At 39.6% G+C, this 288358-nt stretch overlaps 2 protein-coding genes and 1 non-coding gene across 4 annotated transcripts in view; 1 reads left to right on the forward strand and 2 right to left on the reverse strand.

The window, feature by feature from the left end:
* The first annotated feature begins 51642 nt into the window (after positions 1 to 51642).
* On the forward strand, positions 51643 to 208949 carry Lin7a (lin-7 homolog A, crumbs cell polarity complex component). Of its 2 annotated transcripts, none has more exons than XM_032912126.1 (6): positions 51643 to 52164; positions 116917 to 117035; positions 167289 to 167360; positions 169780 to 169989; positions 198834 to 199052; positions 205985 to 208949. In XM_032912126.1, the coding sequence occupies exons 1-5, from the start codon at positions 52083 to 52085 to the stop codon at positions 199050 to 199052; spliced, it is 702 nt and encodes a 233-aa protein (XP_032768017.1). In that variant the 5' UTR covers positions 51643 to 52082; the 3' UTR covers positions 205985 to 208949. The 2 variants fall into 2 exon arrangements, with proteins under 2 accessions (XP_032768017.1, XP_032768026.1); XM_032912135.1 differs by lacking the exon at positions 51643 to 52164 and adding an exon at positions 167436 to 167512 and having other exon boundaries at positions 117017 to 117035.
* Positions 126981 to 127096, reverse strand: LOC116890318. The gene has a single exon (XR_004386542.1). It is a non-coding gene; the product is annotated as a U5 spliceosomal RNA (small nuclear RNA).
* Positions 208950 to 287049: 78100 nt separating the features above from the next.
* Myf5 (myogenic factor 5) overlaps positions 287050 to 288358 on the reverse strand; it is a 3186-nt gene continuing 1877 nt past the window's right edge. The window contains exon 3 of the mRNA XM_032890792.1: positions 287050 to 288307. Within this exon, the coding sequence (XP_032746683.1) occupies positions 288117 to 288307 (191 nt within the window). The 3' untranslated portion in view covers positions 287050 to 288116. The remainder of the gene's footprint in view (positions 288308 to 288358) is intronic.

The following is a 288358-nucleotide window of genomic DNA, read 5'->3' on the forward strand; positions in this document are numbered from 1 at the left end:
AACATGCTCTCTCTTCATCTCTCCTACATGTTAAAGCAAACAGAGGCTCCTAGGCTGATGTGTGCAGTTCAAAGGAGGAGAGGGAAAGTAGCCAGGGCTCTTTAGAACCTTAGATGTACTCCTCAGACACGATGCTGGATAGTTCCCATTCCTGTACCATTCAGTATCACAAAGACATAATTATTGGAGCATTGGTCTCTGTCCTTCTACACGGCCTCAGGTCGTGTTCTTAGTCACTCTGCAGTGTTTGTGGGGGCACAGACCTGGAGGCTCCATAACAAATCTGGGTAGTTAATCAGGATAGGGAAGCGGTCCGCAGACTCCAACAAGAGAGTAACTGCCTCTTGTGGTGCATATTTAACTAGTCACAACCCACGCACTGTATGGAGCGGGACAGTCAATGTTTTAACTCTGTGTGAATTAGACATATAGGTGCTCTTCTTGAAGAGTCTAAGGAGCAAATAAACAAAGGACTTAAACAAAAAACCACACCAACACCACCAACAAAAAACCCCCACGCAAACCAATATGTCAATAAAGAAACTGGAGTATTACTGCCCTGAAAGGATGGAAGTAAGGGTAAAAATGCCCGGGCCTGAGTTAAAAGCCTCCTAGGGACCCCCTTAGGCAAGGGCATAAATTAAACTATTCCCCAAGGCCAGCATTCAGAGATCAGTCATTGTATTAACAAAGGATTTTTGAAGTTCTTTATTTATTGTCGAGGGTTATTTTTGTTGTTGTTGTTGCTGTTGTTGTTCCCAAAATATATTGGACTCTTCCCCTCTCCCACCTTTTGATTTGAACCAAGGTTATAAAAGTAATTTGAATTGTATATGAGCCGTTTTACATCCTCATGAAAGCTCTCAATATGACATATTTGAAAGTGACTGATGGCTGAGGGATGTTCAGAATAGTAAAGCCTTCCCAGGAAATGTGAATTGCCTTGCGTTGCTGACATTTACCAATGAATGAATTACTCACATGCTCATGCATATGCAGAAATGATTGAAATTTCTCCATTATTTAATTATTGATTAACATTTTATTAGAATTTAGGTACGTATCATTCAGGTATCATTTACTTAGGCGACTGTATAGTGTAAAAGAAAAATAGTCTTTAGAGTAACTGAAAAAAAAAAGCCACTACATTTTACAATTATCAGATAAGGCATAGGGCAATAAATACTACCTTTACAACATCTGGGAAGCCATTATTTCTAAAACAAATTATAAACTAAGCATGATTTCATTTTGCAGGGTTTTAAAATTATGGATCAATTTATAGTTGCCTCTGTTCCTATAAGCTATTGTCTTTCTCATCCCATGTTTCTAAGGAAGTAAATTCATAAAATCTCTTGTGCCTTCTAAGCCTGCCCTGAAGGCAGTGTGATAATATACATGACTGTACGTTGAAGTATTTGGAAGTGTGTGTGTGTGTGTGTGTGTGTTTATATATTGATATAAGTTGGGCTGACATTGTGGTTTTGAGGAACTACATAATGAACATTTAATGAGGTGTCTGTTTCCCTCTTATTTAAATAGAATGCCATAAATGTTTTCAATAAAGAAATAATGAATTATTATACCTTATGATCCAGGTTATTCAGGAGTACTACTGAGGGTTTCTTTCCCCTCCCAATTTCATTATTTTTTTAAGGTACTTTATTCCATCATCAAGAATCATGATTCACTGGCATTTTACGTGCATGAAAGTGTTGGACCTCAGCTCAGAAACACATTGTCTTATTCTGCTTAAGTCAACAGCTGCCCAGAGCTAACAAACTACGCTCTTAGCATTAATTTCTAAAAGCCATTCTGTTTTTTTAATATTATGGCGTTGTTCAGTTCCCTCCTTCATTCCTAAACAAAGAGAAGTGATGCTGCAAGTTCTCAGAAGCCACTGGTGTCCTACTGGTCCCTTCTTCACAATAAGCAGTTGAGCGCTATAGACAGTTGTGAGGCTTACAGACACACGGCTGAAACTGAGTTCAGTTTTTCTTCCCTTGTGGTTTTAGTACATTATTGAAGGGGAGTTACAGCTGAGATCAACTCCCAAGTTGAATTGTGTCTATTCGTGGCTCCAAGGTCATCAGTAGTCAGAAAGCGAATGCAGATTAATATAGGCAATTGAATTTAATTCTCGTTACCCTGGAGGAATCGCTCTGAATGGATGCTGTGCCCATTTGTCTAATGGTCCCTTCTGTGCTCCTCATGCACCTTATCTACAGTAATATTTTCACCGAGGCAAGTAAATAATCCAGAAAACGACATATCCTGGTAAAACACCAAAAGCATAGATTATGTGCTTTTATCACCAGCGACTAGAATAATAGCTGGAATGGAACAGATGTGGTTTAAAATTTGCTTCTACAAATGAATTGCCTAAGACAAAAAAGAAAATCTTACCTTAACCCTTTCAAATGATCAGTTTTGAAAAAAAAAATGTGCTCATATTCTGAAGTCAGATAGAATTAGAGGGTGGAGCTTGGAAAGGCACCAAGATAAAATGGTGTAATGAAGATCCCAGGTCACAGCCTGTTTGCTGGACAATGAGGAGATTTTACAGGTATTTGGTTACACCCAAATAAAGCAAGGATGCTGCCCGCTCTTCTCTCTTGAGGGGAATCCTGTGTGCCTTTTAATTAAGAACTTCATTCTGCATACTTCCTTTTGGTTCCAATCCATCTCCCCTTCCCAGCAGCACATGCAGCACTTTTCCAAGGTGGAGTGAGTGTTTGATCAGTTGCTCGTGGAATAAAAGACTTGGCCTCAGTTACAGATACTGTTTCCGGGAGCATCCTCTGAGCTGTACTTAGGAATCCACTTGTGTGCCCTCTGCATTTTGTAAACACTGATCAAAGCCCAAGAAGGTCTCCTTTCAGCCTTGTCCTTCATTTGAAGGGGATTTTCATTAAGCTTCTGCAGAAGGTTGAGTGATGCCCTGCTTTAGAAGGTAGAGGGTTGCCTTATCCAGCCTTGATGTCAGAGTATGTGCCTGGTCCTATTGTGGCATTATTATGTTGTGTTTGGTTGATGTTCTTGGAGGAGGGGTATCTGGGGGAAAGGGAAAAAGAAGTGGGGAGAGATTACAGGGAGTCAAGCAAGGGAAAACTGAGGCTGGGATATACTATAGGAGAAAAGAAAAAAAACAGAAAAAAAAATTAAAAAATAAAAGATACAGACTGTGGTTAAAGGTGAGATCCATGATAAACAAACCTGCCAGATCCCTTCCCTCAGGCATGCAATAAAGTTTGGATGATACATCTTTTTGCTAATAACAAGAGCACTGCTTTTCGATTATTTCAAAGACACTTTTAAAGTGTTGTGCAAGTGGAAGTTGGAAACATAAAGTATTAAATTTACTCCTCAGTATAGATACTATACAACATGATACTTATCACCAAAGGTGCAAGACATGCAAAATTAACAGAATTATGTATACTTGTTATGAAAATATAGCATAGATCAATGTTTTCTCCTGATTATTTCTTCATAAGACATCCAAGGTATGTTGGATAAGATAAAGTACATTAAGGTTTACTCTAACTTTTATGTTGCTGCTTTAAATTGTGAAAAAAAATAAAAGCTTTCCAAGAGCAGCATATGTCACAGATTTCTGCTAGCTGGTCCTTTCTATGCTTCACACAGGATGACAGCAAATGCTCACAGAGGAACCTTGCTGGCCAGCAAAGAGCAGATGTGTGATTTAATCCAAAGATAAAATAAAGAACCTTCACAAGAGTCCCAATGACATAAAATACCTCGGTGTGACTTTAACCAAGCATGGGAAAGGTCTGTATGACAAGAACTTCAAATCTCTGAAGAAAGAAATTGAGGAAGATCTCAGAAGATGGAAAGATCTTCCATGCTCATGGATTGGCAAGATTAATATAGTAAAGATGGACATTTTACCAAAAGCGATCTACACATTCAATGCAATCCCCATCAAAATTCCTACTCAATTCTTATAGAGATAGAAAGAGCAATTTGCAAATTCATTTGGAATAGCAAAATACCCAGGATACTGAAAACTATACTCAACAATAAAAGAACTGGGGGAATCACTATCCCTGACCTCAAGCAGTATTACAGAGCAATAGTGATAAAAAAAAAGGTATGGTATTGGTACAGAGACAGGCAGGTAGATCAGTGGAACAGAATTGAAGACCCAGAAATTAACTCACACACCTATGGTCACTTGATCTTTCACAAAGGAGCTAAAATCATCCAATAGTAGAAAGATAACATTTTCAACAAATGGTCCTGGTTCAATTGGAGGTCAGCATGTAGAAGAATGCAGATCAATCCATTCTTATCACCCTGTATAAAGCTTAAGTCCAAGTGGATCAAGGACATCCACATCAAACCAGATACACTCAAACTAATAGGAGAAAAAGTGGGGAAGAGTCTCAAACACATGGACACTGGGGAAAATTTCCTAAACAAAACACCAATGGCTTATGCTCTAAGATCAACAATTGACAAATGGGACCTCATAAAACTGCAAAGCTTTTGTAAAGTAAAAGACACTGTCATTAGGACAAAATGGCAACCAACAGATTGGGAAAAGATCTTTACCAATCCTACATCTGATAGAGGGCTAATATCCAAAATATACAAAGAACTCAAGAAGTTAGACTCCAGAGAGCCAAATCACCCTATTAAAAATGGGGTTCAGGGCTAAACAAAACATTCTCAGCTGAGGATTATCGAATGGCCAAAAAGCACCTAAAGAAATGTTCAACGTCCTTAGTCATCAGGGAAATGCAAATCAAAACAACCCTGAGATTCTACCTCACACCAGTCAGAATGACTAAGATCAAAAACTCAGGTGACAGCATATGCTGACAAGGATGTGGAGAAAGAGGAATACTCCTCCTTTGCTGGTGGGATTGCAAACTGGTACAACCACTCTGGAAATCAGTCTGGAGGTTCCTCAGAAAATTGTACATTCCACTACCTGAGGACTCAGCTATACCTTTCTTGGGCATATACGAAAAAGATGCTCCAATGTACCACAAAGACACATGCTCCACTATGTTCATAGCAGCCTCATTTGTAATAGCCAGAAGCTGAAAAGAACCCAGATGCCCTTCAACAGAGGAATGGATACAGAAAATGTGGTACATCTACACAATGGAGTACTACTCAGCTATCAAAAACAATGACTTTATGAAATTCATAGGCAAATGGAATGAACTAGAAAATATCATCCTGACTGAGGTTACTCAATCACAGAAAAACACACTTGATATGCATTCATTGATAAGTGGATATTAGCCAAAAAGCTCAAATTACCCAAGATGCAATCCACAGACCACAGGAAGCTCAAGAAGAAAGATGACCAAAATGCAGATGCTCCCACTCCTTCTTAAAAGGGGGAAAATATTCATAGGAGGTGAGATGGAAGCAAAGTTTAGAGCAGCAACTCAAGGAATGGCCATTCAGAGCATGACACACATGTGGCCCATATATATGCAGCCACCAAAACTAGATAAGATTGATGAAGTTAAAAAATGCATGCTGAAAGGGACTGGATATAGATCTCTCCTGAGAGATACATCCAGAGCATGTCCAATACAGAGGTGAATGCTAACAGTAAACCACGGAATTGAGAATAGGACCCCCTTGGGGGGAATTAGAGGAAGTATTGAAAGAGTTGAAGGGGCTTGTAACCCCATAAAAACAACAATGCCAACCAACCAGAGCTTCCAGGGACTAAACCACTACCGAAAGACTATACATGGACTGATCCAGGGCTCCAACTACCTATGTAGCAGAGAATAGCCTTGTTGGGGCACCAGTGGAAGTTATCTATTGCCAAGGCTGGACCCCCAGTTCAAGGGAATATGGAGGAGGGCAATAAGGGGGATGTATAGGGGGAATACCTGTATGGGGCAGGGGAGGGGAGGGAATGGGGGCTTATGGACAGGAAACCGGGAAGGGAAATAACCTTTGAAATGTAAGCAATCTATAATAAAAATTAAAAAAATAAAAAAATAAAGACCCTCCAGTGCAAGGTTAGCAAGGTTATAAAATATCAATCCATGTGTGACTAGCATACAAATAATACATACATACGTGTATATATACATATATACATATATCTATATGTATATATGTATCTAGAACTACTACAAAAAGTAACATTTGTCATGCTATGTATAGGTTCTTTTTGAACTGTTACAAAAAAAAATAAAAACAAAAACATATAGCTTCACTGTGCCAACAGTGAGAAGAGTTTGCTTGTGTGTGTGTGTGTGTGTGTGTGTGTGTGTGTGTGTGTATCTGTCTGTCTGCCAGTCTATCTATCTATCTGTATACTATATACATGTCTGTGTATACGTGTACACGGGTGTACATCCTGAAGTGTGGTGGCCAGCAGTTGACGATCAGTGCCTTGTTATAATGTTCTCCATGTTCTTATATTTTGAGACACGTTATCTCACTGAGCCTAAGACGGCTTAGCCGTTCAGTTACACCAGCTGGCAGATCTCTGTTCGTCATCCTAACTCACACTCAGCGCTGGAGAACTACCTGAGGGCTGATTTTATGTGATTATCCAGATTTTAATGTGAGCTCTAGGGAGCCAGACTCAGGTGGCCATAGGGAGGGCTTTCTTCATAGAGATATCTTCCCAGGCCTGAAAATGGTTTTTGAAATATCAAAATATTCTTCTAGCCATTCTCAGGCAAATTATAGATGTGTCAATAGCGTGCTTCAGAAATTAAATATGCAGAAAGGGTTAAGGAAAATGACAGAAGTTTCTCAAGGATGAAGGTCAAAGCCACACCCTAAATTCAAAAGATGCTGAGGAAAGTGATACTCAGACCGTTCACTGTCTTATTAAGGATTTGTGCAGTCTCTGGTTTCTTGGTTAAAAATTGAACCAAACTGTTGTCTCAAAAAACATTTTCCATATGTTTTCTTGAAGAAATCCTAAACCACTGAGACTCCGGCATGAGGACACAACACTCCTTTGACCAGTTCTTTGACAGATGTGAGAATCTTATGGGTTGTGTTCAAGTATAGAATTGCACCTTTTAAAAATTAGATAAAAATGGTTTTATTGCTGCATTGGGACTTTGAAAGTTCAATATTTATCAATCTTGAATATGTTTTGAGCCTGCAGTAAACACATGGTGCTTAAAACAGGTTTTTCAAGGTAACTATATTAACAGTCAAGAAGGGGTATGTCGTGAATTTTATTTAGCTGAAATCTCAGTTTGTAACATGTATGAAGTTATACCATATGTAGACTCCATTGGTAGGACTCCAGCCTGCATAGACATTAGATATAACCTTGATGTGGAGTTATGTTTAGAAGGGAAAGGACATAAAAGTTTTTCACTGATCATTTGCAGAAGCTAGATAGGCAAAATACACTTTCCTAAAAGGAAGGACTGTAACTCATCCAAACGAAGAAATGCCCTGAGCGTGTTAACACTTTAATAAGAGATTACACCAAAGGTCAAACTGATTCAACGCATTATAAGGAGGACAAAAACATATATACTCAAAGGAAGATAAAAGTGCTGAGAGCATTGCTAAATTAAACACCAAACCCTTCAGTGTTCTCTAGTACCAAGACCATAAAGAGTGACCTTTGGGGTTACTTTTTTTTCCCTCTCCCTCAGACAGAATCATTAGCATCTCAACTGAACAAAAATCCTTTGCAGTCTAACAGTTTTCTAAAGGTTAAAGTTAATTATACAGTCTCCAATGTTATCAGTGTTAATATAAACCGAACCAAACAGAGGCTTCTTAGAGAATTTGATACCCTTAGAGGAGGGTGGCTGCATGGTCACCATCTTCTTACGCCACCAACGTTTGGAAACTTTTTCATTGTAGAAGAAATAAAATAAGATCTGGGAAATCCCATCTCAGCTTTGAATGAAAAACTGTTCTTCCTGACGAGAACATGCATTGCCAGCAAGGATGGTCATAAATACACACTCAGAATCATCCCATGTAGGTAGCCATCACCTGGCCTCAGCTATTTAGAGGAAGGCCAGAAACTAAGTCTTACTGAGCTCTCAAGAATGGACTTGTGTTTTTCCTAAGTCTGACTAAATTATGGTCAGGTATTTATAACCTCGTCTTTACTGGTGTTTTATGAAATTAAAGCAAGGATATGCTCTAAAAGGTATTTGTATTTGTTGTGAGCATAAGAAGAGTGGAATTATGATTATTTTGGAATGAAGCTCCCTATAATGGAAACAAGGAAAGGTGCCTAGAGGAATGAAACAAATATGGAATTATTTATCTTCGTTGTTGAGTACCCAAAGCAGAAAAACCATCTGGATTCAGCTTGGCCAGTAAGAGGCAAATGAAGGTCATAAATCCTGTGAGTTTGCCAGGCAGATGTATATCAAAAAATAATGAGTGAAGACACTGAATAAAATTGGATATTTTTACTTCAGTCAAGCAATTAGAGCACAGAATATAAGTCCATGCTGAATTGTAGAATATTCTTTGAAAGAATGTTGTCCTGTGTTCAAGTCCTAGCTCTACATCTTAGTTGCTCTGAGAATTTAGTCAAATAACAAAACCATTTAAGCTTCGATTTCCCAATGATTGAAATATGGACAAAAGCATTTCTGCCACAAGGCTTGTGGTGAAAACTGAATGAATATCCTCTCTCTTCCTGGCAGGCTGTCAGTTTATATCTGCCAAGTGTCTTCAAATACTTAAAAGACAAATACTTCAAATACCTGAGCCCATTTTGTCAGTTTTTCTCTAGTGATAAGTTCTGCATCTTTCTTTTTATGATCACCTTTAAGTTACAGACATGATGGGTTGCAGACTGCATCATGCAGAGCATTTATGATTTGCTCTGAGATTGGAAAGAAGAAGGGAAAACGGTACCATTCCCCACCAATGCCCAGTCATTTGGCGAATGTAGTGTCAGGATAGATGTACTGGTTCCCACGTGGTTCTGTGATGCTACTATCGCATGGATAGAGTCTTCAAGGAAAGTAGTGGCAAAACAGGATTAAGCCTTGATGATACCTGCACTGGACCAATAGTTGATTCCATTCTATTTTGCAACTAATTCCTTACAGCAAAACAGCCTACAATTGCTATACCTAGTTTCTTTTCTTCAGCTTGTACACAGCAGCCTCCACTGTTGTTGATATCAGTTGCAGCAGCATTGTTATGTCCCACAGAAGTACTTTCTAGGGGTGAAAACATCTCTCAGCATAACTTTCCCATGCGGCTTTTGCCATCTATTTCTCCTATCCTCTTCCACAGAAACTGTCCTTAACCTAGAAATGTGTACAGTGGGAATATGAGTAGATATATGAACTCATGCGTCATTTGACTCTCCCTTAGGTTCATTTTCAACTCTCAGCAGTGGTCTAATGGGAGAAAAGATTTAGTTTATTTAAAATAAGTCTACGATCACTGGCATTTTGGAGTACAGATTTTTGGACAATTAGAAAAATGTATAATCGATAGAAGAAGAGTTCTTCTGTGCTGCAAGGCAAGCTTGTCTAGAAATATTGCGTGATTTACCTTTAACACGTTATCTTTTCAGCTCTTTATTGATCAGGCATGACTTATAACTGTTTGAAAGGAGGAAATATATACTCCACAGATAACACTGTCTCACAGCAAAGCAAAGGTAATTTGTTCCTAGCAGCTGGTCTGCCTGGGGAAAAGGCACATGGGTCAATGCATTAAATATCCAAAACTATACATTCATGCAAGAATTTGTCATTGCGGGGACTTACAACAAAAGAGTAGTCCAGAGAATGCTCCAGAAAAAAATCAGAATTGAGTAGAGGTAGTATGTTTGTAATAGTGAAGAATTTAGTTAACGTTTGTCATTATGGTGACCAATCTATTTGCTAAATTTTCTTGGATTCCCATTCTCCTCTCTCTTGAAGGGTTTCATTGTGTCTTTAGATTGTCACATCAGTCAGTCTTCCTTGTCTTTCCATGTTAGGCTGTGTAGAGCACATCTGCTGAACTTGTCACCTTCAATGCTGGCTTGTGCTTCCAGACAACAGGCTCCTTGTTAGGCAAGTAGACCTAGGAATAGCTGGGCATTGAACTTGTTAGCCAGAAGATGTCTGTATTGAGCAATTTTCTTTAGAAACATTTTTAGAAAATATACTTTTGGCTAGGTTTATCATTTTGTTAGTGAACTGGAGCATATAACTGCACAATGCATTGATACAAATAAGGAAGATTTGATAGTCGAGTACAGCATGTAGGATCACAGTCACTGTCACAGTTTCACCTCTTGGAATATGCGATTAGTATATACTTGAGATAGTCTATTACTTAAAAAAATTACATTTAGTTCTTGGAATGTAGTTTGAAGAGTCATTGACATGAAGAGAGAAAAATAACAGTGCTAGTTCTAAAATCAGAGCATTTGAATTCAGCCAATAACTCTTAATTCCCCTCATCTCCTTTCCTTCCTGCACTGTCCTCTTCTTCTCCCCTCATGCCCCCCACCCATTCTCATTCTCATCTTTATCTTTGTTCTAATAGACCCCCTCATGCACACAGAAAGAAGCCTCAGAAAAATATCAAGGAAGCAAATAGTGGAATGTGAATCAAATGTACCCTGCTATTGATTTCATAATGAAAATGTTATTGGAATGTACTCACGTCCATTTGCTTGCACACTGAACTCTGGCTGTTTCTGCTGCTTCTAACATTTAGTCATGGAGACATAAACTATATGGCTACATATTCTATGCTAATTATCATATGGCTCTTTACGGGAAGTATTGGCTGACCTCTGATATAAATTATGCTAGAAACTGTACATGTATTTTTTGTTTATTTGTTTGAAACACACAATGGAGTACCTAATACTAAATTTTGCTAGTAGCATAAACAAGAAAGGAGCTAGAGATTCCTGGAAAAAATGCCTGATTTCAGGAGCAGGATAAAAAACTATACAAAATCCACTGTTGGGATACACTGTGTGAAGTTGTTTCTCTGTCCTTCCTTACCAAAGGCATTTTCAGATTGCCTTCAATAAACATCTGATGTCCAGTTAGCTGGGCAGGAAATGGAAGGTGGAACTTCCTGGGGAAGAGAAAGGAATTGTGGGAAAAAGAGGAAAGCCCCTTACACTAGAAGACATGGGAATTGTTAAACATGACTCAGAGGTATAGCTAGCCATATGACTGGATGGGCTAGGTGGTCAAGTTAAATGAGCTAGTTAAGAATCTGCCCAACTCAGACTCAAGCTTTGAAATTGTGCTTATTTGAAGAAGTAGTTGATTAAGCAATAACTACTACCATATTAATTTCCAGCATTAATTAATATGTACAGAATATTAATCATCATTTTCCAACCTACCTGTAGACTCCTGTCAAAACAAGAGAAAAATATATAGCGAATATAAAAATAGGCATATCAAGAAGACAACAGAGGTCAGTTATGATTTTCAAAGTAGTCAAAGCTGGACCAAGCTCCTGCTGTGAGGTTTCCATCCCCTTCAGGTCCTATCCCTCAACTCTTTCATAAGATTTCCCAACCTGTGTCCAATATTTGGGTGTAGTTATCTATATCAGTTTCAGTCAGCTTCTGGGTAGAGCCTCTCAGAGGACAGTTATGTTAGGTTCCTGTCAGCAAGCTTAATAGAGTATCATTGCTAATGTAGGAGATTGGTGTTTGCCTATGGGATGGAGTTCAAGTTGGGCAAGTTATTGAATATAAAGAAATGACTGAATAAAGAAATAATGGAGATACCAGACATAGTTCAGTGCAGAAATCTGATATCATTTATATAGTTTATCTAACTTCTGGAAGGGGAATCATCATGGTCTACTTATGTCTGAACTATGCATGATTATCTACTTAGATTTAGTAAAGCAGGGTGGAAAAAGCAGAAACTTTGCAGTTCAAGAATCCAAGAGACACTACCACAGCCAGGTGCTTAATGCTAACATTAGAATGACAATAGAGTGCAAATTTGACATAAGGCAAAACCTTGGCTGACAGTGCCTACCCTTCAAAGAGTAATTGAGATAGCTACTTCACTTTGTTACCTTTCTCCACAAAATACATAATCCAGGTTTGTTTTGTTTTGTTTTTTTAATTTAATTATTTACATCAAATATTGTCACTTGTTCCTGGTCCCCCCCACACACACACAAAGACCCTACTCCTACCCACTCCTATTCTCCTCTGAAAATGTGCCCTACCTCTGGGTAACCTCCCATTCCCCACCATGGCACATTAAGTCTCTGCCAGGGTAGGCGCATCCTTTCTCACTGAGGCCAAATGTGGCAACCCCATTGGGGAATGGCTTTAGGTAGAGCTTCTGTTCCAGCTGTTGGAATGGAGACTGAGTTGCACATCTGCTACACATATGCCCTGGTTCTCATTCAAGCCCATGTTTGTTCTTTGGTTTATGGCTCGGATTCTGAGAGCTCCCAAAAGTCCAGTTTAGTTAACTCCGCTGATCCTCCTGTGAGCTTCCCATCCCCTTCAGGGCGCCAACTCTTCCGGAAGAGGCCCCAACTTCTGTCCAATATTTGGCTGTGGGTATCTGCATCTGCTTCAGTCAACTGCTGGGTAAAGCCACTCAGAGTACAGTTATGCTATGCTCCTGTCTGCAAACACAGCAGAGTATCAATAATGTCAGAGATTGGTGTTTGCCCATGGGATGGGTTTCAAATTGGGCTGGTTATTAGTTGGCCATTCCCTCAGTCTCTGCTCCACCTTTGTCCCTGCATTTCTTTTAGACAGGGCAGATTTTTGGGTCGAAACTTTTGTGGGTGGGATGGTATCTTTATCCCTCCAGTGGAGATACAGCTCAATGGCAAAATATTTGCCTAGGATGCAAGAGGGCCCATGTTCAAAAAGTAGTAAGGCTCTAAAAAAAAAAAAAAGAAAAGAAAAGAAAAGAAAACCATTTACACCATAATCCAATTTTATTCAACACAAAACTATTAGATAAATGCTAATTGAAAAATTTTGTATGATACCAACATTACTATTGTAGTTTGAATCTGCCACGTCTCCCAGTGACTCATCTACAGGCCGGTCTTCTGGCAGGTGATGCTATTAGGAGGCGGGCCTCAAGGAAGGATACAGGTCAGTGGGGACATTCATCCAAAAGGTATTTTCTCTCTGGGTAATTTCCCCCCATTCTCTTGCTTATTCTTCTTGGTTGTCACCAAGTGAGTGAGTCACAAACCTATTCTCTTCCCTGACATTTCTGACTCACTAATGCTCATGAGCCATAGAACAATGACCAAAATCTCTGAAATGATGAAGCACAGGAAAACAAATATTTCTTTGATTTTTTTCCCCTCCTCTTGGTATTCTTTTTTTAAAGGAAAACTCACAGTACAAGTACTCCTTGAATGTGTCAAGCTCATTCAAAGCTAGTAAAGGTATCTCAAACCTGGCATTATGGAATACATGGATGGAGCGGTTTATTATGGTGAGTGTGAAAACTGGATATTTTTGGGACCTGGGTTCTCTGATGTCATAGGCACACACACACACACACACACACACACACACACACACACACACACATATGTATATATATATACATATATCTATATCTATATATTTAAATTATATATTTACTTCTAATACATATCATTTAAGGTCAAATACTTAATGCTGCAGCTTAATGTGACTTTCAGCGCTCTTCTCTTATTCTAGAGAAGGTATAGATCTCAGCTTATTTATATTCTATAGCTATATTTACTTAAAACCAAAGTGCCAGATGGGGATTCAATACAATTCTAAACCAAAATAAGGCATCCTGGTCATCTTCTGGAATTAGAAACTGATACTCCATGATTGTTGTGTCAGGTTCTATTGCCATCAAAGACAAGCTAAGAGATCACTAACCCAGCATGATTTCTTGTATGGAAATCATCGAGGTGTCACTATCTAAAAAATAATAGAGAAAGCTTGATAAGCAAATTTTAGATAATGAAATGACACTATTTTATCTTGTTAATTGTAACAAATGCACTATAATAATAGAAAATTCTGATAAGGAAAAGTGCTGTGAGCTAGACTAAACTATTATTTTTTTTATAATCTAAATTTTATAGTCTAAATCTGTCAGTAAATCTAAAACTTTTAGATTTTAAATTAAGTAAATTAATAATTAAATTAGTAAAATCATTACATTACATTAAAAATTTTAATTTTAGGTCTATTTTAAAGTTCAGCAGAGGACACATGAAATGTGTTCTCCCCAGACAGCTGTGTCTTTCATATTTTGAAGTAATAAATGACGTTACTTTAATTAAGCAAGATGAGGTGGCTGAAAAATTAGAAAACATTTCAGTAGAAAACTTTTGCCATCTTCCCATTTATCACTCATGGGCTCCTATCCTAAAAGTGCAAGAAAAACGAGGCAGTCTATTTCAAGAAGGGACAAAGAGAGTAGGGGGTCGTACTCATGTTCTGGCTGAGCTAGGGTCCTTCAGAAGCTCTGTAGAGTAACAGTATAAAAGAGAGGAGAGGCTGTGGGTGAGGGGCATAGACTTCTGGGGACACAGCTAATTCAAGGACTATGTTTTAGAAATAACTGGAAAACATGAAAAGTATTAGTACAACCGATGGGACATTACATTAAGCAATACAGAGATTCCATAGTTCATTTGTATTGGGGGGGGATCAACATAAAAAAGAGAAAATTCCTGCATTTAAAGGGAAGAAAAAATATTTTAAAGCACAGTATATTTCCTGAGGAATAGTTACTGCCTGGTAGAAAATGGGTGGCTTATAAAACAAGGACATTTCTATGCCAAGAATAGATCTAAAATTGACACGAAGTTCAACTTAAGCCCTGCTGAAGTTTGAAAGCTTTCAAAAGTTAAGTAAGTAAAGATGTACAGAGCTGCTGTCCATCAGAACACGCAAAAAGTGCCAATTCTAAGCTGATTAAATATGCTGGTAATCTTTCAGAAACGGAAACCGATATGTTTGAGGGGTGGGTCAAGTTCCATCAGGACAGGGTATCGTGGGCATCCTGGCCCTTTACTGTCAGATACAAAGAGATGGATGATAGTTCAATCCTCAGGAAATCCCATTTTCAATCTATAGAAACATAAATAAGCAATCCAAGTAGCACATTGTTATGAATATAGTTAACCAAAGATCAATACTTTCCAACCTTCTCCAGCATAATAAAACTTCATCCAAAGTCACCCTAACTTCGATGTAAAAATGTAGTAAAAATGTATTTCAAGAATTCTGCTAGTCTTCACAGAGTTCATAATTTAAAAAGCTCATGATTTCACCTATGTATTTTATAATACTGAACCTGAGATATATGTTGAATAGAAAAAAATTAATTAGTCGTTCTGGTGTCATACATTAGCAATTAAACAGAAAATCAATATGATATGTAACTGCCCTGTAATTGACAAAATAGTTCTCAAAATGAGATTGTATTGATTAATTCAAATTGGGCACACAACTTCAGCATGTGTGCCTCTGCTTGACGCCATTGTTTGAAGTGAACAATGAAAAGAACCACTCTGATATTCCAGTCAATAGGGAGAATAATGCCAACCGAAAACTAAGCAAACAGATGCTCTCCATTGATTTATTATGCCTGTCTCAGGATAGCCTGGGCACAGTTCAATTAACAATGTCCTATTTTGCAAATAGTCAATGACCTCTGCATTTGCACCAGGCTCTGTTCAAATACTTTGAGGCCGGAACTCTCATGAAAATCAGTCTGCATCCTCACACAACTAATAGTCTGGTATACTGTATCGGTGTTAATTAAATAATCATCCAAATGAAGATGAAATTGCTTAAGTAATAATCTAGAAGAAGCACGTGGATGCTTATCTTTCTTTTAAGGAAATAGGAAGGCATTCAAAACTTAAAACACAAAGGACCATTGTGTGTTTTATGAAAGTTCCAAGGTCTACGGTGTGTCTAAATGGTAGAATAGGCTGGTGTAGGTGTGAGTAGCTTACAAGGTTAATAACGGATTGGGGAGTCAAATAATGAGAACTTCAGAGAGGCTGTTTACTCTGAAGATACAGAAAAATGAGTAAATGTAAGGATCATATAGAGAATAATTTGTATGTGGTGGTTGATTGAGCAAAAGGGAAGAGAAATGAGGACAAACAATGTAAAAGTTGCCTCAGGAATTCTGGCTACTGAAGCAGAACTATTGCCACTGTCCTTTGAAGTAGACTGGAAAAATCAATATGATGAAGATTCCGACAATATAAAATAGAATGCATCTGTTTTAGACGGTTAAGATAGCACTGAAACAAGAGTGAAAGCACTTCGGGATGTCAGAAAAAACAAAAACAAAAACAAAACAACAACAAAAACCCAAAAAGCCAAAACTCTGAAATCATGCACTGAAGAAATAATGAGAATACAAGCAAATAACTAAATTAGCTACTTTAAAACTTGGAAAATCAACCCAATCTTAAAACTGCATGGGGAAAAAAGATGGCTGAAAGTCAGCCAAGACGATGAGCAATGTGGCATTTTGCCTCGCACTCCACTCCCTCCATCATTGTCTTCCTAATTCCATAACTGCTCTGACAGTACACAAATTCGCAATTATGTCTCTGGAGCAGCTAGTTTAACAGCAGACAATAAAGATAGCAAGTGCGTTTGCAGGATTCTAAATGCCCCATCCAGGAAAAAAAATTCAATTTTATCTTCCACCCAGCTCCCAATTAAAGGTTAGTCTCAGGCCTTGCCTTTATTTGATATAAACACAGTATTCTCCCTCTATGACTCTTACCTTAGGTTATTGGGAGAAAACAGTCAGTGGAAATGCTACTCTATTGCAGGTAGCTGAAACAATAAAGGCATTAATAACTAAGGGGAAATTTACTAAAAGTATTACAAGGGAAAATGGGAGTGAGTGGGCCTCTGGGGAATTAGAAAGATATGATGTATGACTGAAAGTTACATTACATTTTAGGGAAGAGTTATACAGGTGCCCAGGAATGACTTTAGAAGACCCCAGTCTCTCACCTTTGATCTATACACCTGCTCTTCTCAAACAAAGAATAAAGACTTCCAAAGTTTTGAATGCACTTGAACCATGAAAGTATATGTTCCATGTAAATATAGCAAAATAAAAAATGGCTTATGGGTTTGAGGCTGGTAAGGAAATACCCATTTAATTATTACTTAATTTCTAAGCTCACTGAGAATAAATTATACAGCTGAACAGAAAAAAGAAGACAAACTTACAAAACTGAGGTAAGAAAGGCAATAAATAGGCTAAGAGCAATTGTAGCAATGATTTTTTTAAAGTCAATGAATAGCAAAAATAAGAGCCAAGTTACGAAGTATTCTTTCAAATCTAAAGTGTTGCTATATTATATTATTTTACATGTCTAGCTTTATCAGAAAAATGGAACCTAAAAAAAAATGAACAGGAATAAAAAAGAATGTCCACATAAAGTACAGTCAATAGAAACTTCCATATCAGTGCTGGTCCATAAATGTCCCTCAAGTGCACCTCTATTCAGGACTGACTGACTAATGATAGTAGCTCGAGTAAAGGAAACAAAGTCATTCTGGATAGTATGTCCCCGAAATGTCTGGTTGGACCTGAGCTATTTCCTCTCTCATGTTTTGTTGCAGGTTACTAGGATGTGAACAACCTACTCTACCACATCCTTCCCCTGGGATGATTCTTCTGCCATGCCATTGACTATAAAGCACTAGGATTATGCCTTGAATTAGACTACTTACAATGTAAGCTAAAGTACATCTTTTTAAATGTATAATTATTTTCTTAGTGTTGGGTTATACCTATGTGTGGGTAGGCATGCATGCATATGCATGTGCAACAACATGAATGTGGAAATAAGACGACCACTTTGAGAAGTTGTTTCTTGCCCTCCTACCTTGTTGAGGTAAGGTCTCTGTTGTTGTCGCACTAGTGGAAAGCTTGAAAGCGTTCAGGCAATGGTTCTATGTCTGCTTCCTATCCAGGGGTGACAGAAGTGGGACAACAACCACATCTAAATTTTTATGTGGATTCCACAAATCAAACTTAGGTCACAAGGACTATTTGGCTAGTACTTTCCTCACTAATCTATTCTTCTGCCCTCCTCCAATGTTCTTTAAATTTATTTAGTTGGAGTATTTTGTCACCACAACAGAGAGGTAATTAACACATAAAATTAATACTGATAATAATGATGACACCATGCCATGTGATCCAAAGTTTTTCCAACTCCTTTGCAGGAGGAGTTGGGAAAGCCTGGATAGGAATTCTAGAAAAAGCTTAGAGGTTTATGATAAAGAATATGACAGTTTAATGGGTCGTTATGGTCTGTGTTCAAACCATAGACTGATGAAGACTGTGGACAATAAAGACTCTGCTTATGAACTTCCAGACTGAAATGAGTCCATGCACTGGACGCCTTGAACAGAGGCCGTCTGTGCCACAGTCTGGAGTAGAATGAGCTAAGTCTGTTCATGCCTTCAGTCTTTAGAGAGTTAAGTTAAGGTGACAGCTAGTTAACATGATGGAAGGTAGGTCAGGGCTGCACAGTACTCAAGAGGTGCCATGGGAATGGCTGGCTCCTTTCAGTAGAGTTAGGGTGAGTCAAGAGTAAAAAAAGAAAACTGAGTGGAAAAATTTGAGAATCTTTTTCTTCAGTCAGAAGAGGATTTCTTTTAAAGTTGGAGCCAAGGAAGATGTGGTTTCTAAAGATCAGTGTCACTAGAAAGAAGCCAGTTCTGTAACTTGAGCCTTTAAGTGGCTGATGTAAGATGATTACTTTCTTTGGCTACACAGCAAGAAAGCTGGAACAGCATAATGGGGTCTTGCTTCAAAATAGAAAGGAAAAAGAAGGCTGGGTAGATAGGTCAAGGGCAGAACACTTGGCTAAAATGCTTAGTGGGCTCTCATTTTAGAAAAACCCAAGCATTTTTCGCCTTGAGAACAGCTTTTTAATCAGAAAGGCCCCACTTATAGGTTTAGTGCTATAAAAATGTAGACCTTTTAGTTGCATTCTGAGACAAAGACTTCCGGATGCCCTCCTACAATGGCGCCATTCAGGGAGGTGGTTCCTCAAGATTTGCTTCTCTATATTCAGCCATGAGTAACTCTGAGAATGCTGAGACCTGGACACTGTGGCTCTCCTGTGAGGAATGAAGAGATTCTAAAGAGACACTTGCGCCCACACACCTAATTTTCAGAGTTTTGAAACAATGGATAAGAAGTTGAAAATTCCTCAAGAATCTTACCATAGAAAAAGGAAAAGGCTGAAGCCTGGTGCCAGGCAGAGGAGAAACTTCTCTCCCAGGAGAAGCCATTACACAGTTCTGATGACTTGTCAGATGACTTTGTAGGACAAATTGAGCAGGAGACAATGGTGGGTCAAGGAAGATTGGGACTGTACCTTCAACTAGACTGCTTAGCTATTAAAAGCTATTGAAACCTAAACCTTATTTTATAACACCAAAAATATTAGAGGGAGCATCTCTTGTTATGGCTACAGTGAATATATCTCCTTTTTCTGCTTTTTAACAGCACTTTCCTTTGAAACTGCCATACTGAGGTTGGAGGGCTGAGTCTAGCTGAATTGGAAAGCCAAAACCCAGCTACAACCTCAACATATGCTGACTCCATTAACAGCATTGCTCATGTGATACTGCTTTTGCAAGCATGAAGCACGGGAGAATTACAGTGTCACACGTGCTTCTGCTAATACTTCAAACACAGACAAGGAAAAAGCAGCAGCTTGGGCTGGGTCAGAGTCCTTGACGCGTGCATTGAGTGGGCAGTGTGCGAAGCTGTAAGAGTGAAGTTGGCGTTAGAGTGGAGACTGCAGGAAACTAGACAGGCCGGTAACATTGAATTCTTACCATAGCTAGCAATGAGTGTATAGCAGTCAGGGCATAAAGACAGGAATATCTATATATTCTATATACTATATCTATATCTATAATATTGTATATACTGAGTGGCACTTTAAACATATTAATACTGAACTCCGTCACCAAGAATGCACTAGGTTCACATTAAGGAAAGAAATCAAAGTACTTCCCATTCATGTTGTTTAACAAAGATGGAACCCGGATTTAAACTCTCTACTTGGTACTACCTATTTTCCACTCTCCATGTCTGCCTTTTGTATGAGTCTAAATCTATGCCTGCCTGAAGACTGTTGTGCAAATCTGTCCCTGTTCTCTGTGCATATGCCTCTTACTAGCTGTCTGAACATACTTGTCTTTCACAAAGTTCTCTCTCTTATTAAACAGCACATAAGACAGCAAATGGGAAAGAAAGAGGGGATATTTTGTAGAATTTTTACAAGGATTAAGCCACTGACTCCAACTGAAACATATAAGAAACAGTACTACAAATATCAGTGTTTATCAAGCAACATCCATATGTTTACTTACTATTTATGGTGGCTATTTATTTTATAAGATTGCATTAAATATATTTGATATTTGCTGTTTTCAGTAATGATTGTCACACACATTATATTTAAATCAGGGACACAAAGTTACATCTGTGTATCAGTATAGGTTGTAAATGTTGGGTATACGGGAAATTCCTAGACAAATATGATTAGTTGTTACATTGTTCTCTTAAAGGCAGGCTAACCCAACAGGCTGAATACAGGATAGTGTTGCAATCTTAACTGACATCAGCCTGTGTCATTTACTCTAGCTCCAGCTCCATCAAAAGTTCAAGCTTCTTGGAGTATGAGAGATAGCTTTATCATGCTGCACGGACACGGCTTCAGAATGTCATGATACTGTGACGACTGTATAATTAATCCTGATGTCAGAGAGAGACTTGAAAACTTAATACTTATAATTTTGTTTCTTGCTTTGATCAAATTTCTTCGTGCTGTTTCACTCCTTTTTTTTTTTTTTTTTGAAACGGGGGTCTTTACTTTGCAAACATATCATGGAATGGTCCTCTGTCTTCGTTTTCGTGCAATCTCACAGATAAGCTTGCCTTGTGTCTCAGAGGAGAGGTTGACTAGAATTTTTGGCACAAGGCTAGAAATATCATCACAATAGATCTCGAAGCTGGACTGGGTGCAGTTTCGGATTATGAGACAGACATGACCCTCTGGGGGCCAATGATGAAGGGTGACGATTTAGATTTAAATGTTTACAAAAGCTCATATGCTGAAGGGTTGGAACACAGGAAATGCAACTCTTGAGAGGCAGTTGGATGCTTTAGCAGTGAGGACTCGCTATGAGGAGCTAAGTCACTTGGCATGACATCAAAGGCTGTGTGAGAGGCTGGTCTCTCTTCCTTTCCCTCCAACTGCAATGGGTAAGGTGAACAGTCTCCTTTACCAGCTGTTCTCACCACGAGCAGCTGTGCCGAGTATGAGTGGAGACCTCCGAAACTGGAAGGCAAAATAAGCATTTTCTTCTTCCTTTTACTTATTTTTAAAGATCATAATATATATATATATATATATATATATACATACATACATACACACACACACACATACACACACACACACACACACACACACACACACACACACTGTTCAGTCTGTACAATGTAGGACAGACAAAAAATAATGAGACCAGAAAGCAAGCAGGCATTGCTAACCTGATATGTGATTAAAAAGATTTCAAACAAAAACTAATCAGAAGAGATAAAGAGAGGCAGTTTATTCTAATCAAGGAAATAGGAAACATACAACCAAAAACTACATTAGTATCCTAAACATATATGTGCCAAACACTAGGGTGGGCAATTTCATTTAAAAAAAAAAAACATCTACTACTAGGTTTAAAGACATCACTTAATGTCTATTCATTATGAGTAGGTGATTTCGATACCTCATTTTCTCTAATAAGAGGCCATCTGGAAATAAAATAGATGTCAGAATACACTGACATCATATATCAATTAACATCGTACAACAAATGGATTTAACAAACATTCACAGAAAATGGGTATTTCCTTTTAAAAATTGATTTTTCTCAGGTACATTGTTACAGTGACAGAGAACACATTAACACAGTCCCTAGGCAAGTGTGCCTAAATAAATTACTATAATATTATCCCAAGAGCCAAAAGAAACTATGTTTGAATAACTAAACAAAAATATTAGGACACTCTACTGATGAAATATCAATCAACAAGAAGCAGAAATTATTTAAAACAACGAAATTCTAGAGTTGGGTAATACAGCACTTTCAATATCCAACTTTCAACAATGGATACAGTAGTCAGGCATGGATAAGGCAAGGAACAAGATTAAACACTAAATGGAACACTTTTAGAAAGAAGATAGAAATTTAAACCTTATACCAAGAGAGGACTCGAAAATGCCAAGAAGTGCTTGCTGACAGGAAGCTGATATGGTCGTCTCCTGAGAGGCTCTGCCAGAACCCTACTTATACAGATGAGGATGCTTGCATCAACCATCGGACTGAGCATGGAGACCCCAGTGGAGGAATTGGAGAGAGGATTTAAGGAAGCAGTTTGCAACACCATAGGAAGAACAACAATATCAACCAACCACCTCCCCCAAGAGCTACCAGGGACTAAAACACCAACCAATGAGTACACATGGAGGGACCCATGGCTCCAGCCACATAGCAGAGGATGGCATTGTCTGGCATCAATAGGAGGAGAAGCCCTTCGTCCTATGAAGGATCATTTCCCCAGTGTAAGGGAATGCCAGGGCGATGAGGTAGGCGTGGATGGGTAAGAGTGGGAGCTTCCTCATAGAAGCAAGGGGAGGGAGAAGGGAGATGGGAGAGGGGGGACCTAGAAAGGGGATAATTTCCCTAGAAAGGGAAATGTAAATACATAAAATATCCAATAGATAAAGAAAATGATGACAAAATATTGTACTTAATGGACACATACAGACCACTTCACCAAGTAATAGCACGATACACATTTCAAGTAAAAAGCAAGCTTCTATCAGTATAGATTATATGTTAGGTTTCAAATAATTCCCTGTATATGTATGGATTGAAATCATACAGTTTTTGCATATCCACTTAAACATAACTGAAAAGCAAGAGAAAATACAAACAAATTAGGAGATGCACAAGTAGAAAAATGTTAAATAGGACACTCCTCAGCAAATACTGACACAAAGGAAATTGTGTTGTGATACCAGAGAGCTAAAAAAAAAAACACAACACAAGGAGATATATGAGATTCAGACATGGTGGTTAGTGCTACAACTGCATTTGTAAAATCTATGTTTGCAAAGAACAAAGGTCTCAAGGGAAGAGCCTATCTTTTCACTTTTAGGAAGAATATAGAAGTTAAAACCAAAATAATTGGGGGGAAAATAGCATACGTAAAAGAAATTAAGAGTAGAAACTCGGGAGTAAATAGAAAAGCGGTACTCCAAAGCAATGAGTGAAATGGTTCTTTGAAACTATCAACAAAATATGACTTTAGCCAGATTAACTAGAATCCTGAAGAAGAGTCAAATGACTGAAATCAGAATTAGCAGGGATTATCCTACCACTTCCCTCTCAAAAATAAAAATAAATAACAAAGACTTTCAGTATTTAGATATTAAATTAAGCAACATACATGCAATCGACCAATTACTAAAATAGAAATAATATAAGATAAAAATAAAAATAAAATTAGAAATATGAATGGACATGTAACAAGCTGGGGGGGGAGAGACAGAGAGAGAGAGAGAGAGAGAGAGAGAGAGAGAGAGAGAGAGAGAATTAACCATAAGATTCATTTGCACTAGTAAAGATCTACCATGTGTAACCAACATTACGACGTCTCAATTTTTTTTTTGCTATTGCTGTGATAAAAAACCCTGAGGAGATAAAACTTTAAGACAGAGTTTAATAATCTTACACCTTTAGGTAACAGTCCGTCACTAAAGGTGAGTCAAGAAGGAACTGTCAGCAGACAGTCACTTCCATGCGGAAAAGCACAGAGAGAATGAGAGTGTGTGCCTGTCAGTCAGTTTACTCTCTCTAGTCTTATAGGATGCTAAACACAGTCCCAGGGAAAGCTGCTGCTCACATTTAGGCTGAGGCTTTCCATATCAATTAACATCTTAACGATAATCCCTCACAGACATTCCCATAGCCCAATTGGATCCTTGTTCGACAATCCCTCATCAAGACTCACGTCACAGATGATTCCAGACCATGTCAAGTTGACAATTACAATCAACATCATACAACATGATTTCGTCATCTGCCTCTGTGCTAGGTTATGCTTGGTAACTATCCTTGGAAACCTGTGGCCTGCCATAGGCTGCAGTTTGGACATAGCTGGTAAAGCCAGGCGATCTTACTTATGAGTCATGAGTGGGAAGACCCACAAGGATGTACAGCAATGAGTCACGAAGCTCTTCACTGTTCAGTAACAATCGCCTCCTAGGTTGCCCCACACATTCCTTTAAAGTTCTCTCATGATCACAGACACCTCATCTGAAGGATTTAACAAAGGACCCTAACATTCCACTGAACTACAGAGGGGACAGAAACATGAAAACAATCTTGGAAAAGAATGAAGTTGAATATATTGCACTATCTGACTTCAAATTTTACTGCAAAACTGGGGTAATCAAATGCTGGGATGCTTTCTATAAAACAGAGATACAGGTGAGTGGAGTAGAAATTCCAGCAGAATAAAGAAATCTTTGGACCCATGTTCAATTTATTTTCAACAAGAGTGCTAGGACAATTCAATGGAAAGAATTTTTTTTCTGAACAAACAGTGCTTGAAAACTGTGTCCAATCTTTTCTGTCTAACACGGTGACAGCTACAAAGGTATATTAATAAGTGAAGGTATTGGAATCTTGTATGTTGCAAGGGAGAAATTAAAGTCCCTTTGAAATAGCTCTTCAGTGCTTCGAAATATTCAGTATAGAGCTCACACAGAAAAAAATGATGCGGAAAAAACTCCTCCAAACGCCTCGGTATCATATATAAGTGTTCTTAAGCCATAGTCCTCTATGTGACAATGGAACTTATAAATCTCTTGAAGGAATGTTCAGGAGTAAATCTTTGTGACCCTTAGTTATTCGATAGTCTCTTAGACATAATATCAAATGCACGAACAGGAAAAGAAAGGAATTCGTATGGGCTCAGAATATCCCAAAACAAGTTCTCAGCACAAAGGAGATACTGTCTGCCTCAGAGGGATATAGGACAGGGAATAAAAGAGAAAGACGTGAGATACAGGAGAAGAGAGAAGGGAAAAGGAACAGAGAGAGGGAGGGGTCAGGGATATTTGTCCTTGAGGGACAAAGGACTGCCTCTGGATAGAGGAGACAGATGTAGCCTGAAGGAAAATGGTGGTTTATAACAGTAAAAGGGGAAACCCCATGTTAGGATGAGGTGTTTAATTTTAGTTAGACATGTTAATTAGGAGAGCCAAAGGGGTCTTTGGATTGCTGGACTTCAATACTTTGAGAGCTGAACCTTGGTAGTCTGTCTCAGGAGGAGGGAATGGGAATAAGGGAATAGACCTTGGCAGCTAGCTCTAGGAATGTAATCTAAAGGCTTTTAGCAAGGCAGAGGGAACAGGGGAGAAAGGCAAAACCTGCCAGGACCATTTTTCCCATGCTCAGGCTGACAAGAGTCCCTTCAGGAAAAAGAAGAGTAAATTGAACTGCATCGAAATAAAAATATATATATATGTGTTTCAAAAGCAGTCAGGAAGAAAATAAAAAGAGAATTAGCCTGAGTAGAAATAAAGGTGTTAGAAAATTCTAAAGAAAATTGTATTCGGATATGTAAAGAAACTCTTATAAACAACAGAAGATGAGACCCAAATTTGTAGAAGGTAAGGTGAGTGGATGTATATCCACAGAAGACACACAGGTGATCTACACACACACACACACACATACACACACACACACACACACACACACACACACACACACACAAAGATGCACAACATCACTCGTTACTAAAAAGTGCGAGTGGGAAGGGCAAGGTGGTACCGCCTACCACAACCCAGTGCATATAATAAGCAGACGACAGTGTTCGCCAGTGCTGGCTAGTACGTGAAAAACTAGGATTTTCATATGTTGTTGATGAACTATGAAACAGTAACTCCTCAAATTGTGTTATCACATAGTGATGTCACTATGTTTTATGGTCAAGGGAAGTAATAACATATCCACAGAAGAATTCATACATGAATAGTCATAAAAGCATTCTTGTGATGACAAAGACATCAAAAACAATCCAAATGACCATAGTAGATTGAAATAATGACATATCCATACAAAGGAGTATTTCTTGTCCCCCTCACACACACACACACACACACACACACACACACACAAGAAGTCATTATAAATATTATGAAATGGTAAAATCTTTAAAACACTATGACAATAAGTGAAAACAGGCTTTAAAATATATAATATATAATATAAATATATATTTAAAGTGTACACAAATATATTAAACCTGCATTCACGTTAATTATTCAGAATAGTGCATCTAGGTAGAGATGTTGCTTAGGGATCAGGGTCAATTGACATAAGAAGGGAATGCTAATTGGAATGAGCTCTACATTGGGAATAGTGAAATGAAATGTCTAAAGTTAGAAACAGTGAAGATCCTACAACTTTATTGGTGCTCTTAAAAATGGACATTGTGCACTTCAAATAAGTGAATTTGAGTTCATAATAATTATCAATAAGCACCATGAAAATAAGAAAGAAATTATAACTTCAATGTAATGTGCTTATAGAACAGATGATAATTCCAGGTAGAAATTAGAAAACTGCCTGTTGATTTCCAAATGTTATTAAGTAGAAATGTTTAGAATAAAGTTATAAAGTACAAGTTTTCAAAGGTTAATGAAATAGCAAAGGCGAAGACACAGAGTCCATAACAGGAAATGGCTACAAACCAACTTCTTTGAGATACTATGCTCATGCCTATGGGTTTGCATTGGCTCACAGCTATCATTTTAGAGAACAAAAATGCACCAAAAAGTTTCTTTGAAACCAGACAAGAGATATTACTAAGATAAAAGGAGCCAGCCAAGATGAAAGCGTGTGGTCCTTCGCTATTTCTGAACTTCCCAAACTTTTCAAAGACATTTGGAAACCAGAACAAAGCTTCAAGACAGAGCAAAAGCTAAAGGGAGCCATTATCTATAATAGAAATTGCCAAATATAAAGTGGAAGTGATATGTGAGCCCTCGGGTCTATCCTCTGAGAACTCTTGGAGATTTTTCACAGGAACCTAGATAGAGGCAGGATTTAATGAAAAAGAAACATCACTGTCTTCATGTGTGTGGAATGCTCAAACCTCCACTTGGTTCTTAGAGTAATTACTTATACATGTGAGAACAGTTAAAGAAAATATTTTCACAAGAAATATAGTGGAACATCAAATGAATCTAACTATGGTGTCACAAATCTAATTATGGTCTCGCTGTTTTAGCTATATTGCTTTGTTGACATTAGAATTTTAATCAAAGTAGTGTTTGTATCAATTCACAAACTCTTGGCAAGGCTGGCTTTTAAGCAGCTGACAAGCTTGAGCAAACTAGCCAAAAAGATTCTGTAATGGAGTTAAATGGCTTTTGAACATGGTATTCAAAGCTGCATTATCCGTAGTTGTTATTTCACTGGACCTGAATTTGATTGTGGAATGCACCTCTGGTTGGGTTGGTGAGTACATTTCCAAAAATGATTAACTGAGATGAGGAAGAGTCCCCCATAGTGGGCAGCTTTTTCGATCAATAGATCATCTGTGAAGAGGACCAAAGAAAGGGAGCGATCTTTGCTCGTGATATTAACTTTTCTATGGTGACCCACTGGCTTTAGGGTTTTTTGTTTGTTGTTTTTGTTTTGGTTTGTTTTTCAGTTGCTGTGATAAGTCAGCAAAAGTGACTTCCAAGTTAGAGTCCAGCAACAAGGGAAGCCAGAGCAGGAGTGGAAACAGGAACCTGGAGGCAGAAACTGAAAGAGAAGCATGGAGGAATACAGTATGTATAGTCCACGTACAAGCCAACAGCACCTACTCGGGAGGGGCACTGCCCACAGGGGTCTAGATCCCACTCCATGAATTAACAATGAAAAATGCCCCCATAGATATGCTCATAGGTCAGTCTCACGGAAAGGAGTCCTCAGTTAAAGGTTCCCTCATTCCAGATGCTCTAGTTTGTATCAAGTTGACAAAAAGATTAACCTAGCTCAGCATCTACTGCTGCTGCTCGCTCCGCCATCGCCATCATCCCTGACATAAGAACTCTGCTTCCTCAAACCTAAGACAATTTAAAGTCCCACAGCTCTCCAGGAATCTACAGGTCAGTAGTGCTAAGAAAGCTTCATCAGTTGAGCAAGTTCTTAGCCTCACCACCGGGAAAATGCTCACCCTTAAGACTATCCAGCCTGCTTCCTGGATTTGAATCTAAAGTTCCCCCCTTTTCTCAGTACGTACTGACTTTGTTAGGCTCTTTTCCCTTAGAGCGCCCAGACTAACACAGTGCACCAGTAGCTTTTCAAATGTAATTTTCTAAAAGATGCGATGCTGAAGGATAAGGTAAACGAGATGAACTCTGGGATGTAACGCGGCAGAGAAAGTGCTTCTGTTCTCTGCTCCCCCGCATGCTGCCTTTCTTATCTTTAAATATGGAACGTTATCGTCCTCGCAGATACGCAAGAATGGTTAAATAGAACAATCCTCTGAAGCATTCCTTGTGTAGCTGGAACACACAGTAAGTCCTCAGTCACTGGAGTTCTCTTCGTTTCTGTCAAGAATGAATCTGATTTTATAAGACAACAATGTAATCCAGGATAAAGGACCGCTGCTATTATATTTAAAGCATCTGAATATTTATTAAGGATTTTTAACACTCTTTAGCCAGTATGGGGTCTTGCCTTACTCATTGGCATAAGTAAAATTATGAGGAAAATAACAATCTGTAATTAAATATGTCACGAGGGTCAGCGTCTGAGAAACGAGGTTTGCCTCGTTGTCCTGTGTAAAGTATGGGGGAAAGTCTGACCCTAGAGTGACCACAAAACAAACTGGCAGGATGTGCAAAAGAAAGGGAACACACCAGGCTCTTACTGAGCTCCTCCTGCAGAGACAGAAGGGGGAAAGGAAACAGTGGTTACTTTTCAAATCGCTGTGCTTGTCATGCAAATGAGAGCACTATACATACTTGAGTGCACAAAAATAGTTTATACTTAATTAGGATGTGCTCTTTTCTTAAAAGCCTACAGAGTAGGTAAGCTTCAGAGTCATACCAATGGCTTATAGGACAACAAGCTCTCCTTAATATAATTTTACAATTTCCCTTCCAGGTGGTCAACATTGTGAGTCTCGTTCACCTAGTACGTTAAGGCTACTACAAGGTCTCTGGGGTTGTGGTGCTGAAAGGCATTGGATAAATGACCTACTCAGACTGATTATGCCAGGAATATAATCCGTGTGCCCTTACTCTTTCAGCAGCAAAAGAGAAGCCTCACCCTTACAAAAGACTGAGAATCTACTAATGTCTGGTGGCTCTACCTCAGACAAGCTCACTACAAAGGGATAGAAGTGTCAGCAATGAGTGAGACAGGAAGAGTATATCTGTTTGTCAGTCTGCCTGCCTATCTGTCTATGTCTTTCTACATAGCTATATAAATATATAAAGATATATATTCATCTACATATAGATGTGTGTATCTATACACATATACACTGATACATATATATACATAAATATATAGAAAGATCAATTGATGCAGATATATTAGAGAAGCATATATCACACACATATATGTATGTATGTACACATACATACACAAACACACATGTATGCACACACATTCATACATACTCACATAGGCCTTGGGAGCTCCAGAGCAAAACAGGTAGAAGAATCATTCTTTTGGAAATTTTAAATCCATAATATATGATGAGGTCGAATGTAGAAGCTAAAAAGATTTGCAGTAGGACACCCTACCGGTATACTTTAATTTTGAACTGGATTGAGGCTCTAACCTGAATTCAGCTGCATTTCATACTTAAAACCATGGGACAGGTTCCTGTTCTGTAGGGCCTCAAAAATAGTACTGAGAGGCTGGAAAGATCAGGTGCAAGCTGCCTAGGGCATCTCTACATTGTTTCTTGGAATAGTGCTCACCTCGATCCACTCAAGCAAAATTTAAATTAAAAAAAAAAACCCAGTAAGCATCACGTCCTATGTGCTGGGCAATGTTTATCTCCTTCCCTCTTAGCAAGAAACATATTTGTGTACATCAAGTTTACAGTGTCAGGTTTCCTAAAATAGAAGGGAGTCAATTCTTCGGGCATTAGAAATGTTTTGAGATTCTCATCTCTCACTTGTCCACTGTCATCATAAAGTTGGGAGGAGCAGCGAACACGTTTACTGTGTGGTGAGTACTGTTTGGAATCTTTTACATAGATTATCTCATTTGATTCCAAGGCCAACTTACTCTACAGGTGCAGTTCCATTGCAGTTTCACCGGTGTGGTAATGAAGCAAGAGATATCAAATGATTTGCCACTAAGCTATGGGCCAGGGGCTCACAATAAGCATGCTGGTTTCAAACTGAGGACTCCATTAAAGCTTCACTTCCACTGAGTGATGGCTAAATTACTGGCCCGGTTTTCACTTCGCTTTTACTTAAACTTATTGTAGTGTTTCTCAAATTTTAATGCATTCACAGATCCTTACATAAAGGCATACGTGTTCAACTCAAGTTTGATTGGCGGTATTAGGGATTGTGACTGCAATTTTGCCTTACTAACGAGAAATTAAACCTCCTATGAAACAATCTTACTCTAATACGCAAAATTGCATGCGGGTTGTAATACCAGTGCTCCTTAGCACGCGCTGGTATATGTTAATCATAGAAAAATTACCAACTCATCAGTGGCCAGACATTTTAGTGAAATTAATCTGCATAAGGCCTATCTGCTTCACTGATCTATTCATTTGTTTTCTCTTTCCTGTTCCCTTTCTTCCACCCTATCTATTCATTACTCATTCATAACCATGGGCTAAGTTTGTGAACCAAGCAAAACACCACCTGTGCACAGCTCTATTAATGAGCACCGTACTCCCTTTTGCTGAGCCTTTCATACCACTCCGTATTGGGTTAACTTAAATCAGGTTGAATGCTAAACAACAGAATTTTCTTTATAAAATGTTCTGTGTATGACGTGGTTGTGTGTATGTGAGGTATGCACGTCGCCCACATGTAAGGTCAGAAAACAAACTTGAGGGTCAGTCCTTACCTTCTTTCCTATTTGACAAAGGGTTCCTTCAGTTGCTTGCTGGTAAGCTCAGGAGATTGCTGCTGTCTTCTTGTCTCTCCCAGCCACCCGTCTCACCCTTACAGCACCGGGATTATACACATTTAGGATCCACTTTATGTGAGTTCTAGCAGTTCAAACCTTGGTCTTCACTCTTCCATAGTAAGCACTTTTTCCCCACAAAGTCATCTTCCTATGCCAGAATTAATTCTTTTGTAGCCAGCTGCTAGTTATGTGCAGTGTAATCCCAGCACTAAGGAACCAGAGACAGATCTCAGGAAATTTACAAGTTCATAAGAGATTTGGTATTTAAAATATGTGTGTGTGTGTGTGTGTGTGTGTGTGTGTGTGTGGTTTGTGTGGTGTGTGTGGTTGTGTGGTGTGTGTGTGGTTTGTGTGTGTCTGTTTTTTTGTTTGTTTGTCTGTTGTGTGTGTGTGGGTGGTGTGTGTGTGTGTGGTGTGTGTGTGTTGGAAGAGAGTGTCAGAGGGTAGAGGTGGTTACTCCACTGGTAAACCATGAAATGCTTAAATTTGGATCCACATAAAAGCTGTTTGTGCTCGGCAGCCTGCCTCTACCCCGAACCCAGGTGGGGCAGAAAAAGAAAATACACCTGACACAAACTGGCTAGTGAGACTAGTCAGTTGGAGAGCTCTGGGTCCATGAGAGATGCTGCCTAAATGTTTAAGGAGGACAATTATCAAGGAAGACACTAGACATCGTCTTCAGTCCTTGATGTACAACATGTGCACTCACTCGTACTCACTCACATATGAACACACAGACACATATTCAAACATACTACCCAGACAAACATGTGCAATTAAATAGAAAGTTGGAGGCTGGAAAGATCGCTCAGTGGTTAAGAGCACTTACTTCTCTTTTAGAGGACCAAGGTTCCATTCCCAGCACCCACATGATAGCTCATAACCATCTATAACTGCAGGTCCAGGAGACTGTCTGCCCTCTTCTCTCCTCTGCAGGCACTGGACATGAATGTAGTACAAAGACACAGATGTAGACATACCACTCACACAAAATCAATCAGTCCATCAATCAATCGATAAATAAGGTTGAGTGTACCTTAGGAATGACATGTAAGAATGACCTGTGATCTTCACATATACACACGCACACCACACACACACACACACACACACACACACACACACACACACACACAAATAATTTAAAACAATTCTTGCTTAAATCTACAGATAAATTTAAGATACATTAAATTATATCTTATAATTCAGACTTTAAAACTTCAGTGGACAAATTCTAGTGTTTTCTGAGAATTATTAAAATGTAATTTGAATATATGTCGTGTTATTTTCGATTTATGAGTGATGTGTGTTTGGCTCTAACACATTTTTATCTGTCATCAACCTTGGGAACCACTTGTGGCTGTCTTTATCCTGTTTTAATATTTTCACACTTTATCTTTCAAGTAAAAAATTCTTGGGTCTCAACTTCCCAATATACCAATGGCACAAGTAGAATCAGACAGTGGCTAGTTGCCCAGTTTGTACTTTATCCACGTGAAAATATCTGAGTCACGAGTGATGCTGCGGCATTATTAATTGTTCAGGGAGCAAGAAGTTCATGCTGAGGAGACGAAGTAGTTTAACCAGAGTGTCTACTGCAGAAGAACAAAAGCATTTGCATTCTCATTGCGATAGTGTACATCGGAGAAGATGTCTGCCTCTTATTATGATGTTGCTGAGGTTCAGAAAGACGTCTTAACATATTTTAATTGGCTTTAATCATTTCGTATGCAGAAAAATGACCAAATAACCACACTTTCTATACAGACAAAAGAGAGTCTTTAAAATTACCCATGAGCTTAGTGAACTAATATAATATTATATGCTTTTCAGCACTAGAGAACACTCCGGCTTTTGTTCAATGACAATTTTTCTCCAAAATAGGATTGACTATTTTTCCCAAAAGCATAATCACGAAGAAAAGTAACTTCAGTCTGAATATTTGTGATCTGAGAACCTTGTCGATTTATTTTGAAATTTATTGCCATAAAATAACGCCTAAATTTTAATTTTCAATAGAAAGTTACTTTTCAGTGCACTTTTTGAAAGGTTGAAGCAGAGATAAATGTATTACATGTGTTTCAGATTATGTAAAAGCCATGTGTTTGATTTAGTTATTACAGAACATATGTACACATCTATGCCATCGCACACTAGGCCCCACATACGTGTACAATTATGGTGTATTTAATCAAAGGTTAAAAACTAATGCCTGAAGTTGAACTCACAGCCTATGATATTCAACATTAGCTTTCTACTTGAGAGGATATAGAGAGGGGACAAACCTCTGGGTATGTCTATGACAGCTTTTCTAGATTAGATCATCTGAGATAGAATTACACAAAATAGTACATCCCATGGATTGGGGTCCTAAACTGAATAAAAAGGTTAAACCAAGCTGAACACTAGTATTTTGTCAACGTAACAAGAAAAGTAATGTAGGTTCCTACGTTTTGTAAGAAAGTGTCCCCCAATGCTCTTTTGTGTTTAAGGAGTACAGCAATTTACAGCAAAATAAAGTCTTTTTAAAAGACTTAATATGGCATTTTTGCTGCCCACAATTCCCTCGTCATGAGTGTGAACTATTTCCAAATGCCAGAATAGAATGTCCAGTGAGCTTTCTGCTGCTATACCAAGATGTCTAAGTGAACAAGCCTGCAGGAAGAACAATGTTCAGAGATTTCCACTTTTAGGGCAGTAACGAAGCAAAAACACCATGGTAGCAGGACCTGATGGAGGAAAGGTATCATCACTTAATGACAGCTGGGAAACAGTCACGAAGACAGAGATGAAGCTGGGCATAAAGTAGACCCCTCAAAGCCATGCCTTGCATAAACTCCTCCCTCAAAGTAGGCACCACCTTCTAGTTCCTACCTTCCCTGAATAAAAGCACGGAAGGTATCAATCAATCATTAATCCATAATTCATAGTCGATGGATTAACCCATTGGTGAGTTTAAAGCACTGGTAACTCCATCATAGCTCAAAAGTCAATCAGAACAACAGCACCACGCCTTTAGCATGTGTCCCTCGAGGGAGTGTCAGATAAAAACAATGAGCTTCTCAAATATCAAGAGTTTGGAAAGTCGACATTAATGCTGATTACAAACATGCAAGTAAAATCAAACACGGTTACGAAACATTTTGAGAAAGGAGGCGTAAAAGGAAGTGCATAGGCAATAAGTAAGGGGCAGAATGCTTTAATTTTGTGAGCTCTCTGAATGAAGAAGCTTTTACAGTAATTTGAAGCCTTGAACACATGAAGACTTTCTGCAGCCTGGGATTGGTGTCACGTTAGGGTATAGTATCTTTGACACATGACTCTGTCATGACTCATCCCTAAATCACACCATAAAGGTGAATGTTCCTGAAGAATGGGAAGCCCCGTACCTGAAGTCAGAGCTCTTTCATTCCAGGGAAGAAACGTCCATAATCAAACAGGGGAGTGGGTCCCAAAGGGCTGGAAAACTACCAAGAAAGAAAAATGACCTGTCAGGTAATAATTAACATTGCCCTCAGGCTTGGCACTGTCGCTGTCCTATAACCAGAGCAGCAATGGAGACATCTCTCAGCACATGTCTCCCTTCGGAAGATCTATTTTTCAAGCAGACAACATGACAATATTTCCCACAGACCTATCTTTCCAACTCTATATGGAAAATTAATAGATGTTATCTTCTTTATTTTTAAGTCATCTGGAAAGGATTTTTTTTTTTTTTACAAACTAAATCTTTTCAAAAGAAATCCGGGGGGGGGGAGGAAAGGGAGGGAAATAATATCAAACACGAGACACAAATAATAGGAGCAGTAAAATAAAAGCAATAAAGAGATGAATAAAATTGAAAGGCAGGAATATAAACGCTGCAATTTTATCTCTTGTTGTTTTCTTCTGAATGAGACGGAATGCAACAATTAACCTGGCACTCACCTCCACCCACACCCGCTTCGACTCAGCGTGAGTTCCTCACGTCGCTAGCTCTGAGCTGCACTTACAGAAGACTGTTCACTTGTTCATTTGCCATGTCTTCTTTCCTCTAAATATTTTATCACAACAGCCAGTGTGAGAGTCCCGCTGATGCCGATGTAGATGGACTGTCTCAAGGGTGCTAACATTTATATACCATCTACATAAAAATGAAACCTGGATCATAAATATATATATACATATATACATATATACACTATATATATATATAATATGCTCTACACATATATATGTCTATGATTTATATGTTCAATAGTCTGAATCAAAATGTCAAGCACTATATACCAAAACATTATGAGGGGGGATATTCTTGGTGAATGTGTGAAAAGACTGAGGTGTGGAAGTTAAAGGATTCCCACTTGATGATATAATTTCTGCAGGTTCAGTGAGGTGCGGGTTCTGTTTTCCCCTGGCTTCCCCTGCAATTATAAAATTGGTGTTAATGGTAATTGCTACAGAACTGAATCTTCATAGTCACACTCTTTTACTCCAGCTCATTTCCCTGCAAACATCTTAACGGAATGACCATATCATTATTTTGAAGTCCATCTTCAGTCTACAGTGAAAGCGAAAAAATTTCATTCCTCTGAAATGAAGCAGTCTCTTCACTGTTTCCCTCAATACCTCTCTCTATTCCTCATGAAATATTGGCATTTTGTGTCTGTCCTGTTCTATCTCTACCAGAAATGTTCTATTTCAGGGTAGGGATGTAACTCAGAGGTAGACTAATTATTTAGTATATGTGAAGTTCTAGGTTCAGTCCTCAGCAAAACATGCATGCACATACACACACACACACACACACACACACACACAGAGAGAGAGAGGCATGCAAGCACACACCACCACCACCACCACCACCACCATCACCACCACCACCACCAACAAGCTGTCTTTCAATTTCATTTTTATTTTTCAATTTACAGATCTGTTAAACTTAAGCCACTTGAGAATTCACTGGTGCCATGTTTTAATACTATTTGGAGATAAGAGAAACTACAAAATTCAGAATGATTTCAAAGAAGCATAGAATTATTTCTGGTTGTATATGGGGATGCTTTAGGAAAGTTGAAGGGTGATAAGAGATCCTGAGTGCTTAGACCCAAGCCTCTCCACGCACCTGTGTGCTACTACTTTGATCTACAGATATCAAATGTTTATTGGGGATGGCTCTAGGCTCTATATCTATGTAACTAACGAACAACAGACAGAAAATATGTTTTAAGAATCGAACTTGTATTGAACATATTATATTCCCAAACACATGACATAGCAGTTATTTATACTGTGGTTGGTATAACCTGGGGATGAAAGGTTATGGAATGGCATTTGTCAATTTTATTAAATTGCTGTGCTAGTTTATGTAAGAGACTTAGGCACCTGAAGGTGTTTAAGACTATCCCTTAAAGGTGGGAGAAACAGCTGAGGGTATTTTCATATCTACCATGATGAACATTGAAGGAAATGGTATTGGGTATCCTCTAACCAATGAACCAAGTAGTACTTACATGCAAAGTCTTATCGATGTACTCTGTGAATGGAGCTATCCTTATCCCGTATAAATGATTACAATAGCATCAAGTTATGGGAATAATTCAGAATCTCTATTAATTATATTGTTAAAAGAGCTTTATGATAAGTGCTCACAGACTATATCAAGAATTTAATATCATTTTGAGGCCTTTTAGGAACGAATTCTCAATTCCATGGTGAAGATATATTTAAAATGGACATAGTTTGCTTGTTAGTGATGAGCGTTGCATTTTTTTCTCTTAACCTAGCTAGCTCTCAAATAATTGAGACTGGGATATTATATTTATTTAACAGTTTTTAGCTCAACAATGGAGCAGTCTTGCTCTATTTTAAACCTCTAAGCTAAGCTTCCTGAAGGGGCCAGCCTAACATTACAAACTCCATTTTTCATTCAGACTCTATCTTATGTTAAACTTTCCCTTAATATGAGCTTAGTTACTCAAACACACACACACACACACACACACACACACACACACACACACACACACACACACACACAACTTGTTCCAGGAACCAAGACACCTCTAGCAATAGCCATAACTCCTTTAGCAAACAAACACCCCTAATAACAGCCAGTCAGCTTTTAGGCGGAAAGTACCTAAGTTCTAGATGTTTTAAAATAGATTGCTTAAGCAAGCCACTATTGTTCATACCAAGCTGAAATCATTACTAGCCAATTGAAATGTGCTGAGCTGAAAATGTCAAAAGTCAACCAATCATGTAACTGCCAAGCTGGAAAGCCCCTTACCCTGATGAAACTGTAATAAGCAGGCAAGGCTTTACTGGCGTGGGGCCTTCTGCACCCATCCACTGTATTGGAGAGGTTGGAGAGATCCAAGCTTAAGCTTGAAGGAAAATTCTTTGGTTTTGCATACAAATTGGACTCCTGGTGGTCTCTGGTGGTCTTCCGGGCCTCTGAAATGGGAGCATAAAACCTCCCAGCCCAAATCTCCATGATGTTTGCCTTTTAGTACTGCTCTGGCTTTCTCTGCTCCAGGTAATTTTTTGTTGGGAGCGACGCCATTATTGATGTTAATAGAATAGTTAGAGTTAAGTCTGACTGGGTTTGTGGAAAATCGCCAGCCAGCTGCAGAAGACTAATACAAACCTGGTGGTCAGGATGAATAATGATATGACAAACTTGTGACCTTGCTGAGAAATACATCTGAGGTCAGAATGCCCAACGATATGACCTGTAGCCTTTCTGAGCAACCAACATCCTGCTGACTAATGATTTGACAAACCTGTAACCTTTCTGAAAAACCAACATCCTGTTGACATCAGCTGACCACAAGAGAGCTGTGTCCTTGGCCTGTGTAAATGTTTCCTACTTCCCCCCTCTCTCTGCTACTCCTGTTATGGTATAAATTCAGACTTGGGAAAAAATAAAATTGTCTCCTTGATTAGACTCTTGTCTTGGCGTCCTCCTTCACATCTCTTGTCCCCCATTCTCTTCAAGGTACCCTCCGCACCCTCGTTGACTGTCACGCAGGACAGGACTACTGGCCGGGACATTTTTTCATGATGTCGTCTAGACTTTCTCCTGTGGCTAATCCTACTTCCCCTCTTTCCCTCCTCCTCTTGTGCTGGAAGGAAATCCAGCCCTATTTTCTCCGCTGTTCAGCCATTGGCTGATCAGCTTACTTACTAACCAATCAGAGAATAATTGGGGAGTAATATTTACACAACATTGAGACAGAAGATTTTCAGAATAAGTTGCAACCAGATATGGGGATACAGAAATTCTCATTTGAATAATATAAGGATACTCTTTACATAGTGCACATTAACATTATGCTAATTGGGATTGGTTTGAAAAATATATTCCTTCATGTCTCAAAATATTTATTAAATAACAGTTCTATGCCAAGTAGTGACTATATGGTAGAAAACCAAGCATTGTCTATCTATAATACATAATTTAAAATCTAGTGTAGTAATAGTATAATAGAATAACACTGCCCTGGTCTCATCCCTATTCTAAATAACACATGGTCTCATCCCTATTCTAAATTAGTCAGAAATAGTCTGGGAGCTAAAGTGGTTTCTGTGACTTTCATTTTCCATTGTTGGCCAAATTTTGATATTTCTTATATTATATGGCTTAAAATATTATTAAACATCATAGTATATTAATAATATTTTAAATTAAAATTCAGCAGTTTTCCTTTATGTACTTTCTTGACTCAAATAATTCTATTATTTTTACATTTATAGCTTTAGTTCAGAACTCTCTAAGCTATAAATAAATATATCACAAACATCATATCTATTTCCATACCTCAAAGCTATATCAAACTCCATGCATTCAAAGACAAAACCATTTTCTTTTTGCCATAGGAAGTCCTAATTTTATGTTACCTAGATCACTTATCCATACATACATGCAAAAACCAGGGGAAGATGTAGAGGAATTTTAATCCAGCAACATGGCTGCTCTGGCAAGGGATCACATCCAAAGACCTTCTAGATCTACATGATCTGGCTGAAATGCAGATATGTCCTGGATTACAGTATAATCTGGGTGGAATACAAATATGCCCTTAGTACCTTTAGTACCTAACAATGAAAGTAAGGTTAATTTGTAGAAGGAAGCAGCCATGTTTGCAAGTGACATCTAATTGACAGTCAAACAAAGTGAAAAATCATAGAAAGATTTGACGGAATGAATCAGAGATAAGATACGCCCAACTCTCATGAGAATAGCACAGAAAAGAGAAACTACTACAGAGCAGAGAAGAAGAGGAGGAATAAGAAGAAAAGGAAGAAGAAGAGGAGGAGGAGGAGGAGAAGGAGGAGGAGAGAAGAAAGGAGGGTGTGCCTGTATGACAGTTTTACTGGGACAGTTTTACAGAGAGAGGTGGCAGAAAGAACAAACGAGACCCAGGTGAAGACAGAATAAGCCAGAGAGTGAGAAGGAGTCAGAAGATTAGAATATGTTGCCAAAGTTAGTATGAGGCCAGGCAGAGCAATTCAGTCAGAAGCTGAGAAAAACTGAATTGAATCAGTCAGCTTGGAAGAATTGTGTGGAGGGAGGCTACAAGCTTCGAAGCCTAGACCTAGGGCTAGAACAGAGAAGGAAATGCTCTGGGCTCAGTGCCAGCAGTGTATTTGCATAGCTTGGGTATAGTTCTCATCTCAACCCTTCATCTGAGGTAATAAAGTTGACATTTACAAGAAGTTTTTTTTTTTTTTCATATCTTGTCTTCTTTGCTTCTTTCTTGTTTCCAAGCTGTTACCAAGATGTGTCAACAATGACCGCCAAAATGTCTGGTATGCATTCACTTTACCAAATTTCATTTGCATTTTTTTGGTTCAAGGCACCAAAACTCTCCCACCTGAATTCTTGGGTAACTTTTTAAATGATTCTCTTCAAATTTATACTTATCCCCTGTTCCCCAATCACTCTACACATTGCGTTCAAATGATTCCTTTAAAATATGCTTATTCTATTTACTCCCCTAGATAGCTTCATTATTGTCTCCTGCTTCTCTTGGGATAAAATCATAAATCATAATGTGTATTTCTGAATGGTCTGAATCTTCAAATCAATTTACACACTAATTCAGCAAATTCCTCTAGTGTAAATTACACAATATAAGTTTCCTGAACAGCATTTGCAACTGTTTTAACTGAGTAGTAATTCCACAAATACAGTGTATCTCACTGGGACACTGACTGACTGAGTATTGTTGAATGAAGTTCTGTCTTCATTGCTTGATGAAGCATGAAATTATACAGTGAGTAAAAATTTTTCCTCCCCCACCCCCCGATTTTTGTAACTACTAGTGTTAAAATGTTTTCCTATGCATTCAAATACCACCAATGAAGTCGTTGAAGGGAAATGATACAGGAAGGGAACAGAAACAGGGGCCCATTGTGGTGAGCACAAGGTAAATTGTCAAATATGCGTAGCCACCCATCCTGCTCCTTGGAGTCCTTCACTTGTTTCCAGAAAGAGCAAGCGAATACTTTAGCCACTGTCACCATTTATGAGCTGAACTGAAACACCTTGTGCCTTAATCTTAGTGTCTTTGTCCATCATTTTGTACTTTCTCTTTAGTACATAATTAGTTGTAAGTCTGTTTGTTAACTGCATACTTATAGACTCTTCAACTGACTGTACTATAAAATACAAAGTTATTATGCACATCTATACGTATAGAGATAGGCATGTTGTATAAATCAATGGATCTTAAAATTCTGTGAGCCCTGTGATATAAACAGAATTTATCACCTCACGCACTACAGATGTGACACTGCTTATAGTTGCAATAACGACAAGGCCAGTAGAGAGCAGTGTGTGCACTAACTTCTAAAATGGTCTTTGAATTACAATTAACAAAATCATATTCCCTTTTGTTTTAAATTTTGTATCCTAGCTATTTAATGATAGGCTTCTTTTTGCTTGACTATTAAGGCTGTTCCATATCTCTCTGAGGTTTTCCATGTGCTTTGTGTGCTCCTGTTATTTCTTTTCCTGTATATAAAATAATCAAGAAAACCAGTATCTAGATAGATGCTGGAGAGATGGCCTCGTGCTGTACAATCATGAGGACCTGGGTTCAGATGCCAGTGTCCACATAAAAATTTAGATAAGGTCATCTGCGTTTCCACAGTAGGGCTTTGTGGGAAAAGACATGACTGCTGAGTGTGGTATCATTCTAGCTCCAGGGCTAATAGGAGACATTTTATCTTGACGGAATAAAGTAGAAAGCAATACAGTAGGACATCTGATGCCCTACTATGGTATTCTTGAACCTGCATAGATGTGCACCTATGTATGTACAAATGTCAACACATCATTCAAAAAACACATAATACACACAAGTGTCTATCTTATCATTATTGTACAACATGAAAATTAAAGTTGATAAGAAATAACATTTTTCAAACAGCTATGATCTTAGATATAAAATGTTCAAGTGTGAAAATACTATGTGTGATAATGCATATGTTCATTAGGTATAATACACACACACACACACTACATACTACACATACTATGCACTACACACACAATATTCATATGCTTTAAAGTATGTGCATATGATAAATGTACGTATTTTTTCCTGTAAAGCTGAAAATTTTAAGTGAAATTTTTTATTGGTTATTTTATTTACATTTCAAATGTCATTCCCCTTTCCCAGTTTCCCCTCCACAAGCCCCCAACCCCTCCTCTCTCCCCGTTGCCTCTATAAGGGTGCTCCCCCACCTGCCCACCCACTCCTGCCTCAGCGGCCTAGCATCCCCCTATCCTGGGTCATTGAGTCTCCACAGGATCAACACGCTTCCCTTTCAGTGATGCCAGATAAGACCATCCTCTGCTACACATCTGCTGGAGACATGGGTACCGCCTGTCTGGTTGGTTTTAAGCTTTTAGATTTAATCTTTCTTAATCATTCACACTATTGGCTCCTCAGTTGAAAACTAACAATCGCTTTGACTTAATATATTGTGGGAAAGTGTACGGAGTACATTTAAATAAAAAAATGGTGATCATTCTGTGGCAACCATGTATCACTTCATCATTTTAGGTTTTGAAAATCAAAGTCACTGTGATATTTATATAGACATGAGGAATCAACTGGCATACAATAACAGGTATATGGTTAGGCAGGCATTGTTGTTGTTGTTGTTGTTGTTGTAATCCTGAATTGTACAATTAGTAAGAGGCACAGTCACATGGAGGAATTAAAATGTAGAAGACCACAGATAAGTAGAACTCATATTCATAAAGCTACAAGCAGAAGGATGCTCTTCGTGTGGGGGAGGAAAGAGGCAAGCACCTGTGACTTCCAGAGTCCAGAGGTTGATGGTACCTTATTCTACCATTTCATGCCTCATTCCACTGAAGCGAGGTCTCTCCCAGAGCCTTAGGCTAGCTGTTTTTTGATTGGACTGATAGCTACCAAACCCCAGGGGCCCAAAGACACTGTCTTACATGCCCTCCCTCCTTAGTGCTGGGTTATAGGTGTTTGCCCACACTCCACTACTCTCATGGGCTGTGGGGATCCAAAACACAAAGCCTTACGTTTGGGAGCAAGCAATTTTAACCACCAAGCTACCTCCCCGGTGCAATTAAAAAAAAAGTCATGTGTGTGTGTGTGTGGGGGGGAGATACTATTTGAAAGTAAAATTCTAGTAATAATCTGAAAGCATATTCCACATTTTGATGAAATATTTTGAAAGTAGTCAAGAAGAGTTATATAGCCTAAGCATATAATATTCTGTTCTCATAAGCATAGCAATATTGTTGCAATTAAACCCAATATATGCATTGGAGTCTTATTTGAGCTTTTCACTGTGTGGTTGAGCCTCTTGTCCTATGTCTGTGTTCCACACACATTCAAAGGCAGTGTGCAGTTATACTGAAAAGACTTTTAGTTGTTTGTTCTTGGTAAGTGGGATTTTGGACTAATCCTTGGATTGCTTACCATATGCACTGATGCATTCTTAAATACTCAAAGCAAAACCCTTATCCAAAATAACATTGACTATACAGGGAGGTGGTTCCACATGCCTTTAATCTCAGCACTCTAGAGGCAGGGGCAGGCAGATCCCTGAGTTCCTTGTCTACAGAGGGAGATTCAGGACAGCTTGGAAGAGAAAGAAGAGGAAAGAAAAAGAGAGAAAAGAAAAGAAAGGAAAGGAAGAGAAGAAAATAAAAGAGAAGGAAAGAAAAGAAAAGAGAAAAGGAAAGGAAAAGAAAAAGAAATTGAGAGGATAAATAAAAGCTTACCGAAAACCTAGATAAAAATATTTATTATACTTGATGAGGCATAGTTGATCCATGCTACCTTCTAGAAAATGGGCACCATGGGACACTAATGCAGAGTTAAAACTTCCATCTGTCTGCTTCCTTTCATTCACAGTAGAATCTCCAAGAAGCTATCATAAAGCCTTAAGTGCACCTAATACGTGAGTGAATGATTTGCACAAGAAATAAAAATTCTTAAAAATCTTCAGAGGAGGAAACTTGATGGAGACACTGTGGTACAGGAAGCAGGTCTGCCAGAGATCCTTACAGACACAGAAAGGTCTGAGAGGCTGAGAGTCAAGATCCAGAAGGGTCTACCTGAATGGCAAGCTTTCAACCACTACCTGAAGAGTCAGAAACATGAGAAGCTGGGGGGAAGAAGGGGGAAGAGGGTCGTGTACCCCATGCCTTAATGCCAGCACTTGAGAGGCAGAGACAGGCAGTGAGTTTGCCCTCACTGATAAATTTAAGAAATTCCTGTTTTGGGCCAGAATGATCACATTTGAATTTTATCATATTTTTACCCGTCTAAATTATAGAATTAGAAGATGAAAAACAACGATGGAATTCCGAATGTGCTGACCACGTCGATGGCAAGTTTAGCCCTTAAACTTGCTAATTACTGACATCTATGTTTGTCGGCGTGCCTAGTGTAAATTCTGGTACCGGCCCCAATTACTGTACTGTGAAAGAATGTGAGAAGAATTTAAAAAATGGCCTTTATGTCTATTTCTTCCTAATATCCTTAATTAATCCTACAGTCCCAAGTTTAGAGGGAAATTAAATTGCTGGCTGAAATAAGGTAAACTAGATTTAAAGACATTAAAGCTACACATTTTCAAGAGAAAGCTATTTGAATCCTGTTTTACACTAAAATCTGGGCCCAGGAGATAGTTCGTCAGGTAATGTGTTTGTGAATAAACCTGATGGTCTGAGTTCAATCCCTGGCACCTATACAGTAAAAGGAGAGAACTACTCTGGGCTCCAGGCCTGCGTCCTAGCCCTTTTGAATGTCCCGCCCCTACACATAAGCACCCCACAAATAAATGCAATGACAATTGCATGAAGATGACATCCAAAGCAAGACCTCGGGTGTTCAGGATCCTTGTCAATGATCAAGGTGATGAATGAGTGCATTCACCATTGGTAAATTCTCAGCAAATTCACTGGTGTCATCCCTGCCTACCTTACTTCTCCATGAAGTCCTTTAGAAGATCTTGCCGGCTTACTCAGATGTCCCTAATCAAAGTCTGAAAGTGTGTCTCTTCATGGCTAGAGAGGTGAAATGTTACCTTATCGTCTACATGCAAGAAAGAAAATATCCCTAGTTTCCCCTGAAAGAAAGAGAACTTCCACAACAGTTCATGGTACAGATTAAAACATAAATCTATAGTATCATTTCTTCTTGGGAATACATCACTTACTAATTCCATGCTTCTGAACCCATTCTGATTATTTCATAAACCCCTCAACAAATAGCATGGAGAGTTCTTATTTCTAACTTTACCCCAAGTCCATTGTCCTGGACAGTAAGGAATACAACAAAGGTCATGTTTAAAAAGTGTTTTTTTGTTTTATAAATCAGTTCTATCCAGTGCAATGTGATCCTTCTATGGGCTGCCGTAGTTACTCTTCTATTGCTGTGAGGAAACACCATGACCAAGGCAACTCTTACAAAAGGTAGCACGTAAAGACTCCTTTGTTTACAGTTTCAGAGGAATAGTTCCTTATCCTCCTGGGACATCTTGGTGGCAGGTGGGTGTGGTGCCAGAGCAGTAGCAGAGAGCTTTACATATGCAATTGCAATCAGGCTGGCGGAAAGAGCAGCACAAGTCCTGGCTTGGCTTTTGAAACCTCGAAGCCCACCACCCCCAGTGACACACTTGCTTCAACAAGGACAGATCTCTTCCAACTAAGACAAGCCTACTCCAACAAGGACACACCACCTAATCTTTCCAAACAGTTCACTAACTGGGGGCTATGCATGCAAATATACAAGCCCATGGGAGCCGTTCTCATTCAAACCCCAACACGGATCCGTCATAAGGGCATAATAATTTTCTTTCCAGATTAAAAAGAAAAAAAAGAGGAATTTTCCCATATAGTGTTTTCTGTCAACATGTCTTGAGTAAGATTATCGGTGAGGCATACCTGGAAATATTTCTCAGATAAAATATGCAAAACGAGGTCTTACAGAAACTGGTGTTTGTGAAAACTTCTATCTAAATGTATCTTCCTTATTGGTGGTTTCTATTTATATTTTAGTTTTCTCTCTTCGTCCAAACTAAGTCAAAGCTATAGATTAGTGCTTGGGACACAGCAGGTGGTTAAGGTACATTGGCTAAATGGAAAATCTATGATCGAGGGCTGCCTGGGGCTGTGGCTTAGAAAGTCAGTGGTAGAGGGAGTGAGTTCGTAGCTCTCACCCATGTATCCCTGTTAGCAATCTTCAGTGTCTGGAACAACAAACAAATGGAATCTTTTACTCAGAGCTAACTAAAACATGTAAGCTCACAGTGATAAAAAAAAAAAAGTGTTAAATGCTCCGAGAACCCGAGAAATGAGAAATATGGAGAAATAATGAGGAAAGATGAACTTTATTCAGTTTTTTTCTTGTATCTGGGCTTTATTGTGCCTCTTTTATCCTCGGGCTGTCTGAAGAGATATAAATGTCAATTCAGGAAAAGCCGAGGTTTGGGTGCATAATAACAAAAGGCAGTTAAAAGTTTTGAGTTTAATTTCTTTATATAAAGATCACCTCTGACTTCAACCGTGAATTCAAAGTGACGTCCTGCTCGAAATGAACCTTTCACTTTCACGCCAATCGCAACTAAAGAAAACAATCAAAAATAATTTCAAATCATTTCATGTTATGTGAGCCAAATAGACATAAACAAGGCATCCTCAAATCAGGAAGGCTTTATAGCTATGAATCATGTCATTCCCACACAAAAAGCACAGTAAAAATATTATATTTACAATTTGCAGGAAAATGATGTGAGAAAGTACAGATGAGATCCCGCAACTGAAGAACAATTATTCAGATTTCAGATTCCCTTCCTTTAAAGCTCTTTTATTAGTTTGAGATAAATTAAAAATAATGAGAATTGACTTTTAATATTTTCACTTCATCTTTAATTTTCTGATATCCAACTCCGAATTAGTAACTCCTCATTCCGCTGTTTGCAGGTTTTACTGTGGATGCTCCCAATTTCCCCCTTAACATTCTTTATTATTTGCAGTTTGTTTCATAATTGGCACGAAGTGAAAGGTTCATTTTTTGAACAGGATGTCATTTTGAATTCTGTTAATTATGTTGCTTTTTCACTACTTGACCCTCCATGGCTTGTTATTTTCTGATAGTCTAGCGACAAACTCTTGATTTTAGTCAAATATATTTGTCTGCTCCCCTGGCTTGGCTCGCTTTTTCTCTAAGATGCTGTATCTTTTACCTCTGTCCCTAGTCAACCTAAAATTATTCTAGAACTAATTTAATTGCCAGCTTCTTCACTCTCCACACAGTACTTAGTTTCTACTGTTTTGCTTCTTATACTTCATTATCTTGAGCGCCTAGCACAGTGTTTTGGCATACATAAGAATACAGAGTATCTTCTAAGGCAACAAACAACCTGTTACCAAAACAAGGTAAGAAAAAAAAATAGTCTCCCAATGATGAGTTTAAAACATTTACGTACTGAAGTATAGGTGGATTCTTCCTCTTAATTTAATGCCATTCTGACAATGCCACGTGAGTTAGGAAAGCTATTGTGATACCTTTAATCAAAAATAATTTCTTATTTTAAATCATTGTCAATGTATCCTTTTTTTATTGGATACTTTTTATTTACATTTCAAATGTTATCCCCTTTCCCATTTCCCCTTCTTTTATGAGGGTGTTCCCTGACCCATCCATCCACCCTTTCCTGCCTCCCTACCCTGACATTCTCCTACATTGAGGGATCCAGTCTTAGCAGGACCAAGGGCTTCTCCTACCATTAATGCCCTACAAGCCCATCTATCCTCTGCTACATATGCCGCTGGAGCCATGGGTCTGTCCACGTGTACTCTTTGGATGTTGGTTTAGTCCCTGGGAGTTCTGGTTGGTTGGTATTGTTGTTCTTGTGGTGTTGCAAACCTCTTCATCTCCTTCAGTTCTTTCTCTAACTCCTCCAATGGGGACCCTGCCCTCAGTTCAATGGTTGGCTGTGAGCATTCGCCTTTGTATTTGTCATGCTTTGGCAGAACCTCTCAGGAGACACCTATATCAGGCTCCTGTCAGCATGCACGTCTTGGCATCAGCAATAGTGTCTGGGTTTAGTGGCTGTATTTGGGCTGGATCCACAGGTGGGGCAGGCTCTGGATGGCCTTTCCTTCTTCAGTCAGGCTTCTGGAGTTTGAGTTAGAAGGTGCTGTTTTCCTCATAGGAAACCGTGCTTGTTATACTCCATTTAAAACTTGGCTAAACATATTTTCTTGGTATGCTAATGCCTTTTGCAAACCTTTTCTTGATTCTGCCATGTAATTTAAAAAGATTCAATTAAGGGAAGAAGATTTAACTAGCTTTGAATGAAATTTCTAGCAAGAACAGATTTTATATTTCAAAGCAGACAGTTGTTTTATTATTAGCTGTATTGGTTTACATTGGAAACAGAATGTTTGCCTCCATAAGTTCTTGCCTCTGACTCTATCTCCAGGAAAGTGAGAGTGGTTAGTGGTGGGGGATTGCAGGGAGACACTGTATGAGAATAACACCTGTGAAATAAATGTCTGAAACACTAAGTATTCAATAAGGTGAAGCGCTAGCTTTTCTTTCCTGAAAGCATGGACACTCCTAGGGATGGGTGTTAATGTTACCAAGCAAGTGGTTCAGTATCTCTGAGCCTTTGTTTACTTATCTCCAAAATGGAATAAAAATGTCTATTTTCCTGGGCTGGAGAGACTGGGAGAATATCAAACATACTCCCGATCCTTGAACATACAAGGTGATTAATAAGGCATTTATTAATTAAACTAATTTTATTGAAAATGTGGTTACCAGTAAATTAAACCACTAATATACCTTTTAAGGAAATAATATAGTGACTGGGTAACTGTCTTAGTCAGGGTTCCTATTCCTGCGTAAACATCATGACCAAGAAGCAAGTTGGGGAGGAAAGGGTTTATTCAGCTTACACTTATGCATTGTTGTTCATCACCAAAGGAAGCCAGGACTGGAACTCATGCAGGTCAGGAAGCAGGAGCTGCTGCAGAGGCCATGGAGGGATGTTACTTACTGGCTTGCTTCCCCTGGCTTGCTCAACTTGCTCTCTTATAGAACCCAAGACCACCAGCCCAGGGACTGCACCACCCACAAAGGGCTGGGTCCTTCCCCTTTGATCACTAATTGAGAAAATGTCTTACAGCTGGGTCTCATGAAAGCATTTCCACAACTGAGGCTTCTTTTCCTGTGTTGACTCCAGCTTGTGTCAAGTTGACACACAAAACCAGCCAGTGCAGTAACCAAACAGCTCAGACTAAAACGTAATTGCATATATTTCAACAACTCTAATAGAAATAGAAAAGAAACAGTTCGTGAATAAGTCAAGCACACCAACTGAAGTTCGGAACTTCAGTGACCATACAATCGTGCATGAGACCCACGCATGGGCACATAGATCCAAGCACAAGAAGAAATTCAGGGCACTTCCCTATGTCTCCCATGTCTCAGAAAGACAAAGATAAATGCTAGTTCACAAATGTTTTTAATGAAAACCAGTGGTTATGCATGCTGACTCATTAATAATTTTCTACAAGTGTTTAAACAGATGCTAACGGTACTGAATTTATCAATTCTAGGAATAAGTGACGGGCACCTCCAGAATGGTGCTTCCTTTTCTAGTTCTTGAAAGAAAAAGGAAGGAGACAACATAAAAGAAGCATGGCAGAGTAAATTTTCAATCAAGGCCCTCAAAATGTAAGAGACACGTTACCAAATGTTGCTGCCGGAGAGCCGTTGGGAAACAGATAAACCAAAAGTTCGTCCCTCATGAATTGCACAACAAGTTTGAGTGGAAATGGACACAATTAAGGTTTCTAGACAGATGAATCAGGTTCCCAGTGCACATATTCCTTAGCAAAAAATTTGTTTAAGGAATTACATTAATGGCCAAGGGACTGGTATTTTCTTCATCCTCAGTTACTGGATCAGCTTTGGTATTTTGTGCAAAACCTCGAAACGCATTCTACCATCAAAACAGACAGACAGTTGGATTTCTTCTTCCTCTTACACCCGTTAGGGCATGTGTATTTTCATGATCACTTAAGACTTACAGATTCCTTCTCCCACAATGCTTTGGCACTCAGGGAACTTCCTGCACAGAATTCTTTGTTCACCGTTTGTCACATAACAAAAATTAAGTAGAAAGAAAGACGTTAAATCTTGTCAACCTTTGCCTGACTAGACCCCAGCTTAGTCCTCAAACTAATAAGTGGGTAATAGATAGCCAATAATACAATAATAAATACATTATTGGTAGCTTATGCTAATAAATTTATAGTCTACTACACTAAAAAAATCATTTTTTAATATTGTATTTTTCCGGGTTGGGGATTTAGCTCAGTGGTAGAGCGCTTGCCTAGGAAGTGCAAGGCCCTGGGTTTGCTCCGAAAAAAGAACCCAAAAAAAAAAAAAAAGATTGAATTTTACCATTAATCATGTGTCTGTGTGCGTTTGTTCATAGAGTGCCAGTGGCTGAGGAGGTCAGAGGTCAGAGACCCTTGGAGCTGGAGTTAGGACAGAGCTGTGAACCATCAATGGACACACTGGGGACTGGACTTGAGTCCTCCATAAGAGCAATATGTGATTTTAGCCTTTGTGCCATCTTTGCAGCATGAAAGAGATGCTTTCATTTTATTCTCCTTAATTTTTAAAGTATAATTACACAATTTCCCTGTTTCCTACCTCTAATCTCCATGTATCAATGCTCCCTTTATCTCATTATGGTCTCTATTTCTCTAATTGTTTTGCATATATATGCATTCATATATAAAATATATTATATATATTTCTAAATATATAAATGTATGCCACCCAGTCCATATGTTACTTGTATGTTTATGATCTTGGAGTATATTCTTTTCCATCAAAAGCTTAGAAATAGCCCAGACCTTGCAAATTGGGGTCAGTTTCCTCCTATTTCATGATCACGTTCCAACTGAGTGAAGCTGTCCCTCGATTGACAGATGTAAAAACTGGGGATCTACAAGGGACTGCGAGTTTGTCAGATGATATGAGTGACGGAAAGTTGACTTTCATGATCAAAGTTCTTAAACCTAAAACTGTTAAAGATAAGTATAAGAAATACTACGTTCAGTGTGTCTCTAAGGATCTGTTGGATAGCTAGATGGCCAATCATCTTTGACTTTTCAATTACTGCTGAATATCTGCTGCCTTCCCTTCCCCTCTGGGTATCATTAACAGAACATAGCATTGGTCATAGTCACAGGGAAGGGCAGCATCCTTATCCTAGCCCTGTGCTCCCTCATCTCTGTTATGCCTAGAGGAGGCTTCTCCATGCTTCTTCATGATTTGATAAGGAAATGAGGCTTGGGGAAAATTTCGTGAAAGTTGGGATAAAGGGCTCACAGTATCTGATGTCTTCGGGAACTGAAACATGATCGACTGGTTCTGAAACCAGGCCTTTAACGTTATCTACCTGTAATTCGGAGGGTGCAGAAAAAAAACAATGAATCCCCAGGTTAAGATGTAGTAAATGGTACCAAACATCCGTGACTCAACTCCTCCCATCCCTGCTAATTAATCAATAAATAACAGCTCTGAATGCATGTTTCTTCTAGATTAGCACGAGAGGGTCCCAGTTAAATATCATTCACTGACAGAAACTGTTGTTTTTATTTTTTATTTTAAAACCTTTTAAGGAAGTTTGCTTGTAGAGGCAAGTTATTTTCCTAGGCAATAAACCCAGCTTCTAAATGAACACTGACTTACAGAACCCTGGCCCTCCGGTACTGTTGGGAGGGGACCTTCTAAACAAAAAGCTTCAACAGAAATTAACAGCAACTACCGTGATATATAGCCACATCTCCCATAACTAGTGGCGTTTCCCCTGGAAAGGGATGTGGAAAGGAAGGTTGAAAATGTTCTTAATCTGAAAAGAATTCTGTCCCCACCTCTCTCTACTGTCTCTCCCGCTTCCGTGTCCTCTTCCTCTGTGTTCGAGTGCATTCTGACCACTAAGCTTGGGTGGAAAGTTGAAAGACAGCAAACCTGCTACACCCAGCCAGGGCTCCCGATAGGTGGGCGAGCAAAGTTCTAGGGCTGAGCGTTCCTTTCTCAGCTCCTGGCCATGAAGGCGCTCCCGGATACCTGCCCTGCTTGGCGCGGCACTGAAGATTCGCCGCGGCGGAACAGTTGAATCTCCATCTGGCTACCAACCCACCCAAGCTTTCTTCTCCTCCATCACCACCTTCCTGCCTCCCCCTCCTCCCCCTCCTTTCCGTCTTCCCTCTCCACCCCCGCCCCCAATCTCCTCCTCTTTTTCTCACTACAAGCGGTTGCTGATGCTGAAGCCGAGCGTCACTTCGGCTCCCACGGCAGACATGGCGACATTGACAGTGGTCCAGCCGCTTACTCTGGACAGAGGTAAGGGAGCGGCTGGTCCGTCAGGCCACACAGTCCGCACGGTTTCGCCTTCCATTCTGCCCAGTCCCACAGGGAAGGCAGGATGCGCTCGGGCAGGGGCAGCTGGGGGAGGAGGATCAGCCCAGGAGGGTTTCGCGCCCAGAACAGGACACTTTCTTCCCCTCTCTCCTCGCCTGGTCCCTGCCGCCCCTTCTTGCTGCGCTCGCCGGGGCGTGGGTGCTTGCCAGAGCTCGATGCTTCAGCTGCCAGTCTCAGTCCCTCTCCGGGTCGCCTCCGGGCCCCGGCTTTGTTGGAGAGGATGAGCAGGGACCGCTGAGCGCTAGTGACTGGAGGTTGGAGATGGGCACAGAAAGCCCTTCCAGCTAACGCTGCTAAGGGACCAGTGGGGAAGCCAACTGCCAACTGCCGGCGCGGGGACCCGGAGGGAGGAAGTTTGTCCCTGCGCTGGAAACGAGGGGTCTGTGCAGCTGCGGTGACAGGGAGATCGCCCCAAGGCGGCAGGGCGCTTGGATGGGTAGCTGGGTGCAAAGCCTCCGGGCTGCCGAGCCAGGGCCCTGCCCTCGGGCGAAAGAGCAGAGCAGAGCCGGGGCAACCTTCGCCGGCTCGGGGACATCGCATCCCAGAGCCCAGCCGGCTTGGCTCCGGCTTGCGGTCCGGAGCTGCGGCTCGGGTCGCGGTACTCCCTCACCCTGCAGTTTCAGGGCGATAGCAACTCCTGTTTCCTGCTCCAGCAAACCTTGTTCTTCACCAGCCAAGTGCACCTCAGTGCCTGGGCTGCGGAAGGCGCGGAGACAAAGCGCAGGCTGGGTAACTGTTTAACTTCTAGCCTGTGACCTGTGCGTCCTACTCTTTGGCTGAATGGGAAACAGCGTTTGCTCAAACCTTCCCAAACCTGGTTACCGGTTTCTCCTCTAGGATCCGGCCCTGCCTAGCGCACCGGAGTAGTACCTGGCTGTAAATGGGAGTTTCCTTTCTGCCTCACCGGGTCCAGTTACTAGGGCGCCAGAGTCCCAGCTCTGCAGAGAGAGGGCACCTCTAGCTCTGGGTCCGCAGCGGCGGGGCTTAGGACCCGGTGCAGCCATTTGAAAATGCTGTGCTCAGAAAAAAATGATTTAGTCCTTGTCCCTCTAAAATTTCTCTTTCTGGAGGATTAAACTAGAGGGCCCAGCAAGGCAAAAAGAGCATCCTACTGCGAGCACAGTGGCAAAGCTGGTAAACTGTGTTTCAGGTTCTTAATTTGGAGAGATCTCTGGTGACTTTAACTCAATCTGTTGGTGCCAGAACGGATATTATGCGGTGCCCATAGCAACCTTACTTAGGGTAAGAGTTGAACAATAATTGATTTTTATGTTGGGAAATGTTCGTTTACAAGCTTGTAAATTAATAACAGCAAAGAGCTCAGAAGTCCGCCGTATAATCTATGATTTTAGTCCCAATATCATCTGCACTAAGCAGGATAAATCCATTGCTGGTAAGAGCCAAGCAGATGGCAGGCTATTAAAAACGATGGGTTTCCCAAGTATTTCTGTTTTAATGTGATGAGCTCTTCTATTGTCCCATTACTGAATTACAGTCATTAAACATCCCAAGTTTAACTATATTAAACTTCCCAAGTTCTATGTTAGAAGCAAACACTCCAAGAAGACCACGTACCCAAGAAAATTTACATTCCAGCACTACTATTAGTAGTATAACTAGTCCACTTTGGGGAAGTTTATCTTAGCCCTTGGGCACCCCAGTAGTTGTCCAGAGAAGACCAAGATTTAAAGTGTGTTCACTTTTATACTCAGATGGTACCTGTCCTTCTGTGATTAGATCTGTAGAGTAAGTAACTCAGGAAGCAAAGCTTGGTTACTTATGTGAACATCTGAATTATTGAATCACTGGCTTTAACTGCTTGGGGTGTAAGAAGACCGTGAAGTTATCTTCCCTTTACTTGACTGTGATAGTAACTTAATATGATTAGCTAAGTAATTTTATTAGGTTGATGAAATACGGGATTCTAAACTTTGTCCTGGTGTGTTGGGCATTGGGGATTTGGGTAAGCTAATTGTGAAGCTGTGCAGTGTTAGTCTGTAATTCAGTTACCCCAACTTAGGTCTCACCATTTGGCCACCTACTGGAGATTTTGGGTCACTCCAAGTTCCCAGAGTGCCATTTGATACATTGGCTGGGGTGGTGGCGGCCCGCGTTATATATACAAAGGCTTTTGGCTCCATCAAGGCCCTTATAACCCTTGTTTAGTTTGTCTCCCCAAAATGGTAAAGCTCCTTGAAGTCATTTCTTAATCCATCTTTGAATTCCTCATCGTCCATGACTTGTGATGGAATAGAAAGTTAATGTAGATTAGTGATAGTGAAATAAAGCCTGGAGTAAGTCAAGAACTGTTAATTAGACAGGTTGCATATGAGAGTGGAGTACAATCCATGGAGTTCTGGCACTGCAGAGCCATCAAGGATACTAGAAAAGAGCACATGAGGCAGTGGTAACGACCCATTCCCAGATTCACTTGGTGGATTTCTACCAGCCACAGCTGCTTCCCAATGCTGGGCCTTTTGTTTCTCAAGACTGGGTTTCTCTATGTAGTCCTGGCGGTCCTGGAACTTGCCTTGTAGACCAGGCTGGCCTCGAACTCAGAGATCTGCCTGCTTTTGCCTCCTAAATGCTGGCATTAAAGGCATGTGCCACCAGGCAATAAGTAGGATTGTAACTACTGGGCAAGAGGGAAGAAGGAAATGGGACTATGTCAGGCACTATCAGTGCATCTTACCAAATCAGAAGAGCTATGGTTAAGATGCATGGTTCTTTTCTAGTAATTTCATTTACAGAGGAGAAACATTCATAGGTATTTTCAAAGCTAAGCTACCTCTAAGTGGGAGATTTGATTCTCGGTGGGTGTCCTTTGGAATCAAGGAAGTAGAGTCCATTGGGACAGTATTACACCTGAAGTGGGGTCAATATGACCAGCACAGTAATAATAGGAGTAGGAAAAAATTCCATATATGTGCCATAGAGTAAATCAAATGGAACTCCAGAAGCTTGGAGTGACCCAAGGTCTCTAGTAGGCAGGCAAACGATGAGACCTACGTTGGAATACCTGAGTGTCAGACTGCTAAAACTGCACAGCTCACAGTGATCAGACCCAAATCCCTAACGCCCAAGTCTTTTAAGGAAATAAGTCAAAGCTACAGGGTTGAAATTAAGACTCATTTGCCTCCAATTCAAATGAGATTGATCACTGAAAATAAGACTCTTAGAAGAAGCTACACCCATCTCGGTTTTCTGTTCTGGAAACAAGACTTTAAGATTCAGGATGGCCCAAAGGAATAAAGAGGGTAACCTGGGGCTTTCACTTCTCTGTGCATAGCCCCAAACCGTTTTCTAACTGCCATTGTGACGTTGGACCTGCCAGCATTGCAGACCTCAGGGTAGCTATGGACAGAGTAGACTCCCGTTTACTGTTTCTTGATTTTCATTTACTTACTGAGACCCCAATATAAGTCACACTTTATTTTGGGACCAGTGCATATTGAGAAGCTAAACAAATGACAATTCTAATTTCCGTCACAAGAAAGAGCCACTAGGAAAAGTTTGTTGTCGTCATTGTTGTTTATTTGTTTGTTTCGGCATACAAGCAAGTCATCCATCCATTCATTCAATACACATTTATAACCTGTTGCCTACTAAATGCTATGCCGCCAATTTTCAACCTGTGGGTTGTGACCCAAACAACCCTTTCACAGGGGTTGCATATCAGATTACTTGCATTATGAGTCATAACAGCAGCGAAATGACAGTGGTGGTTATGAAGTAACAATAAAAATAGTTGTATGATTGGAGGGGGTCACCAAAGCATGAGGAATTGTACTGAAGGGCCACAGCATTAGGAAAATTGAGAACCGCTGGGCTACAGAAACACAAGGAGAAAGGCTTCCTATTTCTATGAATCTGAAGCATCTAATAGGGAAGACAAATGGTAACCGACTGATTGACGAAGAACTATTAAGTGTCAGACTCATTCCAAACACTGCTCTAAGCACTGCGTTAGAGCCAGTGAGCAAATAGAGCGGCATGGGTAAAATCTAGTGGCGTTCACCTGCTTATGGGAGAGATACAGTGCACGAGAATGAGGCCGCTGGAACGAAACTCAAAGATCGACTGTCGTAGATATATTAGCCAATGAAAGACCCCTTGTGGTTGTGACATTTGAGAGGAGCACCAAATAAAGGGAGGAAACAAATTATTGATATTTTGGGGGTAAATAGGCTCAGGATGAAGAATTGCCAGCCTCCCAGCATATCACAGTAGCCACTGTTGAAAAGCAAGCGAAAGGGGAGCCTTGGAAGAGGGATATCTGAAGATGGTGGCCAGGGGCCAGATAATGTGACTCATAACAATGATGTTAGACTATAGGACACTGTACAAGGCTCGGAAGCAAATGATCAGAGAAGAGACTAGGCGGGCAAGAGCTGCTTGGTTAATGGAGCTCAAGGAAGGCTCACTGAGAAAGGAAAATCGACAGTTGGTCTTCATCTATTAATACAATCCTGAGGAAACGCAATCATAGGGCAGCAAGTGTGTATAACTGCAGCTCCACGCTTAGCTTACTTGGCTATCATCTGCTTAACACACTGATAGGCAAACAGTGAAAAAGTTTAAGACAACCAAAGAACTGATTATACCTTAAGGATATAGCTTAGATTAAAAATCTGCTTGTATGGACCAAGGAAATGTACAGATCTGCCTTAGAGCAGGTTTATTGCCAGGCTAATATATCATCTATGATCCTTTTCAAAGGCACACTACGCACTGTAATTTTCATAGAGCTGCACATTTGTCTCCATCTTGAACCCAGGTGGTCTGACTGTGGGATGGATAGTTATCAGGATGGACAGCAGTGGCTAGAATGTACCCTTGAGCCAAACAAAGGAAGATTCGGATGAGAGGAGAGTGAAATTTATCTTCCCCAAGCTTTAAAATGTTCTCACACCCTCTTCCAATTTCCTGAAACTGGTTTGCCCAGATTCTAATCTCCAAAACTAGGGGTGACCTTCAGCTAAGCTCGGGGTAACAGAGTGCAGCTTCTCATACTTAATCCCGTCATCCTTAGAGGAAACAGAAATGCTTCGTTGTATTAAACACTGAGTCCTTCTGGGGACTTCCTGAGGGTACCGTCGATTCAACTCCTCTTCAAGTACAGTTTCAAGGTCAGACAGGAAAATATGAAAAAAAAAAACTTTAGATTTCTTTAGATTTTCACCCTTGCTTATTAACTTTCCCCCATTAAATTGAAACCAAATTGCTTTAAAAAACAAAACAAAACAAAAAACTATGACCTATGATGTTAGAATACAAAAACCTATTGTGGAAAAGAATGAATAACTTTTGTCTATGGAGCCAGAGAGATAGCTCTGCAGTTACAGTAAGTACTGAAGCCAGGAACCAAATTTGGTCCCCTGTACCCATTTTTGTTGCCTCATTATACCTGTTGAACAGCTCCGAACGACCCAGCGCCTCTGGCTTTAGCCAGCACTTGCTCGTGTGAACATAACCCCACACACACACAAAAAAAACAAAACAAAACAAAACATACATATGGGCATAATTAAAAATAAAACAAATATTTTAAATACATTTCTAGGATCTGATTGAAATTACACAATTTAAAATTCTTTGGTGTTTGGTGACACGATCAACAGCTGACCGTCTATCTCAGTACATACACAGGGTAAAGTCTTGTAGCCGCCATTGTCTACCTTTTCTGTGACTCAACTTCAATTTGGATACGTTGCAAAGACACAAATGGAAATCGTTATTTCTTGGCTTCTCTCAGTCATAATTTAAATTATTGATTAAACTAGTCTTAAGTGTGTTTCCTCATTTTAACGGATCAAACTTTTGTCCTTTAAAGTTTCCACTGGGGAACCAAGAACTCTTTTATATTATGGATCTCAATATTATGGTGGGGAGGGGTCGGGAGGACAAACTTGGATGTCAGTGAGAATCCTCCAGTCTTCATAGCAGTTGTGATACATGAACACATTCTCTTTCCTTATCCTTTTCCAAGGCACACTTAGCCTGTTACTTTATATATCTTCCAATTCAAGCTCTGGGCAGCCTATAGCTTTTCTAATCAAACTGCATTCACTAGTGTATATGAAATCTGTATTTATCTGAAAACTGTTTTGCTCACAGTCCAAAGAGGTCCACTCCTTCTCCCGAACCTCAGTTTTCAGTTTTTGGTTCTATTCGGAAGGATCTTCATGGCAAAGAAATCAGGACTATAATTTTAACTACTGTTTCAAAGGTACATGCTTGATTCTCTCAACAGAAAGACAAAAAGACCAGGGGGTGGAAATGTTACATCTTATCCTAAGGCTTCACCAACAACTGCAGCCTGATACACTTTAGCTCATAAATATTAGGTGTTTGCTCACTTTAAGGAATTATTTTCTGGAGTCACCAACAAACATTTTACAAACTATTTTTGTTGAATGTCTACTTTGGCGAGGTCCCACCATTCATGATATTGATGTTTTTGTTTTGATGGTACATTTTTAAGGTTCACTGTAAGATCCTAGCTATGTAGTTGGGCCTAAAAAATATTTATTGGGTAATACAAACAGAAAATAATTCACAGGCAATGGCTACCTTAACTTGTTACTTTGTTAATGTGTGTGTCTGTCTCTCTCTATCTGTGTCTACGTGTATCCCACCACGTGACCAGAAATAATGAGAGTCACTGCTGTTGAGAGTCATAGTTCTCTTCCTGCATGGATCCTACTGTTTCAATTGGTGACTTAACCAAATATTTAGTCCTATAATCAGACCATGAAGTTTTAATAATTTTTATTTTTTAAAGACTAATTTGTGTGTGTGAGTGTGCACCTGCACGTGTGTGTGTGTGTGTGTGTGTGTGTGTGTGGAGTGGAGTGGAGTGGGACATCCTTTAGTGTTGTACCTTGCAAGAGTGCCAGATCCTCTGGAACTTGAGTTAGAGAGTTGTAACCAGGGTGCTAGGAATTGAACTCAGGATCTCTGGAGGAGCAGCCTTAACCACTGAGCATCTCTCCAGCTTCATGAAGACTTTCATAGTGTCCTGAGGGGCTGCAGAATCACATGCCCTGGCCCAGTACACATAAATAAGCTACTTAGCGTTTTCGTTTTTCATAATCACCAATTAATGGACGATAGAACATGATAAACAGGTCAGGGTAGATGCATTCTGAAAGCACTCTCTTCAAAAGTCATAATGATCCCGCCAATTTGTTACCCCAAATCAATGGTAGCAAGAAGTTTTTGAGATTGAGTTTTGCTAAGTAATGTGCTCTCTGTACTTGAAGACTTGCCTAGTGGAAGCAAATATACCCAAAACCACTTAAAAGCAACTTGGGACTGAATTTTCTTTTGAAGTTGTGCTCAGACATCTGTCTGCGTTGCACAGAAAGCACAGAGCTCCTGGTTTAAACTAATCAGCACGTCTAGAAACACTGGCGCTATTTCAGGTCCACCTGGTTTTGCTCTTTTTGTTTACTTGCTCAGTGTTGTCATAGTAACATTAATCCTCCATAAGGTCTTCTAGCAAAGAATTGCCATTACCAAAAAAGGGTAGATTAATGGAAGTCACAGAATGTTCATTAGATTTTAAACCTCCAGGTTAAAAGCGGGGAGAAGTGAGCATCACTCGATAGCTGAGTCTGTCGAATGGCAATGTAATACTGGACGGTGTGGCCGTGGGACTACTGAAAGTGACGCTCGAGGAGAATTAGACAACAGTAGATTGAACAGGGAGCCTGGTTTTGAGAAAATGTATATGTTTTAAGGAATGACAGACTGAACTATTTGATGCTGTCTCCTAGCAGAACATAAATGATCTCATGAAAATAATAAAACATTGATCATTAGAAAAGAAAGTGGGAGTTCTGTAGCAGGTACATGGGTCGGGGAGAATGGGTAGGTTGAATTTCATAAGCACAGCACAGCTGTGTTCCACACTCAGGATGCTATTAGCTGTGGAAGAGGTCTTGTTGAAAACAGGGAGCAATGTGAAGTGGGCTTCTACTTGTTGAATGCTGTTCTGTGAACGAAGGCTTCTCAGTCCTCTGCATCGTTACTCAGATTCGGTCTGAGTGCCATGAATTATAGTTTAACAAAATTTATTGGTGACATACAGCTTGGGAAAATAAGAAATAGTCGTGCCAACAATATCAGGATTCTAAGATTGTACCTAACTAAAACGGCAGGTTACAATGAAACAGATAAAATTCAATGGAGAAGAACATGTAGCTCTCGTTCATTACCTGGAATCAAGTTAGCATGTGATTAGATTCATATTGATGGCACTGGTATATGACTGGGACAATCTTATTTAAGGGTGGTTGATTTGGAAAACATTGATCTTTTTATTTAATAAAGCCAAAACAAGCTGTGATTAAATCATCAAAATATTAAAAATCAATTTCTTTAAAATTAAAGGTAAAACACATACCAACACTGTAATAAAACACTTAGACTCCATCATCTACAGGGAATTGTTTTACAAATACTAAAAATTTTCAAAATTATGTATCATTCTATGTTGGTGATTCCTGAGATAAGTGATGTTTTAAAGCACAATGAAAACTATCCCAGCTCAGCAACAGGCCTAAAACTTTGCATGTAGACAATATAGTATCTAGAATTCTCAAGGCCTGATTAAAAGCCACCCCCACCCCATCATTGTGTTAACTAGAGGAAACATGAGGTAAATATCTAGATCCTCACGTGGGAGGAAGTTATCACCCAGCTTTGAACCACAGACTTCCTAGAAAGTAGAGTGCTTCAATGTTAGAAACTATTTTACTCCAGTGCTTTACATGTGTGATAAAAATCTAAGCTTAATGTGTGATGTCAACACACACAGCTTTTAGTGACCTTAGACGAGTTTTTCTTCTGTAATCAGGATACAGATTAGCTATCAGATGCAATGTTGAATCCTGTATGTAAATGCTCAGGATGAAACAGTATATTTGAGCTCTAGAACAATATGAGGGGGGAACCAATGTTATAAGATAAAAAAATATAAGCATACACACACACACACACACACACACACACACACACACACACACACATATATATATATATATATATATATATATATATATATATATGAACACTGTGTTGTTGGCCTGTTTTCAGTGTTTGATTGTCAATGGAAAGCTATTAGAAGGCATAATTGAATTTTCCAGAGATAATCATTAATGCCACAAATCAGTGCTCATATATGCAAATCGTACTTAAAATAATAATCTCACATTTAAACAAGTTTTAAAAAGTCAATGAAAGATAAAATACAATTACAACACACAATAAAAAAGGCAGGAATAAAAGATGATACATTTTGACTGCCCACTGTGTGACGTATTTGAGAATAGGGATTTGAGAAGATAAAAAGACAGGCAAGGTCTCTGTCAATGATGTGCACGCTCTGCAGTTAGGGTAGAAAGACAAAAGACTTAAATAGGTGAGAAAACAGTGGGACTTCCTAGACCAATGCATACAGAGAACAGGACATAGGGAAACGGGAGCGAAAGCCACTTACACGTGAGTTCGGGAAGGCTATATGAGGACGTGACATCTGAGCAGAAGCAAGCACTGTTCAAAGAGGAATAAGGGAGTGCAAAGATTATCATTTTGATGAGAAAACCCAAGGAGAAGTCGGGCACAGTAAAAAGGAGAATAGATCAGAAAGGATGTAGAACGGTCGGTAGCAATACCTGCTTTAAGGATGCAAGGAGTGACAGATAGCCAATGCCCTGGAGACTGTAAATGGGCAGTGCAATACTATTTTCCTCCCATGCCTGTTGTTTTCTCCATCCTTTCAAGAGTACTACTGGCTTAGGAAGCAACACGATGCTTAAAACCATGCTAGTCAGAGATGTCCTGCCTAAGTTTAATGGAGAGCTTTTCTGCTTTCTACAACATCCATAGAAGTGTCTTAACTGTTTTGAGTTTCAGTTTTCTAATCCGTAAAGTGCAAATTGTAAAGCTAATATAAGACCAGCGATGTAGATTTGTTGATTTTCATATCCTAATACATATAAAATACTCAGACTAGGTCTGACACTTAGTAACCACTCAACAGCCGTCATCATTTCTTCCCTGAGCCCCTGCATGTAATATGGTCCCAATGCACAGAGTTAGGATAGAGGATGCTTCCTTTATCATGTTACACGAAGAGGCTGGAACCACACTTAGGTTAGGGATTCGAAAGTTGCAGGAAGTTGTTGGAAATGCTTAGGAATCCAAAGTGTTTTCTGAATACTTGCTCCCTAAGTTGTTCATTTCTTGACAGGTCCTCAGTGATTTTGATAAGTCTATAAAGCTATTTATAAACGGTGGTTGAAATTACTGCTTTACATAGCTATCACTCTGAACATACATGATTTTAATTTTTTGTGTGTATGGGGAATGTGTGTGCACATGTAGTTGAGTACACATATGCCATGGTGCAGGTATGGAGAACAGAAGACAAGCTTGGGTGTCAATCTTTGCCTTCTTCCTCCTGCCTAGCTGGAGACAGTCTCCTATTCTGGCTGCTGTTTTCACTCATCCACATTCTAGGCTACTTGGCCCACACATTTCTGAGGAGTCTTTTCTCTGCCTTCCATTTCAGCATAGGAGTACTATACACAAAAGTTTCTAATATTTCCCATCATAGTAATTCAAATATAAGTTCCCTAATATTTGCTGAATGAATTATTGCTTTGGCCTGCATAGTTTCGAGGTTGTACAAACAAGAAAATGAGGAGATGCGGTAGATTCTTATTAAAGAGAAATATTCTCATCTTTGTGTCCTTCAAACTTAGAATTGGTCTCTTCTAAGATTATTGAGCATTGTGTTTGTGCACATTGTACAGGGAAAAGATGATAAACAAACCTACTTTATTTTTCAAGACAGACTTAATTATTCAATAATTGCCTTGAGTGTGTGCTCAGTGGTGTTTTTCTACATAGAAGTTAACCATACACGGATATAAAAAAAATAACAAAGAAATGTACTAGGTAGTTGAGAAGTAAAGCAAAAGAGTGATTCTCGCTTCCCTTATTTTAGAACTGTTTCGCTTAAAAGCATAGTATGCTACTCAGAAGCAAAAGTGGTAGGTCAATGAAGGAGGGATAGATTCAGATGACTGGATCCCTCTGTGTCTCCCTTTCCAGTAGTAGCCACATTCCTTCACCTCACTATGTTTACCGTCTATGGATGTTGTTTAGGTTTTGTTAACGTGGCACAAGCCAGAGTTGCCTGGAAACAGGATATCTTAGTTGAGGAATTGTCTTCTAGATTGGACTGTGGACTGTCTTGGGGGCATTTTCTTAATGGACAATTGGTGTGGGAAGGTCCAGACCACTTACAGACAGTGATCCTAGGTACATGATCAGAATTGTATCATTAGAAATAAAAGTGAGCAATCCATGAAGAGCAAGTCAGTAGCAGTGTTCCCCCATGGTCTCTGCTTCAGTTCCTGCCTCCAGGTTCCTTCCTTTAATGAATGAACTGTAAGCTGTATGTTGAGGTTTGGTCACTTGCTATGAAGTGTAATGTCAAGTGAGAGCCCCCAAGGCCTGGTTACCCCAGAGAACCCGAGAGAGTCCAAGTTGGCAGGTAGACCTAAGTGACAGACACTATGAGACCTTGGCCCCAAGTTATTTCTGATTGGTGAATAAAAATGCCTACATCCTATAGCTGGCCAGAATTGAGGAAAGCAGGGCTTGGTATTCCCGGGAGACCATGAGGAGGGAAAGAATGGGGAGAGAGGATAAAGATGCCATGAGTTAGGAGTCAAGAAAGCATTGCCCTAAGGGCTGGCCAATTAGAGCAGCCCAGATGAAACCTAGATTACTGATAGGAAATGGGTTTTAACAGCATAGAGGGTAGATCTCTGCCTTCCAGACCATGCTTTCTTAACTCCTAACCCATGGTGTCTTTTTCCTCTCTTCCCCTTCTTCTCTTCCTCCTCTTGGTATTCTCTGTCTCAAGAACTCACCCAGGTCGGCCTACCTCAATTCTTCCCAACTATAGAGTGTAGGCATTTTTATTCACCAATCAGATATAACCTAGGGGCAGGGTCACATAGCTTCTCTTGGGGCTACCTGCAGACTGGCTGGTCTCTGGAACAATCTGGCCTTGCCCACAAACCCTCCACACTTAGCATTACAATACATAGCAACACACCAAACCTCAACAGCTATAACATGAAATAAACCCTTACCTCCCCAAGTTGCTTTTGAGTCCTGGAAAGAACACTGGAGCACTCTGTATCCTTGGTCTGTTTTTGTTGAGATCCCCCCCTTTTTTCCCCTCTGTAAAACTGACAAAAATGAATTTCCATCTCATTAAGTTGCAGGAAAGGTCAGCCGAGAAGACATACACAACAGGTGTACACATAGATGAGCTCAAACCTCCTCCTGACAGGAAGTGCTCATTATCGAGGGCTAATCCCCACCTCTGCCTTTTAGGGTCATGCTTACCTTCCCAGTGCAATAAAAGAAAAGCAGAGTCTTCAGACTTAGATAGGTATGCATTTGGCCTACAGCTGTCGCATGCTGTGCACTGGGGCTTGGAACGGTGCTTAAGTTCTGCATCTTTTATGTTCTTTTATCTAAAGCAATGACACCTACTTCACATGGTCTTACATTTCTTTGGTTCTTTTCTCCTTCACTTAGTCATTCAGGACAAAGCAGAAGGAAGCCTCCAATCTGCCAGTTTCCAAGGCAAAAGAGTTCAGTCTAGCAGTCCAGGGAGAAGAGGCACTTGGCAGATAACATTTAAGGACAGGCTTTGAGTCATAATAGCCATAGCTGGTGCACACAATCACTGATGGCATGCCAGGTATTGTTCTTAGCTCTTTACACAGTTACTGAAATATTTCAGTGCAATTGTTATCTTGAAGAGTTGGAAATTGCAGCCCAAAAAGAATTTTAGCACCGGTGGATTGATTCTTAACCCCTGGGTTTAACGGCTGTGCTACATTGTCAAGAGCAAGTTCAGAGGTCCGTAACGTGCACTGAGGAACATGAACTTGTAAGGAAAAATAGAAGCAGCAGTGCTTGCAAAAGCTTCAAAGGGAAGACAGGTCAGAGAATCACAGGCGAGCATAGAGCAACCAAGAGAAAAAGAGAACAGAGATTTTTATCTGTGCTTATGAAAATATATTTATTACACCACTAGAGGAGATTGATTTAAATTGTGTATTTTAAAATTGTAACGCACCGACTTGAAAATGGCCGGCGGTGGTTGATACATGGCTGCGCTCAGTGTTTACTGTTTGTTCTTCGGGTGAAAAAGGATCTTCCAAGAGAATGATAGGGATATAGCAGCAATGTCATGTGTCTGTTTTCCAGGCTGTGGCAGTGAAACAAGAGATAGTGACTGTGGCCTTTTACACGACCTCTCAGTCATCTTTATTGCACAGACAGAACTTCATGCTTTGAAATTTTGACAGGTTCTCAAAAGGGTAATAGGGCCTGAGGTTCCCTTTTGTCTGCAGACGTTGCCTCCCAACGGGTAAAGCAAAGAGGATTGAGGGACATAGCATGGCCTGAATTGTATGCTTAAGAAGAAAGTTAGAGCATCTATTTTTCCCATCTTCAAGAGGAGTTCTGGATGTCCTCAGGTACATTAATGCGCTCAGCTTACCCGTCCATACCTAAATACAAGCTCTGAGTGAGGTCCAGTACAAACTTCATTGGCCTAAGTACTACATTAGTACAAGCATAAGATATGGAAGAGGTGTTCTAAGTAAAGTTTAAAGGAAGCTGAAACGCCATTTCTTTTGTTTCATTTCTTTTGGTTACTTGCTCTTTCTTGGGGCATCTAAGAAGAGGGACAGAGAGCTAGGAGGAGTCTTTCATCTTGTTACAGACGTAATGGGGGCCCCGCCCTCCTGACATAAACCAAAGAAGCCCCACCCACCACAAGTGCTTTTCCTGGGAGAGTAGAACATTTTTCTATAGTCCCAACTTCCCCTGACCCTCACTGCGTACTCTAGGCTGGTTTCAAACTAGTAACAGTTGGTTCCCCAGTACCAAGATCACCTGTTGTATGAGCCGTCCCGCCCAGGTTTTCTTTAAGTTAAACGTTTTTATTAACCATTTTATACACCACTTGTCCATTGGCATGGTTTTCTTCTGCACTACGGCCTATCATTTTCTGGCAAATGGAATCCGACTAAGTGAATAGTGGAGCGACAAGGCTGAATATACAACACTGAAGGAATGGTGCGTCAACTCAGGAGTTCAGAGGGACGCTGTGATTTTCTCCAGCTTCCATGGATTTTAGTGAGTTGACCTTAACAGACATGCTATGGATAAATGTTGCAGTCTGTGACCACTCAGACATCAATTTCTTCTATTGCCAGACACCCCGCTCTTGCCACATAGGCATATTAAAGATCGCCACCACTGACCGGGGCAGGTGTGCATGAATGCGTGCATGCGTGCGTGCGTGTTTGCGTGAGACGATGACAGACTCTTAGGCACTGTATGGTTTTTGTTCCTTAAAACTCACCTGCTAATGTTCTACTCTCCCAGGTGAAAGCACTTACGGTGGGTGGGGCTTGAAAAAGATTGTTTGGTTTACATTATGCCAAGAGTGTGGGGCTCCTGCTACTAGAAAACTGTAACAAGATGAAAAACTCCTCCACCCCATCTTCTTCCTTCCTTCCTTCCTTTTCTCTTTTTTCTTCTTCACCTTCTCTTTATCTCTCCCTCTCCTTATGCTCCCCCACCCTCATCTCCTCCATATGGACTCAACCAAGTGAAAACAGACACAGATCGCTGCTGTGTAAATTGAGAGAGAGCCCTCCATGGGTCAAACCTGTCAAAGAAAGAACCAAGGCTCTACGGAGAACATTTCTCTGCTCTTTAAAGGACTGGCCGTGCTGGTGGATTTATGAGAGTCCGCTTTGATTCATTCTAGTGGCTACCACACAATGCCATAAACTAGTTTAGTTTATAAACTTTATATACAACCAGCACTCACTTCTCATGGGAAATCTGGAGGCTTTCTGAAGTTCAAGGTCCCAGTAGAGTATTCAGCTCCTACAGATGGCGTTTTCTTTTTATGTCCTTACTCAGTGGAGCGCTAAAGCTCTCCGGAGCCTCTATTTTTATAACACTCGTTCTATATATGAGGGCTCTGGTTCTCATGACTTTGCATCCCAAGTCTTACATCTCCTAATACCGTTACACTCACGACTCGTTACAAAGTATGACGTTTGGAGGTATAGAAGCAGTTCGAATCCTGGCATGACTGGAGCTAAGATAATGGTCTCCTGTTTCTGTGACAATCACCTCAATAATAGTCTTTCCTATGTAGCCAATTTAGGTATGACTAGACAATTTTACATGTGTACACATCAAAATATAAACCTCGCTTTCTGGGTTTAGAAATACCCACCGTGCACACTCCAATGGATTGGGAAAGTTGCTTCTCTGGAGCCACTTTCTGCAATTTTCAGAGCCTTAAAAGAGAATACGCTGAAAAAGTCTTCTTAGAGATTTTTCTGGGGACTGGGGATACAGCTCAGTTAACGGAGCATTTGCCTGGTGGGTGCTGGGCCCTGCATTCAAGCCTCCCAGTTCTGTCGAGATAGGAGAAGAGGAAAGAAAGGTTTTACATCAATGTGTTTTGAGATGAATTCTTTTATTTTTTTATTTTGTAAGTGGTCAAATTCTTCAGATGTAAAGGAGTTCTGCCAGAGGGGTTTTCTTATACGAATTGGCATTTTATTGATCTAATACAGTCTCCTTGGGGTTTACTTTTTACCCTTTGTATTGCTATCTCTGGGGTCCTAGAGTTTATAGTGTAAATTTATCTAAATTTTTCATAAGACGATATTATTTGTATATATTGTACTTTCAATCACTTCTTCCCACAAACAACAGCTCTATAAACAACACTATAAATGCTGTCTACATTTTTAATGATCACAAAACTCAAGAGACTATCTCATGACAAAGGAACATGGATTAAGTTTCCATTTCATTGTCTACGCATAAAGCCTTATTGGAACGCCCTGCTGTGCTTCCCCATTCACATTTGTCTATGGCTGATTTCACCCCAGAGCTGCCCTGTTGACGAGTTGATACAGAGATGATGAGACTCTGTAAACCGAAACTGTTCCCTGTGTGGTGGGCATCCTGTTCACACTAGCCCTGTCTTTTTTTTTTTTTTTTTTTTTTTTTTTTTTTTTTTTTTTTTTTTTTTTTTTTTTTTTTTTTTTTTTTTTTTTTTTTTTTTTTTTTTTTTTTTTTTTTTTTTTTTTTTTTTTTTTTTTTGGAGCTGGGGACCCGAACCCAGGGCCTTGTGCTTGCTAGGCAAGCGCTCTACAACTGAGCTAAATTCCCAACCCCTAGCCCTGTCTTTTAAGGCTATAAGAGAACAGAGAAAACATACTTTATATTTACTTTCAATTTAGACATTTGTGGAGCTTTATCCAAAACCTTAGTAATTCCACAGGCACCTGTCACAGAAGGTCCCTGTCTTCCAGCCCTCTACCTATGAGCAGGAGCAGACTGCTGTTCTTGTTGCTTTACCCTTACTAGCCTTGGTCTAGGCAAGGCTCTGTATGCTGATTCTCACCCTTGGAACTTCCATAACTCTGCTTCTGCGGCTGCTCAGATAGAATTCACCTTTGAAGTTCAGAGGGTCTCGTGTTGGGTAGTTTTCTGCCCCTCCCTCCTGGTAGGAGACCTCTCAGCATTGGCATCCAGGAAGTAGGGCAGTGTTCTGTTTCCTTCCTCCCATCTCACCCCCGGGGGACCAACAGTATATCTCTCTCCTCCTGGTTGCCAGCATGCTCATCGCTCAACAGTAGATAGCCTTCCATGGGTGCACCTCTCTCTCTCTGGGGGAAGTTCATGGTAAAGAGTCTTTGAGGCCTTGCACTTTCACAAGTGAGATGCTCACCCATGAATCTCTTTCAGGTTTTATTTTGAAGATGCTGAGTTTTTCTTGACTAATTTGTATGGCCCAGGGGTCTCATTCTCCCATATTGTGCCATGGTCTCACACTCGGTTCCCATGTCTGCAAAAAGGGGAAAGGCGGTGTTGTTGTAGTCTATAGTATTCCCATTTTGGAAATTTAACCCATCCTCTATAAGCCATGACTTGTCCACAAGTTATAGCCTTAAAACATGTGCTCCTAGTCGAGAAGACAGACAGATAGCATTTTTGATCTCTGGTGTTTGTTTCTACATCTGAGCCACTATTTGGATATGCAGACTATGTCATTTCTGATATTTTATCATTCCTTAGCTAGGCGAGAAAAGAGAGGTTACTCTTAAGGTCCACCAGGCTACCCTGGTTTCTGACACATATCTCCTGCAACTGGCCTTCATCAAAAATATCCTCACAGCTAAAATAGCTCTACACACGAGGTGGAAAGAGAACACTAACGGGAATCAGTGCATGGGAAAACAACATACGGACAAGCCTGTGGCACAGACAGAAGCAACAGAAGTTCAATCGAAGACTGCTGAAAAATGCAAAGTCAGAGACATAAATATACGTTTGACTAAAAATACATACTGTCAAAAATAGAAGGTGTAAAGCAAGTACATAAATTTGAAGTTATTAATAACAGACAAGATTGAAAAAGGGCATGAGTACACATGTATGTCGACATGTGCTCTCATTATGCCAACACGCATATATTCCACACACACAGAGCAAAAGAATGCTAAGGGACATTTTAGATATGAAATTAAATTTTCTGTTGAACTTTGAGAAACTTAAACAGTCTATGCATGACCCTGCTACTCAGCTCCCTCCCCTAGCTAGCAAAGCCTTCTTTACCAGAGCCAAGCACTCTTAAGTAAGGCTGTACTTTAGCCTAATTTTTGAAATGACTTGACGTTAAACAGAAGCTACTGAGACTTGAGTTTCGAAACAGAGTGAGTTGTGGTCAGCTTCCATTTTTTTTTTTTTTTTGAGACTGAGATCTGTTCATGACATCAGAACCTTCCGTGTCCTCCCAGAATCTACCATTCTGTTTATTTATTGGATATTTTATGTATTAGCATTTCCCCCTCTCCCATCCCCTCTGCTTCCTCCCCTTGCTTCTTTGAAGATGCTCCCACCCCCCCACCCACTCACATGACATTCTTAGGCAAATGGGTGGAACTAGAAAACATCATCCTGAGTGAGGTAACCCAGTCACAAAAGAACACACATGGTATGCACTCACTGAGAAGTGGATATTATCCCAAAAGCTCAGAATACCCAAGAATCTACCATTCTTAATGTAGCCATCCTGTGGCCTTTTCCTACAGCCAGATTGGTAACTCTTTCCAGGGCATCCTGTGTCATCCATTGTTAACACCAGCATTTTTAGTTCTTTTCACTTACAAACATATTCTTCTCTTTATGAATTTGCTGTTGTCCTGTTTAGAACACTTTTTCTTCAGGAAATGCCTCATTCTGATGTTCATTCTGTCTATCCTGAAATGTCATCTCTCCATCTCTCACATTTAAAGCTATCTCTTCCCCATCATCCTTACTGCCATAACCGATTTGATTTGTTTCTTAAAATATGTATTAATTGATTGCATTATTTCCTCTCCTCATTTTGTGAACAGTACAGCTATCAAAAGCAGCTCAAGAAAATAAAAAATTTATTTCGGCTCCATCTTTGTGGTGAATTTATATTAATTAGTAGGAGTGTGAGACACCTGGTGACGGTGTGTCTGCAACAAGCAGGTAAAGAGCAATAAATGCTTCATGTCAGCTCATTTTATCCTTTTCACTCTGTCCAGGGCCCTAGCCCAGCGAATGATACTAGATACTACCTACAATTAGAATGTCTCTTCCCATGTCATGTAACATATTCAAGATAAAACCACAGCAATGCCCAGGGCTCACCTAATCTAGACGAACCTTTACAGGTATTCCCACAGCTTGTTTTCTAGTTGACTCTAGATCTTGTTAAGTTGACTTTCATTAATGCCTTCAGTTTATTCCTATGGAGTCTTTGTTCTCTATTACTTTTATCACAAATGACTAGACAACCATCTGGCACACTGAGGATGTTACTAAATATTTATTGAATTAATAAACAAGATCAGGGTATTGTAGTTCTTGTTTAACGGAAGGGTCCCTTTCCATCCCCCCTTCCTTTTTATTTGTAGAAAATTCCCACCTTTCTCCTTAGCATTTAGGTCTCAGACTTATCAAAGAATCAGAGCTTTCTGTCCCATGGTTCCACTGCCCCTGTATGTACCCTCTAATACACTCTGCAAATCCATTCAATCACCATTCAAGAAATAATGAGATTCCACCATACTGAACTGCTTGTTCTGGAATATAGCGTTGTAGTAGTAAACACATTAAGGGCAGTCTTGACTTTTGACCCTGCCTCCTAGTGGGGTGTAGTGAGAGATTGACAGCAATGAGTAACATATGGTCATACCATACTGAACTTCTCTTTATGACTGGCCTGAGAGAGTGATAAGAGATGAAGTAAATGAGAGAGTGTTAAGGAGTTGCCATCAAGGCCAAGGCTTACTATTTGAAACATTTTACATTCTTCTCTCAGATACTGAACCATGAAAGGGTTTTTGTGGAAGAATTATACAATGCAACTGATGTTTGTATAAGCTCACTCTTTTGTGTGGGACATTAAGGTCAAGCATAGGCAGAGACAAAAGTTGTGAGAACTGTGCAGTGTTAAAGATGGTGGTAATGGGACCAAGGCAGTAGTAGGAAAAACCACTGCCATTGGTTAGATTCAGATTTGATTCAGAAGTCCAAGCTAGCACGCTTTAAAGGAAGAGAGGATGTAGAATGTACAAAACGAAATAGTCCCTGGTGCCTTGGGTGTCTGGCCTGGGAATCTAAAAGAACAAGACCAAAATTTACATACTGGAAATAACATAGGTGGGGAGTGGCTATAGCATTGAGCAGCGTACGTTTTGGAAATGCTGAGACATCTATAAAATATCCAATGAAGAGTTTATCTTAGCAGATCTACACGGCATCCTGGAACCCAGAGAGACTGTCCAGAGTGAAGACGTAAATGTCGAGTTATCAACATGTAGATGACATTTAAAACCATCTGCAGAATGAGAAGATATAAAATCTGAGAGTTTATTTCTGAGCAGTTCGAAGATGTTTAAGTTGAGATGGCTGGCCGGTGGGAAAACTGAAAGAAATGAAACACATGTGTGTTTTAAAGAGGTTGGGAAAATCATGTGTGAACAGTGCTAATGGGTGGGGAATGACGTTCAACCATGAACTGACCATTGTTCTAGCAGTGTAGAGGTCATTGAGGGGTCTGACATTTCATTATGCAGTTGAAACAGTCTATAGGGACTTCACTGGTGTGAGGTAACAAGACATACACACACACACACACACACACACACACACATTCACACATATGAAAAGAATAAATAAATTATTAGAATATGACCTTTACAAACATCAGAAAACAAAGACAGCAGCTAGATGAAAAATAATGCCCAACCAGCTTGATATTCCTATGAATAGTACTGATAAGAACTATATTGTGTGGCAACAGCTATGTCTGCCTTCTTGACTATTTTGTAATTAGCATGACACATGCCCCAAAGTGGAGACTCAATTACATAAACATGGAGAAACAAATACCACTTCAGTTAAAATTATTATGACATAGAATGACTAGCTCTGAGATAGTTTCCTTCATATTTTCATATATGTATATAAATATGAATATATAATATAATATATATTCATATATATTCATATATATTCATTAACTGACCATAATTAGTCAGCAGTTTTCCATCTGATCCAGTTACATAAGTTCTACATGCTGCCATTATTTTAGGAAAACATGCAATATTTCAAGAAAAGTAGCTTGGCATCAGCTATAAAATTTTAAAAAATCACATATGAGGAAAAGGACTATGTTTCTCTCCAGCAGAGTAGTATTTGATTCAAATCTTCATAGCATCTGGACCTGTCCATTAAAACGGCTTGCCCAGAGTTCATAGCTCTGTGTAAAACATTTCTCCACTACTGAGTGATGATGTACGTTTACCTGATGAAGCACATCTGTACAGTAGGAGCCTGGGACGTTGTAGTATAATGCTAAGCATCACAACTGGGGAGAAATAGACATGACTGAAATAAGGACAGACATGGTGAAACATGGATAGATGGTAGACGTCTGTGATTAACTTTCTCTGAGGGAGATTAGGTGCTGCCATGTATTGAGCAGGGAGCGAAATAATCAGAGATACATATTTACTAGCTAATTTGACCATTACTTATAGAGTAAATTGTATGTAGAGAATCGATATTTTACAAAATAACTCTGGGAGATTTTGTTGAAGTAAGATCATTGAACAAAATATCTGTAATAAAATTAATTACAAAACAATTGTTTTTCCTAAGTCAATAGACATGTCTTTACCTGATGATATACTTTTTAGATTTCCAGATTGCATTAAATATGCAGACAGTGCAACACTTTGTATAATGAGCTGGATTATATATTTTTTTGAATTATCAGTGATTTAGTCCATATTCCTCTGGTATCTGGATGACCTGGCTGGACTTTGAGAATCAGTCAGAAAGATAAGCTGTTAATGGGATGTGAGACTGACTTGTTAATGGTGAAAATCGGGACAGTAACATGTCAAAAGAAACCAAGTTAGTCCGTGAAGTTGAGGGGATTAGCTTGATACTTAATGAGCTTCTTAACGCTGGGCATCAATTGTCGGGCTTTTTGCAGAGCAAAATCATTCAAGGCTGAAATAAAAGGTTAGAAGCATACATAGCATATAGTATGTGGTGATGGAGAAAAATACCAATATAAAGCTTACCTTAGGGATCTTGGGAATTAATAGCTCTTCATTCTTTAAATACTTAAATGTAAGTACTTTGGGTCTCCTGGTTTCATTTTCAGTATTCAGATCAATATATAAAAATATATATTATATATGTGTAAAATGCCAAGTAGAGAATGTTTTTCTGTTTATGAAATCATTATGCCATGGAATACCTCTCCCTAAACTTGTGGCATACATGGGTACGTGCATAGTCAGTGTATAGGACCAAGCAGAACTTCGCCCTGTTTTAGCTTTCTCTTCCATCCTGTGCTAATTACATGGCAATCCTCTGTGTAAACACCTGAATTACAATTCTAACTCCTCATCTCTCCTCTCCTCTATATTCTCAGGGTTCACTCGGCCCCAACTCAAAGCAGCATGCGTTTCTCAAAGCAGTACTTGTCAGCAACTGCAGGTGCGCACAAGTGAAGGGTTTATAGAGTGGCCGAAAGGCTGGTGTGCAATCGTCAGAAATTAAATACTTTTAAAATCGGGGGTGGGGTGGGGATACTGAGATTAAATAAAAAACATCGCACAATGTCCTTTGCTGTCTTTAAATCCACTGCATAATTATGCCTACCTGCGTCTACCTTCACAAAACACATGTAGCAAAACATGCAGACGCATTTTCAAGGTCAGAGAATGGAGTTTGGAAGAGAAATACGGAGCCAGACGGTAAGCTCATAGGAAAATGAAGTCAGCCAGCTTTCCCCAGATGGTCACCTTTATACTGTGTTTTGTAGCTTGTGAATTAGGCACCTGTGTTTTCTTCAATGCACTCCCTGCCAGGTGAATCCTTGCATTTCTCATTATAATTGCAAATAAAAACAATAAATCCTGGTGCTTCTTTTTCTCCAAGATATTCTTTTTTTTTTTTCTTTCCCTCCGAAACACTCATGTGTTCTGTTGTTTTTGCTTGGGATGAGATTAATATTTTAGAGGTCCTTAAATGGCTGTTTCCATTTTGCAGTTTATTAGCTGATTATATCAAAGCAGACTTGGTGACTGAATCTACATCAATTGTGTCCTCTTGCCCCCTTTAAGGACTGGCTTGAGTAACCTCAGACTTCTGCAATTTTAAGCATGGTATTTATTTTACTTAAAACAGACATTTTTTTTAAGGTTCTATTTATAATGATAAGAATAGGTTTGTGGGCTTCAAATCTAACAGGTTCAAACAGTCTCTCTTAATGCAGTCATCCAAACATTGCATTGGATATTTCTCCCCTCCCCCACCTCCATATATAAGAACAAACCGCCTTTTATATAAACAATGTGGTAGGCAGTGTGCATTTCTTAGTCTGTGCTCTCAAGCTCTTCTGGCATTTGAGTTGGCATTCCACTATTGAAATGTCAGATAAAGACAGGAAGCCACCCCTCCCATCAGGGTTTAATAAACCAGCAAAATGACTTCCTCTTTCTTTTGCATTCTGTGAATTAATAAGTACTGACACATGACGCATGTAGGAAAGAAGAGATTCCTAAGGGAAACACATGCTGCTCTTCCTTCTCTGGTAGAGTTACCCTTAATAAACGTAGCAGGGTGATCAATGCTCTCATGAGTGCAATGTGTACCCAAGTGTGGATATTCAGTTTGTGTTCTACTAAAGATAAGATAAAAATAGTAAATTAGGACAGGAGTTGCTTATGTTAATGCCACTCAAAAACAAATGCCTTCCAAATGAAATTTGTTTATATAGGAGTAGTTTGTCCTGTATTTTTGAAATGAATTAAGTACTGGGATCTTAGTTATCTTGTTCAAAAGATAAAATGAAGCTAAGCCAATTTTAATCTTCTCCCAGATGGAATAAAAGCAAGCTATTTATTATAAGTTCAAAACTTCACTGACTGAGTCATGAAGTCCATTGCACTTGGCTCTTTCTTTGGGATGAATTAGAACCAAATGGATCTTAAATTTGAAAAGATGCAAATGTAATTTTAACAGCATCTAGTGGTTCATAAGTTGAGCTTTTCTTCATCAGCTCACAAAACATTAGTTTACAGGAGAATAGGAGGCGCCTCTTCTTTCATAAAATGTAAAATTAACTCTTCAATATTACTGTCTTCCTCACTTCCAATCATGAATCTCCTGACACTCTCTTAAAATTGTATTTATACATTCTTCAGATACACTTTCATGTATACCAAGATTGAATTATTATTACAGAGTCACAGAAAAAAAATATCAAACGCACACAGTGATTAGTACCAGATGAGAAAAACACTCAAAATATTGCTTCCATTCTCTGAACAGGTCTTTTCTTTTTTTTTTAAATCATTTTTTATAATGTCTTGAAGCTAAGTCATAAAGAAAATTAAAGTATACTCTCAGTTATTGTTCTCCTGGAGTTTAATATCTAGAAGATAGTTATTCATCAAATAGTAATGACTGCAAATGTTAAATTACTGCAATGATAGTATATGAAAGCAAAGATACGTTGTATTAGAAGAGAGTTATGCACTCAGTGCATTGACTGCATTAAGCATTCACTGGTAGATAGCTAATATTAACTGTATTAACTGGCTGGATTTATAAAAGTAAAACTGAATGATTGAGATAATATGGGGAATTAGCCCAATGAAAGACCTGGGAAAAGTAATATTTTTCTTACGATCTGGAGGATAAGCAAATATTCTGTGGTTAAAAAAACATAGGAAAGAATGTTTAAGACAATTTAAAAAAGAATTCTGAGCAGATAGTGAAGGCAAAGAGCAAGTTGCAAGATGGTAAAGAAGCTCTTGGTGCCAGAGGAATTTGGAGTGGCAGACAAGGTCTAGAAAAGACTTACTTTGTACATTAAAAAAGAAAAAGGTTGGCCTCATTCCAAAAGCAACGGAAATAATAATGGGGGAAAAGAATGTTCATAAGATGAATAGTTTGCATAGAAAAAAGGATTCTAATGTGAGCAAAATGAATACACAAAAATTAGAAAACTCAATAATGCAGGCACATGAGAAGGAGTAAGAAAGAAAGAATGAGCAAGATAAAGAGGAATTGGGGGGTTGACAAACTCCCCAGACAATGGTAAAATTTATAATAACGTGTTCCCGTCAGGGGCAGTCCATGAAGACATACATTGTATTTCTGGTTTCCATGTCTAGCTCCTGAGGAAGGTTATTCTTCAAGAGGCAAATCTGAAAGTCAAAACAAAGAAACGAAAAAACAAAAGCAAAACAACAACAACAACAAAAACCTAGAGGAACAGTGTGTTCAAGCTTTAAAAATTAAATTTTATTGTACATTAAAAAATACATATCAACTGAGTTTGGACATGCTATGGTTAACAGTTTGAACAGTTTGTGAATTTCTGTAATGGTCTCCATCTTCAGCAAAAAGAAGTATCATTGATGAGAGTTGAAAGTTACACTTACCTGTGGGAATAAAAATAATAATGCCGTTGAGAATTATACTGGTTTAGGGAAGTAGGAAAGTGTGGTCCCTGACCTTACCAGCCAACGTAGATGGTTAGAGCTGTATCAGGCATGAGTCAAGCCTGAGGTCAATTAGATGGATGCTGGTTGCTCCAAGATACGACTGCCACTATCACTCGTTTGGGGATATATTGTCTTGTTGGCTGTTGCTGTGGTTCATGGGCCATAAATCCTAAATATAAGGCTCAGGGGAGATTATGGATGAGGAAGATGAAAGATTAAAAGCCAGAGGACCAAGATATCTGTGGCACCATAGCATCATGTGTACACTGCACGAAGCTGCATGCTTGATACGTCACTTGGATGGTTGTCTAAGCAAGAGCAGCACAATAACGCCACCAGTTGGTAGGGAATGCCAATGCTGGTAGGGAAAATCTCACAAGGCTCCACTCTTAAATGATGAGCTACAGGTAACTAGCAGCAGCTAAGAGGTAGAATGAACCCCTTGATAGATGCTCCACTCCCAAGGGGTCAGCCCAGGTACATAGGAGCAAGACTAAAGAGGCTCAGCCAGCAGGTAGTATTTGATACACACAGACATGTGCATGTACACACACACACACACACACACACACACACACACACACTAATAAAGAGTATCAAGAGGAGAAAACAGGAGGCCATAAATTGGGGATGGGAGGAATTGAGGAGGGATAGAGAGGGTTGAAGTAATAAAAATTCAATATGTATAAAATTCTCCAAAAGTTAATGGTTGGAGAACTCTTCCATGGTTTGCTCTGGGTGTCATTTGAATTTAAGGTGTTCATAATCCTGTAGTTACAATATACATAACATAAAAATATTGTCTATAAAAAACTTCTATAAACTTTAGCAGATGACAGGTTATGGATTTTGTACAATAGGCAGAGAGTGCATCCAAGAGAACAGCTTTTGAGGCAATAGACAAAACTCAGGCAGAGTAGTAACAATGAGATGTCATGTTAAATGATCAGGATAATGAGAGAGGCACGTATGAAAAGGTAGAAAGATCTATCCTCACAGGAGATTTTGAACATGGGTTTAGATTGATTACCTTATACTTTCACCTGTTCAGTTCTTAAGTTAGTCAGCTCTCTGTTCTTGTAGAGAATAATTAAGGCGATAAATCTATACTCAATGTCTAGAAGGGTTCAGTCGTGGCCTGTATTCCCCAATATTTTGAGGTTGTGTCAGGGGAACATCAGAACGGAGGAGCAGCAGCAGAGGAGGTCCATCCACTGAGAGAAAAGGAGCAGAGGAAGAGATTCAATTCCGACATCTGCCTTGAAGGCATACTTCCCTCAGTGATCTGTCACCTGTTACTAAGATCCGTGCCTTAAAGAGTCTACTTCCTTGTAACACTATGAATTAGGCACAGAGCACTTAACAGATGGCCTTTGAGGGGTATTTACTAATGTCAATGTTTCTAGAAACAAATATTCACTTAAAATAGCTATATTCACTGTTATACTCCACAGCAAAAATTTAAGAGATGGGAAAATTCAAATAACTGAGAGGAATGAACAAGGAAGCATAAAAATATAATAGGCGACATTTTGAACAAACTTTGAGAATAACTGGTTATTTATAGTAAATAAAAGCTGGTTTGATAGACAAAGAAATGAGGTAATTTGAAGGATAGATTATGTTTTACTTTCAAAAACTGATTGACCTTTATTTTAAAATATTAACCTTTATACACACAAATGTGTTACTGCTTGTGATGGTTTGTATATGCTCAACCCAGAGAATGGCATGATTAGAAGGTGTGGTGCTCACCCACTCCTCTCCAAATTTTTAACCCAGGATTGCTCCTGTCTAATGGAAATACCGAGACAAAGTGTAGAGCAGAGACCTAAGGAACGACCATTCAGAAACTGCCCCACTTGGGGATCCATCCCACATACAGACAACAAATCTACACACTATTGCTGATGCCAAGAAGTGCTTGCTGACAAGAGCCTGGTATACCTGTCTCCTGAGAGGCTCTGACAGAGCCTGATGAATACAGAGGCAGATGCTCGTAGCCAACCATTGGATTGAGCATGGCGACCCCAATGGAGAAGTTAGAGAAAGGACTGAAGGACCCCCAACTCTACCCCCCAAGCTCCCAGGGACTAAGCCACCAACCAAAGAGTACACATGGAATGACCCATGACTACAGCCCCTTTTTAAGCAGAGGATGGCCTTGTCAGGTATAAATGGGAAGAGAAGCCCTTGGTTCTGTGAAGGCTCCATGCCCCAGTGTAGGGGGATGCCAAGGTGGGGAGGCAGGAGGGAGTGGATGGCTGGGTGGTGGAGCACCCTCATAGCAGCAATGGGGGTGTGTGGTTGGGATAGAGGGTTTGCTGAGGGGAAACCAGGAAAGGGGATGGCATTTGAAATATAAATAAAATATCCATCCAATTAAAAATAAAAATAAACACAGACTTTAAAGAAAGGTGAGGCCCTCTTTAAGTAGGTGTGTCACTGTGGTGTGGGCTATAAGACTCTAACTTAGCTGCCTGGGGGCCAGTATTCTGCTAGCAGCCTTCAGATGTAGAACTCGCAGCTCCTCCTGTACCATGCCTGCCTGTATGTTGCCATGTTCCTGCCTTGATGATTCAGGACTGAAGGTCTGAACCTATAAGCCAGCCCCAATCAAATGTTGTCTTTATAAGACTTACCTTGGCCATGGTGCCTGTTCACAGCAGTAAAAACCTAAGATAGAAGTTGGTACTAGGGACTGGGGTATTGCTAGGCCTGACCATGCTGTTGTATGAAAGAATGTGGATTTGGGGACTTTGGATTTGGAAAGTCAGAGAATGCTTTAAGTGGGGCTTGATGGGCCATCATAAGAAGGAATATGGAAGACTTTGCTGCTGAGGGTGGTTTGAACTGTGGAAGACTGGTCCTAGGGGTCCTGATCTTCAAAGGGGAAGAATTTTAAATGTGGCCAAGAGACTGTTTTTGTGATGTTTTGGTGAAGAATGTTGCTGCTTTTTGCCCTTGTCTGAAGAGTCTACCTCAGGCTAAGGTAAAGAGATTTATATTAATTGCATTGACAAAGATGTCTCAGAAAAGCCCAGCAGAGACTTTCTTCTCGTTTAAGTCTCATGAAAAGTGTTTTGAACAAGCATAGTGTCCCCGCCAGCGGGGACCCAGTTATTCAGGGTCCCGAAGAGGCTTTCTACCTGTGGGCCAAAATGGGGGTGAAGAGAAGAAGGAGACCAAGCAAGAGTTCTGTTGTCAAGGTCTCGTTTATTGGGATGAACGTTACAGCTTTTAAGGCTTTCAGGTAGGGGGAGTGACCTTTGTGAAATATGAAGGAGGGGGGAGATGAGGGTATAGGCAGTGATAGCTGGAGGCAAAGAGGTCAGGCGATGAGGTCAGGTGGTGGAGACACTGGGTGTAGACTGAGGAGATAACTGGTATCTGCTCGAGCTGAGGCATCCCTTGAATGTTATACTCCTGTGCCGTAAATTCATGGGAGAGGCTTTATCCAACAATCTTAAGACTTATGGCAGTCATCTTACGGGTGAGTCTCTGTGGCCAAACAGCCCAGAGTCACTTTGAACCATGCAGTCAAAAAGCGGCTAGGCCCAAATCCAATATGGCTCCGTGCATCTCCCCCATTTTTCTTTTATAAAAAAAACCCATCAGGTGGAAGTAGTGGTCTGAGAGAGATCAGACATGCCTCACAGAGTGCCCAGCTCGGCCATGGCGAGCCACTCTTGCAGTTAGGACTGCACCCCAATGGCTAGGAATGAACTTATGCTGTAACACACCGTTCTGGGCTATAATCGTGCTATTTTAGGGAGAAACTGGGCAGAGGAGCATTTGACCGGCCCGCACGTTTAAACGGGGTGTAGCCACCTCTGTCTTAGGATCGACCTCTCAAACCCCAGCCTTATCTGTCATAGGATCACCTTGTCGCCCCCAAGGTTCCTGCCTTAGATTGGTCAAGGGTCAGAGGAAGTTGCCCGTCCCTGAGGATAGCTACATTGGATCATCTTCTCATTCCTCTTACTTGAGCCCAGGGGCAAAAAAGTAGGAGCCAGATGGCATTAATGTAAGAGATTGTGGAAATTGAGCCTCTCCCGATAAGTAGTGGGCACCTCATCTGGTTCTCCTCAGCTGCTATGGCCATACCACCAAGAGCCTAGTCAAGCCTCTCCTGTAATAAAATTTAGAATTCCCAATTGTTAGCAACTACTCCAGAAAGTTCACCCACTGTGCCTGCCTAACAATAGATTGGGGGAGGGTAGCTCCAGGAACTGCAGACACAATGGCTGCAGTAGTAATGGCTGCTACAATAGCAGCGAAATGTCAAGGTCTTTCCCAGGACAGTTCAGGATCAGTCATTCTTCTCTGGAACAAGCAGTAGTACACAGAGGGTTAGAGCGCAGGCCGCGGTGGGATGGGACACAATGACTGCAGCAACGCCAGAATTTCTGTGATGACAAAAGATGAGTGGGAATCCTCCATATTCCTCCAAGGACACAGGAATGACTCCAGGGACCCAAACCAGGAGAGCTGAATCTTCATGCTCCCAGGATCAGCAAGTCTCAGCAACCACCTCTGGCAGCTGGCATACTCTTGTAGCATCCTGTAGAAAAAACACAAAGATTCCCTCTTCCCCATATAAAATATCTGAACAGGATCATGCCAATATGTGGATCTTTCTATTTCACCTAGGCAGAAGTATGCCTAGTTGTAGTGTGCCATAAACTCAGAGTGTTCCTTGGCATCCAAATTTTAAAATTGAAATAAAAGGAGCATATTTTAGCATACAGGGATAACTCCCCCTTTTTATTTATTAAGATATAGTTAAGATATTATTTATTAAGATAAGTCCTCGAGGATTAAATTGAGGACACTGAGCACTTGTATTTATAAATTGACTTATATACCAAATTATTGTCTCCAGCATTATTGTTTTGAATATATAAAGAATGAGATTTTTTGACTAACTGTTTCTATATAAGGCCTATAATCTGCCTGATATCATTGTCCTCCCTTGCTAAGGGGTCCAGGCAATCCAGTTTGAGTTCTTAAATGGCCTATAAAGGAACAGTACTTAGTGCTCTTAACCACTAAGCCATCACTCCAGCCCCTCACCAGCTTTATTTACCTAAACATAAGCATTAATTAGAAATGTCAAATCCTGTAAACATTGTCCAGATTTAGCCTTATCTAGAAATCCCTGAGTTGGCAGGGTGAGGCTGGGCGTTGAATGTAAGCAACTGGAGCCTTCCTCTTTTTGTGAGGGTTTGTTATCAACTCCATTACCATTTTCAAAGAGCTGGGTCTATGGTTTTGTTTAGTTGTCTGAGCCAGAGCACTGAAAGGACAGTGAGTTGTCAGACATTCACACTGAAATCACTCACTGATTTCAAGTAGAAAACCTGCCTCTAATATAGTATTAAGTAATTGTATAATTTGAGGGCTAGTAGTATCTAAAAAGGGAAACTTTTTAATCAACTGTAAACCATAAGCCATACATTGGCTATCAGTATATGAATTGAAAGCTTGATTTTTTATTTTTATTTTTTTTTAAACAGTGGCTACAGCACGTAATTTAATAATCTGTGCTGAGGCAGGAGAAACTCAAGAGAATAAACAAGTGATCCAATCATACATGTAGCCTTTTCATTAGATGAACCACCTATAAATACAGTAAGCTCATTTCCTATGGGTTGCATGCACAAATTTATAGGAAATACAAAAGCAAAGAGTAAAATTACCAACTTTGCCTGAAAAATTTGTATATGTGATAGGCCAAATATCAGTATTTTGTAATAACCAATTTAATTGCTGTTTGGAATAAGATATGTTTTACCAGGTTTCTTTTTTCTTTTTTTTTTTTTTAAATACTTTCAAGACTCTAGCCTACAATTCTGTATTAACACAACTGAAGCTTTATCTCCATAAGCCTTGTGTTGCATAGGGATGTAGAAAACCAGTTTTGGTACCAAGACTCTTGTTGCTCTCTCTCTCTCCTTCGTTTTTCTAGGCTATCTCTCACCTTTTTTAGACTGTCTTCTACAAGTCCAGTCTTATCTACATAAACACAGTATTCCTCTTTTAAGACTGCGCAAAGCCCTCCTTGTTGTAGGAAGATTAAGTCTAGGCCTCTTCTATTTTGTAAGACTACTTCAGACAACGAGGCAACTGAGTCTTTTAAGTTAGCTAATCCATCTCTTAATTCAGCAATATCCTTATCTATGGCTTCACTAAGCTGGTAATAGTATTGATGGGAAGTAACGAGGGAAGCGATGCCAGTGCCTGCACCCGCGGCCCCTAGACCTAGGAGAACCTCGAGAGTGATGGTAGTTACTGGTTCTCTTTTTACCTTGTGAGGCATCTCCGAGCCCTTTTCCCAGGATTTAAGAAAAGTCTCTGGCTCATGTATGCTGAGTCTGGGAAATAATTGAACCAGCACACAGTAATCTTTAGTCTTTAAAAATTGAGATGTTATAACATATGTGGTTAGACCAGTGGAACATGCTAGATAAGTATACTTGGGGGCTTGTAAATATGTATTTTGATTGTCAACGATTATGGTATGATTACATATTTCTAATAATTGTTTAGGGAGGAGCATGTTCTTCCCGAGGAGGCAGCGTCCTATCCCTGAGACTTCTGTGATAGTGAGTTCTATGGTGTTCCAAGAGAGACCACCAGTGTTATTAGTATATGTGATGTTGCCAAAAGTGGCTATACCCTCATAGAAAGGAGGGTTAGCTGAAAAACACATCCAGAATTCCTCATAAATAGAGGTATTTGTTTCCTGTTCATGATATACCAAGGCAAGAGCTGAGGCGTTAAGAACAGATAAAATCAGGCTTGTGGGGGACATTGGCCCAACAGGTATGGTGGGCTGAAAAAGGGTAGTTGGAGGACTAGAGGTGTTAAAGGGGGGCTGAGTCACCACCCTGGGTGGCAAGGAACCCTGGCTATGCAATTGAGGGTTAGGCCCAATGGAGGCCTTATGTAAGTTGGGGGTGGTTTTAAATAATCTAATTTTGAAGGTTACTCCGGGGTCTCTATTGGCAACATACATCCGGAGACCCCACTCAAACCCCCTATGCCAGTTTTCTGGGGTGATCTTTTTCCCAGCATCAGTAAAAGTTATTGTAAGAGGGTTGCACCAGCCCTTGGAAGGCTCAGTGTTCCGGCATTCCTGGGCTAGAGTACTGTTTCTGTTAGAATTATGCCACCCCTTTTTTACTGTGATATAATCCCAAGAGGAGGTGGGTTTCCAGTATGCGTCTCCTGTGGTTTTACACCCCCAGGAGGCACAATAGAATTGATCCCTGTATCCACACTTATAGTTTAGGGAGCGATCTCTGTGGGATCCGGGACAGACGTAAAAGTCAGTTTCCCTAATGTTGGTGCGTCGATGGACAGTGTCACAACCGACATATCTTTCATTAAAACTAGACCGACCCATGAGGGGCTTCAATTAGGGGTAAGTATTTGTCTCCGAGGCCCCAGTAAGAATTTCCTACTGCAGCTAGTTTACATAAATCTGGACTCCGCCTTAAGATAGCCCTAAGTAATTCTCAACTCTCTTTTGTGTCTTACTAAGTCTTTAGCATCAGGATTCCAATCTGGACACTATCTGAACCTACACACAAAGGTCATGACTGCCTTTTAGAACTTCTAAACTTATACAGGTTGTGATCCCAGATGCACAGTCCCAAGAAGTATTAGGAGTACTAGCATATGCAATGTTACATCATTTGCAATAGAAATCAAGCCTATCCTCACACCTATCCCAAAGGAACCCAGGGCAAACCTGAAATTCTTATTTCTCAAGCACACTCAAGTGAGCATTATAGATTTCCTATAACAGCCACTAACAAGCATCCCAAGTGGGATGGTGAGAAAACAAGAAGAGAGTCCAGAAAATAGAGGTCTGCTGAAGAGGGCAAAAGCATTTAGTCACATAGAAAGACAATCAAAAGATTAACAGACAAAAAAACAAAAGTGCGCACAAAACAAAAAACAAGCGGCCGCCACAAGATTGCCACAAAACTGAGCTGATTCAGATGGGAGCTTCCATGAGCTCAGCAAAGACAGATGAACGGGAGCAGATTCCACATCACTCCTCCTTCCCAACCAGAATCTTCCCATTGTCAAAGTCACAAGTAACACAAAACAAAGACCTAAGACACACAGACAAAGACCACTCTGGAAATACAGACAGCCGGAAAGGCGGGTCTTTTCTCCAATCCATGAGAATCGCCGAATCCTCACCAGCACCCAGACGGGAATCTCCCAGGCGTCCCTGGGGTCCCTTCTTACCTCCTGGGACGTCTCCCAGGGCAGCGCAATCGGTGAGTCCCTGGCACAACTACCGCTCACATTTGCCTCTCTCCTGAGACACGATCCTCCCTCTCAGCCTGAGATGGGAGCAGCTGCAAAACCAGAACTCCAGAACTCCAGAACTCGCGAGCAACTACAGACCCAGAGTTTAGCCGGCACAAAACACAAAGACACAAAGACACAGACACTACCTCCTGAATCGGAACCGCCTAGGATCCTTTTTCTTACAATAAGACATTTAAACACTTTCCAACCTTATTCCAACTATAGGAATTAATTTCTGCTCCTTCAATAATAAACCAAGGACAAGTTTCTCACACAAAGACAAAAAAAATTCATTTAAAATTAACCATGGACACTTTTCATCAATAAAACAAAAGAACTTGATTAAATCCTTTTTCTTAACTCTTAATCCTCTCTCCCTGAGTGAGCGCTTGATCTCTCCTATGAAACAAGCCTCCTAAATCCATACCTTCCCCATGGCAATTAGGCGACAATTATTCGACCGTCCTTACCTCCCTCTCCAGCGACGCCTTAGCTATCTTGCCTGAAGAGTCCTCGATTCCCGCTGCAGCTCTCTTATCTACGTCGTCCTGTAGTCGACCTTGCTTCAGGGTCCCTGTTCGGGCGCCACTTGCCCCCGCCAGCGGGCACCCAGTTATTCAGGGTCCCGAAGAGGCTTTCTACCTGTAGGCCAAATGGGGGTGAAGAGAAGAAGGAGACCAAGCAAGAGTTCTGTTGTCAAGGTCTCGTTTATTGGGATGAACGTTACAGCTTTTAAGGCTTTCAGGTAGGGGGAGTGACCTTTGTGAAATATGAAGGAGGGGGGAGATGAGGGTATAGGCAGTGATAGCTGGAGGCAAAGAGGTCAGGCGATGAGGTCAGGTGGTGGAGACACTGGGTGTAGACTGAGGAGATAACTGGTATCTGCTCGAGCTGAGGCATCCCTTGAATGTTATACTCCTGTGCCGTAAATTCATGGGAGAGGCTTTATCCAACAATCTTAAGACTTATGGCAGTCATCTTACGGGTGAGTCTCTGTGGCCAAACAGCCCAGAGTCACTTTGAACCATGCAGTCAAAAAGCGGCTAGGCCCAAATCCAATATGGCTCCGTGCAGCATAGCAAACTTAGAAAGGGAAAAATATAAAATATATGGTTCAAGTATTAAAGAGGCACCAGGAAGTGAAATGGAGCTGAACCCTGAGTTCTAGGATATTAAATTGAATTAAGGGAACAGTGACCTTGGGGCAAGATTCCACCCAGCTAGGTTTAGGCAAGATAGTACAAGCCTTTAATCCCAGGAGACAAAGCCAAGCGGATTTCTGAGTTCAAGGCCAGCCTAGAACAAAGCCAGTTCTAGGTGAAGAAAAACTTAAATCCAGGCTTGGTGGACCACACCTTTAATCCCAGTGCTTAGGAGATAGACATGCAGATCTCTGAATTCCAAGTCAGTCCATGACAGCCAGATGAGGCAGTGAAGGAGTTGGAAAACGGAAAACTGGTGATAATGTAATAGAAAAAAAGGGGACCATGTTCCAGCCCCAGCAACAGCAGGACTCAGCAGCTTTGGCCAAGTGGCTCTGACTTTATAGCCAAGAGAAGAAGACTTTTGGAATAATGGATGCTGGTTATCTGGAGCTAAGAAATTAGTGGTGATTAAGAGACCAAGATCATTGAGGTGAAATCTTCTGGGAAATGTTATCTGAGAGCACAAAGAAGCTGTGTTCCAGAGATAGTCAAGGTTGCACCTGGTGCTGCAGCTGTACTTGGTAATGTGTAAGAGTCACCCAGGTGGTACTGGTTTTGAAGACATGAAAGGATCATCAAGAGCAGCTGAGGCTTGGTATTGTGAGAAGTCATGGAAGGCCATTGGTGAAGGTTCAGCCTCAATTGTAGTCGACAGCTCAGGAAGGGGTCATTCAAAGGATTTGAGACTTGGCACCATGAAGAGAGCCCATGAGAGGCTATTTGTGAAGTCTAGTTGCAGTGGAAGACCCAGAGTATTGGAGATGCCAGTACCATGGGATGATCACCAAGAAAAGCAGTGGCGATGGATTGGATCAACCTGAGCTTAGAGTGCTAAAGAGGGCAGAGCTTGAGAAGTGATGACAGTCCTTAGGAGGAGCCCAGAAGATCATGTGTGGATCCCAGACACTGAAACAAGAATCTGTAACATGGCAATTCAGCCATCTGTAATTCAAGTTTCAGGGGATATAACACCATCCTCTGGCCTCCCTGAAGGTTGTGCATGTGTGTGATACACAGACATTCATGTAGGTAAAACATGCATACACATAAATGAATAAAATATTTTTAAAAAGTTAATAGAAAGCATTTGCTTAAATTCCTCAACTATTCATGGTATAGACACTTAGAAAATTAAGAATAAGTCTTCTTCAAATTAATAAGAGTTTTATATAAAACTATACCAGATGTTTAACTTAATAGGAAAGGGCTGAATTTCTCCCTCTTGTGCGCAAGTAAACCATATGTGCTCTCATTACATTGATTCAACATTTCCCAAAAAGCCCTCATCAATGCCACAAGATACAAACAATGAAATACTGCTATAGTCATATATCAGTGTCCAGCCCAATTTTCATCAGAGAAACTTCCAGCAACTGATAGAAACAGATTCATAGACACATAGCATACATTAGGCAGAACCCAGGGCATCCTGTGGAAGGCAGGAACCAGAGGGATCAAGTACTTCATAAGGCAAACCACAGAATCAATTAACCTGGGCTCATAGGGACTCAAAGAGACTGAACTGACTACCAGAGATGGCTTGGGTAGGACGTAGGGTCTCTGCATGTAGTTGTATAGCTTGGTGTTTTTTTTTTTTTTGTTTTGTTTTGTTTTTTTGTGAGACTCCTAACAGTGGCAATGAGACTGTTTCTGACTTTTACCTGCTTTTGTGACCCATTTCCTCCACTGCATTACCTCATCCAGGTAATAGGATGAGCCTAGGGATATACCTAATCTTTCTGCCACTTGGTATGCCGTGTTTGGTGATTATCCTTGGGAGCCCTGCCCTTTTCTGAAGAGAAAGAAAGAAGGATTGGATAGGCGGGGCAGAGGAGAGTTAGAGGAAGAACTAGGAGGGGAGAAATGGTACTCAGGATTAATTTATGAGAGAATGAATTTAAAATATTAAAAAAGCTGTAAAACATTGATCTGCAGCTATGAATGGAAGTAAACTTTATACTGGGACAGTGTATCTCTACATAGAAAAATCCTGTAAAATTTACCAATAAAATGACAAAAACCTCAACCCTCCTCAAGGAAAAATCTCCTTGCAACAGACCAAGCCCATTACAGAAAAACCACAGTCAAACAAATTGTGGAGCGAAGTACCAACTGATTCATCACAACACAACTGCCCAGAGAGCTTGGGGAACCTGATAGAAGAGCAGAGAAGTTGTTAGAGCAATAAGATCCAGGAGTTTGCTTTAAGCAGTCTCTCCTAGGAAGCTGCATCCACGATGTCACACCAACATGACTGTCTGAACATGAACTGAACAAGGGCACACCAACAGACATGCTAATGAGGACTAGGGAACAGTCCTAAGTATTCTTTTCAACACAAAGAACTAAATGCTGAAGAATGGAGAAATAGTCTTTCCCAGAGAAGAGCACACCAACTGGTTATTTAATAACAAATGGTCAGTCCTGAAAAAAATAAACATACAACAAAAAAATAAACATATGGAGAGTAGGCCAATTTATGTATTTAGGAGTATCTTCCTACATATCTCTCTCTCTCTTTCTCTCTCTCTCTCTCTCTCTCTCTCTCTCTCTCCCTCTCTTTCTCTCTCTCTCTCTCTCACACACACACACACAGAGAGACATACACACATATACACACACATACACATACACACACAGAGAGAAAGACCAACAGACACACAAACACACAGACACACATATACACACACAAACACACACACATATACACAAACACCCACATACACAGAGACACACAGACACACACAGACAAACACATACACACACCAAAAATTAATGAAAAAGGAACCCATGAGTTTGAAAAAGAGCAAGAATGGATATATGGAAATTTGGAATAGAGGAAAAAGAAGAGGTGTCGCGCCCACCTCTACCGGCAAGGAAGACGCAACACCGTTGGATCCTTCTCAATCAGCCTTTATTGCAGGACACCTCATTGATAGTACGGGGACCCCGAGGAACAAAGGCAGTTGCCTTATATACAAAACAGACTGTGGCTGTTAATTTGTCCACTGGGGATTGGTGGAGTATGAAATAACCTATTTAGCATGAATATCACCCTGGCCTTGTAGATGCTGGGGGTCTGCCAACACATGCGCTGTAGGTGTTTACCACAAACGACCACCGGATGTCGGCGCCATCTATTTTCTATATGTGCCGCTCCCTACAACTCCTCCTTTTTTGTTTTATGAAAAATGAACCCATTAGGTGGAGGTAGTGGTCTGAGAGAGGTCAGACATGCCTCACAGAGTGCCCAGCTCGGCCATGGCGAGCCACTCTTGCAGTTAGGACTGCACCCCAATGGCTAGAGATGACTATGTACAACACACCGTTCTGGGCTATACGTGTGTGCTTAAATATTAGGGGAGAAACAGAGCAGAGGGACATAGGACCAGCCCGAATGTACAAACAGGGCAGGGCCACCTCTGTCCATGACTGGTCTAGATCTGGGTGTCACGTCAATACACGTCATTGTTCCTGTCTTAGGTCGTTCCTCTCAAAAACTCGGCCTTACCCGTCACTGGAAATTAACCCTATCACCACCGGGCTCCTGTCTTAGGTTGGTCCGAGCCTGAGGAAAGTTGCCCGTCTCTGGATACAATGACTTCACATGACAGTGACAAAACATGATCTAGGGCGAACTCTCAATCTCTCAGAGAGGCCAGCCACACACTGGGAGAAGCACCGCTCTCAATGGCCGCCATAGCCTGGTAAACAACCGCTTTGTGTCTAGCATGCTCTCGTTGTAAACGGCAAAAAAGCCATAGGCATACTCCACATCCCAAGAGGACAATGGCCCCCCAGGCAAACATGCCAGCCCATTCTTTGAAAAATGAGAAAGCATTGGTGATCCACGAGGTGAAATCCCCAATCGAGATGGGTTCCATTTTGGTGTTGTTAAGGACAGCAATCTGCATCAGCAATTGTCTTGATAATTGTTCCGCTTCCATGGACCAGTTTCCTTTCAAATAATTCGAGATTTCTTTGCTCTGTTGAGAATACTGAGAAAGGTTAGCTTGCAATGGAGTAACACATAAGCCTCTAAAAGAGGAAACCCAGGACAGCTGTGTCATATGATATAATGCCTCAATTTGTTCTTGAAGCAAATCTATTCGTTGGTTAGCTAATAGAAAGCCAGATGCCAAGTGGGTATTGACTTCTTCTTGTATCTCCAATGCTACTGTGGTTCTTTCTACAATCTGATTGATAGTCTCAGCTGTCTGTACCTGATTAATCATAGGTTTAGTAGCGGCATGGCGATCCGCAGCAGAGCGGCCATGCGTATCCAAAATTAAGAAATTTAGAGTAAAAAGAGCTAAAGACAACTGTTCTCTTGGTGTTTTGCTATAGGCAATTCCCCCTTTTTGTTTTTGTAAGAGCTCTTTTAAAGTATGATGTGCTCTTTCCACAATTCCTTGACCTTGGGGATTGTATGGCAATCCTATAGTATGTTTGACCTGTATTGTTTGGCAAAATGTCTGAAAAGTGTAGGCAGGTCCGTTGTCTGTCTTGAGGCTGTCAGGCTTTCCCCAGGCTGTCCACGCCTCTAAGCAATGACTAATGGCATTATGAGCCTTTTTACCAGTCATTAGAGTGGCATATATAATGCCAGAGCAGGTGTCAACAGAAACATGTGTATATTTTAAATTTCTAAATTGAGATATGTGTGTAACATCCATCTGTCAGAGTTTCAGTGGAATCAGACCACGAGGGTTAATTCCCACCTGAGGAGGGTGGTGAAACTGAACACAATTCTGGCAACATCACGAGCTGTAGCTCTAGAGATTTTAAATTTTTGTTGAAGAGTGAAAGCAGGAACATGGAACTTTTGATGAAATTCTCTGGCGAGATCAACTGGGGCTGTATGAAAAATAAATTCTCTACGAGTACTAGCATCCACCAGAGCGTTATTACTGGCCATGGGACCAGGTAAATTAGTATGAGCTCGAATATGTTGTATGAAAAACTTATTTTTCCTGGCCCAAATTAATTTTTGCAATTCTAAAAGAATTTGACATATAGTACTAGTCGACCTAATTGGCCCTGTAATTTCAAGTGAGCGCACAGCATTAACCACATAAGCAGAATCAGAAATTAAATTGAAAGAATCATGAAATCTTTTAAAAACTTCTAACACAATTTTACATTTTGTAATTTGGGGGTGCCTGGCTCCTAGGATAAGAGTTCTATAAAAATATTATCTCAATTTAGACCTGTTTCTCTAGGTTGGCTTATGTCACATATTGTCTAGAATGATTCCATCAAAATTATCAGTTTTATGTCAACTTCTTGTTATAGATGTTATAATTTTTTAACCATCTCTAATAACTTAAAGGCCAATAATCTATGACCAAGGCATGTAGAGCATATTTATACATTTAAAACCAGTCAGAAACAAAATTGAAGTGGTTAACACATGTCTTTAATATTTAGACCAAGCACCATTTTTGTTTTTCTAGCTGTGATTTAAAAAGAAGCACCTTGTCACCTGTTAAGTCTAATAACAAGTCAGGGATTTTTCTAAGAGAAACAGCCATCAGCTCCCATACCAAGAAGCTGAGGAGCTGTTGGCACCTTTAAGATCAGCTCCTGTAGATGCTCTGCTCCCGGGCAGCTTCTCTAGCTGACCTAGGCTCCTTGCTGTAGGTACAGGGTTCCAAAAGCCGATTGAAACTGCTTTTTATTCATTTGTTCCCTTTTTAGAAACGAGTTAAGACCAAATCAAGGTGTGAATGACCTGTAGATAAAGTTTTTACCATTTTTTCTTTTGAACATGAAACATAAAACATTTAAACAACGAGAAACAAAAACCACAGACATAAAATGACAGACATGGACAGCTTGGTGCACCGAGGACAGACAATAGACATAAAGGGAAAAAACTAGATGGTGTCCCACTGAAAGGACCCAGATATCTATGGAATTCAGAACCAGAAATAAGCATTTCTCCAATAGGAGCCAGCAGAGAGGCAGGACGTCTCCCGCCTTCCCTCTGTTCCCAGGAGAGCTCTGAAAGTTTTTCTCTTTCTCCAAAGCATCTGTGGAGAGTCTGGGAAGACTGTTTTTCCCAAACCCATTCTCTCTCATGTCTAGGGTGTAAACTATCTCTAATCAGGGTCCAAAGATTAAAACATAACTCTAAAAGAATGTATACACAAAAACACTTTACCATTACCTTGTCTCTTTTTTATTACAAGTTTTACTCACGCTAGCCCAAATCATCGAGGCCTTTTCTAGCCCATCTTACCCCAATATGTCCCTGTTTTATGGCTCCAGGAGATAAGGGATGCCAAAAGGTTTTATGGCCCCTGGTTCTTGGAACAGAGCTACTAAATCAGGAGAAGGATCGGATCTTCAGGTCCTCTTTATTTTTATCTCGTCCTGTCGGAGTAAAAGTTTGTCAGAGTTGATGAAGCATCTGCATTTGAAACACATCTGGTTAGGCTTGGGCCAACCGGTTTCCTGGAATGCTCTCTGTTATAACTTTTGCCTTTGGCTGTTGGCAGTTTTTCGGTCCGTGGGGCTTCTCTGTCCCCCAACCTGGGGCATTTTGACCATAGGGGCAGGAATTGGCTGCTGTGGGGATAGGATCAAAGGCACTCTCCATGTTAATGATGACTAACGAGAAAAATAACTTAATGTTGGAGACTGACTCCTCTCTTGGAATAAAGCCAACAGATAAGGTAGGCTCCCTTAAAGAACTTCTCTTAATGAGCACTCTCTTTCTGTGAGCAAAAGTTGAAGGTCAGGCCTTCAACTGGCAGAAATTTTTTTTCTTGTTCTTGTTTTCTTTAGAGTCCTCCCCCACCTCACTCTCAGCCTTTTTAGATCATTTCTCCTGTAGCATTTCTAACGAAGTCTGTCCCTTTAAGGTTCCTTGTTCCCAAGCAAAATGTAAATCTCTCCCAGCTTATCTCAGCTGTCTACCTGAGATTCCCAGAGACTGTGAACCAAGGTGCAATAGCATCGCATTCACTAAGAAATCTCTCTACAGTGCTTCTTTTTATCTTAAGCCTTTTTCTTTCAAACAGCTCCTGAAGAGCCAGAAAAATTGGGTGAGACTGAGCAGTCTCCATGTTTGCTGTAGCAGCTCTGTAGCTAGTTTCGCTCCCCCCTACTGTGTGGGCTGGGAGCACAAGCACAGATAAAACACTATGCTTCAAAAATTAACGTTGGCTATCAACCAACACACCGCCACTAGAGTGGGGTCCATAAAATTAAGTTTCCTACTCACTACACTTGCTCCATAGCCAGAGAGAGGCAGGCTCTGGTTAAACTCCCCCAGTCTCCAGGGGTGAGACAATATCTGCCAAGAGCCTCAATTTGAGCGATAACAAAAGCTGAGTTGACTCCATAGGTTTTGACTGACTCTGTTAATTGTTTTATTGTCTTAAAGTCAACAGGTTCATGATGTTGCTGCCCATTTGCATCCAGAAAAACTGGAAAACTCAATCCTAACTCTTTCCACACTTCTGGGCAAAAAGAAGTACCTCTTGCAGACTTCACTATTGTTTTCCTTTGAAAGTTATACGATGGTGCAGGAGGTGCTGTTGGGATAATTGTCTTCTTATTTAAGTCCTTGGTTTGTTTCTGCACAGCATAAGTGTTTGGCCAGTCAGAATGATAAACCTCTTTCTCATAATGAGATACCTCCTCCTCAAGGTCAGCTAAGTCACTATCACTAAACTCTGAATCACTAGACATCTCCAAGGTCAATGCCTTTAATGAGGGATAAATTTTCTTTGTTCCTTGATCCTGATTACTATTCCCGCCTTTGTCTCTCCTCTCCTTGATCTTTTCTGTCTTTTCTTTTACCTCTTTTCCTCCTTTTCCTTTTCTTTCCTTCCTTCAGAACTTTCTCTCCTTCTGACATACTCTCCTGTTGCTCTGTGAGGATTCTCTGACCTGTCCTAACAGCTTCCTCACACCGTTTATCTTCTAAGCAGGCACGGACCATACGCCAAAGCGGCTTTGTCCCTGGTTTAAGCTTGCCCACTGTAGTCTCCTTATCCAGATCTTTTCCTAGCTTCTCCCACGCTCTCAAAGTGAGCGACCCTGACACTATAAACCACGGGGCACAACGGTTACACTCATCAAGAAAATTCAGCAGGATTTTCTTTTCAATTTTAAGCTTACGCTGACTAAGAAGCTCCTGAAGAGCTGACAGGAGCGGGGTGGAGTGTGAGCTTCCCATGCTTTTACGACCTTATTTACGATCGATTTACGAGCAAGGCGAGCTGGCGAGCTGGCGTGTTTATTTACACACGATCTTGTGGCTCATCAGTGGACTCTTCCCAACAAATGCATTCGTGCCCTGGACGATGGCAATTCAGACAGAAGCAACACCACAACACAAAAAGAGTATAAGGCAAAAGTGCTAGTCCAACCCACAAAGGATCAAATGGAAAAGACAACATTACCTTGCTCCACAAACCCCTTTTCGCCTCTAAACCAAGGCTATCATTGCCTCTGCTTTTCCAGAGAACTTTATTGTCCTACCAGGGAAGTTTTACAATCCCTTATCCCGGAGCTTTATCGTCCCAATTTCAGGAACTTTACCGTTCCACTTCTAGGAACTCTATTGTCCCAATTCCGGCAATTAACTGCCACCCCTTGGGAACTTACCGACGCCGACCGTCCTGTGGCTGAAAAAGTTCTGGATCCAGACGAGAAAAGATTTTCTCGGGTCCCCGTACGGGCCACCAGTTGTCGCGCCCACCTCGACCAGCAAGGAAGACGCAACACCGTTGGATCCTTCTCAATCAGCCTTTATTGCAGGACACCTCATTGATGATACGGGGACCCCGAGGAACAAAGGCAGTTGCCTTATATACAAAACAGACTGTGGCTGTTAATTTGTCCACTGGGGATTGGTGGAGTATGAAATAACCTATTTAGCATGAATATCACCCTGGCCTTGTAGATGCTGGGGGTCTGCCAACACATGCGCTGTAGGTGTTTACCACAAACGACCACCGGATGTCGGCGCCATCTTTAGCCGCTCCCTACAAAGAGGGGGAATGATATAGTCATGATTCAATCTCAATAAATTGAAAAAGCATAAACCCACTAAAAAATACCTAAAGCCAGGAGATGAGTCAGTGGGTAAAGGTTTGTCATGAATCCCGGCTAGTTTTATGTCAATTTGCCATAAATTCTAGTCATCAAAGAAGAGGGAACCTCAATTGAGAAAATTTTTCTGTAAGTTTAGGCAGAAGGCAAACCTGTAGATTATTTTCTTAATCAGTGCTTGACAGAAGAGGGCCCAGCCTATTGTGAGTGGGCTGATGGTCCAGGATTCTATAATAAAGCAGGTTGAGCAAGACAAAAGGAACAAGCCAGTAAGCAGCACTTCTCCATGACCAGCAGACTTTCCCTGCTTGAGTTCCAGTCTTGACTTCATCTACAGATGAACAGCAACATGGGATCATAACCCAGATAAACCCATTCCACCCCAATTTGCGGTTTTTCACAGCAATCATATCCAAAGAGGCATGCATGTGTTAGAACCCAAGTTTACATGTCCCAGAATCTATGTAAGGGTGAGCATGTTAGTGCAGTCTGTTGTTTCCATAGTCCTTGGTCAAGTAAGGAGAAGCCCTGCAAGTTTATAGAATAGCTATCCTGGTGTACCAGAGGCAATCACTGTGAGATGCTGTTGCAAAGTGAATACCAACATTCTCGGATTGTTCTCTGTCTCCTACACTCATGTGATGGCATGCACATGTCCAAAATCAAGCACATGCACATGCATGAACACACACACACACACACACACACACACACACACACACACACACACACACACACACACACACACACACACACACACACACCGGAGAGTGGAAGGAAAGGACGGGGAAAAATATTTTCAAAACACATCTGATAAGAAACTTCTATTAGGAACATATAAATAACTTTTAAAGTCAATAATAAACTAATCCAGTCTTGAAGCTCACCCAAGATTTGAGTAGGCACTCTGCTGAAAAAAAAATTGCACGTGGACTAAGAATATGAGATGTTCAATCATTACTGTTCCCAAAGAAAGCAAATTAAAATGGCACCTAGATATTCCTATTCAAATTTTAAAGGCCTCATTTATATGGAGCTTGAAGGAGGTAAACTTTACATTATTACTCTCATGAGTGTAGTTTAAAAATGACTCATCTCTCATGATCGAGCATTATTTCTAATCTCGATGCCTGAAGCCTTCTCCCTTGAGTAATTGTTTTTCATTCGTAATCAATCTTGATGTTCCCCTCTATATCTCTGTGTTCAGAACCTCAGGTAAATTACATTCTATCCTTTGACATTAGATTTTCAAATGTAAAATGTAAGGCTGGGAAGGTAAGAAGGAAAACAATTTTCTGATACTAGCTTATTCGTTGAAAAATTAATGTTTTTTTAATAAAAGTAACATCTTTCATTTACATTTGATCTATGAATTAATACAACCATATAGATGTGTAGATATCTCATAGGATGCATTGCTTATTAGATTCTGTACTCTAAAAATAGGATTTTGTGGGACTAGAAAGATGGCTCACTCAGTGTTTCAGTGGTGGGTGAACCATTGCACTTAGAATAGACCCTGTTCTCACACCCAGAACTACTGGGAGAGAAGACGTAGTTAAGACTCAAATGGATGGCCCTTAAGAGACAAGAATTAAATGGACAAAGAGGATATAAACAAAATATCACATTTCTCCAGTTAAGTTAATATCACGTTTCTCAGGTAAGTGAATACTGAATCCAGACGATGTATCATCTAGACTAGTACAATTGAACCCAGATGATGTACCATCTAGAATGGCTGTTGTGAGAATTATGAATGATAGTGGGGATTGGGAGGATATGGAGATTAAGGAAATACTTGTAGGCTGTTAAGGGGAAATGCCAATCAATATATCTATTATAGGAAATAATATGCAAAGTTCCCAGAAGGTTAAAAACAGAGCTAAAATGTAATCCAGCAATCCCATCACTGTGCACATATCCACTGGAAATAACACTGGTGTGTTGAAGACAGACCTGCACTCTTGTGCTCACTCTAGCACTACTCACCATTACTAAAATGTGGACTCAACCTAACTGCCTATAACATAAATGAATAAAGGAAGTAGGCTCTCTGTACAGTGTAACACTGCTGAAGCCTTTAAGGAAAAGGGAACTCCTCTCATCCCTCTAACACGGATAAGCGTTATATTATACAAAGTGAAACAGGCACAGAAACACAGTATATATTATTTCCCTGACTTGTCAAGACTAGAAGGAAGTGAGCATACAGAAACAGAGGATAGAATGGTTATTTCCAGGGGCGCTGCAGATGGGTATGCACTGCACACATAGTGGCCAGAGGATGCACAATACCAGAAAGACGCGTAATAAACTCAAGAGACCGATCGTACAAAATTATTGAGATTTCATTTAAGTGTTCCCACCACAAAATTAGAGTGTGATGTGAGGCATTGTGACATTGTGAGGCACTGACAGGCTTTGGGAACAGGCCCATCATAAGCAGAGGTGTCAAATCTTCTGTCGATTATGAAAAATGCGAGCCAATATTTTGTATATAAAAACTGAATAGGGGTTGGGGAAATGGCTTGTGTTTGAATCTCCAGCATCCACACACAAAAACGCTGGGCCTGACCACATGCGCCCATAAGAGAGCATCTGGGGAAGAGACGAGCAGGTTTTAGAAGGTCTCTGGCATCTACCCTACCTAAAGGGATGAGCTCTCAGTTCAGTGAGCAACATTATCCCAAAGTAGCAAGGCACAAAGCAACAGAGGAGGATACCTCATTTCTTCTACCCTCTCCATGCATACACATGAATGTGTGAGTGCACATAGACATACACCATGTGCATGTAATACCTACACACACACACACACATATATGAGGAATAAGAATAAAGGGGTTGGAGAGATGGCTCAGTGACCAAGACCAGTTGCTGCTTTATAGAGAACCTGGGTTCAGTGGATGGCAACCACTTAGGTCACAATCGTCTATTCCTCCAATTCAAGATCTTATGACCTCTGGCCTACACACACACACACACACACACACACACACACACACACACACACACACACACATACACACATACACACATGTTCATATATTGATATATATTTATATATATGTGTGTGGTCAAAACACTCATACATACGCAATAAAAACAGTCTTTAAAATGTCAGTAAGAAGAAATGGACTAGAGTATAACTCGGAGAAATAGTACCTGCCTACGTATGAAAGGTTCTTTAAGATGAAGCCAAAATTATTCAATTAAATTATTTTTAACTATGCCAGAAGCTTTCACTTTGTTAAAAAGGGGTGGGGCGATGGCTGATAGTGATGGCAACATAGACAAAAGAAACTGAAAGATGCTTTTAAGTTTAGAGAATTATCTCAAGCATAAAATTGGGCTTCATGTTTACTCTATAAAGCTCCCAGATGTTAGTCTCTGGTATAATTAGAAAATAAAGTATTTAAAATACTCCAGTGAATTTTATACTGTTTACAACTTATCTAATATTTCATATAACTAAGCTTATAGTTAAATAGCACTTCATTAGCTATTTGTTATCCAAATGTGGAGATTCCAAAGCAATTGCTTTTCTTCCTTCTCTATTGCTAATGTTTGATTTACAAGAGATACACCAACAGAAAGTCTGAGGAAGCAGCTCCAGGGCATCAAGAATAATGAAAAAATATCTCATTATTTTGTGATATTTTAAAATCTTTCTTATGTTGCCTGATAATGCCCAAGTACTCAACAAAATGCCTACACCCTTTGTGATAACTACGGCAACCACCCAGCTTGCCTTTGCCCTGGAATCATCTTTTAAAGACATAAAGAGTTGAAAGAGCTGAAGGGGTTTGCAACCCCAGAAGAACAACAATACCAACCAACCAGCGCTCCCAAGGACTATCCACCATCCAAAGAGTACACACAGACAGAGCCATGGCTACAGCTGCATGTGTAGCAGAGGATAGCCCTGTTGGGCATCAAAGGGAGGAAAAGCCAAGCCTTGCCAAGGCTGGACCCCCACAATGTAGGAGAATGATGGGGCAGAGAGGAGGGAAGAGGTGAGTGGATGGAGGGGAACACCCTCATAGAAGGGGGGTGGGATAGGGGGTTTATAGATGGGAAACTGGAAAAGGGGGTAACATTTGAAATGTAAATAAAAGAATGTCTAATAAAAAAAAAAGATGTAGAGTGCACCACACTAACCTTACTACACAGCTCCCAAAGCAGCTAAGAAGTTGGAAAACATTATGATAGAGTAGTGATAAGGTAAAAGAGGAAGAATATTATTAAGTAGCTTGATAGCAGAATAATATATCAAACTGTCAGTTTGGATAAAAATATTCATCCGTTTTCTAGTATCGGATGTACTTGAGGACAAGAAGAGTTGCCTTTTTTTTTTTTTTTTTGGCTTTTTATAACAACCTTTCAGAAAACAGCCAATTTGATTGCTCATCTCTCCAGCAACTTCATGATTGTATTTCTCTTCCAATTTCTGCAGCTTGACGGAAGGGGAATTGGACTTTACTGATAATCACACACATAATGCATACATGCAGTATGCCATGCATGTGTATGTGTGCTCTCTCTCTCTCTCTCTCTCTCTCTCTCTCTCACACACACACACACACACACACACACACACACACACACACATACATACACACACACACACCATGCACATGCCCAGGTGATCTAGTGGAGTATTTACTAAACTTTGGAAATAGCACACCTGATTCACCCTAGTGCCTAGCATCTTAAGATGCCCGCTAATAAGCTAAGTGTTACCAAGAGATCCTTGGATACATAAGTCACAGAAGAGAAGGTAAAAGATTCAGAAATCTCTTATGCCTAAGGTTAAAGGTAAGATGCAGAGAACTCACTTAAGCTCCATGGAGAGTGTTCTGTTCTTGCACAGAGCTGCATTAAATCAGCTGCCGTCATGATGTCGGAACTGACAATAAGAAAGACAATGAACAGGAAACCAAGGAAGCTGGCCATGCATTGCTGAGATCTCATATTATCAATGTACATGTGTCAGTTTGATATTTTCTCATGTACAGTACAGGTGATTTAATTAGGGGATAGATTCACACTGTGTTCATTTATTTATTTTTTAATTTAATTTTATTTATTTTACTTATTCACTTTACATCCCACTCACTGACCCACGAACAACACAGTTCAGTTAGTTAGTGGATAAATTCACACTCTATTCATTTATTGTTTTAATTTATTTTATTTTACTTACTTAACATCCCATTCACTGCCCTCCTTAGTCACTCCCTTCCACAATCCTTCCCCCATGCTCCCTCCCCTTCTTTTCTTAGTGGGTGCCCCTCCCCCTCCCCTCTACCCTGGCACTCAATGGGAGGCTAGGTGCTTCCTGTCTCACTGAGGTCAGACAAGGCAGCCTAGCTAGAACATATCCCAGATACAGGCAACAGCTTTTGGAATAGCCCCCATTCCAGTTGTTCAGGACCCACGTGAAGGTAAAACTTCATATCTGCTACATATGAGTGGGAGAGGGGGCAGGGGGGCAGCTAGGTCGAGACTGTGTGTGTTCTTTTGTTGGTGGGTCAGACTCTGAGAGCCCAAGGAGTGCAGGTTAGTTGACTCTGTTGGTCTTCTGTGATACTCGTATCTCCTTCAGGGCCCATAATCACTTCTCCTACTCTTCCATAAGAGTTCCCAAGCTCCATCTACTGTTTGGATATGGGTGTCTACATCTGTCTGAGTAAGCTACTGGGTGGAGCCTCTCAGTGGACATAGTCCAGTCTATAAGCATAACAGAGTATCATTAATAGTGTTATGGATTGGTGCTTGCCCATGCGATGGGTCTCAAGTTGAGTTGGTTATTAGTTGGCCATTCCCTCAGTCTCTGTTCCATCCCTGTGCCTACCTTTCTTACAGACAGGATACATTTTGTGTCTGAAAGTTTAATGGGTAGTTGATATCTCTGTTACTCCACTGTGTTTCCTGTCTAGCTACAGGAGGTGGCCTCTCCAGGTTCTACGTATCCAATGTAATGAGTCACATTTAAGGCTACCATATTGATTCTTGGGTACCTCCCTTATCCCAGATTTCTGTCTTGTCCTGGAGATGGCCTCCCACCTCCTCACTCCCTTCAGTTGCAAATTTCCATGGCCATCTATCTATTTCTCTTCTTCCCACAACTTGATCCTGAAAGCCTCCATCGTCCTATCTAATTCCCCCTTCCTCTTAGTTCCCTCCCTACCTCCATCTGCCTCTTATGACTTATTTTATTTCTCCTTCTAAGTGAGCTTCAAGACTCCACACTTGGACTTTCCTTCTTGTTTGGGTGCTTTGGGTCTGTGGATTGTATCATGGATATCCTATATTTTATGACTGATATACACTTATCAGTGAGTACATATAGTGCATGTCCTCTTGGAACTGAGTTACCTCACTCAGGATGATATTTTCTAGTTCCATCCATTTGCTTGCACAATTCAGGATGTCTTAGATTTTAATAGCTTAATAGTAACCCATCGTGCAGATGAACCACATTTTCTTTATCCATTCTTCAGTTGAGGGACATCTGGATTGTTACCAGTTTCTGGCTATTACAAATAAAGCTGCTATGAACAGAGTCAGCCAAGGGTCTTTGTGAGATGGTAGAGCATCTTTTGAGTATATGCACAGGGGTGGTGTAGCTGGGTCTTGAGGTAGAACTATTCCCAGTTTTCTGAGAAAATGCCAAATCGATTTCCAGAGTTTGTATGAGTTTACACTCCCACCAGTAATGAAGAAGTGTCCCCCTTGTTCCACCTCCTCACCAGCATATGCCATCTCTTGAGTTTCTGATCTTAGCCACTCTGACGGGTGTAAGGTGGAATCTCAGAGTTGTTTTGATTTGTATCTCCCTGATGACTATGAACTTGGCACATTTCTTTAAGTGCTTCTTGGCCGTTTGAGATCTCTCTGTTGAGAAGTCTGTTTACTTCTGTAACCCATTCTTTGGGTTGTTGCTGTCTGACTTCTTGAGTTTGTAAATTTTGGAGATTAGTCCTCTGTCAGACGTAGTTTGTTATTATGTTTTTGAGATTATAATAAAATTTTTCAAACAAAATATCTACTTACAAAGTGGTTTGTTTTAGACCAGGCAGTTCCCATTCACTATTCAACAGAGCTTAGAAAACTGAATTCCTTAAATATTTCCATGAGTGCTAAAATGAACTGTGATCTAACTTCTAGTCAACTCATTGATGCTCTAATTTGTAGATTAAATTGGATCATTAATGGTAGGTGGATTCCAGTTCCTTCAATCTTATTTTATTTAGAATTTATATTCTGTAATCTAAATCTTGCCAAATATAACTTGACACGATGTCCTTACGAATAAGTGAGTAAAAGTTTGTATATGATATAAAGAAATTATATTTAATATATTTTCTATTTAATGATGTTTAATATCTTCAACTGCCATGATACAATATTATGTTCAAATGAATATACAAAAGTTAAGTTAAAAAAATTAGATGTTCTCGTGTTTTCAGGGATAGGGAAATGACTCAACAGTTAAGTGCTTTCTGTGCAAGCACTAGGACCCAAATTTGAATTCTCAGAACCCAGTAAGTGCCAAGTGACTATAGCAGCCTTCCTATGATTCCAGCTTTGTAAGATAAGTCAGAAGACTGGTTCCCCAGAACAACCTGACTAGAAGAATCTAGCCAAATTTGGTAGCTCTAAGTTTGATTAGTGACCTTTCAATAAAATGCAAAAGCTATGAAGGATGATAGTCAACACCAACCTTGAGAGTCTATGTGTGCTCATATGCATATACACCCCACACACCTACAAATATACATAGGCATGAATACCATGCCCACACACACATGAAAACAGAAAAGGAAAAAAGAAAGAAAAAAAAAACAGGTATTCTAATGCTCAGCATTAAAGGAGAATAGTGATTTGTACGACTTTTTTTTTGACATATTAAGACAAATTACCTTTTGGCCAAATCAGTCCTCAGAGCCCTGAAAATACAACCAAGCTAGGTATGTATTTGTGTGGATGCTATCAAGGTCAAGAAGCAGAAGTCTGAGATGAACTGATTTCACTCTGATTAAGGATAAGACTGCACAGTGAAGGGCTGTAATCACACGAAGCCATGGGTGCAAGATAACTAGATAAGTGAGGGGGAAAATAGAGAAGAAAAGGAAAGCTATGGAATAAAAGGAGAAAGGAAAAGGGGTGCAGAAGAAAGGGGAAGACTTTCAGCATCTTGGGACCCCAGGGGATGCTAAGCAGACCAAGCTACAACTTCATCTCATTGAAAAAGAAAACTGGGTAATTTTTTTATATGTAAAGAAAAAAAAAAAAAAGGACAAATGCTGTATATAGCAAGCCGGAGAAAATGGGAACACATTACTCATTCCGACTACATAACAGTAATTGTTTACCGAAGAGCTCTTTATCTTAAGCTTTGTGTACCTAAAGATTTGTTTATTGGGAAAGTCATCACTTTCAAATGAAATAGATACTTTCCATCGCAGAGAATCTCTTAGCAACTGTGGCTTTTCATTTTGTAGCATAAATTGTTCTCTTGGATGCAGTGGGCTTGGCAAACAGTTTTGAACAGCTCTAGCCAAGATTGTCATCCTATAAATTCATGATTTAAATGTTCGTTGTTGTCAAACTTCTCTGTGTGTGATGCAACTCAATGTTGATTCCAATCCCATGTAGAAGAGATCACCCGGTTTTCGACAGTAACTACCAAATGGAATAGTTTCAAGAGCGCAATGAGGAAATATTTTTGTTTAATTTGAGCCAGTTCTTCCAGAGGTGAACCAATTAGTCTGCATTTAAGAAACATAGCAAGTTGTTGGCAAACCAAAGCAGTGACAGTGTCAAATGAGGGGGACACACTAATTGTCATTTCTCATTAGTAACTTGCGAGTTGGCAGGATTTCCTTTTATATCACAGTAGAGGTACAAAGCACTGTGGGCCACCGATTTTGTCGTGTTGGTACACATGCTCTGCTACATCACTTTAGACAGAGCTTTCTCATATATTAAAAACGCTATCAGCTGGAGTTTCATATATGCATTCATTGGGACATATTCTTAACAGGAAATGCTACAATAGACACTGGCTTAGGGCTAGATATAGTATGGTGGTTGCAGGCAAACTTCTGTTGGTCAAGCGTAGGAATGTGTCTTTTAAAAGAAGATATCTCGTCACTTCAATGGAAGGACTTCCATGAACTTTGCTCTCTGATTTTCCATTTCTGCATCTGTTGCCAGTAACAAAACAGAAAGTGAAGACCCACAGCAATCAAAGATAATGAGAAACTAAGAATCATTTTTCAAAAGTAGGTGATATTCCAGATACTTACATTAAAACTTAAATATACTTAATTCTCATTTTGACCTCACAATAACCATATAAAGTGAATAATACTAGGTTATAACTTTGGGGCTTCTTGAATTTTATGTTTTAAATAGTACCCATTATCTGATTGATGCAATGATGAGGTATTGGAGGTAATCCCTTACTGCTTTGCCTTGAAGCATCTTCTCTGACTACAAAGAGGATAACAAGAACTTGGATCTCGGTATCGTTTACTTAAAAAAAAATTAGGTTTTGTGCTTCTTCCGTCTTTCCCTTCTTGATACTTATGAAATCTGTGGATGCCTTTTGCCTCCTCAGAATAATTAAGATATATCCAGATATTAAAAAATCAAGAATAACTCAGGTAGCACATTGATAATGTATATTACTGGCACCAATATACCCATTTCTGCCTGACAGGCGTTCTGTGGAGACTTTGTCAGACAGGAGTGACAAATGGCAGGACATTGATTCTTTTTATACCTTCCTGCGTTTTACCTCCATGCCTTGCTGTCCTTACTGCCACCTGCTCAGCTAAGCTTCTTTGGGCCTAACAGGGCTGCTGGACCACCAGTCTTCCTAACTAGCATCCTGCATACACCCTTGTTCCATTAAAACTAATACTGTAGATAGCACCCGTAGGAACGTTTATGGAGTGTGAACCAGATTGCCTTATTGTTTGGCCAAGTGATCTCTAATAACTTTATCTGGTAATTATACAACAACAACAACAACAACAACAACAACAACAACAAAAGCAAAAACAAAAACAAAACTCTACTTATGAAATCTTTGAACCAAACCCGACTGCTTGTTTATTTCTCAGACACTGACCCTCATCCAGTAGGGTGCCAGATCTATTGCTCCCTGGCTTGTGAGAAACTCTTATTAAATATTTATGAATTTTGCAAGACAGCTATACCATATCAGGAGTGTCACGTAGGCTATGATAGGAGAATTTACACAACAGAAATCAAAGAGTGCTAGAAGTCAAGGCTGTTTGGGATTTGTGTGTTTGTTCTGGAGAGTTGCTTGTTAATCATCAACCATCACACAACTGTTGCTACTGCTCTTTGGCAGTTTGGCTCAACTGTCGATTTCTACTGAAGCCGGATTTGCCTGGTTGTGCTGGTCAGCTTTCATCAGCCTGACACAAGATACATCTGGGAAGAAGGACTCTCAGTTACAGAGTTGCCTCCATAAGATTGTTCTGTGCGCATGTCTTCATTCTTGATAAATGTGGAAGGGCCCAGTTCACTGTGGTGGGTGACATCCCTGATCGGGTGTCCAGGGTAGTATAAGAAAGCAGGCTGAACAAACCATCGGGAGCTAGCCAGTAAGTAGGATTCCTCGATGGTCTCTTCTTCAGTTCCTGCTTTGGCTTCTGTCTTACTCAAGGTTTATAATCCTGCACAAAACATCATGACCAACAAACAAGTTGGGGAGGAAAGGGTTTATTCAACTCACCTTTCCACATTGCTGGTCATCACCAAAGGAAATGGGGACAGAAACTCACACAGGGCAGGAACCTGGAAGCAGGAACTGATGCAGAGGCCATGGAGGGATGTGACTTACTGGCTTGCTTCCCTTGGCTTGCTCAGCTTGCTCTCTTATAGAACCCAGGATTACCAGCCCAGGGATGGCACCACCCACAAAGAGCCCTCCCACACTTGATCACTAATTGAGAAAATGCCTTACAGCTGGATCTCATGGAACCATTTCCTCAAGGGAGGGTGCTTTCTCTGTGATAACTCCAGCTTGTGTCAAGTTGACACACAAAACCAGCCAGTACAACCTCCCTCAATATGAAGTGGAACGTACAATGGAGTGTAACTGTAATAAACCCTTTGCTCCCATATGTTGGCTTAGGTCAGTATTCTATCAGAGCCACCAAAAGAAAGTAGGACAATAGCCTTCTAGCCTGTATTCTTGATCCTGCCACCAAAGGCTCTACTTACGTTGTCCTTTTGGGGATTCTGCTCTTTTGTCATCCCTGGCTCCTTCTCACCCTGAACAAGATTTTCCTAAAGAAACATTCCAAGTCTACTGTAATCAAAGGGACCACTATGTAACACGAGACTATTTTCTGTATAATCTCAACTCTGCAAGTTAGAACCGTGCCACCAAGCTCACGTTCCTCTTCACTATGCATCTTACATTTGATGTTAAACCACAGGGAAACAAATAGTAAAGTGTATACCTGTCTAATTATCAAGAATCATGAGGTCAGACAGTCAGAGGCACAAGACTTGGGCAAAGACATCAACAGCTAGAGCCCTTACCTTTCCTGTTTCTGAATCCTTAGGACCCTGAAAGTCATCTTTAGAATGACCACATGGTTGTTTCAACTCTCGGCACATTGACACATTTAGCTGTTGAGAGAAATGGGAAAGAAGAAAGGAGCACAGATCCAACTTTTGAAAGCCTACATGTGCAGTTTGTCCATCTTGAAGGCCTTTTTGGACATTACACTTATAATAACTTGCTCAAAATTAAGATAGTTTCTGGAGCGAAAAATCTGTTCATTTTCTGCATTCTGTAGAGGATGGTAGCAAGGATAAGAGACTTTGAAATAGATGTTACCTATTTGGATCATATTATCTGTTATTGTAGTTAACACATTTTTGCTGCCCTAGTACAAAATACCTTTAAATAAGCAAATTCCAACTTCAGATGATTTATGGACCAAATTCTACATGTCAATCATGTTAGTCAAAAATCACCCTTAAAGACTGAAAAGATGACTCCATGATTACTCCAGATCACTGGAAGCTTGTTCCACTCCATTTCCACCATTCCTTAAACTCACTATTTTTTTTTTATGATACTGCTATTTTGTTTACAGCATTCCTTTATTTTTAATGGAGTACTATCAAAATTTTTCCTATTACTATTTTCAGTAATTTCTAGATAGAGTCTTGACCATTTCTTTACAATGCAGTGTTATCATTATGAACAAATATATCCTGAGACAATCTTTTGAATGTTTGCTCCAGCTCATGATACTGTGTATAGTCATATTTAAATGATAATTTGTGTGGAATTTGTCTGATTTTTCTTCAATCTATTTTAAGTATCAGATGAGAGTAATAAATAAGTAAGTACATAGGTGGTTGTGGTGGTACATAGGCAACAGAACTAAATACTGCTGGTTTTTGTTTTTAAGCCTGCCTTTCCCATTTATTGGTTATGTAGCTTTGGGACAGATAGTTCATATATCTAAACCTTATTTTGTTTTGCAATGCCTGCATGATAAACATAATAGTAATCTCTCTGTATGCATGTGAAGGTTTTTTTTAAGCACAGTTAATTCTCAATGAATGATAGCCACTAGCTCATACTGATTCAGAAAAATATGCCCACCCATGATAGCTAACAATGCTGTAAATGCTCAAATCTTTTACAGGAAAGAAGCATAAGAGGATCTTCATGTGTACTTTCAATCATCTAAAAATCATTCAGTATACCTAAATTATTGCATAAATAAAACATGTAAATCATTGTTATATTCTACTATATTATGGAATGATGACAAAAAAGATCTGCACAGATTTGGAACAGATTCATTCATTGATCCTAACTCTATTTTGGACCTATGCTTAGTTAACAGCTGTGGAGTAGAACCTCAAGATACAAACATCTGGCTACATATGCTTTATTAAACCACACTCCAAATGTTGCCTAGATTCTAGAATCCTATTGCTTCATTCAAATTTCAATTCTCTCATTGTCAGCTCTTTCCCTGGAGAACAAGCTTTTTTCTCTGGATCTGAGTTTCCTCTTTTATATAATGGATATAATTGTAATTAAAATGGCAAGGATACATTGAGATTCCATGCCTATGAGTCTCAATATGACTTTATATTATTATTGCTGAGAAACTTTGATGCCCAGGATGTCCAGGTCAAACACAAGCTCAGTGAAATCAGAAATAGATGTGAGTAAGATCCTGGCATCCTTGATTTTTTTTTCTTCATCACTCCCAGGTAATTCCAGTGGGCTGCCTAGACTAATAACCATTCTATTCTGTCACTTGAAAGCTCCCGTGTGATCCTCTTGATCAATAACTCTCGCCCGAGAGAGGTATACTGGTAAATGCATAAGGGTTAATCTTTATTGAAAGAGGAAAAATTAAGAGCTCAAGAAAGCCTGCAGAGTTCAGACCTGTGGTGAAGCACTGAGTGTCAAAGAAGAAAAGCTACTAAAAGTAAAGTCCTGGTGCAAACGGGAATAAAAGACACCGGGATCAACATCACTCAAACCCAGGTTCCAAAAAATTCCCCATTTGTGATTAAGTTTGTAACACGGAGATATCTACCCCATGTACAAGCATGTGTGAAGATAAAGTGAGTTAGAAGTTATGATGATATTAACATACAATGGCCTCAAATTGTACTTTTTGTGTCTCCTCACCATATTGGTACTGAGAGAGTTGTAATCAGCTAAATGTTAATCAGTAAAAGCCTTGGCAGGTGATTAGGTAAGCCTGGACCTATACTCAGTATGGATTCAAGCCATTAATGAGCGAGTAGACTAGGTATTCTTTAAGCATGAGTTCTGACTGGTGGGTGGTTTCTTGCCCCTCTCCGGTGTCATTGTGCACAAAATGTTCCTTGTTGTCTTCCCCATGCCCATGGACTTACCATCCTTTTGATCTCAGAGAAATAGATGTATTTTCTTTATAAGTGACCTAGTCTGTGAGTTTGTGTTATAGACGCAGAGTATAGATCAACACAGACCGGTATCCAGATGAGGAGTTGTATAGCAAGAACCAGAAAGGCTCAGGGACAACCAGAAAGCAGAGAGGCTCAGAGAGTTCGGAAGAGGTTAGCAACAGAGAGGTTAGCAACTCTGTCCCTGTGAACAGAGTACTAAGGATGATCCTAATGAGAGGTAAGAAGTTGAAAAAAAAAAAAGGGAAAGTTTATAGTGTCTCAGAATTACTGCGTCCATAGTAAGAATGTTGACAGTTAAACAGTCAGTGAAGAACATGAAGTTTCTAATCAAAATGCACAACAAAAAAGATGCTGGAGACTCAAGGAAAGGGCCCTCTTCTTATAGTAGTGAAGAAGTTGGTGGAATTATGCCTGTGTCTTAAGGTTTTATGGGATATAGAACATCAGTGTGATGGACTAAAATATTAAACCCTGAAAAAATATCTAAGCACTCGGGCAGCTGCATGGTGATGTTTAACCGTATACATTGTGAGACAGCAGATAAGTTACTTAAAGATGGAAGATGAAATTAAAAGAAAATTGGATATGAGATAAAGATTTTAACTATTTGGAATTTATATAGGCAAAAGAAAGAATTTCATTTGGAAAAGAATAAGAATGGAATGAGCATGCACCTTTTTGATGAAAAGATTAATATACAGAGGAAAGGGCCAAGGTATTGGTAGAGAGGACAGGAGAGCTTAAACTGCAGACACCAGATTATTACTTGTGTGTGTATGTGTGTATGTCTATCTTACAAAATACTAAATTGAATTAATTCTCCAGTTTTAAGACTTACTGTGTTTTTCCGTATCACAGTGTAGCCTTATTTGTACTTTGTCCTAATTATAAAATTTGTTTCCAGTTTATCTCTTTTGCCTATTTCTATTTATTTTTTGGAGTGCTAGTAGTCTGTTTCATGTCAGACTTATCTCTGTTTGGAGAGTAGATTGAATTTTGATTTCATAGTCTCCGGATAAGGGAACTTGTTTCAGCTTGAGTCGTGAATTGCATGTCACTTGTATCTGATTTAGATGAAAGTTTGAACTTTAAACGTCAGGGTTGTTGCCGGAATAAATTTAGGCTTTTGAAACCCTGGAGATAGAAGGAATGCATTGTGTATATCAGAAGAATCTAAGTGGGTGGGAGGCACAGAAGCACACTAGGGTTTGAATAGCTCTGTCAAATCAATGTTGAGATTTAATTGCCATTGTAACAATATCAACCGGGACATTTTGAGAGGGATGAGTCACTTGAGCTCTACCTTTGCGGATGGGTTAATTATCAGTGTATTCTGTTATTGTAGATGTGGTTTGGTTCTCTTAAGAGTAGCTCTGTTGTAGGAGCGAGCTTTGTTTTGTCTACTTCCCACGTGAGAACTGCTATTGTATTGTGACTCAGTAAGAAATCCCCCACCAGGTTGCAACCCTTCAATCTGTACCTTCTTAGCCTCAAGACCCACTGTGAGAAGTAAACTGTTCCTTATAAACCAGCCACTCTGTAGCATTCTCCTAGAGCATCTGAAAACGGACTAAGATTCCCAAGTCTCAGATGACCCATGAAATGTTGCCACTGGTTTTAAGAGAGGGAGGTAAACAGAACTGAAGTTATAAAGGTGGATGGGTATACAGGTCTAGTTCCCAAGTGGCCTCTTTTAATGGTGGGGTGGCAGTGTAAATAGTCAGTAACTATGGTGAACTTTTCAGAAAGAAAAACCATTTTGGGATCTTCTTTCCTTGTGGCTGCTTTGCGGCCTTCCATCCTTATCTGGTGTCCATCCTAATCGAAGACACATGTCGAGTCAAGCCTTTGTGCTAGCAACCAATTTAGCTTTCTTTAATAAATGCAGGGACGTTCTTAACAAGAACCACGAGAACACTCTCATAAATAAGCCAACACTTCATTGTAGTAGTTTTAACGATTGAGCTGACTCAAAAGTTTGTCTACCTTCCAGGATCCTGGTTTTGGGGATTCTGTATTTTTGGTTTTGGTTTTTTTGTGTCTTGTACAAAAGTAGAATTCTGTGTACATGGCTGGGTCGCACATCCAGTTCTCAGACCCTCTCTTTTGTTTCCAGCACTGACCAGGCTTGTGTTGGAGGACCCATGGTTTTCCTCCTGTTAGCTTTCAGGACCCACTTATCTTTCATCACCTTCTGGGTTTCCCTGGCTTCATGTTGCTGGACTCAAATGGACCAATATCAGCAGGATAAGGCTCAGGGCCCAAGTGCCATTTCTTCCTAAACCCTCTTGACCTACTCAGATAGACAGAGAAGGCCGGCAGTCGACAACCCCCACTGCCTAAGCAGGCCAGGAAGGCATGTTAGTCCTCTCAGAGCTCCCACTCTCTTAACATTGTTCCCCTGAGACCTTCCTCCCTTAGCTAATGGAGTGAGAGCAAATGTTATGTGATTCTGTCGAAAATTACTAAAAAATAAATTTCCTTGGAAATATTCTATCTTTACCCAGGTACCCCATATAAGGAGTGTGAGTGATGTGATGTTGCAGTATATTTGAATCACTTTCACTCCCAGTAAGTCAGACTTACACTATCTGGATTTTGGATTGTTTCTCTTGGACAGTATTTTTCTCATCCCTGCATGGCCGTAGAAATTGCCTGGAAACATAAAACCCCAAAAGAGTGGCTACTACTCAGAGATTTGGGGTTCATCAGTCAGGGTTCAAATGTCATTTTTTTAAAAAAAGAAAATATTAAAATGAAGTGGTACTCGGCCGTCATTTTTATCAGTAAATCTTAGATGCCTTGAAGAATCCAATTTAGCATCCTTTTTATATACTATCTCAAGACATAATAGTTTTCACATTTATTATTTATAAATCAGTCCCACTGTTTACCCACTCACTTTGAGCAAATCTTTTAAATGAGATATTCAGGCCTTATTTTCCCACCTTCTTAATCAACATCTCTCAAATGGGAATGAGAGATGGGGGCCTGTCTATCAGTTATCCCTCTTTAGTTCCTCGAAAACAATTGTATTTGGAGCTATGAATCTGCAACTGATTTTTAAAGGCCCTAGATACATAATATCGTCCCACGGGAACTTCAAAACTTTCACACCCTCTAGAACATTGGTATCAGCCGTGGATGCCTTCAAGCCTCATGTCCAGATACCGTGCTGTGCCAGTCACATTGGAATCCCTCGCATGTCCCTGACTGTGCATCTGTGTCTTTAAAGCTCCCTGGGTGATTATAATATTCAGCTGTGATGGCTAATCTTCACTACCAACCTGACAATCTAGAATCATCATAGAAATATGCTTGAGTGTGTTTGAGGGTACTATTTCTAGACGGTTGCAAAGGAAGAAAGAAAATGCCTTCTGCATGTGATTGGAACCGTTGGTGGTGGAGTCCTGGATTGAATCAAAAGAAGAAAACAAGCTAAACACCTGCAGTCACCTCGCTGCTTCTTGACTGCTGATCAGTGTGGCCAGCCATCTTGTCCTCCCAAGTGCCAGCGCACATATGAACACACACATATCCCACGAAGCATGGGAACACATATGTAAGAAATGCATAAACTGCCATGGGTAAAGAAAGAAGACAGGTATGCAAACTGAGACCACGTGAGAGTAATAGACTGATGAGGGAGCAAAGAGCCATGGGAACACAGATGTCAGGGAAGACATCCTTGAAGAAAGATTATTTGGTACAGGGACTAAAGCATCCACAATGATATGCCTTCTCTCTGCCTCACCCTCTTATCTATTCTCTTGTTTCAACTTTAACCCTACTGAACTCCTCTCAGTCTTTTAAAAATTACTGATTATTTTATTTATATTTCAAATGTTATTCTCCTTCCCGGTTTCCCCTCTGCAAACCCCCTATCCCATGCCCTCTCCCCCTGCTTCTATGAGGGTGGTACCCCACCCACCCACTCCCACCTCACTGTGCCCATAGCATTCTCCTATGCTGGGACATCTAGCCTCCTGGGAACCAAGGACCTCCCTGCCTCCTGATGCCAGATAAGGCAACTGTCTGCTACATTTGCGGCTGGAACCATGGGTCCCTCCATGTGTACTCTTTAGTTGGTGGCTTAGTCCTTGGGAGTTCTGGGTGGGTGGGGTCTGCTTAGTTGATACCATAGTTCTTCCAATGGAGTTGCAAATCCCTTCAGCTCCTTCAGTCCTTTCCCTAATTCCTTCACTGAAGTCCCATGTGTGCTCAATCTGATGGTTGGCTGTGAGCATCTGCATTTGCATTGGTCAGGCTCTAGCAGAACCTCTCAGGGGACTTTAAATGACCCATACTTCCTTAATCAAGCCTTCCATCTTCTCTGATTGTGTCTTCCTGAAACATTCACCTTTTTCCTGATCTCACAGCCTACCTAGGAGCTTGCTTAGTGTCTGTCCTCTCTGGGATCCCACAGGGTGAAATATGTCTTTGCTCAGTATTCCTAGACCTCCTGTAGTGCACTGTTTAAAGCATATGCATCTCAGTGGCATCTCTGTGAACCAAGACAGTGGGTCCCATAAAATCGAGAAAAGGGATTCTCTCCTCTGTCGCCATGTCTCCATTCACAAACCAAGGTAGTATTACTAAAAGAATGCATGGACTGCATGCCAATGGGCAGGAAATGTGCTATAATGGTGTGGCACTCTGGCTGCTTTAGAAAGGGGAAAGAAGAAACAACAAACAACATCAAAACAAACAAAAAACAGGTTTCCCAAACTACAGCATGACGGGAAGGAGGAGGTGTTTGGTAATGCAGGAAGTGAATTTGATTACTAAAGCCTTTAATAAATCCTCAAGTGACCTGAACTTCTACCTACTAGGTAGTGGGATGTCAGTGAAGTTTTATGTACACGGGTGTAAGAACTAGATTCTCATTCTGGATAGTTACTATAGAAGCAATGCTGTGGGTGGTGTGAAAGAGGAAAAGACTCATTTAAAAAAGAGATTAAGCGGGTTGGGTTCCAGGAGCACAGGTGAGAGACAAGGAAGGCATCCCTGAAATAATGAAGTGGAGAATTCCATTCAGAAGGCACTGTTTGGAAGGAATCTATAGAGCTTGTTGACTAAGGGCACCTGGCAGCGGGCCTGAAAGATGATGCCACAGCCAAGCTTGGAAGTCAGGCTGCTTAGGGTCCTATTAATGGAAATGCAGAATGCAGGAAGAGACGTTTTCAAGGGAAAAAAAATAATGAGCTCAGTTTTAGACATACTGAGTTCCTGTGCCCATGGGGTATCTGGGTAGAGTATTTTATGTGCTGGAAAGGTATAACATCTCAGCTGGTACATCAGTAATTGTAGATGTGCCTGGTGTTGTCGAATTGACTGTGCCGTCTCCCAGTTTATGTACTAGAATTCAGACTTCAGAAACTGACAGGGTAGCATTGATTTCATGATTTGTTTTACTTTGGGCTACAATTGGCAATAAAAAATAACTACCCCAATGGGGCTGGGGGAAGATTCTAAAGTCTCATCCTAGTAATGTGCTTCAGTTAGATACATATGTCCATGTTAAGTTTCCAAAATTCAGAAGTGTAACAATTTTTTCCCATAGGCAACTGTACTGTTATATTTTTTTCTCATTAGATTGTGAATTCCATGATTTCAGGGAAATATATAGTTTTCTTGATAAGCTTTGTCCTACATATAACAGAACCTTAAATTGATAGATGCATGGATGGATGGACGGATGGATGGATGGATGGATGGATGGATGGATGGATGGATAAATAGATGGATGAATGGATTTCTCGTACTGCAGTGATATGTAATATTTCCTTAGCTTGTTGCCTAGGAATTGAAAGCTTAATATCCCACTGTTTAATGCCTAAGTGGTTTTTTGGTGGGGAGCTGACTACAGTAACTGTGTGGGAAGGAATCACTATAAATATTTTTAAATAGGCTTTCATTACATTATTTTCTTTTGGCAATGTGAATTAATCCAAGGACTTCAGCTTTCTTTGTTGGCTACAAAAGATAGCATAATTCCTGCTACATTAACCTTTGACTTCAATATTTGAAAACTCTCTCAATATTATTCTAAAGGCTGGTAGATGGGGAAAAGACCAGATCTCTGTTTTGAAAATGTAACATTGTAGAGTACACAAAGAAGTTGGAGAATAACTGATTTCCATTGGGCAGAAGAGGAGGAAGAGGGCCTGGAACACTGGTGGTGAGATGAGAGAGTCAGTCCAATCATTTTCTCCATAAAAATACTTATTCTTAATATCATATCAGACTACGGGAGCATAGGCAAGCAAACTAGTAAAGTTTCTTCCTGGAAGAGTTTATAACAAAAAAGGGAGCTGCACAACAATCAAATCATAGTACTAATCATTGTAACATTGTATCCATGAGAGATAGATGCCATATAACAAAGAAAAGGCAAACTTAAAAAGAGAAAGAAAGAAAGAAAGAAAGGGAAGGAGGAAGGAAAGAAAGAAAGAAAGAAAGAAAGAAAGAAGGAAAGAAAGATAGAAAGAAAGAAAGAAAGAAAGGAAGAAAGGAAGAAAGGCGAAAGAAAAAACCCACAATCCTGGCAGTTGTGGTAGGCATACTTCAGTGTTTTAAGAGGCTGAGGTAGAAAGATCTTGAGTCTGGAATACTTCGTACATTTAAGGCTAAGAAACCCCATCAAAGATAGAAGTAAAAACTGACTTTTGATAAGTAAAACAGCCTTTGACCAGAAAATGAAACCAATAAACTCCGAGTTATAAATTCTGATTTTACAATGGATCCCACATGAGGGTCAAGTGGAATGATGTCACCGCTCACTTGAAATGATGGCATTTTGTTGGTGAAAGGGAGGTTTCTACTGTGTCTTCACGATCTTGTTTTTCCCTACTCAGATGTTGCGAGAGCAATTGAACTACTAGAAAAGCTACAAGAATCCGGAGAAGTACCAGTGCACAAGCTGCAGTCTCTCAAAAAGGTGCTTCAGAGTGAGTTTTGTACAGCAATCCGAGAGGTAGGACACTGAGAATTTAACAACTGCCTTCGGCCATATGTCTTCTGAGTAAAACCATGCTTTGCCATATAAACAGTTGAGGTTGTTAAGCTTGGAAGTACATCATTGCTTTCTGCTTTTAGCTCCTTGGACAGATGATAAAGTATAATTTAGTCTGCTAAACTCTTAAATTAGACCCAGGCAGAAATTATACATTTATATAAAACCGAACGTTGATTTCATGATCCCAGCGAAGGACCTGCTTCAGCAAGTGAGTGTGGTGTGCATTCTAATCCACTGGGCAGTCACATGAAGCCATGGGAAAATTCAAATAGAAATAATCATAATTAATGAGGTGATTCCTTAGGAGTACACTTGAGTAAATTTTTCATAGTTAAGTCTTAAAGAGTAATTTCCTACCAATTGAAGTTATGCATACTCAAATATTAATGCCTAGTGCGATTATGGAAATAATACTAAATAGACTGCCATGCCTTTGTGGCAAATCTGCATAATGCTTCTTGGCTAATCATTGTTTTTGCTCAGTGAGGTAAAACATGCATGTTCATATGACAATTTAAATTTCATAAATTGGATCTTGGTGGAATTAGCTTATTCAACTGACTAATTTAATTGGTCACAAGAAAATCTCCGTGAGATATATAAGCTACCTTATTTATTTATTAATCTGTCATCCCACATCCGTCACTCACTAAGAATCCATTAATTGGAAACCATAGCCTATAAATCTAGAGTAACTGTTGCTTTAGGGGTCACAACTGATGGATCTTAGCTGGTCTCCTCCTAAAGGCCACATGAACCCACTCAATACCAGAAAGAGTTTGTTTTAGCACAGAACGCATGCCTCTGAAGGACAGAGGCACCAGGCTTCTATGGTCCTTTATAACTGAATAAATGCTGCTCCTTTAGGACCATGAAAAGGTCCAAAAAGCCTACCGCACTGCAACAGAGATGCACGCACTCTGCAGATTTAAACTCAACCTCTGCAGTGCATGTAGCATTCCAATTTGGTGGGGTTTGGCCCTATCCCATGTTTGTGTTCAGTTTTTCTCCCGTGAAATTGATCACTATTTGCTGTTTTTTGGTACTGAGCATAGTCTAAATAAACAACTATGATTACATTAATGAATTTTCAGCCTGTCAGTTAATCAAAGGCTGGAAGGAAATTTGTCAAGACATGCTATTTCTACAGCAAGTCTTCACCTTAGTACCAAATGTACAAGGTGCCAAGAAACTGGTAGATTCCTCTCAGATAAGCTCCTGTGAACACTGTAGAAGAAGCACCTGAGTTCTCCAGACTCCTCTTCTCAGACTTTGAATTTGTCATCTCTTGAGGCTTTGTAGCCAAAGACTTTTCCTTTTTCAAAGATTCTACCATCTTTTCTGTGTCATAACATTCTGGTTTCTGTGACTGAAGGACAGGGCCCGTAAAATACCTCTGCTCACTGACTCTATGGCTCATGATGAATTCAAAGCTTCTGTGCTCACAAAACTTGCACTCTTCTTGAAATGCAATGGTGTCAAAGAACACTACAATAGAAAACAAGAGACCACTGATACCATAGGCAGGAGAAAATCAGGATTAGAGGTGATGGAGTTCAATTTTACCAATTTAAGATCAGGAAAAAAGCTAATTGAAATACTGAAAAAAGTCACATACATCCCAAGGAGGATAGTATCTCAGGCACGGCAAATCACACATGCAAAACCTCAAAGCCAAGAATGGTCTCAATGCATGAACAGTCTATTCCAAAAGGCAGCGTAACTTCATGAAATGAGCAAAGTGCATTTCCCAGAAGCAGCCTGAGAGCAGGTTACATGAAGCTTTCATGGGCCACACAAAGACAATGGACTTTATTCCCTGTGAGGCATTCTGGGAGAACTTTGACCTGATTTGACTTGTTCTGGGAAAAGTCTCTTTGGCTAATGACAAAACACAAATACTGGTACAAAAGTAAAAAACAGAGACCAGAAACAAAGTACTGAGGGCATCAACCAAGAGATGGGATGGTGGCAGCCATATGACAGCAGAAAACTATCAAATGCTTAGTATATTTCTGAGATGAAAATGAACTGAGAGTGATGGGGGAATTGAATATCTAACATCTAAGAGAGAGAATTATTAGCTGGTTCTTAGTTTGTGGCTTGAAAAATGGATGGATGTGCAGAAAAATGTTACAATAAAGCACATTATTTAATATAATCAACACATGCTAACAACTAAGAATATAAAAAAAATGTTCACTTAAAGAAAAGAGGGTGTTGATTGTTGGCGGGAGGGCAGTAATGGGGGGGAGGATGGGGAGAGGAACACCCATAGAGAAAGGGAGGGGGAGGGGTTAGGAGGATGTTGCCCCAGAAACCGGGAAGGGGAATAACAATTGAAATGTAAATAAGAAATACTCAAGTTAATAAAGATTAAAAAAAAAAAAAAGAAAAATAATAAAAGAAAAGAGGGTGTAAACAAAACAACTACCTAAGGCTGTACAAACGTGAGCTGGTACCAGTGATTTTATGTTCACACTAGTGTAGGTAGTCATGATGCTGTTCTTAGAGTCAATACTCAGATCATCTTGTCTGGCCTTTGTACTAGTGGTATAGAATTGGCTGTATGTCTAGAGTCTTCAGTTACCTTCATTATTACGTCCGTATTGCTTTACATTTGCTATGAGAAGCAATGGCAACATTGTAGCACATCCACTTTAAACGGTATTATTAATGGAAACGCCTTCAAATGACGATACATCATTTGAATATGAGTGTATATTGCCAGAGAGGTGAGTTAAAAGCCAATAAAGAAAGCGACTCGAGGAAGTCCGGCAACAAAATTCCTAAATGTTAAATAAGAGCCAAGAAAATTTTTATTCCCCGTCTCTGTATGGCAGGCATGGAATCTCTGAAATTTTTGATTTTCACTTAAATAATCTTTAGAATTTTTCTGTTAAATTACCTGTTTTTTTTTAAAGAAATATCTGCTACCTAAAATTTAATCTGTATTATTGGTTACAATTAACAGAGCAAAACCAGATACAGGTCATACCTCTGCCAGTAACATATGTTCAAAACAAGAAGGTAGGGTTAGCCTTTGTAAAGACTGCCTAATACAAATGCAACCATTGTCATCATCGTCATTGTCGTCATCGTTCTCATCATCATCATCATCATCATCATCATCATCAACAACATCATCATCATCTGTAGTAGTATTCTTGTTCGTATCACAGCAAAACAAGATACAGATCACACAACTGCCAATAACACGCTCAAAATCAGAAAGCAAGGTTAGCTTTTGTAAAGAATGCTTTATATAAATGCAACAATGATTATCCGTGTATTATGAGGTAATTTCATACTTTGCTATACAAGTAGGGTGAGCCTTCTGAATCAACTCTTGGCATGTGTACAATGCTTTTAAGAGACGAGTTCAATGAGGTTTTAGGTTTTATGCTAAAAATCAATGCTCAGAAAATATTAAAAGTTTTCTCAACTATTTTTCTGTAATGTGTAATGCTAAAGTCTGAAAAAATGCACATTGAGATCAGTATTGAGAGAAGGGCCATCAGTTACACACCTGACAAAGGCATTGCTCCATTAGTAGATAGGTATAACACATTAATATGCCAAGTGACACACAGCATTAAACTTGGCACACAGACAGGGGTTGACAGATTTTTTTTTAGTTGTGCTTGATTGTTGACAGATCTTGAAAGAACTTGATCAATGATTAAACTGTACCCATTCTGTGAATAACCTCAGAATACATGACCAAGAAATGGGGTAGTATATGATACTATAATTCTATAATGAGATATATCTATTCAAGCAGATAAGAGACTAGTCACACAAGAATTCAATAACAGAGGGAATAAGGATTGTACGGCACTGATGGGGTTTTTTGTAATTTTTTTAAAAAAGTAATTTCAACACATTTTAGCTCTACACTGAATAATACATATCTATATTCCTAAATTTTAAAGTTGAGGTCCAAATTTAATGATTTCAAAATGGCGATGTTTGATTTCATAGGAGCAATTTAATAGCAGGATGATCACCAAGACGGGATTTTTCCCCCTAATAGTTCATATTCCATGTGCCACATAAAGAAAGAAGTGTATAAATGACCATATTTTAGAGACCATCCATTCATAGTTCTGGAAGGTGCTATGCGTGCTACTGGAGAAGACAAGTAATGAATCTCACACAGCTGCAACCCTGCAAGCTGCAATAATGATTTATGTGAATGATCTGCAGGCTGGAACAATGGAGGTATGGATGTTAGGAGAGCAGTGGACCACTTTTCTATAGGATTTAATGCACACCAAGAGCTGGAACTCATACCTTATACTGTTAATGAGGTCACAATCTGAAACAAGACAGGCCACAGGACCTAAAGGGAAGCACGCCACTATTATTCTGCCAAATGAACACAGCAATAAAACAACCCTTAACGAACATAGTGGAGCAAGCATCCTTGTGGGATGGTAGAGTATCTTCTGGGTATATGCCCAGGAGTGGTATAGTCATTGACATAGAGCTATTCACAATTTTCTAAGAAATCACCAAATTGACTTCCAAAATGATTGTACAAGTTTGCACTCCTACCAGCAATGGGGGAGTGATCCCCTTGCTCCAAGTCCTCGCCAGCATGTGCTGTCACTCTGGGGTTTAGCATTAGGCATTCTGATGGGTTAAGATGGAACCCTCAGTGTTGTTTTGATTTGCATCTCCCTGATGACGAAGGATGTCGAACCTTCCTTTATATATGGCAGATGTGTCACCTGGTCTATATAGGGTCCCTAACAAATAAAGCAGGGGTTGACTCTGACTCTGTTGCCTACATCTGTAGCCCTTCCCCAAGCTGGGCTGTCTTGCCTGGTCTCAGTGGGAGAGGATGTGCCTGGTCCTGCTGTGACTTGATCTGCAAGGGGGACAAGGTGAATGGGTACCCACGTGGAGGCCTTTCCTTCTCAGAGGAGAAGAGCGAGAATGGGGGAGGGATTTAAAGGTGGGACTGGGAGGAGAAGAGGGAGGCTGTAAAATAATGATGTAAAACAAACAAACAAACAAATAAATAAATAGGGAAGGGGACAAAAAGCAACTCCTAATGACATTTGCTGTTCTCATAGCTCAGTGCATCCCACAACCCTGAGCAGATAAGCTTGTTCTTGCAGTAGATGGAAATTAACAGAGACCCACAATGCTTTAAGACTGAGAGACTGTAGAGTGCTCAGCCCTAAATGAAATGTGTATATCATACCCTTCCCCTCACGGTTCAGGGATACATGCAGAAAAAAAGGCAGAAAATTTTGTAAGAGGCAAGGAGAGTAGACAATTTTAAGGAAGCAGCAGTTTTGAGACACAACTGGGTTGATGCACATAGTAACTCACAGAAACCGTGAGGGCATGCAGAAGACTGGTACAACCAAACCAGACAGAATCCCAGTATGGAGAAGGGGAGGCAGGCACAAAGTGCTGCTCCTAGTCAAGAAGCTATTCACAAATAGTAACTGCTGGCTTCTGGGAGTTGAAAGGGATCAGTTTTCTTCAGTAGTGTAACACTGGGTATATCAATCACCCTTGGGTTGGGCCCCATGCTCCTCAGTAGATGGCTGACACAAATCAAATTCCATGACTATTAGGGGATTTTCTTTTGTTTTTGATTTTATCTTAAGAGAAAGCACATGAAGTTGGGTGAAAGTAATCATGGAGGTACTGAGGGACAGGAAAGAAGATGATAAAATATACTGTGTTACATTCTCAAATAAAAAATAAAAGTAAAAACTAAACCATTATGAGAGAGAGACAGACAGACAGACAGAGACAGACAGAGAGAGACAGACAGAGAGACACAGACACAGAGAGAGAGAGAGACAGAGACAGAGAGACAGAGACAGAGACAGAGAGAGACAGAGACACAGAGAGAGAGGGAACATTCAATTTCAGCAGATAAATATAAATTATTTTCATAGCCAAAGTAACCAAAACTGTACTTAGGAATTTGGTTACTGTCCCCATCTTCCAGATTATAAAGCAATTGAGCTTCTGACTCTTCAGAATCAATCGCTCCAGATTTAAGTGGGACAAACTCTCAAGAGTGGCTCCTGGAGAGGATGACCTCCAGCATTTATTATTGCAATATGCATGTTTGAACCAAAAGTATAGAACAAAATTATATAGTCACACAAAGTATTTTCCTTAGCCAATCACCATAGATTACATGTTAACATTTTCTAAAGTAGTGAAATTTAAGAAAATACACCACCTCCACATGCTGTCATACTCTGTAAGGTTTAGGAAAATAAATTTTGATTGTAGGATTTGGTTAGTCAGGATACCCTTGATTATGCTCAGTATACCAAAATATACTAATTCTCATCCACTACTTATCACACTCTGGAGTTGGATTTCTTCATTCTCATTAAAGGTAGATGTGCTTATACCAACTGCTTCGTCCAGTGGTCTGTGAATAGAAGCCTTGCTATGCTCTGAATTCCTCTGAAAGCCATTGAGTTAGTGCATGACTTGTATTTCCTTTCCTGGGTAATTTATAGTATGGTGTTATATGTCAGTCCGCTAGGGTTTCAGAGTAAGAAATAGATGTTCTAGTTAACCTTAATGAACACATTGCCAAAGCAAGAAATTAATGCTTATTACTCCTGGTCCTCAACACATTAAGATTATTACTCCTAGCATAATCAAGGGTATCTGACTAACCAAATCCTACAATCAAAATTTATTTTGGTATAAGGCTGAAATCAGTATCTTTAATTAATATGATATACATACTCCCTGCCCCCCTTTTAATTTAAAAGGGGGCCTGGGATGGTTGCTGAATTGTATTTTTCCTAACATTCACAAGGCCTTTGTTGGATCCCAGTATCAAACACAATAAACTAAATTAAAATAAATGTAAAGTAAAATAAATAAATGAATAAATGTGTGTAAAAATTAGTAGTCAATATAAGTCTCGATGGCAAATATATACCTTATAACTCTTTGAGGAGTGCAAGTCATATTATTTCTCTGTTCCTTTCTTCTGTTCCAGGAGATAGAATTAATTAGCCCTCTATTGCCAATCCATTCCCCATCTAACTCTTATACTATTTCTCCATATGAAGTTTCCATACCACAGACTTAAAGGTATAAAAGAAAATACTATGAAGTCATCAAACTAATGTTTAGTATGACATGTTTTTCTCCAGGGCATAGTGTTTCCCAACATGTGTTGGGGTGAGCACATTTAACAAAAGTCATAGAATGCCTAAACTGATGGTATTCTATACTGCTCAGTCTGCCATGTACACCAAAATGTAGATAATAGCTTCATGAGAAAGCTATGATTCTTTAGCAGATTGAGTATGGAAGCTGAATTTTCTAGAGAAACATGTAGTTGGATCCGTGATAACAAGGGATTAAACAACGATAACAGAGGAGAAAGCAACTGGAAAGAAGAGAGAGGGAAGAGAGTTAGGAAGAGTAAGAGTGAGGGCCGCATGTGTGGGGAGAGAAGGAAAGGACACAAGCAAGTAACCAGTATTGCGGATTGAGGTAGTAAATAGAAAAATGCATGTAGATTGTAGACAATGCATTCGGGCAAACCTAGGTCCACTCCCTTGCTAGTTACTTAATTATATCATCTCTGTATTTCTTAAATTCTGCAATCCTGATTGTATCTTCTATTTGAAAAATAAGATGAGGCAATAACAAGTTTTGGGAAAGTCTAAATAAAATGAAATAAAATATTAAATATTTGACAAATAGAATGCCGAGCTAAGAGTAAATGCTCAGTAAGTGGCAAAAGTTTGTAGGAAAGATTTCCTGAGTCTTGTGATAATTGTTAAAGTATTTGATATGTTTTAATAGAAACATTAGTTGGGACAAAAAAGATATCCTTGCAATTTTTTTAAATCATGGGAGGGTGGGTGATGAAGCTCTTAATAAGAGGCCTCACATATTAAGAGAGATGTTGACACACAGTATTGCTTTGTGAATATCTCACCCAACATAGTAAGAGACCTGGATACCCTGCCAGAGGATGACCAGGCAAGCGTAGTGATGATGTCATAGGCGAGAAATCATGTGTAACATAAAGCTTGTTAGCCAATTTGATTGGATAAAGGGAATGACAAGAAGTCGCGCCACAACACCACATAACAAAATTAAGAACAGAGATAAAGAATACCCCTTGATGGTTGTGCTAGAAATGTGTGTCCTGATAGCACTAAGAAAGAAAAGAGCACATAGTTCTCAGGAACATTTTCATTTGTATTTGCAGGGTATGATTTGATGTCTGATACATATATTATTTGTCTATCAGCCAAATCAGTGTAGTAAGCATCACCGACTGCATTCACAAAGCTCCTTTCTAGCCAATGTGAAATGTAAAATACCTTACAGTTAACTGTGATCTCCCTTCTGTACAGCAGAACACCAGAACTTATTTCTGCTGATGATTGTGATAACCCTCTCCTCCACTCCCTTTCGTCTTCCAGATGTTGTTTTTCTTCGTTCCCTCTAATGAGCTGCTTCTACAGTTCACATCTGAGGGAGATTATCCAGTGCTTGTTGTACCACTTGGCTTTCTACGTTCTCTAACAAAATACCTGAAAGAAGCAACTTAAGAGAAGAAAGAAATTTGGGCTCATAGTTTAACAAGGCGTGTAGACCAAACACTGAGGAGGGAGCTGATCACTTTGCATTCTCTCCCAGGACACACATGAACTCTAGAGCCACTCTAGTTGTCTTGTTTTGGTGTGTGTGTGTGTGTGTGTGTGTGTGTGTGTGTGTGTGTGTGTGTGTGTTTAAATTTTTATTCAATCTGGCACCTAATTTAACAGTACAGTACCTCCCACCTTCAGGATAGGCATCCTTTTCTAAGTTAACCAAGGATGGAAGGAACCTCGCTCACACATTCCCTGAGGTAGGTCTGCTAGTTAACTTCAAATTCAATCAAAGTGATCACTTTAATTAACCATTGCATTTGATCTTCTGTTTATGGCTTATTTCTCACAATGCCCTAAAAGTTCATCCATTTCTGTCTCAAATACTAGGACTTCATCCCTTTTTAATGTTTGGATACTATACCTCTAATGTTTGGAGACATTTTCTCTATGTATTCATCCTTGGTTAGAGACTTAGGTTTGTTTTAATACTTTAAAAACAGCTACATGTATTTATTTATTTATTTGCAAGGAGTACTAGTGTGGAAGGCAGAAGACAAATACCAGGAGTTGGTTCCCTCCTTTTAACACGTAGCTTCCAGGAATTGATTCAGATAATACGGCTTGGTGGCAAGCATCTTTACCCACGGATCTTTCTTGCAGGCTTTGTTTTAACTCTTAGTTCTTATGACTAGTTCTTCAATAAACATAGAAACACAGATCTCTCTTTCAGATTCCAATTTAATTTCCTTTGGGTATATTCCCAGACTGGGAATGCTGAATCATACATTGGTTCTATTTTTAATTTTCTGAAGAACTTCTCGTGACATTTTTCAAAGTAGTTTTAGAAATGAGCATTTGTAGCAACAGTGTTCAGTGTCCCCTTCTCTCCCCATCCTGAACAATTCTGGCTATCTTTTCTCTGCTTGATAAAAACCAGCCAACTTGAATGAGGTGGTATCTAATTGTGGTTTTATTTCTATCTCCCCAGTGATAGTGGACTTTTGTGTGCTTGAAGAAATTCGTACTAAACTCTTTCATCCATTTTTTTTACATTAAAATATCCCCCCAAATTTACTCTTAAGTCCCTTCAAGACTCTAGACATTAGCTCCTCATTAGAGGAAGAGATTGCTAATGCATTGTTATGCCATACATAGGCTTCTGTAACAGGAAATCCTACGCTGAAGACTATGCATAAACATGGTCAAGGAAGAGTTAACACGTAGAAGTGTATGTATGTATAGACACTTTTTTGAAGTATTTTATTGCCATAACAATATGTGGAACCTTGTCAAGACAAGGCCTCAAAACTTTGGTTTAAGACTCAGAGTTGCTCCTCTCCATGGAAATCTTGAGTAAAAGGAGAAAGATTTATACAATCTGAAGAGAAACCAGAGTATATATGACACTTTTTATTTAAGTTTTGTTATGTTAAGTTCCTTCCCTTATCCTGCCAAAGCCACAGGTATTTGTGTGTGGGGGTTGGTTTTTGCTTTGCTTTGCTTTTACTGTTTTAATAAGTTTTTTAATGTTTTTCTTTATGTATGAGTAGAGTTACATGGGTGCTTCATGCAGAATTATCATCCTTGTATGAACATATCCAGGGTACCACCACCTTCAATAGTAATAAGAAAAATGTATCTGATTTAAGGTTATGCATATTCCTTTCTTTTCACATTAAACTAAACTGGAAAATGTCAAACAAAAGGAAGTTGATGGCTGCCACGATTTCCTTTGATTTTATTTGCATTGTCAAATAGAGTGGACACAAAATCCAGATCGTTCTGGGCTAAGTTTCCTACCAATGAGCACACACAATCAGGAAAGCTAATTTCTGAATCTCTCGAAACTGCTTGATTTTTCCATTGACATTTTCATTATAGAAAACCCACAAACTTTAAAAGGATGCACATCACAAAACTTACATTTGCCCCAGCATGAAAGTCTTGACACTTTTCCATGAAAAAAAAAAGAAAGAAAAGAGCTGTAAGTAACTAGAGAGCTTCATCAATGTAAGTGGTCTAGAAATGCTTGAACTTGTGGGTAGATCAAAAAAGAAGAAAGCTCAAATAGAGCCTCTGTTCACTTGATATAACCTCCTCCTGAACTCTGACATTTTGCTAATATTTTGAAGCCAATTGTGGTGAAAATAACAGCTGTGTCGTTCCCATTTTGTGTGCAACGGGGCGAAAACTGTCATTGTTTCTGGACTTTATGTAGCATGTGAAGGCTAATGACCCATAGTACATATGAGTGATGCTTCCTGATTACCTTTAAAGGCCAAGTTCTTCCAACAGTGAACTGTTTTTTTTTTTTTTTTTTTTTAATGAGGCAAACGTCCTAATGGAAGAAAAGTCTTGGCAGATCCTGTATGTGTGGAGTACATGCGCAATGTCTCCATCCCAAATCTAGTTCTCTCAGTGTGGTGAAGCCAGGGGCTCTTACTGCTTTTGCTATCAGAATGCATTAGTGTCAAAAGCCTTGCTTCTCCCTAAACAGATGCCTTTCCTCCTCGGCCCTTGAAAGTGTCCTAGTAATTTCTTAGCCATCTCTTTGGACGTGTATTCTCGAAAGGTTTTATTTAGAATGTGAGCTAAGTACATTGTTTTAGCCACCTGAAGTTTCATGGCTTTTTTCCAGAGGAAACTGGTATATGTAACTGCACTAGGGTCAGAAGTTTCAGTGTGTGTGTGTGTGTGTGTGTGTGTGTGTGTGTGTGTGTATGTGTGTGTGTGTGTGTATACATACAGGGAGGACGAATCATAGAACAATTTGACAAGAGAATTGTATTTCAGTGACAAGACTCTGTTGTAAATGCGAGGCTTCAAGTTGAGGTCTAGCAGTTCCATATTCTTGTAATTATAGTTTTCCTGTTGGTGGGAGACTCTGAATGCCTCATGCTTTAGAGCAAAAAGTTAGAGGTGAAAAGACAAGAGCCTTCCCTGCTACAAGAGAGAGGTGAAGGAGGTTAAAAGTAAGATTCATGATTCCAGGTTTCCTAAAGAAGCTGTACAAACACCGGGGAAGAGAGCAGGACTCTTGCAAAGGTCACTGCTGTTTAGAACATTCAAATTTGAAACAAGGGTTTAAAATGCCTTTCATTGCTAACAAAGGCTGTTGATGACAACTTTTCAAGATGATTTTATTTCCCTTGAGGACAGAGGACTGTGGAAAGCTTGACTTCTACTGAAGCATCTTAGAGAAAACTCAAGTGTCCCAAGGAGAGCCATTTTGCCTGTGATGGGTATTTGATCCTCTTTTATTAAAAGTCATATAAGCTGCAACTTGGAGTGCTCTCTGCTATTGAAATGGACACAAAGGTAATTGAACACTCAGAATAACATAAAAGAAATCTCTAAATTTTAACATCTGCCTAAGCCAATGGGTACTACTCATTGCAATTTATGATAAACAAAAAGAATTCATTTCAATTAAGCAATTTGGAGTCATTGATCTCCAGAAAGTCGTCATTTATTTTTAATTAAAAAAAGTTAATCCTTTTATATGACATAAACAAAGGATAAATGCAGGGGTGGGGATGAAGGACCAGTTAGATATACTTTAGTCCACTTTTTTGTTGCTACAAAAAAAGAAAGCAAGGAAGGAAGGAAGGAAGAAAAAGAGAAATAAAATCCAAGACTGCACATAGTTTATAAAGACCAGATACTAGAAAGTCTGAGATCAAGGTGGAAACATCTACACCTATTGTGTTTTCTTGATTGATTGACACCCATACGGCAGAAGGTAGAAGGACAAGGTAGGAATCTAGCTCAGCTGATGAATGAAGCTTCCTTTAGAAGAACTTCCTCTCACAAATGAATGGACAGCTTTTATGGTTCATGTATATGAAGGCCCTACTCCCTGACATGATCACAATGACGTCACTTGATTTCAGGCAAGGACACATTCAAACCATCACAACATACAACAGTGGATTTTATTTACAATAGCCCCACAATTTCACCAGATTCTCAAATACATCCATTACATACTTTTTCCATTATTCATCCTTAAATAAAGACTATTCCCCAGTAAGACACTAGGAGACCAACATGAAATGTGGTTCTACTGTTCTCTAACGTCTTACCAATTCTGCCTCTCTGTAGTTATTTTCTTTGTGTGGGCTGTGTATCATTTGCATGGAAACATGGCATCATATAAGGATGATATGGATGATAGAAATATGTGAAGATTATGCGTGTGAGGGTGGAATAGGAGGAGGTGCAATGGGATATTTAAATGTATGTGAGACATTTAAATAATGCGCACCAAATGAAAGTGAAGACGTCTGAACATCCACCAGTGAAGTGGTATCTCATTGCTGTCAGACTTTGTATTTATTTGATCATTAAATTGTTCAACATTCTTTCTTACAATTACTAGCTGTGTGTGTTTCCCTTTCCACTTGTGCATAAATGTTGTGTATATTAAAATAATAATTATAATAACAACAAAGAATAGATGTATTCGCTGCAGTTGCTTGTGAGGATATGGTTCATCATTTCATCTGGGAAACTGATGCAGTAGAATGATTACTTCATTCATTAGAAAAAGATCTTTTAAGATGCAATTGTAGTTTCTGTTTCTGCAGCTTTATCTGTGTAGACACATTTTTTTTAATGAAAAAAGTGTTGTCAACGTGTCACTTCCTGGTAGCAAGAAGAGGGTCTGTGTGGCAGGGAACCTTCTTACGCTGTAATTGCTCTAATGGGTCATTGATTTTAAAGTAATCTAAACAGACCCTCACAGTAGTGTGCAATGCCACAGGAGGCTGTTAACGTCACTGTTGGGTAAATACTCAGCCCAGCTTTTATTTGCCATTACAAATGATAAAATAAACGGTACATATTTCAAGAAGCTTGTAATTACATATACTTACACAGTAGCTCAAAATAATAGACTCCTTGGAGAAGCTGTGTTTTATATCAGTCAAACAAAGTGAGCATGCTGTCTTTGATTGTGATCACGGGAGTGGAAATCAGAACTTCTATTCTGGGCACCATACATGACAACTGTCTTCCCCCCTGCTGAAGAAGTCACTTAACCTTTTCTTGCTTTAGTATTGCCAGCGTAGATAAAGGCAAGTCTATTTATAGAACCCCTTGTTAGCTTACAGATTGGTATTTCTTCATCCACCTGTCTGTTATTTCAAACAGTGATTCATATAATATCAAAAGAAATAAAACTGCTATCAGATATAATCCCAATATATGCAAGACACCTACTTCCCCCTATGTTTTTCTTTCCTCTACCCTACCTTCCTGTCCTTTTCATTCAAAAGGACATATTCCAGATTTAAAGATTTAAAGACATATATATTAAACATACTAATATATTAAATATACTTCATTCAAGTTTATTTATTGAAAATGTAATGAAAAGCTATGGTAATGAAATCATCCATTTTTCTTAACAGTTATTACCAAGATTTAGGCACTTTTTTTTGTGTTATGATTCACTTGTTTCCACTGCCGCATGAAATTCTATTGTGAGTTATAATATATGTCATTAATTTACTCTCTTTTTGATGGTCATTTAACTTATTTCCATGTGTTCACTATGAGGAAGGATACACATGTGTCTCATGTTAGAGGACCACAAACTCTCATGGAGACGTGTGCAGAAATAAGGTAAAAGGTATAAGAGTAATCAATATTGAAGATAATGAGGACCATAGAGACATCACAGTCAGCATAATGCTTGGCGTGTAAGCATGAGGATCTGAGTTGGAATTCCTAGAGCCCACAACAAGCCAGTGCTCTTACCAAAAGACCATACTGGACACAGAATTCCTGGACACTCACTGCCCTGCTAGCCTGAACTATTAAAAGACAAAACAAGAGATTCGATCTTAAACAAGGTTAAAGATGGTCTGTCTCCATTTACATATAAGATATTCACACACATCACACACACACACACACACACACACACACACACACACACTAAGATGATGGCAGGTGTTTTTGTTGTTAATTTAGTTTTTGTGTGCCTTTCATGAATAAAATCCTTAGTTTTACATATTCACTTATTAAAATAAAAAAATCTATACTCATTGGAAACCTTATATCATATCTTCATTATGTAAACCAGGCTGGCCTCAAACTCACAGACCTCTTGCTATCTCTGCCTCCGGTCTTGACACTGCCATTAAAATGGTGTACAACAGTGCCCAACTCACCCGTTTTCTGTACACAATATCACCAGGTCTCTCTAACCTGATAGGTCAGCAGATTATGATGACAAAGGGACAACAGTACTACATGCATCTTTTAGAGAATTCTCAAGCTAACTTCTGAGGAATGTCAATCGAGGAAGAGGCGAAGTGATCAAATTTTCCATTGATCATTGATTCCTTATTTGAGAAAATATTTATTTTTCTATCGAAGTTTCACTAATAGTATTATTCAGTTTCCTTATTTATGAAAAAGGACTTACTCCTGGTCCAAGATAGTGTCTAACCAAAAACTGTAGCTCATTGAGAGAACTGGCATGCTGGAGATTAGAGAGCAAACTTACTTAAAAAGCTAAAAAATCTTTCCTACCTACAATTATAATAAAGATTTGTAAATTATTTACCAGGTCAAGTGAAAATTTGCCAAGAAAAAGCAAGACTGGAAGAAATCCAAAAGATGTAGAAAATTATGGACAGCTGAACTTGTTGATAATAAATATTTAAAATATTTTCAGGTAGTCCGAGGAGAAGACCATAATTTATTAATTATTGTGGTTGAAAAATTGTAATTATGTGTGATTCACATTATTATGCTGACATTTTATGCAAAATACCTTGTCAAGCAAAGGCAATTATTAAGACAGTAGTTAAGAGGAAGAGATCTATTTACAGTGTTCATTTACCTTAATTAATTTGGGTACATTACGACAGCCAAGAGAGTCATTTTTCAAGCTCTTCATGATATTAGGATTTCAAGTAATACAATCACCGAATCATACTTGGTATTTAAGTTTTAGGTAAATAAAGATAAACTTTGATAATAAAGAATCTCCTTAATATATTAACTTAATCACAATGGCATAATAATAAAAACAAGTAATTTATTCAAGTTATGGCTATATAGTTCTCCAAGTGCTTGCAAAATTCAGTGGCAATTGAAGTGATTACAATTTGATCCTGTAACTATGCAAGTGAATTGTCCCTAACTTAAATTTCCATAGAGCAAATGCTGGCCTCTCTTTAAATATAGCTTTAAAGGCAATTTCAGAGCATTTATCCTACCTTTAGGCTCATTAGTTAAATAACTACAGAGATCAAACAGTGAAAACATATTTTCACTATCAATTATGATGCTTATGTTTTAGAAAACATTACCATTTTTATAAACAAATTAGAACTCATTCTTCCCTGTACTCTGGATCCAATGGTGAAAAGTATACTTATATTATAAAATGCTAAAAGCAGCTGATCACCCAATATTAGCAGTTTTAAAAGTAATTTTACAAGGAGTACTTGATTAAACATGAGTCTATAAGCAAAATGTGAGTAATTCAACCATCTACATATCAGGATATTTTAATTATTCAATGAAAAATGTCTAGACGCATAGAACTATTAGTTTCCTTTCTATACTAATTAGAAAATCATTTATTGAATTCTATGTCAATGTACTTGGTATCAATGTTCCAACTGGCAACTACAAAAGGAGAAAACTGAAGTTCCTGATTGCAATGTCTAATTTAAATATACAAAACTATTTTATTGCATTTGAAAGCAGCTGCATAATAACCAATCTTATTTTGCTTTGAAATTAGAGGAATAATCTTTTCAAGATACTATTTCAGTCACTGACTCTCAATAAATATTATTTTTAGTTGAATGCCACAGGTCATTTATGAAATAGAGTCATCAAGGGGTTTACACTAATTCCAGGGGACGATGTTTCCCTCTTTTCTCTATTGATTCCCCCTTTGCCCTGGCCTCTAAAAACAAAGAAGTTAAGCAAAGACCTGGTTACCACCTTAACTTTGTCTTCTGCTTCGTACTCTAGCCTTTTGCTGCTAACTCTAATATTGTGTAGATTGGGTATCATATCCGTACCCTATCTTCCTTTACATGTCAAGTGCAAGGCAGTTGGAGATGTAACAATGTCTGGCTTCTGGCGCTGAATACTAGTCTCTGTGCTAGGTGTTCCCCATAGAGGGAACTGAGTCTAAGCGTATCTCACAGGAGCTTCTCTGTGAAAGCTGCACCAAGGAAAACCCTGCCCTCTAATGACCATATATGCAAAGATTATGTATTTCCAATGTGTTAATTAATGCTGGGCAATGATCCCGACACACACAGCTGGGCAGGTGGCATCTCTGATCTCTCAGGTCAGAGACTGTTAGATAGACAACACGAGTCACTCCCAGATTAGTGTATTAATTAATTCAGGAGAACGGCTACTTAGACTATATCAGAAGGCAAGTATCACACATTCACCAGGAATGTGGAAACCCCGGTAGTTTCTTTCATCTTTTATCAGCAGGAAAGAAATCTCTTCTCATCCTTGCATATGCAAATACTGACATGTTGAAAGACCTTTGTAAATGATTACCTTGGTACTAGGTAGGTGGCCTCTGATAATTACTGTCACATTCTGGTGGGTGGTGACTGAAGCATAATCAAAGAAAAGGAATGATGCCAAAGTCAAGTCAAGCTGTTATCTATTCTTACAACGCAAGAAGATGAAAACAGCTGTTCCTAGTCTTCGATTTGTTTAGCTATAAGTATACACTTAAGGGAGAGAGAGATTATATGTATAGTAAACCTAAAATACTTCTCAGGGAAATTTGAAGTGCTATGCTGTTAAACTGGCAGTGTGAAACACATGTTGTGGAATTTTTTCTTATATGCTTGTAGGTATGAAGGAGAAAACTAGCAAATATAACCAAGTGTGACGGGAAAGGAGTGGATATTTTGTGACACTGAGTTCTGTGACACAACATAAGGAAGGGAGAAAAGGAATGAAGTCTAAAGCCTCGACACCCAGGAAACTGGTTTTTGATAAATAGTAGTAGTTTTCTATTGGTATTGCTTCGAGCCGAGGTATCGCCATGATTTTTCCTTAATACAGAGCACAAGTCTATATAAAAAGAGGAGGAGTAGAGAAATCAGCAGAATTCTTGCGTGAGGAGGGGTAGTCTGTCCAAGTACATATGAGGCTGTGTAACTGAATGTGGAACACATACCAGCTTCTCAGGGATTCCAGCCCTGACTCTTCTTCTCCAAGGCTGATTGGAATGTGATTGCAGTCAGGTGCCTGCACTCACCTCTTAATCAGTATGTCCCAGCCAGCGAGGAGGGTCACTCTTACCAACGGAATCTAAGGCTCCAATCTCGGTCTCATTCTCCTTGTTAAGCATTGGGCTGCAAGGAGACGGTGCAGTCCTGACTCAAACAATGTACTGTGTACGGAAGTTCAAGGGTGAGCGTCTGCCGTCTTGATGTGGGATTTTTGAGACTGGCAATTTTAGGACAATGGTGAAAACACGTCTCTGAGCAAAGCCAGCCTTCTCGAGCCACTTTTTGGAGTAAACACCTGGGACCTTGCTGGAAAGATGAAAATCCTTAAATGATAGCACACATTCACTTTATCCTGAACTTTCTTGTTATTGTTGGCATTCCCTAGTGTTTGATCTACAGGTTCTTGCATGCTCACAAAAAGAATCATCTGGAAAGCACTCAGACACCCTTGACCTAGCTCTTTCCTCAGTTCAGTTTGCCAGTATTTGGTGGTGGGAGCCAGATGGAGATGTTTTAAGGGTCTCCAGGTGATTTGATTATGCAGCGACATTAGGGAAAACATCTGCCTTGAACCATTCCACATTAAAATGTTCGTTTCTGTCTGAGTTCTTCTGAACCCAAACATGGAAATTTAAACTAAATCAAAACACATGAAAAAAAAGACTTATTTGTATGAGTAGCTAAAATGGATAAAATAAAGAAGCTGTGTTAAGAAAGGCCATATTGAAGAAGGAAAAAGGCACTTAGAGTTTCTCAAAAGGGGATCTTAGCTACTCAGCAGCCACACTGAATAATATTCAAATGTAATCAAGGACTTGTTATCTTGACAGACTAGTCTCTCTGATTGTTTCCTTTTATAAAACCTTGTGTGTATCAAATAACCTCTAATTTATGTAAAATAATTAAAAGTGAGAGACTTCCTCTTTATTAATGTTGGTCTTTGAAGAATATGTTCCTTGAATGGAGACAAATACTTGTTGCTATTATTTCCAGTTTCAAAAGGGAAGAGGTGTTAGACTTCTCATTTGTAACAAACTCCCCCAAGACAGATCGTGCATACACACACTCACACACTTACACACATACACACAAACACATACATACACATATAAATACACACTCATATATGCACACTCACACACATATATAGAAACACACTCACACATGTAAACACATACTCATACAAACTCTTACATACATATAAGTATACATACTCACACATACCTACATACACTCACATACACACACACACACACACACACACACACACACACACATTCTTTAGTCACTGATACACTTTATGTTGAGTCCCTCAAAGATTTTTCTCGTTGCCTAGTCCACAAATTTCCATTTAAGAAATCATCTCTACCATGGCCCATAGTGGCTTACATGCCAACTGGAACAATATGGGCAAAACTATTCCCACACGCCAGTATGACTCCTGCCAGCATTTCTGGGACCCAGCCAACTTGAAGAAGAAACTCTTTGAACTCCCTGGAAGGATGTGCTTCCTCTGATCTTGAGGAAAGAGATTTCTCATCATTCTCCCCAGTAAATATCACATGCTTTTAATTTTTAACTCTTCTTTATTCCATATCCAGTTGCCTGTTCATCCTCACATTCATAAGACAGCAGAGCCAAGACAAGAGTTTCTGTGTTAGCATGCACAAGGAGTAGAGATTTGTGGTACTCTCGTGACCCTATTGCATGACTTTCAGTGAGGAGACATGAACAAATACCTGTTCAGACCAGACAGGGAACTGATCAAGGGGATGATGGTACTAATCTCGTTGAGTGAACTTGTTGGGATTACTTAGAGGATCATGGTTGAAGAGGAACTTGCATTACTTAAAGGAATTTGCATCCATAATAGGTCTATTTGAGGATGGATGATAGCTGCAGGACTAAAGCTCCCTGCCCAACTTGTAGGCATCTCTGACAGATACATTCCATTTCCCCCCAAATTCACTGCTTACAAATTAGCAGAGAGAGGCTTATCACTCTCATAGCTTTCTAAGATTTCTAAACCTTGTAACTGTCTTAAGCTTCCCGGATTTTCTTCTACAAGAGAATGTTTGAATTTGTAGGGGGCAGTTATACAACTCACGGTATGGTATGTTCATGGTTGTGTTCACATAATCCAGTTAGCCACCCTACGCAAATTTGACAGCTGCCACAGAAAAAATCTCTAATTTTATGGCTTTTCAAAATTTTTTTCTTGTGTTATTGATGTCATTACTTTTCTCCATTGTTCAATTATGGGACCCAGGCCTTCCCTTTCTTTGTCTACAAATCAAAATACAGGTTATAAAACCTACAGGTTATAAATGAGCATGCATTTTCGGTTTTATCACACAGCAAGACAGACTACTCAGTTTGAAAATACAGACCTTAGATTTCACATCTTTCAGCTACATCAACACAGAATTTCTTTCATTTTATACTAGGTGATTTGCCTCATGAATAATAAAACGGATTAAATGATCCTATACATCTGAATACCAAGTTTTAAAATGTATATTCAGATGGGCAAGGAGAACATGAAAAGGGAACCGTAGAGTTTGCAATAGCTGTATAATCCAAGGATTGTTTTCTCTTAACACCGAGTTATGTTAACAATTATCTCAGATAAAAATAAATGGGCAACGTGACAGGAACCACCAGTGCCTGAAAGACACCGTGTGTCCGTCTGGAATTGGTAACACTCATGGGAAAAGGTGACTAACGGAACACTTCCACCCCATGAAAACTTCCTGAGCTTATCTGCCCTCCACCTTCTCCAAACTAACTCTAGTTTTCAGATATGATTTAATCCAAGAGATATGAAAATACAGAGGCAGATCCTTGTCATCCCCGAAGGCAGGTTAATAATGCATTCAGCTTCAAATCATCATTCACATTGATAAAACTGACCTACTTTTCATCTCCCACCAAGTGTCCTATGAAAGGTTTTTTTTTTCTTCATATAGAAATGTTGCCTTTTTGTGCCTTCCTTCTTTCATACTATAATTAAAGCTGGCATATCACTTCAAAATGTTAAATGAAATTTGGTTCGTTTTCAGGCCTGGGCTTTTTTTTTTTTTAATGTCTCTGCGGACTGAGACAAGCACGTTCACTGCTTAGCATGCCAGGGAATCTTTCTGACAGTTGTGATCATGATGCAGATGTTTTGCTTCATGGGGATTTTCCAACAATGTCCTTAATGAAAATGCATGCCTACTTCCTGGCAAATAAAAAAAAATTTCTTTCCAAACAAAAATTTCCAATGCCTTCACCCTATCACAGCAAATGTAAACAATTGCTGTGCCCACGTCATTTTTGCTGAGTTCTGTTGCATCAATAAAGTGGTCTACTGTTTTCCTTTTACTTTCCCCCTCCTTTAATTTTGATACAAAAATTCCTTTTAAACAAACATAGGTTTTATTGAAGGTTTCTTTTCCTCTTCTTTTCTTTTTTATTGCTTATTCTTTTACATACCACCCTGCCCCCTCCCTGGCACCCCCCCCATAATCCTTCCCCCCCCTCCCCTGGGTATTCTCCCCCCCCCGCCCTGATATATCAAGTCTCTGCGAGAGAGTCCAGTGGACACCATGAGAAAACACCTGGAGCCCAGAGAACCAGATCAGTACTAAAATGCAAACACCACAGGGATTTTGAAAGGGAGATAGCCAGATTATTTTAGAGGATTAAAATAGAGTAGCATTACTCAGTTGTTATACTCTTAAAGATTGTTAAATAAATAAATAAATAAATAGCTCAGTTTCAATTAGTTTGGAGCTAGCTGAGTTAAGAAAAAAAATAAAAAAATCTCCAACACGCTTTTAAAATAACACTAACAACTTAGGTACAGTTCTATTATAGATATATCCATTGGAACTGGACTTCATAACTGTATTTTGACTGGCTATGGTGTGTACTACTATACAGATGTTACACAAAGGAGGGTGAAGCCTAAAATTATCTGAATATAATGACGAATAATTATAATGTAGCTAGGGATTATGCTGATTCAGTAAACTAACAGTTGTAGGCTTGCCTCCAAGATCCATGACTTTACCAGCCCTGGGTAGTTGGCCAGGTTTCCAGTACAATGCATGATTTCCTTCTTTAGTTGAGCTCCTGAGCTCATCTAAAGTCCAATTAGAGAGCTGTTGGTTACTGCTGAGGTGTGTGTGCCACTACTGCACCCCACAGTCATCAAAGCCGGATGGCACTTTGGGTTGCTTCCCTTCTTTAGAGGCTTGCATGGAGACTTCTGGTACCATGAACCAGTTGTCAGAGAGGAAGTTTCCAAATCAATTCCAGATCACAGACCTCTGGGCACTCTATGTGAAGTACATGGAGTCTTCAGCAGTAAGGACTTAACCTACCATTTCAAGGGTAACGGCAATAACCTGTATGCTTGGGGAGCCTCAAAAGGGGGCTTCTCATGCCTGATGGTGAGATTGTGTTCAATGACCTTTGACTTGTGGAGGGACAAATGTGAGCCAAGATTGGAAATTTTCATTTTAAGTGTATATGCACATTTGGGTATATTATAGGGCTTTTTAGATAAATGCTTAAGGGTACAATTACTTACGTCCTTTTTAGACATCCTTTCTGCTATTTTACCCTCTCTCCTTTCTTCTTCTTCTTTTTCTTCTTCTTCTTCTTCTTCTTCTTCTTCTTCTTCTTCTTCTTCTTCTTCTTCTTCTTCTTCTTCTTCTTCTTCTTCTTCTTCTTCTTCTTCCTCTTCTTTTTTCTTCCTCCCCCTCCTCCTCCTCCTCTTCCTCCTCCTCCTCCTCCAGCTCTTCCTTCTTCCCATTCCTCTTCCTCTCCACATCTTCCTCCCCCTCTTCTTCTTCTTTTATGTCTATCTCCCTCACACTCCTTAGTTAGAACTGCCCCCACACCATATTTCCCATCAGATCACTTCTACCCTACTATTCTTCTCTCTGTTGCTTCCCTATCTTCCACCCCAGCAATGGATGCATTTTATTTTTCTGGTTTCTGCCATTACTCCTCAATACATAATCAAATCACATCTGAAGAACTGGAATTAGAAGCCTCAAATGAGAGATAACATGCATGAAACTGCTAGAAGAAAATATAGACAATAATGTACATAAGTGTAGGAAAGGACTTTCTGAGTAGGACACCATTGTCCAAGAAATAAGGCCAACTATTGACAAATGGGAACTTCATAAAACTAAATTTTCTGCACAGCTAAAGAAACAATGAACTGTTTGAAGAGGAAGCCCACAGAATGAGAAAGAATATTTTGCAAGTTATATATTTGATATATATGTATATATGAGTATCTATGTATGTATGTGTGTATATACATATCTACATATATGTTAGATACAAGAAATGATGGGCTGACAGGAAATGAAACCTTCCTTTACTCTTGGTGGTTTTACAAACTTATCTAGCCACTCTGGAAATCAGCATAAAGTAGCAGTTCTTGATTTGTGGGTCACAACCCCTTTGGGAGTCGCAAACCAGCTATCTTGTATGCCAAATATTTACATTACAATTCATAACCATTGCAAAACTATAGTTATGAAGAAAAAAAAGAAAATAATTTTATGCTTGCGGTCACCATAACATGAAAAACTGTATTAAAGAAACTTAAGCATTTAGGAAGGTTGATAATTATTGATATAGAGATTTTCAAAAAGCTAAAAATAAATCTACCATAGGATCAGGCTATACCACTGCTTAGCATATGCCCTAAGGACTTGACATCATACTGGATAGGAAGTTCTCAGCCATCTTCACTGCCGTTCTATTCAGGATAGTAAGGAAAGAGAAACAACCTTTATCTGGTGAATGAATAATGGTATAATAATGAAAATGTGGTATATATATGCACTATGGAATTCTACTCAGCTGGAAAGAAAAAATGGAATCCTGAATGTTGCAGGTAAATAATGGAACTAGAAAAGATCATATCAAATGAAGTGCAATTGTTGTTTGCTTTGTTTGTTTATGTTTAATCGATAGAGGTTTTAGCATGAGTACCCTACACCTCTTAGGTGACTGAACCATTATCATTAGGGTGTATGACTGCCCAACTCAACAGAACAGAAGGCGCATGGGCAGTTCTGTATAGGTCAAGCCAAATAAAATCTATGTCAACAGCATTTGGGGAGGTTCCTGTGTAGTTTTTGGAAGCTGATTACTAAGCCTTCACTGAGAGAAAGCAGTGGCCACCTTGCTATAAAATAAACCTTGAACTTACAGATTTTGCCTTCATTTTAAAAACAAAAATGTTGGATTGCACTCATTTTCTTGATCTACTTCAATTTTCTACTTTAATCTGCAACAAAATGGAAAACAGAATCATTTTTAGGGAGCGTATATTTTGCCGATAAATGAATGAGCTGGAAGTAGAGAGCCTTAGTGATACTGGCTGCAAATTCTTGTCCATTTTAAAATCAGCCAATTTCCTTTCTTTATTTTTTGTCAAAGCTGTATACTTTGAGCAAGAGCTCCTCTTTAGTAACAGCTTAGGACCTGGTGATCGTCTTATAAGACTAGCATTCATCTTACAGGATTAATTACAGATAACACGCAAGTGCTTAGAATGTGTGCAACAGAACACGGGAGGACAGTTAGAATTTTTCTGACAGAAAGCTTCTTTCTGTAAAGAGTATAGTCTGGTGTTGCGGTAGTGATGAATCAGGGTAGCGTGAACAAAGAATCCAGAGTTCTTCATTCTGTCACCTCTTTTTCTTTATAAAAATCTGAATAACCCGCTGCTCAGACTGCAGTTCCCAGCCGAGGGTGAAGAAGGAAATGCTCAACCTACTTTCATCTCTCATGTCCGTAAGAAGCATGATTCTTACCCTCCTTGTCACATCCTTGCTCTCTGAGGGCGATTTTGCTGTTTAAAGTGATCCAAGCTGGAGGTCTATCAGTGTGCTGGAGCACTGGAAGTCTTCTATGTGCCAGGCAGAGACAAGGCTTATTTCAAATACATTTGGCCCAGGCATGCTGTAAGTGTTACTGGCCTTGAACTCACTGATGATTCAATACTATGTTTCTTAAAAAGCTTAAATATTAACTGAAAATAACATGACGTGAAAAATGTGATGGGAAACTCACAGGAACCGATTGCTGTATTTTCTCTGGAAGCAGAACTTCAATATTGGCTAATTCGTGTTTGCAGAGGTTCCCTGGACTGCCATTGTTTATAACAGAAATCAATGGTAGTTAGTCCTTATGTTCAAACGATCAATTTAAGAAGTGAGATCAGGCCTAGGAGATGCATTCACATCATATAAAGAAACACAGTTCATAAACATGCAGCCCAAACTATGAGGTTTACAGATTAATAAATTGTGTTTCACCCACGTTAGCATTCACAGAAGTTGACTTGGTCACAGTTAGCACAGTTATAACCTCAACGGTTGGATGATTGATTTCATTGGAAAAGAACCAAATGGCTCAGTCAGTAAAGTGTTTGCCTCCAAAATTTGAATCTGATCCCTGTACGCCGCAGAATAAAACTATGTGTGTTGGAACACAACTGTAATCCCAGAATTGGGGAAGTAGAGACAGATGGAGACTGGTGGATTGCAGGCCAAGGAGACTCCATGTCTCAAAAAAAACCAAGATGAGTGGTTTCTAAGGAATAGCACCAAATGCTGTCCTCTGGCCTCTGTATGCACAGGCATGTACACACACACACACACACACACACACACACACACACACACACACACACACACCTTGCTATAAAACAAACCTTGAACTTATAGGTTTTGCCTTCTTTAAAAATTTGTTAGAACAAGTGTACTTGTCCAAACAGAAAAACACACAAACTAGCATGCATGTACACACAAAGAAAAGAGAAAAAAATGTATAAAGGAAAGAAGGAAGGAGCAAGGAGGGAGAAAGGAAGGAAGTAAAAAAGGAAGAAGGAAGTAACGAAGGAAGGAAGGAAGTAACGAAGGAAGGAAGACAGGAAGGAAGGAAGGAAGGAAGTAACAAAAGAAGGAAGGAAGGAAGGAAGGAAGGAAGTAACAAAGGAAGGAAGGAAAGGCAAAAGAAAGAACCAAACCCTTCATTTCCTCAAGTTGAGAACTATTTTGAGAGTTACTGTTATCACCCATTCAGTCTTTAGCGAACCTAAAGTGATTCCAACATATGAATTTCCTAAAGGAGCACAGACCTTCAGACCATGGCAATTAGCAAATTAAACACTGGCTCTTCATCTTTCGATTATCTTTTCAAATGTATGGGATGGTACCTTTATAACATGAAATATGGCACCACCTTGAAAATAATGTGGACAACATGAAATTTCTGGGAAACATTTTCCAAAATATTTAAAATACGAAATAAAAATAAGACTATATACATCATCTAGACAAATTCATAGACAACTCTTTCATGCATATGTCATAGACATATCACACAACTATCTACTCCGGGCACATTTGGGTTGTGTATGCTTTCTGACCAAGAGAACTGCTTTCCTGGATTGCTATCCTTGTTCCTCAGAAGTCACTTGCTGCCTAACTAATGGACAAATCATTCAGGGTTGTAAGTGGAGCTCCTCTGGGGACCATCCTTTGAAACTGAGGCTCAAGGGCCACAAGAAATTCAGCTGTCTAATTAAAAAAAGACAATAGCACAGCAGTGGAGTGAGATCCAAGGATATGTCTACTTCTCTTCTGGAACTTCTCTTCTCCAACTAACTCTTCTGGAAGGAAACTTACCTTAGACCAGACCTTCCTTTACAGCCCAGTGGCTTGCTGGTGGTTCTGGTAGGAGTCCAGGCAAAAGCTATCTATCCCATCTGCTTAGGTTTCCTGAACTCATCATCATCAGCTATGAGGACAGTTTCTGACACTCCCTTGATAGACATAAATGCCTAGAACAGTTTCTCTTCCTTGTTTGGTATCATAAATGCCAGCAAGAGCACTTCAAGAAAAGCATCAAGCTGAACAGGATGACAGGATGGTCCAAGTTCCCCACATCATCAAGAGCAAGAATAAGAAGCAGTATAACTAATGGGATTATGCAAGAGTCCAATTAGATCTTCCTTTCTTCTGTGAAGTGGACCACAGCTATTGCAAATCATTCTCTGGACCATACAGAACACAGTGCAAGGAACGCAAACCTTAGAAGTCAGAAATAATGTGGAGAATCAGACACAGAAATTATCCTTGGACTTTGAGTCCTGGAATTTGTTTTCAAACACAAGAAGACTCGGTTTCTTACAAGGTTAGCTGATAAAGACTAGGAAATTCAAGAGCAAATCAGTAGTTATAGCAGCCTTTTCTATCTGTACTGTCATCCTCAAATAGCTACCAAGGAAGATGGCAGAGGAGTTTACAATCTTTTGTCTGGATTGCAACCTCGGATGGACATTAAGACCCAGGATAGGTATCAGCTTTGTGTCCATTCCAGTTAAGGAAGGGTGTTAGCTTCCTCCACAATACCCACTCCGTAACAATCACTCCCAGATTTCAGGATGCGTCTCTGGACCTCCAAACAGCACATCCTAATCTACCTCTTTTAAAGGATAAAATATGCATGTTATTTGTGAAGAATAAGCCAATTAGTTCATCCAAATTCAAAGATATTTATAGCTTATTCAGCTGTTCTGGTTTCTGAAGGAATCAATCCATGCCAACATTTCTGGGAATGGACCATTCACAAACTTAAATGTACCCCGAGGATTTGTAAAAACTCTTTCAGGACTGGAAAGCAAAATCCCATCAGGACAAAACAGCCACCAGACAATTCAACTGCGGAATGGTGATTGTGTTGTTTAAGATGTTGTTCCAGCAATTATTTTGCTAAAGAAAGAGCCCAGAGATTAGTATGAACCTGGAGTATGAATTGGACAGATTTTGTTTTTACAATTTGAAGAACATTGCTCGCATTCATGCTTTGAATGATAAGTTTTCTGAAAGAGCTTTATTTTTTTTTTTTTTTATTAACTTGAGTATTTCTTATGTACATTTGGCAAACATCCCTTCCTCCCCCTTCCTTATGGGTGTTCCCCTCCCCACCTCCCCATTGCCGCCCTCCCCCGACAGTCTAGTTCACTGGGGTTCAGTCTTAGGGACCCAGGGCTTCTCCTTCCACTGGTGCTCTTACTAGGATATTCATTGCTACCTATGAGGTCAGAGTCCAGGGTCAGTCCATGTATAGTCTTTAGGTAGTGGCTTAGTCCCTGGAAGCTCTGGTTGCTTGGCATTGTTGTACATATGGAGTCTCAAGCCCCTTCAAGCTCTTCCAGTTCATTCTCTGATTCCTTCAACGGGGGTCCCGTTCTCAGTTCAGTGGTTTGCTGCTGGCATTCGCCTCTGTATTTGCTGTATTCTGGCTGTGTCTCTCAGGTTCGATCTACATCCGGCTCCTGTCGGTCTGCACTTCTTTGCTTCATCCATCTTGTCTAATTGGGTGGCTCTATATGTATGGGCCACATGTGGGGCAGGCTCTGAATGGGTGTTCCTTCAGTCTCTGTTTTAATCTTTGCCTCTCTCTTCCCTGCCAAGGGTATTCTTGTTCCCCTTTTAAAGAAGGAGTAAAGCCTTCACATTTTGATCATCCGTCTTGAGTTTCATTTGTTCTAGGCCACTAGGGTAATTCAAGCATTTGGGCTAATAGCCACTTATCAGTGAGTGCATACCATGTATGTCTTTCTGTGATTGGGTTAGCTCACTCAGAATGATATTTTCCAGTTCCAACCATTTGCCTACGAATTTCATAAAGTCGTTGTTTTTGATAGCTGAGTAATATTCCATTGTGTAGATGTACCACATTTTCTGTATCCATTCCTCTGTTGAAGGGCATCTGGGTTCTTTCCAGCTTCTGGCTATTATAAATAAGGCTACGATGAACATAGTGGACACGTGTCTTTTTTTATATGTTGGGGCATCTTTTGGGTATATGCCCAAGAGAGGTATAGCTGGATCCTCAGGCAGTTCAATGTCAATTTTCTGAGAAACCTCCAGACTGATTTCCAGAATGGTTGTACCAGTCTGCAACCCCACCAACAATGGAGGAGTGTTCCTCTTTCTCCACATCCTCGCCAGCATTTGCTGTCACCTGAGTTTTTGATCTTAGCCATTCTCACTGGTGTGAGGTGAAATCTCAGGGTTGTTTTGATTTGCATTTCCCTGATGACTAAAGATGTTGAACATTTCTTTAGGTGTTTCTCAGCCATTCGGCATTCCTCAGCTGTGAATTCTTTGTTTAGCTCTGAACCCCATTTTTTAATAGGGTTGTTTGTCTCCCTGCGGTCTAACTTCTTGAGTTCTTTGTATATTTTGGATATAAGCCCTCTATCTGTTGTAGGATTGGTAAAGATCTTTTCCCAGTCTGTTGGTTGCCGTTTTGTCCTGACCACAGTGTCCTTTGCCTTACAGAAGCTTTGTAGTTTTATGAGATCCCATTTGTCGATTCTTGATCTTAGAGCATAAGCCATTGGTGTTTTGTTCAGGAAATTTTTCCAGTGCCCATGTGTTCCAGATGCTTCCTAGTTTTTCTTCTATTAGTTTGAGTGTGTCTGGTTTGATGTGGAGGTCCTTGATCCACTTGGACTTAAGCTTTGTACAGGGTGATAAGCATGGATCGATCTGCATTCTTCTACATGTTGACCTCCAGTTGAACCAGCACCATTTGCTGAAAAATGCTATCTTTTTCCATTGGATGGATTTGGCTCCTTTGTCAAAAATCAAGTGACCATAGGTGTGGGGTTCATTTCTGGGTCTTCAATTCTATTCCATTGGTCTATCTGTCTGTCTCTGTACCAATACCATGCAGTTTTTATCACAATTGCTCTGTAATACTGCTTGAGTTCAGGGATAGCGATTCCCCAAGTCCTTTTATTGTTGAGCATAGTTTTAGCTATCCTGGGTTTTTGTTATTCAGATGAATTTGCAAATTGTTCTGTCTAACTCTTTGAAGAATTGGATTGGTATTTTGATGGGGATTGCATTGAATCTGTAGATGCGCTTTTGGCAGAATGGCCATTTTTTACTATATTAATCCTGCCAATCCATGAGCATGGGAGATCTTTCCATCTTCTGAGGTCTTCTTCAATTTCTTTCTTCAGAGTCTTGAAGTTCTTGTTGTACAAATCTTTTACTTGCTTGGTTAAAGTCACACCGAGGTACTTTATATTATTTGGGTCTATTATGAAGGGTGTCGTTTCCCTAATTTCTTTCTCGGCTTGTTTCTCTTTTGTGTAGAGGAAGGCTACTGATTTATTTGAGTTAATTTTATACCCAGCCACTTTGCTGAAGTTGTTTATCAGCTTTAGTAGTTCTCTGGTGGAACTTTTGGGATCACTTAAATATACTATCATATCATCTGCAAATAGTGATATTTTGACTTCTTCTTTTCCGATCTGTATCCCCTTGACCTCCTTTTGTTGTCTGATTGCTCTGGCTAGAACTTCAAGAACTATATTGAATAAGTAGGGAGAGAGTGGGCAGCCTTGTCTAGTCCCTGATTTTAGTGGGATTGCTTCAAGTTTCTCTCCATTTAGTTTAATGTTAGCCACTGGTTTGCTGTATATGGCTTTTACTATGTTTAGGTATGGGCCTTGGATTCCTATTCTTTCCAGGACTTTTATCATGAAGGGGTGTTGAATTTTGTCAAATGCTTTCTCAGCATCTAATGAAATGATCATGTGGTTTTGTTCTTTCAGTTTGTTTATATAATGGATCACGTTGATGGTTTTCCGTATATTAAACCATCCCTGCATGCCTGGGATGAAGCCTACTTGATCATGGTGGATGATTGTTTTGATGTGCTCTTGGATTCGGTTTGCCAGAATTTTGTTGAGTATTTTTTAACGTCGATGTTCATAAGGGAAATTGGTCTGAAGTTCCTTTTCTTTGTTTAGGTCTTTATTGTGGTTTAGGTATAAAATAATTGTGGCTTCATAGAAGGAGTTGGTAGTGCTCCATCTGTTTCAATTTTGTGGAATAGTTTGGATAATATTGGTATGAGGTCTTCTATGAAGGTCTGATAGAATTCTGCACTAAACCCGTCTGGACCTGGGCTCTTTTGGTTGGGAGACCTTTAATGACTGCTTCTATTTCCTTAGGAGTTATGGGGTTGTTTAACTGGTTTATCTGTTCCTGATTTAACTTGGTACCTGGTATCTGTCTGGAAATTGTCCATTTCCTGCAGATTTTCAAGTGTTGTTGAGTATAGGCTTTTATAGTAAGATCTGATGATATTTTGAATTTCCTCTGAATCTGTAGTTATGTCTCCCTTTTCATTTCTGATTTTGTTAATTTGGACACACTCTCTGTGTCCTCTCGTTAGTCTGGCTAAGGGTTTATCTATCTTGTTGATTTTCTCAAAGAACCAACTTTTGGTTCTGTTGATTCTTTCTATGGTCCTTTTTGTTTCTACTTGGTTGATTTAGGCTCTGAGTTTGATTATTTCCTGCCTTCTACTCCTCCTGGGTGTATTTGCTTCTTTTTGTTCTAGAGCTTTTAGGTGTGCTGTCAAGCTGCTGACATATGCTCTTTCCTGTTTCTTTCTGCAGGCACTCAAGCGCTATGAGTTTCCTCTTGCTTTAGCTTTCATCGTGTCCCATAAGTTTGGGTATGTTGTACCTTCATTTTCATTAAATTCTAAAAAGTTTTTTAATTTCTTTCTTTATTTCTTCCTTGACCAGGTTATCATTGGTAGAGCATTGTTCAATTTCCACGTATATGTGGGCATTCTTCCCTTATTGTTATTGAAGACCAGCTTTAGGCCGTGGTGGTCCGATATGCATGGGATTATTTCTATCTTTCTGTACCTGTTGAGGCCCGTTTTTTGACCAATTATATGGTCAATTTTGGAGAAAGTACCATGAGGAGCTGAGAAGAAGGTATATCCTTTTGCATTAGGGTAGGACGTTCTATAAATATCCGTTAAGTCCATTTGGCTCATGACTTCTCTTAGTCTGTCTATGTCTCTGTTTAATTTCTGTTTCCATGATCTGTCCATTGATGAGGTAGGGTGTTGAAGTCTCCTACTATTATTGTGTGAGGTGCAATGTGTGTTTTGAGCTTTAGTAAGGTTTCTTTTACATTATGTAGGTGCCCTTGTATTTGGGGCATAGATATTTAGGATTGAGAGTTCATCTTGGTGGATTTTTCCTTTGATAAATATAAAGTGTCCTTCCTTATCTTTTTTGATGACTTTTAGTTGAAAATTGACTTTATTTGATATTAGAATGGCTACTCCAGCTTGCTTCTTCCGACCATTTGCCTGGAAAGTTGTTTTCCAGCCTTTCACTCTGAGGTAGTGTCTGTCTTTGTCTCTGAGGTGTGTTTCCTGTAGGCAGCAGAATGCAGGGTCCTCGTTGCGTATCCAGTTTGTTAATCTATGTCTTTTTATTGGGGAGTTGAGGCCATTGATGTTGAGAGATATTAAGGAATAGTGATTATTGCTTCCTGTTATATTCATACGTGGATGTGTTATGTTTGTGTGCTTTTCTTCTCTTTGTTTTGTTGCCAAAACGATTAGTTTCTTGCCTCTTCTTGGGTATAGCTTGCCTCCTTATGTTGGGCTTTACCATTTATTATCCTTTGTAGTGCTGGATTTGTAGAAAGATATTGTGTAAATTTGGTTTTGTCATGGAATATCTTGGTTTCTCCATCTATGTTAATTGAGAGTTTTGCAGGATACAGTAGCCTGGGCTGGCATTTGTGTTCTCTTAGGGTCTGTATGACATCAGTCCAGGATCTTCTGGCCTTCATAGTTTCCGGCGAAAAGTCTGGTGTGATTCTGATAGGTCTGCCTTTATATGTTACTTGACCTTTTTCCCTTACTGCTTTTAATATTCTTTCCTTATTTTGTGCGTTTGGTGTTTTGACTATTATGTGACGGGAGGTGTTTCTTTTCTGGTCGAATCTATTTGGAGTTCTGTAGGCTTCTTGTATGCCTATGGGTATCTCTTTTTTTAGGTTAGGGAAGTTTTCTTCTATGATTTTGTTGAAGATATGTACTGGTCCTTTGGGCTGGGAGTCTTCACTCTCTTCTATACCTATTATCCTTAGGTTTGATCTTCTCATTGAGTCCTGGATTTCCTGTATGTTTTGGACCAGTAGCTTTTCCGCTTTACATTATCTTTGACAGTTGAGTCAATGATTTCTATGGAATCTTCTGCTCCTGAGATTCTCTCTTCATCTCTTGTATTCTGTTGGTAAAGCTTGTATCTACAGCTCCTTGTCTCTTCTTTTGGTTTTCTATATCCAGGGTTGTTTCCATGTGTTCTTTCTTGATTGCTTCTATTTCCATTTTTAATTCCTTCCACTGTTTGATTGTGTTTTCCTTTAATTCTTTCAGGGATTTTTGTGTCTCCTCTGTATGGGCTTCTACTTGTTTATTTATGTTTTCCTGAATTCTTTCATGCATTTTTACGATTCCTCTCTGTAGGCTTCTACTTGTTCTCTAAGGGAGTTCATCATGTCTTTCTTGAAGTTCTCCAGCATCATGATCAAATATGATTTTGAATCTAGATCTTGCTTTTTCTGGTGTGTTTGGATATTCCATGTTTTGTTTTGATGGGAGAATTGGGCTCGATGGTGCCATGTAGTCTTGGTTTCTGCTGCTTGGGTTCCTGCGCTTGACTCTCGCCATCAAATTATCTCTAGTGTTACTTTGTTCTGCTATTTCTGACAGTGGCTAAACTGTCCTATAGGCCTGTGTGTCAGGAGTGCTGTAGACCTGTTTTCCTCTCTTTCAGTCAGTTATGGGGACAGAGTGTTCTGCTTTCGGGCGTGTAGTTTTTCCTTTCTACAGGTCTTCAGCTGTTCCTGTGGACCTGTGCCTTGAGTTCACCAGGCAAGTCACTTGCAGCAGATAAGTTAGTCTTACCTGTGGCCCCGAGGCTCCAGTTCGCTCGCGGGGTTCTGCCCACGGGCTCTCTGCGGTGGCAGCGACCGGGAAGATCTGTGCCGCCTCTTCCGGGAGCCTCCGTGCACCAGGGTTCCAGATGGCCTCCGGTGTTTTCCTCTGGAATCAGCAATGTGTGTAGAGAGCAGTCTCTTCTGGTTTCGCAGGCGTGTCTGCCTCTCTGAAGGTTTAGCTCTCCCTCCCACGGGATTTGGGTGCAGAGAACTGTTTACCCGGTCTGTTTCCTTCAGGATCCGGCGGTGTCTCAGGCAGGGCTCCTGCTGCTCCTGGGCCCTCCCCCACAGGAACCCAGAGGCCTTGTACAGTTTCCTCTTGGGTCAGGGATGTGGGCAGGGGTGGGCAGTGTTGGTGGTCTCTTCCACTCTGCAGCCTCAGGAGTGCCCGCCTGACCAGGCGGGTAAAGTATATCTCCCACGGGTTCTGGGAGCAGAGAGCTGCTGGGCCGGGATCCGCGGGTGTGGGACTTCCGTAAACACAGGACGTGCCTGGTCCTAGAGGGATTCTGCCTCTGTTGTCCCGATTCCACCAGGCAAGTCACTTGCAGAGATAAGTTAGTCTTACCTGTGGCCCCGAGGCTCGAGTTCGCTCGCTGGGTTCTGCCCACAGGCTTTCCGCGTGGCAGCGACCGGAAGATCTGCGCCTCTTCCGGGAGCCTCCGTGCACCAGGGTTCCAGATGGCCTCCGTGTTTTCCTCCGGTCTGTTCCTTCAGGATCCGGGTGTCTCAGGCAGGGCTCCTGCTGCTCCTGTGGCCCCGAGGCTCGAGTTCGCTCGCGGGGTTCTGCCCACGGGCTCTCCGCGGTGGCCAAGAGCTTTATTTTTACATTGGATATTATTCTAAACCTCTTACAATCTGAAAAGTAATAAAATTTTAATGGTGAACTGTGACATTGTCTAATTTTCCTCATATAAAGTAAGGACAGTCAGTGAATCTAGCACTAAATTCTGATAAATGATTTATTTTTCTTACAAATTAAGTATAAATAAATTATATAATGTTGTTAGTTCTTTCTCCAATTTCTTTCACTCAGAATAAAGACCACAAATACTGTTGCATGAATAACAGATTCGTCCTTTTATTATGCTGAGCAGTAATTCATTTTAGAGTTAAACATAACATTGGTTCACCCACTGATGGACATCTGGATCATTCTGTCAGGAGTAGGCTGCTTTGAGGGCCATCTGTAGATGGACTAGACTAGATTTTCTTTTATAATTCTGGTTACAGTTTGCAAAACTTTACAGAAGAGGCAATATATCAATGTTTATCAGTGTTGGGAATGCATATAACTTTGACATAGAAATCCACCCAAAGGACTTTTCATACATAGTTTGAGATTTGTAAAACCCAAGCTTATTTGTGTTGTGATAAAGATGGGGACACAAAATGTTCTTCATTAAAGGATTGATTTAATGGATGGTGTCACATCTGTATTAGAGTGACATGTAGCCTTAAGGAGAAAGAGCATTAATATGTACCCAGATGTCATATTTTCTATGATCATGCTAAAAGATAAAACAAAGGGTCTATAAAAGAAAATAACAGGTGATATTTGTAATTGCTAAATGAAATAGATATGGAGTAAATTAAAAAACCGTTGGCAGTTGTTATTTCAGGGGAAATTGCAGACTATTTTAATTTCTTACTCATATAGTTTTATATTTTACTGTTTCGGTAGTGTTAGTAAACCACTTTTACTTTCAAAGTCACTTGTATCTTTGTACCTTCTCCTGGGATGTAATTGAGGTGGAAATGAGTATATAAAAGCTATTCTAATTAAAAAACAATAATTTGCTTGTTTTGTTAGTACCAACACAGGACGAAGGCTAGGATTAGAAATTAAAAAAAAAAAAGATGTTGCATTTGACCCAATTTCTTGCAGTACATTTCTCTGATAGGATCACATAGACACAGAGGGTTGTAAGACATTAAATATAAGGCTGGCAACAACCAATACTTTTTCCTCTGGCTACCACACCTACATATTTAACTGTCTGCTAAAACATCTCTTAAACATCAGACATCAGATGGCAGTTATCCAAGATAATCTCATTCTCCCACATCCTCCATTCTCACCCCACTGGGTCTCCTTTCATCTTCCCTTCTCTTTTTTAAGCTGGGGACCGAACCCAGGGCCTTACGCTCGCTAGGCAAGCGCTCTACCGCTGAGCTAAATCCCACCCCTCATCTTCCCTTCTCTAGAGTCAGACATAACCAAACTCTACCATTGTCTCCTTAAAAGCATGATTATAACCAGCCTGATAGACTATAGTCTCCTTTTTTCAAATTTAATGTATTTGTCATAGAGTATTAGCTATGATGTGTGTGTGTGTGTGTGTGTGTGTGTGTGTGTAAGACATAACATAAACTAGAATTTTTATCATTTATCCAACATTCCAATTTAATTGGGTATCCAGAATTTTTATTACAGCCTTATTGGCTGTAATTTTAATCTAATAAACTGAATCATTGGGTTGGTTCATAGCAACTGAGTTGGATTCCTCTGTCCTCATTTGGTGAGCTGCTATGACGCCCAAAACAATGACATTACACACCTAACGGTTCCAAAATACTTGATTGGTTCTCATGACAAAGTTGTATGTAAAATAGAACTGGTTTTACAAATCTTACAAACGTTTCCTGGCAAAACATAAAACTGTTGAGCCAAGATCTCAGTACCTTCAGGTCTTTTCAATGAAAACAAACAAGGTTCTATTAAGCTAAAGCATTTTCAAGTCTCACTCAGTATAAGCAAGTGGAGATGATCTGCTGGCTTTGCATACCGTTACACTAATTAGAAATGACATGTTCCTAAAATTTTGCTCAGGCATTTCCTGTCACAGGAGAGTCTGGCTGTGTGACAGGGACAGGACAGGAATATCTGCCTCAAGGGAATATTCTGTTTGAACTACAAGGAAAGATATTTCTCCCTGGTGGCTTGGCCACCTGCCATATGTACCCTGAAGAAATTCCCTGTTATTTGTGCTCTTTCCCAATGTTATTAACTTACCCATACAAATTAATGCATGCTACCTTATGAAAGTCATATGTTTTAAGTATCCATTGGAATTATAAACCAATTATAAAAAAAAGAAGCACTGGAATAAAGGTTAGTGTTACAGTTTCTTAAAATTAGAGTCGTTCTTCAGTTTTATAGTTGCACAACTAATTATTTTGCTTTTATATAACAGAATAATTAGTTGTGAAGCCATAAAACTGAACAAAGTATTTTGTGTTCCTTTGGGAAAATTAAGTGTATTGCCTAGTCATTTTAATTCACTTAAAACAAGTGCTATAAATAACTCCCAGCAATTTCCAAATTGGTAGAGATTTTAAGGGATGTGTTATGTAACATACCTGCAGGAGCTCTCATGCATACTCCTGAATTTTCATACTAAAAGCCAGGGGGAAACCATTTGCTGTCTGGATAGATGGAACATTTAATCCTTTTCTTTCTTTTTTTTTTCTTTTACAAATACCATCCCAAGGAAGCCTCATATGTGTTCCATATTATTTAGGTGGTAGAACACAAGAGAAGTTTCTTAATGTGTTCTCAATAAGCTTTATCTGTAAACGATAATTCAGAAAAGAGCCTTCATTCCTTTGTTAACTTGAGGAGGCATATGGTCATATATTTCAAAGTATCATTTTGCCCCACATTTTCCTAATCTACATCTAAACCCTGGCATTGGAGATCACCCGCAAAGTAATACTACATTTTCCTTCAGTCTGGTAACATCATTTTCACGTAAATTCACTTCAAAACTTAAATGGGTCACAAATTACGGACTATTTCCATTCAGCTCTGGTCAATGTCCTGGAAAGTGAACTGTAAGTGGGATGGATCTCTTTGCAGCCGAGTGCCTTAGTCGCATAGCTGAGCTTAGAAATACGCATGCGCTCAGTGAGAACCTTGCCTGAGGTTTCAGTGTTTTTCAGTGGCGAGTGTGGCCCAGAGTCAAGGAGAGATTGCATCCTCCTCTGTGTTCCAGTCTTCTTCCTGACACTGCCAGCCCAGTAAGGCAAGGGGAGGGCGCCACGGGAAATGAAAGCTAGGGTACCATTTTGTCAGATCTTCTCTAATACACCTCTTTCTGGGAAAATGCAGATTAGAGAATGTCACTGGGACCTAGACACCTGAGTCAAGCTGCTCTCTGAATCGGCTTGACCTGGTGTAGAATATAAAATAAAAGGACTCCTTACACCAGCCCCCCAAGCGGGAAGCTTTTCTCTGATTCTTGTGCCTGTTACCTCTTAGGGATAATATCGCCAACACCAGTTAAATCATTGACTAATACACTTCCTGACTGCAGAACACTCACGTGAGAGACAGTCCTTCCATAGCAGGTGGGGCAGCAATTAAAGAGTGTGCTAAAGCTAAAATGTGTAAGTTGGATCTGAAGGTTTCTGTCTCAGTGCGTCCTGCTTTTCTTCAGTCTTTAAATACAGTGTATCTGATTTTGTCTTTAATTGTAAGTGATACAGTGTTTACAATACTACTGATACTGTGTCTGTCTCAAGAGGTGACATGTGTCTAACAACTTTAATGAGCTTATAGAAATACTTAAAAGTATGCTCTGGAATTTTATCGCTGCAGACAATGAATTTTATTACCATTATCAATGCCTGACAATCCTAATTAAAAAGCAGCGCATCGACCAAGTGCTAATGCTCACTGCGGTGTATGCTGGACTTTGGAACACGTCACTGCTCACGCCCCCTTCACTTCTCCCCATTCGTTCCTATTATCCCGAGTGCACATTGCTTCCCACGCCTGCTCAGGACTTCCCCGAGTCTACCATCATTTTCAGGCTTCACAAAGTGGCTGAAAGCTATGCCGATGGTTTCCAGTCTAAGTCAATTACAAACAAAGATGCTATTTGGCACCCACATCTCATTTCTACATGAACACAACTTTTATTTGTCTTGAGCAAATAGGTAGGAGTAGATAAATGGATTTCTCGAGTACATGTGGGTTTAGCTTTGTTGAAAGCTGTTATCTTGTTTCCTCAAGTGGCTGCACCATTCCCACTGGCAACGCTCAAGTTTCCAATGTTCTATGTTCTTGCCTACATTTTATATTGTTTGTGTTTTTTTTTAATTTCACATTCTAGTAAGTTTGCAGGTTAATCTAATTATTATCATAATTTGATTTCCTTCATGATGTTGTTTCATATTTCCCGCACATGCATATGTATGGACATACCTGCCCAAGTATTTTAGTGATTTTTAATATTTCTTTTCTGTGTTAACCACCTCAGGAGATCTGTACACATTCTGGATAGGAAGGTTTTTGTCTGATAAGTGAGTTTCTTGCAAGCAATTTCTCCCAGTCGATTTGTCTTTTTATTTCCTTTCACGGAATTTTTAATGAGTTCCTCTCTCCTTCTTTAACACTATGTTTTAGTTTGTCCTCCATTTCTTGTCCCTTATATTAGCAAATTCTAATTTTAATTAAAAAATCATAACTTCCAGTATTGGAAGAAATATAAGAAAAGCAACTAAAGATAGGATGATTCTATTAAAAAAAATTTACTTGGAGAATATAACAACTGGGAACTCTTTTGGCTAAAAGTATCAGAAAAAAAATCTCACTTTGCTGGCTTGACTTAAAAATACTATAAATACTATGTTTTAATTTTGATTTTATATATGGGTGTTTTGCCTACATGTGTATCTATGCACCAACTACGTGCCTGGTGCTATGGAGGACAGGAGAGGATGTCAGCTCCCCTGGAACTAGGATCTTATGTAGCTGTGAGCTGACATGTAGATGCTGGGTAGCCCATGCCCTCCACCACTAAGCTATTTCTCCGGTCCCCTTAAAGTACCATTTTTCATTATTGCAACGAGCAGAGTAATGAACAGCTGTATATCCCACAGACTTGGGGCCCTCATTGATCATATCTGATATGTATACATGTCTATGCCCTTTCTCTGGAAGTTGAAGGCTGCAACCACAGCTGGATATACAGACACTGGTAAAGAACACGAGGAAGGAAAAGGGCTCTCCTAGACACGTCTCACTTAATTCTAATTAAGTTGTCTGTGAACACAACTGAGTCAAGTTCCCAGATAAAACTGCGATGGGGAGATGAAATGCTGATTAATTATATCAGGATAGCATAGAAATATCTAAATAACATGAAAATTAAAAAGACAATGAAACTGTTGTATTATAATAGAAGAGAGAGAAAAAAATCAAAGTCTGGCATTGAAGGCAAAGAGTAAAAATACACTTGCAGCCATCTAAACATCTACATGTTAAAGACATCAATTCTAAAGTTCTTAGTTATGCAGGGAATGGTAATAATAGAAACAAAAGCTGTTTTAACTACTATAACTAGAGCATAATAAGAATAATGGGTTATGCCAACAAAATCATGTGCTTTATTTTTCTTTGCCCGCCTGCTTGACACATAGTGGAAAAGAGGTTCACAAGTAGCAAACTGCTAAAGTCTCCTAGGAAAGAGATTTGGGATGACAAATTTAGACCCAAAGCTTGATGTTTCTTCCCTACCTCTATATGCTGTTGAGGATTTTCAAGATTGAAAAGTGTACATTGAAAGCTTCTACGGTGGTGCTTAGCTTCTGTACCAATGAAAGCTCAAAGCAAAAAAGTCTTCTCTCGAGCTTTAGCTGTTTAGTTTTGCTCTAAATGACAATGCTATTGAAACCTGAGTTGATAAACTGAAGCCAAAGTGAAGATTCCATTTCATGTGTACTAGCTAGTCTCCTATTGGTAAAATTCTATACAGAAAAGTCAACTCATGTTTCAGTTTAAAGAAAAAGAAAATTATTTATCAAAATCTTAAAATAACTGACAGTTCCACCAGCCTCTGAGGACTGTACTATCCCTTCTATCTCAGGACACAAAAGTGACACCCCACTACCCCAATCTCCCACCTGCTGGGACCCCAGCAAACCAAGTAGCCATGGGCTCTGTCCCACCCTATCAGAGCTCAATCTTCCTTCTGATCCATCACTTCACCTGCAGTCTTGGATCAGCATATCAATCCCCACCCCACAGTTCTGCCTACCTCCCCTGAGGCCTGGTCTAATCTGGGACACGCAGCCCCACCTGCTCCCTGAATAGCTGTTCCAACCCAAGACACCCAGGCCAGAGACAACCCAAGACCAGAGACAACCAGATGGCAGAAGGCAAATGCATGAATATAATCACCAGAAGCCAATGCAATGTAGCATCATCAGAACCCAGCTCTGCTACTACAGCAAGCCCTAGATATCCTAACACACCTAAGGAGCAGGACAGCGACATTAAATCTCATCTCATGAAGTGATAGAGGCCTTTAAAGAGGGTATAAATAATTCCCTTAAAGAAATACAGGAAAATGCAACCAACAGGTAGAAGCACTTGAAGAAGAAACAAATAAATCCCTTAAAGAACTACAGGAAAATACAATCAAACAGGTGAAGAAAATTAACAAAAAGGTTCAAGACCTAAAAATGGAAATAGAAGCAATAAAGAAAATGCAAATAGAAGCATCCGTACAAATGGAAAACCTAGGAAAGAGAACAAGAACTACAGACAAAGCATCCCCAAGTGTATACAAAGGATGGAAAGAGAATCTTCTTAGGCATAGAAGATACCATGCATTGAAGAAATTGTTATTTCAGTAAAAAAAAAAATGCCAAATGTAAAAAGTACCTAACTCAAAACATCCAGGAATTTGGAACACTATGAAAAGACCAAACCTAAGAATAATAGTAACTAGAAAAAGACCAGAAAAAGAAAATCCTCCTGCCACATAATAATCAAAACACTAATATTAGAAGCTGGAAGGGGAAAAGGACAAGTAATGTGTAAAAACAGACCTATCACGATTACATCCACCTTCTAAACAGAGATTGTAAAATCCAGAAGATCCCACTCAAATGTCTTACAAACCCTAAGAGACCACAGATGCCAGCCCAGACTACTATACCCAACCAAACTCTCATTCACCATTGATGGAGAAACCCAAGTTATCCTATGACAAAACCAAGTTTAAACAATATCTTTCCACAAATCCTGTCTTACAGAGGACACTGTAAGGAAGATTCCAACACAAACAGTTTAACTGTACCCAAGAAAACACAAGAAATTAATCATCTCACAGCAATATCAAAAAAAAAGAAACACACACACACATACACACACAGACACAGACACATACACACACACACACACACACTACTACTACTACCTCCAGCAACAAAACAACAGGAACTAACAACCATTGATCATTAATATCTTTCAACATCAATGGACTCATTTACCAATAAAATGACACAGGCTAACTGACTGGATACATAAACAGGATCCATCTCTCCTACATACATGAAGCACACCTCAGAAACAAAGGTAAATGCTACCTAAGAGTAAAGGGCTGGAAAGTTTTTCCAAACAAACAAATTCAAGAAACATGTTGCCATTCTAAAATCTAATAAAATAGATTTTCAAACAAAAGTTATCAAAAAAGATTTGGAAGGACATTACATACTCATCAAAGGAAAAATCTACCAACATGGCATCTCAATACAGAACATTTATGCCCCAAGTGAAAGGGCACTCACATTCATAAAAGAAACTTTACTAAACCTCAAATCATGCACTGTACAGAATAATAGTGGGGAACTTCAAGACCCCACTCTTACCAATGGACAGGACATCAAAACAGAAACAATGAAACAGATGTTGTAAACCAAATAGATTTAACAGAACCTTTCATCCATAAACAAAACAATATACCTTCTTCTCACCACCTTATGGAACCTTGTCCAAAGTCAACCATATAGTAGGTCATCAAGCAAGCCAGAGATAAGAAGATTGAAATAACCCCTTGCATTTTTATCAGCTTATCACTGATAAAGGCTGGACTTTAACAACAGAAACAAGAGAAAGTTCACATGCTCCTGGAAACTGAATAGCTATCTATGCAATGTTCACTTGGTTAGTGAGGAAATCAAGAAATTAAAGACTTTAGAGAAGTCAATGAAAATTAGTATACAGCATACCCAAACGTATGGTACAAAATGAAAACAGTGTTAAGGGGAAAACTCGTAGCACTGAGTGCCTTCATAAAGAACTTGAAGAGATCTTACACTACCAACTTTACAGAACACTTGAAAGCTCTACAACGAAAAGAAGCAAACACTCCCAAGATGATAGTATGTGGTAGGAAATAATCAAAATCAGGGCTGAATCAATCAGTTACAAACTAAATAATACAAAAAACAAACAAACAAAAAAAACCAACAACACCACCAAGAGCGGGCTCTTCAAGAAAATCAACAAGATAGACAAACCCTTAGCCAAACTAACTAAAAGGCAAAGTGACAATATACAAATAACAAAAGGGAGACATAACAACAGTAACTGAGGAACTATAGCTCAAATGCCTATACTCCACAAAACTGGAAAACCTAAACAAAATGGATGATTTTCTACACAGATACCACTTACCAAAGTTAAATCAGATCATGTAAACTATCTAAACTGTCCTATAACTCCTAATGAAATAGTAGCAGTCATTAAAAGCCTCTCAATACAAAAAAAGCCCAGGGCCAGTTTTAGTTTAGTTGTCTCAAACTTTCAAACAAAAACTAATACCAATACTCCTCAAACTATCAGACAAAATAGAAACATAAGGAACACTACCTAGTTCAGACTATAAATCCTCAGTTACCCTCATGCTTAAATCACACAAAGATTCAACAAAGAAAGAGAGCTTCATAGAAATTTTACTTATGAACATCCACACAAAATTACTGAATAAAACTCTCACAAACCAAATCCAAGAACACATAAAAACATTATTTACCACAACCAAGAAGACTTAATCCCAGCGATTCAGGGATGGTTCAATGTATGGAATCCATTAATGTAATTCACTATATAAACAAACTCAAAGAATGATCATCTCATTAGATGCTGAAAAAGCCTTTGACAAAATCCCACACCTCTTCATGCTAAAAGTCTTGGAGAGATCAAAATCCAAGGCACATACCTAAACATAGTAAAAGCAATATACATCAAACCAATAGCCAGCATTGAATTAAAGGGAGAGAGAATTGAAGCAATCCCACTAAAGTCAAGGACAAGACAAGGCTGCCTAGTCTCTCCCTCTCTATTCAATATAGTACTTGAAGTTGTAGCTACAGCAATAAGACAACAAAAGGAGGACCAAGCTGATGCAAATTGGAAAGGAAGAAGGTAAGGGATCACTATTCACAGATGATAGGATAGTATAGATAAACAACCCCCAAAATTCTACCAGAGAACTCCTACAACTGATAAACAATTTGAGCCAAGTGGCTGAATACAAAATCAACAGAAAGAAATCAGTAACCTTCCTTTATAAAAATGCCAAAATACTAAAATGAAAACAACACACTTCACAATTGCTACAAATAATATAAAATATCTTGGTATAACTCTAACCAAGCAAGTGAAAGACATGTCTGACAAGAACTTCAAGTCCCAGAAGAAAGAAATTGTAGAAGATATCAAAGGGTGGAAAGATTCCCGATGCTCATAGATTACGAGGATTAACATAGTGAAAATGGCCATCTTACCAAAAGCAATCTGAAGATTCAACACAATTTGCATCAAAATTCTAACACAATTTTTACAGACCTTGAAAGAACAATTCTCAATTTCGTATGGAAAACAAAAACAAAAATAAAAACAAAAAAACAAACAAAAGAAGAGGATAGCCTAAAATATCCTGAACAATAAAAGGATTTCAGGAGACATCAACATCCATGACCTCAAGTTGGACTGCACAGCAATAGTGATAAAAGGAAAAAAAATTACCGTGCATTGCTACAGAGACAGGTTGATCAATGGAATAGGATCGCAGACTGAGAAATAAACCCACAAATCTATCGACGCTTGATTTTTGACAAAGCCAAAACCATACAGTTGAAAAAAAGAAAGCATCTTCAAGAAATGGTCTAACTGGGTGTCAGCATGTTGAAGAATGCAAATAGATCCATATTTATCACCCTGCACAAAACTTAAGTTGAATTGGATTAAGGACCTCAACATAAAACCGGATACAATGAATCTGGTAAAAGAGAAAGTAGGAATTAACCTTGAACACATTAGTGGAGGAGAAAATTTCCTGCACAGAACAGGTTTTAAGACCAATTTTAGAACAATTGATTTGTGGGACCTCATGAAACTGAAACGTTTCTGTAACGCAGAGGACACTGTCAGTAGGACAAAACAGCAGCCTACAGATTTGGAAAAGTTCTTCATTAACTAGACATCTGACAGAGGGTTAATATCCAAAATATATAAAGAACTCAAGAAGTTAGACTCTAACGAACCAAATAACCCAATTAAAACTGGGTTACAAAGCTAAACAGAGACTTCTCAACAGAGTTATTTCACATGGCTGAGAAGCACTTAAATGGTCAACATCCTTAGTCATCAGGGAAAAGCAAGTCAAAACAAGAGATTCCTGAGATTCCACCTCACACTGAGCAGAGTGGGTAAGATCAAAAACTCAAGCAACAGCACATGCTCATGAGGATGTGGAGCAGAGGGAACACTTCTTCATTGCTGGTGGCATTTCCAACTTGTACAACCACTCAGGAAATCAATCTGGCGGTTCCTCAAAAAATTAGAAATAGTTCTACCTGAAGACCCAGCTCTACTGCTCCTGAGCAAAGATCCAAAGGATGCTCAACCACACCACCAGGACATGTGCTCCACTATGCTCATAGCGAGCCAATCCCCGATACTATTAATGATACTCTGTTATGTTTCTAGACAGGAGTCTATCATGGCTGTCTTCTGAGAGGCTCTACCCAGCAACTGACTAAGAGGGATGCAGATACCACAGCCAAATAGTGAATGGAGTTTGGGGACTCTTGTTGAAGAATAGGGGGAAGGATTGCAGCCCCAAAGGGGAAAGGAACACTACAGGAAGATCAACACAGTCAACTAACCTGAACCCTTGGGGCTCTCAGAGACTGAACTACCAGCCAAAGAGCATACACGAACTGGATGTAGGCCTGCCCCCAACACACACACACACACACACACACACACACACACACACACACACACACACACACACACACACAGAGTTAGCAGATGTAGATCCCAAATAACTGGAGTGGGACCTATCCCCGAAGCCGTTGCATATCTGTGGAATACATTCTTCTAGCTGGGAAGCCTTGTTTGGCCTCCGAGTGAGGAAGCACCTAGTCCCACAGAAACTTGGTATGCCTGGGTGAGAGGATATCAGGGCTGGGGCTCACCCTCTCAGAGGAGAAGGGGAGGGGGACAGAGGGAGGGACTATGGAAAGGGGCAGCGATCTGGATGTAAAGTGAATAAATAAATAAAAAGAAAAGATTAAATAGCAATTCTGTGATGAAATCATGTTCTTTCAGTTTTGGAAAGGGATTGTTTCCTTTAGTGATTTAGCACAACAATATCAACCAACAAGAACCCCCAGAGCTCCCAGGGATTAACCACTAACCAAAGGGTACACATGGAGTGACCTATGACTCCAGCCACATATGTAGTAAGGATGGCCTTGTTGGACATCAGTGGGAGGAGAGGCCCTTGGCTATGGGAAGACTCAATGCCCCAGTGTCGGGGAATGCCAGGGTGGAGAGGCAGGAGTGGGTGGGTAGGTGGGAGAACACCCTTATAGGGAAGATGGGATAGGGGTTTTCCTGAAAAGAAACTGGGAAAGGGGATTGCATTTGAAACATAAATAAGTAAAATATCCAATAAAAAATGATTTAGCACAGCTGGCACACAGAATAACTCAGAAAAGAGTATTAGATAAACACATTTCAATGAACTATTTGAACCAACATACCACCATTGTTTTGTTTTTATCTAGTCGACTTACCTCTCTAAATTTTTAGCAACTTAGCAAAAGATCTAAATGCTCAAAATGTCACGGGATCTCTTGGAGTATTTCAAAGTTAGGAAATCGCTAATATTGAAATAGAAGGCAAAAAGGCACTAGACCTTCTAACAATGATCTAATATGCCTAGAAGTGCATGCTGCTCAATGGAATTTGCCTACAAATGTCACAGCTCAAAGTTATCTCACATCTGCGACAGGGGATTCAGAGGATAAGAAACCCCACTTTCCTTCGTCAAAGCACACACAACCATCTTCTCTTTTGCCTTTAGGAACCCTTTCTGGTGTCCAGCAAAATGAGTGTTTTTCCCTGATGATTTTCTTCAAAATAGGGAAGGGTATTTTTAGTTGTCCTTGACAAGAAAGGCACGCAAGGATGAATCACTTTCCCTTAGGAAATGAGAGGCACAGGAGGTTTATTAGGTTATCCACCCCATGCAGACTGAATATCTCAAAGATTTGACCTGACTGGATCACTAAACTCTGTTCCTCATTTCCCTTTTGAAGACCAAGCATTCCAAATCTACTGTGCTTTGTAGAAATAAAAAGACAGACAACAATATTGGATTGGTTTCGCTCAGTATGCTAGCATTATAAAAAGTTTATCATGCTATCTCCCTCACTTTTGCTCGGAGTCATGGATTTGGGGGTCGGGGAGGATTGCGGATACAGAATTGGTGCAGCTACCACTTGCTGAAAGGCAGCAGACATTGCCAAGTATCTCCAGAGAACAAATTGGTCCCCAGTTGAGAGCCCTAGCTGTTCATATATTGTTTATCCTGGGAGATTTTTCCCCAAAGACCCCAGGGTCAAATAAGATGAGCAATGTCATGACAGTAGTGCTATTAGCAAACTTTCAGTTATCTAACTACATATGGCAAACTGTTATGTTCTTATCCAGTCGTCATAAAAGACTCACCGCTTTAAGGCACATTTTCCAATTGAGAACATTGAGCCCCAGGGAAATCAAGCACTTAACTGACCAACATCATACAATTGGAAAACTGAACAGCCAGCCTGGGGTTGTTTTCAGGCCGTCTCCAGAGCCTGTGCAATCATCTAGACAGTTCTGCCCTTTTGGAATCCTGGTTTTTAATTGAAAATTCAAATCTGAATATTGAGGATAATTATTTTTAGTCTGCAATAGTTATTAAGTATTTACATTTTCTCCCTAACAAAAAAACGACCTTTTGCCCTAATCAGTTGATGACAATCTTTTAATTATTTGCTAAGTGATGGTCTCTATAAACATCTGCGAATGCAAACAAAGAAATCACTAATCAACATGACCCCCAGCAAGTTCAGAAAGCCAGGCACTCTAGGAGAGATGTGGGAAACATTTATTCAGGGAGAAAAATCTTGAATTAGACCTTTGAATATCCTCATAAACTTTGGTAAACAAATGCCCACCAGGTAGAGAAATATTTCTGTCAGCATTATAGGGATGTTCAAAGACCTCAAAGACCTGGACCAGTGGAAGGGTTCATTATGGACCTTGCAAGAGCCAGGAACACAGGAGAGGTTAAAAATGAAGAAGAGACTTGGTTCTTCACAGTGAGTGATTTCTGGACTGTTTTGTCACTTGAGGGCAGAGGATAGCCAAAATCACACTAGACACACGGTCAGGTCGGTACTTGGCCAGACAGCTGAGGTGAAGGTGTTTTATAACTGTGAGACTATGTGCATGAGCGAGGAACATTGAGCAAGAGATAATGAGTTAGGAGTGGAAAACGTGTCTGATGAGAGAGCTTATTAACAAGAGAAGCAAGGCAGGGGAGGAGGGATTCCTCCTCTTAGTCAGCTATGAAAATAAATAAGTAGAATATATTTGTGCAAGAGCTATCAAGGAAGCAAAACAATGTACTTCCAGGGACTGTGGCTTGGCAGCCATTTTAGGAACCTGCAGAATATGGAGTAACACACTTCTGAATTGTCCTACTATATATAGATTTCCCTTGGAAACTGAACATCGGAATGATTTAGTCAAGGCTCAAAGCTACAAGATAGGTTCTAACTTACATATCTTCCTCTCTGAGCTAGACCATTGCAACAGTTTACCTCTGAGAACATCAGCTGGGTAATCTGAGTCAGGAGAGCTAGAGGCCCAACCCAATGTACTTGAGAAAAGGTGAGCCAGCTAAACATGTTGGGAGACACTGGTCCCAAATCTTAGTAAAACGGTTGATGAATGGTGAATTAATGAATTTTTGTGTCTTTTTAAAGAAGCTTTGGCTCATGTAATTAAAATAAGAGTAATTAAAAGAAAGAAATACTCTTTTTTAGACATTTAGTGGCAGTTTTTCTACTTGATTCTGTCAGAAAATAATAATTCATCCCTCTCTCCAAAATAAAACAAATGGACTTCTTAATCTCTATGTAATATTGATAGATTTTTTATAACTTCATTAATTTCAAAATAAACATAGAGTCTAACATTTTGAACTTCTTTTTCTCTTTTGGTCAAGTATCTTCCTCAAAGTAAACCACTAAAACTCACTCCCCACATTTCAGTTTTTGTAAGATGAAGCATTTTTTGGTTTTGTTTTTAATCATCAATATAAAGATTTCAAGATCTTCTCAGACGTTTAGGAGGAAACAGTTTTGCTGACTGTGTTTTAACAATGTCTTCTATCGTGTGTCTAAAACACTAATGAGTTGTATTATTTGCTGTTTAATGAGTGCCGTTAAGAGACCAGACCCTTGAAACTTTTATTTCAAAAAAGAAAGAAAGAAGGAAGGCAGGGAGGAGGGGAAGAAAGAAAGAAAACCTATTTAGTAAACATTTCTTACCCATTTTTCAGACTGACAGAAAGATGGAAAGTATTATGAATCAGCCTCATGGTTCCGCAAGGAACCAGCTTAAGTCCATTAGACAGAAAATGCTACTTAAAGGTCCTCCAAGTTCACAGCCTCCTTTCTGTTTCATCCTAACTTTATCAGTGCATCATGGAAACTGCTACATAAATTTATAAACTCTCACGTTACTCGTTTCTCTAGAATACCATTTTTACCTACATGCATAAAAGGCTATTTATTTGAGTATCTTGTTTACTTATGAAAATGTTTGGCTCTGAAAATTCAAAATTATAAATGTGTATCATTAATAGGAGCACCCCTCCTTGAAATTCAAGCCAAATTAAAAATACTGTTATCTTAGCTTGGTGGAATATCGATTTCAAAAATTACATGTAAAGTTTTGCCACATTCAAGCCATACTGTTCATGCAACTTAAGAGCATAATTTTATAGATAGAACTACATACATACACATATATATACAAAAATATTAAAATTATTGATAGACTCCTGTAGAATCAGAAATAAAAGGGCTATTGTAGTTAATCAATATGTACAGATTAAAAAATTCTAAATAACCGCAATTGCCTCCCCGCCCCCATATATACACACACAAAGTAGGAGGTATATTTGGTCCAAACCACCAAGATGACTGATTCAACCTGTTGTGACAGAAAGTATCCATTCTAAAATGAAAATCTGTCCTCCTATCTGTAATGAAAGAATTGATGTTCTTATGATATTCTTACATGCTCTTTTTTTTTTCACATGACTATTTTAGGTGTATCAATACATGCATGAAACGATTACTGTTAATGGCTGCCCTGAATTCCGTGCGAGGGCCACAGCAAAGGTAAGGTTTGAGTAACTTTAAATGAACACTTGACCCCAGTGATGTAGTAATTGATTGTGCGCGTGTGTGTTTCAGGTATTCTCGTGTGTACACTGTAAGAGAATTTAGACCTCAGTGGCAGCCCAGAGTCTAGAACCAGTACTACTCACCAGGTAAAAATCCTAATGGAAAAACTGACCTTTTCTGCTGCTTCTGTAGCTTAAGGAAGGAGAATGATTTCATTAAAATCACAAAATGTCCATTTGGCACAAGCAAATCTGCTGCTCCACTGTATTGAGTTCTACATGGTTTCTGGTACATCCTGCGGATGCAAAAGATCCCATAGCCTATGTAGAGCATGAAAACTCATTTGCTCAGGCCAAAAGCCCTGATGTAAGTCAGACATGGAAAGGCTTCACCTGACTCCCCTGAGCCAACACCCTTCTTTGTCCTCAGCTGGGCAATGGGCCACTTGCTAAGAGTGGCAATGACCTAACGGAAGGCCTGGCACCTTTGTGGCAGTCCCCACTTTTGTTCTGTAAAGGATCAAACCCGGAGACTACAGAGGTCCCATTGGAGAGGATACAGAAAAAGGATTTTGACATTTTCTAGAAGATGGATCACTAGGAAACAGTAGTGGTTATCCGAAGTCACACGTGCAGCTCTTGTTTTTACAAATACAGAAATGTTTAAACAGAACACAACTTTGCTCGTAAAGGGCATGTAACTTTGTAATCATGCCAAGAAGTGAGAACCCCTGAGAATAACCAGAAATTTTCATTCAACTCCTTTATCACCTCTTGTTTGATTTCTCCTGATATTTTCAGTTTTCACTCTGTAACTAAACACTGTTGACGTGTAAGGTTCTTCCCGTTCCTCTTCCTCTTCTTCTTCCTCTTCCTCCTCTTCTTCTTTTCTTTCTCTTCCTCCTCCTCCTTTCCCTTCTTCATCTTCCTCTTCCTTCTCCTCTTCTTCCTCCTCTTCTTTTCCTTCCTCCTCCTTCCCCTTCCCCTTCCCCTTCCTCTCCTTCTCCTCCTCTTCCTCTTCCTCTTTTTCTTAGTTTCTTTCTAACCCCAGCAAATAAAGAGTATGATTACCATTACCTCATGCTTTGCTTGTTCTGAAGTGGAACACACAGAGAAAAATTATCCCTACATGGTTTAATTAAGGGGAAAGTGAATTATGTAGTGTTTTTACCATTCTCATTTCTTATTCATGTAGAACAGCAGGATAGCAGCATAATGTTGCAATAGCACAATATTTTTTTTTCTGGTTGTTTCTGGGCTGTCTGCATTGCATCCATGTCAGCCATTAAAACCCCTGCATGACAACAGGGCTTGCATGAGCAAATGCATGTAGCTAAAACCAAGCCATTATTTCCATGCCATTCCCTCTCTCTCATTAAACGCAGGCAGTAGCATAATGCTAAACTGATGTGATAATGCGGTGTGTGGATAAAGAACGTACAGTAGTTGGAAATCAATATTTTCACAGTGTTGAGAGTAAATCGCTTTATACTAGACATCTAATCAACTGTGGTTGAGGCAAGCTAATGGGAGTGGAATACAAGAAGCAGGCAGAGAGTCTTTGCTTGATTGAAACTACTATTGTATTCCTGTTGGGTGGGAACTGATGGTAAGTTGACTTCTTGAATTCAAAGAAACTACTACGTTAATCTTAAAATAAAGCTACTACCATATTAAATAAAATTTTGTATGTCTAGGTATAATTCCCCAAGCCAGTCATTTTTCTCATATCATTGTACTAGGTGGCATGTCAGTGTAGCATTAAGAGAGATATAATCAATGACCTAATAAGACATCATGCATAGTAACATAGACTACAGGTATGAGACAGCAATCCTATCTTTTAATCTAGCACTTCCTTTTTATTTTATTTTCATTTAGGCATCCTGGATTTAAAACATAAAAATCTTTATATTTACTGGACCAGCGGTTCAGTAATAGCAAGATGTTTTCATGAACGTATACATACAAACTTGCTTACCGGTCTGTTGAATAAGAATTGATGGATATGTATTGAAGTAACAACTTAGACTGTGCACCATAGCAAGAGCATGGGAAAGTGCGCCCCTGCTTCAATGATCAACATGTATTCAATAATTACACTAGGTTGTATGTGTACAAATATTTGGAGTCGCTGATCAGGATTTACATGTAGCTGATGGACCTCTGAAAGAATTTACATTGATTTTGGTTTTGGTTTCATTTTTGTTGGAGATAAGCCTTGAAAAGGTAAAAATAACTAGGTGAGGGTTTACCGAAGAAGAGAGTCATATACCACATCTAGAAGAAGCTATCCTGTGCTCTTCCTTCGACAGGAGAATGCTAGAGAGATGTCTAGGACAGTGTTCCCCGAAGATCACACGCTCAGCCTTACTTCCCATGTTCTATTACCAAAAGAACATCTTCTCTTTCAGGCAACAGTTGCAGCTTTTGCAGCCAGTGAAGGCCACTCCCACCCTCGGGTAGTCGAACTGCCAAAGACTGATGAAGGCCTGGGTTTTAACGTGATGGGAGGGAAGGAACAGAATTCTCCAATTTACATCTCCCGCATCATCCCTGGAGGGGTGGCTGAGAGACACGGAGGCCTCAAAAGAGGAGACCAGCTGCTATCAGTGAACGGAGTGGTATGTTGATGAAATACCCAGAGATTTTTCTTCTCCCTAAGTACATTCCCCACTCCCTCACCCCCACCCCATTACTGAAGCCAATGTTGAGATTATAGTACGGACAGCAATTTTATATCCATCTCTAACTGGCTTCCAGGACTTGGATGGGTATAAACCTATAAAGGCAGTAATTTCATATCTTTAGATCTCATTTCATCTTGCACAAGTATGATAAATATCAACAGTGAGGACATCAGAAAATCATGCCAAGAAATTATCACATAGGCTTTCCTTCTCGGAATACTGCTATTAAGTGGATGTTTGGAAGAATATGATTTCAATGCCATTTTCGTCTCAAATTCTTACAAACAGTTGAGTTTGAGGTTCTGTTCCGTTTCAGTTAGTTAGCTATTTAATTAGTTAGTTCATTTGCTCATTTGTTTTGCTAAGCACCGAACCCAGAGCTGTGTGTATGCTCGGCAAGTACAGCATCACCAAGACAGATGCCTCCCCAAGAAATGGCTTACTAGGAAGCAAATTAAGTGTTTCCATTAGCTTTTATATGTATCCAACATAACCAATCTGAGGTCACAAATTTCAGAAATATAAACAGGAATTTATCAAAATATGCTTACCCTCTGATCTAAAAACAATTATAAGAACAAGATTTAACATGTAAGCTAGATTTCACTTCTTTGTAGCAACATTGATTTATGTTCAAGACACAATATCTAACATGTATTTGAAAAACCATATCTGACTGATAACCGTGGTGTAAATTTTCTTTTTATATCTTTAATCTTATTTGCATTTGCTCATATTTAAAAAGCAGTGGTTTTAAATTCAGAAAAGCTATTCACTGCACTGTGCTATTCTCTAATGAACATCAAAACTGGCAGTCCATGAATATTTTATATCATCATTCCAATCCCCAAATCACCATTATCTCTACTTTTTCCAGGAGATAATGCTTTGAGATAAGCATTTTATTGACCTTTCAATAACTATCCCTTTTCAAGGCTTGTATCAAATGAAAATTGTAGAGCCAGGCTTTCTGTAGAGGATCCAAGCAGGGTCAAACATTATGATTCACAGTAAGCTATGCCTTGGGTTATTAATTTATGATTTCTCCAAGTACACTTTGCAAGTCTAAAGAATTATATGTTGAAAAAATCGGAAAAAAAGTAGCAAAAAAAAATCACTCAGATGTGTGCATAGTCGTTACAGTTGCACAAAGCAAACATAACCATGTATGACATCATGAATCTAATAGGTAAATTGGCTTGCAAGTCTCTATCAAGGGAGCAAACAGCCTCTGCTTAACCCACACATTTGCAAGCAGCAGAGCTCCAAGCCTTTCCCAGGCAGGCATCCATTCCTGCAGTGACCTTGTGATGAACCTGGGAAGCAGCAGGGAGCATTGCAACAATGAAATCAAACAGTCCTGGATTTACTGCTCGGTGTCTATATCATTACAGACTGTAAGTGTGCCTAGCGCCCAGCTTCATGTTCTAAAAGGAAGGCAGGGTGGCAGAAAAGTTACTAACTATAAGGGCATTGGTGAAAATTACTCAGGCAACCTCTCTACCAAGATCCACCCCTCACTTGGTCAGATGCACCTTTGATCCATAATTGTGATCACTAAAGAAGATTGAAGTGAGTGAGATTTTAAAATTGCCAGAAATATTGCTTTTATTAAATCTTAAAGAAAATTCCTGCTGTACATACACATAGCTATATGCAAATTAGCAAACGTTCGTTAATAAGGAAATAGCAATCACCTCCTTCTATGAAGCTGGTAGCTTCCACTTCTCTGCCCATCTGCTGTCCCAAGAAGCTTAGAATACCCACTTGAGCCGGGTGAGAATATCCCTGGGTCAAACTTACGAAGCATCCATTTGTCCTATGGCCACATACTTACCAACCCCTTGTACAGGATTTTTATGTCCTCTTTCTGTTTCCAAAGACTCTCGAGTTCACATTTACCTAAAAGCTACCATTTACTAGTAGTTTCCACTTAAAAACCATATCATGTTAATTAACAAAGCACTAATTTCCACCAAGTCAACTTCCGACATACTTAGGTAAAGACAAAAACATCATTTGTTCATTACAGTCTAACAAATGCCCACCCCTAGCTACAGTGTTACTTCAGACATAGTGCTTGATCACTGCCCTCACCCTAGTCTAGTTTATTAAACTCCGAGAGTAACAACTACCCATTTTAAAGAGTTTAAGAGTAAATCATATGTACATACACATAATTCTGGAATAACAATTAGAGGAAAGGGAGAGGGGTGTGCATTTGAAAGAGAGGTAGAGGGGAGTTGGGGGAAGAGAAAACGGGAGGAGGAAAAGATTAATCTAAAAAAAATTTTAAAAGTAAATAAAAAAGAAAGTTGTCTCCATTTTATCTCATGCTCATCTCAAAGCATTTTCATAATGAGAAACTACAGGGCTCACTACCCTGCCCCTCATCACAGAAATCATAGTTAATACAATTTGAGAAGCCGGAGCTTCTAATACTGGGTACAGAGGTCCTTGCAATAGAAATAATCTCACACAAGCTATGGTACTTACTGCAAATAAAATATTTTATAAAAAATGGGACAGGAGGCCCTGTAATTGAAAGACCAAAACCAAAGCAAAGGTTAGCAAATGATCAAGTGATTGCTATGTCAGCTTTGAAACAAGGGGCCATTTGCAAAGACTCATATGAAAGACGTCCAGAATATACTGTTTTAAACTGAGAATCTTAGAAGTGATCCAAAGGGTTGTGGCTAACCTTACTTTACCAAGCAGTCTGAGAACCATGCCTTACTGACTTAGATAAAGGTTAAATTATCTTATGAACCCAAAAATCTTAAATAATGATGTCTCTAATAGCAATATATATCTTGGTTACATTCAGAAAAGAAATGTCATATCTGCCAAAATTTATCATTTTATTAACACATAACTGGTAACTTGAAACAAGATAATAGAAAGAGAGAGGAGGGGGAATCAATAAATAGAAATAAAGAAAAGATACAGCAATTGAGGAATTGATTTTTTTCTTCATGTTGTTCTTATAAGTCAAAACAGAAGGAAACTCATAACAGCTTAACTCTGATGGAAAGATTTTATTTTTTTATCATTTCTGGCTAGAAAAGAAATTTCCCATGGGGTTCTTTCAAATGAGACATTGAATCACCTAATAGAGCCTCATTGAAAGTTCAGAGTCCTTTGGTGTGTGGCTACTTCTTATGTCAAGCCTTGGCAAAAAATCTAATAGCTGAATTAAAATTTAACATTAATAGGAGGTCCAAGTGTTACAGTATGAATCTATAGCTATCTAATGGTCTCCTTTTCACCCTTTTATGCGCAAGCATGCTCTCAAGGATGATTTCTAAGGATTGCAGCCAGTGTGAATCCAACAGGGACAGGAAATATACTTAGTGACAAAGTCAAGATATTTAAAAAAAAAACAATAGTTGTCACAATAGGCTTCGCTTAATGAAGTTCCTCATGAGGTCATGCTTAGATGCCAGAGACTCTGTCTATACACAATCAGAGGGACATGGCTAAGCATCAAAGCTTGGGTAATATCTCTAGGGACCATTAATTGATTTTTAAAAGCAATATAAAGTGAACCAAAATAAAAATTAAAGCAGAAAAAAATCAAAAACGTGTTAATATCTTTGCAGGAAAGTTGATTCAAATACCTTTGACAGACACCCAGTTCATGTCCCAGCTGTTGAGTGTGGTACGTGTTGGTCGGTCCGGACATTGCCGTAGTCTGATTGAGTGAACGTAGCCATAGCTGAGCATGTTTCCCTGAGGTGCACTCTATTAAAGGACTTAAGTCATTTGATGAAGAGAAGAAAATGCTTAGGAGAATAATGATATCTCCAGGAGACCTCCAATTGTGCCAGGTCCCAAATAACAGAACCAAGGCCAATGCATGAAGGTTTCAGGGAAGGCACAGTGCAGTTTTCATAGTAAAGACCTTATATTCATGTAAAGCTGTCTGAATAGAAGGAGAACAACCCATAAGGGGTATATATCCACTGTCCGAGCTTTAATCAGAGATTAGAAGACAACCTGCCATTCATTATTTCAAAATTCAGGTACTTGTGCATAACTCTGTAATAGGCTCCAAGGTCCCTGCCACCTCTGTGACCCTGATCCTACCACTTAGGATGACATTTTGGCTGAGTCCCATAGTATACACCAGCTGTCCGACCACCCTGTATTCTGGGGCTGAAAGTTAGTACAACCTATTGTCTACGGGTCCTAGTCTTGAGGCATTGTCCTTAAATGAGACAATTAAATGTCGGTGGCACTGTACTTTATGTATTTAGTACCTTTAGTTTTTAAGCATATGTACATATTATTTTCCCATTGGTTGCTCAAAACAGTCTCACAAAATGATGAGGACACTTTTGCTGTACACACACACACACACACACACACACACACACACACAGACATCAGTGATTGCACTCAGGTAAGCTTTGAGACGCACAATAAACACACGAAGTGAGCTTCAATCTTTACTGTGATGTTATTTGATTATCAAGTGTGAAATGTGATGGTTTGAAAAATCAATCCCACTTGAATCTGAATGAGCTCGGTGGCTACATCAACATCCATTTCCTGTGGTTTATGCTATTTTATAGTCTTATAAGATGAGGGTATGGGGCACTCACAAAAAGGCACCTATCATGACTGCCCTCCAAAGACCCAACAAGCAGCTGAAAGGGTCAGATGCAGATATGTGCACCCAACCAATGAACAGAAGCTGTCGACCCCTCTGGTTGAATTAGGGAAAAACTGGAGGAAACTGAGGAGGAGAGCAACCCTGTAGGAGGACCAGCAGTCTCAATTAACCTGGACCCCTGAGATCTCTTAGACACAGGATCACAAACCAGGCAGCCTACACCAGCTGAGATGAGGCCCCCAACACATATATGACAGAGAACTGCCAGGTCTGGGTTCAGTCAGAGAAGATGCACCTAACCCTCGAGAGACTGGAGGCCCCTGAAAGTTTAGAGGTCTGGTGGTGTGGATGGGGTGGGGACATCCTCGTGGAGATTGGGGGTTGAGTGGGGGTGGGAGGAGGTGTGGGATGTGGAACAGTGGTAGGGTGGACTGGGAGGGAAATAAGTCTGAAGTGTAAAAATAAATAAAGAAAGAAAGGAAGGAAGGAAGGAAGGAAGAAAGAAAGAAAGAAATTTTAAAAAAGATTTAGCACATTGAAAAGCTGGGTAAAAGGCACAGGAGAGCTCCCTGTATATTTCCTCATCCTTTTTTATAAAGATAAAATTCTTCCATAATGTTTTTTTAAAAGGAGCAACTCCCAAACAGCCACACCCCAAAATAATAGCCTGCCAGTGCTGTTGGACAGGACCAGGGTAGGAGCGAGGTAGCAAAGAACAGAAAGGAAGCCCGCACAGAAGCGTGAGAGCGTCAGCCGCATGCCCTGTTGAGAGCAGAGATGTGACTAGTTTCTGAAATCCAATCATGGCTTCAGAGCCCCCCGGCAGGACAACTGTAATTACATTTGCCTCACTCAGTAGTTAAATCTGAATCAAGTTGTTGGTACAGTGTATGCACATCTCTAATTACTTTTTGAGCATAACAGATGAATGAATAAAGATGTGGGAAAGAAAGAGAATAAATAGTTTTCTTGGTACCTGGCCTCTTTCCCATTTTATAAATGCCGATGCCAAGTTAAGGGTGATATTCACAGCTCAAATTAGCTATGCAGAGCGCACACCGTCAGGTGTACAGTGAGGATTAATGAAGAATTAGAGCTGTGGTTGGGGTTGCAGCTCGGTGCTAAAATGCTTGTCCCGATGCTAAAATGTTCAAGTCCCCGAGTTTGGCACCAAGCACAAAAAAATTAGAAACAAACAAACAAACAAACCAAGAATTAGAATTAGAACAATAGATTTGAGCCCATGTGACATTATAACTTCCCAGCACAGACACTTGAACTCAAATAACCAAAGGAGATTTTAATTCTTATGAAATATATATTTGTGCAAGTTTAAGTCCTACGATAAAATCCTTTCACAGCAATAATTTTTCTCCATTGCCTCCTGCCCAGTCCAAGAGCAGGCCTGCCGCATAGTTTAATGGCGTTCCATAAATATTCGTTGGATGCCAGGCACCACTGTAAGGACGTTACATAATGAGTGCATTATTTTCCTCATAATGATATTTTGTGGCAAGTGCTATTAATATCATTTCCATTTTACAAATGAGGAAACAGGGAAATCCAGTACCTTATCCCAGCTCCTAACAAGTGCTGCATGGCGGAGCTGAAGGTCCTGACTCTGGCCACCTTAATCATTTAAAAGCAAATAAATATTATAGCCATAAATAACCCATGCATGTGACAGAGAAGATGGAGACTTCTTAACCTTTATGAGCTTATACTTTCGGTGAGGAGAAGGTGAAGTGTTCTCATAGCTACTCCTGACCTTTCAAAAGTTTAGAACCACAAGAAAGGTCGTAATATTTTGAAAAAGAAGTGCCCTTTAATTTAAATGTCTCAGAGTACTGAGGAGTGGGGAATAAACATTCAGCCCGATTGTGTCTAAAATTGTTTCCTACTTTCTAAACCCATCGCTGCACTTTTTCCCCCTGGGTACCTCAGTGAAGGTTGAGCGGCCTTCATTCCTGAGCCAAGGGAGCAACCACTGCAAACTCATTTGGGTCTTTGAAGGGTTGGCCACTGGCATGGGAAACCTCGACCCTCACTTGCCCTCCAGGCTCAGTGCGAGCATCCCCAACTTCGTTTACAGATTTCAGGTCCAGAATAAAGCTGTTCTCACATCCTCTCTCTGCGTATGAGCCATTTGCAGGTTTCTAACCACTCTTGACAGCCAAGCGTGGGAGATTGCTTGGGCTAGAATTAAACAGGAGAGCAAACTGGAATTTCAGTTATGTACGGAACATTTCTGGTCCCGGGATGACATCACGGGATGGCTCCCATTTGCAAAGGAGCCAAGAGCTGTCCAATTCTGCTCTATCGCAGTCACCTTCTGAATGACACCGGCACATCTGCGCTTGCGACCTTGAGCAGGCCTCACACTGCCCCCATCAGTCCAAGCCGCCTCATGACAGAGATCTTTTGTGTGGTTCTTAATTCGTTTGCCGACAGAGATCTCTAGTTTAGGAAAGACAGAAGGAAATACATACGGCACTATCACAATAGAGCAAAAGGCTAGACATGGATTTGACTATTCGATTTAGTGACTGGTGTTGTCCTGCCCAGAGTTATTTTTACCATTTAGTGTTTGGGGTTGTCCTCACTAATTATTAATTATTGTCCTCACTATTATTATTTTAAGCAGCGCTTTTCATCCATTCAGTTATTTGCAGCTCAATTCTTACGTACCAGCTGCCAAACTAAGCAAGCCCTGGGTACAATCAGTGAACAGGCCAAACATCTTGTAGCCCTCAGGGAACTTTATCTAACAGACTGTAAGAAGGTCGCAGTGACGGCAGCAAATATGTACATGCAAATGTTGATGTAAGTAACGCTGGTGAGCTACCCAGTACTTTCACAACCTAAGGAAAGTTCCCCCAAAGACTGTCCAGTCCGGCCTTGGTTGGAATAATCTGATTATTTTCCTTTATGTGTGTATTACAATGTAATTATAAGTTTACTTCCTAGAGCATCTGTAACAAGTGGCCACATACTTGGTGGTTTAAACAACAGGAATTGATTCTACTGTCACAGTTCTGAGAGCCAGAAGTCCCAAATAAGTTCGTAGCTTCCCCATTCTGCTCTTCTTTGTGGTAACAGTGCCTTCTTTCCCATACCAAATCTCCCTCCACTTCCACAGTAATAGGACACTTAGTAACTGCAGTTGGGATCCACTGAGATACTATGGGACACTCTCAAGATTACTTTTCTCAAGATCTTGAACAATTATAGTTTTCTAAGATGGTATGGTTTCTATTCTTATCCACTCTTCTCTGCTGCATGAAAACTTCATAAACTCAGAAATGCTTTCCCCAGCTAAGGATTGAGACCAGTTTTCTACCATCCATGGCAATGTTGGTTTTCCCGTTCTCAGGTAGCATGTACACAGTCTTGGTTTCCAGTCTATCCTGGGCAAGTTCTTTCAACCCTTCCAAGTCCGAGGCCTCTGTGACTTACTTCCTGCAATGGGCACCATCCATCAATACCCATAAGGCTCCTCTTCTTCCACTCTATCGCCCCAATGTGATATTAAATATGTATATGAAAAGATGAAGCCATTATTTCACCATGTAGTCCAATGCTTTTAGGTATGTGGGGCCCATTGTCCTTCCTAGGTACAGGATGAAGGAAGAGGATAGCATGTGAAGAACAAAAGTTGGCCCTTGAGGGTGTAGCACGGCATCATAATTAAACACTGACTGATGTAGAGGAAAGGAAAACCAAACAACACAACCAAAGCACATGAGATATAGCAATGAGAGTGGCATTCAGCAGTGTTAGGAATGACCTGCTTAAAGAATAATGTGAAGGCTATGATAAAGGATTTAAGGAACACGTAATTCATTACTGGAGTATGGGGAGAGATCGAATGACATTACCAAAGTAAGAAAGCCCATGCTCCCAAGATGTTTTTTTTTCCCATGTAACTAAAAGAAGATCAGGATGACGTAGACACAGTCTGTGAGATAAAATAAGGCAGAAACACTGATCGAAATCCAACCACCAGAACTTTACCAGCTGTACACAAAAGCTTTCGTTTTGTTTTAGGCATAATAAGAATCTCAACTCAGTACTGACTCTGAAGTTCCATGACGTGCTAACAGTTTCTGGTAGTTCCTGCAGCTGTTCACCACAAAATGAATTCCCTTAGTTTTTATCTCTACTCAATTTTCTCCTTAATAAAAATTCTTCTTACGCATCATTAAATTACTTGACTAGAAGCTAGTATCTGATAACTGCAGTGCAAGTCTAATTTCTTATTGTTACAAATAATGGAAATTACAAGTTTTTTTATGCTTAACTAGTATCTTCAATGTTTTTGAAGGGACTGATAAATTTTCAGAGTCTTAAAGTTTCTTGGAAATTTAAGAATATTCCAGCCACAGTAAAATGATTTATCGTGTGACCGATTTATCGCCCATAAAGCAAAAGTAGCAATACCTATCCACCAAAAGTAATCTGCAGGTTAAGTGGGACACAGTATATTAGTCAGTCAGTATGCTGGATACCTTTGATATACCCAATGACTGCTCCTGTCTTAGAATTTTATCCTTATAAGAAGTTAACTTCTCAGCCCAGTTTAAATCCTTCATTATTCATTCTGTCTGACAGGAGACAGTAAAAATACCTCATCAAAAGCAGTTGGGTACTAGTTATTGGTAGGGTTATCAGAAAGTCACTAGAGTCTCCAGTGCCCTTAAAGCTGTGGAACCAATGTAATAACAGTGACCTGTTTCTCTGCTGATGACAATTAGGACGAGGCATTGAAAGTATCTTCCTTAATGCCTCCCCAAATATAACATCCCTGCTGTTATTAAATTATTCAGGAGCCTTCTCATCCAACTCTGAGATAAGTTTGTCTGTGTTTCCTACCATGACAAAGTCTTGATTTGTAGATTGTAAATACAATAATGATCTTTCTGTTCTGGACAAGAAACATATGGTTCACCTCGTAGGAATATAGTCTTTGTCTTCAAATTCTGCCTGGACAAGTTTGTCATCATCCATTCATCAACTCCCACTTCTTTAATCATTCATAAGCTTTAAGATTTAAGCACTCACGGACTAGCAGAGTGATAAGGTTAATGGAGTGTCTTACCTCAGAAAGAGCACATAGCCTAACCATAGCATGACGTCTCTAGCTCAAGTAGGATTGGAAGGATTTACAATAATGCCCTGTAAATCCTGTGTGGAAGCTTGCATTTATCAATTAAAGTGGAAAAATTGACCCAAAATGATTTTATTTACACTTAGATTATAATGGCAAGAATGTTCTAGAAGAAAACATAAAGTTAGTAAGGGCAACTAGGAAACTCTTAGGATTTTAAAGAGATTGAAATCTTAAGTTGTGGGAGAATACAGATGAAAATCTGTAGTAAGAGAATAATGACTGGGATGAAAAGATTTGAAAATCATTTTGGAGATCATGATACCAAGAATAAGACCTGCAGTTGATCAGATATGGTAAATGAACGACAGGAACTGGCAAACAAAGTGTTTCCCCAGACCTGTATCTTGCCTTGCTGCTGCTGCTGCTGCTGCTGGTTTTGTTGCAAGAAAAGGTGCTGGAGAAAGGGAAAAGACAAGGAACTGGCTACCCAGTCATGTGTAGTATCTGCAAGCTAATCTATGTATCTATGTGAAACCGTATGGGGATAGAGTGATAATTTAGCTTTTGTAAGAGCAAAATGAAACATTGATTGAATTCCACTAAACTAACAGCAATTCAATGTAAAACTCCTTACCACTACTATTATTATATATTATTATTATGTTATTATGTTTTTACAATTTTGACTATGAAAGCCTTCTAAATTGCATGTGTTATAATAAGAATTTCTTACCCTTTAAATACTTTATATTTTGAAATGGATAATTATTTATTGGAAATGCTATTCTTCATATTGAAGGATTCTCACCCTCGTGACATAACAGCCCAATGCTCTAGACGTGCCCATTAGAAAGTGGCTTCAGAGGCTGAAGAGTTAGCTCAGTATGTAAAGTAATGCTGCACAACCAGGATCTGGGTTCAAACCCCCATATAAAAGCTTGGTGCAATCCTGGGAATTTACATGTCTAACACTGGGAAGATGGAAATAGGATCCTGTGTCCCATTAGCCAGCCAGTCTAGCCAGTTGATAAGTTCTATGTGTTATGAGACACCCTGTCTCAAAAGTATGGTGGAAAATGATGAAAGGAGGCACCCAACATCCACTGCATAACCTCACACATATCACACACACACACACACACACACCACACACACACACACACACACACACACACACACACACACACACACACACACACACACACACACACACACACACCACTGACTTCCTACCCTATTTGCACACACAAACGAGAGGCAAAATGTATGCCTGGTTGATCTTCAATTGAATCAGCAAATTTTAAGAAAAACAGATACAAACCAATGGGCAAACTGGCTTATTAAGATCTAATTGCACAGATTATATATCATATGGTATATGAGAGTAGAATTGGTAAAGGCAGTAGTTCACAGCTCATGGTGATTAGACTGGCCATCAGCTTTTCTAGAGGGAAACAATATTGTGAAAAATCACTTTAAATGTACATGTGTGTGTGTGTGTGTGTGTTTAATATATATGTATTAAAGATTTTTTTATTTTATGTGAGTACACTGTTGCTGGCCTCAGACACACTAGAAGAGGGCATCAGACCACATTAAAGATGGCTGTGAGCCACCATGTGGTTGCTGGGAATTGAACCCAGGACCTCTAGAAGAGCAGTCAGTGCTCTTAACCACTGAGCCATCTCTCCAGCCCCACTTTAAAGTTCTTAATAAGACTTCCAAAAAGAATTATCAGCTTTGCCCCATATGCGTGACACTGGGGAAAGGAACAGGTCAAAGAAAACACAGTCTCATGCCCCAAAAGAGCTTGTTGTACCGAGAGTGCTAGAAGCATCTAGTTTCTTTGTTTTGGTTTGGTTTGGGCTTTTGGTCTGGTCTCGTTTTGTTTTGTCTCGTAGAACTGGCTGCACTATTCATAACTGGCTTTACCTTCAGATTTGGATGATTTGTAGAAGTATTGTGCCAACACATCACAAAGAGAAATACAACAAACATGTTCCACTTTGCTCTTCTGCTCAAGTCTAGAAAATCCAATAAAAGTCTATAACTACACTCCACGGGGAACCTCTCGGCTCTCCAGGTGTATGACGGTCTAAAAGGAGATCAGCATTTAGGCTGCAGGGCAGGCACCTGCTGATCCTGAATTCCCCTTAGTTTTCTGTCAAGGTTCTTTATAGATTTTGTTTTTTGGAGGAAGGGGAGGGTATCTCATATTTGTTCTAAATCCTCTCACATCTTAAATAGTCTTCAAATCTTACTTCCTAACACAACGTCATTAGGTTAGGCAAACACATGTGCTTTGAGTAGCTCTATTAAAATTGTACTTTCAAAAGGAACACCAGAGCCATTGAGGTATAGTACTCTGAAAAGAAGACAGGTAGGTCCTTATAACCCAGGCTTCTTGTGGGAGAAACTGTAGGGCCAGAGTGCGAAGATCCCAGTTCCAGACTACACTACCCCATGCAAACTGACCTAGACCTCAATCCTCAACCTTCAGTCTGCTTGGTCCTTCCATTCTGACTGGCTGAGTTCTGGTTCAGTGAGAAGTATTTGTGGGGCAAATTGTAAATGTTTCTGGATTTATTCTTGCTTATCCAGAATGGAAACAGATTTGAGAGAAAAGGAGAGGTACTTAGTTCATTCAGGTTCTGTTAACTATTATCCCTGTAAAAAACAGGTTCTTTTTAGGTGTTCAAAGTCCAAGTTGAATGATAATTGCTCTGCTAGTTGCTCTCAAGCAATGTGATGATGCCTTCCAAAAGTGCTGTCCATGCTGTGGCAAGCGAGTTGTAGCTAGTTACATGAGACATGTTATTACACGGCCTGTTTTTACATGGCTTTGATTTCATTAGGTGACAGGGATAGGTGGGACGATACATTCTATACAATGTTGGCTATCAACCACATATCATTTTATGGCACCAATCCTGAAAATATATTTTCTTTCGGATGTTTTGGATATATGTTTGCACATATTGGGTGCGTTCCACAAAGAAGTCAAATTAATTCCATTCTGATTGGCTTCTTCTATTTTTTAATATGTATGTGTTGCATGGGTGTGTTATGTCTGGGTATCTATACATATGTGCCCGTGTGTGTGATTCCACATATGGAGGCCAGAGAGCAAGTGCATAGCTTCCTCTATCTTCCTTCCCTAGTCTCTGAAAGGGTCGCTCACTGAACCTGGAGTTCAATGTTTTGGTGGCATGCTTTCTGGCCAACAAGCTCCATAATGTGTCTGTTTATGTCCCTACCCCTAGCACTGTGGTTCCTGGGGTGTACAAGTGAGCCAGCTTTTACCATGGGGGCTTGAGATCTGAGCTAAGGTATTCCTGCTTGTACAGCAAGAACTCTTACCCACTGAGCCATTTATACAACTATTTAATTCTCCTCTTTAACATAATAAAACAAGAATTTGGTTATGTGAAAATTTTATTATGTGTGTTCAATTATTCTACGACTAGAATAATTCAGATGGAGTCATACAATTTCTTTCTTGTGCTTTTTCAGTTATTTATAGGAATGTCACACCTTCAGCAAAATATTTATCATTATCTGTGACTTGCTACTCTCCCCAGAAGCAAACACATTCATCTGTCTAACAGATTATCTTGCTCAGTTATTCCACCGTATCCTTAGTTTGGGAAATGTTAGGTGGGAATGACAGTCAACACAATGCATAAGTACTGACTCTTTCCCAGAGTTCCTATCTCTGCTGATGTGTCCCACCTTCTATTATGGCTTTGGTCATAGGCTATAGGATTTTTATTTCAATAAGTCAGAGATGCCTTAGGCAGACAAGGAAGGACAGAGACACATTGTCACACAGTGCATATAAACATTATCCATATAGTTGGGGTCACCACAACATGAGGAACTTTATTAAAGGATTGCAGCATTAGGAAGGTTGAGAACCATTGGTGTAGAGATTCAAGGATTAGCAGCCCAGTGTACAAAATACACCTACAGGCATACCACAAAAGGTGAGTTGCCCTAGGTTGAAGATTTTGGTTTTAGCAATACTAGAACACAGAGTGATTTAAAGCAAGAATAACATATAATCAAATTTGAATTTTTGAGTCATTCCTGAGATTACAGGGTTTACACAGTGGCCTTGAAGTGGACAGAATTGGAGGCAAGGCAATGTGGTTCAGAAATAATTTGATGTGAAGAGAGGAAATATATCTCAGTATGACTCTGTCATGGAGAAAAGAAATAATAGTGTTTCTTTGTTACAACGGAATGCTTTCTAGGGGTGGGGGAGAAGAAAGGCTCAATATTAGTTATACCAAAAAAGAAACACAAAGCTAACTCATTTCACTTTCAAAAAAAATTCCTAGGTCGATTGATTTGTAACTCCCTCTGCAGTCTCTCATCTGTCAAGATTGAAAAGGCTCTACAGTATTTCATCTCAGGAGCCATTAAGTGAAAAGCAAAAATTAAACATGAAGTATTTTGCAATCCTTCCTCACCATTTCCCAGTCAAACATTATTCCCTAAAAATGTAGATTGATAGCCAAAAGACACAACTATGAATTATTTGCCAGGCTTGTAACTGACACAGAGGCAACAAAAAATAAGTAAACCATAGAGAGGAAGTAGGGGAAAGAAAGCACTCATATTCCAGTTCGGGAGAAACACAAAGAGGAAACAGGCCTGGCTAATCAATGGGCCCATGCCTCAGAGGGTCAGGCCATTGAAACATCCCACAGACCACACTTCTATACTCATGATCACTGATGGAATTCAGCTAAAAATCTTTTCCTTTCACCTAAATTGCCTCAGCAATTACAGCTGCAACTTCTTTTTCTTTGTGCTCAAATTAGATCAAAACAATGCCTCAAAGCACTGCTTAAGCAACATTATCATTTCTTCTAGCTTCTTTGGTTTATAATAGGATGTTATAGAATGTCCTACCAGGTAATGTTCATTAACACATACACACACAAACACACACACTTTTATTTTTACTTTTTAGCTTCCCTTTTTAAAAACTAGACTGTAAGAAGTGACAGAAAGGTCAGGCTCTAGAAGACATGTGATCTTTAAAGGTGTGACCATAGAAAACTGTGGAACCCTTACACAATCCCTGTTTCTTTATTTATAAAGTCCAGTTGCTAAGACTCTTTGAAAGTGCCTGATCATAAAATTCTAACAAATGTTGAATAATAGTATTAATAAGGTTTTTAATGAATAGTTTCATACACATATGTACTATTTTTTTTATTGGATTTCTTGATCAGAAGTATCTTAGAGAGCTTGACAACATGTAGACCTTTTTTCTTAATCTCACGTATATTATATGTGATACATGGGTTCCATGATGGATACATCCTTCCTCTATTGTTGAATGTTTACTTTATTACTCAATCACTTTTGGTTTGCTTGGTTGTTTCCATTAAAAACAGTGCTTTGAGTTGGACAGGAAAATTACATTGTGGAGAACAAGAGCTACTGGAAATGGGATTTGAACAATGGATGGGAAAAATAATAGAATGGGCTTAATGAGTAAAACTGAAACATGATAGACTCTTAGAAATAAGCATAGTGCTATGTCTGTAAGGAAGATTAGTATTAGGAAGTAGAATTGGACCTGACCCCTTATGGAAGGTGCTGTATGCTTAAGACATGTTAATGCTCATTTCCAGAAATGAGCGCTAGTCTTAGAATAGGGGCTCCATATTTAGTGCTATATTCATTAGGCTTAAGCTTCAAAACTAGCACACTCTATATAAGGCAGGCAAATGTTAGGTCAGCACTGTATGCTATACTTGGTAAGGAGGGAGCTTAGTAGTGTGGCTAAACCCCTGGAATTGGAGACAGTGTCTACCAAAGCCATGTCGTTACTACTTACCAATAGATTTTAACCAGAAGCATAACTCAGCATTAACCACAAGGTGACTCAGTTCTAAATCTGGAGGACATAAGAAATAAAGAGCAGACTCGGTTCTTCCTCTCTTAGCATTCCTTGGTTAGTTGTAGCTCTTTGTGTAGGGTTGTGACCTCCTAGGTCTCTCCCCATTCTCACCCATTAGCATGTCTGTCTGTTACTATTGTCCTTGTTCAGTTAAAGTTTAGGCAGCTCAGGTGTTGCTACAACTTTATGGGTGTGTTTCTGACATCCCTAGGGGCAAATCTCTGTATTCCCTGGCTCTTACAACCTTTCAGCTCCCTCTTCCAAAATGATCCTGGAGCCTTAGGTGCAGGAGGTGTGATATATATGTATCCTGGTCAACCCTGAAAACATACATACAAATAACATTATATAGACTAAGCAGATTCAGTCTGTATATCTAGAAATTTAAGTGTGTGTGTGTGTGTGTGTGTGTGTGTGTGTGTGTGTGTGTGTGTGTGTGTGTAACAACAAGTAATGAGGAAACAGACCATGACCATGAATTTGAAACAGTGGAAGGAGAGATATATGGGAAGAAGGAAAGGGAAGGGGAAATAATAAACTATAATCTCAAAAGATGAAAGAAATAATTAAATCAGGATGGGGAGTCAAAAGACTGATGCCTACTGGTACATACTGTTAGATAATTGGAGATGGGTTGAGGAAGGAGTTAAGCATGCCTCCATAGTCTATAGTCCTGGCCGACCAGGTGATCAGCTAAGTAGGAGGCATTCTGAAGCAAGCTAGAAAGTTAGAAAGTTTGAGCAAGTTAGATCATTTAAAACAACTGAAAATTCTTCATATAAATCAGTGATAATAAATGCAAAGGATCGTCTGCAGCTGTGCATCTAAGAGATATTGGACAGTACTCTTGATGATATATCCTCTAAATTTTTACTTCTGCAAGAAAGCAGCTGCAACATCGAAGCCCTGCAATTAGATTAGATGTTATAACATTCTATTATTCATGCAACACAGCAGCAACAATGCCCATCCATTATACACACTTGACCAGAAATACATTTGACAACCCCAGGCTCAGAGAGCAGGTACCGAGACACACTTCTCCTTTATGTTCCATGCTGATTAGCCATTTTGGATTCCAAATCAGTTAGATATTAAAACAGATGGTTTGAAGAGGTTGGTTGGAATAGTGCAGTCATCTATTGTTTCTATGATACCCTTTAGAAAACTATGAGCTCAGTGAGATTGCTAACATAGGATTCTAAGAGAAAAAAACCATCCTACTTGAATGAATACTAGATGGGTGCTGTCATCTGGGAGAGGAGACAATATGACCTGTGTTCTATTGGGAGAGCAGGATTTCCTCAAAATGTCCTAATGGCTTAATCTTCTTTTCTAACTTGTAGAATCTCCTACAAAGCATTACAGTGTTAGACCTGCACCCATTATAATGGCAAACCACTACCGGTTAAAACAATTGGTAAAGTCTAAAACCTAGGACGTTTAACTTGTCCTTGAGGTTGTCAGACAGTATATAGTATGCAGAACTGCTTAAGCTTTCCAAAGCCCTCACATGCCTGAACCAAGGTGCAGAAAAAGGAGGCAATGACTCTCAATACTATATCTGCCTTTGTTGTCTTGGCAGAATTCCAGAGACAGCAAAAAGGGCTTAGGCGTGCTCAAAGCTTTCCAATCTTCCCCTTACTTCTATTCTTCTCTATTTTTCATACAGCCCTTTTGTGTCCAATAGTGATTCTGACCTAAACAATTGCTTGCCTTCTTCTATAAAAAGTCCAGCTCCTTGAGGGTTGGTAATTATGTTTTTCAAATTATTGAATTAATGCTAGGTGCATGTCGATTGTTCCAACTCTGGAACATCTTCCCAAGTCTTAATGAGTGATCAATTATTTCGGTTTCTCTAGAATTAAAGCTTTCCTTGGATCCTTCAGGCTAAAAGCAGGGCAGCAGGAACCTGGAAATCAAGATAGAGAAAAGGTCAGGTTCTAAAGGCCACAGTTAATCGGCCATATATTCACAACTCGCAGCCTACCCTGGTGGCAATTTCTAATATTTCTGTCCCTTCACAAGGCTCTGCCTGGTGTTTGTAATCTCATTAAGTAATGACACTAAATTTTGTCTCTAAATGTATTTGGCCTTTTTATGTAGAACTATAGTAGTGTTAAGTATGGGAAAACAGTTTTGGGGTGAATGTGGAGACAGGTCCCCCATTGCTGCAATTATTCCCTCTTAGACATCATGGAAGAGAAGGGTTTTCTTATAGATAAGTGAGAGAACCTAGCAAGAGGCAGACACATCTAGGAGACTCCATAGTGGTCATGACCCTGAGCTATATGAAGAGATAAGAACAGGGGAAGGGGAAAGGAGACGGGGGAGAAGGGGATCAGGTGCAGTAGCCAAACCAGTAAAGGTCCAAAAATAGTCAGATTATATAGAGAAGAGCAGCTCAAGCCCCTGGGCTGGAAAGTGCAGGGTAGAGTTCTGGGTGAGGATACGCAAGCCAGGAGGGCCCTGAAGCATGTAGGGTTGAAGGGAGAACCTCAATTGCAGCAATATGTGTAATAGGCATCTCAGCCATACTGACCCAGTCTGGGGACAATGAACACTCCCCAGTGCTCCTTCAGACTTAGAATTGAAAGTGAAGAATCAGGACACCATAGGTTCTTTGGAGGATTCGGTAGGGAGCGGGGTTGTTGGTTGCTTTTGTTTTATTTGTCTTCATCTTTTTAGGAAAGACAGAGGCAGAGAAAGCTGGGTGGGTAAGGAGATGGTGCTTGAGAGGTGTGAACCTAGACAGCATAGGTGAGCATAAAGTCTATCTCAGAAGCGCAAATTCACTGTGCAGCCCATTGCAAGTTTGTCCCTGAAATCTCAAGATTAATCATGAGGCAGAAGCCACTTGGAGTACGGAGGGGTTCTCTAATTCAAGAAACCTGGTTAATCTAGAAAAGGTGGTGGTGGGGGGTGTTGATCAAAAAGTTTCCTATTCTGGAATGAGGTTAGCCATTACTGGGAAAAATCAGGGATCAGCTGGCTAGGAGAAGAACCTCAGGTGACTGAATATGCATCTCTCAGGGCCAACCTTTCCTGAGTGTTGATGGAACATAGAGGCCAAAACTAAAACTATAGACAAAGGAGAGATGTAGTTCTAGAACCAAATTACTGTAGTTTCAAGAATTGTCACAGTCCATCCAAAATGAAGGAGCGTTAGAACATGGCGTGATGCTGACTACTAACCCCTACCACTCAGTATCAGCAGTATCAGGATCTCTCTCTCTCTCTCTCTCTCTCTCTCTCTCTCTCTCTCTCTCTCTCTCTCTCTCTCTCTTTCTCTCTCTCTCTCTCTCTCTCTGTGTGTGTGTGTGTGTGTGTGTGTGTGTGTGTGTGTGTGTGTGTGTGTGTACAGATAAATGAATGTGTGAGGGAGTGGGTGGGGTTCAATCTTGAACCCAACTACTATTGAAAATTTTCCCTACTCTGTGAATGATAGCACATCAAGGGTTAAGTTAGATCAATGCATCACAATGGAGAGGCAGTGGAGTTGCTATGATGCAGTACTATAGGGAGGAAGTAGGGTTCTTAGGAAGTATCACCACTGTTACTAGGAAGCATTACTCCTGAGACATCATAAAGTTACTACGCAGCATCACCACTGAGGTCGAGTTACTACAAAGCATTACTGCTGAGATGAAGCAGCTGAATACACTTCCAACTATAGTCCCCAGATCTGAAAGACAGGCTGAGATCAACTAAATGTTAGATTTATGAATCTCTTATTTCTGGCAGGAAATTTTTTCTGAAGCACTTGTTCAATTTAGGTACTTTTGCCCCTGTGGTTAGTGCTAGGATATTGAATTCCCCCTTTCATGGTGCAAAACTTCCTCTTTTTGTAACTACTCTCATGGGATAAAAATATGTATAATTATGTACACTTTTCTCCACTGACCTCCATGCTCTTTTCTAGTGTTCAATTACTTGATGATCTTCCTCTCAAGATCCCTCAGAATATAAATGCTCCTGTCCAGTAAATGCCCTACACAGTAGTCTTGCCCTTAGCTAAAAATGAAGCTCGGGAGAACAAAGAGAGACAAGTTTTTGTAGTTGTTGCTGTGGTTGTTGTTTTTGAATAATTAATTATTAATTAATTATTACTTGTAGTTAGCATATCACTGAACATATAGAAATGATACAGCTAAATTGTGTGAGGTTAGGTAAAGCCATGGATTCCTGTACTTTCAAGCACATTTCTAGCAAGTCCCACAGCCTATTAATTTATGTAGTAAACCTTTGCTTCCCTGAGTATATAAAGCAAACTTCTATTTAATTGTACAACTACAATTTTGTCTGTTATTCTTAAGCACTTGAATGCATACAGGAAGACCGACAAAGTAACAAGGAAACACGGAGTTAATATTAGTTGGACCTTTGTAAATGCCAGACATTCTTCCAGATATTTGTGATGACTTTACATAGCAGGTGTTCTGTACTCAGTTTTCAAATAAGGAAATTGAAGCCCAGAGATATGAAGCAGTTCCTCTAGGTTCACAGACTTGATAATGGAAAAAGCTCAAACTCAGACCAAAGAAGTGCTGGTTCTTTAGTAGAATATAGACGTAGATAAATAGATAGATAGATAGATAGATAGATAGATAGATAGATAGATAGATAGATAGATAGATAGATAGATAGAATAGATAATAGATAGACAATTGATAGATCTGTAAATAGATTCATGGATAGTAGATTGCTAAATAAACATATGGTAGATTAAAGAGAGACAGTGTATGGGTAAATAGACTTATTTACTGCATATGTTTTGGACGCATAATAGAAGCTGGCCCAGAGATTGCTAAACAAGACTCATCTCCCCTTGTAGAATCGAGTAGCAGAGAATGATTGTGTGCTGACAAATTATAGTACTCGGAGATGGATATTAGCATGTAGGCAGGAACAAAAGTACTCTGAGCGAGCATTAGCATATTGTTTCCAAGGGATAAATGTGACACTTTTCATACACTTGCCACATTTCTCAAGCAGAAGAAAATACAGTTAGAAAGGGGAAATTAGCATATTTGAGAAAAGAGAAGGATCAAAGAATCATAGAGTTCTTTCCTGAGCATATCTTTAAATGTTCAAAAAATATTCCTGCCCTAATTAAATCCCAGCTCAGCAGAGCTCCACACCAAGCTAAAGATGATTAGATTTCCCACATCTGGCCACACTGAAATAACATCATCAAAAGACCCTTCAGAGGGCAGTGGCTTCCCTGGGTTTGCCACAGTTTAGAACGTGGTATCTGAACACAGGCTGTACATCAATAACTGGCTAGCTGGGTCAGAGTTTTATACACAAAGGTGCTATGGCTCTTGACATAACATCACCAAGCCATCTCTACTCACAAAGTTCTTCAGCCATGACTTAGAAACCACTGGTCTAAAATATTCCCCTCTATACAAAAGAAAACCCCATTCCCATATTTGCTTTTTTTTTTAAAGAAACTTTCATTTATTTTTTAATATGTGCATTATAAGAAACAAAACACAAGAGGGCAAGAACAGAGTCACCCAGTCACAAGCAGCTCAGCTCGGTGTGTGGTTCTAGATCCTGCAAGTGTACATACACTTAGGTCATTGGGATTAGACAGTATGTACCATGCTTTTCCCACATTGTGAATAGTCACCAACCGAAAACCCCACGCTACATGAGAATTTTGAGAGCCAAGAATGTACCATGCCATCTCAATCTGTATTTGCTTTTTATCGTTTTGTTTTAGACCCAACTCACAGGGAAACGCTCAGTTTCTCAAAAGAAGTAGATGTCAGCTTGTGTCAGTGTGGTTTTCTTACTATATGAATTTTTGAAGCGATTCCAAGAACTGTCCCATAAACTTATTATGAGATGTGTATCAAATGCACATAAAAAGGAAAGAAAACAAGACTCACACTAAGTATGTATACTAGAATATACATACACATGCATATATATTCATATACATAAATGTAGACATTCAAATGTAACAAGATCAAAGCAACACAAATGCATAAAGCCATCACAAGACTAAAGGGATCCATTCGCATCGGAACAATACAATTTCATACTCTTAAAAAAATAACTTAGTCTTCCATTATTGTGTTGAAATTCTCCAAGGGTCTGAATTATGATGGTGCTCGCAAATACCTCATCCTATGTTTCCTTTACTCTCAGGATTACACAGCCACATTTAGTGAGTGCAAATAGACAGCATGCTACTCTGCCACACTCAAGGACTTTCCCTGACACCACAAGTGTGCAGTTTACACTCCGAAAGACAGCCGGGTGGGTGCTACTTAGCGTCAGCACTTTATCAATTTTAATATACTCCTGTAAAGTGATAAGCAGAAAAAATATAAAACAATCACAATCCTCTCTGTGCGGGAAAAGACTTGGTTTCTGTGTGACTACATGGGGCCTTTCCAAAGCTGAGAATTATAACTCAAAACAAGGATCCCTTCAGGCATTCCCCACTGCTCCAGCATTAGCCAGTACACACAGTTAGCTGGGAGTTGATAGATCTTTTTGCTACCATTAGTTCCTGTCCTTTCACCCCGGAGAAAAACAGACCAGCCATGTGTCTCATTTTTGGATTAGTTAGAAAAGTCGGAAGGGATTGTTTTAAAAGCACTCACCAGTAAGGAGTCCGGAAACAAACAGCTTTCTGCAGCGAGCTTGTTCCCAGCTGATTCAGTGTCTATTTCTTTATTTTTGAGAAAGAAAAATAGGCGATGAACGAGAATGTTTCTACGGATCTTTTCCGAGACAACATTCTGAGCTACATAATTGTACTAAAATATCATAACCTCATATCTTTCGTATCTTCCACTCCTTGATGAGAGCATCTACCGCCCAACGCCAATGACAGATGTCACTTAGAAACTGGGCATGCCAAGGACAACCCATGAAGCAGGCTACCTCTTTGTTACCCAATAGTTTTCAAGGTGGTACTCAACAGCAAACCCAGTCAAGTTGGTGCCCATATGATCTCCATAAGAAAATCCTGCTTGGAGGGAGAAAAGGGGAGGAGAAAGTGATGAAATTATAATTGATTTCACAGAAGAAACACCTGGGAAAAGCTTTGATCATTGGAACTTCACAGGAATGGTTCATATGTACAGTGTATAATATTCCTTCCCAGGTCAGGTGGCTCCCCTAGCTGCTACCCTGGCAAGGTAAAAATGTAACTATGTCATAAAGGGAGGCACATATAGTGAGCAAATTCAGGTAGACAGTGCAATTCAAATTCCCTTTTGGAGAATTCTCAATCACCCTGGAAATAGATGGTACTAGAAATAACATTTTGATATTTCTCTGTGTGACATAGCTAAGGTATGTGCCCGAGTTTAAAGGTTGGTTCATTTAGCAGCCACTGCTTTGCTATGTTTCCCATAAATCAACAAACATAAAAGTGTCCTAGTACTTACTACTGCACAAGATTGCCGACAAAACAAAGATATAGTAGATTATTTTTTGAGTTCGCTCGTTTCTTTTCCAGGTTCCTGAGTTGAAGCATACATTTATGCATTTATCTTACAGGAAACCCAACTCTTGTGGTGTAACATAAGAGCTGTAATTTTGAATTTCAAAAGTAGTTATGAATTGTTTGATTTTTAACATTGATTTTTAATAAGTATTAAATATTTTAAGTCAAACAGACATAAATGTTTTCAGGACTGGAAAGTCCACTCTTCTCAGTACACTAATTCACTCCCGTGAACGTTCAGTCTTTAAAGCCTAACTAGGGTCCTCGAAGTTGCGTTTTTATGTTTTTTCGCTTTAGGACTAAACTGTTCAAACCATTCCTGAGTGCCTAGTATACTCACCTTCTGTGATGGTTGGTATATGCTCGACCCAGGGAATGGCACTATTAGGTGTGGCCCTGTTAGAGTAGGTGTGGCATTGTTAGAGTAGATGTTGCCTTGTTAGAGTAGGTGTGGCCTTTTTTTTCATCTTTATTAATTTGAGTATTTCTTATTTACATTTCAATTGTTATTCCCTTTCCCGGTTTCCCAGCCAACATCCCCCTAGCCCCTCTCCCTCTCCTTCTATATGGTGTTCCCCTCCCCATCCTCCCCCCATTACCACCCTCCCCACAACCATCCAGTTCACTGGGGGTTCAGTATTGGCAGGACCAAGGGCTTCTCCTTCCACTGGTGCTCTTACTAGGCTATTCATTGCTACCTATGAGGTTGGAGCCCAGGGTCAGTCCATGTACAGTCTTTGAGTAGTGGCTTAGTCTCTGGAAGCTCTGGATGGTTGGCATTGTTCTTCATATGGGGTCTCAAGCCCCTTCGAGCTCTTTCAGTCATTTCTAAGATTCCTTCAACAGGGGTCCCGATCTCAGTTCAGTGGTTTGCTGCTGGCATTCGCCTATGTATTTGCTGTATTCTGGCTGTGTCTCTCAGGATCGATCTACATCCGGTTCCTGTCAGCCTGCACTTCTTTGCTTCATCCATCTTATCTAGTTTGGTGGCTGTATATGTATGGGCCACATGTGGGGCATGCTCTGAATGAGTGTTCCTTCTGCCTCTGTTCTAAACTTTGCCTCCCTATTCCCTGCCAAGGGTATTCTTGTTCCCCTTTTAAAGAAGGACTGAAGCATTCGCATTTTGGTCATCCTTCTTAAGTTTCATGTGTTCTGTGCATCTAGGGTAATTCAAGCATTTGGGCTAATATCCACTTATCAATGAGTGCATACCGTGTGTGTTTTCCTGTGATTGGGTTAGCTCACTCAGGATGATATTTTCCAGTTCCCTCCATTTGCCCATGAATTTCATAAAGTCATTGTTTTTGATAGCTGAGTAATATTCCATTGTGTAGGTGTGGCCTTTTTAGAGTAGATGTGTCATGTTGGTTGTGAGCTTAAGACCCTCCTAGCTGCCTCATCAGTTTTCTACTAACAGCCTTCAGATGCAGAGAACAACTCTCAGCTCCTCGTGCACCATCCTTACCTGGATGATGATGATAATGGACTGAATCTCTAAATTAAATGTTGTCCTTTACAAGACCTACCTTGGTCATGGCGTCTGTTCACAGCAGTAAAATCCTAAGATTCCTTCCTTCTTCATCTTCATTCCCATTTATGAACACTCTTATCAGATGTACATTTGAAGGGCTTATGTTAAACTAAGTTTTTTCTAAAATTTCTTTCAAATTGCAACAGTTACAGTAAAACTCTTAAAGGAATGGGATGAAAACCAAACATAAGAAATTCTGGTTTTCAAAGGGAAGAGATATTCAGTTCAACATTGGAACCCTTTCTAGGTCCCTTCCATCCAATACTGTATAGAAAGCCCTTGTCACAAATGTTCAATGTTAGTCAAATTTCAGGTATCTTTTGTAAGGAAAAGTTCCTAAATTAGAACAGCTCTATACAGACAATTTTGTTTTTTAAAAAATAAAAGAGAAACGACAAGCTTTATAATGTGTCTCAGCTTAAAACATGTTTATGTTGCTTTGTGATGTGTGTGTGTGTGTGTGTGTGTGTGTGTGTGTGTGTGTGTGTGTGTGTGTTTGAGACAGGGTTTCTCTGTGTAGCCCTAGCTGTACAGAACTTGCAGTATAGACCAGGCTGTCCTGGAATGAACAGTAATCCACCTGCTTCTGCCTCCCGTATGCTGGGATTATTAAAATATATTTTAAATAGTAAGAAATGAGGGATATTCCCAGTAAGAAATAGATAACGCAGGAATGATTCCTTTGTTTGTTCTAACTCTAAAAAAAGAAAAAAAAAGGAAAAGAAATAAAGAGGGGTGGGAGAGGTGTCAATCTATCTGCTCCTATTTAAAAGTTGACTAAGGAACTAAAATCGGTCCAGAGATAAACATGTGATAAGCTGAGCACATATCTGCCAAAGCACACCAACCACAGATATGAGCATCAGAAAGGCATGGTGTCCTGAGGTTTCCTTAAGACAAACCTGAAGATATGTGGTGACCACAAAACCAAGAGTATGTGAAACGAACCACAAACATGCTTCTATTATTTTCCCTCTCTAAAATCTGCTTTGTTTCCATTACATTTAATTGTGTAATGTGTAGGCTATGTAAGAGTTTTTCATGTGGTAGAATTAAAGAAGAGAACGCAGACCTCAGCTCATATACAGTGGCTTTGTGCTCTGGTGGGAAATACTGGGGAAAGGACATACTGATGTTGGCAAGACCCCGAGAGAGGATCACTCCCACAGTCTAGACCCGGTTTCTAGATTTGAGGAGCACAGAGTTTGTTCTTTGTAAATTGTTCCTTAGAAATAGCAGAGCCAGGGATTGGAGAAGATAATAAGGGTTTCTAGGGCCTGAATATGAGGCATGGAAGTCAGGTTTCTCTCTGCCTTCTCCCCTGCCATGTTGCCTGGTAACCGCTGCATTTGTTCCTGGGCCCTCTGGCTACCCTCTGAATCAACAGCACTGTGCTTACAGTTAAATAATAAGCCACTCCAACTCTGTCCTAAGGTCTTTCACCTCATTAAATAAAAGCAAAGACTACAAAATACAAAAGCAAGTTCTTGAGGCTGACCAGCTGGTCTCAGAAGTCCATGAACCAACTAAACTGGAAAATCTGGTGGGATGGCATATACCTTTGACTCTGCCACTTGGAAGTAGAGACAGGAGGACCAAAAGCAACAGTTAACCTCTATCCTTCCACTGCATACGACGTTCTAGATCAGCCCGTGCAACATAAGATCTCTATAAAACCAAACAACAAAAGCCCATGGAAGCTTTAATGTGGAAAAATAAAGAAGTATTTGGATAAACAAACCACGCTTTCATTTCAGAGCAACAGCCCACGTGGTAATAAATCATCTTGGGACAAATTGCAAAGTAATTATCAACAAACTAAAAAGAGGTTTCTTTGATCAATATTTTCTCTTGTCTTTTATTCACTTGAAAATTTCATTAGCTACACACACTAAGATAAATGCATAATAGCATTCTGATTAGTGACTATCAGTGATCGGGTGAATAACCAAAAGAATGTATTAATCAGGGAACACGTTTATTTCCTTGGGCTTTAGCCAGAGATGAAAATTCTCTCTACCAAAAGGCTGCGTAAACTATTTCCATTTAATCCTCTTTTTCTGTTTAATCCGGACTTAGGGACATAGCTACATAAATTGTCTTTCTGGCTCACTGTGGCCAGTTTGTAAACCTGTATTATCTGTTTGGTCCTCAAGTAAACTATGTCTTTACAGGCAGGCAGCAGTGACAACTGACCAAATTGATAAATTAAAACATTTTCCCCCCCTACCTACTGAAGGCAAGGGATTGAGTTGAACACACCTTCTAAAATGTCTGAAGTTGTGTATTAGTAATTATGAATCTCAAGCTTAATTGATGTCCTCTTGAGGTCTACATAGTTCACATTGATGCATCTTGAGTTCTTATTACACTTGTAGTATGAAAAGACATCTTAACCCATGGGGGAGACAACTCGTCTTCACCACTCTAGATGTTCTGATAATATTTAAGCCTCACCTAAGTCCTATCTACATCTTCTGTCATTTCCCCCAGTCCTCAGCACTTAATCCAAATAACTAGGCAAAAAGCCATTACGCTTAAATCTTATACAACAGGGCCATGCTATCTATGCCTTCGGTGTCAGCGAAGAGGGCAGTGTCCTGTACAAGGTCCTGTGACAACTGACTGCAATGTTCTTCCCATTAACAGCGCCCTTCTTCCAGCCTAGAGAATCCCTACAGGGCTTGCCTTGAGCAGCTCTCGGTTCCCTTGAAATAATCATAGTTTTCCCAATCACTTGTACATGTTGTGATGTTCAAGAGACTAATCTGAATCTCAAAAGCTCAAACTCTAATTAATTTATGTGTGTTCTATTTGGAGGTATATATCCCGTATGTCATATTCACAGGTATATATCTAGTGTTATGCTTAGTAAGAGCACTCATTATAATAGGCTATTTTTTTTCAGTTGGTAATGAGAGTACCCTTCCAAAAAATGGTGCTAGAGCTCACTAAACTGATCAAAGTTCATTCTCCACCTCCTTGTCCATACAACATGTGTAAATGCATGTTGATCTATACTTCTTTGATCATACAGAAGATAGATGGCTTCTCTTCCCATTCATGGCTGAGGGGACATTTGTGCTTTATTACTTAAGCACATGGCTCGCTGGCTCACTCTGCCTATGGACTTTGGAAAGAGCATCCTGTGAAAGGCTTGATAAAGCCACTGATACACTGCAGACATTGTCCTGCTTCATTCCAACATCATTTACCCTATAACCTGTTCCTCGTGTCTAAATTTCAGGATCTGAATCACTGTCGACGCTTAATAGGGGTTACTCTGGTAGAGAAAGCTTCCCTTTAACACAACTTTTAACTTTCTAGTTTTCACTTTTTTTTTTCGCAACACATATATTTACCTTTCCCAGTGAAATTTAGAAATTCCATTTTTAATATTTAATTTACCCTTAGGACTTTCCCATCTTTAACCCTCCTGACTCAAGCCATCTAATCCACCCTGTATCCTAATCCAGTCTAACCAATTTATAGTTCAGTTATGAACATAAATAATAGTGATGGTGATATTGTCTTACTTGTCATGTCTTCCGGAAGTTGCAGAGTTTGGATTCTTTGCAGTTTATAGAGTTTAGTTGTTGGGCAGGGTTTCTGATGATGATGATGATGATGATGATGATGATGATGATGATGACGACGACGACGACGATGATGATGAGGTTATGTTAAGATTGGGTTTAAGATCAACCTGTATCCTTGGTTGATCTTAAACTCACTGTATAACCATATATATATATATATTAAGCATCTGATGTCTCTGCCTTCAGATTAGCACCTGCCACCAACTATGGTCGTATGTGCTAATGAAGATAGAATCTATGGCAGCAAGCATGGTAGGCAAGCGCCCTACAAACTAGCATACAACACCTAGCCCTCCATTTTGACACTTTTCACCTTGTATGTCAGGCTGACCTGAAGCTTACAGTACAGCCCAGGCTGACTTTGAACTCTCAGCCACCCTCCGATCTCAGCCTTAAAATGTATTAGGGTTTACAGACAAGATCTGTCTAATAAGAGCTGCCTCAGGGTTTGGGTTTTTACTAGGTTAGCACGTTTAGATTAGTCCTTAGAGGAAACAAGTGTGCTCTCTCCTTGTCGTCTCAGAGCGTGGAAGGGGAACATCACGAGAAAGCCGTCGAACTGCTCAAGGCTGCTAAGGACAGTGTGAAGCTGGTCGTCAGATACACCCCAAAAGTCCTGGAGGAGATGGAGGCTCGTTTTGAGAAGCTGAGGACAGCTCGGCGTCGGCAGCAGCAACAGTTGCTTATTCAGCAGCAGCAGCAGCAGCAGCAGCAGCAGCCGCAACAAAACCACATGTCATAGGTGAGACTCATTCTCCTCCCTGTGTGCAAGTTCCTGACGCCCCAAAGGTGTCTCCTTAATCAGCCAAAATAAAACTGCCAGGCATAATAAACCCCCAAGGAAAATTAATCAAATGAAAGGTGTAAACAGGCTGTTCTCTTTCCACGTGTCATTCAGCTATAGCCTCTGCATATATTTTGGAAAATATAATGCTACGTGCAGTTAGTAGTAACTCCAGGATGCCTCTTTATAAACTATGAGAATGCATTCTTTTTGCCAACCTAGATCAATATAGGGATGGCGAGTTGATTCTAGTCCCCACTCGTCACTTTTATAGAGTACACAAACTGTACAACTCTGTGGTGCTATTCCTGGCTACATGTACTTTAGGCTAGAAAGATACAGGGTATTAGGAACTGTGTTCCACACTACAAGTGTAATGACAATGTGACAGTTAACATAGTGTGAGAGACTGAAGGATTTGAATTATATCTGACTCTCCTAACTCCTCCCAAATCCCTTTTTTACAACAAAGAATGATATATCAAGTTTTGTGGATATTTTCAGGAAAACTGTGTTAATATCAAAACTCCTCCCCCCTGTGAAGTGTCTACTGTGCTTCAGTGACACCCTCATCACATACCCTTCCGTCTCTGAAGAACCTTTCAAGGAAATTACCATTAAAGACACATCTTTGGGGTGAGCAGTCTGAAGCTTTAATCAGCCACATTAAAAAGTGGCTTGGAATCAGGGTTCTCCTCCTGCCAGCATCATATGCTCTGAAGTCATTTTTATATGTTTCCCAAACTATTCATTGGAAAAGATGAATTCTATCAGAAGGCATTTGTGCACCATGATGTCTCTAAGTGTATCTTGGGAAGGACATTCACATGTTCTTGGGAAAGTGGCAACAGGTGTGGGTAGTTTTCAATTTTCCTGTATTAGCTTACTGTTTGGTTAACAGAAATATTGATTGCAATGTGAGACATGCCTCTTTTTTTTTTTTAATGACAGTTGTAAAAAAGAAAAGCTATGTAGTGAGTGGGTTTTTTGTCTGTTGGTGTTTCTTTTGTTTTTAAGTATAATTTGGGCCTGGAGAGATGACTCAGTAGGTAAGAGCATTTAATGCATTTCCAGTAGACCTGGGTTTGGTTCCGAACACTCATATCAGAGAGCTCACAACCACCTATAATTCTAACTTCAGGATTTATAATGCCCTCTTCTGGCTTCTGAGGGTTCATCACACACATGGTACACATGACCATTAGACACATATGCATGCATACACACTCACACACCACACACATATGATAGATAGATAGATAGATAGATAGATAGAATGAGAAAATACATACATATATACATTTTAAAATTATATTTTATCCCCCAAAGTATATTGATCAAACAACAGATATCTTTCGGTACAGCTGCATCCAGGTACTGTCTAGTGAGCTCCTGAGGTAACATGAGCAAATACTTTGTCTTCATGAGGCTACACTCTGCTAGCAGAGTATAATTAATATATAAGCAAGAAAATAAGTCAACACCATTTTGAGAGCAATACTTTAAAAAGGTAAAACAAGGCTGTTTGAATGGAGACTACCAAGGTGGAGACTACCTTAGACACAGCTGTCAGTAAAGACCCCTTAAAGGATGGAACATCTAAGATAAAACTTAATGCCAAGGAGAATTCCCCAAGAGAACTTAGACAGCTAGGAACAATAAGTAATAACAAGAGTAGTGGACTATGAGGTCAAAAAACCATGTAGGGCCTAGACACAGAAAGCCTAGCAACACCCTGAGAGATATTAAATGGTTTTGCAAAGGGAGACAAGGTTTGTAAACAAAAGGATGGCATGATTTAATGTGCCATTAAGATAATTTGGCTTCCTGCCCTTGGGACCTTTGTGTCCCTACTGAGTCCCATGTCCAGCTTCAATACAAGTGGTGCTTGGGGTTGGGGGTGCCTAATCTTATTGCAACTTAATTTGCCATGTTTGGTTGATATCCCTGGGAGGCCCGGCATTCTCTGAGGGAAGATGGAGAAAGAATAAATTGGGAAGAAAGAGATGGGTGTGATGAGGAGGTGGGGGTGGGGAGGGGGGCACAGAGGAAAGGAGGGGAAACTGTGGTCAGGACATAATATATGAGAGGATAAATTAATTTAAAAGGATAATTTGGCTTCTATGACAATAGAGAGTTACAGGGTTGCAATGGGATGAGAGAGAGAGAGAGATGGAGTGGCTTAGAACAGAATGATGTGGTTGGGATAGACACCATGAATAGATACAGGCAAGGCATTTAGCCTAAAGCCTTCTCCTCAGTTACCTATTCTGTACCATCAGAGTCCTTTCAAAAAGTCCTTTGGATAATAGAAGAAATCCCTGATTTTCTAACCAATCATTAATTTGCTTTCTGCTAATACTATTGTTTCTCCTATCTCTGGTAATACAGGCTCATCCCTATTCTCCTGAATAATTTATGACATTAGCCCTGAGTAAAATTGATCAGGGGTGTTTTGAAAGCAAAAGGTTGACCTCTGAGATCTTACTGAAAACTGCCGTGTTCTGTTCCTTCCACTATCTTTGGAAATGCCCATTTGGTCATAAGTAGTCATTTGTATTTCTATTCAGTCTTCATTAAATCACCTCAGGATTTCCTATGGCTCATTAGAAAGACTTACATATTTAACCAGGAAAAAAAATTGTCTTTTGCTGTTTACATAGGATGCAGTAGAGTTCTGTTTGCTTGAACATGAACTTTGTATCTATTCCCATCAAGAGAGCTATGTCTCACAGTGTCTATCCCCTTGAGATTAAATGGTAGTGACCATTTCAAAACAATGAAGATATACCCAAGCCATGTCATCCATGAATTTTATGGTGAAGTCACTCAAAAAGATCTAGAGTACCTCTTGCTTAATTTTTAATTAACTTGATCTTTGGAGTGTCAAAAAAGATTTAAAATTTTTTTCAGACTTACTAAATCTAGTCAACTAGAAACAGATCTTGAATTATTTTGGTCAACATTCAAAGACCATATGATCAAAATACTAGTCAGAAGATAGTCTCACTATGTATCAAATGAATATTTTTAAAATCAGAAGTAATATGTGCTCAGAATGTAGATATTATGAAGTCACTACGAATGGGAAGCAGATAAAAAAAGAAAACCAGATTGAATGTGTGCTATACAGGAGGGAATTGTCTTGTTATACCTTCCTGAATTTTAAATTCTGCTGAGCTAAAATTTGTCTCTCATCCTCACTTCTGTTCTAGTGAGAATACTAGGTTCCGTTTCAAAAAACAATGCAAAAATAGGAATACTCTGCCATTACATTAAACAAATCCAAACAGAAAATATGATTATAAGGCTGGCCATCTGGCTTGGAGAAAGCGCCATGTTTACTCAGCTTATATGGAATTGTTTACTTTTAAAACATGACTTCATGCACACATTTGGATTTTCATTCTGATTTTCAAGGAATAAAAAAACGAAGAGGAACACTAACACTTTTTCAGACATTAATATTCCAAAAAATACCTGAGACCAACGCCTGTTCTTACCCTCCAGCGTTGGGCAAGAATAGGATAAAGAACTCATCAACTATGAAGCCACCACAAACCACAACAAATGAACATGAATATGGTAGCCAGCATTTGTCCGATGCCTCACTGACCCTTCCCCCTGCCCTGCAGACAGAATTAATGCTCCCACCAACACTGGTCTCCTTTTTCTCTACACTGTTTAGCATTTACTGACCTTTTTTAACCTTTTAAATAGCCACTCTGGGAGCCACGAGATCTCATTTTGGTTTATTGCTGCCCTTTCCCAGTAGTTCAGGATGAAGAACTTATTGATTGATTGATTGACTGATTGATCAATCTATCTATTTGTCATTTCTCTTTTGGTTATTTATCTTGTTTGGGAAATAATTGTCTAAGTGCTTTGGCTGCTTTTTGATTAACTATTTATGTTTTGCTATTGAATAGCTTGATTTCTTTAATACATTTTTGATCTTAGGCTGTCATCAGATGTATGATTGTGAATATTTTCTCCCAGTTTCTAATTGCCTCATTACTTTATTGTTTCCTTCATGGTGAAGAAGCTTTGTTTGTTTCAAGCAACTCCATTGGCCTCTTTTTCTAGCTCAGGCTATTTATGTCATATATGCATAACCCAGATTCAACACAGAGAGAAAACCTGTCATGTGTCTCTCTGTGCCTGGTTTACTTGCCTTACACTGACTATCAAACCCTCATTTCACCTACAACCCATTATCCACCCATCACTGATCCTACGAGATATAAGGTACCAATATCAAAACAGGGATGGGGAGAATCATTCTGGGGACCACAATGGCCCCTCTGAGAGCTGACAATGAAATCTGTTCTGCAAAATCCATGCTAAAATAAAAATGAAGTTTGCGCATGAAAAATCAAGATGTCGTGGTGGTACTAATCACAAACTCCTGCTGGTTTTCAGTCTAACGCTTTTAACCACTGTTTAAAACGGTTTAACTGTGTTTAACACTATTTTAGCCGTGGAGGCTAAATATTTTAGCATGGAGGAATGAGCTTGATTCCTAGAACCCACCAGGAGATAGAAGAAGAAAATGAAGCCCACAAAGTAGTTGACCTTTAAATACTCCCTCTCTCTCTCTCTCTCTCTCTCTCTCTCTCTCTCTCTCTCTCTCTCTCTCAAAAAGTAAATTCACTTTCAATGAATCACGAGTCTGCTGAGTCATATATCATGTGATATAGGTAAATAATGAGATGGCTCCTCCCAGGAGTTATACTGACCCTTACTTTGTTTGCCTGCTACCCTTTTGGATACTGGTATATTGCTTAGTCCCATTCACCTTCAGGGTATATGAGAAACTCTAAGACTCTGAAGATGAAAACTGGTTTTGGATCCTTATTCATTTATGATGTGTGGCTATGTGATAATTTGGCTACTTAAAAAATCAGGCTCTACCTCTGTCGCTGTTGGAAGCCACCAATCTAAAATTCAGTAAAAGTTCCTTATGAGGCGATTAAGAAAGAGAGGAAACAATGTAAACTCTCTAAAACATGTCCATCTGTGACCATTTAATAATACATTTCGGTCATGACAATGCTGCTGCTGCTGGTGTTAAATGCAATCCTGCTCTCCACAATGCAGGTAGGCAACTTGAGAAGTTTGCTGTTTACTCTGTAGCCCCGGAGTTGCTGGCACAACACTAGAAGACTTTCAGCCAGAGAGTGCGTGCAAAGTAGGCAGAACAATTTTTCTAAAACCTGATTTGCATATTTTGGGGGCATTAATTGGAATAAAAATAGCACCTTTAAAGAACAAAGATTGGGGGCTGGAGAGATGGCTCAGTGGTTAAGAGCACTGACTGCTCTTCCAGAGGTCCTGAGTTCAATTCCCAGCATCCACATGGTGGCTCACAACCATCTGCAATGAGATCTGATGCCCTCTTCTGGCGTTGTCTGAAGACACTTATAGTGTCTCATGTAAATAAATACTCGTATAAATAAAACAAGTAAATCTTTAAAATAAATACAAAGATTGGGAGAATGTCTCTGTACTAGTGGGTGCTTTAAGGGAGGCATTTGGGGGAGCAGCACCCCCAGATCGGATCAACAAAGGACTGCTTGTTGTTTGTGGTATCAGGCTCCCTTGGGGGAGGTCCTTGATTTCTTCCTCACAGAAAGGATATTGGCGCTCCCACCCAGTGAGTGACAGGCTTCGCAGGTTCCTATCTCAGTAAAGGAATTACTATATTCCCTCATATTAATTATAGATACACTATGAATGTCACTTGTATTTTTCGCCTTCCTGGAGTGAATTAGCATCATGTAGACCCTGATAGGGAGAAATGTTAAATATCTGAACTCTTTCCAAACTGAAATTCTTTATTGCATTTTGTGGAAATGCTCTGGTTTCTCCTGCCTTCTTCATCAATTATTTCCTTCATAACACTTTTTTTTCCATGTTTGGAAGCTGTGCCTGAATGATGACACTCCAAATAACCCCAGCCATTCTCACTGTGGGTTTGAATGAGAATGGCTCCCTTTCTTCCTTAAGGGTTACTATTGTTGTGATGAAATTTCATGACCCAAAGCAACTTGGGGAGAAAGGGGATTATTTGACTTACATGTCCTGAATCACAATCCATTGAGGGAAGCCAAGGCAGGAACTCGGACCAGGAAAGAACCCGAAGGCAGAAGCTCATTCAGAGGCTGTGGAGGACTGCTGTTTGGTGGCTTGCTTTTCATGGCTTGCTCACCCTGCTTTCTTATAGCACCCAGGGCTACCAGCCCAGTGATAGTAACACCCACAAAAGGCTGGGCCCTCCCCCATCAGCCTTACAGCCTAGTCTACAACCTGATCTTTTGGAATCCTTGGTGTAAACCTAGCCAGCACACCCTATTAGGCTCATACATTTGAGTGTTTGGTTCCTAGTTGGTAGGACTATTTTTGGAAGGATTAGGAGGTGTGGCCTTGTTGGCGGACAAGGCAGAAGGTAGAAGACAAGGCAGGCTGAAACTTCAAAAACCTATCACCAGGACCAGAAACAGTCAGTGTCTGTCTGTCTGTCTGTCTGTATGTCTGTCTGTCTGTCTCTCTCTGCATGTGTGTGTGTGTGTGTGTGTGTGTGTGTTTCTCTCTCTGTGTCTCTGTCTCTTCCCCGCCCCCCCCCATGCTTGTGGAGCTGCTGCTCCAGCTTCATACTCACCTGCCCACTCTGCTCCAAGTTGGTCAACGTCCCCCAATTAAATACTTTCTTTTATAAGGCGCTTTGGTCACGGTGTCTCTTCACAGCAATGGAACAGTAACTAAGACGCTCATAAAGTGCATGCTCTTGATAGTTGTATTGATTTACAGTTTAAAACGAATACTAATCACTGATTTCTCTCCACTCTCTTCCTATCCCACCCCACCCACTCCACCTCATCCCATTGCAGGCCCTTGAAGAACAGCTAGCAGGTCAATCATCCAACAGTCACAAATTTGGAACCCGTGCTCCGGAATCCCAGCACATAGAAAAAGGAAAAGAAAACACCAGTAAACACCTGTCACAAAACTGTGAACACATGGTGTATCCATCCTTTACCAAGACAATTCGACATCTTCCTCCTCTGGGCACCAGCCCCCGTTCATTGCTTTTTTACCTACTCAGACCTTCCATTCATGGCAGTGGACATGCAGTGTGTTGAGGGAGAGAAGTATTCCAGTCTGCAGACTGAAAGAGTGTAAGAATAAAGTCTGTGACTTTTGAACAAATCACCTGGGCTAGGATTAAGTGAATCTTTGGTCAAGGCTCTTCCAGAGATTAGCAAACCCTTCATTAGGCTATAGTTCAAACTGCATCAGTTCAAGGTTGTGGCCACTTGAAAGGAACCTCATATCGACCTCTGCCCTGACCCTTTCCACAGTCTATGTTGCTGAGCTGTCTGAATTGGAATTTGATTCAGTTACAAACTCAACCTCCATTCTCCTCTTGAAAATGCCAAGTTCTTATTCCATATAATCTGTTCTGAACTTGGAAACAGTTGGCTTTTTAGTTTTCATTCCTACCAATTTCCAAACACATCAGCTGAAGTTTTTTTATTTTAGAGTATTTTAGCTGAACTTTTAATTTATTAGAAGTGCAGGTTGGAACTTAATGCTGTCCTTTTTTAGAAAGTTAAGTATTGCCTGTATCTATTATTAGTTTAGACAGACTGTAATGTATATTTGTTCCAAAAAATATATATAAGACCAGAGTACACTGGTTATAACTTGGTTCTTTGTTCGCCAAGGGTCACTACTCTGGTAAGAGATTCTCTAGACTTTATGGATTCCTTCTCATTTGATATATGTAAACTGCCCTCAATATTTTCTTGTTAAATTTTATTTATTCATTTCCACTGATGAACTTTAGAGAAGTCTAAACCCATCCTGCACACATTGATGTACTTTCATAGAAATCTATTTGATATTTTAAATCTTGGAGATTTATAAAACTGAACTATAACATGTGCACATAGATATACATCAAAAGGGATATCTCACACAAAGTTTAGATCGGTAACCCTAAATACAAATTTTATTTTTTTTTGACAGTCTAAGATCAAAGGTACTGGCCCTTTTATATTGAAATATGTGGAACCCAGGGATACCAGTATTGTAAATGACAGATACTGCTTTCTCCAAGGGGAAATCTATTTCAATTTGCATATTCCCACTTGTAAATAAGCAATCAGATTTGTTCAGCTTTCATAAAGATCTGTTAGCACCTCCTGTACACACAATTTTTTTTTAATTTTGAGTAAATCTAGACACATAATCTGGTTTTCCATAATGTAATGAATAGACACTTAAACACCTTAAGCACAAAAATGTACACACATACACACAGACACACACACCCCAAAGAATAACTGCCTCGTTAAAGCAAGCAGATGGATCATCAAAACAGAGTCCACTAGTTTAATATGTCCATTCTTTTTTTTGCAAAAGCAGAAAATGGTTCGTCAAGCTACAAAGAATTTGGTATTTCAGATAGTCCTCTAGCATAGAAATTTGTGAAGCTCAGCTTACAAGCCATCTTCCTGAAACTAAACAAACCAATTAGACATACCCAGCATGTAATGTCTCGCACCATCGGGTGGTACTACTGTCAAGAGCAATGTCTTACTGCTTTAGATAGCGCATTGCCCACCGGGTGACAAACAGCCAGAAAACCAAGAGCTACACCAATTTATTTCAACCTTATCCTGTTATGGTAACAGATTCCCATCCTCAAAAATATATCCTTTTTGTTTTTTTTTAACTAGAGAAAGGTTGGGGGGAGGGGTCAGTGAGGAGCCAGAATGTAATATAAAATAGGCCAATAAAAGGGACAAGCATGACAAAAAGAAATAAGTGCAGATTATGAGTATTATTCAGTTTGAAAGATAGTTCTCATTTTTATAAAAAAATGTAATAAACATATATTTTAGTTATCATTTAAGAAAGAAATATTAAAGCTATTCAGGAGATGCCACAAAACTCTCATAAAAGGAAATCATCTCACCCTTATAATGAGAAAATGGTCATTTCAACGAGTTTCAGTACGTTGTATAAATTTGGAGCTTAAGACGATTATGTTTTCCCTTAGCTGTTACGTGTTTAGTTAATACCAAACTTAATATATGGTTTCGCATCAGTACAAGTATTGTCAGAAGCCACTATGAAATAAGCAGGTACTTTTTAAGCTGGTGTTTTCTAGAAGTCTTTGAATTTTATGCTTCATCTGTACAACGTGTAGCGCTGATAAATGTATGCCAAGTTGTTTGTCGAAATGAAGCAATCCATCATGTGTCCAGAAGCCAAGGGATAGGTTATACGTCTTCACGGTCTTACAAATGGCTGGTTCTCTTTAGCGAAGTTTGTCTCATTAAAATGTAAGCATTTCCCTGGAATTTTAATCAAAAGTGACACCCTCAAAGACTTACAGAAGCCCCTGGTGCATCTCTGAAGTTTCACTGAAGCAAGATGGAGAAGGAAGAACAAATCCACCATGATTTGTACTGAACTTCTTTATTCCCAAGAATCACAAACAAAGCCTCTCATATGACTGATGTCATCCATTAAAAGAAAAGGCATCGTACGTAGACTGTACTTCCATGCAGTTCAATATAAATATAATAAATGGGGTGTTAAAAGTTAGGAAGAAATGGTTGTGACAGGAACCTGATGGAGTGAATCTCAGCTCCCTCCCTTGGTCAAGTGCAAGTAACTCTCTCTGCACCTTTTCCCTGCTATGATACTAAGGCAAGCACAAAAGGTAAAAGAAATCCTGAACCTTTTCACTGGAGCATTTACATTTTGATTCTGCAGCCATTTGCAACAGAACATCTGCAGGGAGATAATGAGCTTAAATTACAATTGACTTTGGAAGAATAACAGACTCTTGTGTTCCTCAATCTTGTAATCAATAGGGAATTCTCTAGCAATGAGAGAGCCACTGCTATCTTTCAAGACAATGCTAAGATCTAAATAAAAAAAAAATCTAGCATTCAGGGGTTTGTTAAGAATGGGAGTTTGTCACTAAAGAACTTGGCTAGAGACAAATTATACCCGTTTACAAATGTGGTTCTCAAACATGGCATCAAGCTGATCTTATTTCCTTTTACCTAGCTGTACATTCAGGACTCTAAATGTGGTACACTGCTTTCAACATCTATTACTATTTGTGGGTGTGTGAATGAGTCCCTGGATTTCTTACCTTTTAGCTGGGCTTTGCTTGTAAGTACTCCTATCCTATACTTAAGCTTCAAACAAGATGTCAACACAGACACAGAGTATTCTCCGAGGTTTCTGGGACCCCTATGAGTAAGACCTTCCAGGGCATCCTATCCTTCTTTAAACCCAAACTCTATAAGACCAAGTAATGTGACTCTGGTCCTGCAGATGTCCTGGCACTCTCCAGGCACTCTGAATATTTGGTGAATGAATGAATTACTGGAGAGGATGGTAAATGAATTAATTTTGATTCTGACTAACATATATTGGCATTATAATTTTATAATTTTGTATGTCATAGCCAGAGCTAGAATTTCCTCTAAGATACATCCTGGAATCAAATTAAATTAAATATCTCAAAGATTCAAGGACCTTTAAGTCAGAAGCAATGCTTGGGAATTCAATATATATATTTCAAACTTTATATATAATGAGTAAAACTCTAGTTCTTTACAAAAGCACATGGATAATTTGGCATGCAGGCTACAAAATAGAACTTTATTTCTAAAGTTTACAGAACACTATGCTTTAGGCTTTTCTAAACAGTTTTATCATCAAACATATATTCCCCTATGACGCGTGTATTTTTCAAAGGATCCATGGTCATTGAAAGCGCCATTTCTAAACCTCTGCTTTCAAATGCCCCCTCTTTCGTCTTTGACTCCTAGAATAAACCTGAGCTAAAAATTACTCACTTGTCACCTCCCTCCCAAACCTTTCCGTGTATTTATTTATTTAGCAAATATGTCTGTGTTCCTGGCACATGCTAGATTGTAGAAATGCGATGCGAAACAAGTCAAGTGTAATCCAATCCTAAAGTATACTATGAGGAACTCTTACTCTAGCTAACTAGTTTAGCATCGACTGGGTTCTCATCGCACATGCTCAAGCAACAACAGCAACAAGAAGCCCTCGCTGCAGCATGGGAACCACTCAATACTTCCTGCCTAGACTTATGTGAGCTTGCCTTTCTGAACATAACCACTCAAATTTACCCCGTAGTTTAGCCATATAGCAGAGTTACAGCCCAGGGAAGTAGGCTATTTTAAAATTTCATCAGTATCTACCAGGTTTCAGCTTCAGAGCTTTTCCCACCAAAGCTCTATTAACAGGGCTCCATTTACACACAGGAAAGCTGAAGCACAGATTCATGACTTTTTCAAGGTCACCCAGTTAGCTGGTGGAGTTGGGGGTTTGAACCCAAGAAGTCCAACACAGTGGTCCATGTGCCTAAGGATTATCCATAGGCTTTGGGGAGTCACTCCTATATTAAAGTGAATGAATCATTGTATATAGAAATATCTTGAGTTTGTAGTGAGTAAAAAAAATTAGTAAATTATATTTCATTATAGCCAACAAATCACATCAGAAACAAAAGCAGGACTATAACTGAGTCTTACATGATGGCCTACTCTCATGAGCTACAATACATCAAGCCAGGGACATGCATACAAGTCCAGATCCACGAAAATTTCTACTTGTGAAAATGTTTCGATGACTTCAGAATTATTCATTGTCAGCCACTGTGTCTATTTGGTGCTACAAACAAAAAAAGGAAAGAACAAAACCCCTGATCCAAGGGCTTATAAATACACAGTGTGGAGATGAACCAAGGGCATTTCATATTTATAGGGAAGGATTGGCCACTGTTCCATTTCTCACCATTGCATGTACATTGTGTCTTTCCAATTGTTTGCGTTGTTTTTATGAAAGAGCTGCAAAATTGTGCAGTGGTTCAACATGACCAAAGTGGTATTATGCTGCTGGGAAGTAAATGTATTAGATACCAGACTGGAAGTACTGTGTTTTTTTTTTAATCATCATGGGAGGGGGTCATCAGTTGCTGATATGTGTGTGTTCGCAAGTGAACTCTTGAATGTTTTTCTATTCATAGCACATAGTTAAATCTTTTTGTAGAGGGATGAGATTCTGTAAAGGAAGAGCGAGCACACTTTTTTCTTTCCTCTTTTGCATTCCACATAAGAAATTCTGAGGCTGGATTTTGGAGGCGTTGAAGACATTCTACAACGGACACCAATTTGGTTTTTGAACTCTCATCTTAGATGTTATCTGCCACACCTCTCTGAGTTTTACCATAGAAAAGTTATTCCAACTTTCAGAATTCTTCAAAAACCTGACAAGAATAATTGTTTACATAAAATAATCATTTATATAAAAAAACTGTCAGACTATTAAGATTATCCAAATATGAACATTAATATGATATCAGGAAAGAAGGTCATTACATAGTGCTCTTGTCCATATGTGGAAGTCATAGATCATAAAACACAATAAGAATAAAATTTGCCACATGGTTTAGGATGTAGACTCCAGAGTCCCATAACTGAGAAATGGCAAGACATCTTCTTCAACACAAGGCTAAATACCCTACCACTATATCAGACTACGAATCAATTCTAAATTAGTTCCTTGAAATAAGGAGCTTGTTTTGTGTGTCTGTCTGCCTGTCTGTGTATCTGTTTGTGTCTGTTTCTTGGTATGTGTGAGTCTGTGTTTGTGTGTGTGTGTATGTATGTGTGTGTCTGTGTGTATCTGTGTGTGTGTCTATGAGTTTGTCTGTGTGTGTGTCTGTCTCTCTGTGTGTTTGTGTGTGTATGTATGTGTGTATATCTGTGTGTGTCTCTCTGTGAGTTTGTGTACGTGTCTGTGTGGCTGTGTCTGTCTCTCTGTGTGTTTGTGTGTATGCATGTGTTTATCTGTGTGTGTCTGTGTGTGTGTCTGTGTGTGTATATATGTGTGTACCTGTGTTTGTGTGTGTCTGTGTGCGTCTCTGTGTGTATATATGTGAGTATTTGTGTTTGTGTGTGTATGTGTACATGTCTGTCTCTCTGTGTGTATGTGTGTATATGTGTGTGTGTGTCTGTCTTTGTGTGTTTGTGGGGTTTTTTTGTGTGTCTATATGTGTGTATCTGTCTCTATGTGTCTGTATGTGTGTATATGTGTATCTGTGTGTTTGTGTGTGTCTATCTCTGTGTGTGTGTGCGTGTGCGTGTGCGTGTGCGTGTGCGTGTGTGTGTGTGTGTGTGTGTGTATTGGGTCTAGAAAGCTTCCCTATTATTCTAGGGGTTATTATACATTTAGGGGTTTTTTTTTATTCAAACCCAGACATCATAGGAATTGAAAACTCAGCTCCATGCAGTTTAAAGAAGACTTAAATATTTAATAGTTTAATTGAAGAACATAAAGATAAAAGCAGTGATCTTTATCTTCATTTGAAATGTGTGTGTTAGTGTGTACATGTGCATGTGCGTGTGCGTGTGCGTGTGCGTGCGTGTGTGTGTGTGTGTGTGTGTGTGTGTGTGTGTGTGTGTGTGTTTGATCCAGAGAACAACATCAGGTATTTTGCATTATCATTCTTGTCTTATTCCTTTGAAACAGTGTTTCTTCTAGAAATGCATTGCTGGGTAACAAATCCAATAGTCTTCCTGTCTTCACAGTGCTAAGGTCTAGGCGAATGCCAACACGCCTAGCTTTCCTTTTGCTTTACTTTGCTTTCTTAGCTTCGTTTGATATGAATGCTGGGGATTTGAACTTGGGATCCTTCTGCTTACAGAGCCTTCTAACATCTGGGGCCCCAGACTGATCCTTCTCTCTTATTCACTCAGCCTTCCCGACCTGGGTTTTATTCTCCGAGTGTGGAGGCTTTTGTAAATATCTTCTATGACAGCATCTCCATGTCCCATTTTCCACACACACATTATTCCATGGGAGGAACTCTAAGGAACAGAAGTGGGCTTCAGGTCATCAACTCGGCTACAGGATGCATATCCCAACCTGCTCCAATTGTGAAACTAATAAGCATCGCCATAACTGCTTAGTTATTGAGGTGAATAGAAGTTACTATAAAGAGCAAAAGGTTTACTTATACTTTGTTGCAGTAAATATTTAAAAAGGAATTTTACCATCCCATGCTTTAGCTGGCTTCGGTGGGCCATGTGGCATCTGTGGGGTATTTTCATCTCAGTCAGCAAAGCCACACCAGTTCCATACAGAGTCTGCCTATCTCATGGCTCTCTTAGGACTCTACTCATATTCCCAGCATCCACCCCCTGTGGTTATAGTCATAACTCCCAGTTACCCATTAAAATCAAAACTCAATAAATTGTAATTTAGCAATAAGATTTAAATCTTAAATTCTCAATCCACAAAACTTCCACATAAACTCACAACCAATTGATAATGATATAAAGCGACCACCTAGATAAGACAAATTGTCCTATAAAAATCCATCCCTTATGAAATATTCATAACTACCTGTGACCATTTAAGGCCACACAGATCTGGGTTGTCCTTCTCTTCCTCCACCTTGGTTCTTCTCCTCTTTCTCCTCTCTCCTGCCTTACCATAACTCTGTCCCTAACTTACTTTTTCACTTCCCAATCACAGGCCTTGCCTTATCTTGAGCCTGTCTTCACCAGCATAAAGACAACAATCTCTAATCCTTAACCTTTCTGTCACCTTGTCAACACTAAGTTTTGTCTGAGATTAACTTTTATATTCTAGTATAATTTAGATATGTGTCCTGTAGGGGACCAAGCAGAAAAAATGGTCTACTGAAAGATGTCAACGCTTTGTGGAAGCTGTCAGAGTTCCCATGGAAGTGGGTAGTGGGCCCTGACAGAAACTTGATGTGCCGGACTGTGGGGGTACCCCACCTTCTGAGAGGAGAAGGGGAGGGAGGATGAAGGAAATGTCTCTGTGAGAGGGGACTAGAAGGAGGGGCGTTTGATGTAAGTAAATTGACTTTTAAAATGCACACAGCTCCTGCAGAAGATCAGTTCCCAACATCCACTGGATGGCTTACAATCCATTGTAATGCAAGATCCAAGGAACCTAACCTCCTCCCCTGGCCTGCATAAACGGGTACCTGTACTCATGTGCACATACCCACGCATATGTGTAATTGAAACTGAAATCAAACCTAATGTTTGGAGAAATGGAGATTCTCATTCTCTCTTAATTAGGCATTCTATATATACATATTAGATGGCCATAATCTACACTGTGTAGAAGATTACTTGAAATGAAAAAGAGAGAGAAAGAGAAAGAACGTGGGTAATGGGTCTCCTGCCCCCTTTCTCTTCTACACTTCAGCCCACATGGTTAATGGGTTTGGTACCCCCTACATACCACAGTGCTGTCACACCACAGGTCCAAAGCAGCAGGGCCAATAGTCATGAACTGATACTTCCTAAACTGTAAGGGAAGCCAACTTTCCTTTTTGTACACTGGTTTCTGCCTGACTCATAATTCATAATGACAACACAGCTGACACATACACAGATTACTCTGCATTAATCCTACACGAAGTATCCTTTGGTCCTTTTATTAAAGGATGAAATCCTACAAGACTCTGAAGGAAATACTCATACATGGGATGTAACTTATATTTTTTTTCATTAAGTTAGATTGCAGAAAGGAGAAATGCCTCACACGAGTTTAGTTTCAAAGACTTTCGTTGTTACCTAGAAGCTTCCTGTGAGTCTTTATTAAATAACCTCACTGGAGTATTTAAAAAATATAGTAAAAGAGCTTGTACAGTTGAGAGGCAGACTGGCCACCACAGGGAAGGAGACACATGGAGGGCTACCCATGGGTGTGCGTTGTAGCACAGTGATCGGTAGTCTAGTCCTCACCGTTGCAGATCTAAGATCATGTAATTTCTCTGAGAAACCTAGAGAGAGAGTTTCACTTAAAACTTATATTTCAGATCAATATTAATGGTTCCCTTCATTTCACAGAAGTGTCTCGTGGCAGAGAAAACAGTGTGTGGTCAACCCCTGCAGGAGAGATAATAGTGTGCCCAAGGTTCAGCTTAACTTCCCTCAATCCACAACATGACTTGAAAGGATTCTCTTTTCTGTTGCCAAGTAACCCAAACCAACAACTGAACACAAGTTTAAAAGGAGAAAGCAAATCAATTCCAATGCACATCAAATCCAAGCCCTAATGGTAAAACTCTTGTTTCTTATCCTTCGCTCTTCCCTGTGTGGACTTGTCTCTCCTCTTTCTGTTTTCTTTTCTCCAGTTGTTTTCTTTCCCATTGTAGGTCACTCTCCTCTAGAAACACCAGGCCTGTAACCTCATAGCTAATAATCTATGAGCAAAACCTGGGACTGGAGAAACAATCTCAGTCCCCGCAGCAGCTGCGTGAAAAAGCAGAACCAAACACCATGGCTCTGGTGTACAGCAAGCCAAGAAACGCCCAGGAATACACATATCTCAAGGCAGAGAGAATTATTTTGATAACGTGGGGTACTGAGATAACATTGTAGCTGAAAAAAACTAGAAAGACCTTCTTGGAACAGACACCATACAAACAAGTGCTGCAAACTAAATGGGACCCTCCGCTCATAAAAGAGGGCTGGATTAGTACTAACAACCAAACGATAACCTATTTCAGTTGGTATCAGCTGGGGATTTATTCTGTATTTAAGCAGCTGATGTTTGTGTTTTTATAGCTTCTAAAGAGCTGGGCAGTTAACTGACCAATAAGGAAGCTATGGCAGATCACCAAGAAGCTCTTATAAAATGCAGATGTCGGAGTGCGCCACCTTGAGGAAGAGATGGGAGGTAGAGAACTGAAATGTGTATCATAAAGTGACAAGCTTATTGGCATGTCACTACAATGTAAAACTAATAAGTACTTCAAGACTGTTTACTAAGTATTAGGTACCTTCCAAAGCTTTCACATCTCTTAATTGTCAAGTACCAAAGGAACCAAGGACAAGTCTCACTTGTAGCACTGGGCTTCCTTTCCTAGATCCCTATATATCCTCAGTTGTTTTGGCTCTGTGGTCTCTTGCTTTCTCTTTGCTCCTGGCTACCTCTGCTCCTGGGTCTGTCTTGGACCACTTCCCCGCCCCCTTCCTCTCTCACTTTCCCCTTCTCTCTCACCTCTCATGGCCTGGTTCAGTCTACTGGCCATGTTCAGTCAGGCTGGTCCTTGTATACTCGCCCTCATACCTACAATAAACTTTCTCCTCACCCACACCTCGGAGCAGTCATGTCCTCTTTCCTTCCTTCCTTCCTTCATTCATTCATTCATTCAGTCAGTCAGTCAGTCATCTGGCACTGAAGCTATGGGAAGAGCATATATGAGCTCCCTTCCAAGGGACTCATCCTCTCTGAACCAAGCTACTGATTTGATGCTCCTAAGGTATCTATAGATCATTAGGGTCGGCTGGCTTCAGTCATCGACCAATTTTGGCTCAAAATTCTAGAGTCTGCATCTTCAGTTCCTTTTTCACTTCACCTACTCCAACTATCAGCATTTCCTCTCCTACTCAGGAAGTGTCCTCTTTCTTGCTTCTAGAGACTCCATGCCCTTCTGAAGACTCACCGTATGGGCATCTCAAGCTTACTATGCCATGAGGGGAGGGGAATGAGCACTTGGGCGACTCTCTACTTATTAAGACACTCCCTTGCCTCTACTAGAACCTGCCCTTCAGCCCAAAGCCTCTCCCCTCTTACCTTCTGCTGGATAAGGGTCACCCCAGAGCTTCCTGCTTTGTCTGTTATTACTACAAAAGCCATAACAGTGTTGGGACACTCCTCTTGCCCTACTGAGCCCCTAACACATGGAAAGGGAAGCCATAACAGTGTTGGGACACTCTTCTTGCCCTACTGAGCCCCTAACACATGGAAAGGGAAGCCTCACTCCTCTGTGATTTGAGACATTTCTCTTGGGCAAGAGTCTCAAACAGCTTGAGGATTCCCTGGATTAAAATTCTTTTACCTCGAGACTGAACCCTCCTTTTCTCCCTTTGCTCTAAGCTCCTTCTTGGAGTTTCCTATCCTCCTCCTCCCTGGTGCTACAGTTCCCAACTTCTTAAGCCCCTTGGGGCCTGCCACCTTTTCCTCCTCCTCTCCCTCTGAGCTGCTTGCTCTGTCTCTTCCTCACACCCTCCTGGGGCCTTGTATGACCCTTTCTCATTTCCTTCCTGGACTCAGAGATTTCATCAAAGCCCAGCTGTCCTACTGAAAATGATTTGGCCTCAAGACAGCTCAATAAATGGCCAAAAATTGGCACACTAGATTTTCAAATTCGCCCAAATTGTAACAACTTCTGCCACTGCACAAAGCCTCAAGAAATCTGCTATTGCTGTTATGTAACCACTATCTCAGGATTTGGTAGTTCATTGGTGGGGCTTAAAAATTTGTAAATGGACCCACACACCTATGGTCACTTGATCTTTGACAAAGGAGCTAAAACCATCCAGTGAAAAAAAGATAGCATTTTCAACAAATGGTGCTGGTTCAACTGGAGGTCTGCACATAGAAGAATGCAAATCAATCCATTCTTATTGCCCTGTACAAAGCTCAAATCCAAGTGGATCAAGGGCCTCTACATCAAACCAGATACTCTCAAACTAATAGAAGAGAAAGTGGGGAAGAACCTTGAACACATAGGCACTGGGGAAAATCTTCCTGAACAGAACATAACTTATGCTCTAAGATCCAGAATCAACAAATGGGACCTCATAAAACTGCAAAGCTTCTTCTATAAGGCAAAGGACATTGTCATTAGGACAAAATGGCCACCAACAGATTGGGAAAAGATCTTTACCAATCCTACATCCAACAGAGGGCTACTATCCAATATATACAAAGAACTCAAGAAGTTAGACTCCCGAAAATCAAATAACCCTATTTAAAAAATGGGGTACAGAGCTAAACAAAAAATTCTCAACTGAGGAATATCAAATGGCTGAAATGAACCTAAAGAAATGTTCAACATCCTTAGTCATCAAGGAAATGCAAATCAAAACAACCCTGAGATTCTACCTCACACCAGTCAGAATGGCTAAGATCAAAAACTCAAGTGACAGAAGATGCTGCTGAAGATGTGGAGAAAAAGGAACACTCCCAGGAGATGGGACTCACCCAGGAGCACTGGAGCTCTGCCATACTCAAGGTCATAGTTGAGGTCACAAAGTCATTTCCAACACCCAGCATAACTGGGGCCCACATAGGAGCCAGGGAAGCACAAACCCCCACCCACACAGAGGCACAGGGTTCCTTCCAGCTTGTATCTCTGCCCAGAGCAAATGCAGGGCTGTGGCATCCATCCACCCACTCTTGCAACACCCAAAGAAAGCTTGACTCCCAGGAGCTCTGACACAACAGGACCTCAAGATCTTGGTCACACCAGGACTTCAGTATTTCAGAGGGAGCTTGACTCACAGGAGTGCTGAAATACTCGAAATCCCAGGAACACAGATCCAAGAATCATAGAATCACAAAGACACCTGGGCTCTGAGGAGTTCTGATACAACCAGGATCACAAGAAGGACAGGCTCCAGTCAGAGACAGCTAGGGCAGGCACTAAAGATAACCAGATGGCAAGAGGCAAACACAAGAACATAAGCAACAGAAACCAAGGCTCCTTGACATCATCAGAACCTAGTTCTCCCACTACAGGAAGTCCTGGATACCCCATCACAACTGAAAAGCAAGATTTGGATTTAAAATGACATCTCATGATGATGACAGAGGACTTTAAAAAGGACATGAATAACTCCCTTAAATAAATACAGGAGAACACAACCAAACAGGTAAAGGAACTGAACAAAAACATCCAGGATCTAAAAGTGGAAATAGAAACAATAAATCAGAAAGGGAGAATATCCAGGAGAAAGAAAACCTAGGAAAGAGATTAGGAATCATAGATGCAAGCATCACGAACAGAATATAAGAGATAAATGAGAGAATCTCAGAGGCAGAAGATACCATAGAAAACATTGAAGCAACTGTCAAAGAAAATGCAAAATGCAAAAAACTACTAAATCCAAGCATCCAGGAAATCCAATACACAATGAGAAGATCAAACCTAAGAATAATACCTATAGAAGAGAGTGAAGATTCCTGACTTAAAGGATCAATAATTATCTTCAATAAAATTGTAGAAGAAAACTTCCCTAACCTAAAGAAAGAAATATCCATGAACATACAAGAAGCTAGCATAACTCCAAATAGACTGGACCAGAAAAGAAATTCCTCCCCTCATATAATAGTCAAACACCAAATGCATAAAACAAAGTAAGATTATTAAAAGCAGTAAGGGAAAAAAGGTCAAGTAACATATAAAGGCAAACCTATGAGAATCCCACCAGATTTCTCACCAGAGACTATGAAAGCTAAAAGGTCCTAGACAGATGTCATTCAGACTCTAAGAGAACACAAATGCCAGCCAGGCTACTATACCCACCAAAACTATCAATTACCATAGATTGAGAAACCAAAATATTCCATGACAAAAACAAATTTACATAATATCATTCCACAAATCCAGGACTACGAAGGATAGAAGATGGAAATTTCCAACAAAAGGAGGGAAATTATACCCTAGGAAAAGCAAGAAAGTAATCTTCTTGCAAGCAACCCAAAAGAAGATAGCCAAAGAAACATAATTCTACCTCTAACAACAAAATAACAGGAAACAACAATCACTACTCTTTAATATCTTTTAATATCAATTTAATCAATTCCTTAATAAAAAGACATAGACTAACAGACTGGAAACATAAACAGGACCCTGCATTTTGACAGTGACAAAGACAGACACTACCTCAGAGTATAAGGCTGGAAAGACATTTTCCAAGCAAATAGTTCCAAGAAACAAGCTGGACTAGCTACTCTAAATATCTAAAAAAATTGACTTTCAACCAAAAGTTATCAAAAAGGATAAGGAAGGGCACCTCATACACATAAAAAAAAATCCATCAAGATGAACTCTTAATTCTGAATATCTATGGTCCAAATGCAAGGGTACCTGTATTCATAAAAGAAACCTTAATAAAGATCAAAGTATGCATTTCACCACACACAATAATAGTGGAAGACTTCGGCACTCCTATCTCATCAATGCACAGATCACAGAAACAGAAACTAAACAGAAACACAGAGAAATTTACAGAGGTTATGAACCAAATGGATTTGACAGATATCTATAGGACATTTAATCCTAAAACAAAAGAATACACATTCTTCTCAGCACCTCATTGAACCTTCTACAATTGACTATATAACTGGTCACAAAGCAGGCCTCAACATATAGAAGATTGAAATAATCCAATGTACCCTATCAGATCACCATGGACTAAGACTGGTCTTCAATAAGAACAAAAACAAGGGAAAGCCCACATACATGGAAGCTGAACAATACTTTACTCAATGATAACTTGGTCAAGGAAAAAGTAAGAGAGAAATTAAAGACATTTTAGAATTTAATGAAAATGAAGGCACAACATAACCAAAATTATGAGACACAATAAAAGCAGTGCTAAGAGGAAAACTCATAGGTCTGAGTGCCTCAAAAAAAAAAATTGGAGAGAGCATACATCAGCAACTTGACAGCACACCTGAACTCTCTAGAACAAAAAGCAAAAACACCCAAGAGGAGTAGATGGGAGGAAATAATAAACCTGCCGAAAGCAATCAAGCAGAAACAAAAGAACTATACAAAGAGTCAACAAAACCAGGAGTTGGTTCTTTGAAAAAAATCAATAAGATAGATAAACCCTTAGCCAGACTAACCAGTGGGCACAGAGACAGTATCCAAATGAAGAAAATCAGAAATGAAAATGGAAACATAACAACAGAAACTGAGGAAATTAAAAAAATCATCAGATCCTACTACAAAAGGCTATATTCAACAAACTGGAAAAACCTAGAGAAAATGGATAATTTTCTAGATAGATACTAGGTACCAAAGATAAATCAGGATCAGATATATTATCTAAGCAGTCCCATAACACCTAAAAAAATATAAGCTTCCAAACTTAAAACTCTTCCAAACAAAAAATGCTCAGAACCAGAAGGATTTAGTACAGAATTCTATCAGACCTTCAAAGAAGACCTATTACCAATACTCTTCAAACTATTCCACAAAATAGAAACAGAAGGAACATTACCCACTTCATTCTATAAAGCCACAATTACATTTATACCTAAACCACACAAAGACCCAACAAAGAAAGAGACCTTCAGACCAATTTCCCTTATGAACATTGATGCAAAAATACTCAAGAAAATCTTGCAAACCGAATCCAAAACATCAAAATGATCATCCATCATGATCAAGTAGACTTCATCCCAGGCATGCAGGGATGGTTCAATATACAGAAATACATTAACCTAAACCCATTATATAAACTAACTCAAAGGAAAAAAAATACATGATTATCTCTTAGATACTGAGAAAGCATTTGACAAACTTCAATACCCCTTCATGATAAAAGTCCTGGAAAGATCAGGAATTCAAGGCCCATACCTAAACATAGTAAAAGCAATATACAGTAAACCAGGAGCCAACATCAAGCTAAAGGGAGAAAACTTGAAGCAATCCCACTAAAATCAGGGACTAGACAAGGCTGCCCACTTTCTTCCTACCTATTCAATATAGTACTTGAAGTCCTAGCAAGAACAATTAGACAATAAAAAGTGGTCAAAGAGATACAAATTGGAAAGGAAGAAGTCAAAATATCACTATTTTACTATATTATAGTATACTTATGTGACCCCAAAAATTCCACCAGAGAACCCTTAAACTTGATAAACAACTTCAGCAAAGTGGCTGGATATAAAATTAACTCAAAAAAATCTGTAACCTTCCTCTACTCAAAGGAAAAGCAGGCTGAGAAAGAAATTGGGGAAATGACAACCTTCACAATAGTCACAAACAATATAAAATACCCAGGTGTGACTTTGACCAAACAAGTGAAAGATTTGTATTACAAGAACTTCAAGTCTCTGAAGAAGGAAATTAAAGAAGATATCAGAAGATGCGAAAGATCTCTCATGCTCATGCATTGGCAGGATTAATATAATAAAAATGGTCATTTTGCCAAAAGCAATGTACATATTCAATTCAATCCCCATCAATAATCCTACTCAATTCTTCATAGAGTAGGAAAGAGCAATTTGCAAATTCATTTGGAATAACAAAAAACCCAGGATAGTGAAAACTATTCTCAACAATAAAGGAATTGCTGGGAGACTCACAATCTTCAACCTCAAGCTCTATTACAAAGCAATAATGATAAAAAAACAAAAAAAAAAAAACAAAAAAACAAAAACTCTATGATATTGGTACAGAGACAAGCAGGTAAATCCATGAAATAAAATTGAAGACCCAGAAATTAAACCACACACCTATGGTTACTTGATCTTTGACAAAGGAGCTAAAACCATGCAGTGGAGAAAAGACACCATTTTCAACAAGTGGTGCTGGTTCACCTGGTGGTCAGCATGTAGAAGAATGTAAATAAATCCATTCTTAATGCTTTGTACAAAGCTCAAATCCAAGTGGATCAAAGACCTCCACATAAAATCCGATACACTGAAACAATCAGGAGAGAAAAGGGGAAAGAGTCTGGAACGCATAGGCACAGGAGATAATTTCCTGAACAGAACACCAATGGCATATACTCTAAGATCAAGAATCAACAAATGGAACCTCAGAACACTACAAAGCCTCTGTAAGGAAAAGGACATTGTCAATAGGACAAAAGGGCAACCAACAGATTGGGGAAAAGATCTTTACCAATTCTACATCTGATAGAGGGCTAATATCCAATATATACAAAGGACTCAAGAAGGTAGACTCCAGAGAATCAAATAACCCTATTAAAAAGTGGGGAACAGAGCTAAACAAAGAATTCTCGACTAAGGAATATTGAATGACTGAGAAGCACCAAAAGGAATGTTCACCATTGTTAGTCATCAGGAAAATGCAAATCAAAACAACCCTGAGAATGCACCTCACACCAGTCAAAATGGCTAAGATTAAATACTCAGGTGACAGCAGATGCTGGTGAGGATGTGGAGATTCCATTGTTGGTGGAATTGCAAGTTGATACAACTACTCTGGAAATCAGTTTGGAGGATTCTCAGAAAGTTGGACATAGTACACTACCTGAGGACCTAGCTATACCTCTCCTGTGCATATACCAAAATATGCTCCCATATACAACAAGGACACATGTTCCACTATGTTCATAGCATCCTTATTTGTAATAGCCAGAAGCTGGAAAGAACTCAGTCCTTCAACAGTGGAATGGACATAGAAAATGTGGTACATTTACACAATGGAGTACTACTCAGCTATCAAAAACAATGACTTCATGAAATTCACAGACAAATTGATGGAACTAGAAAAAAACCATCCTGAGTGAGGTAACCCAATCACAAAAGAACACACATGGTATGCACTCACTGCTAAGTGGATATTAGTCTAAAATCTCAGAATACCCAAGGTACAATTTACAGACCACATGAAGTTCGAGAAGTTGCAAGACCAAAAAGTGGAAGCCTCGGTCCTTCTTAAAAGGGAGAACAAAATATTCACAAGAGGAAGTAAAGATACAAAGTGTGGAACAGATACTGAGGGAAAGGTCATCTGGAGACTGCCCCACCTAGGGATCCATCCCTTGTGCTGTCATCAAACCCAGACAATATTGTGTATGCCAAGAAGTGAATGCTGACAGGAACCTGATAGAGCTTTCTCCTGAGAGGCTCTACCAGAGCCTCACAAATACAGAGGCAGATGCCTGCAGCCAACTATTGAACTAAGAATAGGGTCTCCAGGTTGGGGATTTAGCTCAATGGTAAAGCGCTTGCCTAGAAAGCGCAAGGTCCTGGGTTCGATCCCCAGCTCCAAAAAAAAAAAAGAAAAAGTAAAAAAAAGGAATAGGGTCTCCAATGGGGGAGTTAGAGAAAAGATTGAAGGAGCTGGAGGAGTTTGCAACCCAATAAGAACAAAAACAATGACCCTCCCACACACACACACAGCTCCCAGGGACTAAACCACAATCTCAAGAGTACACTGGGATAGACCTTATGCCTACAGGTGCATTTGTCTCAGAGGATGGACATGTAGGGCATCAGTGGGAGGAGAGGCCCTTTGTCCTGTCAAGGTTAGATGCTCCAGGGTAGGGGTATGTCAGGGTGGGGAGGTAAGAGGGAGTGGTGGATGGGTGGTGAGCACCCTTATAGAAGCAGAGGGGTGGGGAGATGGGATACTGGGTTTCTGGAGGGGAAACTGGGAAAGGGGATAGCATTTGAAATATAAATTAAAAATATCCAATAAAAAATACTTCACCAAATCTGTAACAAAAAGTAAGCTTAAAAATAATAAATCTGGAACTGAACTGAGCCCACAGCTCCCTACACAAAAATCAGTCGGGGAGAGAGTTGAACTCCCAGAAGTGCGGACAATCCTGGGACCTCAGGACAGACTGCCTCTTCTGCCCACATTCCTGGCCCAAGAGGAAACTTCATAGTGTCTCTGGATACAGGAATATAGGCAATATGGGTACAGTCAGTGGTTGGAATGGAACTAAACCAGTTCCACAGCTCCCTGCACCCAAATCCCATGGCGGGAAGAACTGAACCCTCAGAAGTGCAGACATCCCTGAGAACTCAGAGGAGATAACTACTTTCTGCCCACATTCCTGACACAAAAGGAAATTGCCTAGTGCCATCTGTGTCCTCTGGGAACAGGGACCTAGGAGCAGTCAGGGGCAGGACCCTTGGTGTTCCTGCTTGCACCTAAAACTAAAAGCCAGTTGCCAGGAGCACTTACACACCTGAGAGCAGAGCTCTCTATTCTCAGATCCAGCTGAAAGAAAATAGGTCTACAGGAGTGCTGACACACAAGCCTACAGGAGGGTCAAACCACTGTCAGAGACAGCAAGATCAGCTAACACCAGAGACAACCTGATGGCGAGAGGCAAGCACAGGAACCTAAGCAACAGTAAACAAGACTATTTGGCATCATCAGAGCACAGTTCTTCCACCAAAGCAAATACTGGATATCCCAACACATCTGAAAACCAAGATTTGGATTTAAAAATCACATCTCATGATGATGATCGAGGACTTTAAAAAGGACATACATAACTCCCTTAAAGAAATACAAGACAACACAAGTAAACAAGTAGAAGCCCTTAAAGAAGAAACACAAAAATCTCTTAAAGAATAATAAGAAAACACAACCAAACTGGTGAAAGAATTGAACAAAACAATCCAGGATTTAAAAATGGAAATAGAAACTATAAAGAAACCACAAAGGGAAACAACCCTGGAGATCAAAAACCTAGGGGAGGAGATCAGGAGCCAAGATGCAAGCATCACCAACAGAATACAAGAGATGGACTCAATTCCCCCAATGACAAGACAGACTAAGAGACTGGATACGCAAAGAGGACCTGGCAGAGACAAAGACAGATTCTCAAAGTAAAAGGTTGGAAAACAAATTTCCAAGCAAATGATCCAAAGAAACAAGCTGGAGTAGCTATTCTAATATTTAATAAAATCAACTTTCAACCAAAAGTTATCAAAAAAAGATAAGGAAGTACACCTCATATTCATCAAAGGAAAAATCCACCAAGATGAACTCTAAATCCTAAATATGTATGATGCAAATGCAAGGGCACCTACATTCATAAAGGAAAACTTACTAAAGCTCAGAGCACACATTGCACCTCATACAATAATTGTAGGTGGTTTCAACACCACACTCTCATCAATGGACAGATCATGGAAACAGAAGATAAACAGAGACAAAGAGAAACTAACAGAAGTTATGAACCAAATGGACTTAACAGATATTTATAGAACATTTCATCCTAAAACAAAAGAATATACTTCTTCTCTGCACCCCATGGTACATTCTCCAAAATCGACCTCAACAGATACAAGAAGATGGAAATAATCCCATGCATCCTATCAGATCACCAAGGACTAAGGCTGGTCTTCAATAACAACAAAAACAACAGAAAGCCCACATACACATGGAAGCTGAATAGCACTCTACTCAATGATAACCTGGTTAAGGAAGAAATAGAGAAAGAAATTAAAGACTTCTTAGAATTTAATGAAAATGAAGGTACAACATACCCAAACTTATGGGACACAATGAAAGCTGTGCTAAGAGGAAAACTCATAGCTCTGAGAGCCTGCAAAAAGAAACAGGAGAGAGCATACAGTAACAGCTTGACAGCACACATAAAAGTTCTAGAACAAAAAGAAGCAAATACACCCAAAAGGAATAGAAGGCAGGAAATAATCAAACTCAGGGCTGAAATCAACCAAGTAGAAACAAAAAATCAACAAAACCAGGAGCTGGTTCTTTGAGAAAATGAACAAGATAGATAAACCCTTAGCCAGACTAATGAGAGGGCACAGAGAGTGTGTCCAAATTAACAAGATCAAAAATGAAAAGGGAGACATAACTACAGAATCTGAGGAAATTCAAAAAATCATCAGCTCCTACTACAAAAGCCTATATTCAACAAAACGGGAAAATCTAGAGGAAACTGACAATTTCCTAGAAAAATACCAGATACCAAAGTTATATTAGGAAGACAAATCATCTAAACAACCCCATAACTCCTAAAGAAATAGAAGCAGTTATTAAAAGTCTCCCAACCAAAAAGAGCCCAGGACCAGATGGGCTTAGTGCAGAATCTTTTCAGACCTTCATAGAAGACCTCACACCAATGCTGTCCAAACTATTCCACAAAATAGAAACAGACGGAGCACTATCCAATTCCTTCTATGAAGCCACAATTACAATTATACCTAAACCACACAAAGACCCAACAAAGAAAGAGAACTTCAGACCAATTTCCTTTATGAATATCAATGCAAAAATACTCAATAAAATTCTCACAAACTGAATCCAAGAACCCTTCAAAATGATCATCCAGCATGATCAAGTAGACTTCATTCCAGGCATGCAGGGATGGTTCAATATACAGAAATTCATCAAACTAATCCACTATATAAACAAACTCAAGGTGGGGGGGACCTGATCATTTCATTAGATGCTGAGAAAGCATTTGACAAAATTCAATACCCCTTCATGATAAAAGTCCTGGAAAAAATAGGAATTCAAGGCCCATACCTAAACATAGTAAAAGCCATATACAGCAAACCAGTTGCTAACATTAAACTAAATGGAGAGCAACTTGAAGCAATTCCACTAAAATCAGGGACTAGACAAGGCTGCCCACTCTCTCCCTGCTTATTCAATATAGTTCTCGAAGTCCTAGCCAGAGCAATCAAACAACAAAAGGAGGTCAAAGGGATACAAATTGGAAAGGAAGAAGTCAAAATATCACTATTGGCAGATGATATGATAGTATACTTAAGTGAACCGACAAGTTCTACCAGAGAACTACTAAGCCTGATAAACTACTTCAGAAAGTGTTGAAGTATAAAATTAACTCAAACAAATCAGTAGCCTTCCTCTACTCAAAGGATAAAGAGGCTGAGAAATAAATTAGGGAAATGACACCCTTCAAAATAGTCCAAAATAATATAAAATACCTTGGTGTGACTCTAACTAAGCACATGAAATATCTGTATGACAAGAACTTCAAGTCTGTGAAGAAGGAAATTAAAGAAGACCTCAGAAGATGGAAAGATCTTCCATGCTCATGGATTGGCAAGATAAATATAGTAAAAATTTGCCAAAAGCAATCTACAGATTGAATGCAATCCCCATCAAAATTTCAACTCAGTTCTTCATAGAGTTAGAAAGAACAATATGCAAATTCATTTGGAATAACAAAAAAAAAAAAAAAAAAAAGACCTGCACCATGTTGGTACAGAGACAGACAGGTAGATTAATGGAATAGAATTCAAGACCCAGAAATAAATCCACATACCTATGGTCCCTTGATCTTTGAGAAAGGAGCTAAAACCATCCAGTGGGAAAAAAGACAGGATTTTCAACAAATTGTACTGATTCAACTGGCAGTGAACATGTAGAAGAATGCAAATCAATCCATTCTTATTGCCCTGTAGAAAGCTCAAGTCCAAGTGGATCAAGGACCTCCACATCAAACCAGATACGCTCAAACTAATAGAAGAAAAAGTGGCGAAGCATCTCGAACACATGGGCACTGGGAAAAATTTCCTGAACAAAACACCAACGGCTTATGTGCTAAGATCAAGAATCGACAAATGGGACCTCATAAAACTATAAAGCTTCTGTAAGGCAAAGGACACTATCATTAGGACAAAATGGCAATCAACAGATTAGGAAAAGATCCTTACCAATCCCACATCTAATAGAGGGTTAATATCCAAAATATACAAGGAACTCAAGAAGTTAGACTCCAGGGAGCCAAATAACCCTTTTAAAAATGGGGTACAGAGCTAAACAAAGAATTCTCAGCTGAGGAATATCGAATGGCTGAGAAGTACCTAAAAAAATGTTCAACATCCTTAGTCATCAGGAAAATGCAAATCAAAACAACCCTGAGAATCCACCTCACACCAGTCAGAATAGCTAATATCAAAAATTTAGGTGACAGCAGATGTTGTCCAGGATTTGGAGAAAGAGGAACACTCCTCCATTATTGGTGGGGTTGCAAACTGGTGCAACCACTCTAGAAATCAGTCTGGAGGTTCCTCAGAAAATTGGACATTGCACTACCTGAGGACACAGCTATACCTCTCCTGGGCATATACCCAAAAGATGCTCCAACGTACAACAAAGACACATGCTCCACTATGTTCATAAGCAGCTTTATTTATAATAGCCAGAAGCTGGAAAGAACCCAGAAGCCCTTCAACAGAGAAATGGATACCGAAATGTGGTACATCTATGCAATGGAGTACTACTCAGCTATCAAAAACAATGACTTCATGAAAGTCATAGGCAAATGGATGGAACTATAAAATATCATCCTGAGTGAGGTAACCCAATCACAGAAAAACACATAGGGTATATACTCACTGATAAATGAATATTAGCCCAAAAGCTCGAATTACCCAAGATATAACCCACAGACTACATGAAGCTCAAAATGAAGGATGACCAAAGTGCAGATGCTTTAGTCCTTCTTAAAAGGGGGAACAAAAATATTCATAGGAAGGGATATGGAGGCAAATTTTTGAGCAGAGACTGAAGGAATGGCCTTTCAGAGCCTGACCCACATGTGGCTCATATATATACAACCACCAAAACTAGATAAGATGGATGAAGCTAAGAAGTGCATACTGACAGGAACCAGATATAGCTGTCTCCTGAGAGACACAGCCAGGGCATGTCGAATACAGAGGCGAATGTTAGCAGCAAACCACTGAACTGAGAATGGGACCCCCGTTGGAGAAGTTAGAGAAAGGATTGGAAGAGTTGAAGGAACTTGCAACCCCATCAGAACAACAATGCCAACCAACCAGAACTCCCAGGGACTAAACCACTACCCAAAGAGCACACATGGTCAGACCCATGGCTCCAGCTGCATATGTAGCAGAGGAACAGCTGTCCAAGCTCAAGCTATTTTAGACACAACAGTTCAGATTGACCTTTAATTTAATGGGTCCTAATTGAAGCTTATAGCTGTGTAATTCCTTAAGATTAACAAATCTTATAACGTACAGAACGTTAACAGGATATGTGGTCAGCATGACCCTGCTCTGAGTAAGTTATTTTTCTGCTTCAATGACTGGCAGGCGTATTACAGCAACAGTACGAAATAGCTAACAGACATGGAGCAAAATGGCTGCAACTATACTACCAGGGCATAACTTAGTCCTGCTCTATGCTTTAGTCCTGCTGAGATCTCTAGTTATCATTTTATCTTCCTTGTTTACATAAGGAGGCAACATCAGGTCTCCAAAATATTTTAGATCAGGATGGACTTCTATATGATAATAATTTCTTAAGGTTATAAGGTACACCTTATAGGTATACCTCAGGTTAACAAATACTGACTAAGAGATGTATGCCTAACCACTTATGTCTTTGCTATATCCAACACCAAGGACTAGAAAAGTTTAGATAAATAACAACATATGCTTAATAAATAATATAGTTGATAAATAAGGTTTATAAATTCCTAATGTCTTCACAGATTAACAGTAACTGATTTGAAAATAATGTTCTGCAATGGTGCCGATTAAAAAGGATCAAAAGTAAGGTTCCCAATCTCTCTATGAACTGTAATTATTATGTAATAATTACATAATAATTAATTAATTCTCTATGGACTGCATTTAATGTTTTATTTTGGTGCAAAAAGATCTTAAATTACCTTTTCAACTCAATCTTTTAAAGCTTTAAATTTATCAGTGATAAAACTGTAAAATCCTAGTCACGTAAAAGTTACTAACTTGTTGAAAATAAACAAGTTATTAATAACTTGTTTTAATAAATAAGACGTGCAAATTAGTGCTGTCACCTCATAAATGATCAAGTTCTTTAATGTGCTTAAAACTACCCAATGCAATTCATTCATTTATAGGAATGAGCTTTATTTAGCCTGCTGTATCAGTTATCAAAGGTTAAGCCTAAAGCTAGTAACTAAATGCAAGTCAATTCGGTTTAAAATTGTGTATTCATAATAGATAACAGTAGTCAAACTCTTCGGAGGTCTGATGAATATGGCATTCGAGATGTTCAACGGAAAAGCTTCCTCCAATACAGAGACATGCCAACTCCTGGAGGCCATCCTAAGATTTCCAAAGAAGATGGGGCACAGATGACTCCACCTGGATTATGGTGACACTAACCACTGGGAGGAACTGTTCCATTCCTCACCTGCTGCCAGGACTTTGCCCACACTGGGGGGCACTGTTGGGTTATCTGCCCTGCTCTGCCTTGATATAGCTGGTCAGCTTCCACTGGGTTCCTTTTCCACACAAAGGAACCATCTCTCAGACCTTCCGGGTCTGGCGGCTAAAGATGTAATGCCGTAGGTCACGCGGTACTATGTGACAGCCAAAGACCCATGACCACTGCCTCCAAGGAAGCCGAGTCCACAGAAGCCTAGGGTAACCATCGAGGTAATGGGTAAGCCTTTCTGTCATTCTGACTGATGCATAGCCATTTGGATTATACTTCTCCATAATTGAACCTTTGCAGATCACTGGTGATACTGACATCGAACTGTCACTTAATGTTGACAGCAGCAAGCCAAACAGCCTTCACCGTCACTTCAGCTGCCCTATTAGTTCATTTCAGATGCAACCATCAGACTTGTCTTCTCAGGAGCTGCTAGTCTCCTGCTGAGAAAGATAAACTCAACAACTGTAGGTACCGGTTCATAGATTAGATATAGACAGAGAGATAGATAGATAGATAGATAGATAGATAGATAGATAGATAGATAGATAGATAGATAGATAGATAGATAGATAGATAGAAAGATAGAGATACCTATTCCTTCCTTTAAAGGAACTCGCTTTGCAATGATGAGACACAATCATCAACCACTGTGTCTCAGGATAACTGACTGGATAGAAAGAAAAAGTTTGAGGCTTATGTAAGTTGGGAAAGTCTAGGGAAGTAACTGCAAGCTGTAAAGACCTAAGTGGGGAATTATTTGGCCGTTCCTTCCCTCTTTACGTTATTGTTAGGCTCAAGCGTTCAGAATGTAAAAAATTGATCAATGGAGTTCTGATAAGGTATTCGCCTAGCCCTGGCAAAACACTGCTACTGTCATTAACTATCTCAAAACTTTAAATATCCTTTGGTTGTGCTCTAAGTATAGACCAGAAGAGCTTCTCTCTGTGCTGAAACCATCCATCTCTGTCTAATCTATATAACCAGCCCTCCAGGCAGAGGAAATGGTATGAATGCTGTTAACCCAAAATAATTTCTTGGGTACAAGCTATAACTCAAAAGGCATGAGTCCGCTGCTTTTTCTACATTGTGGATTTCAGACAGATTACAAACACAGTGGTAGTGCTAATATGTCTAAAACTTTTATCTTTTTTCTTTCTGAACTTAAGAAAAAAAATTCTAGTAAGCTTCAGGGAGTCAATAACATAGATGCACCTTTACAGCTCAAGCCTACTCCAGTTAAGTACTTCTGCCAATCAATAGGTTAATCTTTCCTGCCTACTGCCAATTGTTAAGGTCGCTCTCTCTCTCTCTCTCTCTCTCTCTCTCTCTCTCTCTCTCTCTCTCTCTCTCCCTCTCTCTTTCTCTCCCCTCTCTCTCCCCCTCTCTCTCTCCCTCTCTCTCTCTCTCTCTCTCTCTCTCCCTCTCTCTCTCTCTCTCTCTCTCTCCCTCTCCCTCTCTCTCTCTCTCTCTCTCTCTCTCTCTCTCTCTCTCTCTCTCTCTCTCTCTCTCTCTCTCTCTCTCTCTCTCTCTCTCTCTCTCTCTCTCTCTCTCTCTCTCTCTCTCTCTCTCTCTCTCTCTCTCTCTCTCTCTCTCTCTCTCTCTCTCTCTCTCTCTCTCTGTCTCTCTCTCTGTGTGTGTGTGTGTGTGTGTGTGTGTGCCTTGTGTGTGCACGCACGTCTTGTGAGTCTCTCTCTATGTTCTCTCTCCCTTTCACTCTGTGTGTCTCTGTGTCTCTGTGTCCTGTTCTTTAGAATCTCCTGCCCCACTACCAGAAACATGGGCTTGGAATTTTCAAATATGCACCCAAGATAAACAAGCATTTTCCCTTAAAGTCCTTAACCCTGCCTTCTGTCCCTACTCTATATCTCTCCCAGCAGATCAACTACTATAAGTCTAACTACTATAGTAAACTGCTCTGAACTGTGCCAGCCTGACATACTTTTAATGCAACTTCAACCAGCTTGGGCTTCTGTATCCCAGATGGCTCCAAAGCAGCCTCCACTTCCCAGCCCCAGGCTGCAAATCTGCCTGCATTTCCCTAATCCCAGGTAGTCCTGCAGCAGAATCTGGACAGCTAGCAACTAGAGAAACAGATGTCTCCCAGCCTACACTTCTACCCTCATTCCAGCATTCCTGGGCCCCCACAAACCCAGCCAAATTTCGGCAGGAAGTAAATATAAAAGAGATTACATTGCTCCTTTATCATCAACAAAAAAGCTTCAATGCCCATTCCAAAGAAACCTGAGGTAAGTCTAACTCAGGACCTGCGGCTCCTTCCAGCACTTCTCACCCTTCCCCTGACCTTAAGTCTGTCCTTCCCAAGAGCTGAGCTTCCGCTTCCCTTCCCCCAGCTTCCCATCCCTATATAACGCAGCCATTTTGGATTTGAGTTTTCTTGTCCTCTTGCTCTCTTTACTCCTAGCTGGCTCTGTCCCTGGACCTCTCCTGGTCCACTTGCTCTCCCTCTCTGCTTCTTCCCCCTTGTTCCCATTCTACCTCCTCTCACGGACAGTTTCAGACCATTAGTCGTATTCAGTCTGGACCCTTCCAGATGCCTCTAGCTGTACTCTCCCTCATACGTATAATAAACTTTAGCTCAACCAGTGCACGCGCGCATGCGTGTGCGTGTTCTTTATAATCATTTACCCATTGTTATAAGAATTTAGAGTTTTTGGGGTTTTTTTGTTTTTTGTTTTTTGTTTTTGTTTTTGGCTTTTTTTTCTTTTAGAGGGGGTCTTATAATGCAGACAGGTTTAAAATGCCCTGTGTATCTCAGGTGGCTTTAAACTTACACCAATCTTTCCGCTCCAGTCTCCCAGGTGCTCGGGTGTCAAGTGTAAGCCTCCATATTAGCTATGAGACTTTATCTTGGAGTTCCCCTCATTCACCTGGCTTGGGCTGGATCTCTCTCCTGTCATGCTTGATGGCAGATGGTGAAGTATGGGGGGACAATGGAGACCCCTTACTGAGAATCTAATTCTCTGTTTAGATTATGAAAATATGTGGTACACTTGATTTCAATTTGATTTCTTAGCTGTAATTCTGAGCTAATGAAAAAAGAATTCCCTCCAGCATTTTATCGTAATTGCCTTCTAGATTTCGTTTAGTTTAGGAGGGAGAAAATGTTGAATCATTCTAGTAACTGTCGCTTTTAATGTACATAGTTGCAAACCCAAGCAGTGACTTTGCATAGGGCCCTAACATCTGATAAAGAATAAGAACTCAAAATAGGAGTGTCTGATCTTGAACTTGATTGTGTCTCTTTTACTAATAAATTCCATCTAGACTGTCCTAGTGGTCTATTTCTCTAAAATTATGAATGTTGAGATCACTGAAACATATTAGAGAATAAAAAAATATGACTGCTCCAGGGTACGGCTGAGGAGACAGTTTATTATAGATGTGAGGGAGAATGCAGTCGGTCCAGAACACGGCCAGCAGATGGAAGCAGGCCATGAGGTGGGAGGGAGCGGGGGCAATTAGACCTAGAAAGATCCAAGAGCAGACTCAACCAGGAGCCAAGAGAGCAAGAGACCATGTAGCAAAAATAGCTGAATTTATACAGGAAAGAGAAGGTGGGAGAAGAGAAACAGAAGCCCAGCCCCTGAGAGGGAGAGGGTTAGAGTAGGAGCTGGGGTGAAGCTGCTAGGAGGAGCTGCAGATATGTAGCAAGACTTGTCCCAGGTTTCTTTAAGACCTAACAAATACAAGTAACTTTATATTGAGTGAACTGATTATATATTTTATTATAATATATTATTTATATCCACTGTCTTAATTAGGGTTTACTGCTGTGAACAGACACCATGACCAATGCAAGTGTTATAAAGGACAGTATTTAATTGGGGCTGGCATACTGGCTCAGAGGTTCAGTCCATTATTGTCAAGGTGGGAGCATGGCAGTGACCAGGCAGAGATGAAAGTTCTGATCTTCATCTGAAGGCTGATGGCAGAGTACTGGCTTCCAGGCAGCTAGGATAAGGGTCTTAAGATCATGCCCACAGTGACACACACACTGAAACAAGGCCACACCTCCCAATAGTGCCATTCCCTAGGCCTAGCATATTTAAACCATCAAATCCACATAACAACAATTATTGGGAAAAAAGTCTGTGAGTTTGAATAAGGGCAAATAGAGGTATTTGGGAGGGAAGCTTGGACAGATGGAAGGGAAGGTGAAAATGATGTAATTGTATCATAATCTCTAACAAAAACCAATTCTACTATAAGAAAATCACCTCTACTGGGTTAGACCTGTGCAGGTCCTGTGGGACATTCTCTGTGATTTGAAAGCACATCAGTCAGACCTTCTGTGTTTAGAAGGCCTTGTTTGCTTAGGGTCTTCTATCCCCTCTGGCTTTTACAATCTTTCTGCATTCTCTTTCGCAGAGTTCCCTAAGCCTCAGAGGAGAGATTTGGTGGAGACTTCCCTTTTAGGCTCAGATATTCCAAGGTGTCTCACTCTCAGCACACTGTCCAGCTGTGGGTCTCTGTACTTGTTCCCATCTTTTGCAAGAGGAAGATTCTCTGATGACGACTAAGCAAGGCACTAGGGTCTCCATGATGAGAATAGACACAAGCTTCCATCTCTAACACAAAAGCTATTTCCAATTGATAACTGATCACAAAGGGAAAATTAATTTTCTCCAGAGGTGTCTTCCTAGGTATAAAAACCACACGGATGGGTAAGTCCTATGCCCAATGGTAGATAGGCAACATAGTAAAATTTCAATGGTATTTTTGGAGGTGGTTTGTCTCATAATGCTTTTTATGGGCATTTTAAAAACGTATCATCTATTATTATTAATTATTATGATTATTATTTTTTTACCTTATAGCTCTTTTATATACTATGGTTTCTGATTTAGTTTTTGTGAGTTTTCTGTATGTGTGAATGTGTGTCTCTTTGTCTGTACTTATTTTCTATTTGTTTGTTTTTGTCATAATCTAATTTTTAAAGAGTAATAATAATAATATACCTTGGACCCTGGCTCCAAACCCAGTCCCACAACACCCAGAGGAAGCCTGACTCCCAAGTGCTCTAACACACACAGGATCAGAGGTGAAGAGGCCACAACAACTGCTCCAACATCACAAGTGTAGCCACATCATCTTTCCCAGCATCCAGTGTGACTGACATCCCCTCAGAAACCAGGGGAACCCAAACCCCACCAGCCAGAGGCACAGGTTCCTTCCAGCTTGTACCCAGAGCAAACCCAGGGCTCTGGCTCCCCACCCACTCCTGCAACACACTGAGAAAGTTTGACTTTCAGGAGCTCTGACACAGCAGGATCTCAGGAGCTTGATCACACCAGGATTTCAGGATCCTAGAGGCAGCTAGACTCCAAGGAGCTCTGACACACCCAGGATCTCAGGATCACAGGATCCCAGAACCATAGGATCACAGAGACAGATGGACTCTGAAGAGTTCTGACACAACAAGGATCATAGGAGTGACAGGCTCCAGTCAGAGATAGCTAGGGCAGGTAGCATTAGAGATAGCCAGATGGCAAGCACAAGAACATAAGCAACACAAACCAAGGCTACTTGATATCATTAGAACCCAATTCTCCCTCTACAGCACATCCTGGATAACCCATCACACTAGAAAAGTAAGGTTTTATTTAAAATCACATCACATAATGATGATAAAGGACTTTAAGAAAGACATAAATAACTCCCTTAAAGAAATAGAAGAAAACATAGGTAAACAGGTTGAAGCCTTTAAAGATGAAATACAAAAATCCCTTAAATATTTACAGAAAAACACAAGCAAACAGGTGAAGGAATTGAACAAAACCATCCAGAATCTAAAAATGGAAATAGAAACAATAAAGAAGCACAAAGGTAGACAACCCTGGAGATATAAAACCTAGGAAAGAGATCCGGAGTCATAGATGCAAGCATCACCAACAGAATATAAGAGATAGAAGAGAGGATATCAGGTACAGAAGATACCACAGAAAACATTGACACAACGGTCAAAGAAAATGCAAAATGCAAAAAGCTACTAACCCAAACTATCCAGAAAATCCAGGACACAATGAGAAGACCAAGTCTAAGGATAATAGGTGTAGAAGAGAGTGAAGACTCCTAACTTAGAGGGCCAGTAATTATCTTCAACAAAATTATAGAAGAAAACATCCCTAACCTAAAGAAAGAGATGCCCATGAACATACAAGAAGTCCCAAAACTCCAAATAGACTCAACCAAAAAAGAAATTCCTCCCATCATATAATAGTCAAAACACCAAATGCACAAAACAAAGAAAGAATATTAAAAGCAGTAAAGGGGGAAAGAAAGGTCAAGTAACATATAAAGGCAGACCTATTAGAATTACACCAGACTTCTCACCAGAGACTATGAAAGTCAGAAGATCCTGGGCAGATGTCATACAGACTCTAAGAGAATACAAATACCAGCCCAGGTTACTATATCCAGCAAAACTCTCAAATAACATAGATGGGGAAACCAAAACATTCCATGACAAAACCAAATTTACACAATATCTTCACACAAATACAGCCCTACAAAGGATAATAGATGGAAAACTCCAACACAAGGAGGGAAACTACACACTAGAAAAAACAAAAAAGTAATCTTTCAACAAGCCCAAAAGAAGATAGTCACACAAACATAATTTCAACTCTTAACAACAAAAATAACAGAAAGCAACAATCACTTTTCCTTTATATTTCTTAACATCAATGGACTCAATTCCCCAATAAAAAGACATAGACTGGGCTGGAGAGATGGCTCAGAGGTTAAGAGCACTGTCTGCTCTTTCAGAGGTCCTGAGTCCAATTCCCAGCAACCACATGGTGGCTCACAACCATCTATAATCAGATTTGGTGCCCTCTTCTGGCCTGCAGGAATAGATGCAGGCAGCTGTATGTTGTATACATAATAAATAAATGTATAAAAAAAAAAGAAAGGAAGAAAGAAAGAAAGAAAGAAATTTGAAAAAAAAAAGACAGATTTACTGACTGGATAAGAAAACAGGATCCAGCATTTTGTGCTTATGGGAAATGCACCACAGTGACAGAGGCAGACGCTACCCCAGAATAAAAAGCTGGAAAAAAAAATTCCAAGCAAATAGTCCCAAGAAACAAGCTGGAGTGGCCATTCCAATCTTGAATAAAATTCAGTTTTAGGGGTTGGGGATTTGGCTCAGTGGTAGAGCGCTTGCCTAGGAAGCGCAAGGTCCTGGGTTCAATCCCCAGCCCCGGAAAAAAAAAATTCACTTTTAATCAAAAGTTATCAAAAAAAAGATAAGGAAGAACACTTCATATTCATAAAAGAAAAAATCTACCAAGACGAATGCTCAATTCTGAATATCTTGGCTCCAAATGCAAGAACACCTACATTCATAAAAGAAACTTTGCTGAAGCTCAAAGCACACATTACACCTCACACAATAATAATGAGACTTTACCACCCCACTCAATGGACAGATCATGGAAACAGAAACAGAAACTAAACAGAGATACAGTGAAACTAACAGAAGTTATGAACCAAGTGAATTTAACAGAGATCTATAGAACATGTCATCCTAAAAGAAAAGAATATACATTCTTCTCAGCACCTTATGGTACCTTCTCCAAAATAAAAGAAGATTGAAATGTTCCCTTGCATCCTATCAGATCACCATGGACTAAGCTGGTCTTCAATAACAACAAAAACAACAGAAAGCCCACATACACATGGAAGCTGAACAATGATATCAGCTCTACTCAATGACAACTTGGTCAAGGAAAATAAAGAAATTAAAGACTTTTTAGAATTTAATGAAAATGAAGGCAGAACATACCAAAATGTATGGGACACAATAAATGCAGTACTAAGAGGAAAACTCATAGTTCTGAGTGCCTCCAAAAAGAAACTGGAAAGAGCATCCACTAGCACAGCACACCTAAAAGCTCTAAAACAAAATGAAACACATGCACCAAAAAAGAGTAGATGGCAGGAAATAACCAGTCTCAGAGGTGAAATCAACCAAGTAGAAACAAAAAGGACTATACAAAGAATCTACAAAATCAGGAGCTGCTTCTTTGAGAAAATCAACAAGATAGGTAAATCCTTAGCCAGACTAACCAGAGGACACAGAGACAGTATCCAAATTAACAAAATCAGAAATGAAAAGGGAAACATAACAACAGAAACTAAGGAAACTCAAAAAATTATCAGATCCTTTTACAAAAACATATTCTCAACAAAACTGGAAAATCTAGAAGAAATGGACAATTTTCTAGACAGATACCAGGCAACAAAGTTAAATCAGGATCAGCTAAACAACCTAAACAGTCCCATAACCCCAAAAGAAATAGAAGCAGTCATTAAAAGTCTTCCAACCAAAAATCGCCCAGGACCAGATGGGGCCTTAAAGTTTCTGTAAGGCAAAGGACACTGTCGTTAAGACAAAATGGCCACCAACAGATTGGGAAAAGATCTTTACCAATCCTACATCTGATAGAGGGCTACTATCCAAAATATACAAAGAACTCAAGAAGTTAGACTCCAGAGAGCCAAATAACCCTATTTAAAAATGGGGTACAGAACTAAACAAAGAATTCTCAGCTGAAGAATATCAAATGGCTGAGAAGTACCTAAAGAAATGTCTAACATTCGTAGTCATCAGGGAAATGCAAATCAAAACAACCCTGATATTCTACCTCACACCTGTCAGAATGGCTAAGATAAAAAACTCAGGTGACAGTAGATGGCTGGCAAGGATGTGGAGAAAGAGAAAAACTCCTCCATTGTTGTTGGGATTGCAAGCTGATACAATCACTGTGGATATCAGTCTGTCAGTTCCTCAGAAAATTGCACATAGTACTACCTGAGGACCCAACTATACCTCTCTGGGCATATACCCAAAAGATGCTCTAACATATAACAAGGAAACCTGCTCCACTATGTTCATAGTAACCTTATTTATAATAGCCAGAAGCTGGAAAGAACCAGATGTTCCTCAACAGAGGAATGGATACAAAATGTGGTACATCCACACAATGGAGTACTACTCAGCTATTAAAAACCATGACTTCTTGAAATTCTTAGGCAAATGGATGGAACTGGAAAATATCATCCTGAGTGAGGTAACCTAAATTACAAAAGAATACACATGATAGTCACTCACTGGTAAGTGGATATTAGCCCCAAAGCTCGGACTACCCAAGATACAATTTACAGGCCACATGAAGCTCAAGAAGAAAGACCAAAGTGTGGATGCTTCAGATCTTCTTGGAAGGGGAAACAAAATACTTACAGGAAGGAATAAGGAGACAAAGTGTGGAGCAGAGACTGAAGGAAAGGCCATCCAGAGACTGCCACACATGGGTTCCATCCCACATGCAGTCACCAAACCCAGTCACTATTGGGGATGCCAAGAGATGCATGCTGACAGAGCCTGATAAAGCTGTGTTCTGAGAGGCTCTGCCAGAACTTGAGAATACAGAGGCAGATGCTCACAGCAACCACTGGACTGAGGTCAGGTCCCCAGTAGAGGAGGTAAAGGACTAAGGCACCCAAGAAGGTTTTAACACCATAGGAAGAACAACGATATCAACCAACCAGATAGCTCTGAGCTCCCAGGGACTAAACCACCAACCAAAGAGTACACATGGAGCAACCCATGGCTCCAGCCGCATATGTAGCAGAGGTTGGCCCTGTTGGGCACCGATGGGAGGAGAGGCCCTTGGTCCTATGAAATCTCAATGCTCCAGAATAAGGGAATGCCAGGGTGGTATGGTGAGAAGAAGTTTATGGGTTGATGGGGAGATGGGGTAGGGCAATCCTGGAGGGGGAACAGGGAAGGGGGATAATATTTGAAATGTATATAAATAAAATATCCTATAAAAAATGAAAAAAATAGGTCAACCAGGGCTAATAATGAGACCCTTCCTCAAAACAACCCACAGGTAAAGTTTAATTACATACAAATTTAAAACCATTCCTGTACCAAAAGAGTCCATGGGCCATACTTTGAGCAACACTGTATACCAGTTTTATTCTCTGTTGCTAATACACTGATAAAAGGCAACATAAGGAAGAAAGGATTTATTTCAGTGTAAGGCTCAAAGTGAGTCTTAACTACCGGGAGACACCACCCCCCACACACAAAAAAAGTGAGACATGAAAATGGAGATCTATGCAAATGCAAGAAGTTATTTTCTGGCGCATCAGAATGGACCTTCAATCAGTCCCTCATGGCCAGTAACTAGAAGGCCACCCAAATGGCTATAACAAGCAGTTTTTATACTTTTTAGGGGTACAGGTTACATCAGCAAGGTTACAGTTTAAACTTATTGGCTAAGCATATTGACTTTTGAATCTATTGGCTAGCAACATATAACATGCATTCGAACTCTATCTGGGATCAGAGGATCAGGTGACTATCAGTACATTCCGTGTTTTTTCACAAATGTCCCGGCTCCTCCGGAGAATTGTGGGTGGAGAATGGAACTTGACCTAGCCTTGACCCGAGATAGGAAGCTGGTACTGTGAAATGTGGGAACCAAGCAGACAAAACTATCTCAGAAAACATCAGGTGACTGGGACTTCCCGATAAGCTAAGCTTGAGGTCAGGGAGTTTCATAAGAATTTGCTGAGTAAACGCCCTATTCAGGAAGTGTCCCAACCACAGTAAGGGTGGGACCCTCCACCCCACCCACTCCTGTGTACCGGAGATGTCTCCCCACCAAGGGCCTCCAATTAATTCAAAGGACAATAGACAGCCACCAAAGAATTCAAAAGGTAAATAGCCCCACCAATGAGAAATAACCAACTCATGCTGTAACCTATAGCCTATACCCTGAAAAAGTATAAAGAGTGTGGGCCTTTGTTCTTTGGGGTCGCCTCTGTCTTGATTACAGGGCCACCCCAGTGCACTGGATCATTAAACCTCTTGCTTATTGCATCAATCTCTGTCTCTGTGTCTCTGTGAGTGGGACATCCAGGACGTAGGGTTTGGGGGAGCTTCTCCAGTCTTACAGTACTTGGCCTAATCTTGACCTGAGGTGGTGGGTGTAAGGCTGGCGAAAGCCCCTAGGGTCACAGGAACCCCATAACCTACCTACTTTCTACCAGACCAAGTCTCTTAATAGCTCTTACACTTCAGTAAGAACTAGGGTCCTTCATCAGCACATAGTTCAGTCTATGTTTACTGGCTTGCTTCTGGCCTCTCATTCATTTATCTATCTTCAATCTCCTACAACCGTCTCCCCAGGATGCTCCACAGTGTGCCTGACTCTTCTACATGAATCAGTAATCAAGGAAACGCCCTGCTCCCCAGACTTGCCCCTAGACTGACCAAGGCAGTTCTTCAATTGAGATACCCTCTTCCTACATATGTTTAGGTTTATGTCAAGTTACAAAAAAATTAACCACTACAACTACAAAGCAAACTTGCTTTTGGATGAAAAGGACATTAGATTTAATAAATAAAGAACTAGCAGTTTAAAATAAAACTGGTTTTAATTTCTGTAAACATTAATAGCCAGGAAGTTGTAGACTTTTCCCGTGGTACCATTTAATGGATATGCAAGGAGGAATTGCAGAAATCATTGTTAAAAACAATGTCAGGAAATGAGAACACAGAAGCATTGTCAAACTCTAAGGTGCAGGGAGCCTCAAATAAACCCATTCCATAGACCAACTGAAATATATTCTCATTATCTTACCCTGTTACAAATATTTATATTTGAATAAACTCGAGCCATAGCCATGGACTTGCCTGCTCTAACATTTAATCAAGTTCAGTAACAGGTTTGCTTATTTATACTTTGGCAGGCACGCAATAGAAAAGCAGAAAAATAAAAGTACAGTATTTTTCCCCAGAAGGTATAGCCCCTTTCTCTATTAGCAGATCTGTCAGCATTTCTTTCCTATATAATAGTTATTTTAAAATCTAATGGAATTCAGAATCCTGCCAAAATGATAAAATGGGCCAGCTTGCTAGGTTTGAACATCTTCCTTAGAAAAGCTACCTAGAGAAGAGAATTTGGGAAATAATATTGCAATGTTATTCCCTTCCTTGTAAGAAAGAAGGCTCTCCTGAGCTAACCAGTTGAAAAAAGGTGAAGGCTAGCCTGGGGCAAAAACACAAGGAGGGGTCAGTGAAAGATTATTTAGAAGATTGGCCACTTACATTCAGCTACTTCTTGCCTTTTCTACGCCCTAAGAGTGCCTGAGGGCTGCCTCCAAAACGCTAATCTCTGCAGAAAAAATCGGGCTTTATTGTATATCCAGAATGAAATCAGGTGAGCTGGAGGCCAGCCCAGCCTGGGGCACTCACTTTATGTTACCACCTTTTTCCTGCCAAACCAGAGGATGGTTGGAACTGTGTGGATGGTCTCTCCTTCCCTCCAAGGCTATTTTCTCTGCCAGTGAAGTGTAAATGTGGAAAAGGGAAGTGGGGGAGAGATAAAACCTATCTCTGTGGTGCCTGGGTTCGTCCCTTACCCTTACCCTAGATCAGTTATGTGATATCTAACTTAGACAAGGATGGGGTTACAACCTCCTTAGGTTCATTTGTGAATGCAAGGACTCTCTCCTCGTGAAAGCAGATACAGAATATATAAAGGGGAATTTGTAAAAGGGGGTTTCCCAGACCCCTAAACTTCTGAAAAACAGACAAGATCATCACATCTGTATCCTCTGTATTCACCCCATCCTGCCCAGCGTGCCTGCTCTGTGTGTGTGTGTGTGTGTGTGTGTGTGCGTGCGTGCGTGCGTGCGTGCGTGCGTGCGTGTGTGTGTGTGTGTGTGTGTGTGTGATACATTAAGAATACCCACCCACACAGTGGCAGGCTCATGGTACTTACTGCTGTTTCCAGGAAACAGTTCTAAAAGGCCCACTTGAGCTCCAGAGCCATTGATCTATAGCCATAAAGACTGGATTACACAGTTCATTACAGCTGTTATGGGTGGGGCATAACAGATAACAGAATTGGTGGGTTTATTGTGAGTTTTGCAGACAGAGCTCTAAAAAGAGTTCAGTATTTAATTGAAGGTTTAGAAAAATCTGAATAACTCTCCAGGACCAAGTACTGTTCTGGCAGATGGATTTTGTCTAAATCCAGTCAGTTAAGAAGGTAATGAGGACTTTGCTCATTATTAGTTTAAAAGGCTGTTTGGAATTTTAGGTTATTTCATAATTTATTTAACCAAAGAGAATAATTCATCTCTACAAGACTGAGAATTGGGGTTGTTGTTGTTGTTAAATACAAAACAAAAATAAATAGAAACTATAATTGATCTATATGTGTTAGTCCCTGTAGGCAAGAATAAGACCACCACTAGCACAATTTTTGAAGCAAGCTTGATATTTATTGTGGTCCACTCAAGAGCTGGCCAATGACTGCTTTCTAAATCAAGTGGAGAGCAGCCTACGTTCACTTCTTAGGGCCCTTTTTTTTTTTTTTATTAACTTGAATATTTCTTATATACATTTAAGAGTGTTATTCCTTTTCCCGGTTTCGGGCAAACATCCCCCCTCCCCCCCCCTTCCTTGTGGGTGTTCCCCTCCCCACCCTCCCCCTATTGCCGCCCTCCCCCCAACTGTCTAGTTCACTGGGGGTTCAGTCTTAGCAGGACCCAGGGCTTCCCCTTCCACTGGTGCTCTTACTAGGATATTCATTGCTACCTATGAGGTCAGAGTCCAGGGTCAGTCCATGTATAGTCTTTAGGTAGTGGCTTAGTCCCTGGAAGCTCTGGTTGCTTGGCATTGTTGTACATATGGGGTCTCAAGCCCCTTCAAGCTCTTCAGTTCATTCTCTGATTCCTTCCACGGGGGGTCCCGTTCTCAGTTCAGTGGTTTGCTGCTGGCATTCGCCTCTGTATTTGCTGTATTCTGGCTGTGTCTCTCAGGGCGATCTACACTTCTGCACTTCTTTGCTTCATCCATCTTATCTAATTGGGTGGCTGTATATATATGGGCCACATGTGGGGCAGGCTCTGAATGGGTGTCCTTCAGTCTCTGTTTTAATCTTTGCCTCTCTCTTCCCTGCCAAGGGTATTCTTGTTCCCCTTTTAAAGAAGGAGTGAAGCATTCACATTTTGATCATCCGTCTTGAGTTTCATTTGTTCTAGGCATCTAGGGTAATTCAGGCATTTGGGCTAATAGCCACTTATCAATGAGTGCATACCATGTATGTCTTTCTGTGATTGGGTTAGCTCACTCAGGATGATATTTTCCAGTTCCAACCATTTGCCTACGAATTTCATAAAGTCGTTGTTTTTGATAGCTGAGCAATATTCCATTGTGTAGATGTACCACATTTTCTGTATCCATTCCTCTGTTGAAGGGCATCTGGGTTCTTTCCAGCTTCTGGCTATTATAAATAAGGCTGCGATGAACATAGTGGAGCACGTGTCTTTTTTTTTATATGTTGGGGCATCTTTTGGGTATATGCCCAAGAGAGGTATAGCTGGATCCTCAGGCAGTTCAATGTCCAATTTTCTGAGGAACCTCCAGACTGATTTCCAGAATGGTTGTACCAGTCTGCAATCCCACCAACAATGGAGGAGTGTTCCTCTTTCTCCACATCCTCGACAGCATTTGCTGTCACCTGAGTTTTTGATCTTAGCCATTCTCACTGGTGTGAGGTGAAATCTCAGGGATGTTTTGATTTGCATTTCCCTGATGACTAAAGATGTTGAACATTTCTTTAGGTGTTTCTCAGCCATTCGGCATTCCTCAGCTGTGAATTCTTTGTTTAGCTCTGAACCCCATTTTTTAATAGGGTTATTTGTCTCCCTGCGGTCCAACTTTTTGAGTTCTTTGTATATTATGGATATAAGGCCTCTATCTGTTGTAGGATTGGTAAAGATCTTTTCCCAATCTGTTGGTTGCCGTTTTGTCCTAACCACAGTGTCCTTTGCCTTACAGAAGCTTTGCAATTTTATGAGATCCCATTTGTCGATTCTTGATCTTAGAGCATAAGCCATTGGTGTTTTGTTCAGGAAATTTTTTCCAGTGCCCATGTGTTCCAGATGCTTCCCTAGTTTTTCTTCTATTAGTTTGAGTGTGTCTGGTTTGATGTGGAGGTCCTTGATCCACTTGGACTTAAGCTTTGTACAGGGTGATAAGCATGGATCGATCTGCATTCTTCTACATGTTGACCTCCAGTTGAACCAGCACCATTTGCTGAAAATGCTATCTTTTTTTCCATTGGATGGATTTGGCTCCTTTGTCAAAATCAAGTGACCATAGGTGTGTGGGTTCATTTCTGGGTCTTCAATTCTGTTCCATTGGTCTATCTGTCTGTCTCTGTACCAATACCATGCAGTTTTTATCACTATTGCTCTGTAATACTGCTTGAGTTCAGGGATAGTGATTCCCCTGAAGTCCTTTTTTATTGTTGAGGATAGCTTTAGCTATCCTGGGTTTTTTGTTATTCCAGATGAATTTGCAAATTGTTCTGTCTAGCTCTTTGAAGAATTGGATTGGTATTTTGATGGGGATTGCATTGAATCTGTAGATCGCTTTTTTGGTAAAATGGCCATTTTTACTATATTAATCCTGCCAATCCATGAGCATGGGAGATCTTTCCACCTTCTGAGGTCTTCTTCAATTTCTTTCTTCAGTGTCTTGAAGTTCTTATTGTACAGATCTTTTACTTGCTTGGTTAAAGTCACACGAGGTACTTTTATATTATTTGGGTCTATTATGAAGGGTGTCGTTTCCCTAATTTCTTTCTCGGCTTGTTTCTCTTTTGTGTAGAGGAAGGCTACTGATTTATTTGAGTTAATTTTATACCCAGCCACTTTGCTGAAGTTGTTTATCAGCTTTAGTAGTTCTCTGGTGGAACTTTTGGGATCACTTAAATATACTATCATATCATCTGCAAATAGTGATATTTTGACTTCTTCTTTTCCGATCTGTATCCTCTTAGGGCCCTTTAAAAGAGAAGTATCACTAGTAGTTTCAAAGCAGGTTTACAGAAGGAAGACAGTGGGACAGTAATAAAGTACAGAAAAATCTAAACAAACAAACAAAAAAAAGAAAATCCAACAGCAAAAAACAAGCCATCACCAGTGGTTACTAGGTGATTAGGGAGGCTTACAGAGATTAGAGAAGGTCTGGGTGCTTTAAAAAATAAGTCAAGGTCTTTGGTTGGGACAAGGCAGGCTCCCAGAAAGAGACTTAAAACAAAAACTCAGCTTCTACAGTAACAGGAAACTTTTTTTCTTTTTTCCGGAGCTAGGGACCGAACCCAGGGCCTTGCGCTTGCTAGGCAAGCGCTCTACCACTGAGCTAAATCCCCAACCCCAGGAAACTTATTTTTGACAGTGCAGCATAATGGCTCCTGCCTTCAAAATGGAGTAAGGTAGGTTCCTCAGGTGGAGGCATCTTTTGTTGCTTTTGCTTTTGTTTTGCTTTGTTTGAAGCAGGGTTTCTGTTATGGAATATAATGACAGTGGGTAAAGTGTACCTGGCAGACCCATGCCAAGGAGTCCCCCTAAGAAATCAAACCATGCTACAGACCCAGTATAAAGAAGGTTTATTTGGGATAAAGGGAGGGAATGAGGGCCCGAAGAAGGGGTGGGGCAGAGCCAGAGGGCAGAGAAGGGGTACAGACCTATACACTGTCCGGCTACATTCACCTAGAGACAGCACAGAAGATGATGTAAGCTGTTGCTAGGTCCCTGGGAAGAGCCTAGTGAATCACCTGTAAGCCAATAGTTTTTCTGCGTAATAGCCCTGGCTATCCTGGCCTTGCTTTGTAAATCAAGCTGGTCTTGACCTCATAGAGATCAGACTGCCTCTGCCTCCCAAGTGCTGGGATTAAAGGTCTATGACACCATGCCCTGCCAGACACACTTAATGAATACTAAGTGCTGTGTAACTTGAATCTCTCGTCTTTAAAAAATGAAAATTTCTCCTTCCAAGTTTGAAATACACTCTTTATTTCAGAATTTCTTTGATGTGTTTGGAGAGACTCTGTGTTCCTACCCCTTCCAGTCCTCTAGGATTCTTTTTTTTTTTTTTTTTTTTTTTCTTTTTTTTGAGCTGGGGACCGAACCCAGGGCCTTCGCTTCCTAGGTAAGCGCTCTACCACTGAGCTAAATCCCCAGCCCGTCCTCTAGGATTCTTACAGAGAACTGAGCCAATCTGCCAATGCACACTGGTTTACCTGTGGTTGGAAGTCTTGACTAATTCAGTGTCTAAGATTGATTTTTAGCAACTCAATATATGATTCTTGGTGAATTATTAATGAAATCTCAGTTCTTAAAGCAATTACATTATTTAGGACAAATCATTTAATCTTGCTTGTTAGCCAAAAGACTGAAAATCAAAGATTGAACCTACAGGTAAAGTCTAATCAATTCAGGACAAATTATTTAGTGCCTGATTGCTGTTTACGGTCCATAAGCATAAGACTCTAAAAATGTTTCTTCTTATAACCATTCTCAATTTCTTAACCTAAGGAACTGAGTTTATTAGAAAATGGGAACAAAAGATTACATACAAAATCCAATTCCTAAGGAAATTGGGAGACAGGTAAGTCTGTCCTTCTACAAATTTGAATTTTCTTTTTCTGCAATGAAAGTACCAAACCTTAGGTCATTGGTGTTGCGTGTCTCCTTCATTAAGCATTGATGAAGCCAAGGTGCTAATCCATCTCATTGCCTCTGCAAAGAACAAATTAACCAATAGAGTGGCTATTGCTAGAATACATACATACAAGTGCACATCCCAAGTGAGGCTCATTCGGCACATAGAAGTTCATGTAGGATTTCCTGTGTCTAAGACAGAATCTCTGGTCAGCCGTCTTAGGACATATCCTTACCTCCTTGGTATAGTCACTTGTCTTATATTGCTTAGATAAGTTTCAAGCTCAGATCATATGGATTCCAAGGTGCCCAGGCTGCTAAGGGTTCAAGTGGGCCAGCAGCTAGAGGAGAGACCTGATGGCACAGAGAAACTACTGATCTAGACTGTTCTATAGGCAGAAAGATGTATTGGGTATAAAACCGACAAGACCCTCTCTGGGTAGCAGGCATGAAGTTGGACCTGCCACAATGTCTCTGCGATATTGACATATGTTTTGGGAGGGACCATTTGTGTTTGCTTGAGAAAGATCTGTTCAATGTAGGTTTAACTAAAGCTGCACGGTATTTTCCTACTGGGTGAAAATACATCACAGCCTTCCCATATCATTGCCATGGATATCCCCACAGGGAATGGTTGAACCAAGAAAACATAACACATATTTCATGTCTCACTGAACTACAAATCTGTCATGGGAAAGTCCGATAGTAGTGGCTTTGTCTTTTATTAGACAGCATCAATAGTAATATATGTTATATATATTGCTATATATTCGTAAATGCATAAATGTACATACCCTTATTTAAATTTATATTATGTAGATGCATGTATATATATTTAAAACGAAACAGAATAACAAAACCAAGCAGAATGCTAGAAGTGAAACGCAATTGAAGTGCTTACTATAGTGTAGATTTTGTTGTGTCTGTTCCAAGATGGCTAAATACCTAAGCTGAAGCAAGCTTTAAAGGCCTAAGCAGGTTTCTTTTACTGGGACATAGACCTCTCTGCAGGATAGGGAATGTAAAAGTTTATGTAGTTATTGCAATGCAAAACCACAGCCATTAGGCTTTACTTGAGAAAACTGAGTTTCCTTGGGGAGAAGGGAGAGAGGGTATTGAGGACATTTAAAATCTGATCCCTCTGCACATTTCTAATAAAACAAAGTATTATGGACTCCCTTCTTGGGTTCCATGGTGTGGCACTGTGAGGGTGTCTAGTGACTTCAACTAGCGCATTAAAATGCCTTGCACTTTACAAACTGTGTAGAAACGTAAGATGATGTGAAAGTCCAATATGGCCCCTGTAGGCAACCCGGAGGACGCAGATGGAGGGTGGCTGTAGACATTGTCTCATCGGCATCTCATCTCGCTGCTCCTGGGGTAGCGGTTTTAGTAACCTGCAATTGGCTTGGAAATAGTGGGTTTCTAAAAAGATGACTGTGTTCAGGAAACAAGAGTAGAGCAGACAGAGAGTAGACAGGAGAACCTGAAGCAATAGCTTTCCAGGTAATGCTTAGAGTCTGAGCAGTACCCATTCACTTAGAGATTAAAAGAGAGAATAATGGGCCAGAAAAATATGGCTGGGGACACAAAAGTTCTCACTGTCAAGCTTGACCACTTGAGTTCAGGTCCCAGGACCCATGTCCTGGACATGAAGGAGAGAGCAGAGTCTGGCAAGTTACCTTCTGGTAGCTAAATTCAATCCTTGACCTAAGCTTACATGTGCACGTACATACTTGCTCACGTATGCATAGTAGATAAATCAATGTAACAAATTTTATATGGAAAATTAGGAAAAGTTACCAATCATTGCAGAAGGAGGCCCATTGCTTCCTTGTGTTAAGTGTGCTTGTCGAGTGTGCGCATGAAAGAAAAAAACAAGCAAAGCACACAGAAGACCTTGTTCTTGCAAGTACAAACGTTGGCAAACTATCCTTATAGCTCCAGAAATAAATATTAATCTTCCTTTTCTACTCCATTATTTCTTAACACTTAGGTCAATTGTTCAGATCGTTCTAGAAATTACGTGAATTGAAATTGTTCTATATAAGTGGCCTTTAGCGGATCAACAAAATAAATAGAACAATGACTTAATTTAGGGGAAGACTTACTTTCTAACAAAATTTGAAAGACTGCACTCTGAATGTGAATTTAAAAATCATTTTAGTGTAGCCTTGAACTTAGAGCTTCAGGGTGCAATATTGTCTCTGACCACCAGGGAGCAGACAAGTGCCTTGAAAGAAAGCCTCGTCAATCATTACTAAATGACAGGAAAAATAAGTAGTAGGCATGGGTGACCTGAGGCCTCTTTCATTTAGAAATAAAGATTTTCCTTGACAAAGTCTAACATCCCCTCACAATAAACGTCCTGGAGAGATTAGAGATACCACGTACATGCCTCAATATAGTAAACACAGCTACAGCAAGCCTATACTCAACATCAACTTGAGAGAAAGATCAAAGCATTTGTACTAAAATCAGGAACAAAATAAGGTTGTCCCCCTTTCTGTACCTATCTGCAATATAGCATTTGAGGTCTTATCTAGAGCAATAAAATAACTGAAGGAGATCAAGGGGAGTACAATGGTAAGAGAACTGGTAATGTCTTTATATACAGATGGTATGATGGTATATGTAAGTGACACTAAAATTTTCACTGGGAAACTACTACAGCTAATGAACACTCCCAGCAAAACAGCTGTGAAGAGAATAACTCACAAAAATTAGAAATGTTACTATATACAAATGAGAAATGAACTGAGAAAGAAATCAGGGAAGTAACACCTTTTCACAATAACCTCAAATACTATAAAACATCTTGGGGTCACTCTAACCAAGCAAGGGAAAGACTTGTATGATAAAAACCTAGAGACACTGAAAAAAGTCTCCCATGAATGTTCTCCCATGTACAGAGATTAGTAAAATTAACATAGTAAAAATAATCATTCAACCAAAAGCAATCTACAGATTCAATGCCCTCCTTATCAAAATTCCAATATGACTCTTCATAGATCTTCAAAGTACAATTTCAGTTTCATACGGAAATAACAAAAATACCCAGGATAACTAATGAAACAAGCCTGTTGGAGGTTAGTACCATCCTAACCTCAAATTGTACTACAGATCTATAGTAACTACAGTAACAAAATAAGCATTGTATTGGAACAAAGACAGACACATCAATTGATGGAACTGAGTTGAAGACCCAGAAATAATTCCTCACACCTATGGTAATCCAGAAATGCATGCTGTAAAAGGACAGCATCTTGTCTGAATGGTGCTTGTCAAACTGGATGGCTTCATGGAGATGAATGCAAATAGATCCACACTTACCATCATACTTTACAAAACACAACTTCAATGTGTCAAAGACCTTAACATAAGACTAGATACGTTTCATCTGATAGAAGAGAAAATTGGAAACAGCCTTGAACTCATGGGCATAGGAAAAATGATTTCTGAACAAAATACTTTTAGCACAGGTATTTTGATCAACAATAAATGGGACCTCATGAAGCCATAAAGATTCTGTGTGGGAAAGGACACAATCATGTAAAGAATGCTACAGCCTACAGAATGGGAAAACATTTTTCCAACTACACATCATATACAGGACTAAAGAACCAATGAACCAACCAACCAAACAAACAAAAAACCTGGTCATCAAAAAACCAAATAACCCAATTAAAGTGGGGTACAGATCTAAACAGAATTATCTAAAGATGATACACAAATGAATGAGAACCTTAAATGTTCAACATTGTTAGTTGTCAGGGAAGTGCATATCAAAAACTACATTGAGACTTCACTTTACCTACATCAGAATGACCATGATCAGTAAAACAAATAATGGTTTAGATTGGCAAGGATATAGAGTAAGAGGAACACACATCCGTTGCTAGTAGAAGTGTAAACTTGTATAGTTGCTATGGAAATCAGTGAGGCAGTTCCTCAGGAAGATAGGAATTGCTCTACCTCACAGTCCAGCTTAACCTTTCTTCAACATATATGCAAAGGGCATTTCCTCCTCCTACAGAGCCACTTATACAGACCTGTTTATTGATGCTATAGTCATCATATCCAGGAACCGTAAACCATCTAGACACCCATCAATGGATGAATGGATAAAAGAAATATGGTACGTACATACAAGAACGTAAGTCTAGTTAAAATCTCCGAATGATGTGGGAGACTGTGTGAATGTCTCTCATCACCAAACTGAGCTTCAAGTACCAGGAATGGGTTAAATCCAATTGAGTCGTTGGTCAGAGGGGGTTCCATGAGTTGCTACTGCCTATAGGTTACTCTCCACAGACTGACTACAGAGCTCCAATGCTGAAGACAGCATCTACTGAACTCATTGGAAAGGAAGAGGTTGAGCTGGCACCTACCCAGAGCCTTCATCCCCATCAGCTAATGTTCTTGGTACCAGAAGGTATTCTGCATGGTACCAAAGCAGAAACATACACATCAACCCAGCTATCAGCCATGTGACCCACAGTGGTCTGCCACCTGCAAGATATGCTTGTGTGGCTGTAAGCACAAAGCTTGTGGGGGTAACCAACCACTCTTTGACTTGATTTAAGGCCTATCCCATGAGGTGGACCCTACACTGGACACTGTCTGGGTGACCGCATATGTGATTAGATAGCCCAGAGATGTATTGAAAAGCCAGGCACTACTGTTCTACAAAGAAATGTAGCAATACAATGACTCCTAATGACTTTCTGCCTTGGTCAGCGATCATCAGAGAAGCTTCCTCTGTCAGCAGATGGAACAACCAGAAAGAAACAGAGCCAGGCATCATGCAGAAAGTAAGACACCATGGAACACTCAGCCCTAAACAGGATGCCTCCACTCAGGGTTCAAGGAACCCTACAGAGAAAGAGACGGAAAGAGCCTAAGAGTCAGAGGGGATGAAGGAAAATTCCCTCTGAACATCAGAACTGACACACATATGAACTCGCAGAGACTGAGGCAGCACGCACAGGGCCTGCCTGGCTCTGTACCCGGTGGGGTCTTAGAGCCGAAAGAAGAAGTAGACAGCTGCCTCCATTCCTAACCCAGAAGCTATCTCCAATTGATAACCACTGACAAATGCAAAATTAGTTTTCAACAAGGCAGTCTCACGTGAAACAAACTGCTCTACAGGGTAGGCCCCGTGTCCAGCCATAGATGGCCAACAGAAAACAAACAAACAAACAAACAAACAAACACAACAAAAAACAAATAACCCCAAAAAGTTCAAGGGTATTTTTGGAGGCTCTTTGTCTTATAAGCTATGCCAGAGTCTTTTTTCTTTTCATTTCATTTCTTTTCTTTTTTTTTTTTTTTTTTTCTTACAGGTTCCTTTGTATACAGTTATGACTTCCTGGTTTTTGTATTTATGATAGTCCTACGAGTGCAAATGTGTGTGTTGCTGCATCTATATGTTTTTCTTGAGTTTTTCCTTTGGCCATTTTCCTTTGTTTTGTCCTATTCAAATTAATTTGTTTTGTTTTATCTTTTATTACGGTTATATTATAGTATATTATATTATTATCATCCCTTGAATGTCTGTTTGTTTTCTAAGGAGAGGCAGAAAAAGGTAGATCTGGATAAGGGGGGAGGTAGAGAGGAACTGGAAGGAGTTGGAGGAAGGGAAGCTATAATTAAAATATGTTGGATGCAAAATAAAAATCTATTTTCAATAAAATAAAACTTAGTTTCAAAAGAAAGAATTCCAGAGATCTATTTTAAAACAAAAATCAATCTATCTCAGTATTTTGAAAGATTTTATAAACTGTATTTTTATGGGAAACATTTCCCCCTTTCTTTTAAAGTGGGTATTTATTAAAGGGAAAATGTCTGCATGTACTATACCTATTTCCTGGAATGGCTTGATCCATCTGAAGAAAACATTGTAAACTATTGTAGCTTTTCTATGGACCTCCTTTACAGGTGTGTCTCATTCTCACAGAGCCTTCTGGCATTTTAAAATAATAAGTATATGACTTAGTGTAAAAATGACAGACTCAGTGTATTCTCCGGTGAGTTTTAAATAAAACTCCAGTCCATTAATTATAAAAATCAACAGAATTGAAGCAAAACATTTACTGAAGACAAAATTAAATGAACTGTCCTTAGGTATATGTGCTCACAAAATTCCGTATCTTTAATTTATAGGTGTCAACCACTGAAGGCTATAAAAATCCCCCCAGGTTTTACTTAGTAGTCCTTCTCCAAGGGTAGTAACCATCTTATAAAGACTTCAGCTGGAAAGCAGATCTTTGGACCTGTCTGTTAGACCCTCCTAGTCCCTTAGCTCTCACGCACTCCTATTGTCCCATCCCTCAGCACATGCTGGCTTTTCCCTCCCTCCCTCACCTGTTACAACTGTCATGGAAGATATAATGGCCACTCAGTGGTTTCTTTTAGTAGTCTCAGACCTTTTAGACCACTTGAGTTTTTATCCATTTTTTAGTTGACTTTTGTTTACAGAATGAGACAGGTGTCTAACTCCACAAGGGAGGACTTTAAAGCTACTTGTCCTGGAAGCTTTTTCCCCCTTGAGTATGCTAGAAGAGTTTGAAGGTGGATGAGTTAGTAGCCAGACTCTAGTTTGAAAGGGTATTCATTCATATTGACTATTATCCTATTAAACGTAGCCTGTGCGATGAATTGTTTCTGCAATGAATTTCTTTGTTCGCATTTAACATGATACTTACTAGACAGAATAATGTCATGTTAGCTGTGGTTTAAAGCTCTTTCTCTGCTAAGGCATGACTGCATAGGAGTAGATATTAAGCAGACATTCAAATTCTAAAAAGTATGCGGCCCTGTCAGGACATGCAAGAAATCTTTACTATACATAATCTAAAGGATGTCTACAGTTTGAACCAATGTTTATATCTATTCTGAAAAGATGTTCTTAACACCTGCAGGTAAAGGGAGTCTCACTCTCCATGCTCTTTCTCCTAGATTATATCTTATTATTTTCCATTCACCTATGCACCCAACTATCCATCCACAATCTATTCTGTGATTCATCCACCCATTTATTCATTCAGCCATTCAAATGTTTATGCAAACATGTGTGAAATGCTAAGAATAAATGAAGTTCTGCTCATTTTAGCCTAGTGAGGAGAAAAGACATCCAAGGCTCTGCCAGAGATAGAAGGACTTTAATGAGACTAAATAGGCAAAGCTCTTAATTCAGCCTTGTTTTCTAAAGGAAGGAATCCCATAAGATAGAATCCACATAGGGGTAGAATAAAAATCACGTTCCAGAAAGAAAGAAAAAAAATGCAGTTTCAGGCTGCAAGACTATAATAGCATGGTATAAATGTAAAACCTCTTTATCTATCTAGCAAATCCCAGCTGATAGACAATAGTAAGGACCTGCAAATACTGAATATTTAATAAATGCTTGTAAGTTCTCATTGATAAATATGTCAACTATCCACAATAAAAAATTACTGTGACTTCCAGAGGAGTGGAACTTTTTCCTTTTGTTCTATCAACACAAAGCTAAAATAGCATTTTATTTTTTGTTGGACTGTTATATTTTAAGTGTCTTAAAAGATAGAAGTTAGGTTTTCTCTACAGTACCATGAGCACATACACTTCTGACTAGAGTGGTACATTGAAGTTGGTAAGAGGGCCCGAGTATTCATCAGTCTCTCCTCCACTCCGATGGAATAAAGACCACCGTCTATCTCTATCAGAAGAGAAAGAAAGCAGGTGCTTATAATCTATCAAAAATATCAAAAAGCTTTCACTACTCTTTGAAGAAAACAATGAACTTCATTATTCCTGCCTTCTGGACCCCAGTATATTCCATGCTATTTAACATAGACTATCGCTGGAGGATTTCTTGGCAATCGTAATTCATGGCTGATCTCTCTCTGTTCCTTATGATGTCTAGCCAACTCCCATCTGTTGTGTAGTTTCAGAACAAGACTGTCACACAAGAGATTCACTGCCCGTTGGAGGGATAGACGCCAAGCTGCAGAAATGGTCACATCTCAGTCTGTAAATGCAGTGCGAATGCCCAGGTGTACTTGCGAAGCCTGTGAAGCCCAGAGACTGGGCTGCTTAATAAGATAATGAAATGATATGCAAAACAAAACAAAACAAAAACCAAAAAAAAAACCCACCTCATTAATCCATACTGAAATAAATTAAGTAAAAAACAAGGTAGACATACTCAGGAGAGGGGATTCTGGGACCTCATTACTTCATACTTAAACAGATTAAATGAATATGCTAAGGAAAGGGGATGCTGGGACAAGAGCACATACAAATGTTCAAGATGTTGAGTCCCAAAGCCATCTATCATTATCCCGTCTATTCCTCTTTTTATTTCACTAACCTTTTTCTCATAATACATGTACAGAATTAGAGGTTTTAAGTAGGACCATTTTACACAGGCCCAGAGAATCTAAGTTTATCTTGGAGCAATTGGACCTGAATCACTTGATGGTTATACCCAGGGCTAACAGTCCATGTGCTCTAAATTTTCTTGAGGGCTACAATTCTCATTCATTCGTTTCAACCATACAGTCTCTTGTCTCATTTCTGTTACCATCCAGTTTCTGTACAGGACTGACTTTATTTCTCTGATATTTTTTCTTTCATTGTGTATATCAGATTGTTCTTCAAAATAGAATTTTGAAAGCTTTTCCCTCTATTTAGCTATTACTGGCAGAACAGTTTGAATGTTTGGTTTTGAATTTCTAGAGATTATAATGGAGGCTGGGTAGACATGATGAAAGAATATTGTAAGATATCTAAGAAGGTCTCTGAGCAGGAAAGAGATTGGCCTAGGTAGGAAACAGCATATTGTGCTGTGTAAGTCTTACTCCATTTCTAGGGCATCACCTGCTTTATTTCTAAAAATGAAGGAGTCTAGATGATCCTAATTTTCTTTTCTTTTTACAACTTTATGACTCTAGAGTTCTCTGAATTGGACTGTTCTCAGTTTCTACAAATTCGCCAGCTGGGTCATGAGATCCTCACCCTCTTCTCCACTGCACACAAGTGGGAAGTCATTCTAATTATAATTTTCAAAAGGCAGTCAAGAAAGGATGTCAAGTAATATAATACTTGGCATATTGTGAATGAGATTTCAAACCAAATATTTTTAGACTGTTCTTTCTTTGATGTACTGTTATCTAGAGCCTTCTCGCTGGGCTCTCATTTTAGATGTGACTTACAATTAATAACATGGTAAGAGGCAAGCAACCCTGTCTTCTCCTTTATGCTAGAAGAAAAGGGGAGAAAACAAGTGTCAAGAAACTCATGGTGAAGAATTCAAAGAGTCATGTGTTCTTCTATTTTTGGCAGAGCAGATAATTTCTGAGACCACATGATAGATAAATAATAATTATTGTAATATGTACCTTTCCAGTCCCAACAGGGTTCTCAGAATTTGATAGTACAGTTTGTAGTATTCACAATTGGAACATACATTTCCTGCTGTGTTTGGAAAGCTCTGAATAGTTTCATAACACACATTTTCTTTCCCTTGACTTAGGCAGAAGTCTTAGTAAGAGATTTTCTTTTTCAAATGTACCATGAAAGAAACACTAATTACTCAAGAACTATTAACTTATGAGTACAAAAGCAAACATGTGGGTTAAAGTTGTCTAAAATGATGACCATGGACAGTTGCTCTCAATGAGTCTACAGAACTCATACATGCACAAACATTTTTTTCTCCATCTTTATTAAATTGGGTGTTTCTTATTTACATTTCAATTGTTACTCTCTTTCCCAGATTCCAGGCCAACATCCCCCTAACCCCTCCCCTTCCCCTTCTATATGGTTGTTCCCCTCCCCATCCTTCCCCCATTACCGCCCTCCCCCTAACAATCATGTTCACTGGGGGTTCAGTCTTGGCAGGACCAAGGGCTTCCCCTTCCACTGGGGCTCTTACTAGGCTATTCATTGTTACCTATGAGGTTGGAGTCCAGGGTCAGTCCATGTATAGTCTTTGGGTAGTGGCTTAGTCCCTGGAAGCTCTGGTTGGTTGGCATTGTTGTTCATATGGGGTCTCAAGCCCCCTCAAGCTCTTTCAGTCCTTTCTCTGATTCCTTCAACCAGGGTCCCGTTCTCAGTTCAGTGGTTTGCTGCTGGCATTCACCTATGTATTTGCCATATTCTGGTTGTGTCTCTCAGGAGAGATCTGCATCCGGTTCCTGTCAGCCTGCACTTCTTTGCTTCATCCATCTTATCTAGTTTGGTGGCTGTATAAGTATGGGCCACATGTGGGGCAGGCTCTGAATGGGTATTCCTTCAGTCTCTGTTCTAAACTTTGCCTTCCTATTCCCTCCCAAGGGTATTCTTATTCCCCCTTTTAAAGAAGGAGTGAAGCATTAGCCTTTTGGTCATCCATCTTGAGTTTCATGTGTTCTGATGCACAAACTTCTGAAGAGGCATTTGCCATTCTTCCCTGTAGCATCTTTCCCTTTCCTACTTACACTCTAATAACACTACAGCACATCAATAGTGTGCTATTTTAATGAGATGATAAATCTAGGGTTAGGGAGAAACACTATTCTTCACCCATGCCTTTTTTTGTATGAGCTGTGATTTAATTTTTTAGTTGAAAATAGCTACTTCTCTCATATAATACATCCCAACCACACTCCCCCTTCCTTCCACTACTGCCAGTTCCCCTAGATTCAATCATCTCTGTCTTCCTTTCAGAAAAGAGCAGACCTCTGAGAGATAACAACCAAATATGACAAAAGAAGATACAATATGACAAGGCAAAAGCCCTCATATCTAGGCTGGACTAGGCAACCCAGTAGGAGGAAAAGAGTCCCAAGAGCGAGCAAAAGAGTAAAGGTATGCTCTTACTCTTAGGAATCACACAAAAACACCAAGCTAACAGCCATAACAGATATGCAGAGGACATGGTACAGGCACATGCAGATCCCATGCTTGCATTGATGTATGTGAGTCCATATAAACCCTGCTTAGTTGATTCAGTGGGCCATGTTAACCTCAGTAGCACTACTGCCATATTAATCCTTGTCATTCTTTGATGAACATGTGGCAACATTCCTATGATTTACGCACTAGATGCCAGTAACACCCCTTCAGTTATGACAACCTCAAATTTCTCTATAAATTGTCACATGCCTCTAGCTGGGAGACATAACCACCTTCACTGAAACCTAGTAGAAATGTCTGACCGCCCTATAATAAAATTCCCAGTGTAGTTTCACAAAGTGACGGAAATGGAACATTCAAGGCTCAGTGACTACTGAATTCCCTTGGAAATTTGTTTCCTCCAGAAAATACATTATGCTCTGTCTGCACATATCTGGGAATAGTTTTCCATAAGTGCTCATTTTTGCAAAAACTCGATTACATTCAAAACTATGCTGTGCAACGTGCTTATAGGGGTATAATCTGTTTATTTGTTTTTTATATGGCAGCATTTAGATGGATGGATTTAGAAGTTGAAATTTTGATGAGCGCAACTTGACATGCCACCATTTTTAGGACGGCTCCATTCTCAGGCAATTAATTCTATCTCAGAAAAACGACCCATAAGGGACAGGGTAGATATAAGCTTCTTGGACTCTAGAGTTCAAATACCAGTAGTTTGATAGTGAACTGCGTTTCATCTTGTCACCACAAAGAAGATGAAACAATGCATTCTTCTTGTAGAACATTGCTAGGCAGGAAACCATTGGCTTCTTGTATTTATCAGCCAGGCTTCTCAGACTGAGTCTTTGAACTACACAGAGTTGATCTCTGTGAGAAGTTTAACTTTCAAATATTAGCTCCACTCCCAAGCAGAAAGTACTAGACCCTCTGCCTGAAATTCCATCCGTCTTTCTGCTATCTTGAGGAACTTCATTCCTGGTAAAATCCAAGTGCCTTGTTGGCATCGCTGTGTGTGTTTCTCTCCTACCACCATGGTACGGTTGCAAAAATGGTTACGGTCTTGATTATTGTGCAAGTTCTGGTTTACGTCCCATAAGCTTATTCTGTACTGCTACTCAGAAGGTTTATTTTGTTAATTTCAGTGTGTATGTGTGTACATGCATGTGTGTGCATGCTATGTGTGTACATGCTATGTGTATTATGAGTGTGTAAGAATGTGTATGTGTGTGTATATGTATGAACATATTGTGTGTATGTGTGTGTATGTATGCATGGGTTATCTATGTTTGTGTGTGATTATGTGCATATGATATGTGTGTGTGTGTGTGTGTGTGTGTGTGTGTGTGTGTGTAGTTGGTGCCATTTGTAACATATTTATATACCTGGCCTCTTTGTTCTCTGAAATATTGACTCTGTTATATATGGATAAATGTCTATGACAATAGTTTGGGCCTGTTCCCCAAATAACTTATAACATAACATCCTATATATTTTATTCTATAAGTGCCGCATGGATAGTGATTTCTCCTCATTAGATGCAACTGTCTACATCAGAGTTCTGGGGCAAATTTTCCCCCAAGACTGACTCTTTCTCAGAATCCTCTCTTCCTTCCAGAACTCCCACCTCTTGTTTCCTACCTCAGCTAATAGGGCATCAGATTTTGTTGACAGGTGAAACATCTACACGATATGTAAGAGATTACCACTACATGTGTATGTGTATGTATGTGCATATGTGTGTGTGTGTTTGTAGATATGTGTGAATTAGGTTTGTATTGTGTGTATGTGTATTTATGTATGCATGAGTGTATGCATGGTTTGTGTATATGTTTTTGACTCTGTGTGCATCTGCATGTATGTGTGTGTATGTATGTGTGCATATGCATGTGTGTAGAGGAATTTTAATCCAGCAAAATAGCTAGTCTGGCAAGTGATCACACCCAAAGACCTTCCAGGTCTATGTAATCTGGTTGGGATGCAAACATGGCCTTAGTACACACCTTTAAGGTAAAGTTAATTTGTAGATAGAAGCAGCCATGTTTGAAAGTGACACCTAGTTGAGGGACACATTGATGAATCCAAGAAGATTTGACAGAATGAGTCAGAGATTGGATGCAGCCTACTCCCGAGAACAACACAGGAAAGAGAGTATTTAAGAGCAGTGCAGGGAGGGTCAGTGAGCTGGGGGGTCAGGGCAGGGATGCAGGGCAGTGGAGCTGAGTTCTTCTGTGAGTCACTGCGGTTTGTGGAGTTCAGAGGCAGTTCTGACCAAGACAGTCTTGGCAACCATGTGTAAGTGAAGACAGAAGGAGGTAGAGAATGAGATAGAGCCAGGTTAGAACAGGTTGCCAGAATTAGTTTGAAGCCAAGCAGAGTAATTCAGTCAGAAGCCAGACGAAGCCAGTTTGAATCAAGTCAGCTTGAAGTGGAGGTTTTGAGCCTGAACAGTTGAGTTGAACCAGCCAGTCAGAGTTCCTAAAGAACTAGAATGGGTTCAGCAGTAAGCCTCCGAGATGACAATTACATCTGGCAAATAAAAGTTCCATTTGCATGTCTGTGTAAGTGTATACATATGTACATGTGTATCTATGTGTGAGTGTGCATGGTGTATGTGTTTTTGAATGTGTGTGTGCCTGCTGTTGTGTGCATGTGTGAGTATGATTACATGGTATGTGTGTATGTGTGCAGAGTAAATGAATGTATATATGTGTGTATGTATAAGCATATGCGTTTTTGTGTATGTGTGTATGAGTATGTGAGTGTAGGTTTGTCTGTATATATATGTGCATGTGTATCTGTATATGTATGTACATGTGTTGTCTATGTATATGTGTGTATGTATGAATGTACACATGTGGGGCTTTGTGTGTTTCTTTCTTTTGTGCATGTATGTTTGTGTGACTCTGTGTGTATATATGTCTATAAGTACATATGTATTGATGTGTGTATATGTGTGTATATATATGTGTATGCATGGGTGAATGTGCATATGTAGGAGATGTAGGAGTATATGTGTGTGTGCACATATAATATAAGGAAGATAGACTGTTTTTTATCTAGAGGTAAAAGAACAAAAAATTTAAGAAAAACAAATTTTTTTGAACAAAATTTCGCAAACATTTTAATGATAAGAAAAAAGTGTTCTGTGTTTGGAAAGTATTTGTCTTAGACTCAGTATTCCTAAAATAATCAAAAAACACTTTATCACACCAGGTTTGGGCAATGTCTCAGCTATGGTTTCCATGCTGTGAAGAGACACTACGACCAAGGCAACTCTTATAAGGGTCAACATTTTATTGGGGCTGGCTTACAGGTTCAGAGGTTCAGTCCATAATCATCATGGCAGAAAGCATGGCAGCTTCCAGGCAGGCATGGTGCTGGAGAAGGAGATAGAAGTTCTGGTATCTTGATTGGAAGGCAGCCAGGAAGCAGACTGACCCTTCCGCACTGGGCAGAGCTTCAATGCCCACCCCCACAGTGACACACTGACACACTTCCTCCAACAAGGCCACGCCTCCTGAAAGTACCACTCCTTATGGGCCAAGCATATTCAAACCACCACAGGCAATATACCAGACAGGAGAAAAAAAATAACAAAAACAAAAAGAAGAAAATAAATAATTTAAATTTGATGAAGGTGAAAGCTATTTAACTTTCAAATCATAGAGGAAACCTTAGATGTGAAGTGAAAAGTTATTTAGACTTGTCAGAACACACTGTCTGGGTGTGGAGCAAAGCAGAGCCAACGCTTCCCGTCTCCTTTCCTTTAAACTGACTTATAACATAGAGGGATTGCATCAGTTCGCACAAGATGTCTGGAGTTTAATGATTTCTAATAGAGGAAAAGATCTTGAAGGAGATAAAATGACTTCTTCCACAAAGGGGAGAAATGACTGCCCTTGAACCTCTCAGTTGTAGTTTGAGTCGAATTTGTGCAAGGTCTAAGTGAGCATCCTTGGCAAACCTCTCGAAGCACAGAACAGCTAGCGGTAACTTTGCAAATGAAAAATGATCTGAGACAGATGAACCAGGACACTGAATAGAAACTATGTAGAAATAAACCTGAAGAATCTCACGGTGAGTGTGAGTGATACCAGGGAAACATATGCACGCACATGACATACACTTCAAAGGATTTGTGCTCCAGGGAGAGTTGGCAGGGATAGGTACAGGGAAATTTAGGGTTATTGACATACAGAGGGAAGAATGATTGAGCAGGCTTATCTGATCTATGTGTGCTCCCAATAGAAGACTCTCTCGCATGTGATTACCTGACTTAGACAAATAAAGGTACACGAAGCTCTGTGAGCGTTGTAACCTTTTATTTTATTCATTTATTATATCTGAGTACACTGTAGATGTCTTCAGACGCACCAGAAGAGGGCATCAGATCTCATTACAGATAGTTGTAAGCCACCATGTGGTTGCTGGGATTTGAACTCAGGACCTTTGGAAGAGCACTCGGTGCTCTTAACCACTGAGCCATCTCTCCAGCCTGTGTTGTAACCTTTTAGCGGTATTCTAAACCCCCTACTTACATGCATGACACAAAACAAAACCCAGAGGAATAAACTTTGAGCCAGTAAAGACAAAAATAATAAGCACTCCCATCTAGCAAAACCTCCAGAGTTCTGCCTCTATCAGTAGAAAAGGGAACAATTTCAGAATCAACTAAAATGTTAACACTGAACTTAGGCTTTCCCAAAGGGGCAGGGAAACACCAAGGGGAAATAAGAATATAGCAAACAGGATCATCCTGAGCAATGGAAGTCTTCGGGATGATGATAGCTCAGGGAATGGGGTATGCATTGGTCTTTCATTAGAGGGAACTCCCAATTGCAGCATAAATCAGTCTGCTGAGGTGAGTCTTTAGCTGAAGAAATACAGAGGAAGCGAAAGTTTCCTTAGCAAGCTAACTTCCAGAAGCCTGCAAAAACAGTAAACCCAACCCAGTGACAGGAGCCCTTATGCTAGCGCCCCAGAGAAAATAGGGACGTTCCCAATTGCTGCAGAGGCACGGTGTGAATTTTTGGAGGTGTTTGGAGGGGGATTGGAACAAAGGAGCTTGAATGTGCTGAATAAGAAATAACGAAGCCAGTTCAGCGGGGGCTCTGTATTGCGAACATTAAACATCGCGAGGAAATAGTAATAGTGTAACGAGACAGTTAGAAAAGGAAGATTATGTTAGTGAGAAAGAATTATATCTCCGAGACTAAGAGGCATAGGACAGATGTCACATAGGAGAAGGCAGTTACGGATAGAATGGGGTGATAGGGATGAAGCCAGAGAGTACACCTTTTACATTAACCACTAAATTCACAGTCAATGCTGAGCGTATACCGGAAGAGAGTGTGAAACCAAACAAATAGGAAAGGAAATTGTACAAGAAGTTTTATAAACTCCATTAGTTATTAATATGTTCTGGCCAGTCCCCCTCTCCCCAGTAATCAAGGCAGAATCCTGAGGATATATTTTTTTAAATCATCTCTAGCACAATTACTGGGCGATTACCTCTAAGTCTATATTTCTAACACTAGACTGTCTACATCCCAGATGCATTATCCAAGAACTTGCTGTTCGAATCTCGCCCTCGCCGGGTTACTTTTGCTTCAGCAGTCTGTTCGGGGGCGGGGGGAGCATTTCACTTGGGCATGTGCTCCTGGTCCACCACATCTAATGGAAACATCTATTCTCTCTTTCTCCTCCATTCTCCTCTCTCTTTCTCCTCCTGCTCCCTACCTGAGATCCCCCACCAGGTAACTCAAACCCTGCCTCCTTCTATTCAACCCAGAAATTGGCTGTTGCCATTTTGGGGAGGGGGTAAGGGAAACAGAATTTATTAAACTACTGGACAGACGCTTAATAAGATTAAATTCACCATATGTTCCTTAAAGAAATTAGTAGATCCCAAAGGAGGTCTCAATCCGTAGGTAAAGAATCTTCTTTCTTTCTTTCTTTCTTTCTTTCTTTCTTTCTTTCTTTCTTTCTTTCTTCCTTCTTCCTTCCTTCCTTCTTCCTTCTTTCTTTCTTCCTTTCTTTCTTTCTTTCTTTCTTTCTTCCTTTCTTCCTTTCTTTCTTCCTTTCTTCCTTCCTTCCTTTCTTTCTTTCCTTTAGATTTTCCATATTTTTTTAATTTTATTTTTCTTGGATAGTTAATATATTTACATTTCAAATGTTATCTCCTTTACCCCCTCTCCATATGCCCTCCCTCTTCCCCCTGCTTCTATGAGGATATTCCCACTCCTATCCACCCATTCCCACCTCAATGCCCTGGCATTCCCTTACAATGGAGAAATGAGCCTTCACAGAACCAACGGTTTTTCCTCCTATTGATGTTGGACAATGCCATCCTCTGCTACATATGTGACTGGAGTCATGGATCCTTCCATGTGTACTTATTGGTTGGTGGTTTAGTCCCTGGGAGCTCTGGTGGGGTTCGGTTGTTTGATATTGTTGTTCTTCCTATAGTGTTACAAACCCCTTAAGCTCCTTCAGTCTTTTCTCTAACTCCTCCATTGGGGTCCCCTTGTTCAGTCCAATGGTTAGCTGTGATCATCCTCATCTGTACCAGTAGGGCTCTGGCTGAGCCTCTCAGGGGACACCCATATCTGGCTCCTGTCAGCAAGTACTTCATGGCATTAGCAATAGTGACTGGGTTTGGTAGTTGCATACGGGATGGATCCCCAGGGAGGGCAGTCTCTGGATGATCTTTTCCTCAGTCCCTGCTCCTCTCTGTGTTCCTGTATTTCCTCACCTGAGCATTTTGTTCTCCCTTCTAAGAAGGACTGATGCATCCCCATTTTGCTCTTCCTTCTTGTTGAGCTTCATATGATCTGTGAATGTTTTCTTAGGTATTCCAAGCTTTTGGGCTAATATCCACTTATCAGTGAGTACATAGCATGTGTGTTCTGTTGCCAGTTTTATTTTGGCAAACAAGGTTTTCACAACAAAGGGTGGTATACGTGGGAATTCACTCGTCTTGGGGCAGCCAAATCTTGAGGTGCAGAATTTAGCCTTTAAATACATAGCAGCACCACACCAACCCCGAACAGATTTGATGATGGTCATATTTTATGCCTACTAGGAAAATCAGCAGCTAGTTACACTTGTGTAAGTTTGACTAAACTAGTCTGAGGAAGAAAGGGATGTATACTACTAAAAGAGGCAAACATTATTTATTCATGCATGTGCCTCAAAATTTTAGTATCAGAACAGTTTATCTCATTGCATTCTACAGGTTGGATGGGATTTTCTGTTGGCTCATGTGTGCCCTGGGAAGATTGTTTTCAGCTATTCTCTTGCTAGTGCCCTTGCTCAGCTGGGCTGCTGACACTACACTGTTTTCTCTTCATAGTCTTTCATTCTCAACAAACTCTGATTAAATATAGTTCCAGCATGAGAGCCTCGGGGTTGCAAGTAGGAAAACATGACAAGTGTTAGACCTTCCAGTCCCAGATACAGAAACTCACAGCACAATTTCTTGACCAATGCAAACCTTAGTAAATTCTGATACTTCATGAGGAGCAAGGATTGACTACAACAATCCGAAAGATTGCTTTGGAGTTAGGGATGGGATCAATGGCCCATCTGTAGGGCCATTGATCGCTTTTGTTGTATGGCTCTAAAAATTGTATCCCTGTTCATCATGAGACCGATTGGATCATTTCCCCTTTTCTGAATAAGCTTTGCTTTTTTTCTGTTGAATTAATGATAGCTTTATTTTCTTGGTGGAGATTGAACTCTCGCATGTTTCATGCATCCCTGTGATTCCATTTAGAAACAGAGACACTCTTCAGCTTTAACCTCCTGAAGCTGTCTTGGCAGCAATTTCTGTCTGGGCCAATCCTTGGTAGGTGGGCACCCATGCCCTTGAGATCTACCCTTTTAGCCCTTTCCTGTGACTGATGTCTTCTGTCACAATTCTTACATCTTGTTTCTTGCGAACATTTCTCAGCAATAAAGCACATCCTCTAGTAATGAAAGGTAATATTTTTAAAATCATGCAAAACACTAAACAATTGGCCTCATTCTACCCTTAGAATTAATTGAAAATAGTACAGACACAAAGTCAATTTCACATAGAATCAAGGAACAGTGCCTCATCCCTTCCTCTGTTCTTACGATGACTGAGAACTGATTACTACTCATATTGGGGACTTAAAGACTATTTCTTTGCCGAAATCCTCTGGAAATACAAGTTCATTTGTTTGTTTGAGGTGGTGTTTTCTTATCACCTTAGACATCCGATAGACTGAATTAGTTTGAAAGCTTCTATCTTCTTTGTTTATAAGATTTATACTGTTATTTTTAACAAATAACACAACAGGACTGGCACACATATGAACTTACAGAGGCTGTGGCTCTGTGTGCAGGGCCTGCACAAGTCTAAGCCACATGGGGTTCCAGAGTTAAAATGAGAAGTGGACTTGAGCCCGCATCCCTAACTCCAAAGCAGTCTCCAATTGAGAACCACTCACAAATAAATAAATAAATAAATAAATAAATAAATAAATAAATAAATAAATAATTTTCTCTAGCAAAGCCTCACTGGGTACACAAACCACACTTAAGATCAGGCCCCATGTCCAGCAATAGATGTCCAATACAAACGAACCCAGTGGTATTTTAGGAGGGTGTGTGTGTGTGTGTGAGTGTGTGTGTTATAATGCTTTATCTGAACTTTAAAAAAATTCTTAAAGACCTTTTGCTTATATGTTATGGCTTTCAATTTCCCTGTGTGTTTTGTCCTATTTTCATTTTTATTCATTCATTCATTCATTCATTCATTCATTCATTCACTTGTTATTGTTGTTGCTGTTATTGTTAATTTAGATTCCAGTTTATATTTTAATAAGAACGAGAAGAAAGGGGTGTGGATTTGAGTGGGTAAAGGAGTGAGGGGAAAGGATCTGGGAAGAGTTTTGAGAATGAAAGCTACAATCAATTTTCAATTAAAAGAAAAAAAAAGAACACAATCAATCAAAGAAAGAAAAGTAGAATGTTGGATCAACAGTGCTAGTCCAAGTGTTAATATTTACTTTTCTTCCAGAATAGACCCCACTTTGGCTTCCAAAACCAATGTCAGGTGGCTCACTACCTCCTATAAGTCAAGTTTCAGGGTATACATATGTACATGCCTATACACACGCAAACACACACACACACACACACATGTACATGCCTACACACACACATACAGACAGACGCCACTCACAAACACATACTACATGCATATACACATGCATGAATGTATGCATGTAGAATAAAAAAGTAAAAATAAATATTTAAAGCAATTATTTTATTTTTTCACTCTTCTTTTCTGTCTTTTTGAGCACTTCTGCTGCTTGCCTAGCCAGGGAGAACTTGGAAACTGACTCTGATTCCTGTTTTCTACTCTGTAGGCTGTAGTTTGAACTTCATTATCCAGTCCTTATTTTATTATCACCTTATTACATTATCATCATATCTTTTCATCGTGGAATCTTCTTGTTTACCAAGTGCTCTTTTTTTTTTCTTAGAATTTGTTTTGAATTTGTGATGGAATCATTCCCCTGCATCACAAGACAGCTTTCGACCTGATCTTTGCTAAAGTCTTGTTACTGGTAAGCCTCATATTTCTTTAAATGAAAATCTCCGATGATATTTTATTGGTTTTTATGAGCACCTTTTTCTCTACAGACCATACTCTCTTCCCACTAAAAAAAAATTATGTTCTATTTATGTTGACTCTCTTTTATTGTATATTTGTTAACTCCTGCCTATAGAGGTGATTTAAAGCTCAGAGGACAGAGGCAGACTTGTTAGCAATGGGCAGCTTGCGTAGGGCTAGCCAAGTGGAGTTTAGCATAGTGGATCCTAGTTTTTTCCATATTATTGCTTAGTTTTGCCATCTGGATATATTCAAAAAAGCATCCAAATATCCATTTGCCTTGTAGTATTCACGGCAAATAATCTATGTGCTAACCAATGGGAGAGATTACCCAGGTAAAGGATGGAATCCACATTGTAATGGTTTTTAAAAGCAGAAAGGAAGCCTAAACAGACTCACATAGACAAAAACCTGAACTTCTTTTAATTAAGATATAAGGCAGGGGGCTGGAGAGATGGCTCAGAGGTTTAGAGCACTGGCTATTCTTCCAGAGGACCCTGGTTCAATATCCAGCACTCACATGGCAGCTCACAGCTGTTCATAATTGCAGTTCCAAGGGAACTAACATCCTTACATAGACATACATTTAACCAAAACACCAATGCATATGTAAAAAAAAAAAAAGAGGGGAGGATATTACCAGCAGATACCCAGAACATGAGTAGCTCAGTTTGTTTAATAAAATGATAAAAAAAGATATAAGATAGAAATAAAGTGTCTGATGCTACATTTTAATACAACTTAACTGGGCAGAAACACAACATCCTCTGCTACAAACCAAGCTTAGATTATTATGGAGAAAATAGTCTCTATTCCTTCAATAATTTTTTCCTGTGTTTAATTGGGTTATTTGTTTCCATTTAACAAAAGATCATGACAGTAAAAATATTCTTGTGTCATCCTCGTGTCTTATGTCTCAAAGCATATTTTAAGCGATTTAATTATGCATTACTATATTTAGCTACCTGTGTACTTACATTCGAGGTTCACTCCCTTTATACATATTAACTTGGCTCACATCCCACGTTTCGGGTGAATATTCTGAGAAACTTGGTGATCATCTGAAATTTAATAGACTCACTAATGATTTTTATTATTACTGTGACCAAAATACTTGAAAAGGGCATCTCAAGGAATAAAGAGTTTGTTTGGCTGGTAGTCTGAGGAGATACTGTCTATCATGATGGAGAGGGCATGGCAGGAACATGAAGCAGGTGCTCACATTGTATGCACAGAGGTGAGTGCTTACATTTCTCCTTTCTAAAAAAATAAATCCAGAACCTTGGCCCAGGAAATGGTGCTGTTCATATTGTAAGCAGGCCTATCTGAGTCAGGGTTTCTAGTCCTGCACAACACATCGTGACCAAGAAGCAATTTGGGGGAGGAAAGGGTTAATTCAGCTTACACTTCCACATTTCTGTTTACCACCAAAGGAAGTCAGGACTGGAACTCACACAGGGCAGCAACTTGGAGGCAAAAGCTGATGCAGAGGCCATGGAGGGATGTTACTCACTGGCTTGCTTCCCCTGGCTTGCTCAGCTTGCTTTCTTATGGAACTGAAGACCACCAGCCAAGGGATGGCTCCACCCACAATGGGCTGGGTTCCCCCCCCCCCCTTGATCACTAATTGAGAAAATGCCTTACAGCTGGGTCTCATCGAGGCTGTTCTTCAACTGAGGCTCCTTTCTCTGTGATAACTGCAGCGTGTGTCAAGTTGACACAAAAAGCCAGCCAGTCCTTTCTCTTGTATAAAACCTCTTTGGGAATTCCTTCATAGAAATCCCAGAGGTAGGTCTCTTATGTGATTCTAAACCATCCAGTTAACAATTTTGTCATCCCTAGAAAAGACCTAACATCTACAAATTTTGTCTCCAGAAACTGTGCTAGTGTATCCAAAACTTAACTTTTCTGTTGCTTTCCTGAAAAATATGATTGTGAAGACCAGCTTTCATTACTAATATTATAGTTGGCCATTTAATAAAAAAGGAGCCCCCAGGTTTTCAGTCAAACTTCTATTTATTCCAGTGTGTGGTATTCCTCACATCTTTTAAAATTAAATTTTAAAATTGTAGCTCTTATTGATATTTCAGTTTTATACCTGGTCCCTAGACCTCTCACGTGATGTGGACATAGACAAGAAATATTGATACCTAGACATTGTTTCCGGAAGTCTTTTCTTCAGTAAACTGGGGTGATCTAAGCATGGCGTTGGTATTGACTTGAGAAATAAATCCATCTGACGACCTTTTGGTGACCTCCACAGTAAGCCAAATAGGTCCTTCACTTAAAGCACATAAAGTACAGTATAATTAAACCATATTCCTCTAACGCTACTAGCACGTCAATCTTACTTTATTCCTATGTCAGTAAAGACATTGAAGCAAACTAGAATAATAAAATCGTAAACACTTTAACTCCTGCAGTGGGTCTCATATTTAAAACAATTATTTTATTGGCAGGTCTTTACATTTTTAGATTTCCAGGAGTTGCTGGAAAGATGGCGAAGTCAGTCAAGTGCCTGCCCTGTAAGTGTAAGAATGTGAATCCAGATCTCTAACAGCCACTTAAAGGATCAGGCTTGGCAACATTCCCCTCCACACACACACACACACACACACACACACACACACACACACACACACACACTCGCACATGCACATGCGCACACACACGGACATATGTGTATGCAAGCACTAGGTTATTTTCTTATTTATAGCTCTTTTTGTTTTCATCAAGCTTTTCCAGACACTGTTTACTAACCTAGCTGCAAAGCTTGTGAACTACCACAATGTCTAGAGCAAGAAGATACACCTAAGAGTGCATAGGCAGCACTAAATGTCTTTGACATCTCTAACAGCCCCCTGGTTAGACTTAAGACCCGCTTGACAGAAGAGAATTCACTTGTGGCGCTGTAAACATAGTTAACTACTTGTAGCTGGTGTGGCCATGGACGGCAGAGGAGAACCTTCTACTGCCTTTTCCTAAGTGAGTACAATTACCAGCTGCATTTAAATACCTCACTCCCACCCCCTTATCAAAGAAGCTTCCTTTTATGGTAGACAGAAATGAAAATGTACAACTGGGTCAAAATTTAGACAACAACTGACCACGGAGTACCCATCATCTGCTGATACATCTACAACACAAGCCCTATCCGTCATGTCCGGGGTGGCCTAGGAAACCTCATGGAAGAGGGGTCAAAGGTTTTTAAGAGGAGAGTGCTTATGTGTTAAATTCTCAAAAACATTAAAACTCAGAAAAGAGTTTTAAATTTTATTATTATTATTACTTGTGTGTGTGTGTGTGTGTGTGTGTGTGTGTGTGTTTGTGTTTGAGAGGCAGAGAGAGAGAGAGACACAGTGAGATACAAACAGACAGATAGAAAAATGAGATGTTTGAGGAGGTGGGTGCCATGGTGCATGAGGGGAGGTGAAAGGTCAGCGGGTGACAGATTTGTCACCCATTCCTTCCACCCATCTTTACATGGGTTTGGAGAACCAAACTCAGGTCATCAGGCTTGGGCTCCAAGCGCCTTTATGTACGAAGCCACCTGGCTGGCTCCGAGAAAAGCATTTTAAAGAATAGCAGACACTGCTACTCTGCTGCCAACAACACAAAACCCATCCGTGTGAGCTGCGCTGCCATTTCCCGGGTCTGTATGCGTTCTCTCTACTCAGAGCAAGCTGGCCTTAGCCAGACACCGGTGTCCTGGAAGCGCAGAGCAAGAAGTTCCAGGAAGGTCATAGCTCTCACGCAGGCTCTTACTCAGTCACTAACTTGAGGCTCGAATACAGAAGTCAGGTCCTTTGCCTTAGTAAGGACAGATTCTCGATCTGCAATTCACACTTTGGAGCTGTCTGCGGGATCAGACTGACACAGGCACAGGAGCTCGGTCTGCAATTACATGATTGCTCGTCTTTTTTTCTCTGGATCTGTTGACCCTGGAACCAGGTTTCTATGGGAACAGGTCTTTAATAAACAGCTTCTACAGAAATCTCTGTCTTGGGCTCTCCCTGGAGGATACCTGGAGGAGCGGCGAATTTTTAATCTAAGAGATAACGGGTGGGATCTTTCCCACTTGTGTGAAGCACGATCTTGATCTTTTTCTCCTATCTGTGCTTGGTGTGTGGGCTACTCTTTTGCGCTGAGTGTGTTTTCTCTTGTCTACAACCAGAGTCACACAGCTGCAATGCCTTTATGCATTTTCTTTACCTGTTTTCTGGGTTATATATAACTTCTTTCCCCTACCTCCCGTCTACAGACAAAATATCAAGTCCGGCTACTAACGAAAGCAGGGACAGCAAATGAGATTCTATTGTAGATTCTATTTGTAGATAGAGAGGAAGGCTTGTCCTGTTTGACTATTAAATTAGATGTTTGTCCTTAATGTTTTATGCACCCGACTATCAGGATAATATCAGTGCTTTTAACCCTGCTTTTCTATTTTTTTTTTTTATTGTAAGTGAATGTCAATGATGTAAAATGGTGATTTGAGGTTTTCCTCTTTAATCACAAAGCATTCACATTTCCAAAATGTGGCAACATGGCTTTTTTGAAATAAGCCTGCCTAACATTTAGTTTGCCAATCCTTATTTAGGGCTCGTCTTTATACTCATGAATGAGAATGATCTGTATTTTTTTTTCTTTTCTGATACAACTATTATCTCTCAACCATATAACACTGATCGGGAGGGACAAATTTTGTGCCATTAAATGAAAGAATATGCAACACTGTAAGTTTGATAATTTGTCACTCGATACTAAGTGAGCACGATAGTTTCTTCCTTGGAAGATTTGTAATTACAGATTTAGTGAAACACAAGTTGTCTGTATTTTTCATCTGTTTTGAGAAGTCATGCTCTAGGACATGACCCATGTCATGCACTACAGTTACTGGAGTATGTTCCTGAACAGCAAACTCTAAACTTACAGTGTCCTCTGGAATCCACCCTCATTTCACATGCTTGTGACAGCTTTCATTGCACCGTAGTGAGTAAATATCTATTTGTTCTGTACTTGGTTTCATCATTTGGCATTAAGTTATAAGTTGAGTTTTGAGGGTTTGAAGCTTTTCTCTTCTTTTTATAATGTCTTAATTTGTATGGATAGCTCATTAAATTTATTTCTAATATGTATTTTGAATTGAATGTGTCCCACAAGTTTAGCGTCAAATTTAGTGTTTAGTATTTCTCCAAATTTATTTTAACCTTTCCTTTACCTTTCAATTATTTAAAAATATGGTTGTAGAATCCTGTAATATGTGGTTTTTACAAATGTATAGTATTTATTTAAAATCTAAATAAATTGCAATATGGTCAAACAACATGATCTGTTACCATTTCTTTCGAATTGTCCAAAATTCCTTAATTTATCTATTTTGAGAGGTCATGCTATAGGACATGACCTATGTCATGCATTACATTTATTGGAACAAGTCCCTGAACAGCAAACTTTAAACTTACAGTGTCATCTGCCTTCATTTCAACATCTGTACAATAATGCACACAAGGATCCATTACAGTGACTATCTGAAAATAGGTTCAAGAAATAATTATCCTTAAGATAAAGCACTACTTGTAAAGTCCCACATATAAGTATACAAACATATTTGAGGACTGAGGGTAAACACATCTTCAACCAACATTTTAGAGCAGTGGTTCTGAGCCTGTGCTCACAATCCTCACAAGGATTGCATATCAGATATCCTGCGGATCAGATATAGCATTATGATCCACAACAGTAACCAAATCACAGGTATAAAGTAGCAACAAAATAATTTTATGGTTGAGGTCACTCCATCTGTTTTGTGAACCACCAGTTTAAAGGGACAGTTTAGAGTTGATTCAGATCAGATGCCTGCTCTGGGGTGAACCTCTCTTTAACATTTCACTACTGACTTCTCAAAGGGGTGGAGCACTTCTCACACTATCTTGGCTGCAGAATCCAAGAGTAAGTTAAAGAAAGGAAAGTGTTCTTCAGTGGTAGCCAGGGCCTTCTCCCTCAGGTCACATCCTGAGCTTTTGACTTCCTGAACACTATGCTTGTTCATTTCTATCATCTGCTAAATGGAAGAAAGAAAGAAAAAAAACCAACAACAACAAACCAAACACCCAAATCCAAACACCCGAAGAAAGCTGCTTTGAGGGTCTTCTGCTCCAGAGAGACATAGCAGACACGGCAACTGTGGAATCCATTACTCTAAAATGATGTGCCAGTCAACCTCATTTCTGTGAACCAGTCATACCTTCGGGTAATTCCCACTGCCTTAAGAACATTACTGTTTTCTCCTTAGAAACTATCACACAGCATATAAACTTATTCAGATACAGGCAGCATTAGAAAGGTGGGAGAAGGAAAGAGTGAGACTTCATAGGCTGGGATTTCATAGGCTCTCCTTGATTTAGCCAGTAGGTTATTCCTTTTTCTACAAAGACTTGAGTTCCTCAAGGGCAGTCTGCTTTGCCTGGTTTTATTGTCCCTCCACATGATTTCTGGAAAGTCCTATGCCCACTGACGACTCAATAAAGGCATGATAAGAGGTTGTATTTTAAACCCATATATTCCAGAGGGACGCGTAAGCAGATGAACTCTGACTAAACCTAGTGCAGGCTTCTGTAAAGCAATGTTGGAGAATGTATTTGTTAAAGAACACTCAGGAGCACTTCCTTCTAAAAGGGCACAGGAAAACCCCTGAAGCCAATTGTGTATCAGAAATAGCATCCATTAATCTTTTGCCAAGCAGCATGAAGCGAAGACGCCTTTGAAAGGAATTGCCCTTAGAGTGGAGTCATGGTTTAATGTGCTTTGTTTAGGAAACCTTCTTTTTAGGAACCAGCACCTGCAACCAACTGACAATCTCTGCTTCTGAGCACGGAGTGGAACGGATTATGATACCGATGACATTTACGGTCCAATGTTTTGAGAATTAATTTACAATGGAGATGGTTCTTTGCGCAGTGAATACATCACGACCATGAAAGGTTGATGCCTACTTTATCAGCTATAAACCATGCAGGCTAGCTTAAGCCCTTCAGAAGCCAAGCACTGCAGACATTACTCACCATAGTCTGTGACTCAATAATTCACTGGGAAGATCCTTGAAATATGGAAGTTATGTCACCTTAGTGAAAACAAGAGCAAAATCCTACATAGAGATTTAGAGAGAGAGAGAGAAATAACAGAAAATGTTCTTGGCCTCTTCCTCCCATGGTCACACTTCATATTATTTTTGATATTTCATTACATTCTACTTAAGCTACAATGCACCAAAAAGTTTTAGTCATTGACTTTCTCTTCATCATAGCTTATAGCCAGGCCATCCATTTTATTAGGAAAAAAATCTTTCTGAAACTCTTAGAAAAATTTACTTGAAATACGCTTTCATATTCTACCGGTAGTTTTAAAATGTTGCTGGCCACTTGTTGCTATATAAATAATGACAATCTCTTCTTTTCCACTTTTGGAATATTCATTAAATGACTGTAAGAACCTATTCTTCAGGGAGAAGTTGGTCTCCACTCTAAAGTTACTGAAATATACTGTCAAAAAAAAAAACCAACCCCAAGTATACGTATTGATCATATTTTTGAAGATATGAAAGAAATATAATTGTAAAATTGATGGCGGAACAGAAAAAGAACATTTTTGTCAAAAGTACCGGTGCCTATTTTTAGTTATGAAACAGACTGCAGATAAGTTCTTTGGTTGAAATTAATATTTCTGTGTATTTAAATTAGTGTCTCTCCCAGACTGCCTGAATATAATCAATATGTTAGGGGAAGAGGTGGTCTGAATGAGGAGCAACATCAAAATAGATTCACTACAATTAGCTTTCACAGGCCTTTATTAGGGTTTCCTTGGAGCTTAATGGGTTTTTAGTAAGTGTGGTAAGTAATCCAGTGTCCACTTTGTATACATCTCCTTTCTCTCACAACACAGCCTTCATCCTCAAGGTCAATGTAAGGACAGTTCATATATCCACCTACGGTAAGCATTAGATCCACTTTGGGGAATTAGCTACCTCAAAGAGAATTTCACAAGGACAGTGCGGCTATTGGATGTGCTCTACGAGTTGCTTCCCACTAGTGTTCTGTTGCTGCTGCTGTTGAAGACAGTGTCTTTCTATGTGGTCCAGGCTGTCCTTGAGCTCACAGTCCTCCTGTCTCAGCCTCCCAACTGCTGGCGTTACCGTACTATGTCACTACAGTTGCTTTGTTTATATTATTTCATTGTTCACTTAGAATACATGTGAGAAAATAAAATGAAATATCACGGGGTAATCATATCCATAGTTTCCTCATCCAAATAGACTAAGTAAGACTGCGTATGGTCTAGGGAGTATCATTACCTTTTATTGATTATTTAGTGGGAGGTAATAGAGCAGTTCATTGGAAAATATTACAGATCTACTGAAGAGATGCCTCTGTAGTCTAGGTCATGTACTACTCTTGGAGGAGACCAGAATTGGGTTCCTAACACCCAGGCCAGGCTGTTCTTAGCCATCTTTCCAACTATAGCCTCATGAATCAGATGCCCTCCTCTGGTTGCTAAGATTATTGCACACATGTAATGCTTACCTGCCTTACCTTCAGGCAAAAGCCTCATACATATAAAATTGTGTGTGTGTGTGTGTGTGTGTGTGTGTGTGTGTGTGTGTGTGTGTGCACTATAATGGAAATCTTTCACACAACTTACCCGCAAGTGAACAGACCCATCGAGCAAAGTCATAATCAAGTAGAGATACTCAGTCTCTGGTCAGTGTTTCCAGTACAAGAGTAAATCTGACACAGGCAGATGGTAGCCACGATTTAAGTTCTCAACTTCCAGGAGAGGGACGCAGTTAGAGTCCCATGTACTTGGATATCATGTCATGAGCTTTGGCACAGCGCTTTTCTATTGTTGCAAAACTTTTCTTTCGAAATGAATGACTTCACCAGTATGTTCCAGTAAGAATTAGAAAGGACAATCTCACTTACACTTCAGTGTCCATAGTGTCAGGATACAGTAAATAACACTCTAATAGCAATACCGATTCAGTCTATCAAATCCCAACACTGGTACATTTTTTCAGAATTTTTTTCTCAAAATGTGATTAGAAAATAGTTTTATAATACTTTAATATCGTATGTGATTATGCATTTATTGATACTTTAGAAAGTTTTATTGTAGCAGTGCTTGAAATTCTATCGTCTTCAGTTATTAATTCAGAGCTGAGGAGACAGTTTACATGTAACAGTCTTTTACGTTGAAGTAAAATTCATCAAGTCCTTCAAACTAATTGAATAAAAGAAATAATTTTTAGGTAGTGTATTGAGTAAGTTTAATAACAGGACAGGTTATGACTTCTATGAGCCCTCACATTTGGCCAGAAATTCTAGAGCTCTCCAGATTCTTTTAAACCATTCATTTTTGAATTTTGGTCATAGATTATGGCTGACAGAAACAAGGAAGGGGAAACATTGGTATTCTATGTTCCTCTCCATCCACCCAATTTCTGCCTACAGTGTTTCTCATTTTGTTCAGCCATCTAAAAACCGTATTATCTCTTGAGCCATTGATTTATCAGGTTTCTAGGTGAAGAATAATCCACTGGGTTGGATACTCTTTCTCTAAATCTTCTCTCACAGGCCTTAGCATAAATTTGTCTTGCTATGCATGTCTCCTCCATCTAAGTAATTCTTCTGGATATTTATATGTGTAATGTATTCTCTCCTCCCATGCTATTCTTCTGGCTAGTTGCACGTATAACATTTTCGTCTCCACCTAGGTTATAAATACCTAGGAATTGGTTTTGGAGCCCAAAATACATGATCGCTAATCCTCGAGTGAGGATGTGAGTATTGAAACCCGGCTGTTAGGATCAAGGAAGACTGCATGCAAGGGGAGGAAGTAGGTTGATTAATTTACAGGGACCTAGTAACTTGACCAGGGTCACTGTGACTTCAAAGTTGATTCCCATGAGCTGTTCTACCCAGTGCTTCCCACATTGTCCAAGTGTGGCATTATGAACACCTCAAGGTCAGAATGCACGTCATGAGTATTAACATGAGACATGCACTTATCAAGGATGCTAGGAGTGGAGACTCTTTAGGTTTTGTCATGACCACGACTTTAGTTTGAGCAATTTTACTTTGAGGCTCTATTTCTGATTAGTTAAGCCAGTCATCCTGGCTGGCACAGTTGTGCAGTGTTGTAATGCTTCCTTTACCCAGCTGTCACATTCCGCCCCAGAGGTGGGTGAAGTGACTCTTATTTAGATGTAGTTCTAAAAGGATTCTTAGATGCTTTGAGTTGGCAACATGTCAATTCAAGACATCTCTGGCTCAAACACAGCCAGCACAAAATACTTTGAAATTCTTTATCTGGCTTTAGAGAAAAATTCTTCCCATCCCTCACCTGTTCATAGGCTATTTTTATGTAACTATTTCTAACTCCGTGATTGTAAAACGACGTCTTGTAGCAGATCTTTTTTTCATGATGAGTAGATTCTAAATTTGTATTAGACTATTGATACAGTGTATCCTGTCTTTCTGAAAGAGGTTATACCATTTCAAACAGGATGGAACTTTGATCTACACTCACACTGAATTAATTTAAAGAAATTACCATTTTAATATTCGTTTGCTTTATTGTCGAGAATTTTTGTATGCATGTAATGAAATCACCCCATTACTTCCCTATAATTTCTGCCAAATTTGCTCTTTATATGTCCCCTCTCTCTGTGTTTCTCTCTGTCTCTCTATGTCTCTGTCTCTCTGTGTCTCTGTCCCCCTTTCTTTTAATAATCCACTAAGTCCAATTAGTGATGAAATGCATCTTCCACTGGAGTATAAGAAAGCTATGAATTATCTTTGATCATAATTTCTCATGTTTTCAAGTTTTATTTATAGATTTTTTTCACTCAAAGGAAAATATATTTACATCACTACTAGTGTTTAATTTTAATAACATGGTTTTGTTGAGTCGAGAAATTTCATAGCATACTGTTATTTTGGTTACTTTGGAAGATGACACATTCAATGAGGGGCAGACAGGCGAGCGCACGGTGCTTTGTTTTCATATCACATTTTAACTGAGTACACAACATGTTAACCGAAGGAAAGTGTTAACATTTAATTATCTGTGAAATATTTCCAGAGTGAGCTTTGATGTGAAAAGAAAAATAATACTCTGAGAACTGTAAGCCTATAAGCTTGAGGTACAAATCCTACCAACAGAAATTCTTTGAATTAAAAGGCAACAAATTAAAATAAATAATCTTTAGAATAACACTTCGATAATATTAATTTTTCACTTTCTTCATTATTTAGGATTCTTTTCCTAGTGATTGTTAGCAATGGCAACTTGGTTAAGCATTCACAAGGAGCAGGCAAAGGATTGTATATTGGATACTGGCTTAAGTGGAACTCCATGCACTCATCTGGATGGAGAGCAAAAGGATAGTCACTCAGTTTGACGTCTCTAAAGGTTTGATGGAGACATGTCCTGAAATTGTGACAGCTGGATGTCACCCTCTATTTTCAGATGTCTAGAATCATGCAGAAGCTACTTCGGTGGCCAAACCGTCAACTTTCAATGAGGAACACCCAGTGCTAGACACTCAGTGTGGGTTAAAAGACAATGTTACCTCATGCATGGGGTATTATGAAATCCCCCTCATAAGTCACCCATTCCTGGGGCGTCAGAAAACTGAAATACCATTTGCAAAGTCTCAGTCACTTGATTCCAGGACTTGGTCTTGCCTCAGACTTCCACTGAGCCCTCAATGCTGAATAACACAATAATAGAAGAATTTAAAATGTCTCCAATTGCAAACTAATCATGTTACATACATTCTAAGTGCTTCCTCAGCAAAAAGTAATACCCAACTGGGTAATTGTAATTACAAAAGGGAACACCAATGGGTAATACACAGTTTATTTCAGCAGTTTTCATTCTTAGCTATATGTAATATGTATCAGACCTCATGATAGTTCCATGGAGTCTTGAAGCATAAGACAAGTGAATTTTTAAAAAAAGGTTAATAGTCATAGCTCCATGGAATTGAGATAATTATCATTTGCTGCTTATCAACCAATACATGTAAATCATGCTTTGTAGTGAAGAGTGTGTGTTCAATGAAAATGCATACCCATTGCTATTGTACCTCATTTCTTTCACTACAAACTCCCACTGATTGTAGGATGTCCAATTTGAAGAAAAAAACCTTTTGAGCCCCAAAAAATGGTACTACACAATGTGAACAATCAGGAAAACCCCCAGGATGATTTCACACGCAACGCCTGCTGATCCAGGCATGGTGGTTCTTCAAACCCAGTAGAGGAAGCAGAGACAGAGGCAGGCAGATCTTGAATCTATGTGATTTCAAGGCCAGTCTGGTCTATATAGTGAGTTACAGGGCAGCTGGTGATACATAGTGGGAGAGAGAGAGAGAAAGAGAGAGAGAGAGATTGATTTTGACACAGAGAGACAGGAAGGAAGGAAGGAAAGAAAGAAGGAAGGAAGGAAGGAAGGGAGAAAGAAAGAAAATGATATTTGTTTGCTAAGGATCGTGCTATTGTTTTTGTTTCTTTTATCTTACGCTCCAGATAATTAAATTAATTGTTCCAAACAAACTGAGGAATAAAAACAACTCCAATTGCCCTCATTTCTATCCTGTTGTGATCCTATTTTCATCTGCAACTACATAGTTCTCTTCCAATGGTGAATGATCTAATGAAGAAAATCCCATAGATCAGTATTTGGAAGATGCCAAACATGACCCGTTTCCCTAAGGGTCTTCTAGAGCCAGGTCATATGCAGGATTTAAAGACCAAGCACTGGTGAACTAAAGACCTGGGTATGTATTTCAAGAACATAGAACAAGGAGACTGGAGCCTGCTCTATGCTTGATATCTAAGCTATATGATGTGGTACACATCTGCAATTCTAGCTATACTAGATAGGAAAATTATTTGAGTTCAGGACTTCTGGGTCATAGAGTACCTAATCTAAATTTGGCATTCATATGGGGATCTCTAGGAGGAGGAGGAGGAGGAGGAGGAGGAGGAGGAGGAGGAGGAGGAGGAGGAGGAGGAGGAGGAGGAGGAGGAGAAGGAAGGAGAAGGAGAAGGAGAAGGAGAAGGAGAAGGAGAAGGAGAAGGAGAAGGAGAAGGAGAAGGAGAAGGAGAAGGAGAAGGAGAAGGAGAAGACGAGACGACAAGGAAGTTGCTTAAAGAGGTCTGGCCAAAGTCAGAAAGGAGTAGTCCAAAACTGATTCCTGAACTGAGATCTCTAAAAGAGTGTGGATTTTATACACAAAGTAGAAGGGTTTACAGACAGAAGAGAAAGTGTAAAGAATCATTGTGTCTGAGAAAAGCCCCTGCAGTTACAGGAGTGGAAGCAAGAGGGACTCAGCTAGAAAGCAGTAACTCACGAGAGGTAGACAGAGATAGAATTGGTGACGTTTGTTACGAAGTTTGCTTTGTTGCTATCCTGTGTGCATTAAACTGGAAAGAAAATTAAATGATACGATTGGATAATTATTCTGAGACAATTGCTAAGAATATTCAGACAACGGAATTGTATAAAACCTTGTCTGTTTCAGTTAATAACATCCACACACTTATTGATTTAAAAAAAAAAAGTTGTCTGCTCCAAAAAGCATAAGATATGGGAAAGACCAGACATTGAGACATTTTCAGGTCTGTTTTGCCCAATGAGCACTTTCAGGAATGTATGTACTCCATGGGGTTTATCATTAGGCAGGAGCTGCTCCCATAGGTGTGAGAAGACAGATGCCTGCTTTAAAGAAAATAAAAATCTCATATATTAGTACTTCCTTTCCTTGTAGTTCCCACAAGGGTTAAAGCTGTAGCTCAGGGAGGAGCACTTGCCTAGCATGCATGATGCCCTAGGCGCTATCCACAATACAGTCAGCAGAAAACAAAGAGAGGGAGGAAGGGAAGGAAGGAGAGAGGAAAGAAGGGAGAGAGGGAGGGATTGAGGGAGATAAAGAGGAAGAGATATCCCAAGACTGGCACTAGTCGAGCAACTTGGGTCCCATGTCCACCCATAAAATGATCACTGTTACCACAGAAGAGGATAAACACATGGGCAGAGCTGAATGACTTGCTCACTTTTTCAGCCAATAGTGTCTCAATCCCATGAACTTCATGACCGGAGAAGAGGAAATATCAAGTCTTTACCACAAAATGTGCACACTACAACCAGAAGTAGATAACCATGGAAGGCTAACAGGGTTCCAGAACAACTCTGGAGGGAAAGAGTCATAGTATAGGGGTAGATTTGTAGAGTATTTAAGGAAGTAAACTAATAGCATTATAGAATGTATTAGACAAGAGTGTAAGAGAACAGGAGAGAGAAATGGTAGAAGTAACCTATGGTGTCTTTTACTTTATGAGTTGGTATTGGGATACAAGTTTGGAAACAAAGAGAGGTGTCTTGGTGCACATCATGAATACGGCATATAACCTGGCTCCCGAAGCCGTGCAGTGCACTGAGTTACGTTTGATGATGAGCTGAATTTGAAGTATGCCGACTTAGAGATATTTAGATAGAGGTTATCTGCCAGAGCAGGATAATACTGACCAGGACATATTTCAAGACTGTCAAGTGCCATGGGTCATGCTAGAAATGCGTCAGGAAATGAATTGAGTACAAAGTAAGAAGGGAAGCGTTCCAGTCACTGTGATAAGCACGGATACAAACTCATAACTCTTCCCATCACCAAAAGAAGTGGGTTAACTTCCTTCTTTCTAACTCTTGCCTTGCTTTTATAACTTGCTTTACTAGGAGAATTATGGTTTGGATGTACAATAGCCCCCACAATCTCATATGTTGGAACGCTAGAATTTAAGAGGGTTGGTGACACCATTTAGAAAGATCGCGGACTCTGTGAGGGGTGTGGCTTCCAGGACGAAGTGTGCTAATTGAGGCGGGCCTTGTGCTTTGTAATCCAGTCCCATTTCCTGCTCATTCTTAGCTTCTGGGGATGCAATGTGAGCAGCTGCCGCCTTCTCTTACTGCCATGCTGATCCATCCACGATAGAGTATAAACCAAAATAAATAATTCCTTTCTCACGTTCCTTCTTGTTCAACTTTTTTGTTGTTGTTGATGCTACAACAGTAAGACAAGTAACTGGTTCAGAAAATACAGCAGAAATATTGATTTTTTTTTCTTTTTTTACGGTCAAGTTATAAGAAGCCTTACAAATGTCTGCCTGAGTTTCATGAAACAGGATGTGAAGTAATTCTGTTAGGCATGTGTTCTCAGGAATTACTGCTCTTTGCGGTTTGAATTTCTTATTTGTGTAATAAAAATTCATTATTTGTTAGTCATTGCGTTTTTATTATTTCCTTTTTAATCTATATATAATTATATAACTGGTATATAGTTAGGATTTGTCTTGCCTTCTGCTTTGCAGACGATAACTTTTATTAGACTTTATGAGTGTCATAACTATAGTGGTCAATTTTTATAATCTTACTACAAAGTAAACCACTAACCTATTAAAATACAGATAATCATAATTCTTTAAGTAAATACATTTGATATTCTGTACTTTGTGGGCAATGCAGGTTCATTCCGGGCTAGTATTTTTAGAAGTCCTTTGTTATTCAGGCAGGGCTTTTCTGGGGTTACAAATAGCTGTACATTAATATTATTCCCAGAAACACCACCTCCACATAGGACAGAGAATTAAATTTCCTCTTTAATCTAGCAACTGTTATAACCCCAAAGGAAGAGTTCCAGGAAATACCAGTCTCGTATTAAATAATAGTAAGGAAGCCATTCTAAACAGGAATGTATGGCTATTAAAAAGGCACGAATTTCATCTCTCAAGTGGATGGAAACTGAAAACAGTATAGATCTTGAGTATAGCAATTAGCTTCCATATGGTGGCTGCCAATCTCTACAGTCTTCTAGACTTGATTTTCATAAGTATCTCAGTGGCCTTGCATCATGGGCATGAGAAAAGGGGAGCTCTCCGGGCTCCCTAGCAGGTTTTATTTTAAGGAACAATGCTGTCTCTGTTACTTCTAGAATTTTGCCTGTAGGTTAGTCCTTCAGCTGAGGCTAAGTGGTCTAATAGGAACTCAGACGGAGCCCAACGAGGTGTTCACTGCCTGAGAGTTGTAGATGACAAAGAGCTTTACTTCTTGTTTCTCAGTTATGTTGCCTCACCTGCCCTGTAGTTTCCTTGGAGTGAAGAAGTCTTATCTTGGTCTCAGTCATCAGGGGACCAGTTTCCAAATGGGAAAAGACACTTTTTTTTGCAAGAAGAAATGGATGGCCTGCAGATAATGTGTTGTGGTGGGCAATTGGCTAAACAGACACCCAGGCTTCCATGTGATGTTAGAAACGTGATTCACTGAACAATCTGGCACTGAGCGTTTTGCCCCTAATAACCATTGGAGTTAAATCTAGATCACTGGGAAAGCTCTAAATACTCTGAAAAGTTTATGAAATAATATGTATACTAGTTAAAGAAATGCTTTCTATTGTTCACTGAATGTATCAAGTGCATTTGCGCACTTGTAAAAATAGATTTCATAGACAGTGTTATTATATTTAAGTAAAAGCTTCATTACACTTCCTACACTGTCATATTTTAGCTTTGTGGGGAATTATAAAACTGTATTTTCCTTGCATTTTAATATTTAATATTAAAATTATTGCTATATGTTTAATTAATATTAGTTTTAATGTTTAATATTTTATTATAATAGCATTATATCACTTTTATCCTTTCTTTCCTTCCCAAGTTTTTCCATATATTTCCCTCCTTCCTCTTTCTCAAATTCATGGTCTTTTGAAAAAATTATATGGAAACATTTTTATATAGAGAAATATATAATTTTTATATATAGGAATATATATTACTAAATTCAATCTTCTTAGTCCATATAATGTTACTTGTGTGTATATGCTTGCCAGGTTGACCATCAGTATTAGGTAACTAGTTGGTGTGCTCTCCCATAGGAAGGCCACTAATTTCATGGAACAGATGTGGTAACATTTAAAACCTGACCTGAAAACCAGAATTTGAGTGAGTTTGTCCTTCCTTAGTTGACTAAGAACAACAGACCTCCACATCCTCTATAGAAAGAGCAAGCAAAGAAATTTGCATAGTACAAGTTAATAGGTCAAATTTATGTTAAACCACACGGAAGTCTTTATCTTACATCTTGGAGCCTCTTCAAGTAGTGTTCTTATCATCCCATGTCAGAGAAAAGAACAATTCTTCTGTGTAAAAGCAGCCATTCTTACTCTGGTATCACCGTGCTAATCTGGTGACAGTGGCACAATCAGCTCTCAGCTCAGGCCTTCTCCCACCTTTCTATAATGGCTTATATTCCTTTGAGCCTCATGCCTGGGACAAGCCTCATGTGTCCCATGGCATAAGGCGCTCTCTCTCTCTCTCTCTCTCTCTCTCTCTCTCACACACACACACACACACACACACACACACACACAATCAGACACAGTGAAACCTTCTGGAGAACAGGGGCACTGCAGTAGTGTCTACATTCACTGATTAGAAATGTAGTTTAAAGCCTTGGGCAATTTTCCATAAAGTCAAGTTTGAGACTGAGTTGCAGTGCCCACTGTAATCCCAGCCGTTGAGAGGCACAGGCAGAGTGATCGCAGCAGACTCACAGCTCGCCTGTGAGATTGAGACCAGCGAGGACTACACAGCAAAACCTGTCTCAAAGAATAAAATAAAACAAGCAACTAAGAGGATGCGAGCATGGTCTGTAGCTGGCCTCTATTGACATCTTCTCTGTCCCTCACGGTGGTTCTTTTTGTCCCTCTCAGGTGGAGTATTTAGCAAAAAGTGTGTCAGTGGTTATCTCAATTTAATTTTGTTTGATCACTCACTTTTTATCTCAATTTCTTCAGACAAGCTTCAAAGGAATAATAAAAAGTATCTGCCCATCTCACAGATATATATGTACACAGTTCATAATGTTGATAATGGACCATCTAAAAGACTTAAAAATGAGGGATGGTTTTGAAGATTTCTTATGCTGACTTTCTAATAATAGGAAAAATATCTACCTCCTTTAAACATTTTATTGTGAATAATACTATATTTACCAAGTTATTTTCAGGCATATACGAAAGTTAATAAAACCTGGTTCATGATTGGCAATGTACTATATATAGTAAAATGATATAATATGTTTTAAGTTTTTTTTTTGCTTAAACAAGTGATATTGTCCTGTAAATTTTTACTGTACTTTTTCATATACAACTCGACACTGTATGGAATAACAGCAAGGAAAAGGGGGCTTCACTTACCGGGCATTCTTGAACTACATTTAAAATAAAAAAGGCTATTTTTACGGCGACATCAAAAAGTCTGAAAGAAATTTGTAAATTATCTTCATACTTATCGACAAGGTCAATTGTATAATCATAATTAACCCACACTTAAATGTTTCATGTTCATGATTTGCTAATTTCATTGGGGACGTTATTTTTAAAAGCCAAAAACAAATTAGTTATTTCAGTAAACAATTTTATTTATAGTGAAATTTACAAATTTTTTATATTTTGAAATTATCCACAATGTATTATTTATTGCTTACATTGAAAGAAGTCTTTCTTATAAGAAAAAGATGAAAATATATATCATTAGGCAGAATTGTTATATTTTCATTTGATATACTATTAACAAAAGATTAAAGAGAAAAGCAAAAGTTAAATATATATATTTAATTCCCTGTAATGGATTCCAAGCTATTAAAATGCTTTTTGAAGAAAAAAAATAGAGCTCTAAATACCAAAGTTATTTTGATGAGCAATATTTACAAAATATATGTTTAAGTTAAAAATTACTATGAGTAACAGTCAATTAATTGCCTCCATTGGAAAAAATATTTTTGGAACCATGTATCTAAAGCAAACGAAAGCTAAAATTCAAAGCAAAAAGAACAGGCAGAGGAGAAGTCATTATTGCAGATGAGACTTTCAGTTAAATACATTTTCTTATAAAGTGGCAGGACAGTATTTACAACGGAAAAGCACATATTGTGTGCTGCTTGTCTTCCCTTCCGACCCGGGGCTTCCTTTCTCCCGTGTAGTAGACCCTCCTAGCAGGACTGATCACCAGGAGATAGTTCATAATACGTGATAGATAAGTCTGGAGCTGGAGGACCCCGGGGTTGCAGGCTGTGAATTGGTGCTGGCAGCTGGAGAGAGAGAAGTTGGGTCCTGAAGAGCCAACTCGGATGGCTCTGCAGACGTGATCCGATCCACTATGCTGGACAAGCAATCCAAGCTGGACAAGGAGCTCTTATCTGCAGCACATGCTAACAGCACAAGGAGAAAAGTGCTTTAAGAAAACTGTCCCCACACAGACA

The sequence above is a fragment of the Rattus rattus genome, chromosome 1 (genome assembly GCF_011064425.1).
Source record: "Rattus rattus isolate New Zealand chromosome 1, Rrattus_CSIRO_v1, whole genome shotgun sequence".
Taxonomy (NCBI): domain Eukaryota; kingdom Metazoa; phylum Chordata; class Mammalia; order Rodentia; family Muridae; genus Rattus; species Rattus rattus.

What these genes read in the sequence shown, in the direction of transcription:
- Lin7a (XM_032912126.1), top strand. Translation starts at nt 52,083, where the DNA reads ATGCTGAAGCCGAGCGTCACTTCGGCTCCCACGGCAGACATGGCGACA. An exon ending in GTGCGAGGGCCACAGCAAAG is followed by an intron (nt 167,361 to 169,779) that starts GTAAGGTTTGAG and finishes CTTCTCTTTCAG; the next exon opens with GCAACAGTTGCAGCTTTTGC. An exon ending in TGCTATCAGTGAACGGAGTG is followed by an intron (nt 169,990 to 198,833) that starts GTATGTTGATGA and finishes TTGTCGTCTCAG; the next exon opens with AGCGTGGAAGGGGAACATCA.